At 41.3% G+C, this 288358-nt stretch overlaps 2 protein-coding genes across 4 annotated transcripts; both read left to right on the forward strand.

Annotated features, from left to right (window-relative positions):
- Positions 1–63497: 63497 nt before the first annotated feature.
- LOC121706587 (cadherin-22-like) lies at positions 63498–192009 on the forward strand. Of its 3 annotated transcripts, none has more exons than XM_042088457.1 (13): positions 63498–63614; positions 100400–100487; positions 125671–126879; positions 131875–132169; positions 145545–145664; positions 151645–151812; positions 157767–157954; positions 158186–158442; positions 161155–161291; positions 169624–169745; positions 179479–179596; positions 181897–182148; positions 190169–192009. In XM_042088457.1, exons 3-13 carry the CDS (start codon positions 126649–126651, stop codon positions 190702–190704), a joined length of 2424 nt encoding a protein of 807 aa, XP_041944391.1. In that variant the 5' UTR covers positions 63498–63614; positions 100400–100487; positions 125671–126648; the 3' UTR covers positions 190705–192009. The 3 variants fall into 3 exon arrangements, with proteins under 3 accessions (XP_041944391.1, XP_041944393.1, XP_041944392.1); XM_042088458.1 differs by lacking the exon at positions 63498–63614 and adding an exon at positions 91946–92042; XM_042088459.1 differs by lacking the exon at positions 100400–100487.
- An 89231-nt stretch (positions 192010–281240) lies between these two features.
- Positions 281241–284265, forward strand: LOC121707751 (zinc finger MYM-type protein 1-like). Its single transcript, XM_042090538.1, has 3 exons — positions 281241–282435; positions 282711–282825; positions 283439–284265. The coding sequence occupies exons 1-3, from the start codon at positions 281279–281281 to the stop codon at positions 283964–283966; spliced, it is 1800 nt and encodes a 599-aa protein (XP_041946472.1). The 5' UTR covers positions 281241–281278; the 3' UTR covers positions 283967–284265.
- Positions 284266–288358: the final 4093 nt, after the last annotated feature.

Here is a 288358-nt window from a genome sequence, read left to right on the forward strand (position 1 = left end):
GAGAGAGAGAAAGGGGAAGGGTTGGCCAGGCCATGGCGAGCTCTCCAGGCCCCGTTTTCACATCACGATAAAGAATGGGCTGAGCTGCACTGTGGGAGGGCCTCAACATGTCCCGGAGGTAATCACAAGCTGTGGCCGCATAAAGAGCGGGATTAATCTTTTCTGCTAAAAAAAATGCTTCTCTCGTCCCTGACATTTTGGTATGAAAGGGTCATCACAAGGCCCTCTGGATTGCATAGTCAATGACATTGATTGCTGTTGGAATGAGATGGACATTGCACAGAGTGCTTTGTTTATCACAGGCTTGTGCAATGCAGGGCAGACATACTATCACACCCTTACCAGCTTTCAGCCACCATTTTACACTGAAAACAGAGAAGTTAACCATTGAGGAATGTATTAATGTGCAGATTTTTCTAAAATGTGTACTGAATAAAATTGAGAACGAGCCCACACAAAAACAGGAAAAAAAATAGGCAAATATATACTCAGAGGCGGAGCCACGGGGTGGCCAGTGGCCACTCCCACGACCGGGTCATTATTTTGGTGCCACTTATAGTGCCACTTAAATCTCCAGTGTTTTTAAAAAAAAAAAAAAAAACTAAGAGGCATCACTGCATGTCATGCACCATCTCTAACGTCTTGCCCTGATAGCAGCACATCCTACACTGTCAGCTAACATAAACACTTCGGAGTCATCCCTACAGTATATTCCCAGAGTCCTATGTTCCCAGGGTCCTATGTTCCCCAGATTAACATGGTAGGTAATGGGAACATGAAAAAGGGTTCTATGTTCCCAGGGCCCTATGTCCCCCAGTTAGAGTGTCCTGTGTTCCCAGGGCCCTTTGTTCCCCTGAAAGACATGCATAAACAAGGGTCTCACTCACACACACACACACACACACACACACACACACACACACACACACACCACTTCTCTTCTCTAGATGTACTCTCTAGGCTGGGTACATTTAAGTTAAATGCATGCATCAATCTAGGACACTGGAAACAAATTAAGATGATATAGGTTCATTAATATTTACATTTATGCATGCAAGTTTTATGCGAGTTTTATTTATGGAGTTTTTCCTGCACCTGTTAACCATGTCATTGGTATAAATGGTGGCAGGCCTACTGCTATCAGGTCAAGCTGATTTTAGATATATATCTTATTTTATTTTTTTTACTTTATATATACATATATATATATGGCACGAGTATATATATATATATATATATATATATATATATATATATATATATATATATATATATATATATATATATATATATATACTACAGCACACTGGGCATGGACCCTCTGGCACCTCTGTGTTTTTCCAGGCGCCTTCAAAGGCCTGCACTTCCCCAGCACCTCACTGGATGGGTTTTGAAGTGCGGCGATAAGCCAGTCTCAGACTGGCAGGCCGGGCCATGGTCACCCAGTTCCCCCTCAGCTCTCTCCCCGCGCCCAATTCCATTAATCGCATTAGAGAGAGCTTCTCGGAGGGCCAGAGCCAGGCCAGGATTAATTGGCCTCTGCTATGCAAAGCAGGCACATTGTAACAGCAATTCAATATGGAGGGGTGTAATGAGTGATTACTTAAACATTTCACTGCCGCTCAAAGGTTAGAGGAGGCGAACATGTTAGCGGCGCTGATGTTATTTATTTATTTCCACCACGCCAGCCATCTGATTCCCATAAACCTACATGCCTGCATCATCTCACTCGATCTTTTCTCTCTCTCTCTCTCTCTCTCTCTTTCTCTCTCTCTGTGTCTCTCCACAACTGTGGTCTGTAATGGGCCTACTTGCGGGGATAAAAGAGGGTTCACTGTGGCCACAGTGCATCTTATTTTAGCTAAAGTTGTCAAAGGACGTGGTCATTCCAGCTCAGCCTGTCATCAGCTCGGGTCCTGATGCAATTTAAACGTTGTGGGCTATATGTGACCCCTCCAGGGCACCATACATCACCTCCCCCCGGCATTCCAGCCGAGAGGTCGAGAGGGGACTGTCATTTATTATTTAAATGGGAGAGGGTGTAATTTTTACAAGGCATATTTTCTCTGCATGTAGTGAATCTGAGCCAGGACATTGAGGTTAATATCCCTGTCAAGAGTTTAGACGGATTTCCCAAGGACTGCCACAGGAAGTGTCCTGGTGTGAGTGAATGTGTGTGCGTGTGTCCGACAGAAAAACCATGCTTGCCAACCCTCAAAAAATATAGCACGTCTTAACTTTCACAGAGACCTCTGTGTGTCGGCGAAGTGAAAGGCTCAATTTTGTGCCTTGTGATTGCAACTGCCTTCAGCTCAGCAGCGTTTCTGTGCATACCCCCGGTCTTACTTGTGCACCCCTTAATTTGGTTTCACGCTTTGTGACATCTTGGACCATGTCAAACGATTTTACAAGGTATTTTAAATTAAAGTCCCTCAGCTGTTACAATGGTGTTGTCCACTCCTGCCAGGCGTCGACAGACAGGACGCTGAAGCACAGAGGCTAAGTCCAAATGAAATCTGTGATGCGCGGCGGTTTTCCTAGAATGACCACAGCCCTGCTGGACCTAGACGACTCTAGGTGCTTCTGTCTTGTCCTCCATTTTAATTAGACAAGACCCGAACACGACAAAACCTGTCTGAAAAGATACTGCGGGCAGAATAATTAAAAAGCCGATTTTGTGCACGGTGTAATTTGGCGACACTGATTCCGAACAGTCCTTGCACACCAGTTGAGCAGCTTCTCCAGATGATCAGACTTGGAATAACCCCCCCCCCCACAGATCACAAGCACACAGATTCCGTATATGTTCTGAACGGCAGTGTTAAATTGCACCAGTAATCACGGGCAGAGTGTCACTCTGTGTGTGACTCATCAAATAAAATCAGCTAAAATGAAAAGACTTTCTGCAGCACAGTTGAAATGGGGTTCCTGGAACGAACAGCATGCTCGGAGTCTCTACCAATTATGTCCAACCCATTAGGATGGCATAACCAGACGTTAAAGCTTTCTTCACCTCTTCTATCCACTGCCATTTCTCGTCACCACTGATTCAAAGTGTAAGGGAGTTTATATATAAGTATATATACTCTTTTGATCCCGTGAGGGAAATTTGGTCTCTGCATTTATCCCAATCCGTGAATTAGTGAAACACACACAGCACACAGTGTACACACAGTGAGGTGAAGCACACACTAATCCCGGCGCAGTGAGCTGCCTGCATCAACTGCGGCGCTCGGGGAGCAGTGAGGGGTTAGGTGCCTTGCTCAAGGGCACTTCAGCCGTGCCTACTGGTCGGGGTTCGAACCGGCAACCCTCCGGATACAGGTCCAAAGTGCTAACCAGTAGGCCACGGCTGCCCTAATCAATTTTAGTTTAATCAATCATTAGTCAATACAATGCATTACAATGTAAGTACAACATAAGGAATAATGTTATTACAATGTAACAAAGCAATTGTAATACAAGATGCATTCTAAAAAACCCATGTAAGGCCCTACTGAATGCATGGTGTTAACAATATCATGGCATTCTTTCCGTAAAGCGGTCTGCTGTCATTCTATATCAAATGCATGTTCTGTATTTGGATGTATTTTTATACTTCACACTACTCAGGTTACATTCAATTGGAACTGAAGAGGCTTGTCTACTCTGAATCTGTACATTGTGACAGCTGACAGCTGGCTGAAAATTGTTTTATTTGTTTTAAGTTTTATTTGTTTTAAGTCAAGGTAACTTCATGAATCAGTTGGAAAGCTTGACTATAGTTTTCAATCTTTAATATTCATAATTTGGCCAGTGATAGGAAAATGTTGGCTTTATGACTCCACAAAAGAATGTGCATAACATTTTTATGAGACAGAGTCTATAATATGCATGCTTTAGATATATCATTAACTGGAGACTCCACGCATATACTTAAATGTAATTAAACGCGACACATGATAAAATATATCCCATTGTGAGAAGTTGGATTTCAAAGACCTCTAATTGGCAGGCAGCCAAAAATTGGTGGTATCAGAGTATATTCAGAGGCTTCAGAGAGTGAAAACTTACTTGTTCAGAGAGCTCTGTGTTTAGGCAAAAGCTACTTTTCATTCTCTGGGGGTTTCTGAAAAGTAGCTGTAACACTCTGACTTCAGATATGCATTTAACTGGTGTGGACCGAAGGGCAAAATCAACTTTCCACGTTTGATCTTCTCCTCTGCTGATTTACACTGGCAGAGCACAGCCTTAATCTACCCATTTATCCTAACAAATGAAAGGACGAGAGAAAGAGGGAGGGAAAGAGAGAGAGGGGGAAAGGAGAGAGAGAGGAGGGAGAGAGAGAGAAAGAGAATGAGGAAGGAAGAGAGGGAAAGAGGAGGGAGCTAAGAGAGAGAGAGAGAGGAGGATGGGAGAGAGATAGGATAGAAGAGAAAGAGTGAGGAGGGAGCTATAGAGAGAGAGAGAGAGAGAGAGGAAGGAGTGAGAGGGAGATAGAGAGAGGAGGGGGCTTGAAGAGAGAGAGAGGAACTGAGACTGATAGAGGAGGGGAATTATATGGAGAGAGGTGGGGGTGGGGTGTTGAAAGGGGGGGAAAGAGTTGGAGAGGAGGACGGAGGAAAGAGAGAGCTGTGCCATAGATTTCATCATAAAACCTTGCCTTTTTTCCAAAATGATACAGAGGACTCACTCACTTTGTTCCTACATTCACTGTGTTGAAAAAAAAAAATGCTAAGTCCCTCTTTCATCCTCAAGGACACTACTGTGGATGTCTGAACGGTGTCTTACTGGAAACCAAATTCGGAGAATCACAGGGGGCCTTTATATGATGGGCTTTGCACGTGCTCCTTAACATCAATTTGTTTTCCTCCAAAGAATCATTCATTAACATTTCAAGAAGGAAAGCTCTTGGAGTATGGGTTATTTCAAGTGTAACAATCTACTACACTTCTTCACAGGGCATCAACTAACAATCTACTACACATCTTCACAGGGCATCAAATCACAAAGCAACTGATATTAGAGGTGTTTTAATTCTGAACACAAACATTTATATACAGAGCATACTCACTTTGGATGAGGATGTGAGTTGTATTTGTTAACTGACGGTTAATTCTTGAGAAACGGGCACCTGCCGTTTGCACAGATGTTCGCTCTGACTGGGGCCATATGTGTCTTGCTGGCTAAATCGTCTCGACCCGTGCGGAGCACAGGTGGTTCTCTCCTCTCTCCGCTGACGTGACAGCTCCCACCCTTTCCCGTGTACCTCACAGCACGCCCCAGACAGCCAGCAAAAGTTGCCCAACCTAAGCTGTCGGCCCAGACCCCCTCCACCGCCCCCGCCCCCACCACCACCATCTGGACGAGTCCACCCTCTGCCGAGGGGCTGCGTGATAGATCTGCATGTCACGTCCATCGAGCCCAACAGAAAGAAATGAGCACGTCCATGGTCTTTGTGTGTGACCCGATGCAGTTGTTTATGGAAATATTCTGTGGTCTGCATGCCAATAACCAGTGCTGCACATTGATTTGTTGCAAGAATTTGCATAGTCTTAGCCAGATTTCTGCCTGTATCTGTCATACCTGTCATTATCAAAAGCTTTGAGATTATTGTGAGGACCTTTTGCTGCTCAAAACACAAAATGTGATGTGCTTCATACACTGATGAGATAACCGTGCAATTGTGGTTGAAATACTCCCGAAACACAAAGAAAACAAACCAAAATATATCTATTCAAGAAAATGGTTCCAATTGTATGCGTGGATGTATGTGGCATTATACATTGCACATTATTTTTAGTTTTGTGTATGTTGTATAACCTGTACAGTGTAGACTATGTAGTGTGGATGAACGGAGAGGGTGGGGAATGAAAGGGAGTGCATTTGAAGGAAAATGGAAAATAAGCCTTTTTGATGTAAATTGTTCTTTTGCTTAAACCTGTGAAATCAATAAAAAAATATGTGTCAAAAATATTGTTGTATTCCAAACAATAAGCCAACAGTCGTGGAAGGGCATTACTACGGTTAAATCTCACTACAATCTCCTAGCTGTGCGATATGTCCCATTACAAGCCATTGATTTTAATTCGTCTTCTTGCTGTCCACTAGGCTCTTTTGCTGTGGCGCGAACAAAACGTAACGTCACATGCAATGGGTGAATATGAATCAGTGGAGCCAAGAGTTCTATCTTTGTTAGTGTTGTATGTAAGTGTATCTAATGCATCTAATTAACCTGCCACTCACACAGATAGTTAAATGGCGTTTTTGATTAATTAGAAATTGTTGTGTAATTACTATTCTTGTTCAAATATTTCTGTCCTACTTCTGAAGGTGAACTCCTCAATACAATCTTTGCAAATGCTTCCATTTGTCTGATTTAGAGACATAGTTGAACTAGATTGCACAATTTATTTAAATTATTTGAAGCAGTGTCTGATCTTATATTTGGTGTGTATTGTTTAATACACCGGTATTATTTATTGGAGCAAAACCATCCTGCATAAACAGAAAATTGAGTGATTTTATAAGAACACGTAGCAGTTCATTAAAAATTGTACTCTGCGAAAAAGCATGACAAATTACCCAGAAGCCGCCTCACACACACACACACACACACACACCCTCATCCAATCCAGTAATTAGCAATTGGAAGCAGTGGGTTTGTGAGGAAGCTGAGTGTGGAAACATACTGGCTCATGTGTGGTTTGCGAGCTCCTTTGTGATCGATAGGCAGTCGGTCAACGATGGATGGTACCATGTTACAGCAATACAACACAAAGCCTTTTGTATTGACACAGTCATTTATATTTGTCTCTGGCCAACAGTATGTTTTGGTCAGTACCCTTTTCTGTACAGCAATTTTGTTTATGTGACCAGCTGTTGGATGAATTTGTATATCACTGTATATTCATCAGGGTATTCTGATGAATATACAGTGCCGTTAACAAAACACAAGTATAAATAGCCCAAGATTACGTAAATATGCATTGCAGGTTAAGTGATCTTTCAATGAGTAACTCTGAAAGCCAAAAAATCTCAATGTGTGTGCTGCTGTGTATCTGACACACATAATAACCTCATGAAAAACTCTGGCTGCAACTCAAACTCATATTTCTCATGCTTTCTCATATATGTTCTATTACCAACACTTTTACATGCATAACGATGCCCATATTTCAGGGAAGTGGAGGCTGGCAAAACGTGACAAAATAAGGCTACGACTGCTTCTGCCAGATGAAAATGAACTCTATTGATTTTTTCCCCACTTTCAGACTGGCGGCTTTTAAGATATTGCTTTCATAATTAGAAAGTAAAGGCTTGAGTCGAGACTGCAATGTGGTTCATGTCAAACTCGGCGTGGTTGCTTGTGTACTGGCCCCTCTGTTCTTTACAACTTTATGAGACAATAGCACAGTGGGTGGGTGGGCGAGGATTTTTAGAAAGTGCCCTTAACCCAAACTCTTTGTTTCACATATCAGAGTTATAATGGTGTTGCGGTCTGAAGAGCAGATGCAACCTGCTGTGAAAGGATGTCTCTGCCCTGAAGGAGAAGGCTGGTTTTGCATTCCGCACTTTCAAGGTTTGTAGACTCCCCTTCTTTCCTGATAATATGTTTTTATATGATAAGTTACTCTATGTCCTTTGTGATCAAAATCAGTTTTCATTCAAATGTACAATAACCATACTAGTGATATGTTAAAGATGAACTGTTATTCTTGACTGTCATTTATTTGAATTAAATTATTACACAGGTTGCATAAGATGTTTAAGACAAACTCCAAAGGCCTTCACACACCAGAAATAATTCTAAAGTCACAGGTGACAGAGAATATCTCCAAATTGCTCGGTAACACAAACAATATTTGATGCCACCTATTTTATTTTCGAGAAAATGTACTTATTTAACTGTTAAAATGGAATTATTCACAGATCCCCGCGCCTACAATTATACTTGCATTGAGACCAAGATGTGCTGAAAAACCAGGATAGCTTCCTCATCTAAAGCTTCAAGCACTGAATGTGCACTCTTTCAGAGCCTTATTTGCTGAGCAATGTGTAAACTGCAAAAAGGATGGCACCAATATTCTTCTCTGCCGGAGAACTTGTAGTGCTCAGCGCCTGCCCATATCCCCCTGGCCCGTCAGAACGATTGAAGTTGGCAGGCTAGCAGCTGGTTGATGCGAGCAGCGTGCCACTTAGCCAACACATGTGGCATCAAGCAGCCGTCCCAGAGGGCAATCTCTCAACGCCTGCCATGGGAGCCACTAGGCTCTCCATCCGTTTTGCTCAACCACTCGCTGGTCTAGTGCCACCAATAACGTAACACTCCACCTCCAAGCTGTTATCTCTCAGGCTTGTGTATCTTTACTTAGTGTTGTAAGTGGGTCGCTGGGTTCAAGTCTTTGTTGTGTTTCAACTACTGGATAAAACAAGAGAAAATTACAGCTCCGGCATCACGCAGCTAAGGGGAATGAATAAAGACATATCATTATATCTCTGTCTCTGAATATATAATGTTCCATAATTCTGTGTTGCACTCTTTGGTACTTTTACCCCTTGAAATCAATTGGTTGACAAGGACAATCACAGAGATGCTTTTAATTTGGGGATGGGATGAGGTGTTCATATAGAATGGAAAATCTAAATAAATTAACCTGCTCAAAGAAGAGCTGTTGCTGCTGCTGCTACTCCTTAGGGGAGGTGAGGTGAGGAATTCAAGCTTGTTTATCAATTCATTGTCATTCACCCCGGACATCTTTGAACTCGGTGGCAATCTTCAGGTACATACCTGCAGGGCTGTGGCAATGATGCGGCATACATACCAGAGGAAGTTGGCATTTTCACACACACTGTATTACAGAAAGGACACATTGATTGGGACTCAAGTTTAATCGTCCCGGGTTTTCTGGAGGGGTTTTCAAAGCTTCGCCTGTCTCAATCCCACCAGGACGGGGAGGAGAGAAGAGATAAGCCTGAAAGTCTGGCCTTTCTCCCTGCATAGCCCACCCCATCTCCTCAACCCCCCCCCCCTTCTTCCGATAATTCCCCTCCAGAGAATTATTCAAAGCAACAGGACTTAGTCTAAAACGTGGAGTGGCTAGGCTGGGGATGGACGGCTCAGAAATGGACTTGGAGATGAATTGCTTAATCAGAGCTAAATTGCTTAGGACAAGGGGGGGTCCATAACTGGATTGGTGCTATGCGACCAAACAAGGCAGTTACTCCTTCAGGGTGGCTGGGCTTGTGTGGTGACCTTCAAAGGAGCTTGTGATAGTAAGTCAATGTTACCTGTTACAAAGACCCCAACATACTGTAAGAGTTACTTGAGAGTGTTGTTCCCTGCTTGTTTCCTTTCAAGATATAATAAGCCACACACACACACACACACACACACACACACAGGTACACATACACACATACACACACACACACACACACACACACAGGTACACATACACACATACACACACACACACACACACACACACACACAGGTACACATACACACATTCACAAAGAGAGAGTAAGCGAGAGAGCAGGCAGAATAATTTGAAACAGTAATTGCACATCTACATCCAATTGTCCATAAGATTCAACAAGAAAACAATCCTGATATGCAGGACTTGCCAGTATGTATTTCTGAATCAAATCTGTTCTGTATACATAAACATTAATTTGTCAACAAATATCGACACACATGAATATACATGGGTTTAGCTTGAAGCAAAAACTTAATTTGGATAAAAACAGATGATCCAGTGCTCCATTATAGATCTAACATTATAGCCTTGTCACTCTGAGATAATGTATAGGTCCTGTATGTGCAGGGAGACGATTATTTGTATTGTTAATCAATATCCTTCTCATGCTATACATTCTCTAAATAGAAGAGTGTGACCTATTTGTGTAGGTCTGATTACGTATGTATAAAAATGTTCACAGACCACCTTTAATGTCAATGTGTCCATAGTCAAACAGGAGGAGAGTGTCAAAGAGACATAGAGCTCATAATGATTTATGAGAGAAAACTCACGATTTAACAGTGGTCACTGCACAGCACCTTTGGAAAATGCAGTCCACGCTTTTCTCCCCCTGGAAGCTTTGCCTCTTAAAACCTTCATCTTGACAGTTTATTGGTCTGATATATTCTCGATAAGCGCTATGGAGTTTGAGTTTTAATATAGTTGCTTTTGTCCACACCCCTTGGTTCCCTCTCTAAAGGAAGTGAGGGCACAATGGTCAGAACGACCATTAGGGGCCTCCCACTTACACAAGCGCAAAGCTATTGGAATCAGTCATTACCTCACCAAAACATTTCCACAACAAAACATTTCCACAGATGCAGCACTAGGCATACCTGCAATACAGTAGAACTATGACTAGCTGGCAGGCATAATTCTGAGCGCATGGTAAATATAAACCTTTATTTGCCGAGAAATTAGTGTACATCTAGTCATTATTTTTGTACTGACTTTTGACTTGAAACTGTTTTTTTTTAATAAATAATCTTGAATCAAGATCTTGAAAGTATTTCACAGGTGAGAGCAAAACATTTCAAGGTTAAGAAAAACACAACAACCATTAGTGATAATCAAGATGTTCTTTTAAGAGGAACATTGTATCTAAGATTAAAGTCATTATTACCTTCCTGCAGTGAAAAAGAAGGTAAAAGCTGATTGAGTTGTAGAATAAAATGATGACATTTGGCCTTGGCTGATGATGTGAAGAACTTGAAACAGATGAAGGGAACTTTGATGTCACATTCAAACCTTTCTTTGATGCCGTTAGCCCATCCATGGGGAGGGCTCTCCTGTGTTTATGTTTTTGTCAAAGAAGCCAGGTGTTTGAAGACAACAGCGGAGTACAGATGGTTGGTGTATTACATTTTTTAAACAGAGGAGCATTCCTCACAAGTTGTACCAGACAAAACGCATTGTTGCAGAAGTTAAAACACATTTGGAGACTGAGAGAGTTTGTTAAAAGCGACAGTGTTTGAAAAGTGAGTGAGTTTCACTTGAAGATGAGACTTGAATAAGTGATGTAACTTCTCAGAACTGTAGAGGCAGATTGTAAGGCATACACTATATGACATACTAACATACACTATATAGAAAAATAGCAATTGGTGATAACAACGAATGATACAACAGGATATTCTAGTGTACTTGGGGCCTGTGGGAATAGACAGAAAGAGTATAAATAACATTACGTAAGTCAGCAGTCAATACCAGCTTCATATGTATTTATAATATTAGAACAGGTACTGGGGCCGTATTCACAAAGCATTTTATCTTACTACTAGGATTACTCCTAAATCGCACTAAAAGATTTTAGCTAGGAGTTTTCTCTTAAAAGTTATTCACAAAGCCTTTCAGACCTACTTTTAGTAAGGAAAAATGACAACTCCTAAACTTAGAGTGAGTCTTCGTTGCTATGGAGGACATCATTACTCATGCACAAGCTTGACTGAAGTGACCACCTTGATTGGCTGATGATTGTAACGCGGGAATGATTCCAAACACCTCCCTTACGATGATGAGTGACAGGTGACAGGTCTGGACAGGCGCTACACAGGTAGTGTGAAGGACGGAAGATGATGAATAAACTGAACTGAATAAAAAGGCCTAGCCTAAATGAATAAAGAATAAAGCAAAGCAAATAGCCTAGTAGCCTAATTAAACATGCGGATTGATGCAGTATCTTTGCAACATTATTAAATGAACCTGTCACCATAGCCTATGCCCACGTTTGCAAAGAGGAGAACATTTTAATAGATAGATAGATAGATAGATAGATAGATAGATACTTTATTGATCCCCAGGGGAAATTCAAGGTCTCAGCAGCATACAGACAACACAAACACATTCTTTATCAGCAGAAAGAGTAATTAAAGTATATAATATAAAAACACAACTAAGCAATAAGGACAGTAGAAGATAAAGAATATGCTAAATATACTAAAATACAAATTATACTAACTAACACTTAAATACAATATATAAAAATATACTAAAATACAAATTACAAAAATACAAATTATACTAACTAACACTTAATCTAAATCAATTCTAAAAACAGTATCCACATAGTGGTGATTAATCAATCAGAGGCGCTTGCAATAACTGAGGCAGGGACTGAGCCTGTGATTCTCTGTGCATAGTAAGGTATGGTAAGGTGCTCTAAGGTGCTCTGTGTGAATGAGTGTCATGGTGGTAGTGCAATGGTGATAGTGGTCATGGTGATAGTGCAAATGAGTAAGTCCAACAGTGCAACAATGCAGAAATAAAGTAAAGTCTGTCCAAACAGTGAGGCAGTGGCAAAACTTTTACCACCAGAACAATGGTAAAAGTGGCTAGTGGACAGACAGTACCAAACATGGAGGGGGTGAAGAGGCAGACAGACTATGCAGAGAAGTTTCTCTCTCCTCTTCCCTTAAGTGAGGCATTGAACAGTTCAATGGCCCTGGGGACAAATGACTTTCTCAGTCTGTCAGTTGTGCAAGGGAGTGAGCGAAGTCTCCAGCTGATCAGGCTCTTCTGCTTAACAATAGTGCTGTGGAGTGGGTGACACTCATTGTCCAAGATGTTTGTTCAGGGTCCTTTTGTCAGATAGTGAAGTGATGCACTCCAGTTCAGCTCCCACTACAGAGCCAGCTTTCCTTACCAGCCTGTCAATTTGCCCCGCATCCTTCTTCCTTGTGCTTCCTCCCCAACATACTACTGCATAGAAGAGGACGCTGGCAACAACAGACTGGTAGAAAATCCTGAGGAGCTTACTGCACACATTGAAGGACCGCAGCCTCCTCAGGAAGTACAGCCTGCTCTGCCCTTTCTTGTAAAGTGCATCAGTGTTGGCTGATCAGTCCAGTTTATTGTCCAGGTGGAGACCCAGATACTTGTAGGTGCTCACCACCTCCACATTGACCCCATCAATGTGGACTGGTAGCAGAGTGGGCTTAGACCTGCGGAAATCCACCACCATCTCCTTGGTCTTTGAAGTGTTAAGTTGAAGATGATTGAGTTTGTACCATTGCACAAAGTCCTCCACCAGGCTCCTGTACTCCTCCTCCTGCCCGTTCTTGATACACCCCACAATTAGATAGATAGATAGATACTTTATTGATCCTCAAGGGGAAATTCAAGCAATTGCATACAATTGCAGTATCATCAGAAAACTTCTGCATGTGGCATGACTCGGTGTTGTAGCAGAAGTCAGATGTGTACAGGGTGAACAGGATTGGAGAGAGCACAGTTCCCTGTGGCGCTCCGGTGCTGCAGATCACAGTGTCAGAGAGACAGTTCTTCAGCCTGACGAACTGTGGTCGCTCGGTCAGGTAATCTGTAATCCAGGTTACCAGGTGAGCGTCCACACCCATCTGCAAGAGCTTGTCTCCCAATCTGAGAGGCTGGATGGTGTTAAAAGCACTTGAGAAATCAAAGAACATGATTCTCACAGCACTTTTCCCCTTGTCTAGGTGGGAATGTGTCCTGTGTAGAAGATAAGTGATGGCATCGTCCACGCCCACTTTCTCCTGGTATGCAAACTGTAACGGGTCTAGTGCATGGCGTACCTGGGGTTTGAGCATGCCTAAGACCAATCGCTCCATTGTCTTCATCACATGTGATGTAAGAGCGACAGGTCTGTAGTCATTAAGCTCACTGGGGTGTGGCTTCTTAGGGACAGGGGTAAGACATGATGTCTTCCACAGTGTTGGAACTTGTCCAAGGCGTAGGCTCAAATTGAAGATGTGCTTCAGTGGCTCCCCCAGTTCAGCAGCACATGCCTTGAGTAGCCTTGGACACAGTCTGTCAGGCCCCGCTGTTTTATTGCTGCGCAATTTCTTAAGTTGGACTGTCACTTGATCTGTTGTAATGGTGAGGGGTGTGAGGGGAGGGGGGGTGAGGAGTGCATCTGGGATCTGTGTGTCTGATGGCTGTTGACTGAGGTAATTTGATTCACAACATTTAATTTACATGTTGACAACGTGTAGTTTTGGTTGTTATTGGTGGCGTTATTGCATCCCTTTTTTGACTACAATGAAAAATTGTTACTTCGCGATTGGAAGCTCCTGTAGCCGCATACACATTTCAAAACATCGCAACGTGAAATGCCACAAAAAGGGTTTGTGAATAGATCTTAGTGAGTTAGGAGTCCTCTCGACTTCTTTTAAGCTGTCCCAGACTTTGTGAATTACTTTTAGTGAAAAAAATTAGGAGTCCTAAAGTTAGGAGTGACACGCCCATTATTTTTAGGAGTTGCTCATAAATTCGCCAGTTAGGAGCTACTTTTAGCCTTAAAATTCTTTGTGAATACGGCCCCTGATCTTCTTACAGAGAGGCTGGTTGAAAGAATAAATATGAAATCTTGTGAAATCCAACTGTTTGGTGGCATAGATTAATTAATGCATTATGAATTAATATCCAGTAATTGATAATCAAGTAAGTGTTAGGTAATCATATAAAGTTACAGTGAATTGAACATTAGGTCATGGTGAACATCAGGAATTCATGAAGCACCTTGCATTAATTCGTACATGAATCATCATAAGTCCTGCATTAGCGCAGTATACTTGAGAATATTATTTATACTGTTATTATGAAGTGATAGCAGTCTCTTTAGTTCCCTATTTTTCCACTAAAATACAAAACTCACTGTAGTGTGAGCAGGGGGATTCTCCACACACAGGCCAGTTGGCTTTGCTTTTCGTTTGGGATAAACAACTTTTTTTCCCACCCCGGTCCTCTCAATTTCTTTGGGGAGTTCCAGAGATAAAAAGACATTTAAACAGTAGGCTGGCGAAGAGGATCACGCCAGCTGCTTATCAGAGAGTGGAGCTTTGGCTCTTTGACACAGAGATTGAGATCGGGTGGGGTCGGGTGACTGGGGTGGTGGGGTGACGGAGCTGAATTTAGCGCTTTGTTCTTGGAGCCCGGGATGAATAAGGAGCGTGGTTATTTGTATCCGCCCGAGGAGGCGCAGAGGCAGTCGGGGAGGCTGCCGGGAGGGTGGTCCTCCTAATGAAGATGGAGGCGGCCAGAGGTGGAGGAAGTGCTCTTGCCACGACCGAGGCGGGAAGCGGGGAGATCACAGCATCTCACAAACAGAAACTCTGAGGTGATGTCAGCACCTTAACCCAGCACGTCATCTGTTTTTGTGATTTTTTTTCTGCATACAAACTTGGGCTTTCCTGTATCCTTGAAGTAAAGGAAATACCATCAATGTCTACTGAACTCCAGATGAGTGACATGTAAAGAACACAGGCAGAGCTTGAGTTGTGTCATCACTCGGTTATAAGCAGGACAATTACAACCCTTAACACCGCTTTATTTATTTATTTATTTACTTATTATTGCCTTGGTTGATGTCCTACTCACGCTCCCCCCTGGCCTCCTCCACAGTTCAAGTGTGAGCTAATATTTGAGTTGTTCTCTCTGCCCCACTTGTCCAGCGTTGTTATTTGTCAGCCAGGGCAAACAAGAGAACAAGGCCACGGTACATGCCTTTGTATCTCACAATTAGCTGTTGAACCACTCGCAGCACGCACCGGGGCATTGTTGCCACCGCGCTTGCACTTGTTCCTGGCAAGGCTGTGGTGATTGTGTAGTGCTCCTCACCTCCACTCAAAAACAAACAGTAGGAACTCAAAACTCGGAGGGATTGCTGCGTTTGGCTGCTATATTAACACAGAAAAACAAATACTAAGAAATATGTTCCATAAAAAAAAGCAATTTTTTAGTCCTCTCTTAGTGAACCGTATATTCTGTTCAGTTTCTTGACGTTTTCTAGCACCTCCTGGTAAATGCACATTAACTCTTAATGGTGCTTTGATGCTAACAGCTAGTATCTGTAGGAAAACTCATATAAATCCCATAAAGCATTCTATACATAATGCATCTCATAGATGACAGATAAACAGTATGCCGTGTGAGGTCGGATGTAACTCATTTCAGAACGAGCCTCCCCTCTGAAATAAGACAAACGAGGATGGGCTGGTGAGAATTATTGTAATTTATATCCAGCCTCCCAGATCCTTCCCCACTCTCTCTTTTCTCCCTTAGAGGACAGTAGATTTAATTAATCCCCATAAAAAAGAAAACAAAAACTTGCTGCTAGACAAAGATGCCTCTTGTTTTACCTCAGATCAAGGTAAAGTGAAACATTTGTCTTTGGTCTCTGAGCTTGCTTCTGTTTCACTGATTAAATCCTATGTGACAGAATCTCTTCCAAGACAAGATGAAGGCTTTTAAACACAGCTGAAAAATGACTCCGTGCGAGGCTGTTTGCTGTTTGTTCCCTATTCCCATTACTCACTGTTGGACGCGTTTTTTTATTCCCACCAGTCAGAGTAAAATATGGCAGCCCTAGCCCACTGGCAATAGCTTAGGAAGTGAACAGAGGTCTGAGCAGGCCGATATTTTTTCACCATTACCGTGAGGAATTGTCTGGAATACTAACTTGACTGGTAAAACAAAAATGCTTTGGCTTATGGATTCAGAGCAAAAAAGACACTTAAGTAAATTAATGTTGAAAAGATTTTTTGTCCAGTGCTCTTTTTAAACCAATCAACATTTTTGAAGTGTTGTGTCTTTTTTATATTTTGTGTTTGTGGCTAATGATGACACCCCAAAAAATGCCATTGGAAAGCAGTTAAGATAAACTTAATGATATTTCATGTTGGCAATTGTTAAAATTTGCCTAAAACCAACCACCCATCTGAAACATAATGTATTCTCACCTCTTATCCACCTATTTAACTGTGGCTCCCTTGGAGATGCAATGAAGGGACCTTCGCCTTGTGGAAGAAGGAAGGACCCAGGAAAGCTTTGACAACAACATCCTATGATTCACAGATGCAGGCAAATGATGAAAAGCACATAAATCACATCCATTCATTTCTTTCGCTATCAATAGGTGAACATTTGAAGCCTAGTATGATGCATTATGGCACAGAGTAGAACCTTCAAACCCTTCACCATGCATCTCTCAAGGCCAACAGATGCACCCTCGGTCTTAGAAAGGATATGCCGAACAAAAGAGCCTTGTTGAGAGAGAGAGAGAGGAAAAAGGTTGGTAGGGTGCTCCGGTATTGATTATTTAAAAGCACCAATCAATGCTGCAGCACAGGCTCAAAAGGACATTTGGTCTAGAACAACCAGTCATATAATGCATTACTGCATGTGTGACAGACACATTCTGAACACCATAGACATTAGACCATAGGCCACCATTTTATCTGGATTGTTTTGTTTTGTTTTGTCGTTCGCATTTTCCTTTGACGCACACCTTGTCTCTCCGTGGCTCAGGCCAAGACGCTTGTGCTCCATTTCATAACCACTCCTGCTGGCTGTACAGTCAGTAACACCAGGATTTGTGAGTGTGCTCAGGGGTTTGTCCCCGGATATCCCTTTGAAGCCTTTATCTGTGACGGCTGGCACGGCAACACAGGACACAGAAGACAGGAGTTTATGCAAACAGATTCCTGTGGTGTAAAATCATTTAGCGCTACTGTCATGGCACCAGCTATTGTCACTGCACAGCACCAGATACTCTGAAGGGGATAAAACCTACAGCTGACCAGGTGCTGCTGACTTTGGCCAAATGGAGTAGTAGTTGCAGCTTAGTGACTTTGAGCAGTGCCTTTGAAGTACCACTACAGAACAACACAGTCAGTTCCGCAGTTTAGATAGCAACACTTTTTGGCCATTACAGTTCCCCTCTGTTGTATTTATTCATCAAAATACTGTCACATCCCCTAAAATGAGACAAGTTTTATCATCCCACAAATATTTAACGGGTCGGGGAAATTCCAATTTCTACAAAAGAAATGTGCGACCTCAATTTCACACCTCTCCTGGAGGTTAAAGACAATCAGGAGAAATGTCCCGCATCAGTGATGAGACTCATGACCTGATACACAGGTCTCACAGGTTATCTGTTCTCCATAAACCCACGCGTCTCTGCGACCGCTGATTGCACAGAGTGATGTGATGGTTAAGCCGAATCTCCGTCAGAAGAGAAAAAAGGCCAAGTTCCCCCTGTGCAAGACGCAACTGAAAAATAATGCATGTGCTATATGAATTTTTATTGGGTGACCCCTCTCGTGCTGCATTTGTTTGGAATGGCTCTCTGGTGAAACTTTGCGTTTCTGTCGGAGACGGGATGAGATGCTGAGAAGCAACTTTTGGTTGTAGCCTGGAACTGAGTGGCGCTGCTCCTCGGTTGCGATTGCACCAGAGCTCTCACGGCCGCAGCTGTTATTCAGTGCACAGGTCGGCACACACACACACAAATTTGGGCCAAAGCAAGGCATTGTATCAGTCTCCTGCAGCTTTCAGGAAACATGCTGTCTCCTGCATCTCTAATGCCAACCTTTTTTCTTTTAAAACATGCTCCATTGAGACTCCTGGCACCAGGAGCTTGTTTTGATCTGGCAACTCAAAATTAGAAAATGAAAATGTGTCGGAGGAGACAGAGCGAAGCTTAATTGAACTGTTTCACCTCTTTAAAGGCATACAGTGGGGATTGATGGGAGGGAAAGTGCTCTGGCATACTTCATTAAAGGCACCTATTCCCAGCTCAAGCGGCTCCATTCTTTCTGCCAGATAAGAAGGTAAACATGGAGAGTGGTGGAAACCTCAGTGTGATTTCATTTCTGTGCTTGTTTTTACCGTGGCAGTGTACAATGGGCCTTGACAAACATGTCAAGGAGTCAGACAGAGGCAGCCGAAGATGCCATAAAAGTGGATCGCTTTGTGGAATGGGGGGGTGGGGTGGAGGGGTGGTCTGATGAGGAGGCAGGGTAAGGGGGGGGGGGGGGGGGGGGTGGCATCCTTTTGTTGCTCAAAATCAGGCACTTCCACAGAATAATTGAAAAACTCCCGCAGTCTGTTTCTCGTTTTGGGCCCTTATATCTCTGATGATCAAGACCCACAAGCGTCCTGGGGCAGACAATGAAGATCCTGCTCGGAGATGGAGATATGAATATTAAATCAAGCTGTCTGTCACCCGCCTGCTCTCATGGATCCATGGTCGTTACCACGACTGACACTGACAAGAGATCTGCAGAAAATAAAAAACCTGGGGGTGTTAAACACCATCACCGTGGACCGTGGCCAGGTGACTCGAGACGTTTCAATCCGCCAAAACCCTAACTTCTAACCTGAGTCACGACTCTGTCTCGCAATCCCATTCTCTTCGCAGCGGCGATTGATGGACGAAATGGCACCGGCCCCTCTCCCTCTCTTTCTCTCTCTCTCACTGGCCCCTATCTCTCTCTAGTGGCTAGCTGATAAGGCCGTCAGGTCTCAGAGCCACTGGGGTCCCTGCGGGGGATGATAAAGGGAGAGCCACGCGCCAGAGGAATTGGAGGATTTCACATACAGGAGCTCGCTTCTCATTCGGCCCGGATTACAGAGCCCTCTCCCTGGCCTGCCCGGGATCGGGCCCTGGGAGAGAGAGCCAGAGAGAGGGAGAGATATAGAAAGAGAGAGAGAGAGAGAAAGAGAGAGACCGAGAGAGAGAGAGGATTACTCACACGTGGAAATTGTGTGAAACTTCCAACCTCATCTCAGCAGTTTTGCGAGCTCAGTGCGGGGGAAAGAGGGTCTTGTCATGTGAGCAAGACAAGTGTTTAACTTCTTATGGTACAGCAGCAGCGATGCCCGGGGTCAAACTTACACTGTGGAGGGTTCAGAGGTCTAAACCTGCATGCAGGCAGGGTCTTATAGACCCTTTCAACAATAAAAACAAAAACAATGCATGAACATTCTATTTGGTTCCCAATCTACTTCCTCTGCATTAAGATAACATATGGAATGTTAAAATGGAAGCCTTGTGGGGCCAACTATGATGCTGATAATGGAACCCTCTTGAAAGGGTCCCTTTATCAGCCTGTGGCCGGTTGCACAAAGCACCTTAAGTTTTTTCCCTTAAGTATCACCCTTAAGACTTAATTTCTCCTTAGGTAAGGGATTTACTTAAGGGTGTTGCACAGAATACCTTAAAATGTTTCCTTAGTTAAGGAGAAACGTCAAGGGATTTACTGCACTGAAAGGGATTTTCCGGCACGAAAATTCTATAGTTTCCACGGAGATTGTTCAAACAGCTGTAGCCTACAGTTAACTGCCTTTGCCGCGATGCCGTTAGTTAACCCACTGAACACAGTAAAGCTTAATAATCTTAATAATAATCACTCATCTTACCTTAATAATATTCGCGGAAATTATCCAGGTAGCAAGTAAAGCATGTTATATACATGAACTGAACAATACTAGTTGGCAAGTTAGAGATGATCCTGACTGTCATCAGTGCACCAACGTTTTGCCTAGCGAACCGAACTGAAGCTCATAGGCTAACAAGACATCCACATGAACTGTTAACGTTAGCCTACATAAACCACACAATAACAATACAGCATGTTTCTGATAGGCCTATTTGACAGAGGAAGCGTATTAACAGAGAGTTTTTATTTTGAATTGTCAAAAGTAGTTAATAAACTTCATTTATCAGCATCAATTCAGTTAATAATATGGTTAAGGTAGAGTCAGATGTCCCTTAGGTTTTTCCCCTTAGTTCGACTACTAAGGTCGTTTGTGCAACAGTTTAAGGGATTTCTTACAAGATAAGGACAAACCCTTAAATACTAAGGGAAAATGTTAAGGAACCCTTAAGGAGAAAACTTAAGGGTGTTTGTGCAACCGTTTTTATTTTAAGGGACCCTTAAATCAGATTTTAAGGGAAAAACTTAACTCAAGGTGCTTTGTGCAACCGGCCACTGTACTCTATAATGTAGTGGCAGAAATTTATTCTCAGAATTGTGTGGAAGGAATTTGAATGTACTGTAATGTATTTGTCCTGAGAATTGAAACAAAGTCCACCTCATGCACAGCAAAAATTGGCCAGTGTCCACCCAAGTATATGTTGAGTTGTACTTTCGAACCATTACGCCTATGGCATGTTTGCCTGTTTTCAATGATTTTGCTTTCTTTGTCACACAGTCAGATTGCAGTCACTGATACTAACACCTGATCACCTACAGCAAGCAGCTCATCCTTTTCATGACTTGAGTGTTAACCTGACTCTTTTTCAGTATGAGTGATCCCACAGACTCGCAATGCCAGAGGCTTAATGGGAGTGCTGACTTCATTCCAGTTAGCTTTTGGATATTTCTCAAGGTAGTCCGCTAGGTGTAACAAGGTCAACTAGCACTTTTGTGTGCACAGCCGGGCCTTACCGCGTAGCCACAGGAGTAAATACGCGTGCGGAGCGGTGGCGATCAAAGGCAGCCGAGAGATCAAGCTCTTAGATGGACGGATAGAACACATGCCATGCTGAGAGAATTGAGAGGAACAGGGAAGAGAGCACAGCATCAGGAGTACACTGGGAGTGCGTACAACTGAGAGAATGAGGATGTTTTTGTATGTGGGTCAATAATGTGACATGCAGATTTCTGTGTCCGAGTCCATTACTTTGGTTTAAAATAATTTTAAATGATTCATAACAAGCATTACTTTAATCGGTAAAACTTTACTTTATGTTTCTATATAAGAGTGACATGACACTGCTAACACTAGCCCTAACCCTAATCCTAACCCTAACTTGTCATAAAAAAAAAAACTAAATGACACTTGACAGAAGACAGAAGTGACAGAAGCGTTATGTTATACATGTTTATGACTTATTTATAATGTTTATGACACTGTCATGTCACTCTTATGTAGATACATTCAAGTAAAGTGTAATCTTTTAATCTATATAACCTGTATAATTTGATATATTTTATGTTTTGTCACCTTAAACCCTCAAAATATCAGGTGGCACAATCGTCTGAGCAAATTAACACTATGTGTAAGTATATATAGAATTTAAAAGGTAGGGAAAGTTTATTGGCTAGTTTAGTACTAGTTTAATAGCTCTTAAATTGTTTGGAAAATTTAAAAGAAATGTTTTTTGAAAAATTTTATTTACATATCTGAAATATCAGGGAGGTGCAACCCTATTCATGAAACATTTATTTTTTAAGAGTAAACAGGATATTGCCTCATCAAGAGGACCCCAAGTGACCTTTACTGATGAGTGAAACGTTTGTAAATCTCTCTCAAATATTGATAAAAAATACCTACTTTCTCTTCATAGTTGGACTATAAAACTCTTTATTGTATTTGAAATTTGAATGGATGAACTTGCTAAAAAGTCAAAAGGTTATATAGGTATCCAAGAAGATGCATGTATAATTTGAAATTATTAGCAAAAGTCAGGTGGTGCAACCACATCGTCAGGTGGTGCAACCAGGTAAAATACTAATTTAAACCAAGAAATTGTAGATTAAAATGAAGAAATGGTTGAAAAATGTGTTGTAATTATTATATTGAACAATATACGTTTTTAATTTGTAAAGTATTTATTCACATTTTAAATGTAAAGTTGGATGTTGGAAAACAAAAATATCCACTCTCTTAACTTATTTAGAAACTTGTGGTTACTCCACCTTTTTCATTTTTTGGATGGTGAAATTGCAAATACAGTCTAAAAATATATATTAAAACCCCTGTAAATGTTGCACTGCCATTAAGACTTCCAACTTCAAAAAAATGCATTCTGTCCATTTTTAAAGATTATTAAGACTTTATCACAGAAATATAATTGCACAGATCTCATTACAGAACAAAATTCCACTTTTGGTATTATGAACGTCTCTGAAAACTGAATATTTGACATTTGAAGCAGGATGTGAAGTGTCCATGTCAAATAAATGGGAGTACTGATCTAGGCTCACACAAACACTACAAAATACAAAACTGGAGTAAAGGGAGAGTGTGTCAACAAGAATAAGAACACAACTAAGTAAACACACAGCTAGGCAGACACAGAGTAAACACAATATTTCCACACACATCTTCAATGAGGAGTACTTCATTGTTCCAATGTAGCAGCAGAGTGGAGGTAAGTAGAGGTTCATGGCCGGATGGTGTTCAGAGGTGATAAAATGAGTCTGATGTTTCAAGAGGTGGAAACAAAGAAAATGAAGGAGAGAAAAAACAATTTCCTGGCGGATAGGGCTCCTGGGGCCTTGATAAACACTTGATATAAAAATCAACAGAGATCACTAGGTGGAAGCTACACCACCTGGGAAAACAATGAGGAGGGTCACCTGAGATGTACAGTACTTTTTAGATGGCTCCTCCACTCGCCCTGCCAAAATGCTCTTGACACCGCAGTGTCAGTTTTAGGGTGAGCCACGGTCAAGTCAGCAGCTGATCTTGAGACCTCCATTGTAGCTATATCTACCAGCAGCTTCTGGCAGGCAGGCCAGTCACGCCCATCAGTGGCCTGGGTGGGGAATGAGCTTCCCCCTTGGGTGATTGGTCATTATAACACTGCTAAAACAACAAATCTAATGGTAGCTTGAGACTGAAATCGGACTGGTATCAGAACAAAAACTACATTTATGTGTAATTAAATGGCCTACTGTGTACATATTTCCTGTGTTCTCTGGTCATATTCTAATTAAGAAAGTGAGAAATAAACAATATGGTCCTTATAGCATTGCTGAAACAAAACAAAGGGGTCTGAGACTTTTGCACAGTACAATCAAAGATCCTCTCAAACGTCTCTGGTACTATATATATATATAGCATATGCTATATATATGCTATATAATATATATATATAACATATTAATGCCTGGCTAGATATGGAGAAAACTTGACTAAAAATGCCATGACCCTCAGCATGCAGCTGTCTCCATAAGCAGTCTGGGCAGCGTGCCAGTTCATGTCAGAAGCTCCGGCTGCTGTAATGCTGCAGTGCTGTGGGTGTCACACAATCACAGCAGCCTGACTTGTAGCCAGTGCAGCAGTTTTGAAGCTGCCTTTGGCTGCTGTGAGTCATAGCTAGCTTGACCTCAGGTAAACACCAGAGTTCATCCACAAATGATAAGGCAGGCAACAAGCACTAAAAGACAGAAGGGTTTTAACCCCCCCCCCCCCCCCCCTTTGTCTTTGTTTTTCTGGCTGCTTATCAGCTGGGACATCTACTCTCACTGGGAGGTGGAGGAGTCAGGAATGGCATTCTCGTCTTGGCTTGTTCTTCCTGTGCCTTTTCCAACTCTTGATCTGTCGGGGGCACAGGCTGTGAAAACAAGGTGACCTCCCTCTCAAGTGGAGCTTCACCTCCCATGATCTTTCAATGGCCATTCCCAAAGGTCTGAAGGGTCAACAAATGCCATCCCTTCTTGGACATTTCTTGTGTTCTTTGGATGTTCCCTGATCAGCCATCCCTGAGGGGATAGGAGGCATTTGTCTTTTCAGATCAAGACTGGTTTTTAAAGCTATGAAAAGGACCATTTAGACTCGTCTTACCAGGGAACAATAATTGGTAACACTTTATTTGAATTAGGTCTTATTCTTGAGCAATATATTTCAAAATCAGGTTTTTAATATTTCATATTTAATTTCACATTATTATTATTTGCAAAATTTCATAAGATGACTTCTGGAATGAGTTCACTTTGTCTGTGCATATTAATATATGCCTCCCAGTGTGTTGGTGAGTGAGTGTTTATTTGTGTTTGTAAGATGAATGCAGAAAAGGCCCAGCATTAGCCTTGAATACTAAATTCTCATAAGAATTCAATGGCAACATCCCATCCATGTTTTAATGTAAACATTAGTGGAATCACTTCCCTACTTATTATATCTTGACACCAACACTGCATCACTGGCGGCGAAGAAAGCTCAGCGCCGCCTGTACTTCCTGTGGAAACTCAGGCGAGCAAGTGCTCCACCAGTCATCATGACCACATTCTACCGAGGCACCATTGAGAGCATCCTCTCCAGCTGTATCGCTGTGTGGGGCGGAAGCTGCACTGAATACAACAGGAAAGCCCTGCAGCGCATAGTGAACACAGCTGGAAGGATTATTGGTGCTTCACTCCCCTCCCTGAAGGACATTTACACCTCCCACCTCACCCGCAAGGCGACCACAATTGTGAGTGATGCAAGTCACCCCGCTCACAATTTGTTTAATCAACTGCCCTCTGGGAAGAGGTACAGAAGCCTGCGCTCCCGCACCACCAGACTCACCAACAGCTTCATACACCAGGCTGTTAGGATGCTGAACTCTCTCCCCCCTCTCCCTCCTCCACCCTCAGCTACATAACATCCTGGACTTCAAAACGGAACTACCTCAAACAGAACTACCTCAGCCATTTATTGGCCTGACTTTTGCACTATTATATTGATTGTCTACTGTATGCACAATTGCACAATTTCAACTCAAATTCTGCTGCTCTTATTTTCTTCATTGTATGTGCCTTCTTATTTTTACTTTTTATATTGTTTACTTGAATGTATGGACAACACTGTATTCTTGTAGGAGGAAATATTGCATGTGTGTGATGGTAATGCAGCCATGCATTATGAGCTAGAGGTGCATTATATTTTCTGCCCCCTGTATGCCTTGAAGTCCATTATCCCACTCATACAGTAGCTGTCACACTAGTGCTGTGTAATTTGCACATTTTAAAACAGACTTTTTAAAACTTCTTACTATCTTCAGTTTTGTCTTAAAGGTTGTATCAGTGATTGCAGGCCCAAAAAAGGCCTAAACATTACGCTAGCTGCCCATAAGCAAGCCGTCAAAAAAACGTGTCTCTGTAGGCAGCCTAGGCTCTGAAATCTGCACACAAAAACAATTGCTACCTTCCAAGTGTTGCCAACCACTCAAAGGCAAAATAAAGTGTTCCAACCAATAACCGACGAGATGCGCATCCAGGAGAGTTTCAATTGCACGGGAGGGAGGGGGAGGGAGTAGCAAGCTAGCTCTCTATTTTGTTTGAACGTCAACAGAAGTGACGTTACCCCACCATCGTTTATACAACCTTTAACTTACCGGACAAACTAACATTACTAATGGTCCTTATAGCATTCTCACAAGAAATTCATATATTGTACCTGTGTGAGACCATTTTCTTTAAAAGTTGATTATTAAATGAGGCCTAAAATGTAGCTCCTACGTTTCTATGGTAACTTGCTTTTGATGTATAATGTTGCCTTGAGGGTGACCTCATGTTCAGGATAAAATCATCATTCAGTTGGACACTTCAGTGAGCCTTTGCTCATTGCGCTTCATTTTCAAAAAAATTACAAGAATATTAGAAAGCCCTTTAAAGGCAAATGTTCAGTCCCTGTATAACTCACTCTTGACTCAGTAGAAAAACACACCCCTACACACACACACACACTAAACACACACAATGAACGTATTCTGGCAAGACAGAGGTAGCGGTTTGAAACAGAATAGAAACAAGCAAACTTGTTAGACTCAAGGCCAGGGATTATTGTTTTCTCACCCATTCTCTCTCTCACACACTCTTTTTGCCATGTATGACCTAACTTCAGCGAGCTTTTTGACAGCACCAATCAGAGCCCCATTGAAATGTCCGCGTCTATAAAGCTCTACATGGAGAAATCTATAAAAGGTTTTAATGTCAGGTGCTCTCAGTGATTGCTGCTGCTTTTATCTCCATTTTCTCCAATCATGGCGTATCCCTCCTGCTCAGGACAAGAAGAGCGAGACAGCGGCTCCCTCCTAATGCCCACTCCTCTGCAGGTGGATATTTCTTATCAATACTAATTGCATCTGCTTGACAGAGATAATTTTCCCTTCATCCTCGTTTTTCTGGCACACTTTCCTCAGGCGGAGGAGAAATGGAGGCAATACCTTTTTCAAAAACGCACCAAAAGAATCCACAGTTTTCCCACATATTACAAGGAATTCATTCATAAAGAAGCACTGAGCATCAGCTTAGTTACTCCTTCTTATGTAAAACACATCGACATTACTAAATGCATAGAACACAAAGTTACACTGAACAACTCTCTTGACTATTTGTCCATATGTAGGCTACTATAAATACTTTTACATTATGATTGTAGTTTTGATACTACAGATGAAGACTCATCATGGCTTCACATACAGATCCATCAGGTGGTCTAATCAAACAAGCGAATATCCCGTTTTACATGGACCACACTGAATCGGACCCTGATTAGTGCCAATCTGGCAATCCAGAGCATAACAAGCAGATAGCATGCAGTACACTTACACACAGTGCACTTACACACTACAAAAACGTAATACTGTATCTAACATGTAACATCTACACACATGACTGCAAAGCCAACAGTAGTCATACCTCCATCATCAAGTTTGCAGATGACACAGTGATCTTGGGCCTGATTAGTAACAACAATGAACAGCTCTACTTGAATCAGGTTGATGAGGTGGCACAGTGGTGTCAATCTAACAACTTGACACTGAATATCAATAAAACCAAGGAAATGGTAGTGGATTACAGAAGGAAGCAGCAGAACTACAGTTACACCTCACTAATGATCAGCGGGCAACCTGTAGAGAGAGTCACAAGTTTTAAATACCTTGGTGTCCACATTACTGAAGACGTAACATGGACTGTTAACACTCAATATGTTCTGAAGAAGTCCAGACAACGACTCTACTTCCTTCGTCAGCTAAGGAAATTCAAAGTTTCTACATCCATCATGAAGGCCTTCTACACTTCAGCGGTTGAGAGTGTTCTAACTGGTAGCATCATCACCTGGTATGGGAACTCCACAGTTAGAGATTGTAGTACTCTGCAGAGAGTAGTGCGCTCAGCTGAATGTACTATAAGAACTCAACTCCCTGCTCTACAAGATATCTATTCCAGAAGAGTACTCCTAAGAGCCCAAAAGATTCTGAAGGACTCTTCTCATCCTAACAATGGATTATTCCTACCGCTGAAATCAAGAAGACGCCTATGTAGTCACAAAGCCAGAACTGAGAGACAGGAGAAGTTTTTATCCCCAGGCCATCCGAACTCTGAACTGACACTATACTGACTTTGCACACATTCATTCCTCAGCACTCTCAAACATTTCCCAACTCTGAATTCACACTATACTGAATTTGCACTCATTCACTCCTCAGCACTCATGACAGCGCCCCCCCCCCCCCCCCACACACACACACACACCTACATGACTTTTACACACCTAGAGCACTTTTACATCCCTCTCCCTATGCTACAGACCTTTTATTTATTTTCTTTTTTTCATCACACGTTAAAACACACCACACACACACCACACACACACACACACACACATATCTGACTTTCTCCAACTTTTGTACATCTCCATAGAACTTTTTATTTATGATTTTTGATTTCTCCTCCATCTATCTACCCATGTCCTTGATTGCCTAGCCTTTCTGCCCCCCCCCCCACCCCCATCCCCATCCCCAACACACACACACACAAAACACACACACTTACATCATCACTGTCATCACCTCACATACATACAGCACACTGCTTGCTACAGTAAGCCTCCTCTACATACTTGCTGCACACTGCCCCCCCCCCCCCCTTACATACACAGCACATTGTCTTCAGGATCTTCTCCAACACACATCCTCTACATACTTACAGCACACTGCCCCCACCTACCCACACACACACTACACACACACACACACAGTCACTGCTCCACTCCCCTTCCGCCCACACACACATCTTCACTGTCATCACTCACATACATCATACATACATAGTACTCTGCTTGCAATAGTAAGTCCCTTCATCATACTTGCAGTACACTGCCCCCCCCCCCCCCTCCCTACACAGCACATTATTTCATCAGGAAGCTTCTCCAACACATATATTGCACACTGCCCTCTCCCCACATACACAGCACACTATCCCATCTCCCCTGTCATCCCCCCAACAAACACACCAAGACCCCTGGCAGTTGGGTTAGCCCCTTGAGCCGTGGATCTGCCCAAGGTTTCTTCCTTGGTAAGGGAGTATTTCCTTGCCCCTGTTGCTCTTGGGTGCTCCTTGCTGGTGCCCCCCCCCAATCCCAATCCTCCCCCACCTTTTTTATGCAGCCCTTGCCACTTAATCTACTAAACCCCTCTTCTACTGCACTTTTTACCCTCCCCCATAAATGCACAAATAGGCTGACACCAGACATAATTTCACTGCATTTCTTACTTCCAGTAACTATATGCATGTGACAATAAACTTCCTTGTATCCTTGTATCCTTGTATCTACCCTTTAGTCAGGTAGAACCCCAGGATAGGTGTGACATAAGGTACTAATGCAATTTTTTTTGCATAAATTGATAGTTTAGGGGGTGTAGACTCAGAATCTGATGGGTGTCACTCCGGCACCCTTGAGCATTCTTTTTTTACAGTTTTTTCTGATTGCTTAAGCACATTTTTTGTAACTATGGCTTTTTTTGCAAAACTCTACACACAAATGGCAAAACCTCTCACCCAATCAGCAAAACATTGTAGTTCTCTTGCATAAGCTAACACACCTTGCTTAACTCTTCACACCTTCGTAAAAATGGTGTTTTCGTATCTAACAGTAAACACAAGCCATCACAATAGTAAGCACACAATGTGCCAACAACACACTGATGGTATGAATAAAAAACACATCTGGCTTTTGCTTTCTCTGTGCACAAGGTAGACTATGTCAGTTTGAGGTCATACTTTTGTCATAGTTCTGTAAACATACAGGGATCCAAACTTCAAGTATTACTGTAGTGTTTATTTACACACATCAAAACAAACACAAGTGTGTTTTTCCAAGTCAAAACACAAAATAGCATTTCACTGAGACAAAACAAATCAGTCTACATCGGGTCGTCTCTCTCAAAATTCTGTCTACATCACATGCAATGTCCTAGTCCAAGGCACCGGGAAAAATATATTCTGGAATGATGTATCCAGGCCTGACATGACAATATCCCCACATGTAGACTGTTTTTTTGTCTGTAAAAGGGCTATTTCTTTCTCTTCTCACTCTTCCTGCTCACTCCATTGTACCCATTGTACATTACCTGTGGCTTATTTATAGTGCTTAGGCTGATTGCAAAGTGAACTAATTATCTAAAACAGTTTTCACATGAGAAAGTGTGCCAGAGAGTTGGCAAAATAGTGTAAATAATAGCCATTGTGCCTACAGTTGTGCAAAGTGTGTGTTAAAAAATTGCAAACTGAGTGCAAAGCAGTGTTTGTGCTTTTAGTTTTGCGAACTCAGTGAGTGGTTTTGCCATTTGTGTGTAGAGTTTTGCAAAAAAAGCCATAGTTACAAAAAATGTGTTTAAGCATTCAGAAAAAACTGTAATTACATAATTTGCCACGCCCCCTTTTTTGACCATAAAAATAACTAGATGCACATTACTGTATAAACCCATCATGTATGGTATCAAAAGAAAGCTCTTCTCAAACAGAAATCAATGATGTCAATGAAAACATGCTAAAAATGATTTCAAGTCCCTCCAGAGAACATAATAACTGTAAAGCCTGGTAAGGTCGCACCGCTGAAATAGTAGGCTGAGCAACAAATTGTATCAACCCTCAACAATTAATCAAATAGACAAAGTTATAAGGAACAAAGTAGAACTTTCTCACAGATTCTGTAAGCAACTATATACAGAACATGTTGCCAGGCTGGCCTGAAAGTGTAGCCATCTTCAAATTTTTATTTGCACCAACATCACCACCACTACTGCAATGACAGTAGGTGGTGCATGGTAGTCCGTCTGACTGACAGCAGCAAGAGGCGGTGGAGCATGCCACTGGCACTGCCTTGCATCCACAAGCAACAAGCTGTTTTGGGTGCAATGTCAGTGTTGCCATGAACAGGCACAGGAATTCCATCCTCTATTTTCCAGCCAAACAGGGATACATCATCAGTACACACGGGAGGTGTTTTTTTTGTCAGCTGCTCTCCACAGAAAGACTTGCAGCCAGGGTAGGAATTTCACGGCGGCCACGATGGCCATGGCCTGTAGAAGAAATGTTGAGGGGGGGAGTGGTTGAAGAGCACTGCTCTCCCATGCCCACAACCATGGTTGAAGTGCCCTTGAGCAAGGCACCTATTGTTGTCTGTAATTCTGGGGGGAAATCCAAGGACAGTTATAATTAATGTGCTAACTACCTGGGAAGTACCTCACAATATTGCTGTCTGAAATTCAGCGACTGATTCAAGGGAAATTAAAGCTAACGTGCTAACTAACCCGCAAGTTCGTGAACTAGGGTACATCAGACTTGCTATAATATTCATATTAAAAAGAATTACTATTGAATGATTGTATTCCTGTATGTATTAAGCTACATGGCAATTCCATAATTTATTTAATTTAATACCAAACATGACACAATTTAGAGGTATAAGAGGTACCTTAAAGGTCACTTTGAAAAGGTATTTTGTTCTCTGGAGGGACCTAAACAATTTATTTTCACCTTTTTGACGGTCAAAGCTAAATTTCTGCATGAGAAGAGCTTTAATTTGATACCATACATGATGGGTTTCTATGTTAATGTATATTTAGAGGATTTTCTATGATCAAAAAGGGGTGTGGCAGATGATGTCATTTTAAAGAAAATGCTCAAGGGTGCCGGAGTGGCACCCGTCAGATTCTGAAAGGACACCCCCTTACCTATCAATTCATGCAAAAAAAAAAATGCATTACCTTATGTCACACTTATGCCCAAATTCCACAAAGTTCTACCTGACTACTTGTCTCTAAACAAAGATATACTCCGGAACAGTATACCAAGAAGATATACTCCGGAACAGTATACCAAGAAGATATACTCCGGAACAGTATACCAAGAACAGAATGAAATAACAGTTAAAGAGAAGGAAGAATACAGAACAGAGAGAAACGGCTAACATAGACAAATTCCTCTATCCAACCAGAATTCTGACTAGACATAAGGACACATAATAAGAAACATAAATAAGAAGAACTGTGTGAACATGAACTACTTATGACTATAAAATGCAAAAGACATGAATTCGAATTTCAGCACTATCAATTAGGTGTTGCTTTCAGCAACTTTAAAACAAAAGCCTCTCCTGGGACGCCTCCAGCCAGATGTTGCCACTGCATACATTTGGTAAATTCCTTCAATGGCGATAGGAGATTTATGCTGGCTGCTCTGAAATTGGGCTGTACTCCCTACTTAAGGCAGTGTTCTTGCTGTCAGATATATTTGCTTTTAAAGAGATCAAATATCTTCTAGACTGATGCTAAAGACTTTCCTTATAAGATGAATAAAATGGAACACAATGAAATTAGCTTTGTCGTAACAACAACATTTGTAATACAACAGTGCAAATCAACTGTGAATTTCATTGGATAGCCATTATTTTCTTTACCTGGTCATGTACAAAAGAGGCATGCTGACAAGACCAGATGAACAATGTCCAGTCCCTCACCACTGTACACACTGGCTACTGATCAATACACACTTTACTTGAATTGTCATGCTGCAGATGCTCAGATTTGCCCCTCAACATAACCCCAGTCAGGTTATTGACTAAGGTATGTCAACGTGTAGTTTTAAGTGGTGTCAAGTTCTTAGGCATGACTACACATAAACTTGACTCACTCACCCACATTCACATGAATGAACTCAGTCCTAGCAACTGGATAACTTGAGTCGAGGTTAAGATTAAGGGCTAATCTTTTCTTTTGTTTTTTTGCCATGGTAGGTGTTTAATTAACAAGAGGAAATTGGGAGCATCCTCTGAAACAGCCTGAGGAAATACAGACTGTGGTTGTTCTCATGCACTGGCTAGAACGTGTAAATGGAACAAAAATGATGTGGAGATTTTTGTATTTCCATCTTGATGCTGTTTTGTGCAGTGAAACCCTGTGTGACCTTTAGAAGCACCTTGCACACGGGAAATCAACACACAAACACACACACACACACACACACACACACAAATACGCATGCATGCATGCACACACACGCACAAACGCACGCATGCACACACATGCGCACACGCAAAATACATACACACACACTTGTTCACTGTTCACTATTCACTGGCCCTCCATTAGAGTTTCAGTATAAGAGTAAGGACAAACAACATCATATAACCTACATACCTGAGATGCCTGTGGTGATTAAAGCCTACTTCAGTGCCAAAGCCTAACTACTCCAGCTGTAGCTTTTCAATGAGATCTTCTGACTGTCAAGTGACGTCATCCACTTGTGATACCAATATATCAGAGCCAGAATCAGTACCAGCACCAAGAGAACAGTACAAAATATGACCGCCGCCCAGTCCTGCACATTAACTCCGCAAAAATGAATCAATTTGTCTCCATCTCCTACTCCATCCCCTACGTTTGTGTATGTAAATGAGTGTGTGTATAGTGTGTGTTTGTTTTTGTGTATATGTGTGCTTTTGTGTTAGTGTGTATGTGTTTGTGTGTGTGTGTGTGTGTGTGTGTGTGTGTGTGTGTGTGTGTGTGTTTGTGTGTGTGTGTGTGTGTGTGTGTGTGGGTGTGTGTGTGTGTGTGTGTGTTTGTTTGTGTGTATGTGTGTGTGTGTGTGTGTGTGTGTGTGTGTGTGTGTGTGTGTGTGTGTGTGTGTGCGTGCGTGCGTGTGTAGGCTTAGGTACACTGGGGTAATTCATCTGCGTCAAAAGTGGCCCCTCAAAAGGAGGTTTCAGCAGGGGAACCCTAAGCAGAGAGACAGGGCTGTTTGATTTCTGTAGTTCACTACTGTATGCCACTTCCCCCTGACTGAGATCCGCTGCTGCTGCTGCCGCTGCAGTACTTTGAAGTAAGTCACACATATGCACACACGCACACACACACACACACACACACTCACACGCACACACACACACACACATACGCTTGTACATACACACAGGGACGCACATATACACCCACCCACCCACCCATCCACACACACACACACACACACACACACACACACACACACACACACACAAAACCTACATACACCAAAATGAAGCAATTCAGCTTCCTTTGTTCTTTCCTTCTTTGCTTGCACATGCAGTTACACACATACATTCGCACTGACATATTTTGCCATTCAATTATGTGATGAAAACATTGCTTGATGTAGTCACAACAAATCAACAGTTTTTTCTTCTCTCTGTAGTTGATATCACCTTGCCACAGTTTAACCTTTACAATCCCAGACAGACATTTAAAAGCTACATTCACTATATGGAATTCCTTTACAGAATCTACATGATAATATATTTTGCATTTGGAGCCATCCATTCCAAACCATGCACCACAATTTATAACCCTTCGTCCTCTGTGTATCTTGGGAGAGGTAAATACTGGATCCGGCATTTAGCATGCAGCCAACATCTGTTCCCCAATGTATATTCACCATGCCTGTTTAACCAATCAGTTCCACTGGGAGAGATAAGAGACTAGAAATAGGAAGTACAGAATAAGGTACATCATCAAATGAATTTGTTATTCATTGATAACCCCCAAGGCTTGTTTCCTTCACACTTCCCCAACACAATATAAAAACATAAATTAGTTCTGCACCACAGAAGTCTCCTCTGTCCTCCTCACTTCTTTTAGAGCTTCACTAGTGCAGCACGGCACTCTGGGATGCCCATGAGCCGCCGCTGACTGACTGGTGCAGAGGCCGGTGATTGGGTCCGTCCATAAGGTTCTCCGTCTGCACACGAGGAAGCTTGACAGACAGTGGAAGGTTGAACAAGGTTGCCGCGAGAAACGCTCCTGTAAACAAGGTGAATGTGCAAAATGAACACACTCACTCTGTCAAGCCATATAAATCCTACAGCGGGGCTTGATCAACGCTGTTTGTGAGCCGCAACTTCCGCACTTTACCATCTGCTTCCTATTAACCACGTTTTGATGCCTTACGAGTTGTCCGACATTCCGTAAAAACCGAACGGTGAATGGCGCGCTGACAGGCACTGATTACTTGGTGTGGACATGTGAGGATTACAGCCAGAACTCTTTGGCCTCCATTTAACCCTTGACTGCTTTTCACTCAGACCCAGCCCCCCTCATACATATTTTAATGTGGAGCCTGGAAATAGCCAAAGCTTCTTAAAGGATGAAGGCCTCAATCCTGGTGAAAGACTGTTAACATTTGAACTCAGCTACCAATTAAACACATCACTCCTTTCACTGGACATTCACTGGACATGGGCTGCAATAGTGTATTCAGGTCAGTTGTTTGTTTCCCATTTAGGGCGCTAGAAAAAGACCGGACACCTGAAAAAATGCCTCCCTGAAAACATTCTCGGAAACGTGATGAAAAATGCACCATTATGCAAACTATTTTTCTACACATGCATTTCCTCAATACGAGTGTTTCTAAGCACACACACACACAAAAACACAGTGGACGAAATCAGTCATTCTCAATCCGCTGGGTGATTTGGCAGTCACAGAAATGGATGGCATCATTAGCAAGCCATGCTCAGCCACATTGACCGCTAGCAGGTAAAGCCACTCGGGTGCTTCAGTCCAGCGTCGCCCCTCCTCTCCCCTGCCGATTAAGACCGCACTGTGGAATGCATGGCTTCCCTCAGCGGGGGAGGCCTTGGCTGATGAATAATGGAGAGCCAAATGCAAGACCAACGATGCACATTAAACAACAGCCCAGCTGGGCTAACTGTTGCTGATGTGCCGTTAGTAATGCCTTCGTATAAAATAATTAGCTGGCTCCGCTGCAACTGCCAATGGAAGCCGTAAAATTGGCAATGTACGAGAGTATGAGTTGGAGATTGGCAATAAAGCTGGAAGGGGGAATACATTGGGTGTTCCTCTAAGAGACGCCCAACCCACATGATCCTAAAGAGCTCCCATATAAATGCAAATATTTGCTCCAGTTCTACTTGAAGGACCTAGAAAGGGTCGCTACTCATATACTTATTTGATGTTCTATAGCTGTGTACTGTAAGACATCCTGAAACCTTTGTGGCTTCAGACAAAGCAGCTTTCTACCGCAAAGCAATTCCTCAGGAAGTTGAATATATATGGCATAAACACCATACTTCGCTTGTTAGGGATATGATGACACAATATTAAGCATGATCATCATGATTACATGAATTTAAGGTTAATTACTCATGAGTTCCTCATGTTTGTGTCCCCTCAACTAAAGTAGTGATGACCACTTTTTTGGCAGAAAAAACAAATCATTATGATCATTTTTAATAAATCATAATTCATAATGATGTGCCCACCGTACCTAATGCTTTAGTTGATGTGTTTTGAGGTCATGAATGACAGACTATGAACTTATGTCAATTCCTGATGATTCATGGGATATTAAGGAATGAATTAATGTATAAATGATGAATTAATGCATGCATGAATTCATGATCATTCATGTACCCCTACTGTAAAGTGTTACCGCAACGTTATTGAACGTTTATGTCCACAGTGAAGACCAGATCACCTAGTTACACCTTGAAGAATTGTTTTGAATAAAAGAGATGATGTGAAGTCACACATGACTGGCTTTAACTGATTGCTGTGTCAAAAGTTAGTTATGAAGTGCTGTCAGACTTTTGAACTTAGTTACAAAGTAGAATCGCCTCTTGCATGTTTGCCAAATTTTAAAGGCAATGAATGATTGGACTGCTCATTTTTGAGCGCCGGCTTTTGTGTTCAAATAGTAATGCACATCAATCTCATCCATACAAAGTGTATTCAATTAAAAAAGAATATATCTCACTCCAACAGATGTCCGACCTCTCTTAAAATAGCCCTGTTGGTAATGAAAAAGAAAATCTCTCTCCGCTAATGACTTCAAAGTATTTATAAATGCCACAAGGCCATGCCGTGTTTGGCGTATCTTAAATCTTGGGCCCCGGCCGGATGGGTCTACAGAGGCCGGACCAATCTGCCGTGAGAAGCAAGGTCAGGAGGAAAGCAGAGGCAAAAGCCGAGGCGGTTGAGGAGCAGAGCACGACACCAAAGACCACGGCTAATTAAGGCACGTGGTTTCTGTAGAGCTGAGAGCCAGGCAAGCAAGCAACCTCTCCTCTTTCAAAAGGACCTATCAGCTGCCTTCAGGGCTGCCTCCCTTCAATTAGAACATTAAAATAATTGAAAATAATTACGATCATCATTAGCGGGTTGACTCTGTGAGCAATGGGGTCTTTTTTAGAGTGTAATTGTTCGGCAACAGGATCAAAAAAAAAAAAAAAGGGTCATCTTGCTTTTTCTAGGCTAGGTAATAATGAGCATGTCAGATTAAAAGGGTGGTGTCGTGGTGGTGATGGTGGGGGAGCTGTTTAGGGAGGTGAGAGCCTCAGATTGCCAGGGCTATAAAGCTGGACACTCTTACTACTCACTTTTATTTGGATTACTACAATACAATTTGCTTTTTTATTTATATATTTCCATCATGTGGACATGGTTTGGAGATGACCTTGAGATATTGGGTGCCTGTAGGCACTGTTTCTGCCTTTTATGTCTTTTTGTTGTCTTCCTCCTTCCCACTCTCTTGAAATAGTGGGTTGGAAAGTGGGTGAGGTGGAAAATCTTGCCCAAGTGCAATTTCTGCCCTTTTTCCTCCATGCAACAACCTGTCACTCAAGTATGAAAGGCAATCCAGAACCCCCAAACACACAAACTCTCTCTCTCTCTCTCTCTCTCTCTCTCTCTCTCTCTCTCTCACACACACACACACTCTCTCTCTCTCTCTTTCAAACACACACACACACACACACACAAACAAAAAGTCTGTGATTTGTCTGATTTATATAAAAGTCTCTCTGATCCCCTTTCCCCTGAGAGAAATTCAGATGAGATTTCAGCCTTGCAGCTATATATCTATATGAATTGTTAAGTAGAACTCACATATGATAAATATGAAATGAAATGGGGGAAGACCATAAACACGGGTATGCAAATAAGCAATCACATGATGCTGATGCGAAATGGAAAAGGGCAGGTCTTAAGCCAAGCTGGATAAGATGTGTTTATCTCTATTCATGGTAGATTCAGTATGTTGAATTCACAATAAATAGTCATATTTTCCCAACTTTTTCTCCTCCTTTTCCTTTTCTATGTGTTTCGTGAGTTATCTAGCGAATTTGGTACCTCAGTAGATTTATGTTCTTGCCTGGGAGGACAACTAATCATGTCACATTCATGGTTATACAAATGTATTCAAGCTTAAGGGCATGTCATATCATTCAAAATATGTATTTCATATGGGTATACCCTTTGCTACTAGGTAAGAAATTAAACATCACACGATTGTGGTCCAACTTTTTGCCATTCGACTGTTATGTTGACATTAGCAAAACCGTGTGTCTGAGCTCAAGCCAAATGATACTGCCATAGTAGGACTTGAAAATACACAGGCATCAGCCCCTGAAATGATTGATACTTCTACAGAACTGGAGGGGTGATGGAGAAGAGAAGTATATTTAACAGCATTAATTGAGTAGCCTCCTTGGAGTGGGCTGGAGTGATGCAATTGCCTGTGGCTGTCCACTGTGGCTTTGAATAATTAATCGGCTGCATTTTTGTGGCTAGGAGAGCAAAGAGAGGATTTCTGCAATCATACATTATTTGCTGAAGGTCCCAACACTGCCCTCCTCCTCTACCTACAACTCCCTTTGATTTTCCATTAATGTGTTCGGTAATCTTCACCAGGAGTCAGGCACATCAGAGGGAGAGCATTGGATTGAAACGAGGAGATTTAAATGTATGTCACTGAGCGTTTAATTATAAGAAGGCATGAGGTGAGCTTGTACATTTTTTTCATGATTTCAAAGTCCCACTTGGTGGGTTTTTCTGGTTGTATATATATATATATATTTTTTTTTTATATATAATTTCAGACAAGAATCATTTTACATTCAGTTAGTAAAGCACAATGCAATCCTCTTTGATGCCTTTGTGACTAAAGGTTTAAGGAAATATCTGCATCACTGACATCCAAGTTGCATATGAATAAGCTGGGGCCCAAACCTACACATAGATACCTCCTTGATGCCAATGTATTTGCATCTGGCCAGCAGGACGCTGAGTATGGCACTGCGAGGGAGCTGTCTGTGAAAATGAAATGTCTCATATCTCAGCAGTATCTGTCGTTCCAGTATGCAGTATACAGCATTATCAGGATGTGTGAAGCAAGTCCCGCCTGCATTGTGCCGGAAAATAATGAATGATGCAGCTTGTGATAGCTTTAACTTGTCACATACTAGGGAACTGTTACAAGGTGGAATACAATGGCTGAATGACTGTGATAGATATTAATGTGTGTCACACAAAATGTAAATGGAGGCTAGGGAATCCAAACAAAAAGTGTCTATCACAGGTATGGGGAGTCCAATCTTTAGCAAAATAGTCACAATTTTGTTGACCAAAGAGTAATACATGATCCTGTCTGTTAAAAGTATCCCAGTGCAACAGCACATCAAAGTTTATCTTCTCCAGTAGAAGGTTGGTGTCTGGTGCTTTCTCTGTAGGCAGTGCAATGCTTACATACATCAACCACTGAGAGCTATCTGTTTGTGGGTTTCAAAAGGGAGACAGCCACCTGAAGATTTCCTATGAAATCTTTTCTTCAAGAGATTGACCACTTTACTATCTTGCAGGGAGCAGAGTTCTTTCGAACCCTCTGCAGAGCCAGCGCTTACTGACAGGCGAGAGTGAGGAGAATGAATCTAAGATGGCCAGCATACACTATGCTGTCTGTTGTGGAAGCGATGGAGTCTTGAAGAACTCAGCCAAGTGATGTGCCAGCCAGAGGAGGATAAGGTTTTATACAAACTCATCATATTTATTAGCTTTTCTCTTTAACTGTTCTGAGAAAATGCATATATGTGAACAACACAGTTCTTGGGGCATATACCTGTGCTAATTAAAGTAGCAAGGCCATCTCGGCTTCACTAAAAATGAGGACTACCCTCAATGAACCTCCGAGAATAAATAAAGGTTGAATGAATGAATGAATGAATGAATGAATGAATAATTAATGAATTAATCTCAGTGAATATCAAGAAACCAATTGGGCATCAAAGGACACAGCTATCAGACATCTTGAGTGCAACGGAATCTCATGAAATGTGAGGATTTGGATATTTCATGTTAATGTTTCAGCGCAATGGTTCAGACCAATTTCATAGCAGTCATCACTGTGATGTGAACAATTAAATTAATACGTCATACGCATACGCATGCCATAACAATAAATATTGATGGCTTGTCATTTCCAGACATGTGCAATGGAATGGCCGGCACACTTTAAAAAGTCATAGTTACTGATGATTAACCTTTATCATAACATTATGATTCTGGAACAGAAACCCCCACAACCATAATACAGCTAATAATTACGATTTCTGACTAGCAAGGATGTAAAGCAAACTATTGCAATAATTGGCTATAGTGATACATGTAGCTCATCTAAGGATGAAACAAACTATATGAATACATAAATACAAAAATAACATTGTTATTACGAACACTGTAGCCTATTGTAAACAAAGTGTCACAATTTCTCAGCCTTTTGCTTGGTATCAGTCCAATGTACAGAGGCCCCGATATTCTGTTATTACCACTGGCTTTCTGTCATTTCAACCCATTTCTTTTCTCCCCATCATGTACTGTGAAACAATATGAAGACAGAGGGAGACTGAAGATGGGATGCTAAGCCCTGGATGAAAAAGGACTGATAATTTGAAGTCAGTTGAAACTTCCGCTGCTGATAACAAAGCTTATGCGAGTTCCAGAGAATGTTTTTCTTTCCCCCGGTTCACTCGGCCAAACATTGCAGGACCAATCAGAGTTGTTTGTCTGATATGTGGCAGGCTTTATATCATGACAGACAGAGCAGTATTTCCACTTTAGTAAACAACAAATGCCAGCTGCTGATCTTGTTACAACCTTTCTTTCAAAGAAGACTGCATGTAAAGCCTTCATTCACAAAAAAATGTGTTTGTTGTTCTTCTGTAAAGGTACAGGCCTACCAACTTAAAGGTAGCGTACGTCATCTTAGCCATTTCAAACACGTAACAGTTGTAATATTTGTAGCAAATGTCTCTTCATGATTCACTAGCTTTCCATTCTCTGAGTATAGTGTAAAAAAGCTAGGCTTTTACAGTCTTCAACAGCTCTGGCTCTGTGAATGGGAAACTAACAAAAGGGGGGCAGCCAGCCCCTCAAACAATAACACAATATGGTTTGGAGTTTCTAGGGCAGCACTGAAGGGAAGGATGAGCTATTTCTCTGGTTAATTGATTGGTTCTTGGTTCAAAGATAATGTAAGTTGCTTTGGACAAAAGCCTCTGCTAAGAAACATAAACATAAGCATTAACATAAACAAATGTGATGTCAACATTGCTTACCCCACCTTTAAGACCTGCTGGTAATGTGCTTTGGAAATTGATGAACTGAGAGCATCCAGACCAATAACTCATTTCAGAATATAATTTTTCCTATTTCCATCATAGGCTTCAGAATGTTGACTGTCATTCTGACATAATTAGAAAAGTATATTGAGAACAGTATAGTTTTAACATATAGCCTATTAGATAATTGAATGAAACATATGAAATTATCTGGTCTTTTCTCCATTCTTAATGTGCATAGTAACCATTACCATCAAATATCACATATCTCTGATTGCATGAGACATGGGGAAGAGAAAGAGATAGAGAGAGAGGGAGAGAGAGAGGGTGAAAGAGAGAGAGAGGGTGAAAGAGAGCATGATAAATATGAGTCTACATATCCTGTTTAGTGCTGGCACGTGCAGTCAGCCTGTTGAGCACACACAGCAACTTAGAGCAGGAGACAGAGTGCCCTCTGTCCATTTATCAAAGCTAATAGGTCATGGTTTACACCCTGACACAGGACATACATCATAACGCCGGACGCCCGGGCAACGGAGCACCGCGGGAAAGAGGTGGACCAACCGGCGCCTCAAATAGATTATGTGATGTCAGCCCCTTCTTGGGTTGGCTCCGTTGCCTGAGTGGGGCTTGATTTTCGTCCATTTTAAAAGCACGCCTGCGTGCTCGAGAGCAGAAAATGGAATGACACAGCCGCAGTTGTTAGCAGGGCCTGCCGCTGCGGAGCTGAGCTAAGCTGAGGCGCCACGTTTGTTCGCCTCTTCACACTTCCGCTCCGCTGACGGGGCTGATCAGAAGTGTGGTTTAGTCTCGCCGGCCGGCTGTCAGCATCTGGGAATATTGAGAGGACACAAATGTGCATAAAAGGTGCTTGAGCAGGGAAACGCGAGCTCCATCACACATCCTTCACACTCAGCCATCGCACGGCCTTCTCACACACACACACACACACACACACACACATACAAACACACACTCACACACACTCACATACACACACACACACACACACACACACACACACACACACACATGCACACATGCACACACACGCACACACACACACCTATATTCCTAGAGCACATGGCATTGCTAAGACAAGTCAAAGATAGTTTTTATAAACAGCTCTTTAAAGGTGTCTGAATTGCTTACAGGCGACTAAAATTGTAAGTACAGTGAAGACACAATCAGGCACAAATCAGCACATATAGCCACAAATAGATCAACCCCAATCCCCATACGGTAATGCATGCATCATTAGACAATGACACAGAAGGCAGGTCTGGATATCAGCAGCACTCATGATTCTGAAAATCCATGCTTTCCTAATCTGTGGCCTCTACAATCCCCCTCTCCTTCCTGTTTACCAGCTGCTGACAGCTAATTACACTCCCGTTACCTCTCAAGTGCTTGGTGCCATTGACAAGGCCTCTCACGGCTGGGGTCAGCGTCTTTTGATGACGTGTGACCCAAAGGTGGTCAAACCAGCAATTCAATCGATACATATAAGAGGTTCCTCCGGGAAAGCAATTAGATGGGCTACAATTGACGGGGGCGAGAGAAGGGGGTTGGGGAGTGCTGGTCTGTGCTTAATATGAACAAATTTGTGGACATGTTTGGGTTAGAAAATTTAAAGCACCAAGTCATCAGGCGTAGTTGAGAAGATACATTAGACATTTGAGAGGTTTTAACAACAACTCCAAGTAAATAACTGCTCATAATATAGTTGTCTGGAACTTCCTCCTGAAATACATTATATTCTAGTATATTTCCATATATCACTTAGGCCTATGTGCATATTGGTATTGCATTCTATATTACAACTGTATCCTTGCTTCTCATGTCAACAATGCCTGTATTGTGGTATAATGTCACATACCTCTACATCAGTACTTGTGTATCTGTTTATTATTCCATTATTAGTGAATGTAGTGATGTGTGTAGAGTGATATTTTTAAAGACAGACTCCAACAGTTTATTAAACACCTAAATCTCTTCTCTGTTCCTAGAGTATACATTCAGACGTTTTTCATCAGAGGGTGTCTTTTAAAAAAAGTATATGCATAAAATAATACAATTCTGTGAATGTTATTGAAGTAGAAATGATAAAAACAAATGAGTAATACCAGGAAGGTAATCATGATATTAGGAACAAACACTGAATGGCTCAGGCTGAAACACGTTTAGACTGGTGGCAATAAAATCTTGTTCCTGGCACATCCACACTGTGTGGGTTTTCTCTTATGTGTGATCAGATCTACCAAAGACTAGGTGTCTGATCCCACACTACACAGTAAATTACAGGGCTGAACATGCATTCTCCCCTTGTAAAGAAATAATTAGCTTTATGAAACAACAACAACAACAACAACAACAACAAATGCAAGAGTTCTAGATGCACTTCAAGTGAAATGTACAAATAAAACAAACAATCAAATCAAGTGGAAAAACAGCTAAACTAAAGCTGCACGAGACTTTGGAGAATAAACTGTTCACTAGTTCGCCCTTCTATATGATTGCTTCAGCTAGACTAGAATGTATGGGAGAAGTGCGTGTTTGGCAAGGTAGCTGTCCATGGTCCTGGAGTGCCTGGAGCGGATATCGCGATAGAGCGATGACCGCTTGCACCCCCCTGTGTAAGGAGGATGAGTAACAGGGCAATTGGTGAAATGGAGGAGTAGGGGGAGGAGGGGGGATGATTTCGCGAACGTCGGAGCGTGTGACGTATGGAAAAGGAGGTCGGCTTAAATAGGCCTACCCTGCGGCGGCAGTGGGTGAGTTAATTGCTGTCAATCATCCCGAAGGCTCCACCCGAACTTTGTTTATAAAACATAATTTCACTAGTTCGCCCTTCTATATGATTGCTTCAGCTAGACTAGAATGTATGGGAGAAGTGCGTGTTTGGCAAGGTAGCTGTCCGTGGTCCTGGAGTGCCTGGAGCGGATATCGCGATAGAGCGATGACCGCTTGCACCCCAAAAGATCACAGAGAAAGGCCGCTACCAACTACATAAGTGCTTGCTGAGCGAGTGGTAAATCCGCTAGATTGGAGCGGATGTAAGACTGGTAGGCATCCGAGGACCAACGGCCCAGTATTTTAATTTGTTGCTCCGATAAGCCGTTGAGCGCAGCTGTTGTGGCAGCTCCTATCCTGAAGGAGTGTGCGGAGTAGCGATCCGCGGGAAAACCAGATTTGACTAGAATGGTTTTTAAGAGTGTCTGGAATCTGTGGCGAGTGATGGGTAGCCCTTCGTCTGACACGAAGGGCGGGCTAGTAGACGAAGCTTGAGCTGACCGATATGAGATGTAGTGAGATAGGTATTGGAAAGGCTGAAGATCTGAGGTGGAGTTAAATGGATATGGAGTGTCCTTTTCGGGACTGATCGGTTTTACTCTGTTTGATGGTAAATCGAAGGTGTCTTGGTCTAGCTGCTCTAGATCTGCGATGCACGGGTGGACATCGGGAATGAAGAGAGACGAAGGGCATGTAAACTCGCTACATCTCAGCAGCCCAAAAAGGCCAGTAGAAACATAACGGAGATGGTGGAATCGGAATGCGGTGACATGACCCTTTGCGAAGGGTAGCGAGGCGGGTGGCGAGACTGCTTGAGGTAATGGGAAGGCGGGAGTCTTGGGGGACTGGATGTTGCCTACGGATACCTTTAATTAACAAGCCTATCCTGGTGTCGGAGAAGGGGCATTCGGAGCCGTGGGGGCGTTTGTAGAAGAAATGAATGCCAGCTAGGTAGACTCTAATGGAAGAAACTTTGATCCCGAGTGAAGTGTGGGCGTAGGTGATAAATGATGATATGGTGACTGCATCGAAACTGGGAAATGGTAGTGAGTGCTTTGCGTGGAACTGTTTGAAGCACGACCAAGCAGTCCAGTAGGACTGCATGGTCCTGGGTGCGAGGGCTTGAAGGGCTAGGTCGGCCGTGATGGGCTGAAGATAGCTGAGGGGGTGGTTTATGGGAAAATGGTCTCCGAAAAGCTGGGGAGTGGAGTAGGGTACGGGTCCGCCTCTGGAGCCGAGCTTCTGAATCTCTGGAATTTAAGACGAGAGAGAGAGTCAGCAATTCCATTGTGGCAACCGGGGACGTGCGCGGCTCTTATAATAAGCTGGTAGCTGGCTGCTATCCAGATTAGACGCCTAATAAGAGGGGAAAGCGCAGGCGATTTTGAGCTCGAGTTATTAATGGCGTGCACTACGGCTTCGTTGTCGCTGTGGATTATCACACTCTTGGAGGTCCACTCATTCCCCCAGGTAGGGCCGTGATGGCTACGGGGTAGAGTTCGAACACGGCTGACGATTCGTTGTTAGCTCTCTGAACTCTAGTGGCCACGGGGATGCAAACCAGCGCCCTTTGAAAAAGCCTCCGAAGCCTGTTGAGGGGGCTGCGTCGGTGTACAACTGGAGCTCTTCTGGAGATGATTGGCAGTCGTCGTAGAACATGCACAGACCATTCCATTCGTCTAAAACACCCTCCGGAGTTTGATATCGGCCAGACACTGGGCATCTAGAGATACGACGTCTTCGAGAGATGGGGTTGCTGAGCGCAGTTTAGGAGATGCGAGATGAAAGGGCGGCCCTGGGGAATGAGTTGACTAGTGGACACTCGACCGCGCCGTGACTGGGGCTATTGCAGAGGGGACAAGATGGCTTAAGTCCTAGGAAAACGCGGTTATGGAGCTCCATATCGAGCGCGCCCCAGTAGGGGTTTTAGTTCCAGAGGCCGACTCTGGCAGCGCATTTTGCTGAAAACAGCCGGTGGTAGCCTACGTATGAAAATGAGCTCCACCGTAGGATACGGCTAGGCCGGCGATGATGGCCAGGTAGTCATTTAGCTTAGTCATTTGCGTCAACTGGAGAACACGAAACAGACGACTTCTGTGTAGTTGGTAAAAGCTACGGTGAACTCGGGAAATGACAGGGTTTTTGATGCTGGGCCAGAATTTTTTAGAGAAAAACCAGTTCGCCGCAAACTAGATCCCGGTTATGAGAGGGAATAGGAAGGGAGGGAAGAATGGTAGAAAAGTCTACGTCTGCACCTGACAAGATGAGGTTCCTGGTGGACGCTGTGACGGGTGGTGGTTCGAATGCTGCAGCGTGAGGAGGCGGTGGCAGGGCCTGTGCTGTGGCTAAAGAATAGTTTTGCTGCCGGAACGGGACGTCGTGGTCCGAAGCACTCGCTGAGTGCTGATGACCCGCTGCTGCGGGCTGGTCTAGCGCGGAGCCGGGGAAGAGATGGGAAGGGAGAAAAGGGGGGAGGGAGGGAGCGGTCGCTGACGCGACCGGAAGGGGAGCAACCTGGGACAGGGTCGCGGGAAGTGGGACGGGGAAGGAAAGAGGGTTAGGGGGGAGTAGCGACGCTGTCGCTATCGGCGCCGACTGAGACCAGGTGCTCGCTAACTCATAAGAGAGATGGGGAGCTAGTGAGGTGACTCTTCGAGCTGACGCTTCGTGAGTTGAGGCGTGCTGTACAGACATGGCTCCCGGAATGGAAAGGGGAGGGGGGAGAGGGGGGAGGGAGGGAGCAGTCGTTGGAACGACTGGAGGTGGGGCAGGCCTGGACCGAGTCCTGGCTAGGGGAGGTGGATGGGGGAGGGAAAGAAGGAGTGGGGGGAGTAGCGACGCTGTCGCTACCGGGGCCGTCTGGAGAAGTGAGGTTGGACCCGGAAATACGGCGGAGATGCGGCGGGAATGGGCCTGAGCCGCTGACGTGGCAGTGGCTGTGGCTGAAGCAGCGGAATGATACGCTCTGAAGCGTGTGGTGCCGGAAAGTGCTGTCGGCGTGCCCGGTTCGCGAGGTGGCTGGTGGTGTGTGCTTCGTCCGGCTGAATGGCCGGCGGAAGGAACCGCGTCGGGATGCCAGAAGGAGCAGCTTGCTTCCTGGTCTGGGGAGGAAAACAAAGTGAGGGAGCGGGAGGGCGAAAAGACCGGGTTATCCGACTGCGTTAGAAGGCGGAGGAGATGGAACTTCCTATCCGACATACGGAACGCGATGCCGCGGGAATGGAGAGTGCTGCGGATGCGAGCCACTGTCCAGTGGGTAGGGTCAACGCCTTGCTGGCGCTGGGTGGATTTCCAGTTCCATGAGAGCTGTCTTGTCAATGCGAACAATACGCAGACTGAATGATTTCGCGAACGTCGGAGTGTGTGACGTATGGAAAAGGAGGTCGGCTTAAATAGGCCTACCCTGCGGCGGCAGTGGGTGAGTTAATTGCTGTCAATCATCCCGAAGGCTCCACCCGAACTTTGTTTATAAAACATCATTTAGTGGTTAGTGATGTGTTGGGAAAAGTTGTTGAGAACAACATCTTTCTCTGTCTTCATTTCAACTCTTACAGGTGGCTCTCAAATATTCAAATATCACAGGTAATGGTTGGAGAATAATCAAAGACTTGCATGTTACATATGCATGACATTTAGAACAGCTCCTTTTAGATAACTGTTAGTCAAGTATGGATACACAAACAGATACTGGTAAATGTGTTCTCCCAATGTAAAGACAATGCACCATCAAAGTCATCATCTCAGGAACCTATTTGTGAGTCATGTGGAGGCTCAGGTACATCAAATTTGTTCGAATGAATGCGCATCTGGATTATTTATTTATTTATTTATTTCCCAAACTCAATTAAAGCCACTATATTATATTCATAGATGAATAAAATATCATTTGTTTGGCTTGTGGTTAATGGTTGTAAGTGAAAGCAGGTGCCATTCATTTTTAATAAGAACCAGAACATGGCTTTTCACTAACGGTCACCCACTGGGGTTGTCTTGGTCTGTTATGGGCATGAGAGATGGGATACCACATCCATATTCACAGAGTGAGGTGAAGGGAGAACGGGTGAGGGTAAGGAGAGGGAGGGAGGGAGAGAGAAAGAGAGAGAGAGAGAGAGATGAGACACACACACAAACACCAGTTTATATGTATAAATGTCTTATCTACTGTATGTTCTGTATTGTATTGTTTGATGTCCTGCTTTGGCAATGCAAAGAAATATTGGTTACACTTTACTTGACAGTATAGACATAAGAGTGACATGACACTGTCATGAACGTGTCATAAACAAGTCATAAACGTTTATGACATAATGCTTCTGTCATTAAGTGTCATTCGTCATAATAAGTTAGGGTTAGGTTTAGGGTTAGGGATAGGATTAGAGTTAGAGTTAGGGTTAGGGTTAGAGTTAGGGATAGGGTTAGAGGTTAGGGTTAGGGTTCATGTGTCATGACATTGCCATGTGTTCATGACAGTGTCATGTCACTCTTATGTCAAACTGTCAAGTAATCTGGCGCCCTCTGTACTTTGTCCATTTGTCATGAAAACAAAGGCAAGGAGCGCGGCCACAAGAGGACTGCACAGTAGAGGGGCGCAAAACTTCTTTCGGCCGGTCATGTTTTTCAGTAATAAGGACCCGCTTTTGGAATGACTTAAAATAAAGACCGATAGAACTAAAAACACAAACAGAACTGACAACATTTAACAGTAAGGTAAAACATTGGCTGAAAGTAAATCAGGGATGTGACCACTAAGACACGCATGCTCGCACACACGCACTCATACACACACTCTATTGTCTATGTTTTACTGCCTGGCTGTTCGCATAGGTGAGAGTTTGCGGGCGGTTGGGTATCTAGGGGTTGTGTAGTACGTGATGTGATGTGAGAGTTGAGGTGAGAGTTTGCGGGCAGCGAGGAATCTGGGGGTTGTATTGTATGTGACTTACTGTCTGTGTTATTGTATTTGTGTATGTTGTGACTGGCTGTCCGTATAAGTGAGAGTCTGTGGGTGGTTGGGTGTCTGGGGGTTGTGTTACGTGACTTGCTGTTTGTGATGTTCCTATGTGGTTGTCCTGATGTGCATGATTAGGGTATGAACACTAACATTACCCTTCATGTTTTGTTGGTCTCTATGTGTATAGAGAGGTGTATGCACACGTATACTACACTTTTTAGAATACTTTTAGACTACAATATGTTTTTAGAAAGGTCTGACCAGGGACTGGGGTTGCAAATTAGCCAACTGGCTAGAACCCTTTTATGTAACACATCTACAGACATTGTTATGGCATTGACTGTGATAGCTATGTATGTAATAATGTGCGCTGCATTGTCCCTGACAAATAAATTAATAAACTAGATGTACCGCAGAGCGGTACAAAATATGACCGCCGCCCAGTCCAGCACATTTTTTTGTCTCACTAAATTGCATTATCCACACTCAATTCTCTCTGGTATCTGCTAGACAACAAGTACCAAAACATGATTAGTTCATAGATTTCACATGTAAAATTCATTTTATACAACCCCACCCCCATCTTGCCTGTTCATAATTCTGAGAAATTCTTGAATTGTGTGCATGTGTGTGTGTACACGTTTATGTTTATGTGTGTGTGTGTGTGTGTGTGTGTGTGTGTGTGTGTGTGTGTGTGTGTGTGCGTGCTTGTGTGTTTGCCTGCGTATGTGTGTTGTGCATGTGCATGCATGCGTACATATGTCTACTGGGTGAGTATGTGTCATACGTATGATTACTGTGAATGTATGTGTGTGCGTGTTTATCTGTTTATGCACATGTGTGCACATGGAATGGGTTAACATGACCCCTGGAGGGAAACATACGGAAAAAAATTGTCATCCTAAGCCCTACGGTTCTCAAGATATTCACAGAAAACTGTATCTGCCCTACCCTTCTTTTCTGGGGGTCCAGTACAGCGGGGGGGCTACAGATCAAAACGAAAAACGATGGTTCCATGCTATCCATGTGGGGTTACATGCCCACCAAGTTTTGTGTACCCCGGTCTTTCAGTGTCCCGGGAATCCTTGACGAAAATTTGGACATGCGAAAAAAAAAGAAAAAAAGAAAAATCTGACTAAACGCTTCGCTGCGCGGCGGTCATAATAAAAAAAATAAAAATAAAAATAAAGTGTTACCGAAATATTTGTCATGCAAATAAAGCTACCTTGAATTGAATTGAATTAAATTGAGAGAGAGACAGAGAGAGAGAGAGAGAGAGAGAAAGAGAGAGGGAGAGAATGAGGGAGAGAGAGAGAGAGAGAGAGAGAGAGAGAGAGAGGTAAAAAGACCATCAGTACCTTTCGCTCCCCACAGCCTCTGAAATTTTAAATCCCCCAATTAATTTGATTCAGGGGGTGAGGTCTGAGAAAATTGTAGGCCAGAGAGAGCATTGCAGAAGCAGATACACTCAAGAGGGTGTAGCTCTAAATAATAATAAAAAATATGCATGTGCACTTCGGTTTCTGTGCCGAATGTGAATGCTGACAAGGAGAAGGGGCTGAGAAAATAAGATAGTTGAAGGAGTGGAGTAATTGGATATCCTGGTAGTTCTGTTTTGCTGTTTGTGGCTTTCGTCTTGGAATTGCGCGATGAAATTTTCCTGTTTCGCACCATCAGAAGGATGCATCCTACAAAAGCACAAGTAGCTACCGTATATACAGTAGGCTGTATTTTAGGTCAGTGTTAAAAAGGAAACATAGATAGCTTAGCCTAAAATAAATACACTGAAGGCGACTAAGCAGCCAAAGCCAAGTTGTTGTGTTATGAAAGTAATGGAAGGGGGCCAATTAAGGTGCCATGCTAAATGACTATTACCCAACTCCTGCATTCATTAATTGCTATGCAGTATTTCCATCTGTCCATCTGTGAACATGGTTTGAATGCAAAGGAGGAAGTATCCCTGTATATAAATGAGCACGGTAAAATTATCATTAATAACGGCAGTAAACAGTTTGCTTTGAGGTGAATGGGAGCCGACACGGAGGCCGATAACACAGACAAGATTTTCACTTGCCACATCTGAGAAAGGATCTCTGGAGAAAGGCCAAGTCACAGCCCTATAGTGAGTCAAATATGCATATCAAATGTGTAAGATGCTGCACATAGGCACAGACCCAGAAAGACACACAAACACACACACACACACACACACACACACAAAAAAAATAACATACGAGCGCACACACACACACACACACACACACACACACACACACACACACACACATACACATACATACACAATCGCAGACACTGGCAAAGATCAGACTGAAGCATACAGTGCAAACATAGGTCATCCTTTTGAAGGCAGAGAGGACAAAGGCAGCAACAATAGCCCATCAGAAGCACACAATTCAAGGCCAAAACTGCTAGGCCACGTCAGAGAGCCATGGTTGATGGGGCAAGTTGAAGCGGACTTCATCTCATCTCAAGGGGACCAATAGAAACATCACAAACCCCACGTCACACTTTTCCATTATAGGGTGCCAAAGCTGTGCTTAAAAGAGCAACTGCAAATGCCGTACCTGTGAAGACTTGTTTGACATCTGAACATGTGTTCATTTCTCCACTCCTCTCTAAACCTTTGCCTTTAAACGTGTTCTGAGAATACGAGCAGATCAGAAGAAACAGGAGGACATACGGCACTCAGTATGCTAACTTACCATCTGTTCACTCGAATTCGAATTCACTCGATGTTAAATCCGCACAGCTGCTGTGCTACCCGCGGCAAGTTATTTGCAAACTATTAAAGGTGCAAGGGGTAGGATTTTGTTATTGAAAGAAGACAATTGCTTCTGGACTTAAAACAATGATGTTATTCTGAAGGTACGATTAAACAGTTACTCATTCGGAGCTTTTTGTTTGGCTCAGGTATTTTATCTTGTGTAAACAATTAAATGAAAACACTGTCTCATTTGAATGAGACAATGACGATGTGTGTTGTGCATCAAATATAAGAATGCCTTATTTCTCTGTCCTTTGGATTATTGTTCAAGATTTTTGTACACTTTAAAAAAAAAGTCCTTCCAATCTGAACTCAAACTGACAATTGCAAATAATTGGTACTCTTTCCAAACTTGGTGTGGTATGCCACTCAAAACTGTTTTTTTTCAAACCAAGGTCAAAATCATTATGACTGTTCTGGTTGCTTGTATGAGATACAATCATTCTGAATACCAACCCTCACATTTTACTATTATTATTTTCTCCATCAAAGAGGGCGGAAGAAATTGGTGAGAGAAAAAAAAGAAGCAAAATTAAATCTCTATATTAAATTGGGAGCCGTGCAAGACACACAATCAATACCCCCTCCTCTCTATCAGTTCCAGCTGAGAGCACAGGCCAGTGGCAAACTATCAGGTTATTACAAAAGCAAATCAGTCACCAGAATTAATTTTCTCTTAAAAATATGACTCGGGCTGTGAGGAATTAATGGCTATGAAGAAGAGAGATTGTGCGATTGAATTTTCATTACCCTCTTTTAACATGTTTTACATGTGCAAGCCTGATGCCCTCTCTCCATCTTGAACCCATCATCCACATAGACAGCTGGGATGGCTTTTTAACTTGGGGGCAGGGGTCACTGTCTTCTCTGATTGTCAATAGGATAACCTTGCTTTAATTGGTGGGTATCGTGAACGGCTAAATTTAAGTGTGAATTATGATGAGCGAGTGCTCCCAGAGCTCACTCTGGCTATCTAACGGCGTCAGGATAAATATGCATTCTCAAGACCTCTCACTGCAAGATGAATACGGTCTTTTCATATTGAACAACATATTTAAGTCCTTTATAAAGATGAATGTTTCTATCTACCGCGGTTCTACAAAGACCATAAAGGATCAAATGTAGTAATGTTGATGTTTAAAGTGAACTTTTGCTTAAAAAACAACAACAACATGGCTCTGATGAAGGAGACTGAGGAGAATGGTGTGCGTGTCTTGCTGGTGACACACACACACACACAAGAGGCAAAGGAAGACAAAAAGTTATTTTACAGAACTATCCAAGCTTTCAAAAGCAGCTTGCCTGTATGACAGACCTTCCTTCAGTTCATCAGTGGCCCAGAACTTATGAATACTAATGCCAATGTTTCATTTGATGGCAGTAAAAAAAAAAAAAAAAACACCACCAAAAGCCAGTTCAAAGCTAGACACATCAAATACAAAATCCATCAGTGTTTTAAATGAGAGGAAAACACGTAAGTTAATAAATAAGTAAGCACAACAGCACTCTTAGCATGACATGAAAATTGAAACTGTATGTGATCTCCGGCCCTGGGATCTGTGCTTATCTGAGGATCCAGAGCACCAGGCAGTAGCTTAGCAACTATGTTCTAATGAATTGATGCTTGTGAGGTTATGAAGACAGGTGTGTGTGTGTGTGTGTGTGTGTGTGTGTGTGTGTGTGTGTGTGTGTGTGTGTGTGTTTTTTGGGCGCTGGGATGGGGGGTGGGGGGTGGGGGGTGGGGGTTGTTGCTTTTGTTTCTGGTATCAGTGTGACATGTTGCACCTGGGACTTCTTTTTGTGCTTTCATATGCTATGCTCAGGGGTTTGATATTGTTGTTTCCAGCACTCTCTCACACACACACACACACACACACACACACACACACACACAGACACAAACATATATAAATATATATATATTTTGAAAAAAGTCTCTTGGTGAAAAATTGAGGAGTGTCTGCGAGGATAAAATGCTGCTCCTCTACGCCGCAGGAAAGCTGCTTTTACACACTGATCAGATTTGCATGCATTGCGCTGTTGTTTTGGCCCAGAGGTATTCACTCATATGATGAATACAGCCTGTTTTCTTCAACCAAATAAGATATTGTCATTATTTAGTCAACTTTCAATTTGGATCATTTCTGCAGCATAAAATGAATGATCATCAAGAACACCTTAAAGCTATCGGTAGGCTACTGCATTCTGTAACATGTCTCCAAAGTTTCACTCTACTAATTATTCCCTGAAGTCTGTTCTGTTATCAGACACCTTAAATGTGTCACTCGATGCATTTATCATCAGCCAATCAGGAGTGCTCTATGCAAAGATTCATCTGTAAGCCTGTCAATCATTATGCTGTGAACATGGTAGTCTATCTGGAGAGCATGAATAAACATATTTCACATATTTGTGACAATGCTATTACTGTATGTTCACAACATGGGAAAACACTTCTGAGAATCCCTTATTCTTGGTACCGCAATCAATGACATCTCATAAGGCGAAACCAATCCAATAGCCTTTGGGCAAGGCCGTAGCCAGGGTTTTTCAAATACCGAGGTCAGGGTTCAAAGCTAATTTTTTTAGATGTCCCTGTATATCTCAAGAGCCTTTTCCCAAATTGCCTTTAGGGATATTTATACTCTTCCCTGCTCCATCTGTTATTAGAGCAAAGCTTATACCTTCTGACACAGTGAGTGTCACATCTTGACTCTCACTCAATTGGGAGGGCCCTTTGTTTATTATTTTCTTCTCTTCTCCTAACTCTTTCTACACAAGTCTACCAATCATTGATATAATTTGACAATAGGTTATGTTTGGGCCATGCTTAGAGCATATCCATCATAACATTAATTATCCATCCCATATAACATTAATATACTGTGGCTTACAGTCATTTTCAGTGCGGGTTAGCTAGCTGCATCTCCACTGAATTTTCAGTACATGTAAGCATCTCATTGGTGGCCCTATTGCATCTTTTTTGTACTTAACCATTAGCTTTCTCATCTACCCTCCTTCTTTTTGTCTGCTCAACTTCTGCTGGCATTCCTAACATTATCTTCGTTGCAGCCTTTGTTCAGTTTGGGTATATTATGATCACACGCAGAAATTAACAAGGTGTCAAGTTTAGGCCATTTATTTTGGACAATGGATTTGTGGGTATTGAAGTTTATGTGAGCTGCCGTGAAGTAGCCTACTGCATGGCATTTGTTAATTAGTTTAGGACAAACTCCACAATAGCTGAGTCAACTCTACTTTTGTTTTGACATGTCAGAGGTACTATATCTATAATTACGTGTCACATGACGATGCTTTAAGGTTATGTTTACTTAATAAATGAAACGAAACTTGAAGAAAGAAATGACCTCGGTATCATGCTGTTGGGACAATTAGTGTATCTTGATGTGCTATTATATTTACAGACTTGTTCTAGCATCATGTTGCAACACATAAATTCAACACAATATAGATTGGCGGTTTCATACTCAAATGGATTTGCCTGACATGACCAGAGACGGTGTAATAAGCACATATTTGTAAATCATGACAATCTGACAATATGGCTTTTACTGCTATCAGCACCACTCACTTATAATCTGACACATCAGTCAATGCAAGCAATCTACAGTATATTATTGTCTGTAACAGCGAAGCTACACCAGGCGCGTAACTGAAGCGTTCCGTTCGTGACGCGTAAAATCCATTTTAGAGGATTGGTCTATTTTTTGGCGTAGGGTACGCGCCGCTATCACGTCTGGTATAGCTACTTCCATTGATTATAGTGGAAGCTAATTGTTGCAGCAGACGCAACGCGAACGGAACGCTTCAGTTACGTGCCTGGTGTAGCTCCATCAGCCCTAAGACCTGGACAAGACAAAAGCGTCTACCAAATATCATAAACATAAAAAAACATAAACATAAACATAAACAAACATATACATAAACAAACATAGGCATTAACATAAACAAGAGCTCTTGTTCAATGATAGAGCTGTGTATCCCAGTTTTCCAGACCTCTCTGAAGTGACCTTTTTTTGTTTATAGTACATTGTGATTTCTGGTGCTAAGTGCTAGACAAAGAACACTGTCGAACAAGGGCTCGGCAAAGTGCATTGTCAGACAATCTGAAAATTTAACAATGGAACAACAGACATGTCGCCAGGCATTCAGTGCCATTATGATTATTTTACGGCCCAACTTTCATTGCTCTCTGGGATGCAGTGCGGTGCTACCTAACCACATTCCACCACTCTGCATAATGAGACTGAAAGCCTCTCCGCTGGCCACGGCCCTGTCCGGTCGGCAGACTGTCTTTCACTTTGAACCCGTCGCTTTGATATTTAAATCTTACAGTGTCCTAGCCAGAGGCAGAGCTAGCATATGCTAATGAGAATTATGACCGGTATGTGAAAAGGTGGAGGTGCTGTGTCTCACTTTACCATTACCGCAACTCTGCGGCCCCAGGAACATACCACCAGATATAAAAGCCTCCAAACACATGAGAACGATTCATCCATTTCCATATTGAGCCTGGGCGAGAAGAGGGAGGCCACGGTACTCTTTCAATCGTGTGTCCATCGGAGATATACTTTGAAATCCTTAATTATGCTTCATTTTCAAATGTCATGGAGAGGGCACTGTGAAATTTGACAAAAAGTGTCTTGCACTTTTCAGGGGACTATAATGAATGGTGTCTATGGTCAGTATATGTGACCTAAGAAAGTACAAATTGTGCCTGTGTCCTCCAGGACAGAGAATCAAGCCTCACTTTTGACGTGTCATGGTATGCTGGTATTGGGTGTCTTGTGACATCTGCGCCTGACAAAGTATGCAATTATTGAAATATCTCATAGTTAAGGGAGACCATTGTCCTACTTCCATTCCACTTAACATTTTAAGTGCACTTCTTTCCGAGAGAATGGTTTTTGAATTTATCGAAAGGCTTACTCATATTGCTTCACTGGGCCAGGCAACTGAGTGGCAGCACTCATCCAGAATTCCTCCTGGTCTTAATGGGGCCACAGTGCATGCATTGAAGTCGTTTTTTTGAGCCATATTGATGCACGACTTAATTCTAGTGAAATATGAAAACTGCCAAGCCATCATTCTCTGTTATCAGGGCACAGATTCAATTTCATTTGACTTCATGGTCTGCATTCATGAAAGACACCTACTGGTTGGAAATGACTTTCCTATAAGCTGTCACCTGTGAGTTCAACAGACGAGATGGTAGAAATGAAATCTTATGGCTGTCTTTGAATGCCTCTGTGGGGTTTGTTTTGTATACGCATTACAATACAACTCTGTGAGTCACCTGTGTGACATGGCGTTCTTGTAGACACAATATACTGGCAATTTCTTTTGCTCTTGCCTGGCGTCATGTTTTATTGATACTTATGCACCAACAATTCTTCATACACATCTCTCTTCACATTTGTATATGTCTCCTTATTTTCAATTCCAGACATATCAAGACTTTTCGCCAGTTTTGTGCTTCTCTCTTTGCTTTTCTCTCTTTCTCTTTCTCTATTTCATTCCTGTTGACAGACTGTGCAGCCTGTGCTGTGAAGAGTGATTGTGTACGTTGGTCTGCTTAGACTGCTGCTGTCCTGGCGTCTGTGGCCTTTGAGGCAGGCTCTATGGCCAGGCTCGTCAATCAGGCCTCGCAAATCTCTGACAAATAAAATGCCGGAGCTGATGTGATCCCCACCACACTCTACCCAGCCTCTCCACATGACAAGTGTTACTGTGCGCATCTCCCTGCTAAAACCTAGAGCCTAGATAGCACAAGTGACCTTGTGGGCCTAGATAGCACAAGGTCTATATCTCCATCACTGTATTACACAGATATATCTAAACCTACAGTGCACAACTTCATGTCACATAGTTCATAACACTTTACAGATATGTAATAAGTTGGTAGTTTCATGGTAATGATTCATGGTTTCAGCACAACACAAAGGTAAAGCAAAAGAGAATGTCCCCACACGGGAGTAGCACTCGAAATGTTGCCGTTTTTTAATTAAAGTTCAGGATTTACTCCGGTGTGCGGATATTTTCTTTTGCCTTACCTTCGTATACTTTGTCCTGCACCTGGCCTACCACTCTACCAAACTTCAGCACAAACAACTCATAACAACTAAGAATGAACCTTTTTTAAATAGTAAAGAGCTACAGTGATATTAAGTCTGAGGCTAATGTATCTATTATAGATGTCCACAGATAAGTGCAATTTTCACTGTAGTTTCTTATTTATGTACTAATACTGATTCATTTTCTGTGCCCCGGTCAATGCCTTATTATATTGTTTTAATTTCTCAGTCTGTTGCTTAAGTGGTCCTTCTCTGATGGAAAATATGGCCACAGCTATTAAGACCGTCCCTGCCAGACCACCTTTTGGGGTTGAAGGCTCGTGCTTGGGGTCTAACTGCAGTTTTGTGGGGCATTGAACGTTTATCCTGCCAGATGCAGGCTGTTTTTCCCCTGGTCTGAGGTAAAGTTGTGTTACATCTGCCAGAAATCTGACAGACATAGCAAGCCCTCAATTCTCATTTTGCAGTCACAAAGCAGTTTCTAAAAGCTTGCCAACCTTTATTTAATATAGATTTCCTCCACATTCACATCTAAGTTTTCCTCTCTGGACCTTTGCAATAGTTATTCTCAGCACCAAATTAGCATTTTTGTTTTTGCTTAGAAACGAATAAACAATTAACATATTACATATACATATTGATACATGACTGAATTGAATACAGGAAGTAATTTACATGATCCAACATATACAGTAGCACCTCTTCATTATAACATATTCTGCTATTCACAACACATGTCTGACATTCTACATGTTCATATGAGTATGGTAGTGCCCTAGAATTGTGTTAATCACTGAAAAGGAAATATCAAAACACCACAATCTTGTGCTTGTGCATGTAAAATGTCATGACAAGATGATTGAGGTTTATGTTGTCTTTTAAAAACATCACTTTTTCATGTTTCCATCTGGTTGTCATGGTCGACCATGGATATTAAACACATTAATTATGCAGGATTTAGCTTCAATGGTAACTGTTATCCTGTCTTCCCCTCACTTGAAACACTTTTAAAACATCTCTTTTACTTACAGGCTCGCTATGATTGCCTCCCGTCTGTTTATCCTCCGTGGCCACAAACTCATTTTCTTAATCGCTGATAGCATTGTGGGGCTTATTTTGTGGTATCCTCCCACTGGTATGTCCTTTCCATGGAATTGCTGAGTAACTTCATTTGCCATCAGAGTATTAGATTGTAATTAAATATGAGCATAAGTGGAGTGGTAAGCACAGACCCACAACACACTCTTGGACCCTGTACGCACACACTCAGTAGGGCATTCACATCCAGGTCTAGATATCTCATTTCGCCATAATAACTTTATCGTGTGTGTGTGTGTGTGTGTGTGTGTGCGTGTGTGTGCACGCGGATGTGGTGGGGAGCAGCACAAGGTCCAAATGTGACTCATGCATTTTAAAGACTGCTTAGTAAGTAATAACCCCATCCATAACTCTCAGTGTGTACTGTAAGACCAAATGGTCAGCTAACATGCTATGGTGGTAGTGGTTTGGTTTCCTGGGTGAGAGGCCCTTTGTAAATCTGCTTTGAGTACTGATATGATATTTTTGGACCTTTCTGTATTAACTCCTAATGACCAGGCCAAGGACTCAGAGTCGGTGAACAAACTCCAAACAGCATGTCACAACGATAACCATCACATCTTTTTGCATTTTAACAAACAGAACATAGCTGGAGCCTCCGGAATGAAGGGCATATTTCACAGATTCAGACTTCTCGAGAAGAATAATCACATTGCAGCTAAAAGCAGTAAATCTATTTTAAACTGTTATCCCTCCTGAAACAACGTCTCCTTTTCTTGTGTTTTTTTTGTTATGTCAAATAAAACATGCAATGCATATTTGCTCAGGTAAATCACTTCTGACTTCACTTCTGACTTCTGCAGATTGCTGTGATAAATGGAACATTAATTCTGCTATGTACCAAAAAATTCTGAAGGAGAATGTCTGAGGTCTGTTCATGACCTCAGACTGAAGCGAACTTGGGTTCTGCAGCAGGACAATGATCCAAAACACACCAGCAAGTCCACCTCTGAATGGCTGAAGAAAAACAAAATGAAGACTTTGGAGTGACCTAGTCAAAGTCCTGACTTGAATCCTATTGAGATGCTGTGGCATGACCTTAAAAACGCAGTTCATGCTCGAAAACCCTCCAATGTGGTTGAATTACAACAATTCTGCAAAGATGAGTGGGTCAAAATACAGTGCTGTAAAAAACTCATTTCAAGTTATCACAAATACTTGATTGCAGTTGTTGCTGCTAAGGTGGCCTAACCAGTTATTAGGTTTAGGGGGCAATCACTTTTTCACACAGGGCCATGTAGGTTTGGATTTAGTTTTTCCTTAATAATAACCACTGCATTTTGTGTTTACTTGTGTTATCTTTGACTAATATTTACATTTTTTTGATAATCTGAAACATTTAAGTGTGACAAACATGCAAAAAAATAAGAAATCAGGAAGGGGGCAAACACTTTTTCACACCACTGTATATATTCTGACAAAACCAGTCCGATAAACCCATGTAAGACCACAGTTATTTCTCCCCTCTGAGCAGCAGGGAAAAGTCAAAGTCAAAGTCTGCTTTATTGTCAATTTCTTCACATGTCAAGACATACAAAGAGATCGAAATTACGTTTGAGAGAGTGGACAGTAAGCGTCTGAACCACTAGAAGCAGGTGAGGATGGCTATAGTGGCTGGGATTGAATTCAGACTTCCCACATCGGGGACCTCCTGCAAGATCCAGCAGTTTGTTAAACCTCTGCAGCACGAGATGAGCAATAAATTGCTTCCGTGTTCCAGAGAAAATACACATAATGCAATACTGCGCTAACATTATGTGACTAAAGGAACCCTCTTTTCCAATAACTGAATTGCACCCCCCCATAACGGGCCTCACTGGGAGTAAAGAAAGATTAATGTGGTAAATAAGCTGGCCTATTTTTAGAGTCTGAGACTGTTAAGAAATGACTCATTGCTTTTCTTGGGTGCAATTCACAGTAATATTAAGAATGAAGGCAAAAAAGCCCATCTGGTTTCTTTACCTTGCCTACATTTTGCCTTGCAATGGGCTGCACAGTTTAAGTAAATGATTGCTCAGAGGGCAGTGTGGCCCTAGACCATCTTCAGATCCAAGCTATAGCTCTGAGGGACCTTTGAAAGAATCACGGCTCCACAAAAAACTGATAAAATCGAATCAGAGGAGATTATCACTTCCTTGGTCTCTGAAACAGCCCTATCTGTAGCTAGTCCCAGTAGCTGTGGGGAAATCTCTGCGATAGAGGGGTATCTAATGTTCTCTGTGCACGCAAAGACGATCTGAGTAAAGATAGGACTGATACTTCAAATGCCCGCGTCTGTCAACGTGCAGATAACTCCGCTTGGCCCTAGTGCCCCACTGACACGGCAGTTCTTTGAAATGATTCAACATTGACGTGTTATAAATTATGTAGTGTTTGAGTGTATCCATTTCTTGCACTTTGTTTTTCCTCATTTCGTTTGGAATGAAAATTCTAAAGATTTCTTGTTTTTTTCTGCCAGAATTTCAAGATATTCTACTCTCTTTGATTTATACTTGTTCTCAAGCAACAAACAGCTTTACTCTGTTTTCATGGTGGTTACAGGTCTCTCGTGGCATGGAAGTCTGTTAGAAGCAACCCCAGGCAGAAAGGATTTGGGTATAAAGGACTCAGTGTGTGGTTTTTATTCTGATCTGCATTTTTGGCTTACTTCGGATGCTGCCAGCCACTTTACAGTCAGGCAGATGGCCATGGCACACTGTCTGGTCTTCAAATAAAAAAGGTCAACTGAGGTCGAATGGCTTAGAAAATATCTGTGAAAAAATCATTCAAATTGACGGACATATAATAGTATATTAGATTTTCACCAACTTCAGGCATTTGAAAAGGTACAACTTTATTTAAAACGTTTATACCGGCTTTATGAGGGTGACGGTAATCAGTGAAGAGTATGAGATAAACTGTCACATGGTACACTTTTAAAAAAAAAACTGACTGACTTGTCTGACTTTTTTAAAGAAGGTGTTTTTTTTAAAGGAAGTAAAGCACATATGATTAAATCCCTTTTTGCAAAATAATGTTCCTTTCAAGAGCACAGAAAGTTCCTAATACACTTGACTGATTTTCCAATTGATTTAGTGACATTATAGCTGACATGAGCATATTCTGAGTACTTCTGATTCACCTGAAGAGATGTTGCCTTAAGAAGACTGAAGCATAAAGCACAGCTCACAGGGTGACCTGCAAGGACAACTGCTTTCATCAGGAATCTCTTTCTGACTCTGTTGGGGCACTGAAATACTGTATTCATTTTCAAACCAATACCTCTCCTTTGATAAGGTTAAGATTCTTTCTCTGCACTATTGTGAGGAGAAAAGGACTGTGCAGAATCATTTTAATCTTCAAACACCATTAGCAATTTGACAACGGTTACACAATCGTAGTTAACCCCCCCCTCCCCCCTTGTATTAGCTTGTATTCTTAGTATGTTGGTCATGTTAGAACTGCTTTTCCTCTTTGGCCTTATTTATGAAGTATTATAGGTGACTGTGTTTCACACTGATCTCATGATATTTATGTTGCCTGTCTGTGTTCTCCATCATCGCGACTTTGAGATATTACCCACACCTCTGTTTCAGCACCTTTCCTACAAAAAAATGCAATGTTCAATAGACATTTTCACAGTCAGCAATTCTTATGAAAAGATATTTAAAATGCTGGCTACAGTGAAAGAGATGGATCTAACATGTGTCTGGTAGTCAGTGGATGATTTATGAACTGGCGCAATGATCTAGTGCATGTTTGTTTTATTTTACTATATTAAATCATTTGTGACACAGCAGAAATGTATGACAGAATCAATACAGATTATGAATACCAATGTAGGGGGCCGTGGTTTCTAAGGACATGATAGTGGGGGGGATTTTTAATTGCATCCTTCATGTCAACTTTCCCCTGCTCAGTTTGTCCACTACAGTATATTATGATAACAGGCTCACTGGGCATCAAAGAAAGGACCAGTCTAGCTCAGCAATGAGAGAAGCAATCTCGTAACCAGAATGAAATGTCTGATGCCTGGTGTGATGTTTGGATCTGAAGTTTTGAAAGCATTTCACCTTTATGCTTCAACCTGCCTGTGTGATCTCACCTCTGGGTGAAATATTGATCCAGGTCCATTCAGTGAGGTACTTAACCTGGGATGACCACAGTAAATAAGAGGCAGAAAGCCTATCCACTTACCACGTTTTCTCTCCGGGGACCTAGGCTATGACAAAAAGAATGCAACAGCTGAATTAAAATAGCAAGATACATGCAAATAGTCTTCACATTTGCATGTAAATTCACATTTTACCACTTGTGCCTCACATTCAAGGGCCGCATTGTCTTTCACTCAGGGACTTCGGAAATGAATAGCTATCGAGGAAGTTTAATAGTGAACACGTCATATTTCTACGACTACAAATGCATATTGGGTACTTCCTCCTCATTCCTGTACACTGTCCTCGTCTGTCCGACAAAGCAGTTCTCCCTATCACCACAAGGGGCTAAGCATGCAGCGCGTAGCCGGGCACAGTCTCTCAAAAAAGGAAACTCCGGCACTTGGGTGTCAGCAGAGGGTAGATAGAGTCTATTCGCCGCTGCAGTTCAACTCATAGAGGAACCTACCGAATTTGGAGAAGCACGTCCAGCTGGAAGGATCACAGTCCCACCAATTAATAAATTCTGGTGGCTACCCCCGCACCAGAGAGGTAAGAACTCTGTTTGCCTGTTGTTCACAGCAAGACACGGCTGCAAGTGTATTTCTTTTTGACTTTTGGCTTTAAATAAATTGTAGTGCACTTGTGGGGACTAAGTGAAAGATAAACGGTTTCTTATATCCATATCTTGCCAAATTGAGTTTTATTATGCGCGATGTATGTGCTTGCTATGTATAATTTGAGTAACGTTGCATCAGATTTTAATTAAGACGCATTTGTAACTTGTTGCCGAGCGTAATTTCACAATCATCTTGGATTTAGCAACTCTTACAATGGCAGCGTAATATCTTAGATTCCATCTGTGTCATTACATTATTGAGATGAGTTGTGCGTTACAAGGGGCTAGTTGTACTTTTTAATCTAACGGATGAACGTTACAGAGCATGCAAGGAATTAACTCCTCAGAGATAAATGTATGCTTATCGTGAAATTTAGGAATAAGTAGGATACAGTCTGTAATATAGGCAAGGATTCATCACCATAATGACTACGCATTGCCAGAAACAGTCAGATTTCTTGCAGGCTCTGCAAATATTAACTCTTTTTGGTTTCACTGAATATTTGTCAGCGGTGATGTTGGGGAATGCGATATGAGTTTGGCAACTGGAATGTTAGGAAACGGAACTTGGCTGGCGACAGACCGTAAATCACGCAGCTCACTATCCCATTGCCTTGCCAAACATCAACTGCAATTATTCTTATCATTAGGCTACGACAGTAATTTGCCCGAGCTGTACTAATGGCCACTGTGAGTTCAATATAACAGTTTACTAGGGACTTCAGTTGATAGACTTTTACTTTGTTCAGTCAAACAAGCATTCTTTAATAAAATAGCAAAGACTCCACACAGCCATTTGTTGCGCAATTCCATTATCTGACCACATCTCTGTATATTCCGATACTAGCTGCCTGATAATATGATATTTAGACAAACTAACGTGTTCGAATATGAGAATGGTTTGTGTGCTATGATGCCTAGTCTGTCCAACACCTTGTGGGTCTGGAATTGCTTAATGTCTGGGTTGTTGTGACATTTCACTATATTATATTTGCATACTATTGATTTCCCCATTAATTCAGTTATTTTTGTAGTTAAAAGGGTTATAACGCATACAGCCCTTTATCTATGGTACTGGTAAAATCTATTGTAAAATCTATGATGAAACAGTGTGTTCGGCGTACAGTGTTTTACAGTAAAGGGAACGGTCTCATTGAGTAAGATATTGTCATTGCTTCACTCGGGTGCCTTATCATTTCACATTCCTTTAATTTTAACGGTCATCTCTCTCATGGCCGCCTGAAGGTTTGGCTGTAACACGCTGGCTGACTCTGGCTGTATAAGGGTGATTGGCCATGAGGACTTTGCATCCTGATGTCTGTACGAGATCATTTAAAATCTGAGATGTTTTAATGAATCATGTAGATTCTCTCAGTTTGCAATGCAGTGTGTGCTTCTGTGTGTTTTGCGTACTTCTTTCTCTCTTTCTCTCTCTCCCTCTCACTGTGTGTGTGTGTGTGTGTGTGTGTGTGTTTGTGTGTGTGTGAAAATGTTTTTGTCACTCTTGACTGTAGGGCTATATTCTCACATTAGGGATTACTACACTGTGCCCTTGGTCTAGGTCAGAGGTGTCCCAGTGCAATTCCACAGGGTCTCAGTGTCTGCTTGTTCTCACAGTAGACCATTACCCAGTGCTTTATTGGCCTTTGGAACCCCACGGAAAGGGCCTCTCACCCAATCAATGCCTTAGATTATCCAATTAAAGACAGATGCTCAGCTTGTGGCAGACAGCACTGTAAGTCCTAGATCCCAGGATTAGACAACTCTAATGCAAATCATGTTGCAGAGATAGAGATTTAGAGGCGTGTTAAGCACTCATATTTGATGGGGATTGCTGATGAAAAGGACAATAGTTGCTTATTTACATACTGTTGATACATGCTGCCCTATTTTTGTCCTCATATGTTTCTGTGGTGGTGGCTGTGATAGACCTTCCATTGTTGTCATTGAGATGCGTGGTATACAGTATTAAGTTCATACTGTATGCAATGCACCATACATCCTCATGGGTGGGCATTTTCCTGTCAATATAAATAGTAGATGGTTTCAAGATGCTTTAACTGAACAACACAATGCATTATATGTATGTTTCTATGATTTATGAACTTTGGTTGGATGCGTGGAGTTGCACAGCAGTCTCAATATTGGCATAATTATTTTCAGAAATGCTAACCCTGAAATAGTTGTGATGAAGCAGTGCACCATGAATGGCATTGATTACCATTTACTGTCTAAGGGGTAAACCTTTGCCAGGAGGGGAGAGGGGCATGGGAGGTGGGGGGGTGAACTGATGGATTTGGCCATGGGCGCAGTAAAGATGACAGATACGGGTTACAAATGAGGGAGGTTTTATGGCTCCTGGAAAGAAGTCTATTAGGCTGTTTAATTGATCTGGGCCTGTGGTTAAGTTCACCCCCACCCCCAGTGCCACAGCCTGGCATCTGCTGCAAGACCCTCCGGTGTGTGGACCTTTACTTCAATTATCCACAGTGTTGCAATCACACATCCGTTTCATCCAGTGTCTTCTGCCGGCCTCGGAAAGCCTTTCTTTCTGCTTTCTGTGAGAATTCATTCATTCAAGTGGCGATGAGATTTTTCCCCTCCAGTTTCTATTTTTCCACAACTTTGTTCGGCAGGGTTTAATGCCACAATTCATTTCACCAGAAAGTGCAGGGTGTGGCGTGGTGTGACCAGGAAACTGATTTTATTTTTCCGATTTTCCCCCGATTTTTCCCCTGTTTTACATCTCCATCTTACATTGCCTCACTAAATATTCACTGCACTCCTGCAATAGGCACACATAGTCTTCCCAGAAAATTAAAAAGGAATAAATCTCTCTCAGAATGCACTCTTCCCACTTCCTCCAGTCTATTGATTGCTATATTAGACTGAGGATTGTGGGGAGTTAGTTAGTAAGCGCGGAGAGAGTGGTGAGCAGGTCTGTCATTATTCTCGTTATTCCCCTGTTGTATCTGTCATTGTTCTCCCTGCTATAGTTGAAATGAGTCTGGATTTAATAACAGGATGGCATGATTTCCTCCCCCTTTGCTCAGTAGCCAGCAATTCACACAGCAAGGGGCCACGGATGGACGATGCTGTCCCTGTGTGGTTGATGTCATTATCATTGACCAGCAAAGCATGGAGAAATCTGTGAGAGATTGTTTTTAGGAATTGTTGAGCTGTATGGTCAAGATGCACAATGTTTTTTTTTCCGACTTTCTGTACCATATGGTAGCTATCTCTAACTGTACCATATGGTAGCTATCTCTAACGTTTTAAGCTCTGTACGCCTTTCCTTACATGTGTATGTTCAAAGGCAAATTAATTAATGAATCATTACATCAGTATACATACATCAAAAGAAACTGGGATAAAGCCTAAGAGCCACAGCAAGATCAACAGCAAGATTTAAACAAGGTAGCTTTCATGTGTGTATCCCTGCAGTGGTGTGTGTGTCTACTGCAGTAAAGGCATACCGAGACACTCTCTTATGACCCTTAATGATTTTCTTCAAAGATGTTTGTATTACATTTTTTGGATAAGGTATAAGAAAGATATGTGACCCAGGTACCCAAACAATGTTTGACGTTTTGGTGTCAACACACAAAAAAGCGTTATAATTGTAATTAGGTATAATTTTATTCCAGTAATTGACTGGAAATGGACGTCTCATATTGGTTGATGCAGGGTCCATGCAAGGAAAAAAAAGCATACCTCTTATGGTGCACTCTACAGATGGACAGTGTCGAACACAGGACAACCAATACATTACATTTCAGTGCTATTTATTGATACTGGCACCAGGAATGAAGATGTGCTTGACATAGCGGAAACTTTAAGTCTGTTGCCAAATGAAACATCACTGTCTTTTTTTCCTTTGGACATTTTTCAAAGTTGTATTGATTGAATTGTATTGTTATGGTTAGAATTGGTTTCTAATTCAATTTAGTGTCATTACCCAAAACCACAACCGAATCCAAGGACACAATTATTGAATTTTCCCTCTTCAAGAACTTTGAAGGATTAAACTGTAAGACCATACTGTACCTGTTTTTTTTTTATGATGCCCAAATTTTCTCAACACTGTTGATGATGTCATTAATTGAAGTGAATTACCAGATATATTTATGACTGTTTTGTTTGAAATAAGCATTTTTCTCAAAGAGGCCTTACATAAGCTCTTCTGTTGACAAATCACTTGCTGGTTGCTTTCTGACTTTGAGGCTGGTTAATTTAAAACAGGTGGCAGAATCAACTGACTGACCGCTTACTGAAGTTTATACAATAGTAATGAAGTAGTATTTTTTCAGATTTTGTAACAAGTGCACTTTCACATTCAGTTGAAAATATTAGTTATTTGAAGATGCTGTAAAAGTTAGTTTTTGGAATATATACGGGATATCGTCTTTCTGGTCAGACATGTAATCACAAATGGTAGAAGGCTGTGAAATATGCAAAGCCTCTGAGATTCAAAAGGATCCTTTAGTCTGTAGCTTAGTGTCATTTATTTGATATATGCCCATAAATGTACCACAGTCTGGTGGTGCATATAGCATCTTACACCACCTTTGAGCTATACTGCTTTAGGTAACTATCTTGGCTGAATGGGACACGGGAAAGAAAATGTATAAAGAAAATTATTGAATAGTTAATTGCTAGTGATTCTGTAGCACAGACAAGTGCATTTCTGTATTATCTTTGCCATTATGCACTGGCAAAGTTAGTCATTAAATGCTTTTTGTAATGACCTCCCTCTGCACATTTAGTGCCTTAGTATAATAATGTGTTTTCCAATGGCAACCACCAAGTAGAGTGTTACCATGGCAATGTATCTTTGGATTTTGATGCTGGCATTTGCTATTGAGCTGCTGACTGGAGATACACTTTTTCCTTCCTTTACTGTCTCCCAGTGTAACTGATAAAATCTGTGTTCTTTTGAAAGACGGGCGATGCAAGTTGCCATGGTGCCTTGTGTGTGAACATCATATATCGTTCAGACGTCCACGTCAAAATTTGCTCTGCAAAAAGAACGCTCTGTGTGATTTGGTGAAATTACCTATTACCTTACATGGCTGCCTGTAACAGCCTCACATCTCTGCCCATTTCACAGCTGGGTTCGTAAAAGCTGGAAGGCCGGACCTACCAGCATCACCCACTCTCTTTTACAACAGGGTTTTTTTTTACAGCCCCATTCTAAGTTTGAAAGTTTGAATAGTGTTGAATAATGCATTGCAGCCGAATCAAGGTGGTCATGCAGTGGCTTGAGACCTGGGGATTTAGCTCAAACGGATGGAGAGAGTAAAGGAGGCTGTGGTAGACAAACAGGACCAGCACACCCAGTGCACCAGGCTCCCCCGTCCAAGGCTGGATGCAGGTATTAGAGAGGAGTTTGGCCTGTCATGGGGGAGACTTTATGACCAAAGCCCCTCAGGCAGCCCCTGGCTGGCCCTGCCACAGTCCGATACAGTTGACTGGCTGTCATTCAACTGACCTCATGGTCAGGTAGAGAGTTCAGCCATCAAATATCCACTCACTTCTCAATTTTTTAGCCAGTCTGTCTATGTGTATATACAGTACATGTGTGTGTGTGTGTGTGTGTGTGTTTGTTCAGACTGCCTGCAGTATCCTAGAAAGAGAGTTGTAATCTCAAATAATTTACCAGCCGATTGAATTATTGCACACTATTCACCTCAGTCCACAGAGAGAGCGGGAGGATATTAGAGTGGTGATTCATTTTTGGGTTGCCACTGCTGCCACAGTGCTGTTGAGTGTTCAGTATTTCAGTCCCTGGAGGACGTTCCTTTATTTCGCATGTGCTGTTCCACTGGACACTCTGCTGTTGATCCCTGGCATCCCCTAGTTTTTTTTTTTTTTATCATCACGACATCTGTCCCCTCACCCCCATTCGTTGGTCTGCTACATTGGAATGGGCTTCGGCTCGTCTCTCTGCCCCCCCCCCCCATCTGTCAAACGCGCTTGGCGGCTAGAACACTGTCGTCAGATTCACGAGGGTGGCTTTTTAGTGCGTTGTGTCTGCCGGTGTTGGCTTTGATGGCGTGACATTTGGAGAGTCGCGGGTCGCCAGTCCACTTCAGGACAACATGTCCTCTCCCCGCTTCAAACAAGAGCAACCTTTTCCCTCCCTAGGTTCACCTAATGGGGAATCATGGAGAGCTTTGTCAAGCACTGCATAGTGCTGGCCATTCAGTGTGTGCCCCTGAGCCATTTCCAGATATGCATCATTTGAAGTAGTTTCTACAAATTGTGCTTGGTGAGACCTATTCGACTCACACACTTATCCTTGCATACCCTACTTTACTATGGCAATGATTCATAGAATTTCAAATAAGCCCAAATCACCCAAATCTTCTAGTGTCCTTAAAAGCTGTAGCTGATATGGTCTCCCCACAATTTGAAAAATTTTCAACCCCAAACAAGACAAAAAAAAAAAGGAGTGTAGAGGAGAGGAGAGTCCTGCTGGTTTGGATGCATTTTTCCGGCTTGCCGCAGGCTCCAGCTCCAGCTCACTCTCTTTACCTGGGCGGAGCGGGAGCGAGAGTGGGGAGGCCGCGTGAGCGAGCGAGGCCTCTGCGTGGGACCGAGCCAGTGAGTGGAGCCTGCCGCGCACTAACAAGAGCTGCTGAGTGCCTGGAGGGTTGGGAGAGCGGGAGGTGCGAGAGAGGAGAGTGAGGCAGAAAAAGCCGCTCCGGATTGGCCGTTTTTTTTCGGCGACGGAGGCGCGGGCTGAAAGCACAGCCGCCAAAGCAGCGAGCCTTTGGAAGCATGGAAGGGCTGCCTGTCATGTTGTTCTTAGTAAGTTCCTACCTGAGCTTTGGCTGCTGTTTCTCTGTGATGGACACTGCTGCAGACCTTGAGAAGATGAAGACAGGCCCTCGAGGCGACTCTGGCAGACTGTGTGTGTGCACCAGCGCTAGCGGGTGTGTGTTCTCTTCTCTTCTGTCCTTTTGTTTAGAGTGTACCTGCAGTTGTAGACTCATTCTGATCCACTGATTGTATATTAACCATTTAGATAGACAGATAGATAGATAGATAGATAGATAAATAGATAAATAGATAGATAGATACTTTATTGATCCCCAAGGGGAAATTTAAGTAAGTATGTGTACTGTGTGCTGGTATTGAAGCCTGTGGGTTTCTCCGTTTAGGATCATGTATATATGTGGGTGGACAAGCATGTCTGATACTGTAGGGCTTTAAATAATTCATTGAAAATGTTCACCTCTTACATTCATTGATTCATGTTGTAACACTTTTCACCTCAGATGTAGGTCATCATTATGTGTTGCATGTGTGTGTCTCTGTGTGTGTGTGTGTGTGTGTGTGTGTGTGTGTGTGTGTGTGTGTGTGTGTGTGTGTGTGTGTGAGAGAGAGAGAGAGAGAGAGAGAGAGAGAGGCAGAGAGTGTATATGACACAGTACATGCTCCTGGATGTAAATAAGTTATGATATGACAATGGCACATCTGTTTTTAATGGTGCACAGCTGCACACGCGCATGGATTTAATCTGAGTCCACGGTGGGATTTGTCCTGATGATACATATCTTTGTGAGATTAAGCCCGTGGTGCCATGCCGTGACAAGTTGCCGTGGCTTGGCTTCCCCCCCTTTGTTTCCACCGCATAATGGGCTTTGTAAGTTAATACCCACGAGACACAACAATTCTCCTGAGCCACGGATTGTGAAATTGTCCCAGTTCGGAGAGCTTTCGCCTGATTGGAATAGGGAAAAAGGTGGATTTTCAGCTGGGAATGACTCTAATCTCCGTGGCCTCCTCTCTCTCCTCTCTCTTCCTCTTTTCTTCTTGGGCTCTTTCCTCGACTCGACTCGGAAATCGCATTCTTCTCCCTCAAGAAAGCCTTTTGTGTGTGGAGACCGCTGTCCCCGTGCCAGCACTGAGCGAAGGATTGTTACGAATAGGAGACGGCCCAAAGCACAAGTCAGGCCTCACCTAAATTATTCAGCTGGTGTACAGAGCAGAGGGTCTCTGACACCGTTTCTCTTCAATCATAAATCCAGTTATTTATTCATGTTTTTAAATATGTTTACTCTTGCTCTTCATGTTAATGTATGAAATAAGAAAGAAATGTGAGATATCCCCATTTGGAAGAGGTTTACTGATTTGTACATTTTGTGAAGTTGCTTATTAACTTGTAAACATGCTTATGGGTAGATTATATATTCAGCAGTGAAACAAGCAGTAATGGTTCTGTTCAAAGCAATGTGTAGGAAAGTAGGTATATGGGATAAAAAGGCACACAGAACATGAAAGCAAGGTACATGAATCTAACATCTATGGAGTTTGTTTAGGCCCTCTAGCAATTTGATGCAATTAGCCCCAAGAGAACATTGTTCAGAAGAAACATAAACACACCAAGTGAATGTTTGAAATGAGTTCACTATTTGGGGAAATGTACTCAGCCATAGGCAGCATATTTCCCCTTCCTTCATCGTCTGTTGAAAGGTGTCATGATGAGGTGTTCTCCAATTATCCAATAAGGCCAGAAAGACATGTCTTACCACGATTCTTCGGATGAGAAGTACCACCACCCTAGATGGGTTCCTTGATTAATTCTGACCTTTGTAATAGCAGTCAACACAACTTGAACCCAAAATGAAAATGACATTTGAGAGAGACATATATGGTCTTTCCCATAATTGGTTTGGGGAGGCTATTTTACAAGGTCCTGAAGTAAATGACATAATTCCACTTGTGAAGATAAGAGTTGGCCCCGTTTAATTACAGCTCTATCGGGCAAGGTGCAGTGTAATACCATTGCCCAGGCCTGTTTACTGTTGTATGATTTATGTTCACAGGCCGTCTGTAATAAGCTGATAAACAGCTCATTATAGACAAGCACCCAACAGCCCCCATTGATAACCGCACGTGGCAGTAAAAACCTCAACTGTCCGACCGTACTGGAGTACGACTCCCATCTCTCCCAGGCTCTCCAAATGTCACACTCATGAGGCAGTTTGTTTATATCTTATTATACGTTATATTTATCCTGAAGGGGAGGGAACTCAGGTAGAAATGGAACGTACCGTCTGTGTGTGAGAGACAGGGATGGAGGGATAGGGAGGGAGGGAGGGAGGGATGGAGGGATAGAGGGAGGGAAAGAGGGGTTGATGAGAAAGTGAGATGTAAATAGTCATTTTTGTCTCGCATTCAGAGAGTGACAGACGGAACCCTTCCGGTCCAGTGTCTCAGACAGCCATTGTATTAGACAGGCCGGCAATCGTGTGGTTTTGAGATGGGCAATTGGAGATGGAAGCTTGTTGATAAGTGTTCTGCGTTTGATTTACGTTAAAGCAAGCTAGTCGGTCTGTCAGCGTGTACATTGAGCTGATGTATATTTGCAGAGCAGAATGTCAACCTTTTTTTTTGACACTATTTTTGGCAAACCCATCATGCAGAGGATAGGGGGAGGGATTGAATGATGGTCACCAATCTTGACTAAGTCAAAGTCTGGAGCCCTCCAAGCCATGTCTCATCACTCTCTCCTCTCACTATATTTTAAACAGTGAGCCCAGCCCACACACACTCCCTTTCCTCACCCCCTGCCTCTCCTCCTCTCTCCCTCAGTACCAGTAACGTATCTCTTTATCTCTCTCTCTTTTACTCTCCACCCTCCCCACTCTCTCCCACTTTCTCTCCCTCTTCATCTTCTCTCTTGCTCTCTCACTCTCACTCTCTCTCCACTCCCCCTCTCTCCACCCCCCCCACCCCCTCTCTCTCTCCATCTCTCTTTCTCTCTCTCTCTGAGGCATGAGGCTGTATGTGTTTGGCTGTGCCGAGTGCACACAGTGCGAGGAGCTCCATCTGGAGCAGTTCTGTTCTGTGCCGGGCAGGCGGGCGGGCGGGCGGTCAATCCCACGGCCCCGATCCACTGATGCCTCCGTCTGCCCCTCGCTGTGCCGGGCTCCCGCTCCTCCTGTCTCCGGCTTGCCGCTCGCTGCTCAGCACAGTTTGGGCTTTGTGGGGAGTCCAATCTTTTAATTGTTTTTCTGCCAACTTCACAGAAAGGGGGTCTCTGTTTCACAGATGTTTAATGTATCTCCAATCGTTTTTCACACCGGGGGAGTCTTTTAATGTATGGATAACCTTAGAGGACTGTATATTTAGCAAGCGTTAGATAGAAGTTGTCTCCTAAATTACTGAATGGGTTCAGTGTCATATTTGAAACGAATATGCAATCCAAGGTAATGGTATCTACTGAAGTGTCCATTCAGAGCTGTGCTTTGAGTAGAGGCAGAATAAAACTAATGACTTTCCCATGGCTAACAGTCCCAGACCTAATAGTATTCAATCTGAATGTCTACCTTCAGTGATCAAGAGTGCGGTTAACATACAAGAGGCTGATTTTTCAATAAGATGTGCCCACCTGGGAGGATTGCTGCACTCCCTCACTGTCCCTCAAATTAAATATTGTGTCAGCGACAAGATTGATCCTTTGAGAATTAGGCCTGGGTGAACTACCAACAAGATAAGTTCAGTCACACAGAAACATGACTTGTCTTTTCCCTCGAAGGTTGTAATTGCATTGAATTCATATTTGTGTAGTTACTGTTGGAGAAGAAAGATATCACAGTATATGGGGTGAAATGAAGGAGCTAGGTCTAGTAGTTGCTCTTGTGGTTCACTGGCAGGAATTTCTCTCTGTGGCTATACAAGCTAATGCATTCTTTCTTTCTTTCTTTCTTTCTTCTCTCTTGTTTTGGCTCTTGCTCCCACAATCACAACTTGTGTTTTCTAAACACAACCTGGATGCACAGGGTGTTCCATCTTAGTATGTAATTTCTGCCCAGTTAGCTAATAGCATTTCCTGTTGAGTCTGCCTCCTTCATGAATCACTGGCTGTTAATGGTGCATCGGTAATTCTGGTCACACACAGGCAGGCAGGTCCCAGTGGGGCGCTGCCCTGTGGCGGATCCATTATTCATGCCACCACCTGGGCTTGTAGCGAACAGTGACACCTGATCCTCTGAAAAATCAAGTAGGGTCACACTCTGACACCCTTTTAGAAGTTGGTTGAATCAACGAGGTTGATTTTGGGTGGTCAGTCCCTTTTTGAACTAAGCCATCCCCCTCCCAACCACACACACACACACACACAGACACACACACACACACACCAACCTCACTCATGCGCAGCACGCACACACACGCGCACGCACACACACACACACACACACACACACACACACACATGCAAATACACACACACACACACACACACACACACACACACACACACATGCAAATACACACACACACACACACACACACTCTCACACACACCAACCTCACTCATGTGCAGCACGCACACACATGTGTGCGCGCACACATACACACACACACCACACAAACATGCTTCTACAGTATATACTTGTCTACCCTTCCATCATAGGGCACTTAAAAAGTAGGAAAATCTGGGGCAGTCTTTTGCTTTCCTTCCTGAAAAAGATTCACTAACAGCTGTAGTGTACAAAAGGAGAGTAAGGGAGCGAAGGAAATGGACCAGTGGTCTTGTGTGTCAGAGGAGTTGCGTAACTCTTATTGTATGTTTGTGGTAATGGGCGGATTTTCACAATGCTCTGGGTCCGTTCACTAGTTTACCTAGTTGCACGTCTCCTCTCTGTCTAGTTATGCAGTAAACTTTCCCATCACAGCAGAGGCTTAAACTCAGATGTTATTTTCAGACTACTCTGGAAAATGACATGTAAGGAAGGTAAGTGACTGTGATGTTTACCAGTCTGCTCCCTACCTTTACATTTAGAGTCTTTTGCTTATGCTGCCGGCCAGTTATTTGTTAGTTCTTGCTTTGCCCCCTCCTCCATTAAGGGAGAAAAACACCTCAGGTCTTATTTGGAACCATGTCAACCCAATTGGCCCTGGGTACTCCCCCTAAAATTGCTCAGAGAAGCATTACAGCTTTCCCCATCCATCACAAGGTGTATTTGGAATATGAACCAAATCTAATTTCTGTTAAGAGCAACATTTACATAAAATAGCTGAGATAGTCAAACAATAGATGGATGTTGCTTTCAGGAGTGTTGTGCAATTACTTTGCCAAGCAAGTGTGTCTTAATAGACTGGCGGGTTTGCAATGCAGAAGATTTAGATAAGTAAGATAAGTGAAGGTTTGACTTGATTTAAAATGAACATCATAAGGGGGCTGGTTGCTTTGCTTTCACACCTCTGTCCTCTTCACCCCAAACCAGCTTGATGAGGTTTGAGTCAGGAGACTGTGCTGGCCTTTTAATGATTTGAAGTCTCATTTCTAGTCATTGACATATCCTGGAGGTATGTTTTGGGCCATTATCTTGCTTGGAGGATCAACCGCTGACCAATTTGGCTTTGACTAGAGGATAAAATGCAAAATGCTGTGCTTGCCCTTTTAGTTCAGGGTGCCAGTCACTTTATGCAAATGGATGCTGACTCTGGATCGAGCAGAAGCGCCTGAGACCACACTTCCTACTCCATACTCGACAGTTGGTGTCCCACACTGAGCAACCATTATTTTACCTACCTGACAGTGTACAAAATCCCTGTGTAATGAACAGAAGATTTCATGAAGATTTTGATTCATCGCTCTAAATGTTCAGCCCTTATAAGGCCTGATTATTGTCTTCTGTAGTCCACCTATAGTACCTCATGTCCTAGACAAGCCTTTTTTTCATGTTTCCATTTTAGCAATGGCTTTCTTACTGCCAGTCGACTTGTCAAATCTGCAGCTCAAAGTCTTCTCTTTGGAAACTAATATTGACTTACTTCGACCACTGTTAAGCTGTGCTTGAAGCTGTTGTCCTGCAAGCCACCCGTCACTTACAGTGTTGACTCTGGCAGACTTCTCGTCTGATTCGGTTGTGGCTTAGGGTCTGCTCCCCCCTCCTGAGTTTCCTCTCCTTCATAAGAGCTTTTAAATGATGGAGGAACTTTTGACTTTGGCATTTCTCTAATGGAGAGACAGGCCCCTTTTAAGGTACCAGCAGTCACTGTCGTTAACATAGTTCTAATACAGATAGAGGATTTATAGGTAGAAGTTGGCAAAACTCGGTACACCTGTAGGAATTGTTTGCATCAACTTTCAAGACTTAATTTACTGTAGAAAAGCTGTCACCCAAACACTTGTTATTTTTTATCCTTTAACAAGGGAATATCACATTGAGATAGAGCCATTTTAAAGCTCTGAAATTACTTTAGTCTAAATGCTTTTCTACCTCTGGTAGTGTACTGTACAGCTTTTACTGGACTTGAACTGTTTCAATTACAATAACAATAAAACAATGGGGCTCTAAAACATTTGACTGGTAGTGTACATTGAATTTCTTATTTCAAATGAAATGTTCAATGCACAAGCAATTTAAATTGAGCCTTATAACAGCCTTTCTTAACCCCATGCCTTATAATATGCCCAGGCGTCCAGTGTCCATGGCAATGGCAAAATTCTCGGTGGCATTAGGCTATTTTTGGGTTAATACATAAAAATAGTAGGCCATGCTCCATGTTTACTGGCCTTAGATTATTAATGCATCCCACAAAGGATATAGCAACAAACGATAAATCACTCCCGAGGGCCATCACCTTTTACATTAATTTCATGTTCTGTGTCGATGGGTCGGAAAACCTCTACATATCCTTGAGATAAATCTTCCGAGTGACTTTCCTCTGGCCTGTGTCATTATCTTGTTTATTCGAGTAATGGCCTTTGCAATGACTGTGATTATTTGTACCTAATGAAAGACCTGGCCTCCCAATATCCCGCTGCAGCCATAAAGCACGTGCTGGTCAGTCTATGCAATGAGCTCTTGAAATGATTGTGCAACGAGACGAGAGATGAAATGGCACCCATATGAATCTCCTTATCTCTTTGCCTCTTTAAGGAGATTGTCTGTTGGGTGTGCCTGTGTGTGTGTGTGTGTGTATGTGCGTGTGTGTGTGTGTGTGTGTGTGTGTGTGTGTGTGTGTGTGTGTGTGTGTGTGTGTGTGTGTTTGTGTGTGTGTGTGTGTGTGTGTGTGTGTGTGTGTATGCATGCATGCAGTAATACCCATGATGTTCTTGCTTGACATAGTTGGCTCCCTGCCTCTGATGCTTTCAGGCTTACTTTAAAACTGTAACCATATGAATAAGCGTCTCCAAGTAGGCAATTCTTTATTAAATGCTTTTTTGTTGTGGCATCAGTAACAGTTTAATGTGGGATTATCAAAACTGGTCAGACTAGGGGAATAATGCAATCATTAAATACAGGAAAACGTGATGTTATATGGTCATGTTCCAACATCAGGGGTACAGGGTCTTAGCGTCTTATCGACAAGCAACTTAGATGTAGCATAGGTGAGGCCATGGGAACAACAAGGCAAGGGAATGCTGTTGTTGATCATGCTATAAGCCTTTATAGTGAAGTTTAGCTAGTATGCTGTATAGCCCTGTGTTCAGTCTGTAAAAACTTGATAAGCTACAGCTCTGCTGCCTTCTCTAAATCTAAACCTTGAAATAGCATGCTAGCCTAACTCAGATACCCAGCTCCTGCAATCCACCCTCTTTGACTAAAATAGCCTACAACATAAATCAGAATAGATGATGCAAGGGGCTATTAAAATCCCTTTCGTCTGAGCAAGGGACGAACCTGCCGTTTACTTCCAGTTCAAAGCCCAGAACTTCCAGTATGCCTATGCCACAGCTAAACGTCTCCTAAAATATTGAGACAATTCATCTTTTATTCCTGAATAAGTGTGTGCATTCAGTTTGTATTACGTGTGTGTGTGTGTGTGTGTGTGTGTGTGTGTGTGTGTGTGTGTACAGTGTATGTGTGTATGTGTGTGTGTGTGTGTGTGTGTGTGTGTGTGTGTGTGTGTGTGTGTGTTTGTGATTGTGTTAAGTGTGTTAAGTGTATGTTTCTTGCTGTCCCAGATAATCTGGCCAAGATTTGTCACATTTTCTTAATATGCTCAAATGGTCACTCAAAATGGTCACAGATAGAGAAATAGACATTTTGTTATTTTTCCTGGGTTTGATCACTTTGTTGTTATTTTCGCACAATCTGAGGACAAAGAATTTTGTTCTATCTCACAAGGATCAAGGTCAAGGCACCGGCCTTACTTTTATCTGTTGAGTCCACCCAGTCTGCACCTGTGAGGCTTAGACTTGAGTTACTGGCCATTGCTTTTCTCTATTGATCAGAGAGGGTGGACCAACATGGGTTTCACAATAGCGTTCATTTATGGGAGCCATAATGGAATGGAGAAGTTTGACTGGGGATTATTTTTTTTTATTATTAACTTGGTTTGAATAAACACACATAAACTTATGTGGGTGAGTAAGGAAACCAAAGAACAATCCAGGGTTTATTTTTTAATAGTGTGTGTAAACTGTCGTTGGGGACCAAAATTCCTTAAATCACAACTTACTTTGACGTAATAAGCTTGTCCACAAGGCTATGCTATGGGCTATTTCCTTGCAAGTGCAAATTCCTGTTTTACTCAAAAACATTCAAATTAACATTATTTTGGTCCCAAAAGAAAGTTAGCTCTCATCAGATTGTTCTTAGACAGGAGGTTTCCTTTAAACCAAAATGGGTTTGATCCAACTTCGTCACAACCAAATTCTTGCCTTGACATTTTTACCTCTGACCTACAGTACTGTTCTGCTCTGCAAAGATTCTGTCAGAGTTCGATTATGTGGGACAAATGACATTGTTGTATTGTGTAATACTACTTGTATATGATACAATACATATGTTGCAGAGGAAGAGAGCTGTTTTTAGTCTGGACAAAAGGGGGGGAAATCCTGTCCTTCCTTGGTTTTTATTCACTCTTCATTCTCTCTCTTTCTCTCTCTCTCTCTGTCTCTCTCTCTCTTTCTCCATCTCATTCTCTCACTTCAGCAGTCTCCCTAGCCACAGATTAATGCGTTTGACAAGCCAGTGAGCAAGAAAAAGCATTAATTGCTACTCAAAGCAGAGAGCTATCATGGGAGCCCTTGTTCAGAAATTACGCAGTTTTCAAAACCATGAGGCAGCACACGTGCGTGACACGGGATCGCCGTGCGTCCACAGCCACCACAGCCACCACCGCCGTTCTTCCCCAAACGCAGGGAAAAGGGGGAGCGAGAGCGGATTGGCAGGATTTGAAAAGGAGCCGTGCCCATGGAATGGCAGCGCTTTGGAACGGGGCAGTGCCTCGGATCAGCTCGCACGGCCCCCATTCAGGCGACAGCGACTTGACAAAGGCCTAATCAGCAAATGACATGATGATCCAGCTTACCGTGGCAGCCTGACAAAAGCTGCTCAGTGAAAATCGCTCGCAAGACACTGGGTTTCATTCTTCGAAAAAATGTTTGTCCGCTCACATTTGATTGAAAAGTTGTTTTGGCACATTCTTATGATTTTTTTCTGTCTTTTAATTTTTCTTGTGCTTGGATTAGTACCGTCACTCCGCTTTCTAAAACCTGAAATGCACTTGTGCATAATGAGGATAAAATTCAAATAAATATTGTGAATGTAGACAATTGCTTCATTATCAGAGAAGAATGCCATTGTCATTCTGATTCAACAGGAGACAGCTGTATCTTGTTATTTTCAGACACTTATCAAGATGTGCTCTAGAACATAGAGTGGAAAATGTGCATATTCCATAATGAAACAGCGTCTCAAAATGTCCATGGTATGGAAAACGATATATCATATCATACATATCATATCATATCATATCATATCATATCATATAAAAGTGTACATATTCTTTATGTACTTTATATTCTTTATGTCATTTATATTCTTTACGTTCTCTTTATGCAGTATGATGTAGATGCTGCTTGTCAGTGGTTTGGCTAATGGCTGATAGTTGGGCTTCTGCTGGTCATAGTGATCTCTTTGTATTCCTTCTGTCTTCCCACTATCCTTTGGTGTGCCTGTCACCTGAAATGGCAAATATCAGTCTTTGCCGTAATTACACAAGGGCGAACCAACAAAGCATGAGATTATGTGTGATAGATGAAGAAGGCCAGGTTAGGTCGACAATATTAACTTCACTTTTTACTCCACACCAACGGCGAGGGCTTGTCAGATAAGGAACATGCAATTTTCTGTTCCTGATTGAATGTTTGAGTGCTTTACTCTGTGTAAATAAGGGGCTGATGATGTTGACTGTCCCACCTCCAGATTCCCCAAGTGAATTCCGCCACTAATGAATGCGCTGTCATGTTTTGTTGAGTTAATTATTCCAGAACGACGGACTAAATCTGTGCTGTGACCCTCGGAATGGACTTCGAGATCAGTGGAACAAAACGCACGGACGGCAGGATGACTGTGGGTGAATGTGTGTGTGTGTGTGTGTGTGTGTGTTTGTGTGTGCTGTAGAAAGACATGACACAACCTTGAGGCCACAGGGTACAGACTATATACAGTACCCTCCAGAATTATTGGCACCTCTGCTAAAGTTGATTAAAAACGGGTATAAAAAAATAATCTGTTGGTGATTTATTATAATCTCACAATGAAAAAAATAGGGAAAATCCAACCTTGAAGGGAAGCAAATTTATTTTGAGAAAAAGGAAAATAAAGAACCGGAAAATTTTAGCAGAGGTGCCAAATAATTCTGGAAGGTACTGTAACCATTGCTAAATAACAAGACTGTTCTTACGAGTATACATGAGTCACATCTTGTATTTCCGTTTCACCTGAGATGTTGAATAGAGGCGAGGGACAGAGTGAAAGAGACAGGCAGAGAGAAGGCGAGAACTGTAGTGTACGCGCGCGTGTGTGCTTCATATTTCCTTAAGAAAAAGGCTCGTTTAGATGGCTCGCTGGTGCTGACAGTGGATGAAAGCTTTGCTGGTTCGCAGCTGCAGTGGAGTTTGACAGGTGAGGATGCATCTGCGGGAAAGGCTGTAGGTGAAGGGCGGCCGGAGCCCAAAACAGGTCATTTCTCTGGGGAGACCGACACTCATCGGAGAGATCCAGCCCCGCGGCCAAAGATGGGTTTTTCATGAATCCAAACATGTTTTTGTGCGCCACTGTGGAATGTTTCATTGTTGCAAACTGATCGACGATCCAGGCTTGGATTCAGAAAAAAAAAACCCAACTCCAAACGACAGACTCCTCTTAAACTTGTTAAATGACTCCTGTTCTCCCAAATGGTGTTCTGCATCAGTCAAAGATGCCCAGAAACTCAGAACGACATCTTTTTCAGACAATATCTAATTATGTATTTATTGGGTTGGCTAAATGAGGGAGTGATGAGTGTAAATTTCTGCTGTGACGCTGTCAACTGCAATGCCCTCACAGCAGCATGGAGGAGATGGCACAGTGCCCATGCATATATATTTATTTGCCTTCAGTTGCTTTCTTTTTCCTTCATTAGAGTGATGGAATACCTTTTCAAAGGGTAACACATGTAGACCGGAGAAACAGGAAATGCTTAGGATCTGTAATTAGTGAAATGCAAGTCACCGTGTTGTGTAGTCTAAAACTCCCCACTTCCTGCAACTCCTAGTCTCTTTTTACCTTTCATGTGTCTGGTTGTAAAGGTCCTTGTAAATCAGAGAGATCCCCACTGCTGGTTGTCTAGCACCTGGATTCAACATTTTGCTTACAATACACTGTCTAAATGGACTTGCTCAACCAACACAGAAGACTCCCTCTTTTATAGATCCGACAGTCAGTCCTGTCTTCGCTAATAGCAGTGTCTTTGTAGAGCAGGCTGCTTTGGGAACACGATCGAAGAGACACAAAGAGTCACAGGCTGAGTATATACCTTGTTTGCACTGTTTTTCTTGTAGATGAGAGTAGAAAGCACTCACCTTGTCGACCTGGGGTGCGTTTCTTGAAAGCGTAGTTGGCTAACTTCTTTCGCAGCCTGTAGTTAGAACCATGGTTCATGGATTTGGTGGATTTGGTGGTTGGAACTACTGCTCCTGAGCAGTCGCACTTGTGTCGTTCCTTGGTAGTTCCGGTTGGTGATGTCATGAGTGTTAAAGGATAAGGCAGAAGCCTAACCAAAAATCACAAAGTGGTTGTTTTTCTCGTGACTCAATGATTGCTCTATGCTGTTGGCTTAATGTTCATTAAAAGACTGCCCTGCTGGGCTCATTCTTGCTACTTATGTTAATTCGAGTGTTGGCTTGCACGTTTTGATAGGCTAGTGTTATGGTAGGCTATTCATAGACACTGGAAAAAAATACAATGATCAATGGTACAGTAGTTAAAGCAGTTGACTTAATATGAGGACAATGTAGGTTTGATTCCCTCATTAGGTGAGATTACCCTCTTGCTTCTGACTACTGTATGTGCAGTTGAACTAGTGTGACACGTGGAAATACCAGAAAAACCTGTCCAACTTTACTTAAAACTGTTATTTTTAACTGATGACATGTTCCTAATGGTCTCTCGATGTAGAGTAACTATCTATAGTACATAAATATTTAGGGTCCAAAACGATTGTTGTGTCTCGTATGCTCAGGCTATTCTTGCTCAAAAGTGATAAGGAGGCTACAGGTAGGATACTGTATGAACTCTGGTCGCGTGTGGTGTTCTCCCATGTTACCGTTGAGCCACCAGACAGACAATATCGTTGGGCGATAACTTAAAATTCGCTGAGGTAGGCTATACATTTTTTAACATTTAGCCTAAGCTAAATATTTAATAGACACAAATAATGACAAATATTGAGCAAGGCACCTACTGTAACCCCTCACTGCTCAATACGCGCCTTGAAAAAGTAATCTGATTACTGATTACTCCTTTAAAAAGTAACTTAGTTACTTTACTGATTACTTGATTTTAAAAGTAACTAAGTTAGATTACAAGTTACTTTATTAGTTACTTTCAGCAGCTGCCGACAACACCCCCACCGCCACAACATAAAAATGATAACCGGTTTTGCCAATACTCACTATACTGGAAGTGCATTTTAACAGTAATGCCAACAATGTATAGCAGACATCCCAACCTAACTTACTTAGATACTGAAATGCAGATGTTTGTTCAATAATGTCTAGTCAGTACACCAAATAAGGAAGGCCTATTGATAGAAATTGTGATAGTAAAATATGTAGATTTTGGTAGTTTGGCCTTTTCATGTAGCCTTGGCAACTAGCCATCTAGTATAGGCCTGAGTAATATGCAAATGAAATGACACTTGTTAAACTCACCTCAACAAGTATTTTGCAATCATTTAACCGTGAGCAATGCTAAAGTCACTGTTACAAACAGTGCAGTGTGCAATACTATCATTATGTTTTACTCTTATGATTGGGTACACTTTTGTGTAGTCTGATGTGAAATGGGTCTTAAATGTTCCTTTTTGAGGGGCACTGACTCTGCCATGACGCTCCTGTACCTAGATACACTAACTGAACTGATTAATTAAGTTCGGGAGAAAAGAGATATAAGCCCATCTAGGCTACACTGAAAACTGATTGGTTGATTTAGCAAAACAGACCAGGATGCTGCTCTGTCTTGGATGCGCTTGCAGGCACACACGCACAACTCCTCTCTCTCTCCCTCTCCAGTTCAGTTTCAGTTAAACTTAGATGCACACATGATTTGAAGTCCGGTCTGGCTTGCGTGCTCTTGTTCACTCTAGGTTCCGGGAGATTTTATGTAATTTGCGGGCGTCAGGATATCAATATGTGGGAGACTCCCAAAACTTCGGGAGACTTGGGATGTCTAGCTAGACAGCACTTTGTCGCCAGCACAGAATGTACAACGTACCTTAATGTTGTCATGTTTAGCTGACATAAACTCAAAATAATGACTGTATAGATAAAACGTGCATCTCTCTCCTCCCTCCATTGGTGTTTACGTTTGTGTCATGGTTTTACACGTCCTCATGCTGAAAAGGTTGGCATAGCCTACATCAGGGGTTCCCAAACTTTTCCTTGACAAGCCCCCCCAAATACCACTAGGTTCTGGCCAAGGACCCCTTGATGTGTTATTAAACCCATCGACAATACTACGGCAAATTAAAAAATACATTAAGCTAATCCTAATAATTATTTTAGCCACAAGCACTTTGTGATGGAGCATACAGTGTGTAAAATTACATTTGGGGCTTTCTGCTATATGAGAGCTATCACTCTACTATTATTCCCAGTCATTATCATGGAAAATAATGTTCAGATATGCGACAAATTATTATAATGGCATTGTATAACAACCCTCATAGTAATGGGTATATTTAAAATTTAATAAATAAAATTTAAAATTTTCAAATGTATTTATTTGTTGCTTTTATTTTTCTTTCCAACTTGCTGAGGCCCCCCTGGCACCGCCCCGTGGCCCCGGCCCCCACTTTGAAAACCACTGGCCTACATGACGTTAATCCCCGAGACAAGAAGAAAGCAAAGAATATATCTTTTTACTAAGGAAAATGACAAAAATAGTAACGCACAGTGATTTAGATAAGTAACTTTAATCTGATTACTGGTTTGTAAATAGTAGCGCGTTAGATTACTCGTTACCGAAAAAAGTGGTCAAAATAGGCCGCGTTTTAAAAAAAGTCGTCGGCTTTTTTTCAAACGTGACTGCAACCATCTTTTTCTGCAGCTCAGAAGTTGAGAAATGTTCAACTTCTAGCGGAAAAACGCCATATGTCATGCTGCCTTTTTTACGGATTACCAATCACAAGCAGATTACCAAGACCTGTGGTTTCCCATGACAACCAAGTAAAAAATAGAGAAGGTGACAGAACACCGGTCGAGAGACTCGTTTTAGTGTCTGAGCATAGGGAATTGTTTGACATGACTTTACAACTTTACCATAACATACCAAAAGCAATAGCCAATGTGAGTTTTCTCTTCCGCGACATTTTGTACCCACACGTAACGTTAGTCACTTTGTCTATCGCAAAAAGACGCTTCCGGCTGCTTTTTGGAACAAGAACGCTGGCAGATTTTTTTTTTCAAACTGAAAAAGCGGTCTGCATAACTTCTTTTGTCAGAAAGACGCTAAGTCTGAACGTACCATAACGCGTTACCAAAGATTCTAGAGCGGAGCAAGATAAATCAGGTACGTCATAGGCATGAAGTACGCTCTGAGCCCGACAGGGCGCCATTTTGGTAAGCTCAGCGCAACATTTTATACAGTTCCAATTCTATGAGCCCATCTGAACAGCTGTTTTTAATGTTGCCAGCTGTTTTTTTTTTTTTTTACTCGGTAATGAACTGCAAGAACTGACAGTGTGAAAGGCCCGATTGATCTTTTTCCAAATTTACACTGAATAAGGAGAGGTAAAGGCCTATTATTTAGACAGAAGTAGCTATTGTAGGCCTACTGGTAAATTATAGATCACATTAAATCCCATTGAGAGACTGTATAGCCTACTGATAAGCTAGCTAGCAGGCAAACTAACTTAGCTAACGTTATATTATCACAATTTTTCTGTTTTCTACCTGTAGGCTATAAGTTAACCCTTTGTTCACGGCCTGCTTAAACACAGCGCCTATAGGGTGATAGCCTATCAATCACTAATAAGGTTGAGATTTCACTCAAGCGTCTGATGTTCATAACTTAAATAAATGCAAATGGTAGGCCTAGGCTAAACACAACCGTGCTTGACACTAATTTGTATCGTTTTCATGTAGTCAAAAACTCTCAAATTGTCCTGCTTGCCTATGTAAAATGCATATGACCACAGAAGTTCGTTTTCAAATCATTTCAAAATCATTAGCCTATTTACAGGCTGCAGCCAACTTAAAACACGCCTAGATAAATCTAACCGTTGAACTTAATTTGTGCAATGATGACAATTTGCTTGAGTTATAAATTAGCTCTAGTCCTATTATTTAGGACTAGGCTATACTACTTTAAATCCTCAAATTATGACCGGGCTCTTTTATTTACTTATAGGCTGTCTAAGCACATGCCTTTATTTAATTGAGCATTATTTACTTTTTATTAAATTCGTAGGCTGCGTCGCGGCAACATTTTGTGCAAATGTGTATGACTGCTTCAGTGTTTTACGATGTCTTTGTAAATTAGGCCTACGTTTAATTAAAAAGTGTTTCTTGTGTGCGTTCATTCTCTCATTCCCTCTCCAAAATGTTCCTGTTCTAGGCCAAGCATGAACCCAGCATCAGTGCGCGCGTCACATGAATCTCAGTTGAGACAATAGATTGACCATATTGTACAACTGCAAAGCCTTATCATAGGCATGTTACATTCATGACATGAAAAGTGGAACTTATAGAACGAAAATGACAAATTACGCAGTCGGCTAAACGTTTTAAACTTACGCAAAACTGATGAACCCAGCATCGGTGCGTCACATAAATTAAAACACAAATTGAAGCAACAGCTTGACCATTGGACAATCCTACCACAAAACCTTTCCATAGGCATGCAATGTTTATGACATAAAAAGTAGAATATGAACGTATTTCATCACACCTGACAATTAAACGGAGATGTGGCTGTTCGCGATTTGACTGATTCTTGAGTTTCAGGGCAGTGCTGACTTGCGCATCTTTTTAAGATGGTGAGCGTAGGCCTAAACGAAGGAAAGCCCTCTAATCGGATGGGCAAGACTGACAAGTAGACGGGCCTAGGCCCGTTCAGGCCCGCCTGTGGCTACGCGTAGGCCTATGTCAAACAGGTGCTTTCTCTTCGACCTCCGCCGGACGACCGGAACGTCCGCTAGAGAACATGACGTTCGGGACCAATCGGGGACGTTGTGAATGTCGGCATAAGGTCCGGGGGACGTCCCGTGTTTGTCGGGAAGTTAATAGGCTAGACAGATTTTGTGAGTAGACCTAATGCAGGAATGGACGTTACAGTTATTCATAACTGTAACGAATTACTGAAATTTAAATTTACCTTTAGACTACTTCGTTTCCCAATAAAGTTGAACGAAACGAAATTTCAGTAGCGCGTTATCTCCAACACTGGCTATAGACCCATTGAACTTAGTTTTGGTGGACGATGGACAGATGTCAGTGCCCTAGCCTAATTTGCCCTCGGAAATAATTTGACATTGTCTTTATACAATATATTTAACTGGTCTAGACATGGTGTGGTCTATTGAGTTTCTCGTAATTTCAACATACAGTTTTACAGAACAAAATATTGTTAACATTTTAGGATCAGCGCCATAGGATTCCCACGGTAGCCAGCGTCTGTGACGACACCTGAGCTTACTAAAATGGCGCCCATAGAGTCATAGAACGTACTTCAATATATCCAATGTATTCTCCTGCCAGTAATCCATCTTGCGCGTAGCGCTCTAGAATCTTTGCGCGTTACTAAGTAACGTGTTACTGTCATCACTGCATCTGAGTGGGCTATTACACATGTTGCCACTGCTTCCACCAATGTTGCGTCGTACTGTACTATGGTGGTTAAGCAACATCGTTGCTAACTTTTGTAGAAACGCACCCCTGGATGGGAAACGGAAAGCCAAACATGTGGGGTGACATGGATTAGGTGATGGGAGATGTGCCTTGGATCCATGATGTGAGTAGCACTATTATCATAAAATGTAAAAACGTCTGATACATTAATTCATTGAATTTCTCTGGAATTAGGAAATTCTTATAAATTCTTCTTCTTCTTCTTCTTCTTCTTCTTCCTTTAGTGTAATGGCTACTGTTGGGTTTGGCTACCAACAACAACAGGCTAAACCCAAAAGTAGCTTCTTGCTTGTTTTCAAAAATCAACCTTGTTTTTCTGTTACTTCTACTTCTATCTGGTCTCAACTACTGTATATTCTTACTGTCATTTGTTGTACACAGTGGTTCTCCATTATTTGGATTGTCACACACAAACACACACACACACACACACACACACACATGCATGGGAAAGTTCTTCTTTTAGTTATGGTCATCGGGTCAACAACAGAGACAACAGTCTAATGGATAGAATCCTTTGGGAGTCCATCTTTGAGAGAGTGGGACATTACGTCCTTGTAGGTTTCTGCTCTGGATGGGCTAGAGAGTAATGGAACTGAGGGGTCGCATCTTGACTCTCTTGACACATCAGCTGAAAGGAGAGGTCGTTCCTGAGTGGCTTGTTATCTTTCAGAATCTTAGACCCAGTTTTTGGTTAAGATGTTTTTTTTTTTTAAATGGCAGACACCAGATGAGGCACACAAGCTCATATTTAAGCCTGGGCCAAAAGCTATTCCTTCTTTTGTTCTGTTTATCGTTGTCGCTCAAGAATTTCTGTGAAATGCTTGGCACTGTGCAGATCAGTGCCTTGAATGTCTTTGTTTTGTGATAGAACAGGGAGACATTCTATTCCCCAGTGTCAGTGATACCATCCAACAATGGAAAGAAGAAAACACATTCACCAAGGACTCGGTGTCTTTGTAAATGGGAAATCTCTTGGATGACCTGAGTGTGAAGGAGCTTCTCAGAGTCTTTCATGAGCGTTATTTCAATTTAACCAAGTTTTTTGATACCGCTGTAACCAACTTTTTATTTCCAAGTTATACCTGAATTATCAGCACACAGCCCACAATAAATCAACACTCCAGCTCTACTTATAGGTTGAGCAGTAACTGTACTTTTAAAATGGGTGCATAATAGCATTGGACTCTGTATAAGTCTGATAATACTAAGGAGCAAACACATGAAACACAGAACAGGATACATATTCCAAATGGTATTCCCAGCAGTCACTTAAATGGTTACAATGATGGAATCACTCCACTCTTGAGACTTCCCTCCCATTTCTTATTTCCCTTTTCAATCCCCATTTCAAGGGGGAATTTGTTTTCTTTGGCCAACAAATATTTTCAATCTGGGCACAAGTAAAACATCAATTCAGGGAAAATTGAATGCTATGGTTTCTAAAAGCTTACACATATCAGTGGTTGAGAAACTAATATTCATTAATATGAAGCCATCTGTCATTGCATATCTCCTTACATTAAAGTGAAACAGCATCATAGCATCACAGTAAATAAGGAATTATGACCATGACAAAGAACTATTATGTATTGGACTTAAAACCCTTTTTGCTGTGTAATTTCAAATAATAGTTTGTATCATCAATGCTGAATTAGCTATTGTGTCTGTTGACTGTATCAGGAGTAGCAGCTGTTCTATGAGTGATCTTCTTGGCACTAAGTAGCCTACATTGCATAAATTCTATGATCGGATAACCAAGCTCCCTTAAAAAAATCTTTATAAAATTTGAATGATGTAATCAATAGTGTGGTATCGCCAGTTTGGTCCTCTTGAACTTTTGTATCTACTAACAGCCTTTAGGCACTGGTCATTGTCTCCTTTTAAAGCTATTTTGAGATTGAATAGGTCCCAGAACAATTTACTGTAATAGTACAAGTTGACCAGTGTACTCACTAACTCCCTGCTTATCAGACGTGAATCTCCATATTCAAGCAGAAATACTATTACAGTAATACTAGTACCGTATTTTCCAGACTATAAGTCACACTTTTTTTCATAGTTTGGATGGTCCTGCGACTCAGGTGCAACATATACAGTATATATTAATATATATGTTTTTTTCCTCTTCATGACACATTTTTTGACTGGTGCGACTTATAGTCCAGAAAATACGGTAATACTAATTATTTTTCTAACATCATTTAGCATCATTTACAGTATAAGTGTTTGAGATTCAAAGATAGTATGATTTCAAAATATCCAATTCAAGAATACAATATGTTGGCGTTTGCTCTATGGATAAAAGCATCCCAGCAGCCTCACCATGATAGTGTTATCATTATGTTATTATCATCAAACAATAATCAATCATGATCATGTTTATCGTGGCATTGCACACAATTGCTAATGTCACTTCCCTTTGAGTCATTGTGAATCACAATCTTGCTCACTTCTCCTCCTGCTCATTCTGTCCTTAGCCCTGTCATGGTCACTTTGTCCCTTTCAGCTTCCTAGTCACACGCCTGCATCTCTGCCTGGCATTGACCATGGCTAGTCACCCCTCCTCCTCCAAGCTCCACCTGTTGCTGCACAATGTCGTGTATTGATGTTGAAGCTACTGCCTGCAGCCCCTTGTAGCAAATATGCCTGCTATTTATGCACTTTTGGTGGCATCCGCCATCTAGATTTTTTTTGTGTGTGTGTGTGTGTGCTTTGGTTTATCCATTTTGATGCCCTTTCCCATTCACAGATTTTTGGCACTGAGCCACCGCATCTGACAAAAGCAAAACAGAGAGGTCAGAAGGGGAGCAGAGGGGCGGTATCTAGCAAGAGATGTCATTCGGTCAACTCAGTGTCAGTAGCCCTAACCTTAGAAAATGAACAGTTGCTGTGCAAATATAAAAAAAACATGTAAAATAATATCTTTGGCCCCAATGTACATACAGTAGGACCTTTTTACAAAAATAGAAATCATTGAGGCTTGAGGTACAGTAAACAGAGGAAAATCACCCTTAAGCTTGAGACCTCTACTCGAAGCCAAGATGTAGGACCACTGCAGGACCACTGCAAAAAAAAACCCTGGTGTACCAGATTAGCAGTCCAGCCTTGTAACAGGGACATATGGCATGGAATATACTGATACACAAGGTTGAGTGGAGTGCCAAAGGTTCCCTGCATGTGTGACACAGATTCACCTACAAGTAAACAAAGTGAAGGAAATGCCAGCATGTTTGGCACGGGAGACGATGAATGAACAGCTGGAACGATCAAACCCCAGCTTTAGGACAATCCTGAGGAAATCCCCAGGATGCCATAAGAGAGACACAAAGGGCTGAAAGGGTCGTGCCATCTGACCTCTCAAGCACCGCGCATAGATTAACATGACAAGCAGAAGAAACCGTAATGACACATCTGGCTGTTGCCATTTATGGAGGAGCTGCATGACGGGGTTAAAGGGAACTATACTGTAGTTATCCCTCTGTTGCATTGCCTTATGGGATAAACAAAGAAACAAGATGAATACCATGGGAATTCAACTTGGATCTGAAATGTTATAATCTGTCCCTGTAATTATAATCCTTGTTTGCTTGGACTATACGATTGACATGTGACCTTGATGAGAGATAACACAGTTGCCCTTCTCTGTTTAACTCTGTCTGTGTGTTACCGTACAACCAGTTCAAGCACTGATCGCCCTGCGTATAGTCTGTTTTGAATTAGTAGTGGACTATGAATAATGCACCTGATAATTCAAATGAACCCGAATGATTCATGTTGGTTGAAACGGTCCTCAGACGCCGCTCTACTCCTTCCTTCAGATTAAAAGAAATGGCCCGAAGAAAACTTTATCATAAACCACAACCCAGCTGGCAGCGTTTTTCCAGGCTCAGAATGAGATGAGGAAGGAGTTACAAAGGTCATGTGGACACATGTACATGCACGTGTGCCATGCCTTCAAATGAGGTGGTGGTGGTGGTGGTGATGAAGTAAGGTGAAGAATGTTCTATTTACTTTAGATTTTGTAAGATACATCATGATGCGTTGTGTTCGTACCTAAGAGACAGATCTGTAGTATATATTCTGTGTGAACATTTTTGATAAGCCTCTTACTCTGTTATATGGGCTTTCTATGGGTGAGAACATTCTTACGTTTCATCTTACTACTATAACTTACTATTGTCGATAGTTCAGTTGACAGATAGGGAATTTGCCCTATTCATAAATGTTTTCAGATACTGTATCACAGTTGGTTGGTGGCAGTCCAAATACTTTGATTGTTGTACCCTTTGGATACGTAACAGCCCTCTTTCACAGTACCACATGTGCTACTAGTCGCCTGAATGCCTAACCAAAGAACCAAAGCAATATTGTGAAACAACAGGATTCTTAAGTAGTTTTAACAAATTCGTTAATAACGATTCTAACAGATGATCTGACCTTGGTCAGTGCTGTTGTCTTACCGAATGCAGTATGCCTCCAGTTTATGTGCAGTCCATCATCTGGAAGTGCATACAAAACTTCAACTGCTGGCAGGTTAAGTTTCAGTGACACAAAGTATTGGGAAAGAGAGGCTGTGTAACTGCACCTTCCCTCAACTCTCACACGAAACAGACAATTTATACATGCGGACATTCAGACATGAAATTCTCAATTGCTGGATTTCTAGTTACCTAATTCATTCAGCATTCAAAGGGTCTGCCTGAGTGGTAGTTGCATGGAAGTGCTTGAAATCGAGTTGTGACTCGTCAGGTTGCGGTGGCAGGTGGATTGAAATTGTATGTCTTTTATAGGTTGTGTGAGTACAATGTGTTTCCTCTGGCGATTTGCCAGACAATCATACAAAATGGATCTATGTAAAAATATGGATCCATATATGACAGTTATTCATACTAAAGAATCAGAGTCATGCAGATTCCTTTAGTTTCCCATGAGAAACAACAAAACTGGCGGGCGCTTGGAGATGGCGGCATCCACCTCATAAGGAATAAACCTGAAAATCATGAAAACCGTATGTGGCAGACATCATGTTCAGCACAATCATCTACATGTACAATAGAGTAAATCCTGATTTCCATGTAATGTTGATTGTTAATTAATATGTGACAAAGCACGTTGCTTACACCTTTGAAGTATAGCGCATCTTTTTACAAAAATAGAACAGTAAATAAAAAATAGAACAATAAACAGAGGAAAATCACCCTTCAGTTTGGGACCTATACTCGAAGCCAAGATGCGGAACACAATCCTACAATAGCATGCAGCAGCATCATGTAAGATTGCTAGAATTACATACTGTGTATGCCTGTTATTACCTGCAATCCCTGCCATTGCATCGTGTGTCATTCGTTTGTACTGGCAAAGCAAGGTGAGGACAGTAGGTGTCATCATAGGTGAAAACATGGAACAATTTTGGATTTCTGCTGAGATAATGGAGTAGTAAAATACTGCCCTGCTAAATTCTGTAATTTCCCATGTTTATGATCTACACATAATTAGCACAATGTTTGCTTGGAAACAAAAGGACTTAAATGACATAAAAATCACATTTAACTGCAGCATTTTAAATTCAGTGAATATAACTGTGGGTTTGCCCCCTGAAAGCATGCATGTTTTTCATCCACTCAGCCCTCCTGTACTGTGGGCCAAATTGTATTTAATTCATTTAATTTATTATACAGAAAAGGATTAAAATAACATTTACAGTCACAGCTAAACTCAGTTAAAACAGCAGGTTCCTGTTCTGCGGCAAAAGACACAAAAGACAGAAATCACATCACAGTACAAAAGCAGAACAAAAGACGTCAACAGAATTGAAAACAACACAGAGAGTTACACCAACACTCGGAAAGAAGAGGACATTCCGCTTTAGGAAATACCCAGTGGATCAATCACTGGCTGCAAGTGTAACTGTCCAACAGAAAGTCTATGTTTACGTTTTTTTGTATAACAATATTTTATCGTTCAAATGTGATTGGAGATTGGACATCTCATTCCAGGTTTAAGTGTAGATGGTGTGTGTGTGTGTGGTGGGAGGTGGTGGTGAAGAAAATTGGCTCTGACCATAGCTGCTTTTGTAAGCAGGTAGCCTAATGAAATCGATGCATACAGTATGTGTGACTGATCTAGTGATACGTTTGTGATGTGTATGTTGGAGGAAGAGTAGTAAGTGTTCTGAATCTGAAAATGTGACTATTTGTGTGTAATTTTTGAAAAGTCATGGCATTTGAGTATGAGAGTGCAATGCAGAGATGAGTGGGAATCTTATGAGATCTATTGTATAATCTTGCTATTGAATCAATGATTTCCTTGAATTGGTTTAATTGATAGGTTTGTGTTCTCATTCGGCATTATGCTTTTGATTGGTGAGACAGTATGTGAATGGGCAGATGAGGCGTAATGAACACTTCTATTGCATTTTAGAAAGTCAAAGAGATGGACTGGAATCAAAGAGATGGACTGGCCATCCATTAAATAAATACAGTATACTTTTCATTCGAGATTCAATGTTTAAATCTACTTCCTCACTGTGTATTCAGACCTTTTTATAGAGGCTCTGTTTAAAGATAATGTTCCTAAATATATTTGGGAAAGTATATCAATAAGTGTTGATGAGTATATTCACATGGGTATTTGACAATTCCAACATTAATATTTTTATCTTCCAGCTTGATCTTTTTTCCTCCTCATTCTCAGATGCTATGGTATCAGCTAGAATTGTTATGAGGTTAGTTTTAGAGACTCACATTACTGGGAGAGAAGCCACAGTTCCAGCAATGTTGGTATTTTGCAACATATTATATTGCAACATTGTACGAGCTGTCACTGTCAGAGCTGAAGAAGAACACAGCAGTTAGCCAGAAAGAATATATGGCTGAATCTGACAGAAAGGGTCACTTTTTTATACACAAGATAGTGTTTTTTTTATACACAAGATAGTGTTTTTTTATATACACAAGATAGTGTTTTTTATACACAAGATAGTGTTTTTTTATACACAAGATAGTGTTTTTTCAGTATTTGAATGTAGCGCTAGAGCCTGACAGTATCCATAAAAAATGCACACACACACACACACACACACACACACACACACACACCTGCATACCAAGCAGGGAGGCATTCTAACCTAATCTGTTTGTCAATTGTCAGTCCTTTATCAATTTAAATAACCTATACACTATGTTGGTCTCAGTATTATATTGTCTCTTCCCACTACATATTCAGTTGGTCGCTTACTTCAAACCAATCTTCTCATTGTAAATTAGATCTTAATGAATTCAATACATGCTAAATAAGTTGGTGGTCTATTACTGCTCTCTATCCCCTCAACACAGAGGGAATAGTCTCTTTGCGTGCTTGAGCTATAGTGCTGTCCTGTTATATCTTCTTTGTTTTTTTTTCTATGCCTTTTATATGCTCTTATCCACTTTGGCTTATATTGAACAGTTCAAGGACTCAGATATTAACACACACGCACACACACACACACACACACACACACGCACATGCATACACACACACGCACACACAGACACACACACGCACACACACACACAAGCATACACACACACACACACACACACACACACACACACACACACAGACGCACACAAAGCATACACACACAACACACATGCACACAGCACACAGCACACACACACAACTATAGGTATATACCACTACATAGCCCTGCCTTTGGCTTTTTTTTCTCATTTCTGCGTACTTTGGACATGAAATATGGACAAATACATTGGACTGATGTTGCATGTCTAACGATACTTCTCTTTGACTTAAGCTGATCCTTTTCACACTAGGCCTGGGGTCACTCACTGGACTTTTTTCTCCAAAGAACGACACATGCAAGAAAGGCTATTGGTATAGTACTTCTTTCAAGTGCTTTTGATGTTTCATCCACTTGCAATGGAGAGCTCTGGTCAGCAAACAGCAGTAAGGGGTTTTCTTGACGCTTCTGTCAGGCAGTCTCAAAGAGTTGTGTTCATACTAAACCACTTTAGATGTAATATTGAAACATGAACATATCCTGTATTTAGGGCTGGGACGGTAACCGCATTACCGCAATACCGCGGTCACGTGACCCCTACCGCGTGTCTGAGCTCGTCACCGTCATCACCGCAAAAAAAAAATATTTGTGAAACATTTGGGTGATTCGACTTCGACGTTTTCAACCATGACAACCATGATATATGCACAATTCCGGTTTGAAAACGTAGCAGAATCTCAGAGTTATGCAGTCAGCTTAGACGTCTGCAGGTGGCTAGCCTAGGCTACATGAAGTTGAATCCCACTATAATTGGCCTGCACATGTGTACACGTACTGTAGGCCTACGTAATGTCATGATGTGTAATGTGATGAACCATCTTACAGTATGACATTGATACTCGGAGAACCACAGTTACGTTAAGTAAGCTAACCCTCCGTTTTCACAACAAAACTTCAAAATGTATCATTCAAAAAATGAATCCGACCTTTCGCGTTTGTGTTGGGGAGCGCGATGTTCCAACATTCCATTTGTTTACTATGCGAGAGTAGGGGAGAACTGGCACAATCCTAACACTTTTCTATTCTCTCCGTTCAAACTTGATTTACATAAAGCTGTTAAACGTGAAAGCTGTAAAATTTGGCCAGAAAGGAGTCATACATGTTTAGTTAATGAAAGAATGAAAAAATGTTCTAGTTTCGGCCTCGGCTAGCCTCGGACCTACCTTGGTTACAACCTGATGCAGCCATTAAAACGTGCGGTAGCCTACCGTTGTAACATTAAGCGTCATGACTGTAACAGTTCTTAAATCATGATAGCCTTGCTGATAAACTGCTTATTTCTTTCATGTCTGAAGCAGTTGGTCCAGTGGTTTTGAAGTTGCTGCAGCTGCCTAAAGTTTAATTGGCTGTAATGGCTGATGGCGGCACAAAATTCATCCATACAGTAATCCATTTTTTTTTGGGGGGGGGGGGGGGGGGGGGGTGGTATACCGTCCCAGCCCTACCTGTATTCTTGTATAGGATTACTGGTTCTCATCCTTGTCTGTAAGGTCTCTGTCGGTCAATGCTACCTGACGTTATATAATTGATAACGTGTGAAAAATATCCAACTGAAATCCGCTCTATTTTGTTTTCAATCTATTATTACTCTGAATAGTGTGACGAGCAGGGAACCAACAGAAATTGAGCTTGAAAGTTTGAGGTGTAGTCCACGTGGATGTACAAAGATGGCTTTTGTAGTCAGTGCTTTTAGCACAAAAAATGTGGCGGACCAAAATTTATTTTAACAAGCATTCAGTCAGGGTTTAGTCAGCTATTAAAATGTAAAACCTATACATTAACATGAAATGTTTTGTCTGAAACATGTTTTACAGGGTTTTACATACCATAGGCTTTCCTGTATGTTTTTTTATACTGTCTCCACATGGGAATAGCCTGTTCTGATGAGCATTCATAGTGCTTCCGGAAGACAGACTCTTCATACTACAGAGGAGCACCCACATGAGTTACCCGAGAGATACTGACAAAAAAGAGTGGCTTTAAGCACTGCAGACCTAGAGGGACAGAGAGAGAGGAGAGGAGAAGAGAAGAGAGGGAGAGATAGAGAAGGGTGGGTGGAGAGCGAGAGAGAGGGGAAAGAGGAAGTAAGTGAGGCAGAGAGAGAGAGAAAGAGAGAGAGCTCAGTGTGCCCAAGGCCAGGGGGGTTGCGGTTCGGGCCCGTTGCGTTTATCCTCCTTAGCAGCCGGCTTCTGAACCAGCACCTCAGGAGGACACATTAAAGCTCGATGGCACTGTTTCACGCTTGTCTGCTAATACCCCAAACGTTCACAGCGCCCCCCGCGGAAGACTGCAGGGCCGGGCCTGGTGCTGGGGATCAAATCATCGCCAAGCAGACAATCCTGCCTGGCAGCTGCACAAGTGCTGCTTTGATAAAGAGATTAGATCCCTCATCATCTGCTCACATTGTATGGTGTTCAGGATCTAATACCCATAATTGGAGGGCAGATTTTCAACACTAATAAGCAGTTTGTTTTGGTTTCTTAAATCAATGCAACTGTATAATACCTATAGTATATAGACAGAAAAATGTCCAAATGATGTATAGCAATTTAATTGTTAAATTGTGTAATTATTTTGTTCAGCTAAAGTAAAAGTTGCAAACTGCTTTAATGAAAGTGTCATTAGGCTACTTCTGTCACCCATGTAATGCAGCTTTCAGGAGGTAGTGTAAAGGCTTTGACCAGATTCCGTAATGTGACATAACAGAAACTACAGCTCGCATGCTCGTCTTAGCTTCGCCACTGTTACCCTCGCCCTCCACCCCACCCACCCACTCACCCCACCCTACCGCCTCTGAATGCAACACACAGATTTGCTTTCTAAGCACAAAACAAAACGTTAGATTGATCGTGATAGGAGCCGTTCCAGTCCAGACATCTCACAAGCCTATTAAACACAGCACACTTCAACATCTGTAGCGGCATGCTCCGCTTTGATCTAAATCACGGCACAGATTTGTTCAGTCCTTCAGAAGTCTTGCTGAATTCTCTCTGGAGTAGAATCCCAGTGCAGTGTAAGTGTGTGTTTATGTGTGTGTGTGTGTGTGTGTGTGTGTGTGTGTGTGTGCGCGCGCGTGCGCACGTGTGTGTTCTCAATTCCTACAATTGCCATCCTGAGCAGTAGTAAATAATGTCATGCTTCTACTGGAGGTTTGGGGTCATGGGGGATAGTCTCTGAATTCCCTAAGACTGACTGTATGTGGTTGAGTCCAGGTCAACAGAGAAGATCGCTGCAGAGGATCAAACTTGGTTTGGACTGGTAGGATGAGGGTGCCTGTTTTTGGGCTTTATTTGTGCCCCCCAACTGCAGCTGAAGTCAACATAGGGCCATGTGTTATGTTGCTAGCACTTTTTCAGAGGTTAGCTTTGAACTAGCATGGTACGATGCATCGTTCAACTGACCAATATCTTAACTTAACAACGGTTTCCCAAAACTGTCGGATCAACCAATATAGTGCTATGCAATTTTGAACCAAGATAATTTCCCAACTTTAGTAGTTCCAACTAATGTGGTTATGAATTATGACCTTGTGCTGGGCTACCTCAGTTTCATCTGTGAATTACAGTAGCCTATACCTTTTTTGAATTCCTAGTTCATCAAGTTTATTCATTTGTTCATATAGGCTAATCTTGAAACAGTTGCAGATGAAACAGTTGTCTACAATCTCACTGTCTGCTCTGTAGTTTTCTTGGGCTAAGGTGCTTGCAGATTTGCTGCCAATATTGAATAAAAAATGCATTTGTTTTCAGTCATGTTTTGACATTGATGTTGACATAAATAATAACGTTGAAGTGGTAGTGAAGGTTGCTTGTTGTGCTTGATTATCTGTTCTACCTTTTGGTATTTCACTCACACATACATACTGTTGTACTAGTGAGAGGCCATTAGAGCTTCTATAAGTAACTGCATCTTTCGACACTGATGTGTTGCTGCTCGTGCCTTAGAGCTCACACTGCAAATGAAGTGTATCAGCCTCTCGCCAATGGGAGGTCCTTTAACGTCAGTCACCAGTGAGTCCTCACAGCATAAGTATGTCCATGTTGGAGTTCATCAGGCCTTTGAAAGCACATTCAATATCCCCAGTAAACCCCCTCGGCATTGGCATGGAGGGACTGCAGTAAAGTGGGTGCAATAACTCTTGCATTACTCAAACAGTGCGTTTATGCATGCCATGGGGATATGAGAGGGATGTATGTTGTTAGTGTGCTGTCAGAATGAAGCCTGTATGTTGGGCCATTGGTAAAGTGTAATTAAAGCAGTTTAAATAGACATGAAAGGCTCTCTGGGGATCTTGTAGTATATCTTTGGGGACGGGGGCGGGGAGATGTAATTAAATCAAGTCTTGGGGTTATTGAATGCACTCACTGAGCAAAGTGATGCCTTCATTCACATGAGCAACACACAGCTGTCTCTTCTTCCTCATCCCTGTCTGCTTCTCTCTGTGACAAACACACACACACACACACACACACACACACACACACACACACACACACACACACACACACACACACACAGAAAGAGAGAGAGAAAGAGAGAGCAACAAATGTGTAATGATTCTGTTTCTAAAGCCATTTTAGTTCCTTCCTGGCCTCTTTGGCTGAGTGTGTAGGGATTTATTCTTTTATCTGAAAAAAAGAGAAGCTGCCTTGCTATTTTTTCTTTCTAGTCCATTAGCAAATTACCATCGCTCCCTTCACTGTAATTAGGAGCTCCATTTTGAAAAAAGGAATTTGTCTCTATCTGGAAAACATCTAACATTACTTTTCTTGTTTGCCCCATCACAGGAGGACATGATGGAAGGGAAAGTAGGACTCAAATCAACCGTCTGGCAAGACACCAGAAGAGTCTGAGGTTTCTCCAAGAGCACTCACAGTAAGAGTAAAACGTGTTTGCCACTCAATATAATCTCACATCTCTCCTCCACATCTCTACACAACCCCACTGAGACCATAGGAAGTGAGGTCAACACATAGAACACTGCACCTTTTCAATTCTTTCAGCATTGAGCTTAGAGCAGTAGTGTGTCTGCCATATTGTTTGGTAGGTATACAGTTTATTCACATGATTGTTTTATTGAAAAAAAGAAAGAAAGTATTACACAAACACAAACTACCAGTATCGCGATTTAAATGGTATGGTGTCAAGAAGAGGATGAGAGGCAGTCATTTACATAACAAGCTGTTTGAATATGATTGCTCTAGATTATGCTTATGTAGAAAAAAGAAAACCGCCCACAGTCACTCGATGGGGTGCTTGTATGGAAAGGCATTTTTTTTTAAGTGTGATGTGTACTTCTAAGTCACAGTTGTTGTTTAGACTGTCAATCATTGCTGAAGTCTGAGGAAAATATCCCTTGTTGACAAAAGTATTCTAATATTGAAATACAATTTGTTATTTTATTGAATGGCAAAACTGTTTTAATTATTTCTTTACTTCTTACACATTAATATGTATGTGTTATTTGTTGTGAGAGGCTGACTTGTTTATTGTTATTGTTCTATCACAATGTTTCTCATCAGACCACTTGATAAAAAGCTTGATCCACCCCAGTGGGGGTTCACCGCTGTAAACAAAGTTTCTAATGAATAAATAAACCTGAGATGATCAAATCCTGATTACCATAATCAAGTCAAGGCAGAGAGGCGCAAGCAGATTAGCCACAGAAAATCCCTGAGTTGTCGCTAAAGCAATTCTCCCTGTTGCAGCCCAGGCAGCACACTAGATTAACATGCGTGCGGAATTGTGCTGACTCAGGGGGATTACCGACCTCGCGGACCTTAATGTATCTTAATATGTCTGTCTGTCTGCCATTTTCATATCTAGGGGACTCTCATCCAAAGCACATCCATTCGTCCAGATTATGTGTGGAAATTTGCCTGCGCCATCTGCCAGTATCTGTAATTGATTGTGCATCATAATCTGATGTCTCTAAGCAACCAGCAGGCTGGCATATTTATCCACACAAAGTAATCTTGCGGAAATAAATAAATAAATCCTCACCAAATAAATAAATAATATAGAATGTATCCAGTGTGTTTTTTTTTACATAATACCTCAGTGAAGTAAATTCATTTCCGAACATAAGTGTGTTAAAGATTTCGAAATAGGGTCAGACTCTCTTTTGTAATACCGTGCCTGACCATATTTTCATATAAATAAATATATATAGAATAAATTCTTCCTCTGCATGCTTTAAAATACAAAAGGGCCCATGCCATGCATCTTCCAATGCTCTCTTTAGTAGTATAACAGCTTTCTTTAGTGGGACGACATGATTTTCAGTCGTCAGGTCACTGTTAAAAAAAACCCTGGTAAGATTACATTACAGTAAGTCTGACATTATTATGAATTGGAAATGTGGTTCTTCTGCAGGCTACTCCTGTAATATGAAGATGCTTTTTACACGGCAGGGTTTTCATGTTCCGCAGACAGTTGGCAGTTGCCCTCCAGAGGAAATTATCTCCTTCTGCTTAAAGGCAGTCTTGACTACTCAGAGGTGATTTGAAGGTGTATCCATATTTACTGATGCCTGTTTCACATGCTTCATGATATTGCAGTACCAGGCAGATGGATGCTTAGGGGTGGAGATGGGGGCAGTTATTACCATAGTGGAGATGGCAAAATACCTCGGCAAAATACCTCGGTAAAAGTAATTCGGCTCAGCCTTGTTTATGTGACTGCTGATTTGGGGCTTTCACTATGCGCGTATGCAGTATAGCTCTGTAACTACACAATATACAGCTTTTTTGATGTGATGCCCAGAAATGAGAAAGCCCTGGGTGTAGTAAAGGGGAATTTTACAATACTTTATAAGCACAAAAATGAAAAGAAAATGCATACTACTGTGAGGCAAATGGGACACTGGGGAATCCAATTGGGGGAAACTGACCAGGGCAGAAAGTTGGCAAATTGGTTTTGAAAAATTGTATAGCTCACAAACAAACTGATGATGCTCAGATTCTGAATTAGATATTATTAGATGTAGGCCCTGTCCATTGTCCAGAAAGCATTTGAGTTGCAGAACTTTGATCACATGCACAATTCAGTGAAAAGAAACAAGCACACAGCACAATTGCCCACCAAACAGACACAATCTAATGTCTGAAAAGATGGACTATTCAGTACTGGACTGCATGAATAATGAGAGCACTGAATGTTAGACAACCTTGACAAAAAATGACAAGAGCGGCATAAAGGTGTTAAATATAGCCTGTTGTTTCAACTATACAATATGTAGCCTATTTTACTGTATTGTAATTGCATACAATTATAGCAGAGAAGAGCAAATTGCCATAGAGAACATCTACGTAATTGCATAGGATATCCTTTACAAAGTCAAAGTGTAATGTGCAATGTGCAATGTATAAGTACTGATGTGGTCTTACAATCACACTCTCAAATGTGTTAATCAATACTCTGTAGCAACCTACAGAGGTTTAATCTCTCAGCTGGGATCACTGTGGCTGTCTTTGTATTTCAAGTCAAGTCAAGTCAAGTTTATTTATAGTGCATTTCATACACAGAAGTTATTCAATGTGCTTTACATAAACAAAAGCAAACAGTAATAGCAAATAAAAGTATAGAAGGGCAATAGTCAAAGGATAGTTTAAAAGGTAAAGATCATAATAAAAAAGAAAACATAAAACACGGTACAATAATTTAAAAATAAAGAATAAGTAAAAAAGACAAAATAAAAGACACAAGAACAAGGTGATGGATAATTTAAAGGCAGACTCAGAATTTGTAACTCAATGCAGTTAGTAGAAGGCATCTGAGAACAGTTTGGTCTTAAGTCTAGATTTAAAACTGGCTACAGTTCGGGTCTTTTTGATGTCTTTCAAAAGTTGATTCCAGATCTGAACCGCATAGCAGCTAAAAGCTGCTTCACCATGTTTAGTTCTAACAGCAGGTTTTACTAACAGGTTTTTCTCCTGAAACCTAAGAGGTCGAGAAGGTGCTGAAGCATGTCTGATAAGTATTTAAGTCCTGCTCCATTTATTGATTTATAAACAAGCAGTAGTGCTTTGAAGTAAATTCAAAAGTGACTTACTGGAAGCCATTGCAGGGACTTTTAGTTTTTGTGAGAACCCTAGCTGCTGCATTTTGTATCACCTGAAGCTGTTTGATAGTCTTTTTAGGAAGGCCTGTGAAAAGCCCATTGCAGTAATCTACCCTGCTGGAGATAATGAATGAGTTTTTCTAAATCATGTTTTGACATCTGCCCTCTAAGTTTGGCAATATTTTTGAGGTGGTAAAAAGCTGATTTAGTTGTTGCTTTCATGTGGCTGTTGAAATTTAGATCACTGTCAATTAATACACCAAGTTTTTTAACAGTATATATCCTTTGCTTTCAACCCTTTTGTGTCAAGGAGAGTGGCAACCCTAAGTCTTTCGTCCTTTTTACCAAATATAATTACTTCAGTTTTGTCTTTGTTCAGCTGAAGACAATTTTGAGACATCCAGTTGTTGATTTGTTCAATATACTGACAAAAAGATTCTAGGGGACCATATTCATTTGGCGACAGAGCTAAGTCAATTTTTGTGTCATCTGCATACTGTAGCTATGACATGAAATCAAATTATTTTTGATGATTTGTCCAAGTGGGAGCATATAGAAATTGAATAATAGTGGCCCCAAAATCGACCCCTGGGGAACACTGCAGGTTAAGGACATTGGTGTTGAGGTACAGTTGCCTATGGCAACAAATAAGCTCCTTTCTTGTAGATCTGATTTGAGCCAGTTGATAACTATGCCTGTAAATACAACCCAGTGGTCTAGTCTGTGTAGTAAAATATTGTGATCAACAGTGTTAAATGCTGCACTAAGGTCCAGTAGCACTACTACTGATATTTGCCCTGAATTGGCTGTATTTACCTGAATTTAACTGTATTGAGCCGTATACCATTGAAAACCTTAAAGGAACAGTATGTAAGATTGTGGCCAAAACTGGTACTGCAATCACTTTCAAATTACTGTAGAGCGGTGTATCCCCTCCCCCTCCCCCCTGAATAGCAGAGCTGGCAACCTGGATGCCGAAACACTACTGACTTCGTGATTAGTAGACAGGTGGAGGGTGGCGCATCAGGCCAAAACACAACATGACAACATCAACATCAGTTGAGGGCTGCAACTTCACTTTTTAAATGACAATATCCTGGCCGGACAACTGTTGTCAGTGATATAAGTATTTGAAATGAACATGATTTCTTAATGTCTAGTGACATATCAGGGCCATTTTATGATTATTTGAAATACATTTCTTACATACGGTTCCTTTAATAAGAACTGTTTCAGTGCTGTGATTTGCCCGAAAACGTGACTGAAAGTAATCAAAATACCCATTTTGTGGTTAGTTGATTAAAGACTACTTTTTCAATAAGTTTGCCAATAAAAGGTACCGTAGATTGGATATGGGCCTGTAATTGTTTTGCAAGGAGGTATCCAGGTTGTTCTATATAATTCTATATAAGTGGCTTTACAACAGCTGTTTTCAGTGACTTAGGAAAAGTGCCAGTCATCAATGATACATTTACAATGTGAAGGACATCTGCCGCTCTAAGGTGAAAAACAGTTTTGAAGAAATTTGTAGGAAGAGTGTCTAAGCCACATGTGGAAGACCTGAGATTCTGTACCGTTTTTTTTCCAAGTGTTTCACAGTCTGTCAAGCTGAACTTTGACATCAAGTTAAATTTCCCTCTATTTGTAGCTGGAAGTTCCGGATGTTGAATTAGTAATTGAACAGATCTGTTGAGTCTGATTTTGTCAATTTTACCTTGGAAAAAAGATGCAAAGTTGTTCAGGCACTAATTGTGAGGGGGGATTTGTTCATTTTTTGACGGTTGAAAATAGTACGCAAATGTTGTTTGAACTTCTACTGATGACGTTAGAGAAGAAAGACTATCTGGCATATTTCAGAGTTATATGTGCGGAGCATCTCTTTATGGATTTCATAGTGGATCTGAAATACTGGCAATGCCACGCATCTCAAGTGTGCAAGGCCACGCTAGGCTAAAAGCTCCCAGTGTGGAAATCAGTATTGATCATAAGCATGTTATGCACCATAAGTAGTGTAAGTAGTGGCAGTCAGAGGGGGTTGGCTGCCAGGCATGGTGTCAGAGGGAGCCTCCGTTGGGATTATTGATTTCCTATATGGAGAACTGGAGTAGTTTGATCACCTTCCACCGTGTGATCTTTGGCATCTAAAAGCCTGGCAAAGCCTGGATGTCCTCAAACAGAAACCTGGTGTCACATACTGTATGTCTCTGTCTATCTATCGATCTATCTATCTATCTATCTATCTATCTATCTATCTATCTATTGTCCTTCCATGAGAATATATGTGGTACATGCAAAAATAATAAAATATGTATTTTCATTCAATTTTAAAATGAGTGAATATTCTCTGATTTTGTTTCTTTTTTGAGGCAAATCCATTGAGCTCTATTCTTGCCTTTCTTCCTGCCCACCCTTCTTTGTGTTAAAAAGCTCAGAATTACTCAGCTCTAACCAAATGCAAATTCTTGCAGGCACCTTTTTCATACCATTAAAGAAATTTGCCTGGGGATCTTGAAAAAGCAAAGGGACTTTTAATGAACAGCTTTTTATTGATCTGTGGACAAAACAGTTGTTAATTATGTGAGAGCAGGCATTTAATTGAAGGAATGAAATAGGGGCACTCGGTTGCTAGCCTAATACGCAGTGAGGAATGAGGAGAATGTGATTGAGTTTGGTGCCAACAGAGTAAAGCTATGGCACAAACGATTCATCTGCAACATTTGTCTGCAAATGGTTCGTCTGCAACAGCTTTGAATCCCTTAGCTACCCCTCCTTCCTTGTTTCTCCCTCATCATCTCTTCTCTGCCTTTTTCTCTCCTCCATATTTTACTTTCTTTTGTCTTTTTTTCCCTGCTCCTTACCTGTGTCATGTTTCTACTTATTCCTTTTCCCCTCTGCCCTTTTCTTCATTTTTCTCTCTTGCTGTCTCTTTCCTCCTCTCTTCCCCCCTTTCATCTCTCTTTCTCTCGCTTTTCTTTCTCTGTCTGTTTGCCAGGTTCTCTATCAGTAGCCCACTCCACTCCCTTCTTAGTCTGCTGCTGCTTTGTATCTCTGATAGATCTGAATGAAAAGGAAAGTAATGCACATAGACACACGCGAGCACGCACACAAGCACACACGCACACACCACTGTATCTTTGGGTTTAGTAAGCATGTTCTGTTCTCTGTGTTTGTTGGTTTTATAATATACATAAATGATGGCGATGTGGAGATGTCTAACAAGTAGTAGGTCTGTCTGAACATGTTGACTCAGGCAGTGGAGTGTTTATTTGCATGAGAACTGATGGGCTTGTTGTGGGAGTGGGTCTGATTTGTGTTATCTTGTGTTTGCCTTTAATTTGCCGTTGTCAGTCATCTGTCTCTGACTCACTGCTCACGGCACAGACAGGGAAGGAATCGTTGGAGGCTGAATGCCTTGCGCACGCACAGGACCCCTTCTGTTTACTCTCTCTCTCTCTCTCTGTCTGTCTATCTCTCTCACACTCACTCTCTCTCTCTCTCACACACACACACACACACACACACACACACACACACACACACACACACCTTGCTTGAAAGCCAGATAAAGGTGAAGAAGAAAGCAATGCACACTAGTGTCTAATGATAGTCTTGTCAGTTAATATGAATGCTTGAGCTTATGGCATTGTGTGTGAATGCTTATTCTACAAATACACGGCATAAGAGTTGGTGTTGAGGCAATAAGTCAAATATGTACATCACTGGTTGCTGTGTAGCTGTCAGAAATGCAAATACATCTGCATTCAGTGCATGAAAGTTATCCTCTTCACTGTTTGCAATGCAGACTGAGAAAAAGCTGCAATATCATGCATCAATACATATAAAATGGTTTCAGGATGTGTGCTGCATTTGATTACAATACTCCATACCGTATAGGTCTGAATAGCATCATATTTTTGTTGTGTGTTCCGTAATCACTTATATTTTCTCTGGATGGTTCTACAAAGGCTTTGTATACACAGTGGAGTAAGGTCAGGAACAGGTCGTGGGTGAAGGCCAATACTTCCTAAAATTCAAATCTGCCATTATTTGCGCAAATGATTATGGGCTTTGTCAATTTTGAGGTAATTTCATCAGACACGAGCGCCGAACAGAGAGGTTGTTTGCCCTGACATGGATTTTTCAGGCGTAAAAGCAGCAGTGCCTGGCAGACTTCACTGTGCTGGAAATTACATCCACAATATGCCATCTCACAGACAGGAGGAGGCCTCTGTGTAAAGAGGCGCAGGAAATGCCTTCGGGCTACCCGAGCTCTATCTCCAAACAAATCAACTATTTATAGTGGAGATCTCAGATGCTGCCACCCCAAAATACATGCAGATGAACCATGTGGATTTTGATCTGTTTCTAATGGACTGTTTTTGTTTTTTTTCATCACAGTTGGTGTGTGTACATTTGTAGACAGAAGTGATTTTGATCTGGAATTATTATGAAATGTGGAATGGGCTGATATTTGAGCTTAGAACGATTCTTTGAAACCCAACATTTATAGAATACAGTATGTTCTCTTCATCATACCTTTTGCTGATAAGAGCAAGATTAGCTCTGAGGGACTCTGTGTTGATGTAATTATCATCATCAACTTGTATTGCCAGACTCAAGGTCCATTCAGAAGACACATACATGACATACAATACACATTAAAAAGATAAAGATATACAATATACCATATACAGAAAAGAATAGAAAATAGAAAATATTAAACACTTATACCAGTGTTTCTATAGTGATGATTGGTATTGTATGGCACTAAACCTAAGATTTACCAGCAGCATAACAATGCTGTTCTGGGAGACGTTCAGGCGACAAATGAATTTGTAGATCAGACTCCTCAATAATGCCTGGAAGGTAAGTAAGTAAGTGTCTATTTATATAGCACAATTTTCATGCTCAAAGTGCAACACAAAGTGCTTTACATATTGAACATGAAGACTTAACAAACAATAAAAAAAATGTTGTGTGAGTTCCTGAACAAACTCTCAATCCAGACACCATCCAGCTTATTGTTAGGACTAAGACTAAAACGATCTATGATAACACACATTGAATAAGTTTACATCTAGACACAGTGAAGAAGTTTAACTAGGTAAGTAAATAGAACAAAACATAGCATACAATTATGAAAAGAATAACAAATCAAACACAACCAAGATGGCAGAGGGAGCAGTGTGATTTGCCTGCGTACCCATAACTCAGCAACTCAAATAAGGTGTGCTGTAGTCGCATGTATGCATGACATGTGCATCTAACATGTGTACTGTATCTATCAACTCACCATAGAAGCACTAATACATCTTTTGGCAGTACAGTAGCTTGCATTATGCCTTAAATTCTGCAGATTGGCAAAAAAGGAAAACAAAAAAACTAAATTCTTCAATGAGTTGTTTTTAACAGAGGGCAGAGTCATGAATTTCAACAGTGTTAGGAAAGTGTTTTCCTACTGTACCTTGCATTGCACGTGGAAAAAGGCTTACATTTGGCATCGCATTCAAAATGGCAAATCTCCGGTGAATGCTAAATCCCCAAGCTGATGGCAATTACCATGCTAATCAAATGCTCTTTTCCATCTCCGTCTTTTAAGTGTCCCTGTAATCTGACTTACACAGTTACAGTTGCATTTTGTGCCCTGAAGAAGTCCGTAAAAATTCTGCAAATTTGCATCTACTCCTCGAGTGCTTCTAAATGACCAAGTGAAACTGCAGTTTGTAAGCAAATTGTGTGCAGTGAGATTTTAGTCTGTACAGGTGGTTGATGATTCTCTGCTATGTGTATGATTTTATTTAATACTGTTGACTTCACCATCTTTTCATAGACACACATGATGCCAAATTCTCTTATATATTTTAGTATACCTGAATTTCTGTTTTAAACATTTGAGTGAGACTAGCCTGGCTTTTCTATCTTGTCCTGTTTTTATTTAATTTTTTAATTTATTTAAGCTTAAAAAAGCATATAAACATAGCCTTAGGTTTAATTAAGATGAGTTGACAGGCTAACAAGACGAGTGGCATTCAGAGTCACACCCTTTCTGTTTTCAAGTACAAGATGATCTGTTTATGGACATATTTGCATGAAATGTCAAAAGACACGTAATGCTATCCTTTAACTGATAGATATCATTACATTCTCTGCCGGCCTTTATGGATAGGCATGGCTATTGTCACTATTATGCAGCATGGAGTTCCTCATCTCTCCTCACTGATCTGAACCTATGTTTTAGAATCATGGCTTTGGTTATAATGACAGCATTACGATTATGTGTGTGCGTCACATTATAATGTAATTATTATTAAACATATCAGCCATGTCTGGACATTCTCACATGTAATGCAGGGACTCATAGTTCCAGGCTTTGCTTTGATCATCCATAGTCATTTTTCAAGGCAGCCCCCATTTCATGCTATAAGCAAATTCCTCTAGTGTTTGATTGTAGGACCATCCAGATCACCTTAAATCGGGAGTTCTAACGCATTAAACCATATGGCAACGCTAATTTAAGCACCTGCTTCGGTACACAGTGTGTGCAGTGCTTAATGGAAAGCCTTTGAAGCAAGGCACGGATGAGGTCAGGTTGGCGTAGACAGTCGCCTGTCTTCAGCCTTGATTGGATGCTTGCCGTAGGGCCTTTGTTAATCTCCGTTAAGCAACATGTTGTGTCTTCAGCAGTGGTCCAGCATGCCTGCAACAGTTTGGGCTAGCTCTTGGAAGAGATGTCATATGATGAATGGCTAGCCTGTTTTGTACTCTGTGTTGAATGTCTGCATTCATACACCTTTCCCCCTCTTCACTCATCTGTACAGAAAAGTCTACAGTGATCTTTTGAGCAAAACCTTGATTTTTTTACATTTTACATATATTACATAACTAAGAACCAGCACAGTTTTCCTTATCTTTCTTATTCTCTGCCTGCCTTTGTTATTCTCTGTGGAACGAGACCTTGGGTTATCCATTATTATGCCACTGATGCTTTGTAATGTTTACAAGTTCCAGTTTTCCACTGAATCTCCAGTTTTGAATACTTTAGATGCAGATGCACACAATCAGGCATGTCCAGTCAGCTATTATCAGGATCATTATATGAAACAAATCAGCAGAGGATATATTTGGTTCCAGTTGTTAGTTATGTGCTTGCTGCATGTTAAAAGGAGGATCTGAAACGAGAGAAGCAGTTTAAATTGCATGGATGAGAAATTTCAGAAAGATGGAATAGGCCTAATGACCTGCACGTCTCTGTTCCTATGGTCACAGAAATGTTTCGGCCGTAGACTTTCAGTGGCTCTATGCAAGATCCTTTTTTTCATTCCGACTAAATGTGATGGAGGAAAAAAATGTTTTAGGGCTGTGTCATCTAAACCGTCTATTCAAGGCCAATCTGGATATAATTTATTCATGACAGGCGCGGTCCAGCCTCACAAATCAATGGGCTACGTTTTCCTCATCACGTCTGATGCAAAATGGAAAGAGACTTTCAATCTTTTTGCCCAATGTGTTGCCTACGACATAATACCACGAGGGACCCAGGACCATTATAATTGTTAAAAAAACAACACATCACACAAAATAAACATTCAGAATAATGATGATGCATTGGAAAAGTCCTTTTTGAAAAGGCCCTACCTCCCTGGTAAAAGGTTAGGACATTGTAAGCTAATTCCTTGCTTCTCTTTCCGTGCACGGCTAGCTTTATAGCGTGCTAATTGTTTGTGCCCTTTACTCCGGCATTCTCGTTACTGCGGCAACACGGTGGTGATCGTTGCATTCTGATGGGTAGGATGTGATGTGAGATTGTATTTGAGGTGAGGTTTTAAGGTGCCCACCATTCATTCGTGCCACAGACCATCTTAGCTCAATTGAAATTGCAAAGCGTTCACAGGCTAAATTAAATTAGCCTCACACCCCCCCACACACTCCCACCACCCTGAAAAATGATTTAAAGACTTAGCGATCCCTAACCGCTGTACTTGTAATGCGCCTGACCTTGACCCAGGGACAACCCAGGCGACAAGACAGGTTGGAAGTGCCTGCTACCACAAGTGGCTTATTACCATGCTGTACACAGACGGCAATAAGTGTACACAGCAGCATGCAGGGAGTCTAATGGATGAGACAGATCTATCATAGCTCCGACAGGAAAAGGGGTGTCACTAACACCATCAACTAGAGAAATTGGTTTTACTCTCTGCAACTGGGGTAAACATGGGAATACGTGTCTGCATTTCCCTTCTTCATACTTCACTCATATATCCCTTGTCAAATATGCACTTTCCTTTTTTGTATATATATGTATATATATATATATATATATGTGTGTGTGTGTGTGTGTGTGTTTCTTCCATTACTTCTTGACAGCTGAATCTTCCCTTTTTTTCGTTTCCTTTGTGTGAGCTTTTGTCAGTATGCTCTCTCAAGTGTTTTTCCTCTTCTCCGTCTTTGAGAAGGGGGTCTGCTGTTTTCTTCACCCCTCATTTCACTCCTCTGATCTGCTTCTCAGTTCAACTTCACTCTGTCAAACTTTACCAATTAGAACTCAATGCCTCTCCAGCCAAGAGATCTGCCCTGCCTTATCTCGAAACTTGGAAGCGGAAAGAGTTATCTCGCTCTCGGCCGACAGTTGCCATGGTAGCTTGCAAGCAGACCGGGGAGACTGACCCCTGTCCTGGCCCCTACTGGAAGACCCTTCCGGGCTCTGATAGCTCCTCGGTAGTCCTCTCCTCCAGGTTGTTGACAGTGAGGACATGATTGACATGTAAAGTGCTTTGCAAGCACAAGATGGCCTGCCTCCTTGAGAGCTGAAGGAGGATTTCCAACCGAATGAAGGTGCACATAAGTACAAGATAATGAGACACAATCACAGAAGCAGAGACAAAAGAGAAGCGTGAAGTCCAGGTGAGGACGAAAGCACAGGGTGGTTCGGATGTCTGAGAGAGACCATGTGGTTCATTTCACATTTCTGAAAATCACTGGTCGGAAAGAAAACCGTGACTTCAAAATTGCAAAAAAGATACTCTTTGCTCTACTCTACTCTTTGCCTTATTGCTGCTTTTTACAGTCACCTTCTCTTTCTCTCTCTCTCTCTCTCTCTCTCTCTCTCTCTCATACACACACATACTGTACACACACACCCATACATACATGTACTGTAGTAAGTTACCTTTCAAACATCAAAAGTATGTAAACAGCACCAAGTTATGTAAACAAGAAAGTGACATTCTTCAAAATAACGCATACACATCTGTTTATGCTTAAAAGCCTATAATGTCTGTATACATCACAATGGCCAAAGTGCATCCTGTCATTACACAGATGGATAAAATGCATTAGATTTCATGTTAAGTTGTTTTTCCCCCATCCAGATAAGCAGGATGATAGATGTGTTCCCGTGGTTAACAGAACTATTTCAGTGCTATTAGGGTGGGATTCTATATACCAGAAATAACAGGAAATCTTTAATTACATTTTTAAAGGAAGCTCACACACTTGGACCCATCTCAACTTCACGCCATTGCTATTTCGGGAGCACCAAAGAGAAAGATGCTGCAAAATCAATGGATATAAAATATATATATATATATAATAAAAATCTAAAAGAAAATATAAAAAAATATATAATTTATATTTATATATATATAAAGCATCTTTGGATACAAGCTTCATCCGCTTCAGTGCTCTTTGCAAAATTATTTGATGTTCAGGGGCTGCCTACCATTGACCGTGTGTTTATCTTTTTTAATGGGTCGTTGTCTTGGCGCTCAGGGTCACCCCGTCCCTCCCTCCCTCCTGTGCCTCGCACTCTGCCTCAAGATTATTAGTTATATTTGTGTCACTCTTCTGCCATCTTGTCCCTCCATCTTCTCATTGACATCACTAACTGCTCAACAAAGAACCTAATGAAGCAGAAAACAGCGTATATTTTCTCTGTAATTAAGAAAAATGGGAGGAGGGGAGAGAACTGGAGAGCTGCTTTTTTTTGTGTCATAAAATTGTCTTCCCCACGCCATACTTCACTCCCCGCCTTTGCTCACTTTTTTCCCGCTAATTTTTCAGACATTCAATTATAGCCGTTGCTGCTTTACATTAAGGATCGTGAGAATGAAAACCACTGAGATGGTGCTCCCGTGTCCAGTGAGATGTTACTAATGCCAATGGAGATTAGGCTGTTTATGCTTCAGAGTATATTTCTGATGACAAGAGTTTTTGGTGTGTCACCCCCAGTCTCATTGCGGCCATTGCTGTCATTTCAGCTCTGCATTTGAAGTTGTCTCAGTCAGCTGTGAACAGCAATCTAGACTGACGCCGGAGAGAACACTGCCTTTGCGCATATGTAGCGCGCTGGAGCTTAGCTTAAATGATCTTAATGAGGAAAATGAAGAATCTCTGCTGAAATTTTTTGAGTAACAAAGGAAAATGTTGTTATTTTCTTTTCAGTTTAAATGAAAATCTATGTTAGAGCCACCCAGGACTGAAGAAATGAGGTGAAAAGGTTCACTAGTTTATGTATTTGGCATTTAGTATAATTGGAGGGGGTGGGGGGTGTTACAAAAAAAAATAATTATCACCCATGGGCATTCCCAGACTGTGCCGATGGATTTCTTGGAAATGCTTGTTTCAGTAAAGCATTCAGACACCTCAGATAACTCCACTCAGCCCTACACTTTGTGGAAATCCTATGAATATTCTAAACATAAAGAACAAAGTAGTTGGTTGCATTGTAGTTGGTTGCATTCATTATCATATAAGATTTGTGTAATAATGCATTATAATAATGTATTGTATATTGAATATGTTACTTGTCTTAATCATAGAAGGTTAGGGGAATAGCTATCTTTTTATATTGTGCTGATTATATGTACTGCCACATAGTAAAGTATATGTGCAGAAGAATTTCCTAGCATGCCTGTTTGAAGGTTCTTCTATTTTTCATTTTTATTGCTCTTCACAATGAATTACAGATTCACAATCTAATCTAATCTAATCTAAACAATGATTTACCAATAGCAGATCCACTCAATTGTATTCTTACCCCTGCCCCTGAAAATACTTGACAGCATGCACTTGTTTTGAGAATGAAATAAGATAGTTCAATGTGACAGTCCACGTGAGGTCATCTTCTTGTATAAATGGGTTCCCGAGCTGCGAAGGAACAGTTGAAAAGTCATCCACGGCTGGACTTGCTGGGGGATGAATTGAAATCTCACGGCCATGTAGCCTTTGGGAGTCCCTGGTGTGCCCAGATGATGTAGTGCGGCTCGGCGCAGTTGTGATGCTGTTTATGTTGATAATAGTGGTAATACAACAATAATGATAGGCCACAGGAATTGTTGGTTCCATCCAGGCCTCTACCAAGTCCCCATTGCGCGCTGATTACTGTGCTATTGTCCCAGCAGGTCAGATGGCTCTCATTGAAGACTTTTGATTTAGAGTACTAAAGTGTAAACCCCGAGCATTTTATTTCCTTCTCCTGCATTCGGGCCCCTCGGAGTGTGGGAAGGAGCAGTGTGGGTGTTTTGTGGGGTGGGGGGTTGGGTGTGTGTGTGTGGGGGGGGGGGGGGGGGGGGGGTGGTGTAGTGCTGTGGGGTGGTGGGTAGGTGCTGTGCTTGTGTGAAGAGGTGGAACTCTAGTGTTTATTAGTTTAATACAGATACATGAGGTTGTGGCACCTCCATCTTGTGGTCCGCGTGCCGACAAACCGTGCCCAGGTTCTCCCTGACAAATGGCACAAGTGGAGCACACATACACCGGATGTGTGTAGATGTTATTAAGGCTTTCACTTGCTTGCATCACTTCTCTAGAGTACAAAGTAAACAATCAGCATGGTGCAGTAAGTAACGGAAATCCACCAATCTCACAAGAGGTGTAACCCCCGACAGCTTGGGCTTCCACTTTACCCAGACCCTCCTTACCAAAAGCACTGGTATACCCAGGACATTTACCGATATTCTCTCTCTCTCCGTCCTTTCATTTTCTCCTTTCAAGATTGCAGAGTTAAAATGTTCAGGGGAGGGAAAAAAACTTCATTTGGAAGATTAATGTGATACCTGCTAATGAGAATATGTTAAAGGGGACACCATTCAGAAGCAGAACTGCGCTTGATCACTCACAGCAAGGGTTTGATTGAGAAAGGTATTTGAAAATGTGTCTTATCCCCGAGGTTTGGGCATATTGTAGCTATTTTCAAAATTCTCTGTGATGCTGAACACTTTCAAAGTCTTTCTCTGGCTTAGTTGCCTTCTCTGTTGCTGAGGTTCCTTTGAAGTGGATGAAGCATCAATCCAATTGACAGAGAAAGGCTTTAGTAGTTATTCTGTTTTAAAGTGTAACTCTTCAGTTTAAGGTATCCACCTAATGATCCCATAAAGGTGTCACATTATTGATTTGTCAAGGACCTTGCATTGCCATTTTTTAAAACCAGATGGAGGCATGACCACTCTCTAATTACCCTTCTTTTATCCATTTATCATTTCCTATCTGTCTCTCTATGCCTGTCTTTTTCTGTCTCCCTCTCTCTGACTCTCTGCCTTTGTCCCTTTCTGACTGTTTCTCATTCCCTCCCTGTTCCTCTATGACTCTGTATTGTTATTTTTGTCAAATCTGGCAGTTTTAACCCAGAGGCCAAATGCTTGAATGAATTTATTAGCCAATATTGTAATGAGGAGTTGTGTAATGGGACTGTCAGTCAAATCAGGTAATATGTGTGGCTGTATTTGTGCATGGATCATTACCCTAACTCCCTGATGGAGTCAGAGGTACTTGTAATGTATGTTTAGAAAGCCTTTTATTTATAGATTACTGAGCTTATGCTTACCGTGTTACACTCCTCTGTACTTAGTTAGAACTGCTGTGTGCTGGCCCCCATGTTGCAAATTAAATATTTCTATGGCCTGGGATTCAGCATGCAAGCACAGTGTTCAGCAAAACAGCTGCAGGACTGGTGCTGGTAAACTGTTTTCTTTATCAGTCTGATAGATTCTGATTAACTATTCGGGCAGCTGTTGGTGACCCTGAATCGCCCACTCTCCTCTGGCAGAAAAAAAAGATGCGTGTGTGTTCATGTGTGTTGCGCAAATGCTGCATGTTAAACGCATATAGCACTTTTCCAAATGTGTACGCACTGTCAGGGGACTTTAGGAAAAGATCCGGAGGCTGAAATTCCACCCGACGGTCGAGGTTTTATTGTGTCAGATGCGATGCGTCTGGCATGCAGGCAATCAGTTCTTCACCGCTTCTGCTCCTCGCCGCCGAGCTCCGAGGGGTCCGATAGGAGACGTGGGGGCAGTGTTAACGACTTCTTCGAGAGTTCACAGTTTGGTCGGACGTATTTATCTCCGCCGTACACGCCATCCGTGGGATGCTTCTCTCGGGGGGTGTCTGGGTTTTCGCGGGTTGTTGCAGTCTCTGTGTCCCAGGAGCCTTGTTAGAATTGGGTTGGGGCTGTCAAAATATTTATAGGGTTTGAAAATGTTGGTTATAAAGAATAGCACAACATGCATAAGGGCCTCTCATGTGGATAACTCTGCTACGGAGGTTTGCTGGTATGCAGGGGATCGTCAGTTAGTTATTGATTTGTGAAATGGCCATCTGCGATGTGGGAAGTAGTGTTTTATGTCAGCCTATCATGTAAGCCTGCCTGCAATGTGCTGAGATGGTGTATTTGCAGGTTAATCCAGAATCAGATTGTACTGTGGCAATGGGGCAGAGTGGATGATAGCATTATAACCATTTGTGGAAAGTCACTGAAACTCCAGGAAAGACTGCAGGTAGATCACAGATTTCTGTTACATTTTTCTAGTAAAATGATAATTGCATTATATTTATCTCATAGACCATTTGTGGAAAGTCACTGAAACTGCAGGAAAGACTGTAGGTAGATCACAGATGTCTGTTACATGTTTCTAGTAAAATGATAATTGCATTTTAGTTATTTCATAGTGTATATGACTTTCAATGATGCAGTGCAAGAGCTATTGTAATGGCCATTGCATTTAGTTGATTTTTATTCTCCAGTATTTGCTTGGTGGAGCCACAGGGTACCCATGTTGCATCTCTGTGACTGAGGCACACACAGAGTGAAATCTGATAAGGTGTCTTGTGATAGTTTCAGTTCTCAGTGAACTCGCTCCTGGCCCTGTAATGTCTGTTCACATAAATTGTGCTCACTAAATTGCATCTTCATTCTACTGAGGTCATACATGGTTGTGTTTTTGCTTCAATTCCTCATCTCGGGGGCAAAAGGATGAATGCCGGCACAATACATTTCCTCTCCGCATTGTGTTCTATTTTTTTCTCTCCCCCTCCCTTTCTCTATGTCTCTCTTTCATTCTTTCTTTCTTTCTTTCTCTCTCTCTCTCTCTCTCTCTCTCTCTCTTTACCTGAAGTTCCAGGCACGTTGTGCCCAATACAAGCTAGAGTGAGGTGAAGCACAAAGCATGTTCGGAAGCGGCCCTGGTGACCGTTTCCATCCCTAATGGGAATCTTATGGCTGAGCGCACAGCGGCCGGGATGCATGGTGTGGGAATGAGAGCGTTCCAGCTGTGTGGCTGACATGTAGAAAATGAACTGCACTGTGGAAGGTGGGAAGAGGTGAAAGGGAAGGGAGGTGTGGGGGGGGGGTGGTGGGGAGGGGGGGCTATGTTGGGAGTGGTTGGATTGCACGGCTAGGTGCTGGGTAAAGTGAGGGGTGGTGAGTGTGTGGCACAGTGGGATTGATGATGAAGTGGTCAAATCAGCAAGGTGTTCTTTTTCCCTCAGTCAGAAAGATACTGTTTTTGTGTGTGTGTGTGTGTGTGTGTGTGTGTGTGTGTGTGTGTGTGTGTGTGTGTCTTGTCATGTTGATACTGTGCTTTACCACGGGATGTTCCATAGATTTAAAGTTGTTGGTAAAGTTATTGCCGAAAGACTGCTTCAAGCAGTTTCCACTAATTGCATAGTTTGTAATTTGGCTCGGATATAGTTTTCCCCCAATGTGCAGGTCAATACTTGGAACTAAAATGCCTACCAGGTGCTGGCAGGTTGTGTACAGAAAAGCCCAATTAAGCAGCTTTTGTTTCCCCCTGTGTTCTTTCATCTAGGAATCTGAATGGACTTATTCTGTGCTGGGAACCACAGCGATGGCTCAGCTGGTGTAAATAACGCCACAGAGGAAGCCGTGCATGGGGGCAGTTTGAGTGTAATTTATCGATGCTGGCCGTGGCGGAAATAAGCACGACTTTGGCTGGTTATCGCCGGCGCTTTGACAACTGACGTGAGTGCACTAGAGTGATGGCTGCTAATTAAAGGCTCATAAGAGGGGGCTCTTCGGAGATGGCAGGCGCCTGCCGCTCCGCTCATGTGGATCGCTCTTGAGGGAAAAGGGTGGTGGGGGTGGATGGGTGTAAGGGAGAGTGGGGGAATCTGGAGGCCATGCTGCTATTCCGTTTTTTTTTTTCCTGTCCTCGTTTCGGCGCGAGTGCTCCGAAATGCCTTGGCAGCAGTCGGGGCAGACACCTCACTCGCTCGCTCATTCGCTCATTGCCCGTCCACCCGCCCGCCCGCCCGCCCGCCTGCCTGCGTCGGCCTCGGCGTCCCCTCCAGTGGGTATAGACAGCTGTCAGCTGCCCTGGCCGCGTCCCCTGCCTGTCAGTGTGCCTTTGCCAGCGGGGGCCACGGAGCCACAGCCTGGTCTGGCCCGGCCTGGCCTTGCCTGGCTCAGCCTGCCTGCCTGCGTGACCATTGGCCAGAACCAGGGGTGGGCCAGCCACCCATGAGATGAACGATTGAGTAATTGTGCAGCTGGCAGAGAGCGTGGTGGGCAGTGTGGTGTGAGAGCCAGCAGTCACGAGCGCCCGGTGGGGAGGGGGGGTGGACGAGGAGGTGGAGGCGGCGGCAGTGGGGGTGGGGGTGGGGGTGGCGGAGTGGATGCCGGTAGTGCTGGGGAGGGTGGCGGAGTTGAAAATAGGAAAACAGAGGGAAAAAATGAAAGCACTGAGAAGAGAGGAAAAGAAGAAAAGAAAGTTGACAGGCAACACAGGAAGACAAAGTGAGACAACTGAATCAACACAACAAACAGAGGAACAAGGAAGGAGAGAAAAGAAAGAGAAGGAACAAACACAGAGTAAGCAAGGATGCAAATTAGGAATAAATAAATAAATAAATAAATAAATAAATAAATAAATAAAGGAAAGAAAAAGAAAGAACTGTAAGAAATAAGGAAAGAAAACGTTTGTCATTTGATCCCCAAAAGAGAAGAGACACAACAAGAGAATGAAAGGAAGAGAAAGGTGACAGGGAGTGCAGCCAGATGTAGAGAAACAGTGGGAGAACAGCAAGGGGTTGTAGAGTATAGATGTCAAAGAAAGAGGGACCGAATGGTGGAAAGAGAGAATAGAGAGGGCTCATGAGGACTGCTGGGTAGGCAGGTGCTGGAGACTCTCATAGCCACTCTGAAGGGAATAAGAATGAGAGGGAGAGAGACAGAAAGAGAGAGAGAGAGAGAGAGAGGAGAGCGTGAGAGAGAGAGTGAAAGAGATACAGAGAGAGAGATAGAGGGAAAAAGACTTGGGAGGGAGGCAATCTGCAATTAGCTTAATTAGACGACCAGCTTTAGCAGGGCTGTGACAATATATGTCACCTCTCATTACATCTCCTAAGCAAACATGGAGCTTAATTTCAGTCGACGCTCCATACAGGCTTCTGTATGTTTTCCGTCCAATATTCCAGCTACCGCGTGCCAATGCCGACTCTACTCCCCACTCCCACTTGCGTCGTTCGCTCGTCCTTTCGTTGCCAAAAGGAAAAGAGCCTTTTGGACAAGGGAGTACGTTTCACTGGGCTCTTGTTCCAGACTATAATAGCCGGTCTCAAGAGTGCCAAACGACCAGCCAAATGGAAGATTAGCACACATTTTCACAATATTTTCCTCTAATCCAGGTGTGTTCGTGTTTGTTTAGGGAGCTCTGCTCAATTTGTGTGTTTTTCATTTGTTTGATTAATGTGTTTGATTTTGTAAAAGCATCACATGACCACACTCGGTGGTGCCGAACCGATGGTGCATGTTAGTTGCTTTGTGTGTGTTTTTATCAAGAGTGCATAGCCAGTGTCAATGGAACTCTACATTTGCACATGGGAGTTCTCTATGCTGACACTTGACATAGAAAGTTAACTTAATTAACTTTAAAGGAATGGTTAACTTTGAAAATCTGTAGTGGTATTGCAATGGAATTATGGGGACATGCAAAGATGATTTGATGCTATTTCAGTCCAATTTATTTCTACTAGCCCATTTGATTTCTCTGATCTCCAGATACTTCCAATTACATATTAACAATCAGTGTTGTTTGATGGCATTGTTTTTACTATGCTAAGCTCAGAACGAAACAGTCAATCTAAGACCGTGTTTGACCATTGCAATTTCACAGCCTCACTCAGAGCATTCTGCTGCTAAAGCAAAGTGTGTTTTTGTGTTTGTAAGCTCAGTCTTGTGGTTTTCTCAGTTTGACACAGGCTCACACAGCCAAGCAACTGTGACAAATTGGGATTTTAGATGGCAAAATAGCCCTTTTTTAATAAGCACAGAATGGGAATTTGACTCTGGTGGCTTGGCTCACTTGAATGAGCAGACTGTCTGAAAGTCCTTGTGGGTCCTGCTTTGATGATCGCTTTCATCCATCAGATATGAGATGGGGGGGGGGGGATCATGCAGGGCTGGCGTTCAGCAAATGCATAATCGAGAGGAAGCATCAAAACAAGTTAAAAAAAAAAGAGAAAATCTCAAAGGGACATAACTTTATATCACAGTAACTGGGGGTTATTAGTTTGAAAATATCAGCTGCTGAAGATAGTAATCAAGCGTGCTGCTGCACAGGAGGAGGAGTCCTGTCCAGTGATATCACAGGGACGCCAACTACGGCTGGATGCGTGGCTAGCAACTGCCTCTGATCACAGTGGCCTACTGTGCTAGTTGTGTGTGCAGAAGGGGATCAGGACATACTGGAGTCCACAGAGAAGACAGGAGAGAGAGGGAGAGTGACAGAAGGAAAGAGGAAAGGGAGAGAGCGAGAGGGAGACCGAGGGAGAGTAAGAGTGACTGAGAGCCTGTCCTTCCTCCCGTTGGCCTGGAGCCCATCTTCTCCATGGTGATCAGTCTTCGGTTGTTCCGTGGGTGCCAGCTGTCAGCCCCCCACCCTCCCCCTCCCCCAAACCAACCCCTCCACCTCTCAGTCCTTGCGCTGCCCACTGACGAGAAGTAGCAGCCATGTTTTATAATCAATCCGCGACCTAATAGGTCACGAATGGCCGCATGAGGCTTGCCAATAGTGTTTTGGGTGGGGTAAGGGATGCCTTATGACTGTATCTGGCCGCCTTCACTTCTGCCGCCACCACTGTCACTGGAGCCCAACCACGGTTGGTAATGTTAATTGACACAACGCTAATTAGCCCTGGCCGTTGACTCCTGGCCAGAGCCGATTGAACGCTACAAGTCTGCTTCCCCTCAGCCAATTTTTTTTCTGTGTACTTGCTAGGCCCTCTGCATTAATTACAGTAAAAAAAAAAAACACTTAATAAGACATGTAGGGAAGGAGAATATGAGAAGGAGTGTGTGTGTGTGTGTGTGTGTGAAGGAGAGAGAGTGTGTGTGTTAGAGACAGAGAGTGATTGGGAGAGAGAGAGAGAAGCGGAGAAAGTGAAAGAAAAAGAGAGTGGGAATGGCTACTTTTTCATGAGCGCGTAAACAGCTCAAGTTTAATGGTTATGTCTGAAGAAGTACTTCAGAGGGAGACTTTCACCCCCCAAAAAGTATTTGATACAAATGGTCTTTAATTAATCTTGCACACATGACCGAGTGTGTTTAAAAAGATCTGCTGGAGAGAGGACCGGGGTTGTTGATTGCCTGAAAATGAATTAATCTTCATTTCTTCCTCTAAGTACTTTGCCTTTGAGGAAAAAAAGGAGAATAAACAACATGCGTTAACTTGAAGTTTACTCTTGTGAAACGTGAAAGTGCAAAGTATGGAAATATTGTTGAAAAAAATGAAAATAAAAAATCTTCCCGTCCTCACTGCTGTGGAATATTACTCATTTTCCTCTTTACTGTTTACTTGTTAATTTTGCATGATTGTGTCTTACATACATACATATTTTAGAGCAGTTCTGCTCTGTATTTATCTTATCTCTCCATTGGTTAAAAGACATACGGGAAGAGGTCTTTTAGGATTGTAGGCTGAATCACTGGCTTTGCTTTTTCTCCTTTAAATGTCATACATGCCATTGCCATTTAGCGTCAAAGCCTGCTTAGGCTCAGAGGTCCAAGGAATCATCATTGTTACTGAAGCTGGGAGGAAAAATAGGCTACAGTGAAATACTCATGTTTATGATGTGTCCAACAGCGTGAGGAAACAGCAAATATCAAATATAAATAAATAATGTGGCAGCTAATTCTAAATGTCTGTAAAATTCCACAGGCCACAAAAAAAGTGTGATGTTTGTAAAAAGGATACACCCCACACTGCAGTCAAATGTTACTATTGGTCAGAACACCTGTTCAGTGTTCTGGCTTGAATGATGTTGGTCCTGTTAATAGGACAGATGTTGATTTGGAATGAATGTGACAGAACTGAGAGGAGAGTTACCATCTGTAGTTAGGAGTGGCCAAAAAGCCAGTCAGAGTTAGGGGTAGAGAGATAAAGGCATTTTATTAGCGCTTGAATAAGATCAAGCAAACAACGTCCAACACAAAAAGCAAACGCTCAAAAATCGTTATAAAAAAGCTTATACTTTCCGGCTAGGCTCTATCCACCTATTCCTCAAATTTACTGCCATTCCTATTTTCATCTTTCATCCATTCTGTTAACATATACAGTAACTTAGTGCAGTCAGTAGGATGAATATTCTTCCATTTATATTACTTTCAAAATGTTGACAATTCAGCACTCAATAAATGACTACCATCATATGAAACCACTTCAATCAGTACAACGCAGCTTCGGCCAGAAATAGAACCGAATTCCAGAATGTCTGAAGTGTCTTAGTGACATCCATTGTTGGCTCACAAATAAGGTGGACATAGTAAAGGACAAATCTCAGCAGTCTATCACTAGGCCTCTAAAGCAAACGTAGGGTCAAACAATTTTCACATGCAGACAAAGACAATACAGGTAAATATATACTGTAGGAATGTGGCCAGCACCATTCACAACAAAAAGGGCTACACACAACAATCACTTAACAAACATGTCACAAGACAGACCCTGAAACAAAAATACAACACTCCTTACTAAATAACATTTATGCAAATACAAACATCCTAGAGACTTAGCCTGCACAAAAATAAATGTGCGTGTGCGTGCATGACATTGTTCTTGGGCGGTCGCATCACCACTGTCACAGCAGTTTGTAAATATCATATTTGCTGCACCAATGTTCTGTATGAGAAAATAGTGGACATGAAAGTAACGCTAGACAACTTCCAAATGATGGTGACAGTATTGTCGTAAAAGCTTTGTGCTGCTTTCTCTATGGACTGTACCTTGTATTTTTACACACACATTACAAGATTTTAGATGACTGTGCTGTTGCCTCTGTGATGTAGAAACCAGGTCACTTGTTCTGTACCAATGCAACATAGTTTGTATTTTTAGACAAAGTAGTGTTGAAATTCCACCAAAGCCTGAAGTGATACAATAGGTTAAATACCTAGAGGTGAAGAAAAAGATTACCTCCTGACTCTTAAGTCTGCTGCCCTTGAGGTTGTGACATTTTAGCTACACTAAATGGTGTGTGTGTTTGTGTGTGTGTGTGTATGTTTTTTTTTACTGTGTGGAAGGTTTCCCAAAGACCATTAATCACCATCTCTCCCAACGCGCACTCGCCCTGCGACGGAGCCCTGGCTCTTATCAGCTCCTCTACTCTCTGTCTCACGTGCTGTTTGTTTGAAGTATTAGGAACCGTTGCTGCGACGCATCAAATTAATTGATTAATACTTTTATCCAATTAGCGCGCTCGCATGCAATTAATCAGCTGGCCTGCCCCGGACCTGTGCGGCTGGGCCTCGCACACTCACACTGTGCCCGTGATGTATCGCCAACCGCCTCCTGTTCCCAGCACACCTGACTGGGTCACCTGTGGATGCCATTGCTCTCAGCCTGGGTGTATTGTTGGGACTCCTGCTGAGAATGGCTCATACCCCAGGAAACAAAAAGAGAGGATTTATTCTGTAGATAACAATGTGGTCATGCAAATCTGTTTCTTGATGTGGTATTCAGCTACAATGTATGGCATGTTTAAGCTAAAGAAAATGGACTGGTAAAAGTTTGATTTGCCAAGCACTATTGTTTCATATTTCCTGATCTCTTTAGAAGCTTCTCACATAGTATTACATTCCAGTAGTATTTGGAAGGCTGTTTAAGCTTCCATTGAATGCAGATGCATTAGAGAGTTGTCAGTTTACATACAGTGCCTTGCCATACATTATGAAGTGCAGTTTCTTCCACAACATTATCACCAGTGCCACAGTACTAACATTTAAACCAGCCATCTTCAAATCTGGCCAAAGCTTGTTGATCATTGAACTCAATAGCCAATCAAATACAACCTTCCCCTCCACACTCCTGAGGCCTTGTTGATTAGCTGGAATTGTTTCCTATTTGCAGAACCAGCGAGCTGTACTATGAAGCAAGGTAACTGGCTAACCTGGGCATAACCACTGATCTCTAAAAGAACACTGCACTGAGCAGCTATTGCTTCTAAAGTGACGTGTTGTTTGGAGATCAGTGGTTACTCCTGAAGTTACCTGGGTAAACCATTAACCTTGCTTCATAGTATACCCCTCAGGACTGTGCCCAGACACATTATTTTGAGCACACACACAGGCAGGTCAAAGGGCATGAGGAGACTTTCACTGAGCTCAATAAAAAGTGGATTTTCTGTCAAACCCCTGCACCTTTGATTGGGCAGTCACAATCACAAACTCTGCCACTAATATGGTATGTGTCCTCTTTTCTGTTACAGAGGCGAAAATAATCTTGGTCCTACCAAAGCCTCATGGATGTCACTCATTTGCGGAAACACCCTCAAGAAGGCCTGAAGAAGGAAAGGGAGGTGTGGATCAAGGCTCCTCAAAGACTTCAAAACAGCAGGCCTCAACAGATGTATTTGTTCCAGATGCAGCATACATTTCATGCCTCTTTCATGCACTTTGCATGCATTTCATTATTCTAATTGAGAACAAAACAACTATTTGAGCAAGAGAGATCAACATCAAAGCCACAGCGACAATCTGTAATTCTCTGTTGATACTTGCATATGGACATACAGAGGATGTTTCTGAGAAAGAATATTTACTTATCCTGAAAGTACTGCGATTCCTCTGAAATGGATATTAGGCACATTTCTTTCAGGCTGTGGAAATTAAAAAAATCCTTTGACATCCTGACATTTAATGGTATTTACTGACAAATTGACATATTTTTGATTTCTCAGGGAGAGAGAAGTGACAGTCGGTCCATTTTTCTTCTTTAAGCAGAGAGAAGGCGTGATTTAAAATAACATTAGTAAAAACAGCAAACTGAGAACATGCCTTGTTTTTGTGGCTCTTTGAACATAAACAATGCTTCTTACTTCATAATGCTTTGTGTTATCCACTTCCTCAGTATAGTTTATGAAGCACATTTCAGTTCGTCGATAAGTTCTGAGAAAATGTTAATGGAGGGCAAACAAGAAGACTAAACACTGAGAGGAAACTGCGGCGCAAGTAAACTTCACATCGAAAAACAGATTATTTTTGCACACATTTCCTCTTCTGAACTTTATCAATATGCACAAAAAGCTGTAAACAAGATGAGAAGAAATCTCCAGGAACTATAGCATAAAGGGAATATTTTTTCGCTCACTGACTTTGGATCTTGCTGGGGTTAGCGGTGGGTCCTCGGAGACCTCTCCCTCGTCTTGCCTGAGGTGTCTCTCGCCCCCACCACATGTAGACCTGACATGGCTCCCTGTTGGAGGCAAGGGGCCTCTCTGCTGCTAATGACTCTTTGGCTTGTGCATTGCTTCAGCTGGGGACAAGCCGAGACAGTAAGGACTAGCAATGTGCTAACTGGGCCGGGGTCCCGGGACCAGGCCGCCATGTCCCACGAGCGGGTGAAGAGAGGATGGGTGTGGAACCAGTTTTTCGTGGTGGAGGAGTACACAGGAACAGAACCTCTGTATGTGGGGAAGGTAATGTGCTTTTCACCTTGTTTTCCTCCATTTTTTTTTGTCTGAAAATGACCTGAGGCAACAGAGACTAGAGGCTGGGGATTGAGAGAAAGAGAGATTGTTATTACTGATAGTGATGTGTCTAGATTACTGTCTAGACACATTAGTGTCAAGGAAATACATGCGGCAAGATTGAACTGAATGCAAATCTACCGTGCATGATATAACATGATTTACGTACTACCAACAGGAAAATAGATTCAGGCGACACGTATGTGTCAGCATAGCCTTGGTTAGCTCAGATGATCTTCAAATGTAGCCCTAGACCCCCCCCCCCCCCCCCCCCACACACACACACACTTGCATTAACTTCCCGTGTTCCACCACTGTTAGAGAGTACTAGTCCTCCTGGAGTGGGCCTGAGCTAAGACCAGCACAGGAGGAGAGACACGTTTGGGAGTGATTCATTGCAGGGAGAGAGCGCGTAGCAGGACGATGGGACCGGGTGTTTAAATGGGACTGCGTGGTGGGGGGTGGGGGGTGGAGGTTGGGGGGGGGGGGAGAGAGAGATGATTTTATTAATAAAATTACCGAGAGTTATTGCACCCCATGAAGCCAGGGCACGAGCCAACACTATTAATAGAGCCTGCTGGTGTTGCTGGACTCATCCATCGCTGAGGGTATCAAAGGCTTTAATTAGGACAATATAGGATTAAATACGATCGCCATGCCTTTTATCAGCAGTGGCCATTTAGAACAGGTTCTTTTTCCCCCTCCTGGTTCCCTCCAACTCAGCAAAGATGCCAAGACTGCCCCGGCCATTAATTCAGCAATGAAATATGATTTTCCCTAAATGGTCACTCACCGTGCCATAAACTGGCAGCTTTGTTCAACACATTTTGATAATGAATTTTCATGCCCTTTTAGCCGACCTACTGACCCCCCGTTCCTATCCTCAAATGTTTATTTGTTCTCGCAAGAGGACAAAGCTTTAATAATGAAAAATTGTAGGCCTGCCAGCAGACCCCCCTCCTTCCACAATTTTAGCTGATTTCAAGTTATTGTTGTTATTGTTTTCATAACTAGCCCAATATAGTCCAATAACTTCTCACACATGTGGGGAGCATTCACATAAACTACAAAGAACCCATTTAGCGCCTTGGTTAATATGCAAGACATTCTCTCTGAAATTGTAGCTGCCTGACAACTTGTGTGTGTGTGGTTAGCATGTGTATGTATTTGTGTGCTGTGATGCATTCCTTGTTCTGCCCCCTGCCCCCCCAGCCTTTCTCTCCACTGACCACCCCACACCCACACACACACACACATATCCACACTCACAACCACACACACCCACCTACACACACACACACGCCGCATCCCCCTCCGTAGTGAGCTCTGGTTATTCTTCACCCTCCTCTCCATCGACCTCTTTCTGTCACAGTGTACATTGCCAGTTTCCAAAATGCTGCACAGCCAGATAGTGTACTGTAATACAAAACAGGTGTTTTGACCACTTTCCTTCCCCTCAAATTTTTATACATTTTTTTTATTTTAATGTCCTTGAGGACATAGGTTTGTTTTAAGTTACCTGACTTCATGATAGAGAATGGTTGGGTGAGGGGTTTGTTGCGGGGTAGTGTTTAGGACCTTGTGTTATTCATCTTTTTTTCACATTATTGGAAGAATCCTTGAAAATGGGTTTGCTTAGCTACAGAAGAGGAGATCTGAACAGACACAGCTGAATAGTAGCACCTTATAGTGGTAAAGTAAGGAGTTAGGTATAAGGCCAGCTGAACGCTACAGAGATAAGTGAATTGGAGTTTGTTTGCGGATCCCAATGGTTCAGACTTGTAGACAGAGAGTTTCAAAGACCTTCTGCAGTCTATAGGGGTAGATTAGCGGCTATGTGTATATATATTGCATGTTCGCATTCACTGATGCTTTTGATTAGTTGTGACAGAATCAATGAAAATGTCAGTTAAGCTACAGTACTTAGTCAGGGTTGAATGATGTCATTTTTTTTCTTTACCTGTCTGGAGTTGTTATACAGCTAACGGTGGTACTTTTGCCTAGTTTGGCTTTTGTTTTTATCTTTTCACTCTCAGTGTGCTTAATAAATAATGGACTGTCATTTGTGTTATATTTTCGGCTACTTCCACTGGTTGACAGACTGGAGCTGAGCACTTGAAATGACTGCCATATTTAATGCTATTCAAAACACATTTATACAAAAAAAAACGAATAAGGAGAGACATCTGTATCAACATACAATTAGACTTATCTTGCTTTCAGTAAAGGGGTTTTGATGTCTTTGATGTAAGTAATACGTAATGGCAGAGTAATACATAAAGCCTGTGCTTTGCATTCATCATAGCTGGAATAGTGCCACAGTCAGATGTATCAAGATGATATAGAGGTCAGTGTATTTGCCTAAAGTATTGCGGTTTAAATCAATGAACAACGCTGAAGCTTAACTGTGTATGTTATGTGGACTATTAATGGTATACTGTATGTATATGGCTGACTCAGACTCAGCCCATTAATATCGCTAACTAACAGTAAATCACTCAGTCGTAATGGAGACCTTTTCTCCCTTCCTGGTTTGGCAGAGTGCAATTTGTGACTGACTACCCAGTATGTTGCTGTGCTTATTTAAGACTGAAAGGGAGATGGAGGCAGATGTCCTTCATAGTGGGTGTCCAGGCCAGAGAGTGGGCAGTAAGCTGTGCTCTCACTCGGTCAGGCTGATGACCCGGGAGAGGGAGGTCGTCCCCGGTCATGCAGCAGTCTCCCACCACAGGCAATGGTGCACTGCCATGTGCTGTAGTTGTACGCAAGTGCGCCCACACACACACACACACACACACACACACACACACACACACACACACACTAACACACACACACACACACACACAAACACACACACACACACACACACACACACACACACACACTCACACACACACACACACACTCACACACACACACACATTTTTTATGGGTCCCATATCCCATCTTCTGCATCCCTGTGTTTAGTTTATCAGTGCCAAGTGTGTGTGTCTTCCCCAGAAGACTGATTTTCTCTTTAAAGTGGGGTCTGCCCGTATCGCAGCGCGGTTGGTGAACTCCCCATCAAAGGGAGGATATCAGTCTGTCTCTGATATCACCATTGATGGACAGCTTGATGGTTTAAGTTCCCTTGGCCTTGGCCCTGCCACTGGGGAACGAAAATAAAGCAAGGCAAAAGAAAACAAGGCAAAAATCAATTCCGAGACTGCCTTGTATGACACATCGGTTTGAGCAATTTGACACAGCAAACAAATTATTACTGCTGATTAGCCTTGCTCAAATCCTCATTGTTTTGTTGCAAGAAATCTATTAGCAGTCAGGCTGCTGGATGGTTAGAAATGGCAAAGGCGCAGTCGTGTCTGGGGCTGCAGCTTAGCAGGGGGAGCCCTCACTTTGACCTTTGGTTTGATGTCCACAGCTAACACAAGGCCCAGTTACACCAGGGAGGAGTGAGTGATGTTTGGACAATTGGCCCTTAAGGAAGATGTTATCTGTTCTGGGTCGTAATTGCAAGGATGGAAGCGTACTGACAAAATGTTCTGTCTATGTGTGGGTTTGTTAATGCATGTTCTTTAAACAACTGGAAAAAAAAAATCATTGTACAAATTTTCTTGCTCCTCTGTTTTTGTAGTTGTAGTTAATCTTGGTACCAAGAATACACTCGTAATTTCATAGGGATAAAAATTGCAGTTAGTGTTTTGAAATTATTTTGGTTTAAACTCTAAGAAACAATCACGACCAAGAACGGGCTTTTGTTTTATCGCGGCAGCACGTCTTGAGATATTGCTCTTCACACTGGCTGGTGGAGGATTTTTTTATATATTGGCACTGAAATATTGATACCCATGCCCCCCAAAAGTGTATATTTTCTGAGTGCTCATTTTATTTGACTCGGGGAGGATTCAAAATGAAAAGGGGAAAAAATGCCATGCGTGGGCCAGGGCTGCATTATTCCCTTCCGTTTTACGACAAATACTTAATGAAAATCCCCAAGGGGGTGATCGAATCCTGTATTTAATTAAGGGTTTATAAAATATTAACAGAGGAGCCCACCACCCCCCACCCCACCCCCTTGAGTTCACGGCTGTTTGGATGATGGGCTGTGCCTGCACTTTTGAATGATAATGGGAGACAAAGGAGTGGAGGACAAGAGACTAAAATGGGTGATGGAGCCAAAGGCTGTAAGGGGAGAAGGCTGTGAGAGAATGTCTTCCAATCACATTAGTGGGGAGTTTTGGCAGATTTATGGCGGAGGGGATGTTTAAGTTCACTCTCCCCCTCTTGTTCAGACCTACCTTTAGCAGCCTCCGAGAAGAATTTGATCTGATAATTTGAAGCCCTTTTCAGAGAAGGGCATGACATGCTGAAATGTGCAAATTACCTGGCGTGCTGCAGTGCAGTCTGCACTTATGCCTTAAGAGAGAGGTGATGGTGTTTGGTACTTCTATGCTTTTAACAGAACCTTTGGTACCTCTGTACCTTTCACGGAAACTTCTTTTTTTGTTGCTTCAGAATGCTTCCTTGATGAGTCCAATAGTCGTTTGTGTTAATAATGAATGGGTTAGTCTCTGGAGATTTTTGGAAATGCGCCGTATTATCAAACTTAAATTACATCATCAGGCCAGTAGTGACTAGTGCAGTTTCAATGCCTTTCTGTGTAATTTCCCAATTTCATGTGACGGAATGTTAACATTTTTGATGATTTAGTTTTATAGCTTAGCTTTCTGGTGCCGTTTCACAAAAGTTCTCACCTACTCAGTGTCAGACACTGCCGTGAAACATCTTAATATTTGAGTGTTGGTTATTTTTTTGTAGTGGGGCTCAACCTGGGAAAATCTGTGGGCACCCCACACACACACACACACACACACACACACACACACACACACACAGACACACTCATAGCAAGTGTCACTCACTGGTGTCTCTGACCACCCGCAGATCCACTCCGACTCTGACAACGGCGAGGGCATGATCAAGTACACCATCTCAGGCGAGGGCGCCGGGACCATCTTCATCATCGACGAGATCACAGGCGACATCCACGCCACGCAGAAGCTGGACCGCGAGGAGAAGGCCTACTACACACTCCGCGCCCAGGCCCGCGACCGCTACTCCAGCGCGCCGCTCGAGCCCGAGTCCGAGTTCGTCATCAAGGTCCAGGACATCAACGACAGCGAGCCCAAGTTCCTGGAGGGGCCTTACATCGGAAGTGTTGCAGAGTTGTCACCTATAGGTGAGAAAGCAAATTGCACAGAAAAGGCTCTCAGACCTGTCATTGGGGTAGTTGTGGGGCCTTCTTGATTGTGGTCTGAGGTACAGCTTTGATTATTAATGCTTCATTCATCAACTGTCACCTGCTGGCAGCTCTCGTTAATCATCTCCCACAAATAGCAGTATAAATATGTATCGATCTTGACCTAGTTATCAAGACAAGATGATACGTTTTAATGACGATTCCAATAATTGCTGAAATTGTAATTGCAGAAACCTGCTTGTGTACGTGCGTGCGTGTGTGTGTGTGTGTGTGTGTGTGTGTGAGATAGAGAGAGAGAGCAAGCCTGTTTGCAAATGCTTTAAGAGCGTGCACTCCATGCAATGGCTCGAACACTCTGTCACAGCAAGCCACCTGATTGGAATTAATTCCTGCTTCCTCAGCATGTTCATGTTCAGGACTGGGGGGCTTGTAGAGTGTGCAGAGGCAAGAAAGAGAGGGCTAGAGTGAGAGACGAAAGAGAGAGAGAGAGATAGAGGGAGGGCAAACTGCGAAACTCCGACCCTCCCTCCGTCCTCCTCCTGCAGTCCTCATTCACTACCTCTCTGTCAAATTACACATTAAATGAGTGTGTGCTTCATGTTTTATACATCGGACAGAGTGCCGGCTCTAATGAGATAACAGTACTGCTTAGTCAAGCATTTCCCCTGTTTGTTTTCGCCTCATATTTGCTCTCTTGTAGAACAACTGCTAATGGCGTCAGTTTTAGCGTGCAGGTGATAAGGTCACCAGCCTTCCACCAAAGCCAGACAAAGTGACAAGAGACAGTCAATACCTCTCAGCCCTGACACCAGGCTGGGGCCCCAATAGTAGGGTTGCTCTGATGAAGCTCACTGTAGATACTGGCTAAGTGGCTTTGAGCTGTTTTCCAGTGCTGTGATCCTGGAAAGATATACATGATCCTTTTTAATTTTTTAATTTTTTTAAGAAGATAAAGAAAAAAGGTGATTGATTAGAGCTTTTTTGTTATTTTTCATTGAGCTGTCAAATGTGATGGCGATATTGTTTGCTAGGTCTGTCCACCAGTGCAGTGTCATCATAACACACATTTGCAGTCACTAAGCATGGGAAAGTCTGAGTTCATGACGGAGGTACCATAATACCTGGGATGGGAGGTCCTGTGGGGTTGTGTGCCAGTTAATAGAAGAAAAGTGAAAGGTAGCGATCTGAGGAAAAATGAGATGTAATCGGAGAGGGTGCCCATGCATGATCACTGTGCTGTTTTATTACCTTTGTGCAATAATAATAAAAAAGTAATCAGGAACAAGCCCCCAGCATATTCATTTTCACTTAACGTTCCAATCATGCTCACTCACTCGCTCATTCATTTGCTGGCCAGTCGCTGCTGGTGGCTTTCAAAATACAAAGTCCGCGACCAACAAGCATTTGTTTTGCCATTAATCAAAGCATTTGGGGTCGTTCAGTCACGGTTAACTCAATGAAGACTACTACCAAAGCCAGCCAGAGGGGTTGCATGCAGGGAGCTTATTCAACACATTCCCCCCTTAGAGACACCCAGTAATAAAATCCATGTAGTAAATTACATTTTTCCGCCATGGGCAAATGGATGTACCGAACACCATGAAAGTCGGCCATGTTGGGGCTATTGGAATATTTTACAGGAATATTATTTTATTGGAATATTTTACAGTATTGCATGTGGAACAAGCACACATCTCAATGTGTTCATGTTTTGAACAGTATTGTTGAAGCTTTGAGAAATGATGCAATCAGTTGGTCATGTGAAATCCTTTTAATGTGGCGGAAGCGCCACATTCATGTTCTTGTTAAGTGGGTCAGGGCTTTATATCTGTTTGGTGCCGCATCTTCTCCTAGAGATTTGGTCATATGGACAATTTGACTACGCCAACACATTCGTCATGATCCCATGCAGTGGCCTTGTATTCAGATTTTCAGATATTTGTGAGATATCTTACGATATAATCTCCTTCTTAAAGCAACACCAACGAGTTTTTTGTACCTTAAAATAATGTTTCCAAAATCATTTCAGTGGTTCATCAACTCGTAACAGGGTGAATGGCATTTCTGCATTCGCTTCGCGGCCCTCTATCGGCTATAACCGCACTATGTAAGCTTGCCAGATCGGGTAGCGGATCTGTAGTTCGATGGAATGACTTGCTTCTGATGTCTCAATGCATCATACTTTCATAAAATCTTGTAACATACTCTACCGTGTCTGTGGACATCGTTATTTGAAAACCCTGTGCTGGATAAACAAATAGTGTGGGTGCGACCGAGAAAAAGTGTTTTAGTGTTGTCTTGCATTGTGAATACTGCAAAAGATATCAGTCAATAAGTTTTACATAAACATATTTGAACTGCAGTCACTGACTGCTGACCCCTATCAGCTACTATATATATACTCAAAATGGAAAACCTTTCTCACTCATGGTGTTTCACTCTCAGTCAGGATTTTTTGTTTGTTTCTGTCACAAAAGGTGCAATAGCAATCTAGAATATTTCACTTAAAATCTACAAAATGTATTCATTTAGGCTAAGTTATCAATTTTGGTCGTCTGTTAAGGTCATAGATGTAGGCAACTTTCTTTCTGGCAAGCATGGCTGTTGTTGTCCAGATGATTCTTTAAACCCTCTTCACTATGAATTTCATGTCATAGAGGTATTCAGTAGAACCTCATTTGGACTTGGGCTGTGAAAAAGAGTGTCCATGAAGTGGATTAATATTCTGTACTATATGTATAAGCAACTATCTTGTTAATCTGTCTAAATGTCAGCCATTTCCATTTAGCCCATTCACATATGCATTCAAGAACATTTGGCTCAGGAATATGCACATCTGTGTGTGTTTCCTTCCACTGTGTTATGTGAAAAATGGACATCCTGAACAGTTGTGAGATCAAAACATAAGGTTGTCAGGGAGTTTACAAAAAACATGCAGGTAGAAATGCAACAAATGTGAATATATGCGAATAAATAGTTTTCATCAACTTTAATCATGTTGTACCATATGCAAATTGAGAGTTAATCCAACCCCCTCTAGCAAATCAAATTTGTATGCACATTAGAAGATTGAGGGCCAGATGTACTAACGCTTTTGCGTCCACTTCAGGTGTATTTGTTTCGCAACGGGCGTGTAAAATCATTGCGAGGTATGTACAAACAGGCCGCAAAGATCTTAAAGCGAAAACTGCGGGAGCTGAAAAGGGCACATTGCGTTTTTCGTGTCATGCATATGCATTCATGGGAGGATCCAGAGGAAAGTGGGAGTTTAGTGTAAAGAGATGGGAGGGGAAGAGTAAATAGTGCCTAATTATGTATTCCGTGGTATGTACAAAGACTGCTCATGAAAGCGCACGTCTATTTTGCGCCTAAATACTTCCGTCTTGTAAAAGCAGGTGTTAATCCAAATTGCAGTTCAATGCATCAATAAGGGAACCTTTCAAAGACAACAGAATCACTATTTAGAAGACCAGTTTTTTATGTAGTACTATCAAAAGCAACCTTAACTTTCATTGGCCTTTCAAATGTCTTATACTTTCACTTTCACGTCATTAACTTAAACTTTCCTACTTGCTAGATTTGACCAATCTTCCATAGCCTACGTGCACAAGTAGTTTAAGTAGAACTACTGATCTTCATTATCTCTCTGCTTTTTGACATCTTATCATGTATTTCATGATCGCTAAACGTTGCCATCAGTTAACTTCATTCAACTGCGTTTGTATGTAGGCTCTGCCATTCAGTTGTGGACGTTTGTAAAAAGTATTTATGGGCGGAGAAAGGCGCAGTTTACACTAAGGATTGAACTATTGATAAATACGACGGAAACTTGGGTCTGACAGCGTTCGCAATCTGCGGTTTGTCCATGACGCTGATAACGCTACGTTCGCAAATGTACGTACATCTGGCCCTCAATGTGCATTTTAAGTGTTTGTAGTCAGGATTTCTTATACGAATAGTTCAAATGTGCATTAAAAAGTCGAATGGAACCCCAGTGCTCCGTATGGTTAGAGTGAAGAAAATAGTGAAGGAGACGTTTTACTCAAAGCTACATTCGGTGTGGGGAGAGACATAATAACCAACAGGAGGTGAGTGTTTGGCTCAGGTGACACTGCAAAAAGCAATAACCAACACAACATACTGTACACAACAACCTGATGTACTACTGTAAGTGTAAGTTACAGTAAGCGTACATTCCAAAGGTGTTGTGTTTAAGGTTACATGGAGTTGAAAGGCATGTTCATCATCAAATGAGCAAATGTCAAGTATAAATAACATACATGCCTTTCCTCTCCTTCAGTATATTATTTACATAAGGTGTGTACACTCAAACACATCCTGACAGAAAAAGCAAAGAAACATTGCACTGATGTGTCTAAGTAACTTTATGATATATAAGATATATAATACATGATAAAAGATAAAGTCAGTTGGTCATGTGAAATTCTTTTTAATGTCACAGAGTTAGAAGCTCATTTTGACCAGGGCTGTTAAAAAGAGTGCCCATGAAGTGGATTAAAATGCTGCACAATATACTTGTTAATCTGTCTAAATGTCAGCCAGTAGACTGACAAGAAAAGCAAAAGGCCCCACAAGGACATAGGTGACAAATGCTCCACGACAATAAGTGAGATTTTAGGGACTTTGTTTTGCGTGAAGCCCATCAAAGTCCCTTAACTATTCTAAAATCACTGTCACCTACAACCTCCTTGGGCTTTTACTGTACACACCTCTAACAGCCATCTGATTTCATTGACTGACACCGGTGTCTACAAATATTCACAATATTCTACAAATATTCACCTTCTGCCATGTTTGGCATTTTCTGAAGAGATGCACTGTAGTTTAGTTTTAATATCACATCTGAATGGATTGGTCATGGTGAAGCAGTTACCCAAGATCTAGTGTGTTGCTCATCATACAATCTAGGCCAGGTTTACAAGTCTTTATGCTGTTGGGGGGGTGTTTCAAAGGACTACTCCAACAGTCTTTTCAGTGCTGTCAGAGGAAAAAAACATGATGTTGTTCCATGTGCATACAGGGCATTTTGTGCAAAAATGTGCAAAGGGCTGTGGATGATGTGTGCAAGAACTGAGAGCAAAGACAGTGCCCTTTATCCAACTGCCTGCATTCTCTCTGTATCCACACAGTTATATAAAGCAAGGAGTGTTTTGTACTGCAGCCGACAAAGGCACAATCACCCTTCCACATGGCAATTGATGGACTACAAAGAGACAGATACTGCATAAACCTCATGTGTGGCATTGCATTTTTAAACCAACAGTGTTGCTACAGTATAGCCTGACTAAAACTAGAGCGCTTCTCAAATCTCAATTGAGATTGGGAATGAGTCTGGGGACCCTTCACTGACTTAGATAGATAGATAGATAGATAGATAGATAGATAGATAGATAGATACTTTATTGATCCCCAAGGGGAAATTCAAGGTCTCAGTAGCATACAAACATCACACACAACATGCACTGAATTCCGATTTTCAAGGGGTGTAACCAGCAATTAAACTGGTACATTAAACTCTTACCCAGTCTTTTTGGAAGTATAGCAAATGCATATTTTTTTGTAAATGAAGGTTTGAAATCCAAAGAAAATACACAGCCATTTTGCATAACACTGACGCCATCAGCACAGCCACAGCCACAAACCGGAGAAGTGGTTTTGATTGGTTCCTGGGTTTTTGTTGATTAGGAAATCGTCTTTGATGGGACAGTCTCCAGACGAACATGCAGAGCAAATTCAAATTGCTAACATGTGTGACTGGGTTCAGCCAGGTTAGTGTCACCACTACCTCTAGGGTTAGGTCTACTCTGTTTTTTGTGGATTTGTTTGCACCGTAAGATGAAGCACAGACAATAAACCTTGCATAGTAATGTTTTGAGTTCTGCCTTTGTAAGGCACAGCATTTTGTCAACAATGACTTTCAAATGCACAGAGGAAGTGTTTTGAATAAATTGATAATGGATTCATGGTAATGCACCTTAAAGCGCTCGGGCATTTGACAAAGCACAGTGATAAATGCTGGGATCAGCCTAACATTCTGAAAGAAGTCATATGCAGGTCTGTTTGAAAGACAACTATTCCATTAGGAGCACTGGCTGAGTCTTAGTTCACCAGTTACACTTCCATTTGAGTCAGGCTCTAATTGGTCATTATACACAAAGGGGCGCTTGGTTCAGCTTGATGTGAAAATGGAAGATGACTGATTGGCCACCCATGCCACAATAGCATCTGTATAGACTTTCACCTTGTGTGTTTTGCATATGATTAACTTTTTTTAATACAATGCATAAATAAAACCAAAGTAAAGAGCTGTGCAAATCCATTTTAGTTTTTCCCAGTGTTATCAAGCAAAGTTGTATTAGTTGAGTTGTTTACCTGGTGTGTTTGCCTACGTACAGGCTTCAGAGAAGGCAATATTTAAACCTACAGTATGTAACACTTTTGTAAAAAGCTAGAACACTCCAGAAACGAATGGACTTGGCTCTTGTATGATCCCTATATGATCCCTAAAAGCACTGACCCACCACCTGTGCAACAGAGATATTTGGTTTGCCTCTCAAGTGATGCACTCAGGATGGATGAAGTCACTTTACCGAAGATATGTTCTATTATTAATGGTGCGTTTGCTAATGCATATTGTGTGCATGTGCATGCATGTGTGTGTGTGTGTGTGTGTGTGTGTGTGTGTGTGTGTGTGTGTGTGTGTGTGTGTGTGTGTGTGTGTGTGTGAGAGAGAGAGAGAGTGTGTTTGTGTTTATGTTTGTGTTCTGTTGTTCCTTTTCACTACAAGCCCAAAACTCTGTAGTGTTTTGGTTCTGATCCAAGTTATCTTACCTATTGCAGTTGTGGCTCCTAGTACAGTATTTGTTGTTTGATGTGTATGTATGTATGTTGTCTGTATGTTAAAACTTAGCAATGGTGTTGCAAAAAAAAAAAAAAAAACTAAATTACACACACATACTCATATTTAAGTTTCTGATTTGAATGAACAGGAGGTCCCATTCATTTGATAAACTGTGTTATTAAAAACTACACCATAAATATTTGAGAAGGATGCTTCCCCCCTTGCTCTTTGTGGCCATTCTAGCCAAAGTAGAGGTTTAAATATTTAGGCCTGGGCTAGTTTGGCCTGCTCTGACTTTTCAGCTTCTTGCATTACATGCAAAAATAATATGACTCTTGTACATCGCACTTTGCTCAACGTGGTCATAAAGCATGAGCTATCTTTGTCCCCATTAATGACTCTGAGATGTTGTGGTGACTCCTGTTTTATTTAAGCCAGAGCCACCAGCTTCACAAACGGGGCGGCCATTGTTAATTATGCAACACAAATACTACCTATCAGAGTGTGTACTCTGCTTCATTGAAGGAGCCATGTGAAAGAAGAAGGAAGGAAATAAAGAAAAAAGAAACAGTAACTGATAGTCTTTAAGTCTTTATGACTTACTGTACCTGTTTTTTTCCCCAGTTACCTCACCGGAGGCATTGAGATATCGTGTATAAATAATAAAAGCTAGAGGTCTTAGAGAGCATATTTCCATGCTCTCAGCACTGTCTTCGCTCTTTAAACAACAGTGTACAACCACATTTAAAATTCCACAGCCTCAACTGACTCATCTGGCCGAATTATTCTCAAATCGTGTGTATATATTTTTCTCAAAAGGCACAGGTATGTGGTAAACAATGTCTGTTTTCTCTCACTCAGTGGTTTGATTTCCTGTCCCTACAACAACCCCACCCCCTCAACACACACACACACACACCCACAGACACACACAAACACACACACTTGCACAGCCCCTCTTCTCCCTGCCCCACCCCCGCCTCCCCCCATTAGATGTACGATTAAACTGGCCCAGCAGGGCAGGATGCACCCAGGGTCAGAGTGGTCCCTGACAGAAGCATGCGCTGACGGATGGTGCCAGTGTAATTGTGTGATTGATGGGCTGTTTTGAGAGGACCCTGGTCACGGAGAGACAGGTGGGGTCACAAGGCCTGTGCCTGATCTTTCTGACTCTCTAACCCCCCTGTCTCATCTCTCCTTGATTGACAGTGCTGCCACCTCTACCAAACTTGTACTTGTGTTTCCTTTAATGTCTATTTTAGTTTCATGTTTGTATATATGTATGTATGTATGTATGTGTGTATGTATGTATGTATTTAACCTGTCAGTGTGTGTGTGTGTGTGTGTGTGTGTGTGTGTGTGTGTGTGTGTGTGTGTGTGAGCGTGTTTGAGAAGATAGGGATGGGACATAATGTTTTTTCAGTTTAATCAACTTTGAGTTGGGAGAAAACATTTTGCATCCATTGACTGTCAATTATCCTAGTTTTCACAAAGAGGCAAGCCACATGGGTCTCTTAACAGCATGGGCGGATTATGAACTTTCGGGCCCCTGAATGTTTAATTTGTTTGATGTGATTTCCTGTATTCTGGTGCATTTTGGGGATGGCCAATACTAAATTCAATCAGATTCATAGCCTACATCCTGATTTGTTGATATTGAGGCAATGATTCCATGCAAAGGCTTGGGCTTCAGGGCCCCCTGACCCCTTGGGCCCCTGGGCCTGGGCCCGGTAGGCCCGTGCAGTAATCCATCCCTGCTTAACAGTGCTTTCACTTTACGACACTCTTGTGAGCCATTGAGCCATGAGTAAGGCTAAGGAAGCGTCACTTCTCAGTGCACTTACCTAAAAAATAGCTGTATCCTGTGTTAGTGGGCCTGTATTTAGCATTCCCGCTAGCGTTGTGGTGATCGTTTGAGCTTCTTGTTCATTGATCGTTGCATTGATTATACACTGTAGATACAGTTAGGGTGGTGTTTGGAGCTACCTGAGAGCTAACCTCCCTTTACTGAAACCACTAAACAAATAACAGCACAGTCCAATAAAAGACCTTAGGCTTCGCCTGATAAAAGCCTAGATTTATATATCTGTCACAACGGATGTGAAAATACCATCACCACATCCTTGTAGGACCTCATTCAAAATTCGAGTAAGCAGGCCATTGACTTTTATGACATACCACTTTCACCCCCCCCCCCCCCTCTTTCCTCCTTATTTTTTTTTTTCTTCTCCCATTGACTTTTATGTTGGACAGCCAGTCACATAAATCACGGCAGAAGTGGCGGAGGAATAGCGTTTCGTGTGAAAACACCTCGGCGCTTTATGGCAGCCGCTAAATGATCCATAATGCTTGGAGATTTGGGGTGGGGAAGCTCTCAGTCCCGCCGCGCTGGCTTAGGACAGGGGCTCGGTGGAAGGAGCGCGTCGCAACGCACCACGCCGTCTCCTGCCTCCCGCTGTGCCATCACCACCACGGCTGAGAAAGAGAGACAGACAAACATACTGTAGAGCGAGAAAGAGAGATGATATAGAGAGGGAGACAAGGAGAGAGAGAGAGAGAGGGGAGACAAGGAGAGAGAGAGAGGTAGAGACAAACAGAGAGGGACAGAAAGAGAGAGAGAAAGAGGGAGAGGGCACAAATCTCCTTTACGACGCCGGTACTTAAATAGCTGTCAGTCAGTCGTCTCGCACATGGCCGGGCCTCTCCTTCGGTAGCCTCTCTTCCGAGCTATAATTGAACCGTTTCCTCCCCCTAAGTGCAGCCACTGTCGTCGGAGGCTGTTTGAAACAGATTGTGTTGATGCCGTTAAATACATATGTGTATAAATCTCTGTCTTCTCTCTTCCTCCCTCTCTATCCCTTTCTCTCCCTCTCTCTCTCTCTCTCTCTCTTGCTCTCGTGTGCTCTGGTGCTTCGGGGGCAAAAAGCAATATCACTGAAATTCTGTCTTCTCAATGAGTGTCTTGGTCACATTCAAATGAAGGATTCAGCATCAATAATATTTCTCACATGCCTGTCCGTCCTTGTATGCATAAAAAATCGGGGTTACAAGCTGAATCTGACCATCAGGGGTATTTTTTAATTATTATTTGCCCTAATAGTATTGAAAAGATAAAATACATTTGAATGCCAGAGGATGTAAATTATCAACAGAATGCTGGGCTGCATACGCCATGTCAAGGAGAATATCTTACTGGCATAATTTTTGAATCTTTCCCAGAGTATTTGGGAGCCAGCCTGACCAGAACAATCACAACTACCTGACACAGGAACGTACGTGGGTGGGGTAGAGTAGGAGGGTGGGGGGGGGGGGGGGGGGGGGTAACTTTTAATTTGTCAAATTTGTATCACTCAGATGTATTGTTTTTATGACCATACCATTCCCTGCTAATCACGTACGCATGTCACACGTACATTATATCACTGTACCGATATACTTACTGGCAGCAGTCCAGCCTTATAAGAGATGGTTATGGTAATAGAGGAGGTTAAACATTCCTCTTGTTCTACTGGTAAGAGTATATTGTTAGCCAAGGTCACAAGGGCACAGGTTCAATTCCTGTGCAGCAGTAACACTGCCAAATGAATGTGTTTGCTATGTGCAACTGATTGTGAGGACGCTATATATTGATTTTCTTAATGTACAGGTGTTCTTGGTGTGAATGGAGAGTCTGGAGAGTAACATCATACAGTAGTCATGGCTAGTTCACACTCACAGTATGCATTATGTGTTTTGCTTCTTTGTTTGACTTAGATTATACTGAGTTTATGAAAACATGCATCTGGCATTCAGTTCTGTTTGTTTGATTAATTTACCTTCATTTACCTAAATATTAGTATGTATTCCTAAAATGTATATGTAATGTATAGGGAGGAAGGCCTTCCAGTGGAATATATAAGGTTTCTTGACATTTTAGAGTAATGTACCTTTTCAGCTGTGCAAGCAAAATGCATCCAATATGTATATTTAAAACATATATATCAATGCAAAGCTATAAATAGAAAAGAAACTCTGTTTTCAATAACACTCAGCTGAGGTTTGCTTGTTCTGGGACGGAGGCGCACAGTGGAGTTAAGCAAAGGAAGGACCAGGAAGTGCAAACAAGCAGGCTGAATATATTTTAAGGCTGAGGAATATTTGCAGAGAGAAGAAAGCACACATGAAATGCAGAAAATAAATAAGACACTGTATTACTACTCTCCACTGCACCACAGCACCACCACAGCACCTCCTCGTATAACCTTAGAACTGATAGCATATTTTACTACCATATTTCTCTTAACGGTGGAATATCAGGATCCAGGCTTTTATTCTTTTCAATGAGGGGCCAGTGCCCCTCAAGGGAGAGGTACAAGCTTGTGTCACCCCATCATGGGTTTCACCAGTATTCTCTAACTATATAGAAACAAGTCTACCATATTTAAGTTACACACAAAGAGAAGGAGTGACCTACTAGTATGAATATGCAATATAAAGGTGTGGTGTGTGGGGATGTGGTCTCTTGTTGTTGTGTCATCAGGCCTGGTCAGCTTTATTATTCTTCAATTAAGCTTCAAATGCCTGGCCACATATTGTACACCCCAACTTGCTCATGGCCAAATGGTGACAATAGGAGGTCTGCTCCCCCATCCTTGCTCCATAGTCTATACAATAGAGAGTCACACCTGAGGATAAGCCAAACGATCCCTAGATAGTGCCTACTGAATTCTAATCATTCAAGGATAAACAATGGATACACTGCATACAGACCAAAGACACACACAGGGTACACATGGGTACAAAAATCACAAATGACCATAAGAAGTACACAGTATGTACATTTACAGAAATGATTCTGATTCACAACACTTTCAGAACAGAGAGAGTAGAGGAACTCTAGTTTAGAACAGAGAAAGTAGAGGAACTCTGGTTTAGAACAGAGAGAGTAGGAACTCTGGTCTGTTTAGTTTCCAACCGTGTTTTTTCCCACTGCCCCAAAACCTACATTTCTTTACCCTGTGAGCCATTATTTATTTATTTTCCATTATTTATTGTATACCCTTGAGTCAGAACCAAAAAAATCTGCTTAGGACATCCAAGCCAATAACTAATGACTTCCTTGGGAAGGCTGGGCGACGCATTAATGAGAGACGAAGCCACACCGCCTCTCTCTCTCCCTCGCTTTAAAAAAAAGAAAAGTAAACCAAATAAAGAAGCATTTGCATTTATATAGTTCTCTCACCAATGGCATACCCAGACTTACGGAATCAGCTGGGCGTCATGCTGATTATTACCTGGGGAAAATTAAGATAAGAAAGTAATCCTATGAAAGGGGGTGGCTTTCCCATTACCACCGCACAGCCAGGTATGTGGAATTAAACAGCCCCCATATCCAGGGAAAAAAAGAGAGTAGAAAAAAGAAAGATTCTGCCTCATATTCAGTGTTTGTTTTCCTGCGATAAGACCATTCTTAAAACCGAATCAGGAGAGACAACAGCAACAATTCCATATGTTTGAGGATTTTGAAGTCTTGAAAGATGCTTAACGTTGATTTAAAATCAACAGGTTTGCTCACAGAAAGGTTGCACTGCGTTCCAAATTCACCTAAAAAAAACAAAAAAACACCAGTGGATTTTCATGCGGAAAATTACTGAAAGATCTCGATCAGGCCATTTTGCTCGAAAAGAAACCGAGAAGTGGTAGCGCTAGCGAAGGAGACGAGAGGAGATTGAGTGAGGAATAATTAAAAAGCCATAAGACAGAGACAGCCGAAATCAAAGAGGCAGGCTTTTGGGGGGTGGGAGGGGGGGCAGCTCACTAGCTGTGATGATAAAATGCTGTCCTTTTCCCCCTCCTCCCCTCGGGACCGGGGTTGCTGACAGGAGACAAACAGGTTTCTGACACATCCTTTTAATTAGCCTTATTAGCATAGCGCTATTATGTGGCTGGACAGTAGCATGACAGGTCTGGGAGAATGGCTACAGCTGTGACCTTTGTGGACACCACCAGCTGTCAGCAATTACCTGCCGCAGCGGTCCCAGTAGAGGCCGCCTCTCTGTCCTTGGGCACCATTGGTGCCGCGAATCCATTCCCCCAAACAAGAAAGTGATTCTTACACTCCTTTTCTTTACATCCCTTTCTCTATCTCTCTCTTTCTTTCTCTTAAGAAAAGAAGCCCTTTTGACGAGAACACATTTCCCCCTAAAGGAGTTTGGGCCATTAAGCTTTATAGGCTCCAGGCTGCGCTTTGGTTAAAACGTGTGACTAAATGTAAATATATGCTCTTGCGTTGGGAGCCCCGCAGCTTGTGAATGTGTGCAGTTGACTTGGGAAGCAGCAACTTTGTGAACAAACTCACTTCTAGCCAACAAAGACAAACTCACAGGGCCTTTGTTTAAATGTGTTTAAGGGGATGTAATTAGGCTTGGTGAGAGGGAACGGTTAATGGGTGGCATTTACGGTGACGGATGGCTTTGTGGCCTTTAGACTGATGGTCCCTGTTTACTCCCTTAGGAACCTCGGTGATGAAGGTGGCTGCTTCGGACGCGGATGACCCCACCTACGGGAGCAGTGCCCGCGTGATCTACAGTGTGCTGGACGGAGAGAAGTTCTTCACTGTGGACAGAGACACAGGTAAGGGCAGGCCAAGTGATCCATTACAAACAAATTAACAAAATAAAACTGCAATTTAGTATGTAGAGTATTAAAAGAATATTCATTTGTGTTAAATTATGTACTGGAAATTAAGTATTTAGTCCATGACTGACTGATTTAAAGGGCTGTATATTCATTTTACTGCAACAGTGAATAATTGGATTACAGTTTTCATTTATATTGCAGTATGTGTTTTAAATCTTGTTAATTAGGTTTTGTGTGATCACTGGCAAGGTAATTATTAATTGATATTAAATGATATTCCGATACGATACCTAACTCAGTGGTGCTCTTGCCTAACTGCTGTTTAGTGGCCTCAAATTCAAACACTTTAGTATATAAACATATAAACACAGCTCACGTGATCACATATCACCACATGTTTCATTTCCGTCATGCTGACGATGACGACAAACCATTGTGAAACACTATATCTCCTCCTGGCGTCAGTCATGAATCCTGCTGCGAGATTCACATTCGGTGGCTATTCAGAATTTATGTACTTCAACGCATGGCCTGCCACCTGAAAGATACGTGCACGCAGTAGTCACCCAGGCATATCACAGGGTTTTGTTGCGGGCAAATGTGGCCCATGGGAGTAGCACTAAACTTTTAATGATTTCTTTTTGGGGGCCTGCAGGGCTTGATTTGGTTTGCCCTGGTGCTCTAGATGATAAATGGCTTTGCCTCAGCTGTGCAGGCCTGCTGACTCCAGACTCTTTGCTTACCTGGGTTTGCTAAACCGGTGAGGAAGGTGCTATAGTTGGAATAGGTGAGGTGAAAAGGCACAAGGCTTTGTGTTCAATTGCCAAGCTCTTACTGTCTAGCAGGGGGAACTGGAAAAAGCCAATCAATGTTTATTTGCAATACAGAACATGTGCGGTATGTGTAGTATTCTGAATTTAGTACAACCCCAAATCAGAAAAAAAGTTGGGACATTGTGCAAACAAGGGATAGAGCTGAAAAAACAATATTGGATGGCCATGGTCTTTTGGACCTCAGATGGCACCGCATTACTGTAAAGCCAGACCTGTTTCTGTAAAGAAAATCTCAGGAAAATCTCAGGCTCAGGAAAACTTCTGATAACCATTATCTATGAGCACAGTTTGATACTCAATTCAGAAATGCTAGTGTAAACTTTACCATGCAACAGCCAAAATTGTATTTAGACATGATACAGAAATACCACTGTCTTATCTGGGCCTGAGCTTGTTTAAAATGGACTGATGTAAAGTGGAAAAAGGTCCTGTGGTTAGACCAATAAAAATGTGCAATTCTTTTTGGAAATCATGGACTTATATGGGCTAAAGAGAAGAGGGCCTCTCCAAGTATCCAACCTATCCAACTTGTTGTAGTGCAGTTCGAAACCCAACATCTATAACGGCGTGGAGGTGCATTAGTGCCTACAACATGGACATCTTACACATCTGGCAAGGCACAATATATTCTGAATGATGTATACAGGTTTTGAGCAACATATACTGTCATCCAGGCAATGTCTTTTCCATGAAAGACATAGGGCTCTATCTTGCGCCCCAGCGCAATTGACTTTGTATACTCGCGCTTTTGTCTTTCCTATTTTGCTGTCAGCGCATATTGGAATTTTCCCTCCACAGGTACATGCCTGTAAATTAGGGAATTTGATTGCGCCCACTGGGGCGGTTCAGCGAAAAGACGGGGCGTATTCCGGCGCAAACGTTCCCTGTTGATATTTTGCAGTTTCAGAAAACAATTCCGCCACTGACCAGGAACTCCCTGGTCTAAAGTCTGTGGCGCAAATTCAGATGCTATTTTAAGGGCGCATGCATGGCCACAGGTCTGCATGAATGAATGCTTTGCACACCAATCTACAGACACCCCCGTGCACAGACGGAAACATTCAAAGCCTTGATAATATTTTTCCATTTCCCGGCTTTGTTCGTGCATTGGTCACCTAAAAATTTAGTAGCCTATATAGTACAACATCTACATGCAATATCTTTACAACAACAACGCCTAATGACGAACTACATGTATTAATTTGGACAACTTTATACAGCCCTATAAAGGCTAAAGTTACCTTTAGTTTTGTTCCAATTTACCGTTGTGTATGGCTTTAAACATTGTGTGCGCTTTAACATCATCCTAAGCATTATTCCAGCTGCGCTAAGGTTTTAAGCACCACAATTTTGCCTACCTTGTTGTAGCCCATCTGAAATAACTCCAAGCTTTGCTATATTCCCTCCATCCTTTCATTGTTTTCAAAAAACGTTTTATATCCATGATGGCCTTGAAGTCTTGAGTTAGTGAATTAGCTTAAATCAGCTTATTGTGTGCTGTTAACCAGCAACCATAGATAGCACAAGAAAGCAGCAAGTATGGCTACAATTTCTGTAGTTGCTGCATCCATTCATTGTTATTCTCTCTCCTGCTCAAACAAATGTTGTGTGTGCATTAAGTTGATGATAACGTGTTTACAAACTCTACTTTACAGAAAATATTGTAAATAGCCTACTGTCATGCAGTTAATGGGATACTGCAGAGTTGGAAAGTTAGGTCAACTTGGAAACTGTTTCTCGTTGTTGAGTTGCCTGATGGTAAGGAGCCCTTGCTTGGCTGCCTGTGCTGCGCAACACACACTTCGTTACTCTCATCTATACAACATAGTTCCGATTTCTGCAAACCATACATAATTACAAAGAAAAATATTACCACACGAGGGAAATCAGTGTGGTGTCTATTAAGATGTGAAAAAATAGGCATAAATCTAGCGTACACATTTTCACGAATCACGGATGTGTTGATGACATAAATTATTAGAGGACTTAAGGAGACGTGATGTTGAACTGCATGCCGATGCCATTTAACCCAAATGCCCCAGCAGCAGCATGGGAGAGAAGAGATTAACTGACAGAAGATATGCATTGTCTATAGAGAGGTAATGTTAGATTACATTGTACATTGCAAAAATATCACCATGCATTCATAGCCTTGTGATTCAGTGAGATTGATCCCAAAACATCGGAGAGTATGTCTTGAGGAAAAATCAATAGCTAACTGTTCCCAACTGAACAGTGATTATAGCGCTGTGAATGCTCCTGGCTGCGCCTGGCAAATACGGCACCATAATAGCAATCAGCTATGGAACAAGCGTGCCTGTTGTTAAAGGAAATGTGAGATGACGCTCTGATTGGTTTATTGCACGTTAAGCCCAAACCACACCCATGATTAATGTAGCTACAGTACTTCAGACCACCCCATTTTAGATTTGCGTCGGGCGCAAGAGTCAATTATCCCGTCGGTAAAATAGCAACAGCGCCCAAGATCCGCTCACAAAATGACTTGCGTTTTGCGCAAAGACACTTTCGTTTTAGACCAATAAAATAGAGCCCATAGAATATTTCAGGACAACAATGGCAAAATTAATTCTGCACATGTTTAAACAGTATTTCTCTATAGAGGAAGAGTCCAGGTGCTAAGATGGCCTGTCTGCAGTCCAGACCTGTCAAATTAGGTGCATGGAATGACAAACATGATTAAGAATACTGTTGAGCAACTGATGAGATCCTATATCGAGCAGAAATGGGACATTTCATTCTAAAAACTCTAGCAACTGGTCTCCTCAGTTCCTAAACATTTACAGATTTTTTTTAAATGAAGAGGTGAAGCCACACAGTGGTAAATAAATATACCGCTGTCCCAACTTTTTTTGAAACAAGTTGCTGGCATCAAATTCAAAATTAACATACATTTTTCATGAAATAGTCAAATTTATCATTTTTAACATTTTATTATCGATGTCCTTTTTGCAGCTAAATATGGGTTTTCGAGATTTGTAGATTTTCACATTCTGTTTTTATTTGCATTTTACACAACGTCCCAACTTTTTCTGATTTGGGGTTGTATTTCCCTATGTATCACTAGGTTATGTGACACAAATCTGTGCCCAGACATTAGTGTCTTGTAGTAGTCTGCAGTCTGCAAAGCAAACTCTTGCTGTCACATTTTTAATAGAATCTTGATGTCCCTAGGGTATTTTTTATACCATATCTATTTACATCTAAAATATCTGTTTTCATTTCATATCTCTGCGATGATAGAAGGTAGGTGTGTACAACCACAAACACAGAAGCACATACTGTTTCAATGAACACTATAATGGCCTTTTCTCCAGACTACCTAGTCTCCAGACTACCTAGTCTTTATCTACCCATTACAGTAATATATATATATTATATAACTGTATATGCTGAACTCACTTCCAGCAGCTCAAAGAAAGGATACATGTTGTGGGTCACTGTGTTAGTTGTTTTGTGGGGTATGAGTTGTGTAGGCAGGCAGGCAGGGAGAAAAGATTCTAGACTGTTAGAGAGTACTTACAGGCAGGCTTCACCAGGTGTGCAACTGAAGCGTCCGTGAAGCGAAAAAATTGTTTCAAAAGACTAGTCTAATGCTTTCAAATGTGTGCACCGTTCTTGTGTCGGGTGTATAGCCAGTTCCATTGTTTATAGTGGAAACTAATTGTTTAAGCCTCCCCTCCACAAACAGAACACTTCAGTTGTGCGCCTGGTGTAGACTAGGCTGTTAATCCAAATGTTTTGACATTCTAAATGCTTGAGCCAGTAAAGAGCTAGGCCCTTGGCAGTTACTTTGTGAAAATAACCAAACATAGGAGCCATTCTTTTCTGAAGACATCATCTTTCCTTTTTTGCCAAAATAGAAGTCTAACATAACTGAGTAAAAATCATCAAAGAGGACAACAAAGATACCACAGTTAATTACAATACTAACGAGTTTTACATCCAATTTACATCCAGATATGTGCTTCGACCATAAAATAGGTTTATAGACATACAGTAGTTTACCAGCAGACAGTGCATTGGCAACATTTTAGTCATATTTGTCCACACACACGTCGACTGATGTGATTTTTAAGGATATGATCCTGTTTTGACAGATCAGACTTTCCTACACATCAGTGCAGATATTGAAATCCATAAATAATCATAACAACAACAATACCAACAGCATGCCCAAGTGTTGTGCGGGTGACAGAGCGAGGCAGCAGGAGAGAAGAGCCAGCATGCTGGGTAGGCCTACAATGAAGTTAGATCCTCAGTTCCCACAGGGGCTTTGAAGAGCTGCTCTCTATGAGGCTTCACTTCTTTATGACCGCTGTGGTCTCCTTTTCTCTGGGAAACACTGTGCAGTTTGGTGCCACATTTTCAGAGTATTTTATTTGTACAGACTTGCATGGGGATTGTTACACTTCATTATGGCGAAGATTGGAATGTGCCCAGAAATCCAGAAACACAATAATATTCAACATCTGTCCAATCTTGTTGACTTGATCAGTTCCCTCCACTTCATAGTCATAGGGTCCAGTGTCCCATGTAAATTAGTTTCCTTTATTCCACAAAGTCCCCAAAAATCCCATTTCCAGGAGTGTCCCTGTGACATTGGTCATTGTGATCCGGATATCGCTACAACAAATAAATTGAACTCTAGTATTGTCAGCGTCCCCCAATGCTAAAATCAACATTATTTTTCTGTTTGTAGAACAGGGCATTCAGTTTGAGCAAGCTTGAGGACAAGCCATCCGGCAAACAGCAGGAAGTTGCGGTATAAATGAGTTTTGCTTTTGAATCCATGCCACAAATACATTGTGGGGTTGTTCTCATGCAGTCCACGACTGTCTGTATGCGGTAGGAATTACAGTACCGAGACAGTGAGATTTATATGGCGGTGTAGCCCAGTATCTGGCACAATCGGCTTTATCACACAACAGACAAAACTCAAAAGACATTGAGAGGGACACTGTCACTCTTGTGCCCTGTAATCTGTTTAATTGCTTTTTGTAATAGCAACCAAAAAAGCGTATCTCCACTGTTGCTTGTTGTCCGAGCGAGAAATGTGACCTTTTATTTCATTTCATTTCATTTTTACCCCCTCCCTCTCTTTCTCTGCCTTTCTTCCTCAGGAGTGATTCGGACAGCAGTGGCAGATCTAGACCGCGAGACGCAGGATCGCTACGAGCTGGTTGTCAAGGCAACAGACATGGCAGGCCAAATGGGCGGTCTCTCCGGCTCTACCACAGTGACCATAGTGATCACAGATGTTAATGACAACGCTCCAAGCTTTCCACAGAGTGAGTGCACTTTAGACACTGCATGCAGTATGTGAAACTATCTATCAGAATTCAACTTCTGGGGAGAGAGAGAGAGAGAGAGAGAGAGAGAGAGTTAGCCACAAAGTCATCTGCACACTTTGGACTCTGAGTGTGGAGGACGCAGAAGATGAAAGTAACGGCTTGAAGGGGATGCTGATTGATGACCAGCAAAGTAAATAATAATTAAAATGCTGAATGTTTATTATGCAGAGGGGAGAAAAATACATTCAGTGTTAGTCCATTAAGATTCACTCAGTTATGTAAATCAGGCAGAGATTGGCAAAAGCACACCTCCAGGTGATTACTTTGCAGATGCTAGCTTATGCAAATTCTTACACTGACCCGCAACAGAACATGGCCTGTGCAGTCTGCTTGCAGGAGTGGTTCAATTAAGGATGCAAACATGCACAGCCAATAAAGGCCCGCCCCTTATGGCAATACCTGCCTGGGATTTAGCCCATGTTCTGTGAAGAACACACACATTTTCACATGCACACACATGAGGGGCAGCCGTGGCCCACTGGTTAGCACTCTGGACTTGTAACTGGAGGGTTGCCGGTTCGAGCCCCGACCAGTGGGCCGCGGCTGAAGTGCCCTTGAGCAAGGCACCTAGCCCCTCACTGCTCCCCGAGCGCCGCCACTGTAGCAGGCAGCTCACTGCGCCGGGATTAGTGTGTGCTTCACCTCTCTGTGTGTTCACTGTGTGCTGTTTGTGTTTCACTAATTCACTGATTGGGTTAAATGCAGAGACCAAATTTCCCTCACAGGATCAAAAAAGTATATATACTTATACATGCCGCATGACTAATAAAGGGCTGCATCTTTCCCAGTTAGTTCTGAAGGCCTGTTTTACTGAGGCCATCTGTGTTGTGAGTACCACAGTGACAAAAAAGTCGCCTGCAAATAATCTGCAGGAGCAGTTCCATTGAGGCAACTTCCAAAGTAGCCTCTTTTCAATGAACGCACAGCTTCAAACAAATGAAAAGCACTTTGTATCATTGCTACCGTATCAGAGCGAGCCTAGTGGGTGATACGTTTAATACATTTATGTCTGGAAGGCAGACCAGGGGGAGGCTTGTGCTTATTCCCGGCACCAGTCTCACAAAACAAAGAGGAAGAAGATGGCAGAGAAGGCACAGATGATATACTCATGAGCTCTCTCTGTGTGTGTGTGTGTGTGTGTGTGTGTTTGTTTGTGTGTGTGTGTGTGTGTTCTCTTATGCCTGTGTGTTGTCTCTCATTCCACTTCATCTTCTGTGAGGGAGGCAGCATTACTTCGATTACTGCAAAGTGCGTGCCGACATCAGGCTTATATACTCCCCAAAGTCTCTTTTCTTCTCCTGCTCTCTGTCTCCTTGCCTCTCTCGGGCTCTCTCTTTACGCTCCTTCTCTTACGTTATGTGGCCTACAGTACAGTGATATCATTTAGCCTACTTAATTCGACTTGCTTTTTGCCTTTGTGAGGCAGATCTCATTCAGTTTTTATTGAATTAGTTTGACATGTACTGTTTGTATTAGTGCTGTCAAACGATTACATTTTTTAATCGCGATTAATCCCTGAATCACGATTAATCACATATTTTATCATATGGTTAAAATTCTATTATTTTGCATTTCTGAACTTTCCAGGAGTCCATATTAACAATAAAGCAATTATTGTGTATCTTGATTGGGATTCAAATGAAAGCAAAGCAAGTTACTTTATTAACTGAACTTTAAGACGTATGTCTATTTGATTATTTCAAATCAAATTTCAAAAGATGTGCAGCAGACCTGAGGCAACACAATATATTATTCAGAAATCTAGCTGATATAAACTGAAATAAATGCTACCGCAGAAGTGCGTGCACAAAATGTAGGCCTACACACATTATAAAGGGCATAACAAACAGAAAATATTATATTCATACTATATTAATTATCTTTGAGTTCAGTTGAAAATAAGGACGTTTTCAACATGAGTGCATTGCCATAGACCTACAGTCTATGGTGCACTGTCACTTGCCACACACATCAGCACCAAAGTTTTTAACAGGCAAACACTGGATGATGAACAATGGATTTTATGGAGCAGCGTCGACCAAATATAACTGAATCGTGATTTACACGGCGGCAAAGTGCGATGCTGGTGTGCGGAGTTGTATTGAAAGAATGGAATCTAATGTAAATGAATGTCGAAAGCAGAGTGCATCGCAAATAGTAGCAACCAAAGAGGAATGTTGATAACAGAACAAGTGACAGTGAAAGAATCTTTGGCGGCACACATTTAATGCATCGGCCTAGGCTACTACTCTTTGGCCGGCTCGTAAGCCCAAACAAGTGTGTGCAGCATGCCTTTACGTAGCCTACTAACGCCGCATCATCATAAAGATAAATTTAATCTGCATCACGCCCCATTATAGAAGAAAACAAGTTAACATTATATCATTGATTCCGGGAAAGACAGCTAGTAATCACACGTTGACGTTACATCTATTTTTTAATTCACAGGACATTCAATCATTTTACTAACACGGCAGTTACTGTATGAAGAATTATGTTTATGTAACTTACTCATGTCGAAACATGTATGTATGTACATTACCAACCTAATTCGTTTGCAATATCCCATGTTGAGAACAAATTTAGCATGTACACTTACAGTACCATAATATCCCATGCAAAACGGTTAGCTTGCTAGCTAGCTAACTGTGGAACTTCAGTATAACATAGCCAACTAGAAATGCAATTCCAAGGAATTACCAGTGCATGAAAATGCTAAAATTATGATGTAAAATATCATGTATAGTTAAAACAGATAATACAGAGATGGTTACTATGGTGATGCTAGGATAGACATGGTGGTTGCATAGCTTAATAAAAGTTGATAGTTTAAAAGTAGACTGTTTAAAAGCTGAATGTAGATAGTTTAAAAGTTGTTGATAGACAGTAGATAGTTTAAAAGTTGTTGATAGACAGCTAGTTTAATAGATAGTTTAATGATAGTTTAAAAGTAGACCGTTTAAAAGTTGAAGGTAAATAGTTTAAAAGTTGTTGACAGACTGGAAGTTGAATGAATGTTGATATTCAAATAGTTTAATGGCTGTGTATAGGTAGATATTTGACGATAACTGAAAGTTGGAATGGCTCTAATGTTTGCTAGCAGTTATGCTAAGATTTTTAACTATGCTAACCATGCTACTTAGCTAATGTTTTATAGCAGTGCTAGCAATGCTAACCTGCTAACCATGCTACTTAGCTAACGTTTTCTAGCAGTTTAATGAATGTTGATATTCAAATAGTTTAATGGCTGTGTATAGGTAGATATTTGACGATAACTGAAAGTTGGAATGGCTCTAATGTTTGCTAGCAGTTATGCTAAGATTTGTAATTCTGCTAACCATGCTACTTAGCTAATGTTTTATAGTAGTGCTAGCAATGCTAACATGCTAACCATGCTACTTAGCTAACTTAACTAACATTTTCTAGCAGTTTTGCTAAACATTTTCTAGCAGTTTTGCTAAACATGCTAACTATGCTATCAATGCTAACATGCTAACTATGTTAACCATGTGACTTAGTTAACCAAGCTTATCATTTTTAGTACTTATGCTAACTAGCATGCTAACTATGTTAACCATGTTACTTAGCTAACTTAGCTAATCATTTTGAGTAGTTATGCTAACTATGCTAACTAGCATGATAACATGGCATGTTAACTATGCTAGCATGCTAACTATGCTAACCATGTTACTTAGCAAGCTTAGCTAATCATTTTTAGCAGTTTTGCTAAAAATGCTAACTAGCATGTTAACATGCTAGCATGCTAACTATGCTAACCATGTTACTTAGCTAACTTAGCTAATCATTTTTAGCAGTTATGCTAACTATGCTAACTAGCATGCTAACATGCTAGCATGTTAACTATGCTAACCATGTTACTTAGCTAACCGAGCTAATCAGTTTTAGCAGTTTTGCTAAAAATGCTAACTAGCATGCTAACATGCTAGCATGCTAACTATGCTAACCATGTGACTTAGCTAACCTAGCTAATCATTCTTAGCAGTTTTGCTAAAAATGCTAACAATACTAACATGCTAACTTTGCTAACCATGCTAACTAGCTACAGTGGGTAGGAGTCATAGTTGATGAAAAGTGTTGACAGTTGAATGTAGATAGTTTAAAAGTTGTTGATAGACAAGCTAGTTTAATGATAGTTTAAAAGTAGACCGTTTAAAAGTTGAATGTAAAAAGTTCAGTAGTTTAATGGGTTACATTGTTTAACAGTAGATTATTGTAGTGAGGACTTTTATTTTGAAACAGTTTTGGGCAGAGGAAACAGTTGAATAGGATGTGTAGTCTTAATTGACCCAGATTGTATGCTTAAAGCCTGAGGCTGCAGGTGGCCTGAACACCTGCCATAGGATTCTAATTGCTTAACGGCCGTATTATGATGTCACAATCGGCAATGTTAAGTCTATGGGGATTTTTAAAAAGTTTTTCTTTAATAGTTTAAAAAGTATAAAAGTATAAAAGTTGAAAAGACATAGCAGCTTGGTCCATTTGAAGACCTACGTTACAAAGTTTGAACGAAGTTTCTAAGTTAAACTGTTCAAGAGAAATTGCGTGCGGAAAAAGTGGTAAGCGGAAGAAGAAGTTGTTGAAGTTGCCTAGGAAGAACAGTACAGTGCATTTTCATGCACTGTAATTATCTCACCTAGTTGTAGGAAATAGGCTACGTTCATATTACAAGTAATAGAATGAATGTGTGACTTATGTTTAGTTGATGTTATGACATGTAAAGTTAAGCTTGCTGAACTTAGTTATAGTCAGCCACGGGCAGTTTGACTGTGCCTATCGATAAATTCGTGACACTCCTGTAAACTAGAAAGAGCAAACCATAGGAACATGGTCACATTAATCTCATAAACACACAGATAACTCTTACACCAACCTTATTTTGTGCCTTTTATTCACGTTTGTTTCAAGATTTAGTAAGTATAAGCCTGTTTCGCTCCCCACTTCGATGCAGCATATAGGTTTCCATTATATCAGTCATCTTTTCCCTAAAAGGGGGCGTGTACTTGCAGCACATACAACGTTCGATTATATTTTTGTCAGTGGGTATTGTTTAGTTTCCGGTCTAGCTAGATCCTGTGTGGTGTTGTAGTTGTTCTAACGTTACTAGTTGTTGCAACAGCATGTAAAAAAACGACAAAGTTTGTTACACCAAAAAGAACGTTAATCTCGCGTTAAAAAAATTGACACCGTTAAAATAGGTTTACGTTAACACCGTTAATAACACGTTTAACTGACAGCACTAGTTTGTATACTTTCCAACTCCTCAGACAAATAAAAACACCATCCTCGTGTGAGATATGTAGATGCCATGAATGTTTATGCAGCACCTTATTTATCTGGTTCATTTACAAGTGCGCTGTGCTGTGAATGCCGTAGTACTGATTATCTGTCCGGATAACAAACAACCTAATGATTTACTGCAGCATGTGGCAGGAGCAGGAGTGTGTTTATGTTTGTCTTTGCTTTGCATTTTCTCTGAGTGGAGAGGATTCTTCCGGCATAACGGCTGCACACACTTAGTGCTATCCATGAGCCACGTAGTGCTCCTCATTCTCTCAATTATCAACAGCATGTTAGCTGCTCTTAGAGAATGCTGCATTGCCAGCGTATTTACCTAATTGCACAACTGTTTTGCCTCCACTTGAAGTGAACCCCCAAAGTGCACTCAATGTCCTGCATCCGTCGATAAGGCAACGATGTCAACCCGTACCATTTGCCTGCTTTTATAAATGTTTGTGATGTTGTTGAGTATGCGCAAATAGCTCCTGTATGGCTTTCATTCAGAATCTAAAGTGCAGTCAAATGTTGTTAAATGTCTGTTGTTTAGTTTGAAAATGGGAGCTCTGAATCTGGTGCCCTTCCCCCCTTATCAGAGCTGTACCAGTTTGGTGTTTCGGAGGGGGCTGCAGTGGGTACCCCGATCGGGCGTGTGATCGCCACCGATGCAGACATGGGGGACAACACGGACATGAGCTACCTGATCACTGAGGGGGAGGACGGAGAGCTGTTTAAAATCACCATGGACGGAGAAACGCAGGAGGCGGTCATCTCAATCAAAAAGGTGTGGTGATTTTGTTCGACTTGAACAGCCCAAAACTTTACAATGGGCACATTTAATAAAGCCATATTAGGTTCAATAATATATGATCTGTGTGCTGGAGCATTGTTTAACATGATATTCTGTATAACATGTATGCATTTGAGTATATCTATAGACACATGCATACATTGAATAATCAACTTCCTTGTTAATGTTTCATCATTGGAGTAATGTGTGCAACTCTGTTCTCAGCCGCTGGACTTTGAGACCAAGCAATTCCACACTGTGGTCGTGGAGGCAATGAACAAGCATGTGGACGAGCGCTTTGTGGACCTGGGGACCTTCCGGGACAAGACCATTGTGAATGTTAGCGTCTCGGACGTGGACGAGCCGCCTGTGTTCTTCCCGCCCCTGGGTGCCATCATGGAGGTGCAGGAGGATGCCAGGCTGGGTGCGCTGGTGGGCACCGTCTCAGCCAGGGACCCAGACAGAGAGGATGTTCCAGTCAGGTATGCCCATCGCCAGCTTACGGGTGGGGGGTGTGGTGGTGGTGGCGGTTGAGGGGTTCTGAGTGGCATTGAAAATGCCCATAGCTATTGTTAGCAGGATTTAATCATTTTCCTCTAATTAATGAGAGAGTGGGAACTTTGCAAAGCACTGCAAACTCCCTTCTGACAGGCATTGAAATGGGAAAATCACTACAGCAGGAGACAGGAGTAACCACTGTCTCCACAGCTCCCTGGATGGGAAGGTAATAGCTGTTCGGTGAAAAGGGAGTGCCTGTGTGGTGTGTGTGCGTGTGTGTGTGTGTGTGTGTGTGTGTGTGCGTTGTGTTTCTTCATATTGTGTTTGTCCCATTATAGGAAAATATCCAAAGTAACTGAGCAGGAACCAGGTTGGAGTTGTGGAATGTGGACATGTCTTATAGCCCTAGTAGCACACAATTACCGACCTGCCATTTCTCACTCCGTAAACACAGTAACTCTCTGCACAGTCCATCTCAGCTCTGCCAGAGAGCGTAATACGTGCAAATTCCTCACTGCTATTATACTTCAAAAATAAAAGTAATTACCGTGTAATCTAACATCTAACAGCCATCTAACAAGCATATAATCATTACCTTTTCACTTTCTTTTTTAATTCATATTTTAAGGAAAAGAGATTGATTTTCCAACTGTTGCTCTCTCCACGGTGGATAAACATCTAAAGACGCTGTTCTCCATACATATTTTTTTGTGATGTATTTGACTTTAAAGGAATGTCTTTTGTCTACCTGATGCGTGTGACTTCTCAGAAGCCTTATGAAGGGGCTATAAAGGCAGGCAAAGTCGGGCTGCACACAGCCTGTGCAAATTACCTCTATTAAAAATGCATGAGGCTGAACCGAGAGTGCTCCAGGTGTAATAAAGTACTGCGCAGCAGCAACTGGCTGGCTGGCTGGCTGGCAGGCATGCTGGGCTGGGGCTGGGCTGGGCTGGCACACAGGCCTGGCACCATGCCCATGCCCATCGGTACCACTTTAATCATCTCTATTGGACTGAGCTAACCAAGCGGGTCTGTGCCCAGGGCCTCATCGTTCTCCCCCCACCACCCACCCACACACACACCTCATTCACCCTCGTGCCCCCCCAACGCTAATGCCACCCAGATCCAGCTTCTGCTCATTTTAGGCCTGGCACCAAGGGCAGCAAGCCCTGAGGAATGAACATGGCAGCTGGAAAGGGGCCACCCTATTTTGGACAGGAAATATTTGTTTATGTTTTGTTGTGCTCGTTTGGTAGGCGATAGTGTGAAAATAGAGGGGGCCTGGCCCACTGTGGGGATTTTTTTTTTTTTCACGCACCATCAAGCAATTTCTTTCTTCATGAAGCCCCGAAATAACACAGATTCATGAGTTTTTACGGGTGAGCTTTTTTTTTATGAGCTGCGCTTTGTGCCATCTCTATAATGGAATACCTCATAAATGCTTTGAGGCTTATTGGAATATTCTCTTTCTCTTATTTGTGCACTCTGCCACAAATACATTGCTTTGGAAACAATGTGTGTCGGCGTGTGGAGAGGGATTCAGAGTTAATTCATTAATGGCTAATAAGCAGACATATTCCAGTTTATACGAATCATTAAAATGTATAAACATTGTTAATGCACCATTAAATGTGTGTGACTGCTGCAGTCTGAAGTGCAGTGGCTCCTCAAATATGTATTCAATATTACAGTTTTCATACCAGGCAGTGGTGGCTACATACATTCTGACAAATGTGCAGGGAGATTCCATCTACTGCAGTGAGATGCAATAAGATACAATTGCGAGACAATTGAGATCGATAACAATTGAGATCGATAACTTCACTGAATGGTTCTGCTCACCTGGATGACTTTTTTTTTCTTAAAAAAAAAATACAAAAGAAAGTTCTTCAGTAAAGATGAAAAGAGTCTCGTCTTTGAACTAGGGAGACTGTGCATCCAAGCTATTATGGGCTCACTCTCTACCCTCTGGGCAATAAGACATGGCCTTTTACACAAAACCCCAAGCTGAACCCCCATAACCCAGGGTAAAATAAAAACCGATTAATCTCTCCAGTAATTTTTGTATTCCAATCACTTTAGACGCATCTGAAACCGTGAAGGCAGCTTTCACAACCCTCTGGGCATTGCAATTGAAATGAGGTAGAGTGCATGTGAGTGCGTGTGTGTGTGTGTGTGTGTGTGTGTGTGTGTGTGTGTGTGTGTGTGTGTCTGTGTATGGGAGTGGAGGCTGTTGGGTGGTGGTGGTGGTGGTTGTTCGGTAAGAAAAAGCAAAAGTAAACTATTCACTTGAATTTTGTTGACTCTGTAACCTTCGGAGAGGTGCTTATGTACCATAAGGAAAGTGAAAGTGTATTTCATGAGAGTGCGGCATACATTATTAATCTGTGCTGCTCAGGCAGTCGTGGCCAGCCACATAGCTCTCTCCTCTCAGGCACACGTTGTGACATGTTTTCGATGTCGGCTAAATGCATAATTATTTTCAAACTCGTTTTCATCTTCATCAGAGGTTTTTTTCTGTCTGTTATACACACATGCACACACACACACACACACACACACACACACACACACACCCACACACCCCCACACACACACACACACACTCAAATAAATGCTAATTCCTCCTTCAAAAGAGCAAAATTGGACATTCTTTTGCGTGGCACAATAACACACACTGGCCTATTTTCTTGCAGGTATTCCATAGACCGGAGCACTGACCAGGAGCACATCTTCAACATTGATCCGGTGACAGGTGCCATCACCCTGGGGAAGATTCTGGACAGAGAGACGGCGGGCTGGCACAACATCACTGTGACAGCGGTGGAAGCAGGTATTTGCCGACTGTCTCTAAATGCTGAGGAAGAAAGCGTTTGACAGATCTGTGCTCGCCTGAAGCCTTCAAATCACTTCAGCTGGCTGCACAAAGCATACCTACCTTTTCTTAGCAACAGGCTCCTTTTCTGTGAAGGGTGTTTGCACAGTGGTTTGAAACTGTGCCGTTTAAGGTTGGGTACATGTTTGAGGAGCTGCAATGCGCTGATATTGTCTCAACAGTGCAGTGTCCTGAATTGAGGCATTTATTGTGGCCAGGTTCATATGTAGGACAGCAGAAGGCTGCATGTCTGGATTTAAAGTGGTTTCTGCTGTTGACAGTAAAATATGCACTGGGAATTTTTTCTCCAGAAGACAACAGAAGACAGATACAGCACAGTGTACTTGCCAAAACATGCACCAGCAGTCTGTGTGCAGACTCCGAGATAAAACAGTGACTTTGGAATACAGAGAGAAATAACACAGCAAATGAAAAAGAAAGCAGAAATCATTACAGTCGCCTCTACTTGGAAAACCTGACACCTGAATGGGTGGTAGTGTGGTGCCGACCAAATCAATGCAACAGCTATTGTGAGGTGTGGCTTCATGATGTGCTGCAAACTTTTACTTGAAAGTTGAATTTGAAGTGGAGTCTTGGTCACTTGTGGTGCAGTAGTGGAACAGCTGTGATTTTGGAGACTAATTGTTTGTTTTTGTGTTATCCCCTTTTGTGTGGCGCATTGTGTTCGAGTCACATTTTAATGTTAATTGACCATTTTAAGAATGTGAGAGAGACAGTAATTGTCCCCGTATCAGGGCTAAACAGCAGGCTGCTCACGACAGATAACGCTGTCTTGCGGACAGACAGGGAGAAAAAAGAGTTACCACCCACCACAGGCAATGGTTTACTTCATCAAAATTCCCTCAAAATATTGGTTATCATCCTTGGCTTCTTTACCCATGTATGTTTTATCTAGCCTGTGAGGTTCTGGGGTGGATCGAGGTGACAGAAGAAAAAGACAGAAAGTGAAGGTTTTAATCATTACCGGTAGTTCGGTGCTCTGCCTTTTAAATTCAAACACCATGTTCTATTATTTATTTTTAAAATAGTTGATTGGTTGCTACTTACTTCCTACTTTAAAGGCAAACAGGAAAAAACTGGCATGCGAAACAGGTGAAACATTTTTAGAAGAGAAAACGCCAAATCAGTGTTAGATAACATATCAGATATCATAAATTTCAGATATCACAATCAAATGACATGAGTTAAGGATCATTAGGTATCATCTATCTTAATGTTGCGCTGAGCTTTGAGCAGTCTGTCATCATTGGAGTATCACTAATGTTTATCATAGCATCACCAGCCAGAGAAATGAGAACATATTCATATCTCCACCAACAGTAAATGCACAAGGCAGCCACTATTCAAGTTGTGTGTTTGACAGTTTCATCCAGTGAATGCGCTATACTGACTGCTGCTGCTGTGCTTTCCTCGATGTGGGATAGGAGCTGCACACCGACCACAGTGCCTCAGGCACTTTCTGCTTTAATGTGCTGTGGCAAATAGGCAGCTTAAGAAACACACACACACACACACACACACACACACACACACACACAAACATGCCACCACCACCACCACCACCACCACACATTTCCGACTATATTCCCCTCCACCATGTCTTCCTCTTCCTCTCTCTTGCTCTCTCTCTTTCTCTCTATCTCTCTCACACTCTCTCTTCATAAATGTAACATAGTGTTGGTTAAAAGAATTTCTGTGCAATCCCAGACTGCTCTTTGCCGACTGGAGAATGACTGGAGGAAGTCTGTCAGAGACAGAGCTCTGAGTGCTGACTGACAGCCTGTTCAGACACACTGGAATCCTATCGGCTGGGCCAGAGTGACATATAATTTCAGAGTCCTCTGATAGTGAATGCGATATCATGCTGGAGTCTGTTTTAGCACACTAGTAAAGATGGGGGGTTGGGCTCTGTCTGTTCTTAAGGGGGGGGGGAAGAATGGTGGAAAAGAGGAAGTCTTTATCTGTGTCAGTGGATGGACGTTTGGTAAACAAGTCAGGCCAAATTACTCAGGGTTTCAAATTAACTTGTTAAACCATTATGGTTTGAGAGAGAAATTAAAATGTAATCTTTAATGAAAAGTTATTGGCTGTTCCGTTTTGGGTGGGGATGTCAAAAATGTAATTAACAACAGTTTTTTTTCAGGGCAGCTGTTAAAGTGAGCAATGAAATGATAACAAAAAAATACTTTGTTTTCAGGCATTTGTCCAAGTCTGTATGTGTGGGACTAATAAAGTAATGTCATATTCTCTTGAAGACAACTTACACATTAAGTCTGACAGTTTAAGAATGGCATCAACATGACTGGCCTGCATTTGATAAAGCTTCTTAACCACCTAGGTGTTACCATAATCTAACAGAGTGGCTTATTTTATTCACTTAATTGAAATACACACCTGGAGAGCACTCTCCTGAAACATTGTTTCCCAGGTGCAATTTGATGTTCTGCAGTATTCCATGAGCACAAAGTGCTGTTATGCAGTCTTTGTGCAATGGTGTTCAACTACCTGGAGTTACAGTAAAACAAACAAACATAACTTAGCCAAAAAGTTGTGAATGTATTGTTAGATGTTATTGTTAGGTAACAACATTAGGTAAGATAGTGTCTTTCCAGAGGCAAGACTGTACCGACAGACAACAGCAATGCATTACTGAAGTTTAGTGAGACTCCTCTTGCCAGTGGTCTGATTGGCCCTGTAGCCACGTTATGCATTGAAAGGCAGTGGATTCACTGATCTGCATATAAGCTGCTGTGTTGCAGTGCGTGCAATCAGTATACAGACGGTGGTGGAGGTGTACAGTATCTGTGACAATGAGACTGTGCCACTTGCACATCAAAACCGCTGCTTGAGGTCCCGGGGTGCACAAAGACTGCACAAAGACTTGCCGTTGCCGCATTGTAAAATGCCTTGAATGAAATACCTGATTAATGCAATATAATGCCGAGGTAGGAATGCCAAGGTAATCATTATGCAGTTCTTTTTCTCCTTGTGTGCTATTATGACTTGACTTTGAACTTGACATTTCTACAAGCACTTCTCATTCACATGCATTAATTGTGTGTGTGTGTGTGTGTGTGTGTTTGTTTGTTTGTTTGTTTGTGTGTGTGTCTGTTTGTGTCCAGAGACTGTAAACACACTACCCTATTTATTGTGATTTTGTAAGCCAAAGCCTTTCAGATCTGTTGATTTTAGTGCTGTCAAACGATTAAAAATTTTAATCACGATTAATCACATATTTTATCGCATGATTAAAATTCTATTATTTTGCATTTCTGAACTTTCCAGGAGTCCATGTTAACAATATAAAGCAATTATTGTGCATCTTGATTAGGATTCAAATGAAGGCAAAGCAAGTTACTTCATTAACTTAACTTTAAGACGTAGGTCTATTTGATTATTTCAAATCAAATTTCAAAAGATGTGCAGCAGACCTGAGGCAACGCAATATATTCTTCAGAAATATAGCTAATAAAGGGCATAACAAACATAAAATACTATATTCATTTTGAGATAAGGAACTTTTCGACATGAGTGCACTGCCATTTTATAGGCCTACAGTCTATGGAGCACTGTCACTTGCCACACACATCAGCGCCGAAGTTTTTAACACGCAAACACTGGATGAACAATGGATTTTATGGAGCAGCGTCGACCAAATAACTGATTCGTGATTAACACAGCGGCAAAGTGCGATGCTGGTGTGCAGAGTTGTATTGAAAAGAATGGAATCTAATGTACAGAGTGCATTGCACTCATGTCGGCATCGGTGTCCACAGCAATTTAAAACACCATTCAGCTGACCGGGAGTTCAGAACTGCGTTGGTGTTTACCTATTGTACGAATCTACTCTTTGGCCGGCTCGTAAGCCCAAACAAGTGTGTGCAGCATGCCTTTACGTAGCCTACTAAAGGCGCATCATCATAAAGATTTAATTTTTATTTCATTTAATGCACATTTAATCTGCATCACACCCCATTTTAGCGGAAAACAAGTTACTGTAACATACATAGGCTATATAATTTATTCTAATGGGAAAGACAATAGCCTAATCACACATTGACGTTACATCTAGTTATTAATTTACAGGCCATTCAATAATTTTACTAACACGGCAGTTATAAAGAATTATGTGTATGTAACTTACTCATGTCGAAACGATGTAGGCTACATTACAACCCATTCAGCACGTACTAGCTACACTTACCATATCCCATGTAAAACGGTTAGCTTGCTAGCTAGCTAACTGTGGAACTTCAGTACAACAGGCATAGCCAATTATCTCACCTAGTTGTAGGAAAAAGGCTACGTTCATATTACAAGTGATAGAATGAATGTGTGACTTATGTTTAGTTGATGTTATGACATGTAAAGTTAAGCTTGCCGAACTTAGTTATAGTCAGCCATGGGCAGTTTGACTGTGCCTACATTCGTGACACTCCTGTTAGTAGGTTAAACTGGAAAGAGCAAAAAATAGGAACATAATGGTCACATTAATCCCATAAACACACAGATATTATTCACGTTTGTTTTAAGATTTAGTAAGTATAACCCCTTTTCGCTCCCCACTTCTATGCAGCATAGGTTTCCATTATCCAAACAGCTCCCTTTCCCCTAAAAGGGGGCGTGTACATGCAGCACGGTCAAGCTAGATCCAGTGTGGTGTTGTAGTTGTTCTAACGTTACTAGTTGTTGCAACAGCTTGTGAAAAAACTACAAAGTTTGTTACACCAAAAAGAACGTTAATCTCACGATAAAAAATTGACGCCGTTAAAATAGGTTTACGTTAACGCCGTTAATAACGCGTTTAACTGACAGCACTAGTTGATTTGTTTCAGATCTGTTGTTACTTGTGTGTTTGTGTGCGTGTGAGTGTGTGCGTTTGTTTTTGTTTGTGTGTGTGTTTGTCTGTGTGTGTGTTTGTCTGTGTGTGTGTGTGTGTGTGTGTGTGTGTGTGTGTGTGTGTGTGTGTGTGTGTGTGTGTTTCTGGAGGGGCCAGCGACTCCAGTGTGAATGTGTTAAGCGATATGAAGGCGAATCACAGGGAATCTGACTGGGAGACTTCATAGCGGCTCCACGCCAACCTGATTGCATAACCCCCTGGGGCTTCAGACTCCGCACTGTTTGGCTGCCGCATGTGTCTTCCTGGTCCCTCCTGCACCTTTGCACACAATCTTCCCCTTGTTTATCAGTTTATCGACATCTCTCTCCGGCTCGTACAGCAGATAGGGTGGCACCCTCAAATGAAATAAAATACATTGTCACAGCCATAATACGTCATGAAGATATGTGGCCCTCCAACATCTGGTGAGCACGTGGCAGATGCTCCACATCCCTGTAATCTGGTTAAATCCCTTTTCTTAATATCGGGGACAGTAACATCCAAGATAAATTTAGCCCCAGATCTACTTTCCTTCAAGCAAATTAACTTTTTTTGCTCAGGGACGTGCCAACCAGCCAGTAGGTTTTTCCTTTGGCTGAATTATACAGCAAATGATTTGCTGCCCATCATCTGATGTTTTTTTTCCTACTCCATAGATCTACTCACTGGATAGTCAGTGGAAGAAACAAAAGTGCCAAATGATTAACAGTAGAATAGAGTGTTACTTTAAAAAAAGGAGAGTATGCACTGTGGGCTATAATTAAAAAGATTGTCAACATTAGATATCTCACATATTCTTATTCTCCCTGTGAATAGAATATGAGTCTCCAGCAGATGCTCGGTGTATTGAAGTGTACTGTACGTACTGTCCGTACTATTGTCTCAAAGGATTATGTTCAGCAAATATTCATTCAGGCATTCAGGTTCATAGATGTTCATTATGGACATTCATATTCATCATAATGGATTTCAAATTAATCTCCATTACAAATAAAAATAGAAAATACTAAGACACATTTCATAACATGAGCTTAACGAGTAGCCTGATGCCAATTAAAACATATCTGACTTAATTGAATATCCAGAAATGAAAATGAATTGCCAGGATAAGTTGACTCTCCATAGAGGGCTGTAATTAGTGTGTGTGCACCTAATTTGGAGTGGGTTGAGATTACATTAACACTTTCATTCAGATATGGCCCTCAAAGAACTTCTCAGGAAGAATATATTCCAAGTCCGTTCTTTTTTTCTTTTCTAAATATTAACATTACCATGATCAAATAAATTAGTAAGCTATTATTACTTGATTCAATTTATATTTACATTATGGAGATATTCACAATTGTGCACTCAAATAATTAAAATTAAGGAGTGCATATCATTTTATATTGAAGCTCAATTTGAAAATGGGATGCATAAATTAATTTATGACATAGTGTGGTGGTCATGTGAAATTCCCAAACCAGATTTGAATCTGGAAATATGGATGGAAATTTAGTTCTAATGTCTTAAATCTCATGTGACTCACACACAGTGTTAGGTTTCCAGTAATACATTTTACTACTGTATCGTCATGAAAGCTGTTATAATGTACAGTGCTGTAACAGTCCATGCCACAATTGAATTAATTGTCATAGAATTTAATATTTTAAGAGCTGACATGCCAAATAATAATAAAAGAAAAAATATGAGACTGTATTGTATGTTTATTCTGGCCTCTTAAAAAAGTGAGCAAATAAAGTGTCTTCATGTACTGCCACCAATGGTGTACGTTTATATACTCTAATGTAAAGATAACATTACAAAGAGACATGATATGAGCAACCATGATTACTGTAACACAATGGTAGCTAATACATTGCCCTAGGGCTCTGTTAGTGCAGCTATATGGCAGATACTTAAAACCCCTCATGGCAACTGACATTGACAGCAATTGTTAAGGCTTATTCAAGCTAGCACAACCTGTATTCAAGGCCACGTTTGTTCATAAGCCTGATATCCCAGGGAAATGCTCTCAAAGGCTACTCTGTGAATGATGTTTTTTGCCCACAAAGATTGCTTTGTTGGTGATTTTGTTTTTTGATGGTAAACAGGGCTTGGTTGTTTATTGACCACTGTGGGAAATCTATAGCACAAGTAATATAACACCTCTCCTACAAGTATATCTCCTATCTGTAGCACAAGTAATATAACACCTCTCCTATATCTCCTACCTATAGCACAAGTAATATAACACCTCTCCTACAGTATATCTCCTATCTATAGCACAAGGAATATAACACCTCTCCTATATCTCCTACCTATAGCACAAGTAATATAACACCTCTCCTATATCTCCTATCTATAGCACAAGGAATATAACACCTCTCCTGTGGACTGTATATCTGAAAAAAAATATTTGGATGTAAAATTAACAAGAGAAAGTTTTCGGCTTTATCATGATGCTTTCTGGGTTGTAAATACATAATACTGTACACAGCCCATTGTTAGCTGCGGTTGGACTGTTCAAGAATGCCATGGTGCTGTGTGTTGATCAATGCCAAGAGTCACGATTGCTCATGGACTTATTATTGATGTTGTCTTTATTTGTGTCTATATGAAGTGATTTGAGTAGCTACTGTGCGCTATATAAATACATTTACCCTTAACTTACCTTACCGTATATACCATTAATGATATTTAAGGCTTTCTATAGTAGGCGCTTATTTTCCTACTTGTTGACACTACTGTGTTTCAACGGGTGAGTTTCATAAGCATTTGAGACATCCGTTGCAAAGTGCTAGTGGTTGTTATTGTGTTGCTGGATCCATTGCATTGATCTACTATTTGACCATATTAGCAGCCAGGTTCTTTTTAAAGCTGGCTTTCCTGACTCCCACCAGGGCCTACATTGTGTGGCCACTCATATTTTTTTCAGTCAGGGAATCAACAAATCATAATGTTATGGGAATGCTGGACTTTGCCTTAGGTTATGGATTGGGTTTTCTAGTTTGTTGAATGGACTTGCTGAATGGATTTAGACAATTTGGGGTTATTGGGAGTGACAAGTGTAAGTGAGACAAACACTGACTGGCAACTTAATGTAACATTCCTGTTTATATTGTAGAAAAAGGTGAAGCTGTTTTGGAATGCAAGTACCCAAGTCAAGTCAAACTTTTTAATTAACTACACCTTTTGAAGGACTTTACCGTGTGCATTTCATGTTACGCAATGTATGAGAAAAATTTGTGTTGTAAATCCAGAGTAATCTTTTAATCTCATTGTCTAGGGCTTAAGGGGGTTTGTTAGATGTTGTCTGGACGTTCCCTGGTGTTGCCAGACGAGGGGCCTCTCTTTTAGATGTTTGATTGGATGTTCATGGGCTTTGATGCTCATCTCTGTCTCCTACAGGTAACCCCGCTCAGGCGTCCCAGTCTGCCGTCAGCATCCGAATCCTTGACGTCAACGACAACCCTCCTGAACTAGCAACCCCTTACGAGGCCTCCATTTGTGAAGATGCCAAACCAGGCCAGGTAGGAAAATAGCCGGAATCGATCTCTGTCACTGCAACTCACAGTGACACCACAAACATGTCTCTTTTGGTGGATGCAGCATTCAGCCTTTGTTCCAGTGAAGAACAGTACCAAAACATGTGAAACACTCTGGATTCAGCGAAGTACGTCAGAACAATCAGCCTCTCAAACAGCCATACTGTTTCAAGCCACCCCTTACCCCCTAATGTTAATTAATTAGGCTTCTAATGAAAATAAGTCTGGCAACCTGTGGTTGTTCTATACAATGATGTTTATCTCTCCACCTGGCCTCAGGTGGTTCTCAGTTGGTTGGTGTTATTCGCACCTGAGTTTTCTTCCTGGCCCCAGGTATCTAGGTGAGGCTAGAGCATGAACCTTTGGCTTGTTATCTTGATAAGTACACTATTTAGGAGATGATGGTTTACCATGAATCTCATGTGCTCAGTCAGGGAATATAGTAATTTCTTACAACAATCTGAACAAAATAAAGTTCTTGACAAGTCCTCTCAATATTTTGGTTACACACGTAGATACCTACATCCCATCCATAGGATATTTTGATACAGCAGGTTGTTTACTGTTTCCCCCTCATTATACAAGGATTCAGACTCTTCTCGTTCCCGCTGCAACAAACTGATTCTGTAAACTGGGACTTGAGAACGCTTACTGCTCAAAGCCTGGTCTGAAAGCAATGCAGAACAATCAGTTTGTGTCAGTTTTAGTACAAAGCCAATTGCTTTCCCTTCTTGTCAGAATTGTTTCATTATTTCCATGGCCCCTAGTTTGGACCCTGTTCAATTGAAAAAAATGATCTGTCTGACATTTTGTTCCAAAGGCAATTTATAAACTCATTTTTCCCAGCTGCCGACATTGCTATAGGATTCATGGTTTGGTGCACTGGATAACACTTTGTTGTATGGCCTTAAATAAATGTATTCTGTGTGAGTACAGCGGAATTTTGTGTAATGAACGAGTGAATGAGCAAGAAAGTGTGCAATTTGTTGGCGGTTCCAAAGTGACATAGCCAAGCTCATTAATCCATGGAACCGCGCTGTCAAATGTTGGTTTTGGAAGTGCCAAGAAGCAGCCGCATGTTCTGGAGCACATATAGTGGGATACTGCATTTGGGTAGATGCCCTCACCCACTTATTTCCCTTTTTTAAAGTAGATTGTGCTCACCATGAGGTATTGTTGTCCTTTCATGTGTATTCCTTTTGCCCAGAAAATTCAAAGTCATCAAGGCACTTTCAGCCTATTTCCGATCAACAGCTCCCAGCCCAATTGAAGCCAATTACAATGTGTAGGGTTTTTAAAATAATTACAAAAAAATGCAAAGGCACAACTTCAAGCCAAGGCCTCCTACACTAACTGCTGTAAGGAGACTGAAGTCGTCTCCTTAGTCCCAGTGCTTTTCAGGGCTAGCCGCCCACTGTGCTGGCATACCAGGTCTCCAGACAGATCCTCCTCTTCAGCCTGGGCTTCTCCATACGAGACCTCACATTAACCCTCTCCACATAATCATCAACCTGCAAAACTCGCCCCACACCCATTTGCCAGAGGTTTGTTCCTTTTAGTATCTCCCGATGTATTTATTGGAGAATGGGAAATGAGAAAGCATGACGTGCCATATACAGTATGGGAGCTCTTTGAGACAGTGTTTCTTCTTTCTTTCTTTTTTTTTCATTCCACCTGACCTGGGTTTAGTGAATATTGAACATTGAAAAGTCACATTGAACACATTGTCAGTGTTCTGACATGCTCCTGGGCTTTGGCCTTGAAATGATGTTGGGAAGGTCAAGGGCTCTGACATACATTTCATGTGAACAAACAAAAATGTCTCTGTTCTTTTGTATTGGACAAATTGCAAGAAAATAGTTTAGAACTGTGCTGAAGTTCACATGCATCATTTTATCTGGACAGAAGTGTGAGCACACATTTGATGGACCAAGGACTGACTGCTTTGTCATTTGTTCATCTTAGTTTGAGTTTTTCACTCCTGTGACCTTGGAAATATAAAAATGTAAAAAAAAGAGCCTTACAAAAAAGACTCAGCGTTATGTTTTTTTTCTGTGACTGTACAATCACCAAACAGATTGTACATATTAGCAGAATCACCGCTATATATCACAAGGTTGTGATGCCCCTTAAAACCACAACAAAGCTTCCTTGATATTGATTTTTCTAAGTGATAATCCACCAAGTCAGTAATTTCATTCCCCCTTTCCTCTTTTAAGCTGGAAATCAGTGAGGTGGAAAAAAACACAACGTCCATTAGCGTATTTAAAGTGAAGAATGAAAAAAGGCCTCCCTTTGTTGCCTAAAGGGCACAGCAACCTGCAATATACTGATAGGTTAATTTAATACATAGCCTTCATTAGCACAGGGAAGTATTTTGTTCTCCTTTGCCTTCTACCTATTATACTGGGTATGGGTGATGGCTTCATGATGACCAGTAGCTTGGGCCCATGAATTGTGGGGGTGTTAACCAGCCAGTCCTTGAAGCCTTCTATTTATACAGTAAATTGTCTGGAGGGGAAGCAGAGAGAGAGGGGGGGGTAGTTGTTGAAAGGCAGTGAACAGACATTTTTTCTATTCTCAGGTACATAATTAATCAAGGTGATAATGTGGGTAGAAAACACACTCCTGAGGAAAAAAACTATGTAATTACCTCCTACACCTGGCGACCAAGCTGCATGTACTGGCCATCTCCTGTTATTATGTCGCTAGTACAAGAGCCAAAAGAGTAGGTGATGAAAATGTTTGTGTATGTAAGTTTACTCTGAAAATGAATGCTGGCTTGAAGTATGATTTGATTTATGGAAATATTTTGGTCAGTGAACTCCATGTTCTCCAAAGTGCCAATATGCTGCTTTGAAAAGTGTTTTAAAAGCTAACAACTCAATAAAAGAGAGAGAAACATATTTGGTAGCTGTTTTGCTGATTTTTGTGCTTTCCAGTTTCCTGCTATCCAATGTGACACATTCACCTCACCTGCCATGGAGACACTTGACAGCACGCACAAGTATTTTCCTGTGTGGTGATGGCGCTCATCTGTGAAGCTTCTCAAGACATAGCCGACCGTGCATTTCTAATCAGTGACGTGTTGAGTCATTTAAGAAACCGTACACAAAACAATATCCACAGTAAGCCCAATTAGAAGGCTCTAAGTCATTCAGCTCAATGCTCCATGTTAGCACTCATCCTCTCAGTGTGTTTCGCCTCACAGCTCAGGTCTGATGACAGGACAGTGAAATCAGATTAGCTAAAGCCTTTAAATGCATGGGGTTTGATCCCATTTGAAGGATGACAACACAGCGTATTTGTTTGTGTTTAAGGGAGGAACAAATCTGGGAAGAAAAATGGCTGGAGACACAAATAAAGGACTTAGGCGACACCGGATAAGCAGCTTTGGATCTGGGACACACTTCCTCGCGCTGGTGTGACTGTCGTGCAGACATGGCAAATAATAATAATAATAATAATAAAAAAACAAAACATATTTTGCATTCAGGTTCGCCAGCTCCGGCGCCCTTCCTTCAGGTGAAGGCATGAGATGGAGAAACTGACGGCTCGTCCTGTTGTGATCTTATGATGATCGGCAGCGAAGCGCCGCACAAGCAGGGGGTGTTCTTTCAATCAAGGGTTTTGGGGCGAGGGGATGAGGGGGGAGGGCGGGGGGGGGGGGGGGGGGGCGGCGGGGGGGGGTTAATGATGTTATTAGTCACCCTCGAGTGATCGGGCGGCTTTTCTTCACAGGCGGCTGCCAAAGGCCGCTGGTGCGATAAAGACAAAACAAAAGAGCTGCGGTGTCCTTTATCATGTCTGATTTCTGACCTGTGGAATGGAGCATGTCTCCCACTCAGTGCAAATCAGAGCTCACAGCACTGGGACTAGCATGAGGTCTGTGACATGGACCGTCCTTTCACCCAGGAAGTCTCTCTCTCTCTCTCTATCTCTCTCTCTGTCCCTCTCCCCTTCTCACTTTCTCTCTTCTTCCATCTCTCTCTCTCTGCTCCTCCCCCCATCTCTCTCCATCCTACCCCCATTCTCCTTGACTGCCCTCCTCTGATTGACATATGAAGCAACTTTGATGGTGCAACGCTTCTGTCCATGTCCCCGTGGTATTTTGGATATTTGGCTGATTAGATACAAAGGGACAGGTATCATATAGTGCCATGTGTGCAGGAAAAGGCCGGGTGGAAAGGCAAATACTAAGAGTGGCCTGGGGACGATGGGCCTGTCAACTCCACACAAGATATCAAACAAGGCTGCCTGGGTCCCTGTGACAGATCGCAAGGGTTTCGTCCTCCCCTGGGACACACACAGCCACATGACTAATGTTAAGCCTCTCGAAAGCCCCACTATGCACTTGCAAATATACTCTACACTCATCATGACACACATACACATGCACACAGACACACACACACGCACACACGCATACACTTACATGCATGCCAACACACACACGCATACACACACACATATATACATACACATGCATACACAATCACACACACATCATAGAATCATGTAGTTTCATGTATGTTTTCACATTATTTTGACGGTCAAAGCGGCGGTCATATAGGTTTAGTCAGAGTTTTTTTATTTATTTATTTTTCCAGTCTTTTTTTTTTTTTTTTGTGATTATGATTTTTTATTTTCAATCAATATTTTTCCAGTCATTTTGTGTCAATGATTCTGAAACTGAAAGACCAGGGTGCACAAAACTTGTTGGGCATGTAGCCCCACAAGGATGACACAGAACCAATTGATCCAGAGATCTGACCCCCGAAAGGAAGGTAGGGCGGACACAGTTTTCTATGAATATCTCGAGAACCATAGGGCCTAGGAGGACCACATGTTTCACAGTTTTCTATGAATATCTCGAGAACCGTAGGGCCTAGGAGGACCACATGTTTTTGGCATGTTGGTCAAGGGGCCATGTCAGCCTATCCCATAACCATTAATTTGATGTATAGCCCCACCTAGTTAAAAATGAAAATGCAAAAATTAGGTGTTAGTTGTAATCACAGGTATCTCTGGCTGACAGGGTCAAAAGTGCACAAAATTGGACATTCCTGACATCCTCTGAATGCATGCAAAGTTTCGTGGAATTCCTTTCATGGGAGGGGGTGGAATAAAATAAATTAATTTATGTGTAAATTTAGTGACTGTACACCAACTGGCATGTAGATGGCCGAACACAGTTTTCTGTGAATTTCTGTTTTCTGACACACACACACACACCATTACCCCCACACACCCACTCACAAGCAAACACACAGACACATAAAACACACACACATGCAGGCAAGCAGACACACACACACACACACACACCATTATTATCTCCACACACACTCACAAGCGAAAACACACACATAGAGAAGCACACATATACACAAAAGCAAACGCACACATGCACACACTCATGTACTTACACAAAAATTGCAAGAGCAGGAGATGGAGTAGGAGATGGAGACAAATTGACAAGTGTGATTTTAAACGCACGATCTGGACATTTTATCATAACTCGGCTTTTGATGGTTGCCGCTTTGGGTTGAATCAGTGACGCATGCACGTCAGGTCGAAACCAGGCCATTTATTTTCGTGAGTTTATCACTACAGTGTAGGTGGCAGTCTCGCCAGGTCTCGCTAGGTCACTTCTCGGAAACGTTACAAGCAACACTTCATATTTCAAAAAAGACGCGATATCTCCATTTCTAGAAAAAAAAAACGGGGATTTTGATGAAAACTAGCCACTCTTTAGCTTGGGATCCTCAGGAACAGAGGCATGTAGAAATAAATGGTTTGTACCCACTGAGAGCTTAAAGTCGCACCTTTCAAACGAGTCATAGTATGTGTCCATAGCTATAACATAGAATACGCTGTGGCTCTACAAAAATCGTCAACAATGATCTAGATTGCTGGCACTCTGGGCCAAAGCTTCCGAAAACAGCGTGGCATTCAAAGTATTAATAATTTTTTAATATAAACCAAGCTGTTATACTACACATTTTACATAAATCCATTCATTTTCTGAATCCAACACTTTGATTATTACATCCAACAGATTGATTATTTTACAATTTAATATGTTACTTACTTCATCGGCATGGGGCAGTAAAACTACTGCTTTGTTTTTCTCCCCTTACTTTCTCCCACACATGTATGCATAGACACAGCATCAGACATCAGACCCTTTAGTCGGGCTTGGCCCTTCAGGACATGGGATCCTCTTCTTCTCCTCCTTTCCAGGGTCTCTGAAGCTCACAGGTCAGGGAGGGGACCACTTGATAGAAATCTAATTAGGCGATTGTGCTTGGGGGAGTTGCATTATAGTCAATACACTCCCACACACACACACATGCATACACATTCACACACACACACACACACACACACACATAAACAAACACACACACAAACACACACACACATCCTTTCTCTCATTCTCTCTCTCCTGCGTAGACCGGAAGCCATAGGGACTGCAGACAATGCAGAGGATTTCAGATCACCGCTATTTGTTGTCCTTGACACTGTTTTTGTTATTTATTTCTTTATCTCTCCAACAATGAACATTTTTAAATAATGAAATATTGTGTTTTGTTCCTGGGCTTTGCTATTGTTTTTTTTCCCTTCATTATTTTCACAGACCAAACAGGAGATAGTCAGTTCAAAGTGTCACGACGGGAAAACAATGCCGACTTTGTTGCCGAGAGTACTTGTCTTGTTGTTTACTGGCTGGATTAAATGAACACGTTGATGCGGGGGGTTAGATAGGGAATACACACAGCAGGTGTCTGGCATCAGTATGCCCCTGTCTGCTTGTTTGCGCTCTGTGCCAAGATGAAATATAGAGAAAAAAGTCTGAATCTTACACTGAACTTTTAAATACATTTGCTGTTGTACAGGAAAGACAACACTGAGGGTTTGTTTATGGTCCCCACGCAATTTTTACCTGACAGGCCGCCACCTGAGAATTGATCTTTAAATTGGCTTAGACTGTTTTGCTGAAAGGAATAATTGTAGGACAGCGGCCCATCTGTAGACACAAGCAATTGGAGTTTATTAACATTCATGACACTCTGGATCAGACACGGTCAACACATTGCTTACTTCAGCCAAAGCAAAAGGATCCCTTATGTCTTTTTGTGGCTTGAAGGGGGAAAAACTGTGATAGATCCAATTTCCATTGATTATGGCTTGTTTGCTGCATGTTTCTGAGATTGAAATAAGGTAATGGAATGGAAGGACAAAATGGATCAGTGGGATTGAAAAGAATTGCCCTCTTTGTCACTCAGGGGTAGTTTCTGTGTGTGTGTGTGTGTGTGTGTGTGTGTGTGTGTGTGTGTGTGTGTGTGTGTGTGTGTGTACAAAAGCCTGCATTTGAATACAAATAATCATACTAGACCTAGGTGGCAGAGAAAGAACTGGATGGACAATGTGAAGGACTGAACAGGGTTGTCCATGCCCAATCTCTTAACAGTGGCTTCTGACAGAGCAGAGTGGAATAAGTAGCACCCAATGATGCAATTTGCGTTGCTCATTATGCTCAAAGTACACAAGCTATCTTCACAATTTACTTGAATTGAACTTGAACTTCATCTTGACTGTTAGCTTACTGTTATGGTTATGGTATTTTTACAGACACGTTTGTTCAAAGTGACTACTGTCACTGTAACAGTTACTGTAACAGCTACGTAGCTTGCGAAGATTTTTGCCAACCTGTCGTCTTAAACAGTAATTAGGAAAACATTCTATCTAACTTACTATGTTTAAGCAGAAAATCAGACACATTTCACATCCAGTAATGAAAACAACCCAGAGGAAAGAAAATGTTAAAATGAGGACTGTGTCTGTGTCTGACCTGTGTCTGTCCTTAGCTTGCCACTCATCGATTTTTCTGGCATCTGTGCCTCCTGACTGACAAAAGAGAGTGTTGATCGGCAACTTGGCTAATAAGGATATCCATTAACCGTGCAAAGAGAAACCCTGTAAAACTCGATTCATTCTACATGCTCTAGGTGCATAACAGTTGCTGAAAATAATCTAGGGATATAGACCTACTGAAAGAAGTGAAATGTGTTTTAGTAATTGTATTATTTTTTATTTATATATTTTAAGTATATTTTCTGGGCTTTTTGCCTTCATTTGGATAGTACAGTGAAGTATGACAGGAAGCAAGTGGGAGAGAGAGATGGGGTGGAATCGGGAAATGACCGCAGGTCGGACTCGAACCTGGGTTCCCGTGGGCACTTGGACCCTAGCATGGTATGCACCACAGTCATCTATCATTGTATTGTAAGAATAAATACATTGTTGAAGATGGATGTGGTAGGATGAGCATCACCTGATGAAATTTAAGAAATTGTGTCTAAGACACTCCATAGATCAAAAATATTCAGTTTTATTTAAGGTCTGCTCTCTTCAACTACATTGTTACTACTGGTTGAAAAAGAATAACATAACAGCCAAATTTATTTCAGAAGACTTCATCATAACATCAATATGTCAGAGTTGAAAAAAACAACAACATAGTAGCTCTAATTAGATGTTATGTTTTTATTCAGTGTGAACTGGTCCTTAAAAAATCCTAAAAAAAAAGTGTTGGGAAATAATTAGAGAGAGACCAACAAAGAGGAGTTAGTCAGAGAAATAGTGGACAAAGAAATAGAGAGACTTTTAGTTTTTCAAGCAAACAAGCTGAGGTTTGGGGAAAGTGAAGACAAAATATATTACAGTCCTTTCTAACTGGCTGATTCATTCCCAAGGGACTTATTCACAGAAGCATCTCAGTGTGCCCAGTCAGGGATATCACGTCCTCAAGGATACTGACTTAAAACCCACTGTTTGCCACTCTCAAAATGGCTTGCTTTAATCATTGTGAAATGTGCCAGGGTGAGGACCATGGCTGTTTGTTATACCAAGCCCCTTTGAACACAAACACTGGCTAAGAATATGGAGCCCTTTTGGTGGCATTTTTGTGTAGAGTGCATATGAGTATGTGCTGTATGCTTAATGCCTTTCAGCATTCCTCCTTCTGCTCTTTCCCCCCACCCCCTCATTTGAAAAAGTGTGTAATTGTGTGCCTTCAGTCTGTGTGTGTGTGTGTGTGTGTGTGTGGTGGTGTGTGTGCGCGCACATGTAATGTGTGCCCGTGTGTGTGTCCTTTTGACTCTCTTCCACCCGGCTGGAAATTAGGGGTAAAAAGAAAAGACGAGTGCTGCTTAATTTTCCAATTTGGATTTTGCTCCGACTCCCCGACGAGTGAAATAAATTCTCTGTGAGCCTATTGACAAGCATATAATGAGAAAAGAGCAATAAGCGAAAGTTGGATTTTTGAAGATGATTGCCTGAAGTGGTTTTCCCTCTCCCAATCCCGTTCCCTCCTTTTTATAAGTACACCCATCTGTTGTTTTACATGATCAGCTAATTTAATAAGTGTGGCGCTGAAGCACTGGTAAAATGCTGGGGCCCACTCGCCCTCTCGCTTTCCCACGTGTGTGAGACTGCCGCCGCACTGATTTATAGCCAAGAATTTCAATTCATCAGGCGGAGCAACAGGGGGGTGGGTGGGATGTGGTCTAAAGCGCTGGCAGTTATAGAAGAAAAAGATGATTATGTTATGAGGATGTTGTCATTTTTCGAGAATGACTTTGTAACATAATCCCTTTTTTGTCACTTCTCCCAAATCTTTCCTTTTCTTGTCTCTTGTTGCTTCCTGTAGCTTATTCACACCATCAGTGTGGTGGATAAAGATGAACCCCAGTCCGGTCATCGGTTCTACTTCACTTTGGCACCCGAGGCATCTAACAACCGCCATTTCACCCTCTGGGATGTCAAAGGTAAGATTTGCACACTACCTCACTGCACACATCAAAGGGCAAAATGTTTTAATCTTTTATGAGCATTCTTTATGCGCTGAATTATTAACACTTTTTTTGACAGTTGTAGTGATAATGCTTTGGTAATTGTTCTTATATGAGTCATAGCTTGCTTGATGCATATTCTCAAGGTGAAATATATCAGTGAGTCATCACTAAATGAACAAATTCTGCTTAGGTTAAGGCTGCAATATTCACCACATGCTTAGAGGCAATCACTATCTGGAACCATGTCTGAACATAACTGACTAGAAACCAATTGAAGCTATGTATACTATAGAGTCCATGTTATTTTCCATGTTATTTTCCATGCATTCCTGTTTTTTTTATTTATTTTTGTAAGCATTGTTTTGCTAACGCTAGCCCATCAACCCAAACAGGATTTATTTGTTAGCAAACGGCTCTTTAGAGATGTGTACATAACTGGATGTGACGCGTGGGTAAATCAAGATTGATCTGACACAATGAAAATGTCAGGGGAGGGAGCCAGGGAAATGTCAGCACGTGGTCTGCTGTGTCGGCACTCCCGTGCCCTAGTGAAGGCCTCCGAGAGTGGCTCATGGACCCCTCATCAGCTAGCAGTCAGTCACTCTGCACACACGCATGCACGCAGACACTCACACACACACACAGACACACACACACACACACACACTCTCACACACACATAACACATACATACACACATACACACACTGTAGACTCGTGGAAGTACGTATAAGTGGACGCACACATACTGTACATACATACGCATACACACAGATGCATATATTCACACTCAAACATACACACACACACACACACACACACACACACACACAAACACACACACATGAATACACTCACAAAAACACACTGGCACATACAGACAAAGAGACACAGACACGCAGAAACAAACACGCACACACACACACACACACACACACACACACACACACACCATAGCACAAGCTAAAATAAGGCATGAAATTGCATAGCAGGATGACATTTCAGCAAACACATAAGCAATGTCATGAATGACATGGGTCATATGTGAAGGAGACTTTTGAAAACAAAAAAAAAATCATGTGCAAGGCCTTCACACAGCGTCTCACAAGCCTTCAACACCCCCAGGCCCCAGCACACACACACACACCACACACACACACACACACACACACACAGTCACACACACACAAACATATTCTTGCACTGGGGCTCTCTCTCTCTCTCTCTCTCTCTCTCTCTCTCTCTCTCTCTCTCTCTCTCTCTCTCTCTCTCTCTCTCTCTCTCACACACACACACACACACACACACACACACACACACACACACACACACACACACACACACACACACACACACACACACATGCACACACAAAGAAATACACAGAGGCATTTTTATCATCCCACCTCTTTTTTGTCCTCTCTACTTGTGTTTTCATGGACACATTTGTCAGCCTGTCAGATTCAATCTGTCACTTTTTCCTTTCACCATCACGGCATCACATTGCATTCTGTCTTATTGAGCTTTGACACATGAGGACAAACATCACGCTTTTTCATGGCACAAAACTTTTCAGTCATTGTTAGAAGTACAGACAAACAATAGTTTGTCACTGATGGAGCAGCTCTCCTGGGATATAATTAAATTACTGCTCTGGGGAGCATAAGGATTAAGTCTCAGTAGTGAGCTTCAGGGAGGGCTGAAACGCTAACTATACATTATTAAAGAGGCAAAAAGATATTTTATAAAAGTGTCATTGTTGCATGACAGGAGAATAAGGTATGACTCATAAACTCTATTCATTATAAACTACTGTATGGTTAAGGGTAAAAAACACATTGAAGTCAGGTGAAAAAAAACTAAATGAGTGTGTTGAAACATTTTCTTCAGTTCATCGTTAAACTTAGATTGTGTTCTATTTCCATTGCACTATACACATGTGGATTCTCCTCCAGCATGTTTCGTCATAACTTCCTGAGTCTCACGCAAATGTCCTAAATCTCATGTAAATGTCTTATAAGAACCTGATTTGTCTTACAGTTATTTAACTATTCACATAATAACACTACATGCAATAATAAGGAATTGAGGTCTAATACAGTTGAGGGTTAATATTGTTGCCTGGTGAGTTACAGACTATGTCATTCACTTGACCTGAACTTCTAGCATATTTAATTGCATCACTGTTTACTAATTAGCACCATTGTATACTGCACCTTTATGCAGGAGTTAGTACATCTCTTAACCTTGTGAATTTCCATTGTAATCTCCAGATAATACAGCCGGCATAAGGACCCAGCGGTCTGGGTTCAACAGGCAGGAACAGAACATGTACCTGTTGCCCATCCTGGTGGTGGACAGTGGACCTCCAGCCTTGAGCAGCACGGGCACCGTGACTATCCACGTGTGTGGCTGCGATCCGGACGGGGCCATCCAGTCCTGCAATGCCACGGCCTATGTCATCTCCGCAGCCCTCAGCCCCGGAGCGCTCATCGCCCTACTGGTCTGCATGCTCATCCTTATCGGTAAGTCGCAGGGGGCATGACCCCTGTAACTGTTGTGAATGGCAACAAAAATGAAAATAGGGATTGTATTTTCAGCGTTATGTTGCATTCAAGTGACCCCTTGGGGTTTCCGTCCCAACTGATGCAAACTTATGGGCTCAGCTAGAGTTTAGTTGTGTTGTTTTCAAAAATGTGGTTAAAAACGAATAACTGTTAGAGTGGATTGATAGTGAATTTGATGTGCATCATTTATCGTTTCATCAGACATACCTGAACTACTGCTCACAGTTTACCCGCAGCTTAGAAAGTAAATAACGCACATCCTAAATCCTATAAAATCCTACTCTTATACAACAGGGCATTGTTTTATTTTGCCCTAAGAAGAAGATAGCTGTGTATGCAGCGTATACCCTTGGGCCTTTGAGTCATGTGTTAAAGCTACAGTAGCATCCATGGTTTTTTAGTCCTCTTGCTGCTATGGCTCCCTGTCATGCTTGATATTTTGCAGAATCAAGAACGTTGCATCAGAGCACAGGTTCTTTTGGTGTTGCGGCAAGCTCGTTTTGGACTTTTGGTGGGTGTTCTGGGATAAGTTTGATGGAGAGCAAAGGACTGGAGAGTGTAAACCAAAGATTCTAGAACAGAGCTCTGTTCTAGAATCTTTGGTGTAAACCTTACTCCCTTAAGCCCAGTGCTAGTGACGTAACCTCACAACACACTTGGCTTTAGTCCATTGTTAGCATACCTATCTCCCACCTGATGTTGCAGTCTTGTCCAGTATCCAGTAAAGGGCTGCGTCTGTATGCACACCATAGCACTGATTCCATTAGACTGTACCTACATCATTAGTTACATTGTAATACACAGTGTAACAAGGACATTGATATTCTGTGTTTACACAATCCCAAATCTAACCTTTAGATCTAATTATTAATCTATGTCAGTACAAAGTGTTATTTTGCTGTGCTCATTATTTCTCAATATGTTTGACTCCCCGAGCCAACTGTGTTCTTAGAGTATGGACTTTACGATAAAGCTCATTCACCATCTTGATTTTTTGTTTTCCATATTGGGTTGGTTGTAACCATGCAGTCAAACCTGTGGCCAGCTTGTGTGTTTTGATTATCTGCTGGTTGACCCTACCTTTCTTTGCTCTAGATAAACAATTGTGTTGATGAAGACACATAACCTCCAAAAGACAATAAGTACACAAGAGCAATAACCCATAAAGCACACTTATCTAGTGAAATAACTCACTCCACTGGCAATTGTTTGCTTAGTCTTAAATCCAGGCCAGCCATACTAATTAAATGCTCATTCCTTATGGGAGAATATTGCAGGGACATAATAAGGGATTAGGGATTTCTAAATGCCGTGCAGGGTCTGGATGATGTCAGTACAATTTACAGTACCTGTGCTTAAGGGGAAGACACCTGTGTCCCAGTGAAGGGTCACGTTGGTGCCTTGCCTCTGTGCGCCATCTCATCTCAGTTTGCCACTTGTCAGTGTGAGTGCCCTTTGGCATTGCTGTCCGCTTGGATTACCTTCTTGTTTGGCTGATAAGTCATTTTTATCATCACAGCTCTTACCACACAAAACAACGCAGGTGTCACAGCTAGCGGCTGACAAACTGCTAATAATGGGACTTGCTCTTTTGAACTTTGTACAGTGTTATCATGAGGAAAGCAATATAACAGGGGGATTTTATTTTTAAATGTTTAGTGTCATTATTAATAATAATAATGAATATGTGACCATGCCACGGAATAATACAACATCTTCATAAGCTACTGGCTATTTGTGGCCATTATGCAGTATGTCAGTTACGGGTCACAGACGTACACTTGTTTGTTTAAGCCTTTGCCTGCAACACCGCTATCTCTTCCTGATTACAATCCTGTAGTTCTGCTCACTCTCCTGCACTCCATATACTGACCTTGTGCAGAAACCATTGTAGTCCATTAAAGCCATTGTAGTCCATCTAGAAACGGTGGTGGGTAATGTCTGTCCATCCAGGTAATGAGATAATGGACATATATTTGACATATATTGATGTGTATTCCAGGGTATTTTCCTGTGTGATGTACTGTAGGCTCTGTTATGTCTCTGTTGTGATGGAGCAGAGAGAGTGCTGGGTTGCCACCAATTTGTGCTGTCACCACCAGAGGTGCAGGCTTTAGATGGTTATCTGGAACCAGGAAGTGTCTGCAGGTCAGCTGTTAGACCAGTAAAAAAGAACCATGGATTTCCGGCTGGTAACACTTTGATTGTTTGCCTACAGAGACTTTATAGATAATCTGTTAAGATTCAAGTTCAGAATGTAAAATTGCTGTTGAACAAGTACTCAACACCACCATAACCAAACTTAACCCATAACCTTAGCCCTAACCATAAATGTTAGTTAACAGAGTGTCAACCGATAATCTTTGGTTGATATCCAAGTAAAAGGTGACATGAGAGCTTTTTGTGTAAAAATGTAAAGTGCACATAGCATTTTGGTTTAGCTCATTTGCGGATAATAACTATAACCATTGGTGGATTGATGGAATTTGTGGCTCATGGACCACAACAGCTAAGGAAATAAACAGCTCAGGCATCCTCTTAATTTTATGTTTTGGAATTAAAGTGAAGAAGGAGTACTGTACCTAAGGGAGTTTGGTCCTGATCAGCCTGTGTTTGACCATCTCCTATCCCTTCAGAGTTTACACTTTGGCATACACAAAACCAGGCCAGTATACTGACTACACAGAAAGGACACTATCTCTCATTGGACAGTTTTTTGCATCCCATTACTCAATTGTTTCAGCAAGTATAGATGACTTTATTTTGTCCATTGAAATTGAAAGAACATAGGTACCCTGAATGCACTACAATGAAATAGTGATCTACAAAATGTCAATCTACGAAAGTTGATGTTGTGACAATATTGTGATATTGTGTGTTGTGATATTGTGCAGGTCTCAATATAATTATTTCCAATTGATCATTTGATTTGAGGGTTGTTTAAGTGATTATGATGTGTGCTAGATACAGGTTGTTTGTCTTATCATAAGTTGTCATTCATTTGTTGACTTCACTCAGCTAGTGAAATGAGAAATTATGCAAATTGGTGTCACTTTAAATAATTGTGCTACGTTTTGCCTGAGACAATCCCTCAATTTCTACATTGCACAGACATACATGCAAAATTCTTGTTGAGTGGTTCTCAGTGTTGGATCCTACCAACTTGCACTTGTCAATGTGCTTTGTACAAGTCTATTCTCTGTCACGGTGGAGGCGGACACGGAAGCTGGTACTTCTGCACGGCAAGTCTTTGATGCCTTACAGGTGTTCGTCCACCTGTGAGCAGGAGCCTGGGAGATGAGCACGGGAGCTTGTTTGTCTGCGGAAGCTCAGCAGGTTGCGAGTCATGCATGGCTGCGCTCCTCTGTGTGAACTCCAGGGCAGGACACCGCAGGGTGATTGGTGTAAGGCTGACCGGGTCACGACACCTTACATGTCCAATTATTAGTCATCTTGATGGAACTAAGGTGCGGTCCTTTGGTGATGTGGTTGGACTCCGCTTCCCACTATGACATGTATGAAAGGGAATGGACCTAAGTATTGAAACCAAGTAAGTTACATTTTTATGTACAGTAAATCTTATAGTTCTGTCCATAGAGTGAACTTGATTTATTGGGATGATCTACCTCTTCAGAGAAATTAGTAAGGTTACTTATGGTTTTCCTCATATACTCATAGTCTCATATACACATACTGTACACATTTTCTGTAATGTCCTTCAACTTTGAATGTATTGTGTTCCTTAAACATTTTACCAGGACAAACCGTATTTTTTTGAGCAGACTTTTCAGTTTTGACGTTCGCTTTTGTGTGGGAGAAAAGGCTGAGGTACATACAATATAGGGTTTAATGAATGACATCAGCCCTCTTTGCTATCACGAGTGCCGTGGACACATTGACCGATGCCGCCGTGGTGAGGAAATAGCTGCCTCAGCACTCTGGTCCCCACAGTGCACCCGCACCTTTAAATAGACACGCCATTATGGCTTTCCAGACATTACCAGATACCAGCAGCACCATTTCTCTCAGCTGGCTAACCAAACAGAAAGGGCTTTTGTTTGTTTGTCTCTGAAAGTGTTCTGAGAGGGTGCCTTCATTTGCTCTCTCTCTCTCTCTCTTTCTCACTCTCTCTTCAAACATGCACCCCATGCTAATTTGGAGAGAACATATTGTGTTTGTTTCAGTCCCTAACTATTTGGGAGTGATATTTCATGTTGGTTACGGCTTTAAGTCAAATAGCACCTGATCATTGTAATAAACTCTGTGATACTGCCTTTTTAATGAGTGGCACTTACGCCATTTTTTTCAAACACATCAACTATGAAAGTATGCAAAAACAATTAATATTTTATTTGCTTGTGTACAGAGCTGTTGATGTCAGTGTGCTACATCACTTCATGTTGCAAAGCAAGAGAAGAAGGAATGACATACTGTAGTCCCCCCAGAAAGTGATTTTGCCTATTTAAAAGTTCTGTATGTGTCTATGTTTATATACAGTATATATAGCAGTTTTTTATACACCTACACTATAGGCCTAAATACATTCAAAATATATAACACAATCGTTATGTTATTTTGAATATTTAATGTATTCATAGATACCACATGGTGAGATTAAAGTTATTTTTATTTTATTGAACTTATGTCTTTGCTATAACCTTATGCTAATACTCTTGCAGAACCTGGTATTCCTCTTAATAATAAATATTATAATATAAATATTTCAACTTAATAGAGACACAGTTATTATACATTTACTGTCGGACATTAGTAAGCATGGTACTGTGCAGCCTGAAGCTCTTTAAGCCCCTGTGGTACTGAATAAAGCGAAGAGTCTAGCATCTGGTAGAGTAGAGGACACGAGAGAATGAGAAAGGGCAGTGCTGGACGCACTGTGCACAGACTCTTGGTGCTGAGGGGGGACTAACTGACTGAGGGGGGAGCAAGAAAGCTAACAGAGACTCTGTCTGCCACTGTCGAGCTCCTAAGCATCCCCGCTAAACGTCTCGCACTCCCAATGTGGGAGTGTACGGAATCTGGGGCTGTGTGTGTATGTGGTTGCAGTAGTGTGTGTGCGCATGTATGTGTGAAAGTGTGTGTGTGTGGGGGGGGGGGGGGCACTTGGCTCTCCACAGGCTGCATCACCCCTATGAGATCAGCGATGGCATGATGAGGAAAATGAAAACAAATTTCTGCCTAATTACCCGCAAAACAAACACTCCCTCCATCAGTTCGTTCCAGGGGTGACGTGATGAATCCATTCCGACGCGGCGAGGCATCTGCGCACATCCGTCCCAATTACGGCCCATCTGCCGTGATGCCGTCCCCGGCGCGCCCAGCCCAAGGGTAAATTAGCCGTCTTGTCAGGGCCGCTTATTGGAACATCTGTAGGCGGAGGAGATGCCACATGTTTGCCGCGCAGGTAACACGCCGGCGCACCCACACCTTGGCCCTGGACGAATCCACACGTGTCAGGGGTACAAAGGTTCAAAGGTTGCTCTGTACTGTCACCTTCTTGGTCAAGCTTACATGTTCACTCACTGTTAACCTCTGACTCGTGGCTGGCGGTATTCCCAGAGACCTGCGGCTACTCGTGCTTCTGGGCTTGAATATTCAATGGCCGAGAAACGGTTTCTTTTTTTATCTTTTGCCAATATCGGAGGTCTGCGTTGTTGTGGCTGTGGAGTCTTAGTGAATTTGGAGTGGATTCATCTGATGCATAATTGCTTTGGAATGCTTGGTGCCATCAAGAAGCGAGGCTGTGAAATTGAAGCGGGTCCCTTGAAAAACCCCTGATGATGTGTTCCTCCGACAGTGCCAAATGTGAAACAAAGGAGTAATGAGATGGACAGAAAGAGGGGACAGGGGCGCGGGGGGTGGGGGGGGGGGGGGGTGACGTGACGTCTCCCTGTGGCTTCGAGCGAGCGTGTCGGTGTGGCGGCAGAAGCCATGGTGGGGTTTGTGAGGCAGATCATCTCTCTGTGTTTCCCGTGCGGGAGCCACAGATGATCAACATCCCGACCTCATTCCTCAGTCCGTCGCTCTTTGGGCGCCGCCTGCCACACCATTCTCCTGTGTGTGAAGTGATTTGCACTGAATAAAGACAATTACAGCCTCCCTCCCTATACAAGTCATTTATATAGATTAATATGACCGTCACTACCATTTCCCCCCACAAACCATGGCAAAGAACAGAAAAAGAAAGCTTTGGCATCGAAGGTGAAAAACATCACACCTTGTCACAACTATGGGATGACTTATAATATGCTATAATATGTGAGATGTTCTCCTTGGACAGGCACAGAGAGCCTTACCATATTCATCCCTGCCTTATCTGTATCTACTGATGATGCCAGTGGTTATGCATAAACATTATTGCATATCATCATTATGCATATGTAAATTAATTAAATAATGTTTGTAAGGCTCATCATAAACTCATTTTAATTAAGATTTCTGCATGTGTTTACATAAATAAACCATGAACTTTAGTATTACAAAGCCTAATATTGATTGTCTTCATGTATGTTTTACCTGTGTTTATTACTGCTTTTAATATGTTAAGTAAGACAACTTTAATGTAATTATGCATTACCATAACATGTCTAATAAAGTCACTACTGGTAGATATGCTGGTATACAGTTAGAAATCACATTTTCAAAAGGCTGACATATTGCAGTGTTGAAATGACACCAGAGACTTTGAAATCACACAAAAAAAGCTAATCAGGAGCTCTAAGGCCTTTTCATAGAGATTTTAATTATTTCGTGGCGGTGCTCTGTTATACACTCCGTCTAATGGCTAAGGGCTTCTTCAAAGAGCTTATTTCACCTGCAGCCCCTTAGTGTGCAGACACGAGAGAACACTGTGGATTGACCTGGAGCTTCTCTCTCCTGCTACGATGACGAACATCTAGGAATAAAATGAGACATTCTGTATTTTTTTGACCATGGTTTTGGGTCACCACTTTTGGCCAAAAGGGAAACACTATACACTGTATACGCTTCAGCTGTTTGAGACTTCATTTCAGGGTTTGCACAAAAGTAGGAGTTCAATGAAGGCGAGGTTGAAATTGTGTGGGAGCCTAACCAAAACGCAATTACGAATATAGACGCTCATTAAAATAATTATTTTTAGATTAAAGGCTCATTGATTTGTGTGGATGAATAAGGCTTTTGTTTTTCTCTGCACCGTTAATCTATTAACTGGTTCATCTCATTGTTTTCATATTTAAAGCAAATTTCATTACTCGGTCATTGCAGATACAGTATCTATACATGTGCCTTACCTCCTCATCCCAATCATATCTAGATTTGCCTTGTTCAGTTTTCATCCCCAGTAATCCATGTATGCCTTTCTTTAGCCTGATGTGCTTATCGACTTTTATTAAAAATGTCAAGCACATACTGGAATGCTTAAAGAGTCATTAGCTCGACGCTAACTGAGTTCACTTAAAAATCAATATAGCTGTATTCAAAACGTACTGTTTTATTATCTCCGCTCATATGAGCTGCATTTGGACAGCCCTATCTGCCTGACATCTTCGAAAGCTCAGTGAGTAAAAAGAGAGAACATCCTACCTTGTGCTGATTGTACTATTTTGTGTGTTTCCCCCCAGCAAACTCAAAGCACATTTTTAAAGAAGTGGGAACCATTGTTGTTTTATTGGAAAAGTGTAGTGCAAATAATTATCAAACTAAATGTACTGCATAGCGGTACATAAAATTACCGCCACATGGTGATGCCATGAACTATCCAAAGAAAATAAAGCACGCTTCTCAACATGTTTCCATCCCCCACTCCTGCAACTCCTTGTAAACTGGGGGTGGGGAGGTGGTATGGTGCAAGATATCATACAGTATATTGTAAAACAGGAATATGCTGAATATAGTATGTTATGCTTGTTGTTGTCCTACTGTGTAATTCCTTGACACCTGAAATCTGTAATCGAATCTGCTTCCTGTGCTCTCTTCCCAGTGCTGGTGTTGCTGATCCTCACGCTTAAGCGCCACCGCAAGGGCCAACGCATGTCCGAGGATGAGGAGGACATGCGCGACAACGTCATCAAGTACAACGACGAAGGCGGCGGCGAGCAGGACACGCAGGCCTACGACATGAGTGCCCTGCGCAGCCTCTACGACTTCCCAGAGGCCAAGAGCGCCGACTCTGGCGCTGACCTCCCGTGCCTGCCGCAGTGGATCCAGAGCCGCGTGAACGGAGGCAGTGGCAGCGGTGGTGGTGGTGGTGGTGCCATGGCCGACTTCTCGCTCTTTCGGGGCTACATTCGCAAGAAGGTGGAGCAGGCCGATGCCGACCTGTCAGTGCCGCCATACGACTCATTCCAGACGTACGCCTTCGAGGGCAGCAGCTCACCCGCACTGTCCCTCAGCTCCATCCGCACGCTGTCCACCACTTCGGAGCAGGATTTCTCGTACCTCAGCGACTGGGGACCTCGCTTCAGGCAGCTGGCTGGCTATTATGCCCCAGGACAGCCTGAGGAAGAGGGCTCCTAGCCTCTTCCTGCTCCTCCTCCACCTCCTGCTGCCAGCACGCCATCTCACTCATATTGACAGTCCAGTGTCCTAACTGTCCTTGAACCCGACTCCCTTGTGACACTTTGGAAACCCAGTCAGATATGACAGTTTAATTACTTTTTTAAAGAAAAAAATACTTTTTTCCCTCTTTCTCCAATTGTGGATTAAAGTGGGTTCTGAGCACATGAGGAACTACTGGGAAACCAGGTATTATTGACCTATAATGGTAGGGGGGGAAATCACAGACACACACCACTGCTCTTTGGTCAACATCATGTGTTTTTTTCCATTTGTATTTGTGTTTTTCTTTTCTTTGGAGGCAGAGACCTGAAATAACCACTTAAAGAAAAACAAACATTGTGCTATTTGCCATTTCTACAGTGTGTCAAGGGACATTTCTTTCTTTTCTCAAGCCAAGGCAAACTACCCCCCCCCCCCCCCCCAACCACCACAAAAAAAAAATCAAAAACAAAATGTATTTATTAAAGAAGAACATATTTATGTATTTATTAATTTATATTTATTTATTTATTCATCATGAATATAATTACATGACCAGAATGAATGGACTTCTTTGGGAAAGGTGGAGAATTTTTGAAAAAGGGAACAGAAATGGACAGCAAGTGAATATTGTTATACTGCCCAAAAGCAATCTTGAGTGAACTGAAAAGGCGTATCGTGAATGTGAGAGTGCACTGTTCAAGCAGCATTATTTGGGTCACAGACAACAACACAGTCTCAAAAATATTTGTATTTATTTTTTGGAACACTTTTGTATAATACTAACAAGACAACAACATGGGAAGAAAGAAGCTTGAGGCGAAAAGGCAGAAAAAGTGTCAAATCAGTGCAAGCATCGGTTTTGTCCTGACATAGCCTACTTTTTATTGTGTTGTGATATTTTGCTTACGTTGTGGACATTCTGTGTTAACTTTTTAAAAAGGGATGATCTTTGTTTTCTTCTGATCCGTGTGTACATTACACTAAAAGGTGGCAAAGGGTCCTTACATGGTCATAAAGTGGAGTTGTTTCCCAGCAACTGTGCTGAAGAATGTTGTGTTTAAAAACCTGACATGTGAGCGTGTTTATGCATCTGATTTCATTTCTATTCAGCGTTACTTTTGTTCTCCTGATTCTGTTTGAGGGTGGGGATGTTAGAGTGATTAGGAAAAACATGCACTGTATCACAAACATTCAGTACCCAAGACCTCTTTAATGTTGACCCTTATTGTAAATGTATGGAAATATACAGTTGAAATCAATAAATATTTAATGCTTTTTTAATTAAGTATCTGTGGATGGGGCAATGTGCCCTTTATTTATTCAGGTCTCCTCACAACATGAAACACACACACTAAAAACAAAAACTTATTACAGGAAATTATGTCACAGTGCTTGCAAAACTACATTTAAACCAACAAAAATACAAAACAAAACCATCAAATCTAACAAAAGGTTCATTGTCTTGGTAATGGTCACTACTCTGGTGGACCCTGGGTGACTTCTTATTGGTTCTGCATCATAGAATCCAACTGATACTCTAATATTGTTGCCAAGACAAGCATTTGACCAGTGCATTTCTTTATTTCACTATCCTCCTTGGACTTATTCTTTGGAAAGGCATACCAGCTTACTCGGTACATGAAAGGGATGTTTTTTTTTATGGATGCTGCCCAGCTAATATGCTGCACTGTGACACTCCAGCTCATTCAGACTGGTATCACTTTTTTTTGACAGTCTTCTATTGAATACAATAAGGAAATGGAAAAGTGGCCTTTGAACCTAATGAAACACCTTGGAGAATATGCCAGTCTAAAACCTGTGATGTGCTTTAATGAGCAGGCTTAGCTATTGCGTGTGTACTGACTTGCAATACTATTTCCCCTTCATGCAGAGCATTTTTGCACACCCACTGTAAAATGGTCTCTCTGTGCAGAGCTGCCATTTTTCATTAATGCCCCATGCATGCTAACATATTACTACATTGCAATAAATCATGTTTTTCCCTCTAAGGGCAGCATACAGTAGGGTAGTGTCATTTCTTCTGTGGACCTGAGCATTGACAGGCGATGCTTTGGGGCTACCCATGTCTCCATACAAATTATTTTCTTGCATTTCGCCCCTGAATTAATCATCATAATTGATTACACCCGGTTTATGGAATATAAGTCTATCACAGAGATTATCGATCCACACATGGCACCCCCCCTCGCCCCCGCAGCACCTCTTAAAGTCAAAGTAAGGGAGACGAGCATGCAGTACAGTATATATGAGTGTGTAGACTGGGTTCAAAATAAACAATATAAATATTTCAAGCAATATGAATATTTCATTTGGAAGTCATTAGCAAATTTGCTATCACCACCTAATGACACTACTATTACGTTTTTGACAAACCACAAACATAATGTGCCAATATGATACCATACCAATATGATCCCCTCGTGGATTATTCTGTTCTCATCATGAAATGATCCTGTTGTATAAGTGCTTATCACCCGGAGAGAAGAAATACCCTTTTCTGATTGGCTGGTGGGGTGGCTATTCTGAATAACAGGACACCGTTCCATATCAATGCTTATGGATGGTAACTATAACACCCATAGGACGACGGTTGCAGGCTTCGCAACAATGGAATCAACTGTAAACAAGCTAACTGTCCATGCTATCGCTGTTATAGGGCCAACGAAAGTTGTACAACAAGCTGAACTATTGAGCTTCTTTTTAAACGGAACCGTGTGTTTCCTTTGCTTTACAGTGGCAACCGGGTGATAAGCGGGATAACGGCCTTCGAGGTGTGTCCAGTTATACGGAATTAATGGATTCCGCTGCGCGTCGGGGAGTTCTTTGCCCCTCGCCCTCGTCCATTAATTCCGTAGGCCTATAACAGGACACCTCGGCGGCCGTTATCCCTTACATAACAAGGTACAAGTGTTGTCTAAAGTCCAAGAAGAAATAAACACACAATGGTAGAATGGATTCTTAGAGGTGAGATTAGCACCTGCAGCTAGATTCCCCTGCAGATCCTAGCATAAGTGCAGTAAATAATGGTTGAACAACTATTACTAATAAAGTCTCTGTGTGGTGTAATGCAGTTCTCCATCGTCTAAAAAAACTATTTGGAAATGTATTCTAGGACATTTAAGATGTAATTCAGTGTTTTTGTTAAGAAAAGAGTGAATGTTTGCACAGTATGTGGCAAAGAGCTGTTTGAGTTTTACTAATGAATTTACTGGTGTAGTCTGTCTTGGAAAGCCTTTAAAAAAAATAAACTGCCGTTTTAGTTCAGGCAAGATTTCCTAAATACCTAAATTCCTAAATTCCCTAAATGTAGAATGACCACATTGTGAGGTGGTATGCATGGTACCCATATGACAACATCTAAAATATGGTTCAGGGTTCGAATGTGGAAGAGGGCCATAATTGGCCATCTGCATTATAGAGGTCTGAACATGGTAATCTGCAATGGAAAAGCAGTTGGTATTGTCTCCCTGTGGTTTGTGTAAAGTGTAATATTTACATCCTGCTGAGCTCATTTAATAGTTTATCATGTTCTATAATACCTGGGTTTCGGTGAGACAGTGGCAAATATATTTATATATTCTTCATCTATTCTCAGAGGAATGGCTGTGTCAAAGGGTTTTCCACAAAAACTATGCAATGGAGATGAGAGTATTACTGCTATGAAAATCCCAAAATAATTTGTCAAACAAGCACAGGCAAAATAAACTCATCATGCACTTGCATGTGTTCTTTAGAAGGCAAAAAATATACTGTTCATTTACTACAGTACCCAAAGCTGCATTTTTTACATGTTCATGGATAGACAAAGATGTGATCTCTAAAAATGTAACAGGTGAATTGCACTGAAATACATACCATATGAATTATATATGAAAGGAAGTCCTTTTAAGACATTGAAACATAATCCAATTTACACAGAAGAATTAAACCATTAAATCACACACACATGGAAACATTGCACCTGGATTTGTTTTATAAAGTGAAGAGGAATATTGTGAGGTGCAGAAAAGTTTTCCACCATAAAATGGTACCCTGTGCCGTGTGCGTGTTTATGCTTCTGTAGAGGCTGCTGAATGCACTTGTTATACCTTTTTTTTTACCCCTTTAATGTTTTTGTGATGGTCTGTTTCCTCTTTGACCCCATGTTCCAGGTATTTCTGTCTGTTTTTCAGTGGTGTTTTGATTTGTCTCAGCTCCATAAAAGTCTATCCATCTTACCTTACCCTACATGCCTGCGTATACAGCACCAGTGTCAGTTTACGATTTTTGCTGACAAATAAGCAAGAATGTATCCTCAAAAATCGACAGTTATATAATGCAAAAAATAATTTGAAAGATAATAACACATTTGTTTTACCATCTTCCAAGAGATCCTCACATAAGTAGTTAAGTGGCTCATAGTCTCTGCAAATGATTTATGAAACCTTCAACCAGAGCCGGACAGTAACGGAGTACATTTACTTGAGTACAGTACTTGAGTACAATTTTGAGGGATCTGTACTTTACTCAAGTATCATTTTTGGGGAGTACTCATGACTTTACTCAAGTACATTTGAGAGGCAAATATTGTACTCTTTACTCCACTACATTTCTATCCATAACCGAGTACCTGTTACTACTTCTAAAAAGAAAAATCTCGGAATCCTCAATTTGTTGTTTCCCTATCAAACGTGATTGGATTGTGCAGGCACCACTGATTGGAACAGCCTATCAGCAATCACCTTCAGCTTTCCGCCAAAGTCAACTCCATGGACAGATTTAAATAAGAGATGAAACCATGGACGAAACAATGGATGAAGACGCAGCAGATCCATCTCAGGAATGTGCCAATCTTAATCTCGCCAGACTATTTCAATTTTCAACTATTTCAATTCAATTTTCGACTATTTCAATTCAAGTAATGATAGTTTTCGCTTCGAGTGTTTTAATTACAAAATGGTATTTTGTATTTGAAATACATATTATAAATACATGTATTAGAAATACTGCCCATCCCTGGCAACATGTAAAAAGATGAAAACGACTTGATATTACTTTCAATTCCTTTTACATTCTCCAAGGTATTAACATTTTTCATAACTCCATGTTCTGTAGGACGTTTCTGTACATAAATGTAAGCACTGTGGCAGTAGTAATGCAGTATTTAGAATTATACCATGGTCTACAGTAGGTTAAAAAGGGTGTCGTTTAAAAAGTGATATACTACACCTATGAAGTAGCCTAGATCTGGTAAAAAACAGTTTAATCGCCGTTCCATATCAATGCTTATGAATGGTAACTATAAAAACGATAGTAGGACGACGGTTGAGCCTGGAGGCAGGCTTCGGAACAATGGAATCAACTGTAAACAGCTGAAAAAACTAACGATTTTAGCTCTAAAACTCATTTAGTATTAATGGTTAATTTCATATTTATTTATTTTGTAAGTGACCATGGTATAAACGGGATAACGCCCTTCGATGCTACCAAGACTGTTGGTTGTTCCAAACTTTTCCATTTGAGAATGATGGAGGCTACTGTGCTCTTGGGCACTTTCAATGCTGCAGAAATGTTCTTGTATCCTTCCCCAGACAACACACAGCCTTGTTATGCCTACAGGCCACAGCTAAGCCATCAATATGACGGTGGCCAACCAACAGACTAATCTTTCGTCAATGTATTCATCAATGTTAAATGAATGCCATTGATTTTCTTTTGTTTCACCACAACATACATTTTTAAGACACAAAAACAACCACTTTTTAACAGAGATTGTCAATGGTCTCTAAATTCAATGAAAATGCTGATTGTTGATATGATTTATTGGATGATGAGCTGGGCAACCACCAACCACCATGCATCACAATATCTTTGTGACTTTTTTTCATTTGGTGGAAATTAGTCAGTCTGACTACACTGCCAGAACCAGGCCTTACAGTATTGTACAGTACAATTCTGTGACAAATGCATTAGCACCTGTGGTACAATGTCATTTTTCATTTTGCCTGGTCTGTGCTTACTGGACATGGCAGTGCTTTGTGCTGCACCGCTCTGAGTCTCAGTCTTAGGGGGTAAAAGAAACTTCCTCAACCTAACTCAAGCACTGACCTGAGTTCTTAAATAATCACAAACATCAATGGTCTGCTTCACTGTAAAATTCTGCGGACAGAGGCTATACAGGGACCGCTATAAGACCGCCGCCAAACTATAGTGACTAGTGAAAGTTCTTCAGGGTTCTCACAAGCACTAATTTTGGCTAGCCCGAGTTCATGTCAAGAGGCACATTAAAATGAGATGTTAAAGCAATCTAATGTATTCAATTTGATTATGGCCCCCTCTGCACAGTGGCTGCTATACGGCTAGCGATACCATAGGAGAGAATGCTGCCGCATACACAGTGCTAGTGTCTAGCAGTGTGAAGTGTTTTCAAGTAACCTCTTCAGTTGATGAAAATTCATGTGTACTCAAATTAATGTGAACCTCCTTAATCCAAGGCCTCATACTCAAGCTCTATACCATATCCAAGTCCAATAATTGGAAAAAGGGGGAACAGGGTTTCATATTTTAATTAAAATAAACAGAACAAAACAGTCTTTTTTGGTCTTTGAGAGTGGGATGATATGGACTCTGCTCGATTATAATGGGCACACAAATGTGGAGGGACTAGAGGCAGATGGAAATTATTGAGAGAGTGCCGGCTCCATGACAGGGGCTCTCTTGACTCATCCATATGCCTATCAATTTTCTGGAAGATGTGATGTGTGTGTCGTGTGTGTGTGTGTGTGTGTCGTGTGTGTGTGTGTTTGTGTATGCATTTGAGTCTCTATGTGTGCGTTGTGCTTGTGTGTGTGTGTGTTTGTGTGTGAGTGTGGGTGTGTGTGTACGCGTGCCTACCAGTATGTGAGGGAGAAAAAAGGGAAAAGCAACAGACACAGGGGAAAGAGAGAGAGATAGAGAGACAGAGAGAGAGAGAGAGAATGGGATTGAGAGAGGTTAGCGGAGGGAGAGATAGAGGGATTTTGAGAGAGGAAAGGGAGAGAGAAAGAGACAGACAGAATGAGAGACAAGAGCCTGGGACTGCCGTCGCCGTGTGAAGCACAGCGATGTGAGGGAGTCTTCTGTTGGCGCTTCTTCACCATTCACCTCTGACATTTGTCAAGAGCTCCGACAGGAGTGCTGCCACGTTTCCTCATGCATTATTAAAAACGAGTGTGAGTGGTGATGGTGGTGGAGGCCACTCTCGGATGGGGAAGAGGGACAACGCGTATCCCTTTCATTATCTTGGGGAAACAGTTAAAAATGTTACCTCTTGAATGAAAATGTGATGCAGGATGCGGTGGAGGCAGATATGCTGTCGCTCTTCATCACAGCCTCTCCACTCACCATTGGCCTCATACATGTATGTGTTGTGGTTGATAAGCTGACGCTTTAATGTTCGTTTGCTATGAGTAGTATGTTTAGAATGGCAACGGTTTATAGAGGAGTTTTTGATCTATAAAACTCAAGTTCCCATTCAATTAGATTTGTATTGAAAAGTGTTCACTTCAATTATATTATAATAAAATAACCTTTTAAATGACTTCAAAGTGTCTCTATGTTGATTATGTGTCATTGTGAATGACTGTCGAAAAGGAGACTCTATGGCAATGGATCTATTAAATCTATTAAATGTACTGCAAAAATAATTAACCTGCAGATTCTCATAGGACACCATTTTGGTTCTCCTCAACCTGTGTACATCACACACACACACACACACACACACACACACACACACACACACACACACACACACACACACAGAGAGAGAGAGAGAGCTTTACAATGCTTAAGCTTTACAATGGCAGCAATAATATATCCCCAGCCAATCCAAACACCTTAGCAAACAGAGCTATAACAAATAACAAAATAATAAGATCAGAGATCCGATGTTGAGGCCTCCTATTAGCATGATAATAGAAATGTAATTAGTTATCTCTTAGAGAAAAGGAGGGGGTGTTGTGGAGTAAATAACATTGTAATTTCACCTTTTTTAAAGAACAATTCTGTCTAAAAGAATCACTGTATTGTAAGTGTGTTTGCATTTGTTGAATGAGCCTTTATGGCTTTGCAAAACGAAATAATATGTGCCAGCTATCTTGGCTTTTCTACATTGTGGAATGATAGGTTTATTGGTGCCATGTAATTACATTTTTCCCCTTTTTCTTTCACCTTTCCTTTCTCTGTCCCTCTCTGTCCTTAAGAGAAAAATCTTCATTATGGCAGTTTTTGTACAGTAAATTTGATCTCCTTTCATTATGCGAACCAATTTCATTTGAGGGGGAAAAAACACTGACAAGAGAGGGAGGGAGAAAGAGAGGAGAAAAGATGAAAAGGACTAGATGGAAAAAAAAAGAAAAAAAAAGAGCTGGAATGAAGCATGAAAATCTTCGTCTTTGTGCCCTATACTGTCCTATACATAAAAAATCTAATACTGACTCAGCTTGACACCAAATTTAGCCCCCAAATAATTAGGTTACGTATATACTAACCTATGTCTTCCAGCTTCTTCGAAACACTCACAAATCAAGCTGTATCAAACTTTTTGGCATAATGCATCATTGTATGGCATTGTACTTCCCATTTGACATTCAAAATTAAAGACCATTTGTCCATGCTTCTTAGAACAAGCTGATTAAATTTCCCAACCGCTGTGGCTGAATGGTTTTCTGACCCATATGAATTGATCAAACTCGGTGTGATGGGCTGCAACCTGACTGAGCAAATGGGTTCGACAGACCCTGGGCTGTGTGCAGGGTGTCTCAACATGGCTATGCACATGTGCAAACACACACATACACACACAGGCACACACACATACACATTACACACACACACACACACACAGATAGAAAGACAGAGAGGGAGAGAGAAAAGGGGAGGGGGGCACCAGCAACAGCAGACAAATGCCATTGGCAAGGTTATTAGTTCCTCTCTGATATCCAGTGTGTCTCTTATTGAAAATAATGAGGATGTCCGCTCTCCAGGAGGGGTGCCTTTCAGTGCAGTGCAGATGAGGATCTGTCTTCACCCCAATTTTTTTTCTTCACTTATCACAATAATTTGTCCTCATCTACAGTTTTTTAACCTTTACAGGGTCAAACTCCAAAAGAGGAAATAGAGGCATTTGCTCTTTACTTTTACCTGATTCCCTGATTTATTCATATTTCCTTTTTATTACAGATCTTTTAGGTCTATAGTAAACATGTTGTTTGTATTCTGAAACAATTATTTGTTGAAGAAATGGTCATTATCGGAAAATAAGTCCCTTTATCTCTTATAAGCATCTCTTATCTTATGGTTAATACAGATGCTTCATCTGGGTGCTTTTGCAGCACAGCCTCCCTTGTCCTTGTGCTGTGGCCTCTGACATATCTCAACCGAACAACAACAAAAAAGACATATGTATGTACAGTATGTATGTATACCCCTTTTGACCTTGTTTCAATCTTTTTGAAGTTGACAATGCATTGGGATAGGACAGGGGAGCACAGGTCAAACATTAGGAATAAAAATGAGATCAAAGCTGTGTCTTGCAAGGACGCATATATCTGAGTCCAAGAGAGAGGCCTCCTCCCCTCTCATATGCCATCATCAATTTCAGAAGCATAGCCCGGCACTTACTGTGCACCCATGAATACTTGAATATCAGCAACAGAAAATACATCCTTGCTTACATACAGCTATGTAGGCCTAATGACAAAGAGGCATCCGCTAAGAAAACAAATAGTTTGCCACACAAATTCAACTTGACTGACATCACTGTTAACTGGCAGTGTAGGTTAAGTTAACTTGCTAAGGTTAGATAGTTAGGTCACACACACCATTTAAGATGTGTTTTGGGATTACAATAATTACTTTTGTAGAATGTACAGTGTCTATTACGCTTTCACAAAATCCAAGCATAACAAAAGCAAACGATCTACTGAGCCAACTAGCCTACTCGCGACGCGGAATGATATGTAAGGGATAATGTAGAACACTGGTCATTATCAGGAAAATAAATCTTGGCAGGCCGAACCTGACCCTGAGCACCATGGAGGTGGGGCAACAATCATTGGAAGCCAATGAAGAAACAAGTGTCTCTGATTGGAAATCAGACAGGTGTCTCTGATTGCCGGCAATTGTTGACCATAGACAGTAAAGGCGTTGCCCCCAGCAATATGGCGGCCACGTTTACATATGCCTCCTAATAGAACTCGACGGACAATCTAGCTTAAAAACGTCTCTTTTCTGTTGATTAAAAATCGAGTGGTTTGACAGAAAAAACAACTGTCACACAGTTTGAGTTACCGTGAGTTAATGCTTAATATAAGGCATTACGGGTGTGTTCGTGTTTTAGGTTGTTTAAGTTTGACAAAGTTTAATAGCCCTCACAGCGAGGGAGATTAATCTAGCCTCCTGCTAGTTATAGCCTAAGATGTAAGAGTCTTCATCACGGTGTGACAACAGTAGTTTTGTATGACTATTAGTTTAGGAATTCATCTTGCTGAAATATTTTATGCATAGTGAAAAAGCTGCTCAGTTAGTGTCCCAAGCTTCCGGACACACTGTGGGTTCCACTGAGTAGCCTGCAAGGGATCACAACCACCTGGATAGTGCCACTGGCGACCAGGGGAAAGCCAGTGGTTTCTCCGGCTACGAGGGAAAAGCATAGACAGTAAAAGATATGGACACAGCCATCCCATAGACTTCGAACAAGACGAGTGAAGCCAATTTGAACCCATTTCCTGTTGGTCGAATTTGGTTCTCACACATCCTCAGTCCAGGTGAGTGAGAAACGTGTGACGTTAAAGCAATGATTCAGAGTAATTTCCCCCTAGGGTAAATTACTAGCAGCAGAGAGTATAGCCATCAGGCAAGTGTTATTTACATAAACTCCTGGTGTACTTACAAACTTTCTAATGCCTCGTTTTATGAGTAACAACACAACAACCACACATTACATTTACAGTATACAGTAGGCCTATAGTGCTTTTCTCGACACTTAAAGCGCTTCACAGGGGAGGGGGGGGGGGGCTCACTAACCACCACCAATATGGACCCTTTCAACAATAAAAACAAAAAACAATGCTTGAACGTTCTATTTGGGCCCCAATCTACTTCCTCTGTATTAAGATAACATATGGAATGTTAAAAAGGAAGTCTTGTGGGGCCAACTATGATGCTGATAATGGAACTCTCTTGAAAGGGTCTATATGTAGCACCCACCAGGGTGATGCACTGCAGCAATTATGCGCCAGAACGCTCACCACACACCAGGTTGAAGTGGAGAGTGAGGGAGTGAATGAGCTAATTACAGTAGGGGATGATTAGGGGGCCAGATTGAATGAGCCACATTTGTAGCCTAGGCTACTATAGCCTACTGTAGAAGTTTGGTAGGCCTACCATTCTGGGCATTATTCACTTGATAGTGCTAACTCGACCAATGTTTGACCAAAGGAAAAAAGCTTCTGGGGGGATGTTTGGCTCGAGGTCATGGTGCAGAGCAGTGGCGATTGCTGCTCTTTGGAACAGGGGAAGCTCTGATAAAACTGGTCAATTATTAAATTAATATTATTAAGGTGCTATGTTGTTCTTTGAGGGCAAAAATGATCCCAAAACCCAGAATAGGCCAAACAGTAGGCTATAGAGTTGGCATGGCATCATGTAGCCTACACCGTTATATAGCGCGCTACCTAACTTTGCCTAAATACACAACTGAAACAAAAGCAAGTCACAAACTCTGTAACTCCACATTACGGTTTTATTTACAGCAGTGGTCCCCAAACTTTTTCTTCCGAGGGCCAGCTCACTATGCCTGGCTCTAAGCGAGGGCCAGAGACTCGGAGTATCAGTAACCATAAATAGCTTAGTGCTGTGAACAACAGCAGTCTACCTTAGTTGAATATTCCATTACATTTAATCATAGGCTACTGCAATTTAATACCATTGTTAGCTGTGTTTATGTTGCCATCATATCATATCAGTGTAAAATGTAGCTCAAATGAAATAATACTAATAAAAAGACTTTAGCATTCCCAAAAGTATTAGCAGGGAGTCCCAAAAGTATTTTATTCAAAATGTGTGAACTCTATGTCTGCATACACAGCTCAAGTTGTGAACAAGCAATATTCTACAAATAATTCAAAGTTCTCAAACGCGAGTTTTATGAAGTGCTGGCAAAAACATCTGAAATCACATAATGAGAACTTTGTGAACTCTATGAACATTTGAACGAGTGGATAAAAAATAGAAATAATTATCCCAGAAAGTCCCAGAAATATGACTTTAATAGAAGTTAGTTAGTTAGTTAATTAACAATTAATTAATAAACTTTCAGAATACTTTGAGCATTGATGCAGTCAGCATAGGCCTCTTACATTGTTTGCAGGTAGGCCTACATTTCATTCCGTTTTCAATGGCAAACGTGAAACAGCGCCAAAACAACCACCAGTGGACAAAAAGAGTATTTCACATGTATTGTTAAGACTCGCCATAGAGAATGAATGGGGGAAATTACGGAGGTCATAGTTTGACAATGTCGTACTTCCGTGCGGGCCAGATGCTATATACCATGGACATGTTTTGGGGGGCCACCCAAAATGAGTCGGCGGGTCGTATTCGGCCCGCGGGCCGTAGTTTGGGGACCACTGATTTACAGTATGCTATTGACAAAGACAAATAGAAACCGACTGTATTACTCCCAAATTATGAGAATTTGAGCTGCAACTTGCCTTGCCTCTCGACTTCACCTGTCAACAACACTAACGTTAAAGGGACACCAGGCAAGCCTGATGCTTTTTCTTAGGGATGGGAAGTCTGACTTCCGCGTCACTTCCGCGAAGCAATCTGCTTCGGCACAATGTATCGGAGTGCGTATCAAAGTTGTAAGGTCACGTGACTGATGACGTACGAAGCTTCGGACGTCACTGAAAAGTTTAAATGGGACATTTGACACAGGGGCACCGGTGCTTGTATCAAATCCCTAAAGCGTTACGGGTTCGATAAACCTTTAAAGTCCGTCCCCAACACATATGTTTTGTTGCACAAGCACCCTTCTAAAATTGTAGCCCTACACAAGCACTTCACAATCCCCACTGTACACAATGCCCCATGTTTTCACAACCCCCACTGTTCACAATGCCCTTTATATGTTTTTTGTTATCTGACACTGCTGTGGTCATCTGCAGCAATTAGCCTGAGTTATTTTGCAAAACATCAAATGAAGTCTTAAACACAACCACTATAGAGAAGCATGCAATATCAAATAATGCTAACGCATGGCAATTATGAACATGGCGGGATTTGAACCCCGGGCGCGCATGCGGTATACGAACACGCTACCACCCTCCCAAGGCCATTTTGAGATTTTCACGAAAACATTATTATTTAAAACCAAGCACATTACATCTCCGCTCTGTTTTACCAGTGTCAGAGAAGGGCCATTTGGTCGGCATTTGGCTTCGTCTGTGATTGTTTAATCGCTAATGAGAGCCGCCTTTATGTCTGCTAACCACCAGATGTCACTGTTTTGTATTCGATGCTTTGACACTTCTAAACACTTACGATACAATCAGGAAGAACCTTCCAAAGCCTCGTGGGGCTTCATTCGCCCAACCCTACTTTTTCTCTACAAAACTCCCCCTCGCTCGGTCTGAAGCTCTTTTCCTTTTCCTTGCGTCTTCCGTCAAAGGTTTTCGTTGCTTCTTCGCTGGCTCTGCCATTATACACACGTTTGCAGCAATCTCTACCGTTTCGTTAGTCTGCCTCTGTGCTGTAAACTGATCCTGCTTCGGTCGGCGGGTAGGATACACCGAACTTGCAAGTGGGATATTCTTCCTACAGGGCGGGCGAGAGAGCCTTCATTCGCCCTGTAATGAGTCATTTAACCATATACCGACTTACGAAGATGATTAATTAACACGAAAGCGTTGCCTGGTGTCCCTTTAATGTGAGTTCTCATGCTTAAATGTATTTTAGCCTCCTTGTAAAACATGGTTGCCATGGATCTGGTTTGACTCGGACTATTGCATTGTTTTGTAGCTTGGCCTGGTGTTTGTATGGGGCGCCAAATGTAACATGCCTTATTTCGTGGACAGAATGACTTTCGTGTGACGAAATATATATATTTATTACGAAACCATGTTACATCGTAACGCCTTTTGTCCACGGAATGCACAAATTTGCCTTTTACTTTCGTGGACATAATGCTGAATGCAGTATTCACTGTCGTAGACGAAATGTTTGGTCAAAAGTCATTCTGTCTACGTAAATACGGAATACACCTACACGCATCATTCTGTGCATCCTATTTCAATTTCGTCCACAGAAGTATTGTGTTGTGTTACAGAAGGCATTCCGTCCACGCAATAGTAACTTGCATTCAGTGACATATGCATTCAGTGACATATGCTTTCATTCTGTGGACGAAATGCATTATAGAATCACATACAATACATTTCGTGAGTCAGCAGTTTACGAAATGAATTATGTGTCACAATAATTTCATTACGTGGACGAAATGCATAACAGAATCACTAAATCAGTTTTGTGACCTGCTGCAATACATTTCGTGAGTCAGCAGTTTACGGAATGATTTATGTTGCAGGATAATTTCATTACGTGGACGAAATGCATAACAGAATCACAAAATCAGTTTTGTGACCTGCTGCAATACATTTCGTGAGTCAGCAGTTTACGGAATGAATTATGTGTCATGAAATGCTCTGGAAATTCACAATTTCGTTGCCGTTTAAAAAAAAAACAAAAAAAAAAAACACACGAAATTGTGAATTTCCAGAGCACACTTGGCAATCGACTCCTACGGACTTTCCCCTAAAGATGGCAGCAAAGATGGCAACATTTCCGGAAAGGTACTGGCTTGATGAAATTCATTCTGGACTCTCTATCCGACCACATAAAGACCTCGGGATACTTCGGTTTGGCTTTCGGGACCCTCTACTCACTACCACGTAAGTGCAGTGTTGTTTGGAACTGTAGAAGAGGTATAAAAATAGCGTTTTGTAGCGGCGAAATAATATGCCCTTCTCACTTCCACGCTAATGAGTTTTGACTAAAAACGGTAACATCGAACTTTCTCAAAACACATCCGAATGACATGATTTGGATGTCAACTCAACGTATGTACTCCCAATCATCCGTAAATTGATCTAAAGTGCATTTTACTCCGGATAATTCCTTTAAGCTGCCACTTCGTGGCGAAAAGTTGCAATACATTTCACGCAGCTCTGTGAATAACGGGAGGCGCGAGTGCCACTTCTAAATGGGACCCACTGGCTAATTCATTCCGCAAACTGCTGACTCACGAAATGTATTTTAGCAGGTTACAAAATTGATTTTGTGATTCTCTTATGCATTTTGTCCACGAAATAAAATTATCGTGACACATAATTCATTCCGTAAACTGCTGACTCACAAAATGAATTGTAGTAGGTCACAAAGCTGATTTCGTGATTCTGTTATGCATTTCGTCCACGTAATGAAATTATCCTGACACATAATTCATTTCGTAAACTGCTGACTCACGAAATGTATTGTAGCAGGTCACAAAACTGATTTCGTGATTCTTTTATGCATTTCGTCCACGTAATGAAAATATCCTGACACATAATTAATTTCGTAAACTGCTGACTCACGAAATGTATTGTAGCAGGTCACAAAACTGATTTCGTGATTCTTTTATGCATTTCGTCCACGTAATGAAATTATCCTGACACATAATTAATTCCGTAAACTGCTGACTCACGAAATATATTGTAGCAGGTCACAAAATTGATTTCGTGATTCTTTTATGCATTTCGTCCACAGAATAAAAGCACATGTCACTGAATGCATTTCGTAAGTTATTAAGTTACTATTGCGTGGACGGAATGCCTTCTGTAACACAACACAATAATTCTGTGGACGAAATTGAAATAGGATGTACAGAATTATGCGTGTAGGTGCATTCTGTATTTACGTAGACAGAATTACTTTTGACCAAACATTTCGTCTACGACAGTGAATACTGCATTCAGCATTATGTCCACGAAATGAAAAGGCAAATTTGTGCATTCCGTGGACAAAAGGCGTTACGATGTAACATGGTTTCGTAATAAATATATATATTTCGTCACACGAAAGTCATTCTGTCCACGAAATAAGGCATGTTACATTTGGCGCCCCATATGTTTGTGCGGTTAGTGCCGTAGTTACGTCCAGCTCCTTGTCTCCACAAGCCCTCGCCGGCTACGAATTGTGTCTGCGTGTTTCAACGAAACTGTAAGTTCTCTGCTTTTACAAGCAACGTTTAGCCTTTTATCCTTAGGCACTGGCTGTAATGAATTCATTCATTTGCGTTCTGTCTATATTAGTCACCGGTTTAGATTGCTGAGTGCTGTTTGTTGCGCCGAGAATGTAAGTTCACTGGCTTCCTTTCTCCCTCACGTGTGTACATCTTTGTCACAGAACACTTGTTCATATGTATGTAGCAGTGTTGACTCGCCACGTCTGTATTATAGTTTGGCCTGGGTATGTACGAGTAAAAACCACGGCATAAAGTGATCGCTACGGAATTACAACTAAACGAACTCCTGGCTAGACGCCGTGGCCTGCGTTCATACAGGTTGGTAATGTAGGCTACTTTAGCATCTTGCCCTGTTCCGACTGCTTATACCCAATTGAAGACTTTTGCGGCTTAAGCCCATTGCTGCATAGGCTGCAAATTAGGCATACCTTTGATTTAACCTATATAATTACTTGTATGATATCGTAGCCATGTTTTCTTTGCAGGAGGACCGTTATACGCCACCTTGGCCACTGTTTTTCCTGTGCCCTGTTTTTAGTGTGTGTGTGTGTCCCACCGTGCTGCCCATCAGTCTCTTGTGTGTGTTGCTGTATGTTTGATGTTTGTATGTTGTATGTTGTATGTATTGTAGGCCTTTGGGTTAGTGCAATATTCAGGAGGGGTAATAATCTTCTTGTGTGGTCACTGGATTGCTGTGTATAGTAAATGAATTGCTGTGTGTGTGACCTGTGACGTGCCCTATATATATATTCTGTGTTTGCTGATTGAAACTTGCTGAATCTTTATTGAGTGCTACTTATCCAAACACCCTTGATTTTGCACATTGTTGTCCCTGTCCCTGAGTTTGCTGCCCAGAGGCCTAATGTCTGTTCTAATGTGTGCATCTAAAGTCAGAAGAATAATAAAATAAACTGTTTTTTACTTTGATAATACTCCAGTCCCTCTCTCTCCACTTATTTCCCTTTACTGGGATAGCCTGCTTGTAACATCTAAAACTCAGATTGTTGGTTATCAACCTGTGACTGGTTTAAAAGGCCCCCTAGGGGTCACATATACATTATCCCTTACATAATGCATGTTATTACACAGCTCTTCAGAGTGCTGCAGAAAGTTCCATTCACATGAATGGGCCTTCCCAACGTTTGGAGGTCTGTTAAATCTAAATGCTGCAAAGTAGGCCTATAGGCTAATGACTGCTTTAAAAACAGGCTTTTATGCTTTTGATTTGATTCAGGTCTTTCATATCATTCTGCAAGAAGTCTGCTTGCTGCGGTGCGCGTCAGAGTTTTGTTCGCCCTGTTGGGACTTACTTTCGATAATTACCGGTGGACAATACATTATCCCTTAGGCTACTTAATGGAACACCTCAAAGAGCAGAAAGCCTATCTTAGCCTGTTTTAGCCAAAGGTTGGTAAATTATAGAATACCAATGATGGGAAACAATGGAGGACACACCCGATGATGAAGAGTGACAATAAGGTTATTGATTAAATGATTTAAAATGTAACTATATGTGTAAATGATTGACTAAGGAAACAAATATACAAAGAAAATAGCCATTCCCTACCACATGGGTGGTTTTGCATAGTTATGGAATTACTGGCTTAACATTATGTGTGTCATATTCTAAAGCCATCTTTCCTCCCAGACTGAAGCCCATAAACACATCAGCTCAATGCCCATAATTCATTTGGGCTCCTAAATCTCACGTGCACTAAATACTATGCTTGTTACACTCCGCCACAGTATATATTTGCCTTTTGCTGAGCAAGCAAACAAAGTTCAGTAGAGGGGAAAAGAGATGGAAAGATTTGCCAGACAATTAATTATCCCTGTTTGTACATCATTAATTTTTATCAAAGCTGTATGCAAATGAGAACTGAATGGTTGTGTTCTGCTCGATCAGAAAGGGTAAACAGGTCATTAACTTCTTATTGTCTGAAGGAAAGAAAAGACACAATGGCAGAGGTGTCCAAAGATGGAGTCCATTTAGAGTGACAGAGGCTCAACTCTGACATGGACTTACAGTAGTCTGGACCTCATGCTGTTAAACGCTAGAATTGAGTTGTCAAAATAAAGCAACTGACTGTGGCAGAGTGGACATCAAAGGCATGTCATAGGAAATCAATAGAGGCATCAACAATGAGTGTCTATCAACGGCTACACTTTTTCTGTTCAAAAGTGATTAGATTGACCATACCATTAGACATGTGGCCTTTTTTGCTGTCCTTAGTGAAATGTTTTCTGTTTTTCTGTTTAATTTTTGTTTGTATTATCTTTTCCAAAACAGACAGTATATGACTGTTTTTCCTGGAGGCACACTTATTATGTAATTATGTAATTTTCTGTTTTACTGTTGGAAATTTCTTTGAAAACCATTTGTGAGGATGGAGTTATATATTGCCAGACTGTTTTTTTTACTATGAGATTAAAAACAACTTTTGACTAATTGGTTCCACTTTCTTGACAGGGAGTTACAGTATGCCAGTTTGAATATTGAAACATTCTTTAAAAACACTCACTTTTAGTGCTTTTAGAAGAGAGCTGCTTTGCCCGTCCTCTTCGGTGACATTATCTCTGCTGCCTTTACATTCACAATGGGTCATTACTGCCTCTCTTTATATTTGCAATTAAGTAAACAGTGTGATTGTGACTATCCCCATTGATTTCAACTTCAACATCCCCATTACACAAAGCCATCTTCATTTAGGCTCATGGTTAAATGGATGTCCTCCAGATTGGCATCTTGGGCTTTAGCGTCAGATGAAATAAAATAATCACCATTACAGGTGGCGTTCAATACTGCCTCACTAGATGTTGGTGATCTGTTCCCTGCTTATTAGAGTCTTTTGCCTTTTTTAAGAGATTTATATCAGTACCAAGCTTAGTATCTGTATCTGATTTGCGGCAAACAGCAGGGCCCTGATGGGATTGCATAACAGGACAAGTGTGAGCCTCATTCAGCAGAGGTATTGCCAGGGCAACCCATTTTTTTTGTCTCTCTGCAGCAAGACAAACAACAAACAACAATGTCGCAGCCACGTAGACCTAAGACTACCATAGTATAGCGTGGCCTTGTGCCAGTGAATGTGAGCCTCAGACACATCAAATCTGGAACTACAACCCAGGAAATACACTTGATTTAGCAGTGTGGAAGATGATCAGTTATGGTGTGAAAATAACTGGTGTTGCATGCTGAAGTGGCTCCAGAGAGGCCTCAAGCATGCCAGCTATGGGTTCATCTCTGTTGCTATATAAATGCAATATTGATCTTTACTCATAATGGAAGGAGGGAGGGATGGAGAGAGGGGGGGGAAAGGCCAGGTGTTTATGGATGCAGAGAACATACTGCCGATATAATTGCTGTATCAGTTCCAATGGATTTTCTGTGCGCAAAAAAGCTGTGCAAATCGTATTATCACTTCAGCGGATCAAATAATAGTCTGACCAAACATAAGCATCCGTTGGTGCACCGCTGTTGATAGATTTTATTTGTGCTGTATTTTTCAGAATAGTTTTTCTCCACCGAAGACCAGTGGCCCAGCATTATAAGGGCAGTGCCAGTGTAACAGATGTCTTTACTGACAACACCCAGAAAATAGAATTGCACTGACATTTGACATGGAATATGGATGCATTGAGAAAAAAGGAGGGAAAAAAGTTTGCTATCGCTGGTACACATGGTGCCAAGTTCAAATGCAGTGAAACCGTTTTAATTTGGTCTTCAGAATGCCTGCCAGACAAAGGATGGCGTCAAGGACAACCATATCAGATGAAACTGAAACAACAGTTGCTTTGCTCTTCAGTGGGTACCACACTGACCCACGAGGGAGAATGTAGCATAAGTGAACATTGTATGAAAAACAGTCTCTCCTCACTTTGGAGGTGGTTCCTTTGAACTGCTGCAAAGCTGTGGGAGGGAAGTAAATTAACTAAATTAATTGAAAACCAAAGAAGAAAGCAAAGAGGTATGACGTCCTTGGAGAGTCTGAATGAATGAACGAAAGGAGGAGACTGAAATTGTTTTCTCCCCATTATCTAATAAACAATAGTTTCATCAGCCATGCCCTGAAGACTGACAAAATTAGTGAACACCTCAAAATATTTGTCAGCGTACCAATCTACAGATCAATGAACCAAGCAATATTTGTCTATCACAGATCTCATACAACAGCTTGCAGAAGGAATATGGAATACATCAAATTACCTGACTAATTTTGCTTGAGGTAATCAATAATACTGCCAATAGATGATTTACTGTTATGCGTAATGTCCAATGTCAATCAAACATAGCACACTGAAAATACATCTGTGAACATCTGTGTCCTATAAATTTAATGTACACTTTGTTCTAATCAATTTCCCATAATGGCATAAACATAAACATAATTAAAACACTCAAAAAAGGTTGAGACTTGGAAACTTTTTCTGGAAGACAGAACACTTAAAACCAACTAACCAAGGAACTTTACAACCTGTTCAAGGACTTTTCTTCATCTACGCTGTTTTTTTTATATATTCATCATTGTATGCTGTCACTTGAACATTCATTTAAATCTCATCAAATATATATATAACTCTGGGAATGCAAACAGTGTTTATATGACAAAAAATGTCAATCAGTCTTATGAAGTGTAGGCTATTGCATATTTAATTTCATACATATTACAGTCACATATACTACTGTATATAATAAAGACAGTGATATAGACAGTGTAATTAAGTAAACTAATTATAAACAGTATATTAAGCAGACACATTTGTTTAATTTACACTGTCTATATCACACACAGTGATATAGACAGTGTAATTAAGTAAACTAAATATAGACAGTGTATTAAGCAGACACATTTGCATAAATTGACAAAATAAAACTAATAAAAAACAACAACAAAAAAAATAAAGTTGAATTAGGTTTCACTGCAACTCCTTGTGTGTCACAAAAGGTTTCAATGACTCTCATTACCTACAGGTAGGATTAGACGAAGGTGGAAGCTGTTCGTAACGCCATGTCATTGCATTGTAATGAGCCTTCAGCAGACGCCACAAGCACCCTCTACCCTGCTCTTTAATCAAGGCTAAGGAGAACTTCTCCAGGCCCCTCTAAGGAGACAGCAGAGGGAGGATTTGCGAGTTTTGTATCCACTGATGACATTTAATCTTATTTGAGAGCAGAGCATCCGTGCAAGTTTTGATTGACGTGGCCCAACTCGGATTTTCAAAGGCACCAATGCCACAAGGAATCATAGCATGCTGAATAGGTACATTTACAGCTGAAACTAGAGTCAGTGGCAGAAGCATTCCCTTTTTAGTTTGTTAAAATTAAAATAATTCTGTGAACAAATCTAAATTGCAATGAAAAAGCCTTACTTGAAATCAGATAACGATAATAATAATAATGATAAAAAAAAACAGTGAATGAATACCACCACCACCCAGAAAGTTTGACAGTGCCTGACACTGAAAGGCAGTCTTCTGCTTGAGTAACTTTGACTTAAAGGTTAGACCCAGCAAGATGTGCATTTGACTTTGAAGAAAGCATTTATGAATACCTGTTGAGAAGCTAAAAATAGCTGATGACTTATGTTTGAATATTGTAGAAGGATATGCCTCTCTTTCTCTTTCCCTCCCTCTCTCTCTCTGTCCCTTCCCCATCTTGGTTTCCAAGTCATACATACCCTAAAGGGTAAGTGCATATCTATGAGGATTTTAGTGCCGTTTGTCATGGACAGATATGTTTTTGGTGATTTAGGATGATGCTCCCATAACTCCTGTCTTGCTGGGATAATGTTTGGTGGTGTAGCTCAAAGCTCCATAAATATAAGGGCCTGAAAGAAATACAGGGCTTTTATTAAAACTGTAAATCGAACTCCTCTCCAGTAAATGCTAGGCTGAAAATGATGTTACTAAGAATGATGTTACTAACTACTAAGGTTAACTTTTGGCAGTCTTTTTTGATGGTTCATAATGATAGCACTACAGGATAAAGTCAGTACTATTACACTTTCTTAAAAGCCTTGCTCCTTGTCAACAGTGCACCCAACTGATTACAGAAGTGATGTTACTGACAATTGTCACCGATAACTTGATACTAGAGCTGAAGGATTATCGGTAATTACTGGTAATACTTTGTTTCTGTGGGTCAATTTGACATATGTGATGTCATGACTATGTTGAGTCCCAAATTATCTTTTAGTGGAGTATTTCTTAGTCATGCAGTGCTTCATCGATACTTTCACACTAATTATCCAATAATTATCTCAACAATACCTGTTCGGTCCAATACATGACCAGGCTCTCATCAGTCGGAGAAGGCAAGTGCACTGATGCCTGTCCAGTCCTCTACAGGTTACAGACACACAGAGGTTACTACATTAACTCTAGGCCTCAGCACTTGTCTGAACAATGGCTGAATCCCAATTCATCCATAAAATAATTGTCAAGTGTTCATAAGACACAATAACATTAATATTCTGTTTTTACATAATTGGTTTGGCACCAAATACAGGGTTAAGATGAGTCTAACGACCAAAAATGCATTTATAAAATGCGTCAGAGGAATAATTCACAAAGCTAGGACGTAAAAGCCTCTCCATGAAAAAACCCTATTGAACTTTTTGAAAAGGTTCAAAATGACAAAAATGTAATTGTTCAAAGTGAACAATGGGAGAGATAACAAAAACATCAAATTATAAAAAAAAGATGAAAAGTCACATGTAGATGTAGAAATCCTTCTTCGCCTACTCTGAATGAATAGCATATAATTTATTTCAATTGGTATTAGTTTGTTAAGATGAGTTTTACAGCAGGGCATGAAATCAATTGTGTAAATGGGAAGAAAATGTTTTAGTATTATGTTTTAGAGAGACAACCCCTCTTTCCCCTTTTTTCAGTATAGGTTTATAACAAAGTATGAGGGAGAGTATGTGCTCCTAAATGAGCTTGGCTCTTAGGTGATCTAATTATCTGAATATAAATAATTGTATGTCTATTACCTGAAGCCATGTAAAATCATGGCATCAGAAGTGAGATCATAGTATGATACCACGACACACAGGCCCAATGTATAGCACTGTGCAAAGGACCCACAGATAAGGTGGATCCCATCATTGAGACTCAAGTAATTAAATTGAGAAACAGTGTGTGTGGCGCTTTGTGACAGGTAGGTTTGGGGTGAGGAAGGATGGAATGCTCCTGAATGATAGAAAAGAGTGAGGTGGTCACTGTGGCCGAGTTTGTATTCAGACTGTCATACCGTCATATGTCTGGCTCTTTGGCAGTGCAGTCAGCATGCATGCTCTGGAGACTAAGATTCAAGGTCAAGTCGGTAACATTGGTAATAGATACATATTACCATTAATATTTACAAAGTGATATTATCACAAAACAAATGTAGAAACATACCCAATAAAATACCCAATACATAGCAGATACATGAGAAGCAGTGAGCAGGACAAGTTCAGTTCAACAAATGATATCCTTAGTCTCATTAATGCCATGTCTACACAAAAACGTAACTTTTTTCTTACTGTTTTAACACCTTTACACCGGTGAAAAAAATCTTCCGTCCGCACGAAGAGGTGAAAATGAGCGAAAACACTATAGTGCATATGCTGGGCAAGTAGATGTCACTGTGGAGGTGCAGATGCTTCATGATTCACTATTTTATAGAATATAGAATTCTCTATTTTATTCAGTCTATGCATTCTCCAAAGCAGCCATGTGAGTAAAGTATTCCTGAGCACAAGTCAGTTTTCAACTGTAAAACTGTATCACCGCAGTAGGCTACTAAATGCAATGCAAAACAGCCTATACCAAGCAGTAAACCCCATGTATTTGCACACATATCTGTGTTTATACTATATTTTGTACATTTTGTACTATAGAACTACTATTGTACTATTTTGTACTATAGAAACAATATATAATTGGAAACCTAGTCTAAACAGTTGTTTTAGCTGTGGTGGGTAGTGAATATGGAATTGACACACTAAGGATTAACTTGAGTTTAAACTGCTCACCACAGTACATAATCACATTCACAGTAGGGCTACTTGGTGAAAATTCATGAACAGAAGGAGTGACAATTAGCTCTTAAGTTAAGCCATACAATAAGAAATATAAAAACATCCTTCAGGAAAAAGCCACACACCTGATCGAGGGACTGAGCACTCAGCTGATAATAAACTTTTTGTAATAGTTTTGAAGCCTTCATACTTTTTGTAAAATCCTTAATCCATCACATGTAACTGTCCTGTCCTGACGCTATGGTTGTGACCATAGATTGATGAACTATAAGAAGATTTCCAACTGGTTTTGAAAGAGGACTTGTGTCTTATACTACCACTTTCCAAGAGTTACACAACAGCTGCAAACATGCAAAGTCTGACAGCGGTGTTAGGGAGGCTACTGTAAAGTTTAGAGTGAGATTCTAATCAAACGCACCTATGCAAACACTTTAGATTAGCATGAATGAGATTGTTATTTCCATGACTACTGCCCGTATTGCAGTGATCATTTCCAGCTAGATTTATGTACATATACAGAGAGTTAGATGTTGTCATCCTAAGGGCTACTCTGTGCCTGTTTTTCAGGAGAGTGAATCACCTATGTTGGAATCTGTTGTAAAAGTTGTATTCCACACAGCAGCTGGTTTGACAGATTAATCCCGAAGTCTCAGGTTTGTACTGCAGATTGTTGTACAGTACAGTAGAAGTCTTTTGTTGTCAGATCAGAGAGGTACTTTATGCTGCCTTTTCACCCTCTGGTCAGACGTTGGAAATTTTGATGACCATTTTGAAGATGTTTTTTATCATCAGAGTGCATTCTGCTTTACTGGAGGCTGGAGTGTTCTCACAGGACAGAGAGCAGGCCATTGTACACCATAAGGTATTGCATTTTCTTCTCACCAGGACAATCCTAAATCATGCACGCAAGACGCATCATGATAATAACTCCAAGCATGTTTGATTTCGTAATGCTCCTTGAAATCCATAGGAGATTAAGTTTATTGTGGCTATTGTTCTGATTCTCAATAAACCACTGTTTGTGAGATGTGACCAAATGACCAAGTCACACAGGACTGCATTATGACTTAGAAAGTGTGGTGTCTACCTCCTTCAAGGAGCAAACAATTATAACTCATGACTATGTATTTTTTATCGAAAGGTTGTTTGAATACAATTGAATTCAATTGAATGTGACATCCTCAAACTCATGAAACCCAGGTATAACGTGTGGAACATGTATGGCAAGATGTTAACCTTAACACAAGAAGAGATATCCGCACACTGTGTCTAAAGCTCACCAGTGACACCTGACGAAGACCTGAGTGGTCGAAACGTTGTGTATCATCATCCACCATTAAACTGGGAGCTTTAGACACAGTGTGCGGATATCTTTTCTTGTGTTCTATGTATTCCCAATATCCAGCACCTGTAAAATTTATATAGATGTGCGTACACCTCTACACTTCAAGATGTTAACCTTAGCCTATTCCCAAGGCCAATAGCCACAGTAGAGTTGCATAATAGCTTCCTTCATGGTCTCTGCAGTCAAGGTGGGGAACATGCTAATCTGTCCCCTCACGCTATGTGACTTGACAATGGGAAACACACTGTACAATTTATAGTGCTAATAACAATATGTCTTGCTGACTCTTGGCTATGCTAAGGGCAATGACTACATGCTACTCTGGTGATAATAAGGTCTACAAAAGTCAAAATGAAAACTTCAAGCTTTCTTCCAATTAGGATATGTTCCCCTGACAGAAGTAATGCTTTGTGACACTCTTTGCCGTTGGCCTTCTTGGTGATGCACACTGGTAGATGTGGATATATTTAGTAAATTATGGGGACTTTACAAATATAGACATACAGGGCTTGAAGGGGCCATCTCGTGGGTACAAAGAGCTTGCGGACGGTCAGCTAGGGGCTTTATGGGTCTCATGAGCCAGAATTAACTTAAACAGTTAGCATCAGCTAATGCATAAGAATACACAATATGGGGGTTGCAGCCGGAATGATATCAGGCAAAATTAAAAACAAAAAACATAGTTATAGATTTTTTTTGTCAGATTTTGAATCTTGCCCTAGGCAGGAATTAACATTTTATTCTGCACAGAAGGCAAGTTAGTCTCTCTCTCTCCTACAGGCTGGCCATGCTCTCATAAACTTGGCAGTAGCTGGATTTATGGCCGTTTCTAATGACTAGTACACATTCACTTTTTTCACACTGAATGTATGCATTAATTATACAATGCATGAGTTTGAGTAAGTAAACACAAAGTTTTTTGGAGACCCATCTATTGTACAGTGCTATAAATGTCTGCACTATTATAAGTTAGTCATTTTCTAAAATCTGACAATTCAGCTTTGATATTTGCTGTGCGGACTTGTGCATTCATTATTTAATTCTCTCATGCTGTGTTAAATTCAGACAATGTGAAAATATGTGATGCACAGTTTACCTCTCTGAGTGATTATATGGCAAAATGTGTTCTGTATACAGTTTGTTGATGAGAGGTTTGCAGTTAAGTCAACCATTCATCGCTATACTTGTACCTCAGACAAAACAGGCGCCTTAGTTGTGGCTAAAGACATGATACTACATATATTGAAGAAAACAAAAAAGGTAATATCTGGTAACCTTTATCAAGCTGTGCTCTATTCTCATTCTCAACATGACAGTTTTAGAGTAATCCAAAAGTACAATGCATTGCTGAATTTCATTGGCACACTATACTGTATGTCCCAAAAGTTATATAAAATGTTGGATTTGTAAATCAATATCCATGTATCATGTCTGGAAATATCGTCTCTTACATACTCCCACGAAAGAGCAACAGGTCTATGCTAAGTGTTTAGATTTGTTGACCAGGACAAACACTTTCTCTAGGACTGCAATCCATATGGAGATTGGCTCTGCAGAGAAAATGGCTGTTGTTCAAGTTGTTCAAAAATGTGTGACAGGCTGACTGTGGCTCAGGAAGTGTGGGAGGTGTGAAATGGGCTGATGCTGGCAATATTGGCCATAATAAATCAGCATGTTCATCTCATCTATCTAATAACAGACCAGAGAAAATATTCAGCATAGATAGCTTGTGGCAAGCATTAACAAGGTAATTAGTCCAAATGTATATGATTTACATAGTGATACTTTTTACTTTAATGATTGTTTTAAAGCAGGGATCATCACCTTCATAATCATGTACATATATTTTCTTCATGCTTTTTCATGGCATGTAGGCCTACATCTGATAATTTTGGGAACAGTAGGGAACTGCAGTAAGCCCAGTTTGAAAGAAAACTTCTGCAACCCAAGAAGGTGCAGAAAAACACAATTATTTCTGTATGTATTGATAGTCAAAATGAGTTTCAACCCTCAATTACCAGATGCTGAAGAAGAACAAATTAGCCCTGTATCTCACTTCAAAAAGTACATTAGACCATGTCTTATTAGCCAAGTGCTGCAGTGTCATCTGGCTATACAAAGTGATACAAGCAAAATAGCCAGAAGCTATTTTGCTCTGTCTTTTGGTGGTGTGTAATATGGGAGTATTAATCCATGCAGTAAACTAGTAACAATATATTCCTGCTCAAAGTCCACCGTTCAGATTCAGGAATCCCCAAAATAAATAAAAAACTTTGGGGTGGGATGCTAATGAGCTGAGCAGACATTTGTCCCCTTTTCTATAGACTCAGGTAGAGGGACTGCCTGCTTTATGGTGAGTGATGAGGGGTAGCGGTTGAGCAATCCTCATCCCATCCTCTGTGCCACTTTTAAGGGACAACAGGGGTGTGTGTGTGTGTGTGTGTGTGTGTGTGTTCATATGCATGCATGTGTGCATACGTGTGTGTGTGTGTGTGTGTGTGCTGTAGAGAATCAAGGTTCACTTGGGCGTCATTCACAGGGCAGAGTCCCCTCCGGCCGTGCAGCCCTCTGTAGCCCACGTCCTCTGTGGTGGCCCTTCCCAGGGGGACTGCGTTGTCACTTCTTTTTAGTTGAGCCGGCCGTGGAGGCTCAGTGGCTGTAATAGCTTTTGATCCAGACAAACCCATGGCTAAAAGCGGCACGGGGAGGAGAACTCCTGCCTGTGCTCCCTAGCCATTATTGACTTTGAGGACAAACCACTGTGTTTTTTTGTGTGTTTGTTTTTTTTCCCTGGCTTTGGCTCTTGAGATTCAAAAATACAGATATATTTTAGTTTTTTTTTTCTTCAAAGGTCGGTGCCTCAAATTTATCAGTTTTATCAGTTGTTTTATATTATCAATTATATCAGTCTTATCAGTTGAAGTGGCATAGAAATGTTTATCTCAAGTGGATACAATTGAGCCAATAACAGCAAAAACATCAGAAAAAGCAATGAGGATGATGAGATTTCAAGAAATGTACCATCTTGTGTCAATCACAAATTCTGTTTTGACATACGGTAATTGGAGTCAACATCATGCTTTAATTTCACAAATTTCTTTCCCTGAAATAGAATTGACAATGCAGCTTTTTAGAGCTTGGATCTTTGTCACTGTTGGATGGTCTGGTAAGACTTCAGCAGACAACCCATAAATCCATACTGCAGTAGATAACAAACAGAAGTTGTGTTTCAGGATTCAGTAAAGCTAATGTGCTCTGGATGTTTTTGATATGTTTCAATGTTTCTAAATGTTGTAAATATGGCTTAAGTTGATGAAAGGAATCCATGACGATGTAGTTGTGAGTAAATTGGTGTTGTAATGTAGTGGTAGTATGGTGAATGCAGAGAGTGACTAAATTGCATCAAATTGTACTATAATAGTCCATTGCATTTTATATATATTTAGATTTTGGAAAGACTGAGGAAAACATTGTTCAATTACACTTTTTACAGTACACTTACAGTTTTTTACACACATTACAATTTACAAGGAATAGTCCCATAACAATGTAGCCTGGACACCAGCCTGAATTTAACGCTGTCCACAAATGTGGGGTCAGGAGGTCAGGGAATGTGGTCTGGGTCCATTGAGAAGCCTCTATGCCTGGTTGAGAACTGTGCGGACCAATCAAATCGTCTGGGCAGGCGTTATAAGATGACAGACAGATGAGCAACTGTACCTCGGCATTCACGTCACCTGAGCATGCTTTGGTTGTTTTAGTTTATAACAAGGTTTATAACAAGCTATACCATGTTGCACAAGATATTGACAGCGCAATAACTTTTTTTTTTTAAACAAACAAAAGCTACATCAGGCTAATACCAATGCCTTACAACCTTTAAATCAAATGTACTGTAATAGATTTAGTTGTTTACATGAATTACATAATACAAAAAACTAAAGAAAATGGTGATGTTGATGGTTGTGGATCTGTGTGACTCATTCAGAGAGAGAGGCTGTGGTGTCCTCTTTATATCTCATAGAATTTGCTTAAGGGAACACTCTTTAGTACATCCTGTAGACCTCGCCATAGGTACATTATGCAGGTTTAGGTATTTTGGCGACTGTAGAGCTCCATGTACAATACAATGTATTTACTCTGCTATTGTAAATAGCAAACATCTCTTGACTTATCCCCTTGTACAAAATTCAAATGCTTTTGTTGTGGAGGTGAGGGATTAACAACAGGCAAAAACTATTTCCAAAGAGCTATATCTACTGACAAGGTGATGTTTCACGATTCTCACAAGATTTGGCGGGCACTTGCATGGCTGGTTTTCTCGGTAGGGACTCGCTATGTCTATGCTGTATAGCTATGCTAGGTGAACGATTCGCCTATTACAAATTTGTTTACCATTAAATTGGCTTCGTAAAGGTGAAAATCTTGCATAGTACCTTTAAGGAACTATCTGTATTACATCCCCTGAAGCTTGTTTAGGGGACACACAAATGAGGTAAGCATCAGCTCCTCTTGATTGCCCTAATTCCCTGAATACACTCTTTATCAGAGACCCTGGCATGGGGACAAACCTGCCATATAAAGGTCAGAAGGACTCTGAGGCCAAGGAGAAACTCCTGTGTTTCAGCTGGCTCTGGTAACATTTGTCTGTCCAAATGCCCTGCAACTCATATAGATCAGCAAAAATGTAATGAGACTGAGCTAGAAGTCAGCCAACCCTTGGAAAACATGGCCGCCCTTTAACGGCATTTGCTAAAGTGAAGGGTAGACACACTTGCAGTTTATCTTTATTTGGTGACTGTTTTGCATAATAAAGATTGGGGGGGGTGAAGGGGAAAATATATGATTATTTAAGCACTTGCGCTGAACAAAATACATTCCCTATATTGTAACCTTTGTAATCTTAAATTAAAATCAGTTAAAATATTTTAGTTTTTAAACAACATTCATTCACAAATTAATTCCTTTAATACACACTGGTGTTTGAAAGAGCTCTGCAGTTAGCAAGGACATCAGTTACAGTACATTTGGTAACACCTTCATTTATATATATGTGACTACAGCTCCATGATAAGGCATTCATGACTGACATAAGCATATTAACAAACCTTAGCAAAGTACATTAACAGTTATGTTTATGTAAGGTTATGACACTAAAGAAACTGATGAACTGAAGAGCTCATCGTAAGTGTCATCGAAAGACAAAGAATTTTTGAACATGTTCTGTGCATTCAATAATGCACAGGACAAGGCTTTCTTTATGTTTCCCCAATTAAATAATTTTGACTAAAATTTAAAATAACTCTCCTGGTACTGTAAGATCGGTTACACGTTACTTGACAGACATAAGAGTGACATGACACCGTCATGAATGTGTCATAAGTAAGGGATAATGGACGACACGGTGGTCTCTGTGAACAGAAATCGCAGTATCCCAAGATTCTGATTAACTTTAGTTTTGAAACATTGCTATTTTACTTAGCCTGCTGTCATCCATCTAGCTAAAAGCCACCTCTGTCATAATGTTGCCATGTTCTGAACGTCTGCATTTTACACCTCGGATGCAACGAGACAGTTCATTTAAACTTCACAACGAGTTTGGCGAATTAATATACAAGTGTGATGCGGCCAAAAAAATGGATCTACTTCATAGTTGTGCAAATAACATACGGTTAATGGTTGTTCTAAATTACGTAGGGCAATGGGAAATTCAACCAAGCAGTGGAATAAACAAGTCATAAATGTTTATGACAATGCTTCTGTTAAAGCGACATTCGGTTTTTGTCATAACAAGTTAGGGTTAAGTTTAGGGTTAGGATTAGAGTTAGAGGTTAGAATTAGGATTAGGGTTAGGGTTCATGTGTGATGACAATGTCATATGTTCATGTCTCATGTCACTCTTATGTCGATACTATCAAGTAAAGTGTTCCCGTTAGATCTTAGTGCAGCTTCTGGCAAAGTCCTTAGATCAGGGGTCTCCAACCTTTTTGGGAATGAGGGCTACCTGAAGACCCGAAATCATATGGAGGGCTACTCATTTAAAACAAACATACCCTCACCCCTTTTTTGCGAGGGTAGTCCTCCTAAATAATAGGCCTATGTGATTTTTACTTTTAAAATCAATATTGTGCATGCCTATACGTCTTTATATATTAAGCAACTGTTTCAAATTTAATATCAATAACCTATGCAACACTACCAACATTTTTGTTTAGTTTGTTCATTTCAAAGTTTGCATGGGGAATCTAATCTATTTTTTTTTTTGTAAAATCGTTTTGTGCAATTAATAATTTGGGTTACCATTTGTACCCAATTTATACCCACCCATCATTATGAATTCAGGGGTTGTTTAAGTTCTGATTTCAGTGGACAATTCGGTTTTAACATTTCAATAGTAATCGCTCACACCACCCTAACATATGAAAACTCCTTTTAAAGTTATTGCACACCTGAAATGATCCATGATCTGATAAAAAAGGGTAATGCACAGTCCTGCTCAGTCATGCATGCTATAACATTTTCAGCGCTATTATACGGCAGTTGCCTACGGAGGAGAAAAGGCCTGTGAGCTAAAGCAATTGTTTTTCAGTCAGACCGTATTTGACGAACATTGAATGGCCACAGAACTTTTGCAAAGATATGCTTCCATTGGCTACACCAGACAAGCAAGTTTTTTCCCCCTTTACTGTCTATGCGTGCGAGCAGCGTGTATGCGCTCCGCTTCCGTTGTTGTTTAAAGATTGAATGGGAAACGGATTTGGAGCCAAAGGCTAAAATTTAACGCAGCTATAATTTGTAAGGTATCACCAATATCAATTTAATGTTACAGATGTATGGCTACATACATTCTTAAAATGGTTCTGGTCTAGACTTAAATATCTATTGAAAACTTCACAATGGAGCGTGTTTTTAGAGCGTGATCTGCAGGCGACCTGTTGGCTATTTTTAGAAAGTGCGCTGGGGGCGCCTCATAGCCGTCCCGCGGGCTACCTGGTGCCCTCAGGCACCGTGTTGGAGACCACTGCCTTAGATACTTAATTATAACACAGGGATTACTTTGTCTCTATTGGTATATGTTTCAGGGAACACTGCTATGCCATATGAAGTCCCACAGGGATCAATTCTTGGGCCACTTTAATTTAACCTATACATGCTTCTCTTGGCCAAATTTTTCAAGAGAACAAGGTAGCTTAGCTACGCAGATGATACTCAGATCTACATTGCTCTTTCATCAAATTATTTTAGTCCAACTGAGTCACTATGCCTGTGCCTTGAAAAGGTGAATGGCTGGATGCAACAGATTTTTTCAATTAAATAAGGACAAGAATGAGAGAGAAAAAAAAGATTTGTGCCTATTTAGAATCCAAGGCACTTCGGGCTAGCATCCATGTCAAAAATCTAGATAGATAGATAGATAGATAGATACTTTATTGATCCCCAGGGGAAATTCAAGAAATCTTGGAATAATCCTAGATGGGGAACTTAGGGCCATCGCCAAATTACCATTTTGGCACCTCAGAAACATAGCTAAGATCAGAGATTTTGTTTCTAGGCAGGATTTAGAAAACCTCATCCATGTTTTCATATCCTGCAGGGTGAAATACTGCAATGATCATCTTACTGGTTTCCCCAAGAATTCCTTTAGACAGGTACAGCTAATTCAGAACGCTGCTGCCAGACTTTTAACTAAAACCAAGAAAAAAAACTGTATTTTTTTCACAACACATCCCTGCACAGGCTGTCAGTTAGTTTTGGAGGTACTACTTATTGTATAAAGTATAAGAAACTAAATAGCCTGGGCCCTAAATATGTTGCAGAAATGCTAATTACTTATTATACACCTGCCAGATATCTTAGATGCATTGGAACCAATCAGCTATCCCCAGAGCCAAAACCAAACAAGGTGAAATGGCATTTAGCCATTTTGCCACCCACTGCTGGAACCTCCTCGCCATGGAGATTAGATCTGCTCCAACAGTAGCCTGTTTCAAAAATAAACTGAAAAACTGCATTATTTTCTATTATCTTTGATTAATCAGTTGATTTTTTACAGGCTGTTTGACTTACAAATTATTTTTATCATTATTTGTATTTCTTCTTTTATACTCTTTTGTATTTGGGCTATTTTTTTGTTTGTTTGTTCTGTTTGTGTAAAGCACATATATGTTGTATGACAATATGAATAAATAAATGTATACTTTGACTAATTATTTGAGTTGTGCAGGCACAGTTTAATCAATGCATCATGAAGCTTCAATGCAAGTGAAAATGACATTGCTAATATTTCTGCACAACCTGTTACCTAAGAATTCAGTTTGTGGGATGAAGAAAATAGTGGACTCCGATAATTCCTGGAGAGATTGTACTCACCCTGCACACACAAAGGAACTACATATTATGACAACCGCATGGTGTGGCCACCTACTATGCCAAGAAAATAAAGCAAGTTCGCCCATCCCCTACTCCTGCAGTTCTGGTTGCTATCCAGCCAGGTTGCATATATGTGTGTGTGTGTGTGTGCGTGTCTGTGTACCCTAGCAGTATGTATCTCTGTGTATGTATGCTGTATGTGTCTGTCTGTCCCTCTCTCTCTGTGTGTGTGTTTTGTGTGTGTGTGTATGAGGGGACAGGTTGCAGCACCTGCTATTGATGGAATTTCACAAAATTGTGTGTATCCAAAGAATGGGATACTGATTCAGCATGTCAAATTTAGTGAAGTTTGAATTTTGAAAAAATGTAGAAAGCTTGAATCTTTATGTTGCTGTATATGTAGAATAATATCCATCTGTGAACGAACACCGGCCCTCGGAAGAACGCAGCTGGGAATAAACCCAAACTTGATTACCAGTCTGCGACAAGCGCGCCACTTGACTTGACACAACCTATACGACTTTGACAGTCATAACAACAGCAAAGGAATACTGTAGGTCAAAGTTATTCATAGGACTGATTAAGTGTCCAAGATATGTCTAAATTAGGGCTCTAGTTACTAATCTAAGTGGGGTTTCACAGGACAGCCACTTCATTAGTTTGGATGACTTGCTCTGATTGAGAGACCCCACGTTGTGCGTGCCTCCTAGTGATGTTTTTTTCTCCAGCTTCTGGCTAATGAAAGTAGAAGTGTGGAATTGGTGCAATTCAGGGACCTCTGGGCAGCAGGCAATTGTTTAATTTCATCCAGATGTGCAAGGGCGCTGCTTTGGAGGAGCTCTGACCCCTCAGGACCTGTACACTGGCATCTACAGTTACACAATGGTGGGGTCTCCACTCTTAGACCCAGGTGCAAATCCTGCGTCAAAAATAGCAGTACAGGCTGAGTTCTAATGGTCAGTGCTGCAGTGGCATATTGTTTGCATATAGCGCAGGTCCAGGTTCCCAAAGAAGCAACATTATTGATTTGTGTTTTATGCCCAAATCAGATTTGCCCAAAGGTCAGAAGAAGAAAAGATAACAATGTAAGGGAAGCTGAGAATGTGACATGATTCCCCAGATGAGTGTAGTGTTTACCTAATAAAAATAACTAAATTAAAAAAATCTTTCCAACTTTATAAAGTGATGGCTTTGTTATTTTGTTCTGTTGGCATAGATAATTCCAGGTCTTTGCCGCATATGGCATAAACAGCTCTTCTGCCTTAATTGTTATGTTTAACAAAGTGGCAATCAATCATACCACTCCATTCCTACCTGTCACATTGCCTAGGCTAGCGCTGAAAATAGATGAGACAGGCAGCCTCAGGTTCACTTTCTCAAACAGTTTTCCTCAAAAGTCAATGAAGATTGCAAACACTGAAGACTCCAAGGAGCTTATTGCATGTCAATCTTAATCTCAGTCCATTTTTATTGTGTGGTTATGGATTTCATACACTTTGCATAGGCCTACACCTCACTTTAAGAAACAAATTCCGTAATAATATGATAGTTGTATAAATCATCTTAAGACAGTCTTGAGAAAATGGAAACACATGTGGAAAAAATGGAAAACATACACTGCAGCATACAGTACATAATATCATTCATTGAATAGTTAATTTTCCGATCAAATTTTGCTAATCAAATCTACAGATCTTACTCTTCTTTGAAAACCAACACCACACATTTTTATATCTTCCCCCTTCCTCGTCTTCTTCTTTTCCATCGTCCAGCTACACCTCTGCTTGTTCAGCTACTCTCTCATCTGCTTCGTTTTTTTTCTCTTTCTCTGATCCTCTGTTTTGTTCTCCACATTGAATAAAATCAATCCAAAAAGACTTTTAGATAGACTTTTGAGCATTTTCCATTCTGACATGTGTACAAGCATTTCTAAATAAGGAAAGAAAGAGCCATCATTTTGGCATTGGGTCAGATTTTATGTAAAGATAATGTAAGCAGTCTAGAAACATGTTAATTGACTGCTTTGTTCTAATGGTATGTCTACAACAGAAAGATGTTGAGGTAATTGCGATGAACATTCAGTTTCCCACAAATCAGTTTCTTATTATCTAAAGGAGGGTGCTCCATACCTCAAGGAGCCTTCTGTGGCTCCCTGTGACATTTTTCTATGTAATATTAGCATCTATGGTATACTGGTGATTAACTTAATGTTATTTCAGTGCAGCCACGCAAGCTAAAATTAGATCACACTAAATCTTAAAGTACATTTGCCATGGGGATGTTTCAGTGCATATCTCTGACTCAAACTCACCTGGCGTGCAAATGAACATGAAGTGACAAACAAGGCTGAGGGATAGGCAAATGACTGAACCTAAAATAGCTTACAGTTTAGAAACAGAGCATTCCACTGTAGCCTACCTCCACACTGAATGATAAAGAACCATGAATGACCTCGACTGAAATTGCTGAAGAATTCCAAATACAATCACTTTCCATCTAAATGAGCAGAAAAAATGAGGTATGCTGAAAGACATTAAGGGTATGCTGCATGATTAATGAATAATTGATATGCATGGGTTATAAAGCAAAGGAGCCTTCAAATTGCTCTTCCTCCTTGATGGGATGATAATGCAGGTAGGAGCAGGTAGCTAATTCCTGATCTCAGTCAACACTGGCCATCATTATCCCTCTGAACTCAATCTGCCCAGGTGATCTATCCCATCACAACAGGATTTGAGTGAGTCTGGATCACAATTAAAGCCATTTCCCTGTCATACTGACCCTTCATTACACACTATTTGCTTTATGACAAGTCCATATGAAGAGTTCAGATGCAAAACCCTCTAAATCCGTCTGACCACTTTTCTTTTAAATTATCTTTAATTTTATTTATCTCCTATACAAATCAATATTTCAGACGGGAAGAGGGTGGTATTTTGTGGGTTTTGAAGCTAAATTATTTGATTAACATAGGCTGTGTGTGGAGAGCATTCACTCACCATTGTTATCTCATTTTTTAATTGAGGTGGCGTTTAGAGGCTTTTGCTGCATACAGTATATCACAAGTTTTGTATTATGCGTACCATTAGTGTGTAAGTATAAGAATTTTGGACGGAGATACTAAAATTAAACGAAATAACATAGGTAAAGGAGACTGAGAGGACATTTTAGTATCCTGATGTCACAGGGTCGGTTCGTTCGCCGCTCGCGGGCCTCGAACCCGCCACCTTGACACACACACCGGCATGGGAGACGATCGCTCTAACCACTGAGCTAAAAGCTCAGGCTTCCAACTCAGCGGTTAGAAGCATTCTTAAGGTTAGGGCTGTGAGGATTTACACGGGCAACTAGCACGCTAGCTCAGTCTGCCTCCGTTACACTCACCTCCCTAAATCCTCACTCCCATCCGGGTCACGGTACCAAAGTCACAAGGTCGGTTCGTTCGCCGTTCACGGGCCTCGAACCCACCATCTTGACATACACACCGGCATGGGAGATGAACGCTCTAACCACTGAGCTAAAAGCCCAGGCTTCCAACTCGCGGTTAGAAGTGTTCTTAAGGTTTAGGGCTGTGAGGAGGCTGTGGGCAACTAGCACGCTAGCTCAGTCTGCCTCCGTTACACTGAGCTTATGAACTGCTTTGTTTTCATTGAATTGAATCCTGTCGGTTAATGCAAATGAAAGGACAGATGTTGAGCAGCCTTGAGAATGCAAGTGGAATAAACAAATTACTGTTCTTTCAAGAAATTAAAGATGCCCTGCCACACGTATTCCTTTACTTTGTGGTAATGTCTGAAGTACTACCATGGACTCTGTAACATTTTATGTGGAAAACATGCCTTGGTTACCTTGTTTCAAGGCATTCTAGCGTGGTATTGAAAGCCTGCATGAAGACTCGCCCTCCCCTCGGGGATCAATAAAGTATCTATCTATCTATCTAGTTCTCATTAATATTCAACGAGCTAAGCTGCTTGACTCTGATTGGCTAACAGCTAGTAGGTTTCGTCCATAACATGACAGCCGTTATCAACTAATGTTAGCTTCATGGCATGAACTTAGCTTGGCTAGCGAGTGCTAGCATTGTCCAAATGTGCATAAATAAAATCTGCTAGGCTAGCGATCATTAAACCTGTATAACATAGAACTTCCTTGAGTTGACAATAACGTTTTACTTACGGACACTGGTCATAGACTGCTGCGATGGTAGCCTACTGTTCCAGGCTTCAACAGCAACCTTTTTGCAAAGGCTGCATTGTTCCAAAAAATAAATTGAAGCCATTTGATCCTCAAGTCTGGGTTCTTGGGCAAAATGCATTGTTGAAGTTCTATTCGTGCATAGCGCACAAGTCCGTTGACATTCAGCCATCCTTGCATAGGCCTACGAAAACGTACAGAGCTGAAGAAATTTTGTGGGCATGGTCTCAACTGGGCAAGCTCATGAATAGTAATGAGCTCATCAATTCCACGTCAATCTGAAGTGCTTTTGCAATTGGCCTAATTTCTCTGCTTATTTATTTTTAGTGGCTAGAGCTGACAGAGGAGGTAGCTGTTTATTTTCACATTCACAACATAGCACAAACAAATATGGACCAAACATGTTAAAAAAAAAATACAAGTAAAAACTGTTTTGTGTGGCAGGGCACCTTACGGATGATTGGGAGTACATACGTTGAGTTGACATCAAAATCATGTCATTCGGATGTGTTTTGAGAAAGTTCGATTTTACCGTTTTTAGTCAAAACTCGTTAGCCTGGAAGTGACCAGGGCATGTTATTTCGCCGCTACAAAGCGCTATTTTTATATCTCTTCTACAGTTCCAAACAACATTACACTTACGTGGTAGTGAGTAGAGGGTCCCTAAAGCCAAACCGAAGTATCCCGAGGTCTTTATGTGGTCGGATAGAGAGTCTAGAATGAATTTCATCAAGCCAGTACCTTTCAGGAAATGTTGCTGCTGCAGCTGGCATCTTTAGGGGAAAGTCTGTCATGGAAAGTAGCAGGACTTTGGGTAAGGTCTTTCAAACTCTTAAGAACCAGTCAGTTGGCTCTTTGCTTTCAAAGTTCATACAGTATTTACTACTTGACTTTAGCAGACCTCTGTTTTAAAAGGTAGTGTCAGTATTGATCGGAGGACATGTTGTCATCTCTTGCCAGAATATCTTCACTTGCTTTCTCTTAGTGCATCTATCTCAAGGTAGAATTCTTTACATGTGGTTCACTCTATGCTACTCAAAACAGCACAGTCAAAGATTTTTCCACTTATGCCAGTCATTAAGGAAATCCATTGTTGACAGAAACAACAAAAAACATTGAAAACAACAAAAAACATTGAAATCTGCGCTTTGACACCAGTTCACCCGCAATACCATTTTGTGAATGCAGTGTGTAATCTGAATATTGACCTTTCCACAGCCAAGGCAAAGTGAGGACATTCCTTGGTCTCTATATCAGTACCTTCAAACACTGAAATGGGCCCAGTGGTTGAAATAAGAGTCTATGCTGCTTGTTCAGTTAATTGAATATCCAATAGGCCTTCATGGTTCTACCTTGTAGTGAAGCATTGATGGAAGTGGTTGCTGCTAGTTGTGTGTTTAGAGCCTTTAATTAGGCTCTGAACACACAGTGAATGTCAAGGATGGTGGTTGGTTGACTTCCCTGGCCAGTGAGCTGTGTATGAGTCTCAATTGCACTGTTCCAACTCCTATAGTCATACTTATCTAGCCGCTATTTACGGAAATAAATGCATGACATTTGGATATATATCTTGCTGGTATTGCCTGTAAAAAAACAGACCAGTCAATTTTCTATTGTTGATCATGCTGGGACTGAACTGTAACAATGGCATTAATCCTGGAGAAAGGTATCTGCTAGCCTGCAGATTGCTTTGTGCAAAGTACATTACATCTCTGTCAGTTCATCCAATTACATTTTATTGACATGCCAAGGATAACTAAAGAGAATTTAGGTAGAGTAATCAGAAAGCTCTTTTGTTGTTAGCTCTATTAAACGTCTCGAGACGCCGCGTGGAGCCGGGGGCCTATTTCTTCCCCCGTTTCCAACACTCGGCCCTGGCTTCTTTGGATGGGATCCCTATAGGCGGAAGGGAGTGGGATGTGCTAAAGTGGTTGCCAGAGGTGTTGCAGAGGAGACACACAGGGGGCTGCTTTTTTGGAGATTTGTGGGAAGTTTTCTGTAGACGATAAAAAAGAAAACAGTGCAATGTTACATAATGCTGGCAGAGACAAGAGTGTGCAGAGTGTTATAGTGGTATTCATAACAGTTTGATGTGTGGGCAGGTGTCATGCCAAGCCAGTGCCCAAGCTTTTGTTCCTGCAATGCGTCAAAATACTGTGACATGTTGACTTACACTGAGACAGAAAAGATACAAATATTTTGCCTCCTCTGATCTTTACATTTCCTTAGTTTTCTGAAGTTTCAAACTAAATATAAAAAACAAAAAAGATAAATTGACTCTTGTCAGGACTATTTAAGTAAGATATTGTGTTTGGGTGTGTGCGTATGTGTGCATGCGTGTGTGTGTGGTTGTTTGATTTTTTTCCCCATTGAGAAATCAATATAAATCATATGTGTAGAAATAATAATAAAGCAAATGATGAGTGTCATCTGAAGGAGCAGTTGTATGTAAATATGTATGCTTTACATGTCTGTTATGTCTGTAAATGTAATATACAACTATAGTGCTCAGCAGTGGGACATCACCATTCATGGGTTTCTGATGAAATTACGTAGATTTATTTTCTAATTTCAGAGTACAAAGTATACATAAGACAGAGATCGATACATATCATTAGCACATAACGTGTGTCTGCTCAGTCAAATCAGCGATGAAACATTTTCTTCCAAGCGACTTCCTATGTTAAATGTGCTGCTATCTAATCTGATTTCATAACGGTTTGATGTCCATCAAGACTTGAATAGAATCACTCTGCTGAAACAAAAGGATGAGGTGCTAATGGCACTACCCCCCCCCCCCCCCCCCCCACACACACACACACATACACACCTCCCCCTCGCCAATCCACTCTCCATCTCCCCAAAATGAATTTCATTGCTTCAGCACTCATTTGGACAGAGAAATTATAAAGGAAGAAAGTGATTTGACTCCCTCAACCTTGCCTGTCTCCCTGCCATCAAACCATTTATCTTCCTTTTTTATTGTTCAGCACTCATTAGTCTTGATTTAATTTTCATTTCCAGTGCCTACTTGCAAGGAAGTCCAATTAAATGGCAGTCAGTTCTTTTCTCTGCCGGGCTCCAGCGAGCTGTGCAGTGGCTGTGACTACTGTGTGTGATACTGTGCAAATATGATATCTTTAAAGAAATTGCAGCAAAAAATATCATCAGAACAGCTGTGCTGGAGTCACAATGCAGTTAATGCCATTGAAAGCATGCACCACAGAATCGTTATTGATCTGTAACAATAACTTTTTATTAAATTACCTCAGGTTATGTGTACTGTTTCATTAATTAATCAGTAAGGCCAATGACCTCTGTGACAAAGGGAGAGAGAAATCGCCCTGTCACCGCCACCACCACCAAGAGCATCTTCTTACAAAAAGTATGCTATTGTGAAAGGGCTACAGTAAGTGCAGGTTAGGCTGAAATAATGTATGTAATATACTTCAGTGAGTACATAGTACAGAGTACAAATACTTTATGTATGTATTGTATTGCATGACTACAGTACAATATGGACACTCAATATACATGTCTTTCATCACATCTTTGTTATTTCACTTGACATTTAGCGATGCATTTATTATCTCTCATCTGACAGACCCCACTCGTTCCTCTCCATCAGTGCCCATCATCCTCCCCTGTGCTCCTTGTGCTGCCTGATGAACTGGACCTCCAGGGTCACGGGCCTTTCAACATGAAAGCTGTCCAGAAATCACCTCTCCTCCAGCTAGTCAAGTCACCATTCCATTCATCACTGTCTCAGCCTCTCAATTCCCCAATCCCTCTCTCTGGTGGCACTGATAACGGGGCCCGTGCCTGTTGTCCCTGCTCCATGTAAGCAGCCATGATTAGGTCATTTTGCACAAACAGTACTCGGCGAGGTTATCTGGAGCAAGATTATATATTCGTTCTGGATGCTGATGACTTTCTCTTGGGAGGGCTAAATATTGTTTCCGTGTAACAGTGACAGATCTACCTAAGCCGCCGCAGTCGTAATGTGCGGAATGCTGATGAGATCGGGTGGGTCACCTTGAGTTTGTGTGATATCGGTGTGTGTCTAAAGTTTGTGTAAATTAACTGACAAGACAAACGAGGTACTAGTCAAACATAACAGCGACTGTGCATCCTCTAAGTCAATGGAGAGCGGCAAGCTATATAATCACAGCTAACATTTTTAGTGTGATGACTGTGTATAACCTGCAATTATGCAACCTGTAACGACATGTGATTACTGATAATTAGTCAGCCCTTAGCTATCGCTAGCCATATCGGTGTTAAACTGTATTGCATGAACAAATGCAATGTATTGCATGAAAAACATTTAATGTGCTAATAAACATGGTTGTGTAAAATATTATTTAATGCTTATAAAGGGAGTAGATAATTAAATATTTATATGCCATTTATACAGGGCTTATGAAAGGTTCATTCTATTAACTTGTCAGTGCACTCCATTAGCACCTGCAGTTTTGGCCTCATATCTCTTTGGGAGCACTCTTTTTGGTTTTTATCCTGCAATTTTGTTGTGTTTCTAGGCCTGGGATGTCTGCCAAACATTTTTTTGATTCAATGCTATAACACAGCACTTCAAGGTAAAGTCTTTTCACACTGTCAGCACTGAACTCTCCCGCTGGAACAAACTGGGGTTTGAAAAACAGGTTTGAAGCCCTCTCCAATACACGTTGTCTGCAGCTCAAGACATTTACCTTTTGTCTATCTGCATGACTTTGCCACAAATACCCTTTTGTGCTCTGAAGGTATATTTTTTGCCAACTCATCTACATAGCCGAGCTTTGAGAAGATCGTATCGGCCGAGAATGAAAGCTATTTCATACCGCTCACAAGCTTTTTAAATAATCGGGCACTAAGCTCATCATTCATAATGACACTGATCATCTATTATGAACTCAGATATGATAAAAAAGGCCTTCCTTGGTGAATATGCCCCTCTTTTCCAATTCCGATTCCCATGGATCTCCTCCTTTAACCTTGGCTCCTGACAGATAATAACTTTGTCATTGAGGAGCCACCTCCCTTGCACATAAAGGACCTTTAAAAGAGATGTATGGCTTATCCCCTTGTGATGAAGTCTTTGCTGTTTCGGATTATATCTCTATTCATTCTCATTTATTTTTTCCTTAGCCCCTAATTTGAATGACTTTGGCTAGTAATTACAAGGAAGGTTATAAACTCCATGGCGGGGATGAGCAGTGTCCTTCCACGTTGGTGTCTTTGTCTCTTCCCTTTAGGCACATATATAAAGATTTTAAAGATTGTTAAAGGCCACACTATTTCTCTCATCCAAATCCTACCAATAATTTTCGGAGTAAAACTCAAACAGTTGCTTAGACAACCACTCCTATTGGCTATTTATACTCTTATTACACACATTTTAACATGAGTTGTTCTTTTTTTATTATAGGGCTACCTTTGGCTTTGAATTAGTTCAAAACTAATACTGTGATAAGTAAGCAGCCCATGTATCACTGAGGCTAAATTACAGTAGCAATGCCAATAATTTGTTCTCATGTACTGTACTGTGTTGGAAACTCATTTCCTGTCCTTCTGCAAGTTGGAGAATCTTAGGGTGCATTCACACTGGGTTTGTTTAACTGGACCGTACCCGAGTGCGATTACTCCCATTCACATTAACAAAAATCACAGAACCGTCAGTCCAAACAAACTTGGGTCTGGACCAAATGGTCTAGTGTGAATTTGCCCTTAGTCAAGTCAGCAAGGCACCTCCTATGCCCTCAAAAGTTATGTTTCAAAAGAGATTCTTCAGATTGTTTCAACCTTCTATTAAACTATAACTCAATTCATGTAAAAATCACATGTTTTTAGAGTACACTCTACTCAACATGAAATCTGATATTGATGTTGTAAAACTAACCCCTTTAGATTTCTCAATCAATCAGCCAAGTCCTATGTGAATAAATATTAAACTACTGTTGCAAACCGATGATGACGTCAGTGGTGTGTAAAGCAGTCAGGTAGGTAAAATATGGCTACTTTTAAGAATATGACCTTTTAATACCAAAACATGTTTACTTTAAAGCAACACGTTTGATTAATCAAGTCTCCACATTCCCTGAAGCCCTCAGGCATCACCCTTGGCCAATAGGACTTATTTGTGTGCTACCCAGGGGCGTAGCACCAGATCCTGGGCCCCTGCATAGGCAGTCCTGATGGGCCCCCATGTTCCTCAACCCAGGTAAAATAAAATATATTCCAGACTTTTCTAGGGCTCTCTCTCCCCTTGGGCCCCTATAATCAGTAGTGGTTTTACCCCCAGTCCGACGCCCCTGATGCTACGGTACCTGCTGAATGGCATAAATACAAAAATCTTGTACAAAAGGTGCAAACTTGCCAAAAGGTGACATATGATAACTTCAGCATTCTTTGGATGCACAGTACACACCAAGTTTTTGTAAAATCCCATATAGGGGACACTGCAATTGCTGTATTGCAATATTTCAAGAATAGCTTAATCTACAATTTAGAAATTTGGTAGGCTTGTTTTTTACTTTGCCACACTTATTCACCTCACTTCACTAAATCAGAATTCAGCAATGATGTAAAAGTTCAAAGTTGTATATAACAAAAACATGCCTAGATAAAATAAACTAAATAGGGTGATGTAAATTATTAAGGATGAACATGATAATGTTGGTTATTGGCCACATATGAATCTAACAACCAAAATAAATTGTGCTAATATACAGCTAAGCATAACAATGTATGCTGTATGACCAATTAGACTAGCATGGAATTTTCTGCTGGTTCTACATGTACACATATGAAACTGACCCCACAAACATTTACTTCATTCATATATGGCAAATATAACACAGAAAGAAGGTAATGGCAGTTCAGCACTTTTTCAGACATTTTTGTGATACATTCAATTTATTCTGTGCCTGCTTAACACATTTTTGTTTCATCAGTACATCAGTATTGGAAAGGCAAGAATTTCAACAACAGCATTTGAGAAGGAAATGCAAATATCTCATTTCAGTGCCCTCTCCCTTCTACACTGCATCCTTTTCTCCCTGGCTGATATTGATTGACAGGCACATTTCAGGTCTCTCTTTATTTCTCTCTATCAAATGGGTTTGCTTGTTGTAAAGTCTCACCCTGATTACCACCCGAGAGCTGCTTGAATTAAAACCAGACGAGGGGCTCTCAGTTCCTCCAATATAGAGGACCTTAACTGTGGGCGGACAGGTCAATTTCAATCAGCCAAAGTCACATAGAAATTGAGCACACTCGTTTCTCTCCCTCATACTTGCTGATGTGTTCCTTTTTTCTCATGAATGTGAGGGATATGCCGAGCTGAGATCTTTGCTCTCACTAGCTAAAGCCAGTCATCTATCAAGGGAGGTATACATTAATGTATTGTTACAGGAAGGGTCTTTGGTCTACCGGTATATTAATGACTGATTCAGACGACTGTCTTTTTGCACTTGCACATTTTTGCTAATGGTGATATGGATATCTGCCTGAATGAGTCATGGCATCTGGTATTACTCCACACACCCTTAAACAACTTTAAGGGTGTGTGGGGTAATATTATAATGTTTTATAAGGATGCATTACAACATGATCCAATATATTTAGGCCAGACAATGATCATTGTCAGTAAAATCATTGATTCTGATTTTGGCAATTACAATTTCACATTTTTTGCTCGCAGATTTCTCTGCGGAGCTCCCTCTACAGCTTCAGAGTATATATTTTTACGACACTCCTCAATAGGTCAGTCTGCCGTTTCCTCTTTCCCTGTTCCTCCGACAACGGTTTACTCGCTTTCTGCTTCTTTTTGTTGGCTCTGCCATGAAGAATGTCTGAGAAACTTCATCACTACCTTGTTCTAGCCAGTGCCTGGCGTATTCTGTGAAGTGCAGTAAAGCAATTTGTTACATCGTGGGGCTGCGAGAATTTCTGTCTCTAAGTCTGGCGGCCCGGCGGCTCAAAGTTGCAAGGCTGTTTTTTCTGCTCACAGACGCTAGGGGGAAGCGAGGCGGCCTCGGCCACGATTCATATAACCATTCCAATGACTCTGAAGCTGGTTACGGTAAATTAAGCTAAACAAACTGCATAGTTCCCCTTTACTGAAACATATCTTCTGAAGTGTAGATATTAAAGAAGACATTATATAAATTTGGCCCCCAAGAATTGCACTTTGTTGTTCAAAGATGAAGCTCAAGCCTTCCAGAACCAGGAGCCTAATGAGATACACTCACCATAAATGCAATATTGTATCACTTGGCAAACTCCAACCAAGCCACATATTTTTCTACCTCATAGTTCTGTGGCACATTTTATACACCCATCGTGTCTATTTTGATCTGCCATAGCCATCATTGTGTAATCAATTAGGTAATTGGAAACCTTCCTTGTCATAATTACATATCCTTGAACAAGCTGCAAGCCATTTATTTTTCCTGCATTAAAATCTCTAAGTACTGAATAAATAATTGGGTAACGGGGTGAGTGACCTAGCACACTATTGATGCAGAGAACAACTTTCAGGACCGCACATATGGAGAACACACCTGGCAAGGTAAACTGGTGTTACAGTGATGGTAAAATTGTCTTTTGCTGGCAAAGCACACAGACTTCCCAGTTAGAATTCTAGAACGATGAAGGACTCCACCATGTGCACATAGCCTTTGTTTGTAGATGAATACGGATCAGTAAATGCCACATGAGTTGGCTGGTGCTATTCTCAATGGAGAAACAATGCAGCATGAACTATATTCCAGTGGGTGCTCTGACAAAAAGCAGCCCTTCTCCATTCTCTCATGTGACTGTGCCCTCACCATGTGCGTGCATGAGTCTGGCTCCTCCTGCCATTTGGAGGCCCTGGGCTAGGCTTATCAGGGGGAGATGACGAGGGTTAGCCCTGTGACTAAAGCCAGCTCATCTGCCCTTCTCTCTCTCTCTCTCTCTATCTCTCACTCTCTCTCTCTTCATTCTCTCTCTCTCTCTCTCTCTCTCTCTCTCTCTCTCTCTCTCTTAACAACCTCCAGCCCTTTGCCTTCCCCTCTCCCTGTCGCTGTGGCTGAGCGGCTACTCATTGTCACCTAGTTGGGGAACTGAGCAGCGGCGATAAGACACAGAGCACCCATCAGAGGCGCTAGTGCAGAGTGCCCTGGAAAGCTGTTGACCTGAGCGCTCGGCTGCTCTGAGCAGTGGCGCCTCGCGAACCTTGCACACTCTGCAAGGTGTGAGTGCTGGACTCCCACCTGGTGGACCCTGTATAATTTACCACCTTGGGGACATTTTAATCTCCTCCTTGTCTACCATGACCAAACCCCCATGTAAGCAACATGTGGGATACTGGTTCAACATCTTCCAACTGCACTTGGAAACATTTAACATGACATTTAACAATGCGTTGTATTTTAATATAAATGCAGAAGCTGACATGTTTTATACAATCAATGACTGTATAGACACATGGTTGGCCCATGTTATGGGTAACAGTATATCCCTGGGGTACGTTTCCGAAAAGCATATTGTTAACTATGTTAGCAACTTACATAGTTCGACACAAGTGCAACACAACTGTTTCCCAAAACCATAGTTCCAACGAACATTCGCAAACACTGTCATAAAGTTATGTAGGTCGAACTACAGTTGTTGACCTGTGGTTGAAGCATAGAAGCATAGTTTTGGTAGCCTGGCGGGCCATCCTATATCATTGAAATGTATAGTCTGGAATCGAACCATTCACCTCGCTTAATCCAAGGGGCGGGCAGAGAATTGTCTTTCAAACTGCCTAGGCATGCAATAGGCCAGCGCTACGGTCGGCAAAACGGCAAATACATCCTTCTTCGAAAGGAATGACTTAAGTGCATTGTGTTGCTCAACTTTCAAAGAAAAGCACAAGTCCAACTCCTCCAAAGTTGACGCCAACGCCAATTCAAACAACCGCTCTTTGTTCGCCATAGCCACCTTCCTTGTTGTTCACCGTCGCACGACTGTCGTTATCCTGTTAAGCCCGCCTTAAGACTCTCTAACAAAATAGAGCGCTGTGTACAGTGTTCATTTTAGGACATCCTCAGACTCAGGTGTCAGACTCAGAAAAACATCGGTCATCTTCAGACAAAACTGCCTCAGCGTCAGAAAAACCTCTGTCATCTTCAGATAAAACTGCATCAGCGTCAGAAAAACCTCTGTCATCTTCAGATAAAACTGCCTCAGCGTCAGAAAAACCAGACTCAGGTGTCAGACTCAGAAAAACATCTGTCATCTTCAGACAAAACTGCCTCAGCTTCAGAAAAACTTCTGTCATCTTCAGACAAAACTGCCTCAGCGTAAGAAAAACCTCTGTCATCCTCAGATAAAGCTGCTTCAAACCAAACTGCCTCAGAAAAACATCTCTAAGGAGTCAGGTCTCAGAAAAAACCCTGTCAGAAAAAGTGGAGTCAGGTCTCAGAAAAAATGCTGTCAGAAAAAGTGGAGTCAGGTCTCAGAAAAAACGCTGTCAGAAAAAGTGGAGTCAGGTCTCAGAAAATCAGGTCTCAGAAAAACCGCTGTCAGAAAAAACAGAGTCAGACGAAAAAGTCTCAAATGAAAAGTTATTGTGGGGACAGAAGAAGACGACGGATACAGAACGGTGAGTTTATTATTATGCTTAATACATTCATTCTGTCACTGGCATGTTATATTTGGTGCTTGGTTAGATGTAGAAATTATAAGTAAAGGTAGAAAGTGATCCAATGGTATACACATTGTAGGAAATCCATGTATGTAACTTAGCTAACCTCACTTCGCTAGTTAGCAGCTGCTGTAAGGCACATACCGGAGTAAGCTGTACTACATACAGCAAAATAATTTGTTTTTCGTAGGACTACGGTACATTCAATGAGCTAGGGAAAAGTGGGTTAAACATTTTTGCACCACGAAAGTCCAGAACGACACCTGGACCATTATTTCTTACTTTTGCTAACCGTTTCCCAGTTGTACACTACCTACCTGTGAGAAACCTGCATCATTATCATCACATCATTATTCCCAAACCCCCATAAAGACAAATGTGCTATGCCATGATGTAATACCAGACCTGACTCCACTTTTTCTGACAGCATTTTTTCTGAGACCTGATTCCTTAGAGATGTTTTTCTGAGGCAGTTTGGTTTGAAGCAGTTTTATCTGAGGATGACAGAGGTTTTTCTTACGCTGAGGCAGTTTTGTCTGAAGATGACAGAAGTTTTTCTGAAGCTGAGGCAGTTTTGTCTGAAGATGACAGATGTTTTTCCGAGTCTGACATCTGAGTCTGGTTTTTCTGACGCTGAGGCAGTTTTGTCTGAAGATGACAGAGGTTTTTCTGACGCTGATGCAGTTTTGTCTGAAGATGACCAATGTTTTTCTGAGTCTGACACCTGAGTCTGGTTTTTCTGACGCTGAGGCAGTTTTGTCTGAAGATGACAGAAGTTTTTCTGACGCTGATGCAGTTTTGTCTTAAGATGACAGAGGTTTTTCTGACGCTAAGGCTGTTTTGTCTGAAGATGACCGATGTTTTTCTGAGTCTGACACCTGAGTCTGAGGATGTCCTAAAATGAACACCGTAGCTGTGATTGGATGACGTCCACGGCGTCAGCCAATAGAAATCCCTATGGTTTGATACTAGACGTACAGGCTGAGCAAATTAATTTGCCGCCGCTAGGGTGCGTCTAGATTTCTAGGCTATAGTTTTGGGGATCTTCATGTCGAAGATTGTGTACAAATTAATCATTATAAATGCACTCTGGTTTCTGGTTGATATTTTTTACACTTTTAACCACCATACAAGCATATTTTCAAATACCTTAAGCAGAAATTACATTAAGCAAAAAGTCCATTTGCAGGAACATGCACGCAAAACAATGTGTCCAAACTGCACCACACAGTGGATTACCTGTGTAAGCATGTAACTTGCTCAAAATGCTTAGTTTATTTCTCAAAAGCAAATATGTACTGTAGGCCAGGGGTTCCCAAACTTTTCCACGACAAGCCCCCCCAAATACCACTAGGTTCTGGCCAAGGACCCCCTTGATGTGTTATTAAACCCATCGACAATACTACTGCAAATGTAAAAATACATTAAGCTAATCCTAATAATTATTTTAGCCACAAGCACTTCGCGATGGAGCATACAGTGTGTAAAAACTGCATTTGGGGCTTTCTGCTATATGAGAGCTATCACTCTACTATTATTCCCAGTCATTATCATGGAAAATATAATGTTCAGATTGAGACAAATTATTCTACTGGCATTGTATAACAACCCTCATAGTAATAGGTATATTTAAAATGTTTCAAATGTATTTGTTTGTTGCTTTTATTTTTCCTTCCAACTTGCTGAGGCCCCTAGCGGCCCCCACTTTGAAAACCACTGATTTCACTGATTGACCACTCAACATATCAGTGACAGTCGATGACAAGTTCCTGTGTCACTGCTATGAACAAGATAGTCAAAATGCTTAATCATGTTGTCAATGTAATGATTTGCTCTCCCAACATTTTCTAATAAGTATATAAGTATAAGTATATATACTCTTTTGCTCCCTTGAGGGAAATTTGGTCTCTGCATTTATCCCAATCCATGAATTAGTGAAACACACTCACAGTGTACACACAGTGAGGTGAAGCACACACTAATCCCGGCGCAGTGAGCTGCCTGCTACAACAGCGGCGCTCGGGGAGCAGTGAGGGGTTAGGTGCCTTGCTCAAGGGCACTTCAGCCGTGCCTACATGGTCGGGGCTCGAACCGGCAACCCTCCGGTTACAGGTACAGAGTGCTAACCAGTGGGCCACGACTACCCCAAACCCCCTGTGATTCTAATGAAAAGGCAAAATGCTGCATTTTTTTGTCTGGCATATAGGGCTATTCAACAGAGAACAGGTGCCATGCAGAATTTCAATGGAGAATTTCAATTCTGGTCGAGAAATGCAACAAAGCGAATAAGATAACTGTCATTTTATGCAGATTGCAGTTGTATCACTCAGTATAAGGCTTTTTTTACAGAAGCTCCCAAGGGAAAAATCACAGGTTTCAGTTTATTTTCTCATTTATTTTGTCTGGCAGCACACTTCAATAGGCACCTTTAAATAATATATCAAGTGAACGGAGAATGATTCACGGCCTTCCATGAGCATCCGAGCAGATCTGAAAGGAACAAGAGCCACCTCACAATGCTAAGACAGGTGAATTAGTTTAATGAGTTGACAGTTGTGGCAACTGTACAAATGTCCGCTTCAAGACTGTCAACTCAGTCTTCTGTTTTAATGAGGCGCCTTGCAATTATAACTAGATATCAACACATGCTTAAGAGTCAATGCTTTCCTCGTTAAGACTGATGGATTTGCATGCGACACTCAGCAAGCTGACCAGCTTCTTGAGCCAACAGAAGGTACCTGATGGTGCAGCTTTCACATAGTGTCAGAGCTCCGTTGTCCGACCTGCAGAACACACGGATGTGATTTAAAAAGGGCATTTCCTGTCTTTGGCAGATAATGACTTTTTGCAAAGCATTCAATTTGATTAATTACCGCATTCATTGGCTTAATTAGGTGCCTGGTGAAAAGAGAGAGTTCAGAAGCCAAGGATGAGACCCAAGGGGAGTTCTGCCAGACTGGGGCTTCACACAGGCCGATTACCATAATTATCAAAGGGAAATTAGGGTCAGTCCTTACCAGTGACATGAATTGAAATTTTAATTATCACTATGTAGTTACAGTTGAAAATGGGGGGGGGGGGGGGCAACTTAACAACTGTGTTACAAAGTCTCAAGTGTAAATGCAATAAGCATCGTTTTTGCCTTTGAGAACTTGTCCCCGTTTAAAGTTTTATGGGGACAAATGTGTATGTGGTCTGTTGGGGGTAGAAAAAAAGAATGTTCTTTTATAGATGTGTCTAGCTAGCAATAGTCTAATTTAAGACAATGCCTTTGAAGCCAACGTATATCAGTTTGAAAGAAATCAGCATATGTCACTGCACTGGATTCTGTATGAGAAACCAGTGGGGGGAAAAGTAGGCAGAAAGGGGGAAAGGGGGGGGGGTTGTTTTTTCCCCCTTTCCGCTCTCTAGTTCTTGATTTAAAAAAAAAAAGTCTCAATCTGGGTCATTGGTCTTGTTTCCCCCGTGGGCTGCCTGTCAAGTTGAATATGTACAAACTGGCCTTGCCTGAGGGTTACGCTAAAAGATATCGGTTTGCGGAAAGTCTTCTGCGCACCCTGGGCAAGGCACATTAAGTCTCCCAAATTGAGCAAAGTCCCTGAGGTCCCCATCCCAGTGGCCCGGTCTGTTGACTCACGGAGACCTTTTCCAGCTGCCAATCCATAGTCCAGCTCCTAATGACACGTGCGCCATCCCCCCATCTGACTCACCCCAGCCGAAGCTGCCCCACACCACCGCCCTGCTCCAAGCCCCCACATCCGTCCCTTATTTCACAGTGTTGCCTGGCAGAAGCCTGACAGAGCAGGACACGCACAAGAGCCTGTGGGTTGCGGCAGTGAGGTGGGGTTGGGTTGGGTATAGGGTGAGCCTGTGGGGGTACGGGTGGCAGCTGTGGGATGCGAGAGAGATGTGCCAAGCCTGTCATTTTTGGAATGAAACTTTGTTAGCAAGATAAGCTTTTACTGTAGCCTATATTTTATCAGCCAGATGATAACAGCTATTGTGTTTGTGTTGTATACAGCAAGATTTTGTTTGCTTGTTTGTTAAGCTTTATTCAAATTAATGAGAAATAGGGTATGTACTACACGCCCTTGCCCGGAATGTTGCAAAGCCTAGCATAGATGCATCAGAGTAAATATATGAGTTTATATTTTTGAATAAAGCTAAAGACAGCTGTATATAAAACTATAACAAGTATTTAAAGGGGGACTCCTAATTGTACAGTGACATTTGACCATTCACCAAATTTCAAATGAAAACAAATATACTGATATTCTGAAAACTGCAAAAAACTCCAAAGAGACATAGGCCTATGCTATTCTGTGTTTTCATCACAGCTTAATGCCACATTACTCTAGCTTTCATGGAAAGTACTGTATATTTAGTTCTAGTAAAATAATGACCTTGCCAAGTGTATGGTTAATTGATGCACATAATAGTCACCTTTGAAATAATGTATAACTGAACGTCCATTCATGCCTCCCACAAGTATTTTTGCTTTTGCTTGCGGTTGAGTGTATTGCACATGCATTTTTGTCTGCATAGATTTCCCTCCTAAACAATGTTTCCTGATTTTAATTGCTAAATAGAATGGGTCTTCTGTGTCTATTAGTGCTAATTCCGATGGAAATATGCACATGCACAGAGAGATTAATCCTGGACTCTAATGCAAACCTAGACTTTGCCAATCAACAGACAACAGGTAGTACTTAGGGGACTCTGTGGAAGGGTTTATCTAGAGTGCATGTACTCAAACAAATTGTAACTCTCCGGAAGAGTGACCAGCATGATAACCGAGTGACTGCACACATGTATGCACAACAATCCACTAGGGTGAAGCTCTAAGGAATACAAGTCTCCCAAAGTTTATACAATAACAACACTTCAAGCATGGGTTATCAATAAACACTGAAAATGAATGTATCAAATTAATAGTGCATGTACGTCTAGAGAAATCTCAAAATAATTTGATCAGATCAGTGAAATGTCAGTGCAGAAAACTTAAAATATTTTTTTTATTGAGTATCAAACAACCATGTGTAGACTTAAATTTTGGAAATATTGACTAAGGCACTGGTAATATTATATTCTGGGAGGCCACCTTTTTTTGTTGTTTACATTTCCAGTGCTGCTAGAAATCTTCAGAAAATTCATGTCCAAAAGTACTGACAGTTTTTACTTTTATCTCAATACGTGAGAACAGTGAAAACCAAAAGGTGACATTTTCTCTCTCTCTCTCTCTCTCTCTGTCTTTCATGCCTGCTTTCTGCAAATGTGAGGGGGTGTGTACAGACACATTTATGTTTGCTTGACTGGTCTCCATTCCAGCCTTAAAATGTCAGATACACACATGCAGATGCAAGCAGACAAAAAATCCAGTTGTTTTGTAGAAATTCATCACAACCATTTCACAATACTGTAAACACACGACAGACTTTAATGTCATCTATTATATGTATATATTAGACAGACATTTTCACAGCAGATTTGATAAGACCAAAAAACAAGATGGTATTTTCCATGATTCCCTCTTGGCCATGCCACCATGGCAACAGCATGCTCTCCCCAAGGTAAAGGTTGGCCTTCGGAGACCTCTGAACAGCTTGATAGTAACCAGGACGACTTCACGCCTCAAAGGCTCTCTGCCATCTGGTGCTCTGACCCCTGTGGTTCCTCTCCAGGTTAACAAACTGGGACTATAGTGGACCGACAACTTAAGGGCAAGAGTTTAAATGACTTGTCTAGTTGGCATGACACCATGATGATTTCAAAGAGTTACCTGTTCATGTTGTCGCACTCCATGGAGTTAGTGGAAAAAACCATGATGCTCCATTTTAAGTAGTGTGGGGAGTTCAAACTTCCGACATCTTTGGTATTTAAGTTAAGATATAGATAATCTCTGAAGAGTCGACAGACAAGGTATTATTGCATAATTTCACCCAAACAGTAACAATTGCCATAAAGCAGTTTGTGATTCTCTGGGTCGAGGCAGACTAGTGAAGTTGCAAGGCTCTCCATAGACGGGTAGGGTATGGCTGTGGAAGGCACACCATTCTCTCTATTACAAGTTAGCTTACCATTAAAATGACTTTGAAGCTGTTATATTAAGGTAAAAAAAATGTGCGTAGGATGCCTTATAAAGTGCCTTACTGGAGGTCCCTCGAGGTATCTACAGGGTTCCCCTGAATAGTCTCAGAATGTGCCAGGCTTCTTCATCATCCTTGCATTTTTTTCTGGAACCATCCATTCTGCTGTACTTGTGAAGAAAACATAGACTCCCATTTGCCTTCCCCCTGGTGGGATTCCTATCCCCATAGTTGATAAACAATATTGTAAAGTGTTTAAGTTTCTTATTTTCTTGGATGTTTTCCTGAATGGCTGTATTTTGATTCACATCAGCCAATAGAGACTTGGCACAAGCTCCAATTCAACATCTTTATCTGCTGAAAGACATAAATATATAACTGACAGTGGCATTTCTGGTTAGTTTGCCATGAAATGCATATAATTCCAGTAAATCCAGGTATTTAATATATTTAAAAATGATCAGGTTCTATGATGCAAAAGAGTGAATCTGCAAGACATGCACCACAGCAAAGCCACTGTCACAGAGAGTTCCATCCAGTAGTCACAATGATTAAAAGTTAAGCTGCTGCTCCGCATAAGACATATTTGCATTTTTTTTCACTTTTTGTCACTTTGGTGCATTTCTCAGATCAGAATTGAAATTCTCAAAACTACTATAGTTCAACCTCCACATCATTCAGTGCACATGATCACAGTTATTTCTCATTAATTAGTTACAACAAATAGTTACATTACTTTTTACCAGTGTTATGGGCCACAGTAGATTATCTATCTGTGTCTTAAGATGATACACATTTGACAATGGATCTATTGAGAGAGAGAGAGAGAGAGAGAGAGAGAGAAGTATGTGTTAACAGTTGCACGATCATTGTGATCTTGTCAGAGTTTAAGTAACTTAATGCTTTGTTTTGCTGTTCTTTTGCAAAATCTCAGAAGGACATTCAAAGTAGCCTGAGAATAATGCCTTCTTAACTTCTTAGTGCCAAAGAAATTCAGCCAAGTGTGTTTCTCATTGTTCTACCATCTCATATCACCTCCTACACATTAGGCCGTAGCCTTGTCTCCTTCTGTGAGGAGTTCCAGTATTTAAATGTCTTGCCACTTAGCAAAGTCCAAGTATTTTAGCTCCAAAGAATAACAGAGTTTACAGATTAAAACAGTGATGCCATCGAGATGAGAGGTTTAAGCTGCATGGAGGATGAGACAAATTTAAAATATAAAATCCTGTTTTTGTATCTCTTACAAATCCTAACAGTAGAAATATCAAGAGACCAATCAAAAGAAATACATATAGTTCATATGTCACAACTATGGGCAACAGTCCCTCCTTTTAATCTGATGATAGACCTGTGTCAGGGGGCTTGACCATGACCTAAAAAGATGCAGCTGAAGAAACAGTAGCTCTCTTTCAGACACTGCCAGTGGAATAGAGCATGCCTAAAGATCAGCAAGGGTGTACCGTTTGTGTGCAACTGCATAGCATCCAAAAGCAAATCTCCGGGAGATTTGCCAAGGCAGCTTGGCTCGGTAATGAAACCTTTGAACTGCACTGAGGCACATGTACTGAATCGCCGCAATCCACGTAGGTTCACAGTTTAACAGCAATGGCCACCAGTTTTCTTCTTTTTCTGCAGGGCTGTTTTAAGTATCTTTTGTGTTTTTGACAATTATTCAGGATACCACCGCTAATATACACAGGGGTTAAAGTGTGGGGTTATTTAGAAATGAATAATAAATATATACTTTCATACCAATGATATAGCGTGATGATATTGTTAAAATAAATGGTGAGTTAATTTTTTCACGTGTACAGAGGTGACCAAGAAGATAGCAATTCTTGTCCAAAAAGGGTTGCTACACCACGATACTCAATATGTTGTCCAAAGGTGAGTCATTTTTCCCCGTTGTATCGACACTGGATTTTAGGGTTCCCCCACCTGCCCAATCCCCTGATACCACTGACTATACAACCACTGAATATACATATACAGTACAGGCCAAATGTTTGGACACACCTTCTCACTCAATGCGTTTCCTTTATTTTCATGACTATTTACATTGTAGATTCATCAAAACTATTAATGAACACGTGAAATTATGTACTTAACACAAAAGTGTGAAATAACTGAAAACATGCCTTATGTTCTAGTTTCTACAGTTTTTTTTTTTTTTTAATTTAATACCAAATTCAGCAAGCCATAACTTAACTAATATTCATCTGTGGGCCAAATACCTTTGCATTCATTCATAGTTTTGATGCCTTCAGTGAGAATCTACAATGTAAATAGTCATGAAAATAAAGAAAACGCATTGAAATGAGAAGGTGTGTCCAAACTTTTGGCTCATACTGTATGTAGACACAAACACACTCCCAGGCATTCAGTTACAGTTACAACAAAGTTGTGAACTTGAAAACTGAGAAACTCCAGTGAGTGAATGTCAGCAGCAGGCTAAGTCCCGTAGCCCGAGATCTGGACCATACTAATAAGAGCCTTTGACCCTCACAAGAGCCCAGGCTGAGCATGCCAGCTTTTTTTCAGGCACCGATGCCAAGAGGTGTTGCAACGTCTTCATCCTCTTCCAGCTTGCCATGAGAAAGTGTAAAACCTCCTGTTTGCTCAGGCCCCCAGTACACGTCTCTGGTGGAAAATGAGCTAGGCCAGCGCTCTGCTTGTTTACACAGAGGGATGGTTTGTGATTACGATTCCTTTAGCCTGCTCTCTCACTCCCATCCACTTTCTACCAGTTTTGTTTTTCGTTTTTTCTCACCCAAATAGGAAATATACAATATGCTTTAGACAAAGGAGGGTTCTCCGCGCTTCTGTCAAACAATCCGGTGCAAACAGGCCAGGACAGATATTTCTTCTCTTTATACAATATGCTTTCATTGTGTAGACTCAGAGGGGATGCATCAGTTTTTGTTATTAGTCATTGGCTGTCAAAAGTCTACCCATTTCTGAGTGAAATGAAGAGTAAAGAAAAGTGGGGGATTTTTGGGAGTGGTATATTTACAACCAAGGTTTACCCCTGTGGACTATCACTTTGGCCCCAAGATGCTGGAGAAGGCAAGCGTTAGCATGGAAAATGTAATCGCAATCTTCACAAAGAGTAGATTCAGTGTATCTTCCAAAAAGTGAGCGTTTTCTCCTGTTATGGGTTGATTTAGAATTTAGTTTAAGCTTCCTGGGAGAAATGTGCCTTGTATTTTCTTTTCTGAAGACAGAGGGAGAGAGAGAGAGAGAGAGAAAGAGAACCGCTTCTATGGTGATTGTCACATCCCCTCTGTGGCCTCGCTTATCATCTCGCAGCAGAAAGAGGCCACAATCATTTCCAGTTCAAAGATTTTATCATTTTCACCATAGAATTAGAACTCTAAATGGAGTGGAAGAATTAGACATGTACCTCCATTTGCATTTAATGAGGTATGGGGGTATTTAGCAAGGGTCAAACGCAATTTCAGGGATGCATCATTATGTCACAGCCTGCCTTTCATTTGACATATCTGCCTCAGAATCGAAGGGGAAATTCAAACTATTGGGAGGGCTGCATGACTGGTGATCTCTGCTGTTTGGTTTGGTGTAATGTGCAACATACGCCATGATGTCCACATTTCTGAGAACGTAGGCCTATCTAGGCTGTGAAATGGAAGGAGAAGTGATAATTGTGAATCATATGGAACATACTTACAAATTGTTATAGTTTTTCAGGTGGAGGCTGACATTTCTTACAGCCCTGTCACAGGAGTTTAATTAAACCATATGTACACTGCATAGCCCCCCTGGGTTTTACTAATATTTTTCACCTGATTCATAGAAGGACTATACATATAGCCTATATGTACAGTAAGGAATAATGTATTGTCCGCTGGTCATTATCGTAAGTTATCATACGGCTCTTCAGAATGCTGCAGAAAGTTAAATTAACATGAACGGGCCTAGTGTTCAGAGTTCAGATATTTAAGCAGTATGCCACGAGTGGGAGTGGGGATGTGCAAGGATATCGCCACTGCTGTAATTTGGCCGTAGGTATTGGATCATTATCAGGCAGTAAAAACCATAAGGCCTTACATCCTAAACTTTATGATTTTCATTATCATCATCATCATCATCATCATTATCATCATCATCAACATCAACACCAACAACAAGACCATCATCATCCTCATCATTATCATCATCATCATATCCCATCCCGAGTGTGGCACTTTTGTTCCAACAGCTTTAATTACTGCAGAGGCAAGACAGTGGTAGTAGCCTAACATTGATTTAGTGTTTACTCTACTTGCTCATGTCATGTGATACATGTAATGAGGATTATGTAACACCTGTTGACAAACAGTTGGAATTGGTAAATATTTATACAAATCTGTTCATTCAACAGCACAATGCACTGATTTAGCTGTATGTTCTGACTCATGGTAGATTTTGTTAGCAGATGACTAACTGCTCATTATACATACGAATGGGAACTCTGTGGAATGAATCTTTGGAGAACTAGATGTATTGCAACGTGCAAAGTATTACATGGCTGCTGCATAGCATTGCTACCTGCTATGCAAAGGAAATAAAGCACATTCCCCATGTTTTCTTCACACCCTCTCCTGCCACTCCTTGTAAACTGTAAGTCACACTTCCCACATCCTCTTCTCTCCATCCCCTTTTCCTGCAACTCTTTGTCAGCCTTAAGTCTTACATGTTGTCCCCTTGCTAGGGTACTCAATCAGGGCCAAATGTTCAAAAGCATTTGCGCCTGTTTCAGGTGTTACCAGCACCTTAAGACATGACACAATATGTAAGAACAGACTGCAATGAATGAATGCACATTTCTCCTATCACAGGAGCACTGCATGGCAAGTTGCTCTTTTCTCACTCATACTAATGCATTAATGGGAAGGTTGAGGGAAAAGTGGGAGGTTTGCACAAAGACAAGGGAGGAGAAGCAATAGATGAGATATTTCGGAGTAGGCTATGTATTAAAACTGCAGGTGACAGTGGGATGAAGATGTTCCTCCCTTTAAAAGCATGTGTAATCCAAGCTTCGCTTATATGTGTGAATAGGATAAACTTGGGAAACAATGGGATTAGGTTTTAAAGCACCAGTTTATTGTTTATTTATTTGTAGGCTACCATTTTTATTTAAGTATAAGTACAAGTTTTAGAAGTGCCCGATTTTTGCATTGACATCTTTCATAGATGCTACCACAAATAAGTGGTTATAGGCTTGGTTGGTGTGCCTCCATGACACTAACATGCCACAAGAATGTCACAGTGCAGGCATGTAGCCTACTATTCTTTGTTTTCAGTCCCATAGCCAAAAATAGTGAATAGGTAGGAAGAAAGGTTAACAGAGACTCATCAGTTGCTCTAGAGTTCCATCTAAGGGCAACATAACACCATGTTGCAGCATTGTGCCTCAATTCAGTCTTAAAACAATGCTGCAATATGCTTATGTGCAGGTTTTAGGATAACTACATATTCACTGATCAAAAATAAATTGATGCCCTCCCTTTGAATAGACTTAACATTGCATTTTTTAAAAGCTGCATAGCTTGACATACTCTCGAGCTTGTCTGTAAGGGCACTCCATTGTTGCCGTTTTGTTTGACAAGCGTTTATTGTTGGTTGTGGTCTACTGAAGGTTACCTGGTGTATTGAAAGGGGAATACTTGTGGAAGAGTGACTGAAAAAATTTGGAGGCAATCAATCAACTTTTGTGTCTCCACACAAAGCTTGTCTGTCAGTTTATGGAAATCCAACAATGGCTCTGCCCTTGCAAAGGAGCCTCAGTAGATAGATAAATAAGATCCTCTATGCAGAGACGTGTAAGTTGAAGTGACACAACCTACGTGAATTATTCTTTGGTGATATGGAAGGATTTAGTACTCTTTATAGGTCTTTATTACTTATATGAATATCTGTTTGCTAAATACACCCACCTTCATTCACTCCTGCCTCCAAAACTTAGTTTTCATGGCTATGGCTTATTATTTGCACATAAAACAAAAACAGTAATACTTCTTTATCCAGCCGTATGTATGTTTTCAGTATTTATTCCCAAACATTATAGAGCAACAACAATTTGTTTCCACCGTATTCTACTGTTTTTTTTATTATTTTATAAGTTCCATTACTATATTAATTATAACAGTGCTCTGTGTTTCTATACTGTGAAATGTTCCAGAAATGGTATTTTCTTATGCTTCTAAAAAGACATTGGACTGAGTAAAGCTACAGCATTTACTTGAGCAAGTTCTTTGTTTTGCCAGTGTGATATCATTCACAATATGACAGTTACAGTACATTGCCATCGTCCCTATTTTGTTGTTGGTCATGAATGGTGTTTTCGCCATGAAAAAATAGGGTAGACTCTGGAGTTCCAAAACTTTATTGATTTATATCCTGATTAATTGAATTAGTTCACAGTTAAATTATCACTGGAGATTTTACCACACCCTGCAACTCATACAGCTTTTCCAGAAGAGCATAAGTACATGGCAATACAAAGGTTTTCAGTATCATCTGAGTTTTGATGTAATATTTGAGATAATGTATTTATCCAATAGAACTGTATTTTTGACTGCATCTATCGATTATTTAAAATTTTCTAAAAAATGAAGACAGGAAAGATAAATAATGCTTCAAAAAATAGACTGAGAGAATAGTTCATTCTGCCTCAAGCTTCACTGCATAGTTTCTCTCAAGGTGTATCTTCTATCTTTAAAATATACTGCATGCAGTCTCACACTGAATACATGATGCCATTTTAAAAAAGAACAATTTCAATCACATTTAATCTGATTTCATGTGTTGTGGGTTGAGACGTATTCAGTGCCATTTTCATAGCTAATGTACCTGGACAAGTAGAAAAAAAGGTTTTATGTATAGTAAGTGGGATTCATTTAATTCACAGTAGGGAATAGCATTCTCATTTTGTCTGTGTATAAATATGTGATTTGATCTATATTTACAAATCATATTTATTTTAAATTAAGATTGATCCAAGGTGAAACACAATTTCATGAGCATAATTTTCTATTTGATGCTAGAAATTGGCTCTGGGTCTCTTGGATCTTATCAGAACAATGATAAACTGTTGATCTCATCAGATTGGCGCTGCTGCTTAAATGGAGCCCCTGTTGTATCTTTGATTTAAAAAAGACTTTCCCATAGTTTTGTTTTTTTATGTAAAAGGTGCAAGCAAACTCCATATGGGATTTGAACCAAGTCAACTTCTGCACATCACACATGATTGTCCTTATGAACTGGAAGGTCACGGTTTAAGGTCCATTCCTAATAGAACATGAGCTCCACAACCAGGGGCGTCACTAGACCTTATTCACTGGGGCACAAGCTTTAGTAAAAGTCTCCAGTGCCCCAGTAAAAGCTGCTCTCGCTGGAAACATGAGCGCATCTCCGTGCCTGCTTTAGTCATGACTCCAGCCTGTCACTTACCAGCCAATAAAAATAAACAAGGAAAAAAAGAAAGGGGGCATAATAGCCAATCAGGAAGATTGAACGCAACAATCAATGAAAATCACATGATTCTTCCGAGTGTTTCGTTGTACAGTGGAAACCGCTGGAGCTCATCACATCACTTTGAGCGCAGAGTAAGTCGTCCCGTTTTAATGTTTTAACAAATTCACAACTTGATAAAAAAGGACAAGTTGATCGCTGTTAGAGAATGTCGCCCACATAATTAGCATCTGTTTTTCAATGTTTAGCGTCATTGTAGCCAAAATTTAGCAACAGTTTACCAGCTTGTGCTCTCTCCCTCACACACACACTCACACCATGTAGGCTGCATGCACACATGCGAAGAATTAATAATGATTTACGTATACTGTAGAGAGAGTCCTGTAAAAGTAGCCTATACTGTTTGTGAAGCTGTCCTACTGTAAAACTAAACATAGCCTTCTGATAAACTATTCAGAGATGGACACCAGAAAAGTCTTCCTGAACAGAGGCAGAGGGAGAGGAACAGTGAGGAGAGATGAGGACGAGGGAGGTATGATAATTGCCCACATTAACGGTAACATTAACATTTATGTTGGTAGCCAGTGCTGTGATTTGATCTATGGTTTAATGGCAAACTTAAATAAGTTTGCTGCATTTGCAAATGATAATCTGCACAGAATCAGAGTAGGCTACTCTGATTCTGTGCAGATTATTATTGGCTACATTTGGAAATTATCACCAAAAGTCAGTATGAAGGCTTTAGTAGGCTATTTAAGCTAAAAAGAACTGCAGTATTGCCAGGATGACTATAGGACCCTTGCCTGCATGGGAGGGAAGTATATCTCAATTTTGACTAAAAATGAGCTTCCCTTGCGTTAGTAGGAAAGCCTATTAAATTCATGCAGTGAGTATAGGCCTACTTATGCCAATGTGTTTGAATGTTGCTGGATAGTGGCTGCTACAACAATTGAGCGAGAGAGTGCTGGTCCTACAGTATGACAGTGACAATAATGATTTTGAAGCTTGTAGCATACCCCTAGGCTATTGGTACTTTTTTATGTATTGGGAGTTGGGGGCCTGTGCCCCAGCAAAGCTCTAGATTTAGAATCGCCCCTGTCCACAACTTCACTTACTTCAAGGAGCAGAAGTCCTCATCATCCATAATGCTCAGCTCTGTTCACACAGTAGCACCACTTATTTGGATCTCCTTCCTACCCAGTTCCTCTGTACTCCAGCCGTTCTTTGAGTATAGCATGATGTCTCCTCCTTGGCCAATGACATTGTTCAGTTAATTGTAGGGTTGAAGGAGCTGCCAACGAATTTGTCTGAAGGCCATGCATCACCAGTAACATACTTGAACCAAGCATGATTCAGGGAGTTGAGACAAGAGCTATTAAGACACTGGCCCTATTACCCTGTTTTCAAGGAACAACACAGGGATAAAATTAAACCATCTCCATGCTACTCTGTATTGCCAAGGTAAATGGACTCATGCTGGCACCGTTCTTATAAAATGACCTAAGGAGCTAAGCCTTTAATCATACACAAAAGACTACTTCAAAGTTGGTCGATAAGCAAATTATAGGTTAATCACAGTTTTATTTTCATGCTGAACTTTGAATGAACTTTTAACTTTCAAATATGACAAAGAACATTTGGTTTGCAAACCTGCCTTGCCTTGCACTGCCCTATGATGGCTGTAATTGCTTTATTTCAATTGATTGTTTTTATAGCCATGGTGATGGGTTTTGTTGTATGTGCATCATCTCATTCTAATCCTTTATCTAAATTTGGAACAAGAAAAAAGATACAGCATACCAGTGGTACTGACAAACTGAGGCGATGTTTCAATTTAGCATCACAAATCTAGCAAACACTTATCCGTATAAATTGCTCTAATAAACATTCTGCTACTGCTCACCTGTTTGTTGTTATTTAACTTTTTCAGGAACGGAATTCATTTTATACAACCCCACCCCCATCTTGCCTGTTCATAATTCTGAGAAATTCTTGTGTGCATGTGTGCGTGTACATGTTTATGTTTATGTGTGTGTGTGTGCGCCTGCGTATGTGCATGTGCATGCATGCGTACATATGTCTACTGTGTGAGTATGTGTTATACGTATGATTACTGTGAATGTATGTGTGTGCGTGTGTATCTGTTTATGCACATGTGTGCACATGGAATGGGTTAAGATGACCCCTGGAGGCAAACATACGGAAAAAAAATTGGTCATCCTAGGCCCTACGGTTCTCAAGATATTCACAGAAAACTGTGTCTGCCCTACCCTCCTTTCAGGGGGTCCAGTCCAGCGGGGGGGCTACAGATCAAAATGAAAAATGATGGTTCCATGCTATCCATGTGGGGTTACATGCCCACCAAGTTTGCTGTACCCCAGTCTTTCAGTGTCCCGGGAATCCTTGTTGGTGTACCATCACTAAATGTACACATAAATTATTTTATTGTAAGGCCCCCCATGAACGAAAGTTCACAAAACTTGGCATGCATTTGGAGTGTCATAATGATCCTACACTTTCAATTTCGTGCAGTTTTGACCATGTCAGCCAGAGATATTGTGATGAAAACACCTAATGTTTTGCTTTTTCATTTTTAACTAGGTAGCACTATACATGAAATAAGTGGTAATGGGATAGGTTGACATGCCCCCTTAAGACCAACATACAAAAAAAAAAGGTGGTCCTCCTAGGCCCTACGGCTCTCGAGATATTTACAGAAAACTGTCTCCGGCCACCTACAGGCCAGTTGGTGTATAGTAACATAAATTAATTTATTGTGTGGCCCCCCATGAGCGGAATTCCACGAAACTTGGCATGCATTCAGAGGGTGTCATAATGATCCTACACTTCCAATTTCGTGCAGTTTTGACTATGTTAGGTCACAGATACCTGCGATGTGGGGTTACATTAGCAAACCATCGTTTTTCATTTTGATCTGTAGCCCCCCCACTGGACTGGACCACCCGAAAGGAGGGTAGGGCAGACACAGTTTTCTGTGAATATCTCGAGAACCGTAGGGTTTAGGAGGACCACCTTTTTTTTGTATGTTGATCTTAAGGGGCCATGTCAACCCATTCCATAACCACTCATTTCATGTATAGCGCCACCTAGTTAAAAACAAAAAAGTAAAAATGAGGTGTGGAGTCACGTGGGACCTGCAAGTGCAATGGTCAGAGAATTCTAAACTCTTCACAAAACCCCTAGTTTCAATATTTTTACGGTCTCTTTATATTCGGAATTTATCAAATTTCGACATAGGAAGTCTTTGAGATGTCAAACAAGAAGAAATTGTTTTCATCTCCAACTGCTTTTCCTACTGGAAAGCGTTTGAAATCAAATGTTAGTACAGAAGCTAACATGCCTGATGCTATCCTGCAAGCACTTGAACTAAGAACGATTTGAGGCGATGGTGGTTAGCACAGCTTTGACTAGTGTGAAAAATTCAGTGGAAGCCTTACAAAAAGACTTTGTGGAACATATGGCTGCAGTCAAAGGCCTTGGTGATAAAGTGGACCGTATTCAATCAGAAGCAAGGGGGCTGAAAAGAGATGTTGGAGTCGTGAGATCTGATGTGGAAATGCTACAGTACAGGAGAAACTAGTGGAATTGGATGACCGTGGACGACGAAACAATGTGAGGCTAGTGAATTTAGCGCCGAACCGTGAAGGAGGGGATGCTATCAGTTTTCTGCGAGAGATGTTACCTAAATGGATCCCTTCCCTTGGACCTGAGCCAATACATAATTTTCTACTGTCTTAGACCCCGTTTACACGAAGGGAAAACGCAGATATTCCCCTGCGGTTTGGCCTCTCGTTTACACCAAAACCCTGTTTTTATCACAGAAAACGAATATTTCTAAAACCTCCGGCCAAAGTGGAGATTTCTGATAACGCCGGTTATGTGCTGCCGTGTCAACAGGGATAAACGGCGTTTTAGCTTCTTAAACGTCACATTATGTGCCAGAAAATCCTTAACGTCATGTGAGCGCCTGATGTTTACAGTTTCTTTGGCTACTGATCAGGATTATCATGGATGCTGTTAAGGTGCTACTAATTTTTACTTTTGTGCAAATGCTTCTGGCCTGTTTGCATTTGCAACAACTGCTCTACATGGAGGAGCAGAGGCGAAGGATCGCACGGAGGTCAGCATTTTTACTGCTCGTGTTAGTCGTTGGTGTCGATTCTGAGGATTTTGATTGGCCAGCATGGTTTTATTCCTTTCCCTACACTGCCACCCATAGGTTTGGCATAGATATTATGGCGCTCGACAGCATATTTATGCGGGTTGATGTAAATGACAAGTTTTTTGAAAACAATGTTGTGTGCACGATGTTATTATTGAAAACGGAGGGGGGGAAATATTAGTTTCTCTAAATACCCGGCTATGTGTAAATGTGGCCTTAGATTTTAGTTTCACATTGCAAGTAATGCTTAACATGACATTAATCGTAGCCTATAGCCAAATTTAAATAAATGCGAATTTATGATAAGCCCGTCAGTTCGACTGGCGACCCACAGTTGGATAAGCAGGTCCCCCGAACAGTCTGCATTGCTACACTGAGGGCTTCTCTGTCTGCTGATGTTTTGCTCAAAGGTCCAGGCGGTCCACATATACTGTAGCCTTCATGCCATTTCAGCTGAAAACACTTTTCATTTGTTAGCCTACTTATAAACGTATCTTTATTAGTGTCAACATTACAGTATTTAGGCTATGTTAATCTCAAGCCACTCTAAGAAATGGCCGTAGGTCTACTTTTACAGTACAGCACAGCAAAATCTATTCAAATTGCAGTCCGAGGGATATTGTCCATAAAACGTTGTTACACTTAGCCTATAGACTAGGATAATCACATATTTGGAGATTTGAAGTGGGCTCATATGCTTCCATAACGTATTGATGTAAAAAAGAGAAAATGTGGTAAGGCCAGCCTATGGCATTTCTCATATCTCGCAGATAATTGGTTAGTCCTGTTTTGCCGATGGTTATTACGCATAATAGTTTAAGCAACAATAGCAATAGCTTGTCACTAATAACGACACAAATAGACTAATGAATGTTCATTTAATGAAGTTTCAACATTGTACAGTGTTCCTACATGTATTCATGTTCCAACACAAGCCTACATGTATCCATCATGTTCCAACAGAATAAGTACATGTTGCAACAATTCTGGGCACATGTTGAATACGTGTAAGTTCATGTAGGTATTTGTAGGCTGCTTATAAAAAGGCAATTATTCTGATACATGTAAGTAAGGCGGGTGGTATGACGTTCGTTTGCTCGATCGGTTGGTTGATCAGATGGACGGTCGGAAGGTTTTAGGCACGATTCCCGCGCCATAGAAGAGAGAATGGAGGCTTGTAATGTTAAGGACTAAAAATGAAAGGGAAGCACCTCACGTAAGCTGATTTACTGGTTATTGCACATAAGCTGACTTACTGACACAGCCCAGCCCAGTTATGACTAACTCACAGGACATTTGCCCCAGGGGTGCAGGAGATATTTTGAAAGTGAGGGGGACCAAATTGTGAACACAAACCCATAGTGAGATCAGATTTCCAGATATCGGATCGCCACCTCTGGCCCACTTTCGACCATCATATTTTAAACTTGCCAGAATATTAAGATAATACCAGAGCCCGTCTACGGAGAGCCTTGCCACTCCGTATTACAGTTTTTCTCAGTCGCTTTGGTGCTTTTTTCAGATCAGAATTAAAATTCTCATAACTATTAGTTCAACCTCCACAACATTTAGTCATTTGTGCACATCATAGTAGCAATTTCTCCTTCCTCTGAACAAATTGCAAATACTTTTGGACATGTATCAGTTGCTTTCATACAATTCTCTGCTGTTTTTTAACATTATCATTTGCTTATTTCATGTCAGTCAAAATTAACTATACTTATGAATGCTATTCATTGTGCTAATGAATGACGTCATTGACACATTTTAAAGGCTTTTTAGAACAATTAAGTGACTTGCATGCATTCACTTGCATGCATGCATTCTGCACTCGTGGACGAGCGCCCTCATGTGGAACCACAGAAGGAACTGCAACCAGTTCAGAAACCGGAAGTTTTCCAAGAGTGGCAGTTCTCCCCTTATTAGACATTCTCTGATAATACCATTGATTGTTTTCAAAATGTTTTTTGATAAAAATGGTGAAAACTGTAAGATGAGCACAACGCCAGATCTGCCCTCAGATCAGCTTCTTGCTATGTGCAATTCTACTTTTTTCTTTTTTTTTTTAGATTTATTTCACTACTTGGGCCAATGGTAGAATACTGGTCACTACTTGGGCCAATGGTAGAAAAAAGCAACATGGGATGTTGATATTTTATGAAGCCATGAATGAATCATCATGCCTAGGATCCAAACATACAGTAGACTACATGATCAAATAGCCTAGTTAGGCCTACTTAAATTGTCTGGTATAAACCAAATCAACTCTCCACTGTGTGTTTGCAGTTAATATTTATGCAACGTTAGAATTTAACAAGTGGTAGCTTAACAAGTTACCAATCCAGAACACAGACAATTGCAACAGAAAGTTGCCTTTATAATCAACTATTTGTTCCAACAGCATTTAAACAAAGCATTTATAAAATTGAAGAAAAAAATACATAAGAAATAAAATAAAATACTGTTACTGTAGTAACTGTATCACATTATCCCAAGCTTCAAAGAGCTCCCCACGTCTGTGACAGGCAGACGTGACACCGCTAAATTCTAAGCTTGTTTATACCCCACACTGAACGCGTAAGAATGCTATAGGCCCATCACTCTGGGGTGTGGTAGCCTACTCTCTGGGATTTATGCACCAAGGTAACTGAAGTATCCAATTTGTGTCTTGAAATTATGTTTGAAATAAATGTCTTAGAACAAAAACATTAATAGACTTGTATTTTATAGTTAGGCTAGTGAAAACGAGTTGATAAGTAGGCTAGTTGAGTTTTTTATCAATAAACATACTGTAACAGCTAATGTCATGTTGAGCACTAGGCTACCATAAATCCTCAAATTATGCCCGGGATTGATTCTATTTATAGCAGGACAAATAAAGGCAGGTTCCTATATACAAGACAGGGTAACAATTGCCTACCATACCAATGTAACTAACGTAACTTAAAACATTAATTAAGATATAGCAATAACCTATATTGATTATATTTAAACAACAGAAATCGGGGTTAAGATTCGGCTCTTAGAGTGAATGGGCTACGACCACTGTTTGAATAGAAAAGCTTATCAAAACATTTATTTACATTCCACAAGGTGAATAGCACATAGAAAACAGAATTAGAAATTAGAATTTCTCCCAAAGCAGTCAGTCAGTAAAAAAAGAAAAATTAGTCCAGTCAATTAGTTCAGTGTTCAACTCGTTTGAGTTTCAGTTCAGTTCCTGTGGGGTTGCTGAACTCAAAAATGGAATTGTTGAATAAAAGGCCTTGTTTAAATCACTACCTGGGCAGTGTGTAAGAACGTTGGAGATCTCATAAATCTTATCTCTATGATGTATCCAAAAGCATGCAATCCACCGGCTTGGCAGGTTGATGGCCACTGGTTACTGTCACACTCCAGAATCGCTGACTCGCCGTATCTCTCTCGCTCTCTCTCTCAACAATGAATATGCACAACAAAAAAAAAACAATCGGAGATTCTTAAACTTATCCAAAAGAAAACAAAAGTGTAAAAGGCTGTTCACGATAACTAAGGCTTCTAGACACTTTTACTAGCTAATTTCATGCATTTATACCTGCATGCATTTGCACCACATCATCTTTTTCAATTCCAGGACTCATCTCATCTTTCCTTCCTAGGTCATTAGGCAAGTCATCACCCTCTTCCACTTCCTGAAGCTCTTCTTGCCAGTTCTCTGCTGGCAGAAATACCTCAGCTTCGGGTCTCAGACTTGATTCCCCAGGGCTTGCGTTGAGATTTTCCTCTCCTGAAGAAGGCCTAAGGTCGGTCTGAGGGATTTCATGGACAACAGTGACAGGTGGGTAAGTTGTCACCAGCATTTCCTCTTGGTAGTCGTAATCTACTTCCTCCTCACTCTCATATGATTCCAGCTGTTCTTCTTCAGGCACTGAGCAGGTCGCACTGTGCCTTTCTTTTGCTTATGTTGATTCACTTCTGCTTCGATGGATGGAGCCAAGAAACCATAAGGTAAGAGCAAGTCACGATGCAGTGTCCTATCAGGGCCATCAGAGTTAACAGGTGACATAGACAGGAGAATCGTTTATGCGTTTTACTACTTTGTACACAGTTCGACTCCAACGGTCAGCTATCTTGTGTTTGCCCCACACCCCAACATTCTTGACGAGGACATGGTCTCCTACTTCCAAGATGGTTTCTCTTACTTTCATGTCATATCTCGTGTGTTTGTTTATATATATGTTTATGTATATGTTTTTCTGAGCGATTTTCTTTAGTTTGTAGCTCTCCTGCAGATTTTCTCTGAGCCTTTTCACATAATCAGAGTGAGTGATTCTGCTCCGCCCCTCTGGATGTAGTCCGAATGCCACATCAGTAGGGAGGTTTGGCTGTCTCCCAAACATTAGCTGGTAAGGAGAAAAGCCTGTTGTGTCGTTTTTGGTGCAATTGTATGCGTGCACCAAAGGCTGCACATAGTCACGCCACCTGGCCTTACTTTCTTCCTCTAGAGTCCCAAGCATCTCCAAAAGCGTTCTATTAAACCGTTCCACAGGATTGCCGCGTGGGTGATAAGGGGTGATTCTCGTTTTCTTGATCCCCAGCAGCAGGCAAAGGTCTTTGATTACAGCAGATTCGAAGTCGCGACCTTGATCGCTATGTAGACGCTCAGGAATGCCATAGTGAACAAAGAAACTGTTCCACAACGTCTTGGCTACTGTCTTGGCCTTCTAGTCTGCGGTAGGTACTGCAACAGCATACTTCGTAAAAATGGTCAGTTATTACCAGAATGTCCTTTGTCCCACGGCCATCAGGTTCCAAAGACAGGTAGTCTTCTTTGTCCTCCCTCTGTCTGACACGATAGGACAGGCGTTGTCCTGTGGCGAGTATGTCTATAATTCTGCTGGTTACTGGATCAGCTCTCTGTTCAGCAGCCCATTTCAGCTGTGACATTCTGGGAAAGGTGCTGGATCCTGGAAGCAAATCAGCATGAGTGAACTCGGCCGGGATAGCAAGGGATTCGACAATCACAGACGAGTAATTACTCTCTTCCCCTGTACTGAAAGCTTAATCTAGCTCATGTCTCTGGCAAACAGCTTTAATTGCTTCTTTTGGAAAGGTGGCGTCACTCTGTTCTTTTAAAAACGTTGACAGGAATTGCAACACTCTATCGTCTTCAGCTTCAGCACTCAGATCTGTCTCATCAAGGTCATGTGGGCGCCTGGATAAGCCGTCAGCATCTTGATTTCTGTTGCCGGCCCAATACCGAATACTGAAGTTGAAGTTTGACAGGGCTGCTAGCCACCGATGGCCAGCAGCGTCTAGTTTGGCGGATGATAATACATAAGTCAAAGGATTGTTGTCAGTGACAACGGTAAACTCGACTCCATAGAGATAGTCAGATAATTTGTCAGTTATTGCCCACTTAACAGTGTTGTATAAAGTACTAGAAAGCAATACTTGAGTAAAAGTACAAGTATCGTACTAGAAAAAGACTTTGGTAGAAGTGAAAGTTACCTTTTAGAATATTACTTAAGTAAAAGTCTTAAAGTATCTGATATATACTGTACTTAAGTATCAAAAGTCATTTTCTGATATTTAATGTACTCAAGTATTTGAAGTAAAAGTAAAAAGTAAAAAGCAAGCGGTTTTATTTTGAACTTTTATTGTGGCTTTCTTATAATAAAGCATATTCAGGGTTCCAATATCTTCTTAATCTCACTCATCAAATCAAAATCACATTATTTTCTATGACTTTTAGGCACAATTCTCTTAAGTTCAAAGAACAAACAGAATATTTTTAGAGCTGACATCAAAGAAAAAAACAGAAACAGAAATGTCACTTTTGTATGAACTTCAGGTAAAAATGAAAAATAAAATAACTTATTTCTTTAAAAAAAAAAAAAAGACCTGCTTGTAGGGAGTACATTTTGGTCATGTGGTATGAGCATTTCTAGGGCTTACTCCCCAGGTCACCATCTCACTCTCACACACACACAGGCCACCTATGTCCAGCAGCTACTAATATGCCAGTCATTAGTTGAAACTGAAAAGGTGTCTATTAATCTTCAAAAGAAGCTGGTTTTCAAAGTTGCCAGAATTCAGTGCCCGGGAGTTTCAGGCCCAAGACCGGCGCACGTTTTCCATAGTGGTGGAAATTGGATAAATTAAGCAACATTTCAGCTCTTACTATCCTGTAGTGTTTATTAGTACCATGGTTCAACAAATGTGTAAATTATATAATAATTCACTTCAACTGAGAAGTCAACAAAAAACATTATATATATAAATAATCCACTATTCCACAAGTTAACAAAAACAGAAAGATAGAAAGAAAGAAAGAAAGAAAGAAAGCCTTTGAAATGTAGCTTATCCCACGCTTCCACAAAGAGGCATATTAAACTAATGTTTAGGCTACATGTTTTTTGCATGGGTAGGCTATATTGTTGTTTGGTGATTTAGCCTACTCCTTCACTAAACCCTCTTCTGAGCAAACAAGTTTATCATGTCGGGTAATTGCTCTTTCTTACATTAAATAACTTTAATTTATCCTCTCTACTTGTCCCTGTAGTCATGGCCTCCTCATCACTAATTTCGGGCTCATCATTTTCAGTGGTCGACTGGTTGATCTGTTGCTCAGTCTCTCCTGGCCTCTTTCTACCATCAATCCTTCCTGACGCTTGTGTCTACTGTAGGGCCGGCTCGGCTATCCGTACCTGAGAACACTTTTTGGAAAAGACGGGCTATATGGACCCAACCAACTCTTTTTAGGAGGGGAGAACTCCCTCACGTAGGCTACAACCCATACAGAGGCATTGCATTGGTGTCATGCACAGAATGCGGAACGTGTCCTACTTTAAGAAAAGATAGACTAACGTGACAAATATTTTTGCAATATGTTTTTCCTCGACCGGCCCAAAAGTGAAGCGGTCCACCGGGAATTCTCTCGATTACCCACCCGGGCCTGAATCAGTCTTACTCTTCTTGGACTGAAGACAAGTCCTGCGATGCTAAATAGCCTTTCATTACATTACATTACATTTGGCTGACGCTTTTTAACCAAAGCGACTAACAACATGGTAAACAGTAAGTTTTAGAACAATTCACAGTAAGTTTTAGAACAATTCTTTCACAGGCCGCTGAGGCAGGTAGCGGAGTGTTCAGCTTCACAGAAAGCTGCCAATGTACAGAAACATTTCTTGCAAATACGGCCACGGGTGTATGACGTTATCTTCACCACTACCCTGTTCACCGAGTTCACCACTATCGTCGGGGTGGTCGTCTATGATAACGGGAGGTCCTCCAGTAGGTGCTCGTGCTTCCATGGCGGTTTCAGTTGTGTGTCCTCCTCCTTAAGCAACAATCAAGCGCTGAAATAGAGCGCGCAGTGTGCGGAGCAATCTAGGAGCAGTGATTCGCCAAACCTCCCTTATTGCAGTCGCACACATTTCTTCTAATTTCATGTTTTAGTAGCGAGTAACGAAGATGCTTAGTGGAAATATAACGGAGTAAAAGTATACATTTTATCTAGTAAATGTAGTGGAGTAAAAGTGAAAGTTGACATAAATTTAAATAGCGAAGTAAAGTACAGATATGTGAAATTTCTACTTAAGTACAGTAACGAAGTATTTGTACTCCGTTACATTACAACACTGCCACTTAAGGGCAAGAAACTCTACAGTAGCTTATGCGTGGGGTATCTCCTCTCACAGTTTGACAACCCCCTACTGGCGTAGGCAATAACTTTCATCTGTCCATCTTGCTGTTGATACAGAGCTGCCCCGAGGCCATGGAGACTGGCACCAGTATGGAGAATACATGGCAGTCGAGGATTGGCAAAGCCCAGAATTGGAGCAGTTGTTAACTTCTCAATGAGAGTCCTGAATGCTTACTCGCACTTAGCTGTCCACTTCTCAGCAAAGGGTGACTTAAAGTCAGCGTTTGGAAAAGGGCTTGGTCTTGCACTTCCGCCTTGCCGGAACGTAGCCATCAGTGAGATCATTGAGGGGCTTTGAAATTTTTGAAAAGTCCTTGATGAATCTCCTATAGTATCCTGTAAATCCAAGAAAGGACTTGAGCTCTTTGATATTGTTTGGTCGGGGCCAAGTATTTTACCGACTTCCTAAAAAAATGACACTTCTCAGGTGATAACTTGAGCCAAAACTCTTTCAGTCTGTTCAAAACTCGCATAAGTCTCTCCTCATGTTGTTCAAGGGTTTCTGAGAACACAATAAGATCATCTAGAAAAACAAGTACTTCTTTTAGGTTCAAGGAGCTCATGCATTTCTCCATAATTCTTTGAAATGTGCTTGAAGCGTTGGTTACTCCTTGCGGCATCCTATTGAATTTCCAAAATCCCATGGGAGTGTTTTAGGCTGTTTTAGGCTTGTCCTCTTCTTCCATTTCCACCTGATAGAAGCCTGACTTCAAGTCCATCACAGAGAACCATCTCGATCCTCAATATTTGGCAAAGCATAAGCGTCTTTGATGGTCTCAGCGTTCAATTTTCTATAATCAATGCATAATCGAATCTTGCCACTCTTCTTTTTCACAATTACAACTGGTGATGCAAATGGACTCTCAGACTCTCTTATGATGTTTGCGTCATACAGCTCTTGTGTAGCACCCAGTCGAGATGCTAGCAGAGGGTGACTGTTTTCTCTTGGTTAGGTCTTGGCCCGTCAAAGAGGTAAGTGGGGAAACAGATAACGGAGCTGTGAGCTCTGCCAAGGCGCAGTATGCTGGTACTGTGACACTGTGTGTGGTTTCATTCTTGAGCAAAACAGGCACTTTGAAAGATGTCCGTCTGGGGCTTAACATGACATAACTGCAAAAAGTCAACCCGCTTGGTAAGTATGAATGAGATGGGAAATCTACCAATAAGGGAGTGCCAGGAAAACTATTCACGTTCCTTGTATAGCCATGTACTGCCATTTTCTGACCTGCTGGGACAATTACTGTTTTTTTGTGAAGAAGTTTGACTTTATTATGACCGCTGCGCAGCGAAGCTGGTTTAGTCAGATTTTTTTTTCTTTCTTTTTCGCATGTCCAAATTTCCGTCAAGGATTCCCGGGACACTGTAAGACCGGGGTACACGAAACTTAGTGGGCATGTAACCCCACATGGATAGCATGGAACCATCGTTTTTCGTTTTGATCTAATATCTCGAGAACCGTAGGGTTTAGGAGGACCATTTTTTTTTGTATGTTGATCTCAAGGGGCCATGTCAACCCATTCCATAACCACTCATTTCATGTATAGCGCCACCTAGTTAAACACAAAAAAGTAAAAATTAGGTGTTGTAATCGCAGGTATCTGTGACCTAACATAGTCAAAACTGCACGAAATTGGAAGTGTAGGATCATTATGACACCCTCTGTATGCACGCCAAGTTTCGAGGAATTCCATTCATAGGGGGCCCCACACAATAAATTAATTTATGTTACTATACACCAACTGGCCTGTAGGTGGCCGGACACAGTTTTCTGTGAATATCTCAAGAACCGTAGGGCCTATGAGGACCACCTTTTTTTTGTATGTTGGTCCCCCCCCCCCCCACACACACACACACCTACAAGACTTTTAGCACTTTTACATCCCTCACCCTATGCTATAGACCTTTTATTATTTTCTTATTTCATCACACATCAAAACACACACACACACACACACACACACACACATATCTGACTTTCTCCAACTTTTGCACATCTCCATAGAACTTTTTATTTATTATTTTTGATTTCTCCTCCATCTACCCATGTCCTTGATTGCCTAGCCTTTCTGCCCCCCCCACCCCCACCCCACCCCCAACACCCCCACAAAAAACACACACATTAACATCGTTTTTCCTTGCCCCTGTTGCTCTTGGGTGCTCCTTGTTGGTGCCCCCCCCCCCCCCCCCCAATTCCAATCCTCCCTCACCTTTCTTATGCAGCCCTTGCCACTTAATCTACTAAACCCCTCTTCTACTGCATTTTTTACCCCCCCCCCCCCCCCCCCCCCCCCACTTTGCACAAATAGGCTGACACCAGACATAATTTCACTGCATTTCTTACTTCCAGTAACTATATGCATGTGACAATAAACTTCCTTGTATCCTTGTATCCTTGTTAAGGGGCCATGTCAATCCATCCCATTACCACTTATTTCATGTATAGAGCCACCTAGTTAAAAATTAAAGAAAAAAAAAAAGGTGTTTTCATCATAATATCTCTGGCTGACATGGTCAAAACTGCACGAAATTGAAAGTGTAGGATCATTATGACACCCTCCGAATGCATGCCAAGTTTCGTGGACTTTCGTTCATGGGGGGCCATACAATAAATTAATTTATGTGTACATTTAGTGACCGTACACAAACAGAGTTTTCTGTGAATATCTTGAGAACCGTAGGGCCTAGGATGACCAATTTTTTGCATCAATTTGCCTCCAGGGGTCATGTTAACCCATTCCATATGCACACATGTGCATAAACAGATATTCACACACACACACATACATTCACAGTAATCATACGTATGACACATACACACACAGTAGACATATGTACGCACAGGCACACCCACAAGCACATGCACGCACACACACACACACATAAACACGTACACGCACACATGCACACAATTCAAGAATTTCTCAGAATTATGAACAGGCAAGATGGGGATGGGGTTGTATAAAATGTATTTTACATGTGAAATCCAAAACTAATCATGTTTTGGTACTTGTTGTCTAGCAGATACCAGTGAGAATTGAGTGTGCATAATGCAATTCAGTGAGACAGTCCTATATGCCTTTCACCTTTTGTTTTTAGCCAGCAGCCAGACCAGCAGATACCCTAACTTTGCTGAATTACTGAAGTTAAGCAGGCTTAGTTAGTACTTGGATAAGAAACCTCCTTGGAAGAGTAGGTTCCTGCTGGAAGCGGTGTGCGGTGTTGGTGGCTGGCCAGTAGGTGGCACTCTTCCCTGTGGCCAAAAGCCACCAAACAAATATCAATCCCAATGTCCTATTGCAGTGACAGGGGCACTGTGCTGCAGGAGATGTTTTCCTTTGCATGAATGTTAAATTGAGGTCCTGACTCGCCATGGTTGTTAAATATCCCATGGCACTTATTGCAAAGAGTAGGTGGTTCCCTGATTTGCTTTATTTATGTACACATATACAGTATAAAGACACACACACAAAAACACACACACACACACACACTACACATGCACACACACATACATGCACACACACGACATGCACAAACACGCACACAAACACATAAACACACATACACACACACACACACACACATGCACACACACATACAAGCACACCTACATACACAAACACATGCACACACACACACACAAAAAACACACACAAAACACATATACACAAAAACAACCACACACTCTGCAGACACTCAATTACAAACACAAAAAAGGAACAAAGTAGGAAATGAAGACAATTTGACAAGTGTGATTTATTTTTCTGGAAAAAATGTGCTGGACTGGGCGGCGGTCATATTTTGTACCGCTCTGCGGTACATCTAGTTGTTGTTGTTGTTACTGTTGTTGTTGTCAGTGACATATCAGAACTGTAGTACCAACACATCTGTGCCACATCTGAATGCAAAAATATTGTGGGGAAGCTGTGATGGACACCACTGATTGTGATCCTGCATATTGTCAAGGTTTAAACACTGACTGACAACAATTTCTGTTTCCATGAGGGTTTTTATATTTAGGGTTTTATAGTAATTGAGGATTTGTTTGACAAGTGATCATTGTCAAACGAATGACAAGTGATCATCAAATGTCACAACACATTTCTGAACCCCTAATGAGTATAAAAAGATATTAATTACAAATGTTCAGGTTAGAAGAATAATTTAGATTATGCACAATTAGGTGTTGACTGTTTATTCCTCAATTTCAATGTCATGTTCACTAATGTCACTTTCTTAAAGTAAAGACATGAGCACACATCTAGGTATCAGCACTTGGGCACACATAAGACTATCAGCATGGAAATCGGTCTCCATTGTTCTCTGAAACATGACCTTCAGATGTGTCAAGCAATTATCTTTCACCCTATCAGATGAAGATCTAATCAATTAGTTCACCATCCCTGTGGTTTGAATTAGGAGAATGTATATCCCATAATTTGCATAAAACCATTAGAAAATGGGATTGATCAGTTTAACCTTAGTTGAGTCATTAGGGCCCTGTTTTCTCCTCATTGTGACAGTAAGTCTTCTGTATGCAGGAAGAAGGTCATTAAGTAGAGACCCAGCAATAATTTTGTTGTTATTGCTGTAACCTTTGCTTTGGTCCAGCACCCTATGTTTAGACTACTTAAATGTGCATGCCTTTTGTAGACTTTTTATTAAATATTAAATAGAGACCAACATGGTAGATCTAGTGAGCAAGAGATTGCTGACCCATTGTGCAAAACATGTCCTGAGCACTTAAATAGCCTTTGAAAAACAACAATGTTGATCACTAATGATCAAGGAAGAAGAGCAGTCTGATACCCCAAACTGTGTTACTTCCCACTCATATCTCTAATTCTAACGCCAGATTAATGACATTAGTTTCTCTCTTTCTCTCTCTGTGTGTTTGGGAACTTGACTGGGGCCTCGCCAAGAGAATTTACTTGATGGGAACTTGGCGAAGTATCAATTTCACAACTGGCCTATCTGAACCATGCCAAGAAAGGTCTGTAGTTCTGCCCTTTACCATGTTTGTGTCCTGTGTTTTTGACTTGTTCTATCTACTGACACCATAATGGTTTTATATATTTATATTTATAATATTTTACTTGACATACAGTAGTTTCTTGACAGTTCATCATCATTTGGAAGATGTTCACTCCAAAGAATTTAAAGAAGTAAGGACATTGCATAAGTAAACCCCATGGAGACCACACAGTGAGTAGGAAAATAAACAATTTTGAAACAACAAAAGTTTTTACAAACTGAAGATATAAGTCGTAAAGAAAAGTTCTCACAAGCCAAACACCAGCACTAAGTTGCAATGCCTGCAGGATTGATCCACACCAGCACAAAATTGCATCTGCCTAGGAAAATAAATAAAGGGATTAAAGCATGTATAATCTGATTAAGTAAAGTAACTGTTTGCCTCAACAGTGGCTTAAAAGACTTAACTCACTGAGAGGCAATGTAGAGGACTCAAATAGACAACATTCAAGACTCAGAATACCGACACTTACTGAGATGGCGTTTAATCTTTTCTACTGAAATAGGTGAAGTGCAAACAAAACAACAGCAGACAGTTATTAAATATAAAAGTGTGGTCCAGGTGTATAAAGAAAATATTTTGATTTATTTTGTGAGGAAGTAAATGCCATATATACTATCGGTATAATTAATCAACTGTGAATAGCATGATTTACTCTTTTATGAATGAATACCATTAATGGTATGTATGGTATGTCATTTTGCAGCCTAATTCCTTAGGTTGTGGAGCAACATACATAATGTTACTGTACACATGGATGCTTATTTCATCATATCATCCTATAACAGGGGCGTATTTGTTGAAATAGGCTGAAGAATTAACTCCAGGAGCTCTTAGAGACATTAAGCTACACTGTATTTTGACCTTCAGCTTTACCTACACTGTTTCTCAGCTCAGTGCTCAGACATGGTTGGACACCAGGGAAAGTATTTATATTGTGGGCTGCTGAATGTGAATTTGTCTGGCTAATCCTATTATTGAACTTGACTTTGTCATGAAAGAAGGATTGATCAATTTGTGTGCTCCCTCTATTGTAACTAGTTACACTTCGATACACTGTGTAATGACTTGACAACATTCCCGCACTGCCACTCGCCGCGGTGAAATCCAGCCTGGATATCAGTTACTGTCATTTGTCACCACCAGGAATATGCCGTGAAAGCACAATTTGAAATAACTACCCCCCCCCCCCCCCACTTCCATGGAGTGAAGCTTTTTTCCAACTTACAGAAAACTGTGTTAGACTGTTGCTGAATAATAGATGTGAAGCATCCAAACACTGTCCACATGGTGAAATCCCCTTGAAGATTTTAAATACATTTAAACTCACTTTCACGGTAACAGTTGCAGTTGCACTCACTCCAGTATACATTGTATCAGTGCAGTTAGCTGTTCAGTGACTTGTTTAGACCTCTCAGTACTTCAGAAGAGCACGTTAGTTTCCACCACCGATGGCAAAGATCCAGATCAAGATGATATCTGTTATGCACACTTATTTTGTTGAACCCCTCGGCCATACCAACTCAGTATCTGCTATCTGGTACACAGACACAATTGTGTTGTGTCAATCAGTCCCACCCACCTCTCTTCTCGTTCTCTAGCTCCAGAGCTGAGACGTCATCCCCAGCACAGGCTCTCTCTCTCTCTCTCTGTCTGTCTCTCTCTCTCTCTGTGGGTGGGTATAAGTCATCTGAAGGACTTGATGTTTGACACATTAAACGTGAGAAAGAAGAAGTCAGCAGGTCAAATGGATTTTCATCACACAGTTTATACAGCTATACAGAGTGGGCGTGGGAGGAATGGGGAGTAGGAAGATCCACTGTACCTGAACGGGGATGTGGCAAAGAGGGAGCACAATGCTAGTCTGAGCTGAGAGAGAGAGATGAAAGTCAGACAGGATTGTCTTGTCTAGGGTGTTTTTTATATTTACTGATCACTCAGCTGAGGTAATCAATTTCAGACACTGGCCAAACAAAGTATCCATCCAGAACGGAGTATCCATCATCAGTGGAGAGTGTGTGTGTGCTCGTGTGTGTGTGTGTATATTATCTCACGCGCGTGTGTGTGTGTGTGTCTTATGAGTATATGGTTTGTATGTGTGTGTGTGTGTGTGTCCTATGAGTGTATGGTTTGTGTGTGTGTGTGTAGGAAAGACAGAGAATGGTGGTGGAGTGGGAGTAGTGTAAACATGTCTGTTTCTAATGCACTTACACACACCAGGATCAGGGTTCTAAATTAACTCCCCGCCAAATGAGAGTTAAAATTTGGCGGGTGTTAATAAAAACTTACTAGCCAGTTTGGCCGGTGATGAGGCATTACATGCATGATACATAAGGCTCTGTTCTCGGTCATATATCCCCTGGCAGTACTTCCTACATTTCCCATGACCACTATGCCGTAATGCTATGTGATGACGTTTCATACGCCTATTGATTGGCGAGATGATGGAAACGAACGGAGCATCTACCAGAAAACACATGGAATTGGAAGAACCAACGGAGCCAGAGCAGGGAGCATAGACTGAAAGAGGAGGGAGTTAGCCAGTAAAGTAAAAAGTACATAACACATGTACACATAACGCGTTACTAAATATTTGCGTAATTAACGCATTGTGTGTTTACCTATTTCCTGTGTGGGGGGCTGATGTCATGTAACGGAGGCCGCAAAACCTGAAGCAGCAAGATCGTTTATTTTATTGTTTTTGGAGTTAGCTGAAGATGGAACGTGAGGAGCTTGTAGTGATCACCACCACCACACACATCACGCACTGTAGGGCACCAAGAGACAGAGGAGGGACCAACATTTAGCCAATAATTATAGCTGTAATGCAAACTGTTTTTCACTCTTGAGAAAGAATACAATGTCAACATGCACCAACAGCATGTTACATAAAGATGATACTTTTCGGGTCCTCTCTATAAAGATCCAACTTGAACGTAAGTCCTATGCTACTCCATTTAATTGAGAACTCGTCTGAGCGCGCACAAGAGGGAGAGAAAACTAGTGGCAGGTTCCAGCTGGCTTGTCATTGTTCATGATAATTGGTATCTCCTTTTTATTAAGTTAAACTAAATGCAACAGTGGTTGAGATAGACTTATAGATAGATAGATAGATAGATAGATATGCCAAACATGAAATGAAGTGTTCTGTGTATATTTTGTGGTATGCATTCATGCCAAAAATGTTAATAAAATGATCAAATGCATTCAGTGACACTCATCTCATAAACTCTCAATTCTCTTACTTTCACCGGAAAAAATCTGGCTAGTAGAAATTCTGATTGGCTAGTAACTTTAGAAAGTTACCAGCCACATTGGCTGGTGATCAAAAAAGTTCATTTAGAACCCTGACCAGGATGTGAAGTTAATACTTCTGCTGAGTTAATACTTCAGCAGACATGGCAGGAGTTGTGTGTGCTGGGCACATGAACCTCTGTGCCCTCATCGGTGAAAGGATAAGGTAATCAATAATCAAAGGAGCAGTGGTCCTTTCCGGATCCCACCCCGACTCTCTCTCCCACTCACTTCCTGTCAATCTCCACTATCCTATCTAATTAAAGGCATAAAAAGCCCAAAAAGTATACTTAAAAAAAAAAGAAAAACAAATACAAATATAGCTACAAGCAGCAATGAGGGGGCCAAGCAGTTGAGCAGGAGTTGTCCTGGCAACGCAATGTTGTTAAATTATACACACACCCAATTAACCCCCCCCCCACACACACACACAAACACACACATATATAAACAGATAAACCTCCTCCCCTAAACACACCAATAGCCCCCTACATATACGCACATCTCAAACATCACTAAATGTATTGTGCGTCCTCAGGTTGTAGTCATGAGACCACATACCAAGTTTGGTGTTAATACGAGAAAGTGTGGATAATTATAGCGCCCCTAGTGTTCAAAGGTCACTAAATATATTGAGCATCTTCAGGATGTGGTCCCGAGTCCATGTATCAAATTTGGTGTCGATACGAGAAAGTGTTGCAAATTATAGCACCCCTAGTGGTAAAAGGTTGCTAACATTATTGTGTGTCCTCAGGATGTGGTCTTGAGTCCATGAACCAAGTTTGGTTTTGATACCTTAAAGCATTGCTGAGATATGACCTAAACTTCTGTTACTCTAGCGCCTCCCTAGTGGTTGAAAGTCACCAAATTTATTTTGTGTACTCAGGATAAGGTCCCAAGTCCATATACTAAGTTTGATTTCGATACGTGAAAGCTTTGCCGAAATATGAGCCCACTTCCTGTGATTATAGCGCCCCCCTAGTGGTCAAAGGTCATTACATTTATTAAGCCTCTTCCTTATTGGGTCCTGACCCCATGTACTGACTTTGTTTTTTTTATGTCAAAGCGTTGCTGAAATATGACTATATTTCCTGTGATTATAGCACCACACAAGGGTCAAAATGTACCAAATTTCTTGGCCGTCCTCCTAATTGGCTCGTAAGTCCATATACTGAGTTTGGTTTTGATAAGTGAAAGCCTTGCTGAGATATCGCTTCACTTCCTGTTTGGCGGCTTCGCCACACTTGATTGGTCGTCACAGGAAACGAGTTTTGAATATAGGTCCAAAAAGCAATACGTTTGTAAATCATGGTATGACGATCATCTGCGTCAAGTTTCGTGACAATCGGATAAACGTTGTGACCCGTCAAAACTTTTAAGGGTTTTTGATTAAATCCAATATGGCAGCCGAATCAATTATGTTGACGTCACAAATTCACATCTGTCGGATTTAGGACCTCCCACAGTATTAACAGACACCACTAGTAAGTTTTAATTCCAAACATATCACCCGATACAGACCAAAACGAAATTTTGCTTATTATAGCACCACCTATAAGTGAAAAGTCATCAAATGTATTGAGCATCCTCCTTATTGGGTCCTGACCCCATGTATTGAGTTTGGTTTTGATACGTAAAAGCTTTGCTGAGATATTACTTCACTTACTGTTTGGCAGCTTTGCTGACAGGTTTTGAATATGGCTCCAAAAAGCAATGCCTTTATGAGTCATGGTCTGACGATGATCTGCGTCAAGTTTCGTGAAAATCGGACACATTTTGTGACCTGTGAAAACTTTTAAGTGTTTTTGATTAAATCCAATATGGTCCAATATGGTGGAAATTGACATAATGGGGTGCGTTGAGTTCGGCTTCATCCAAGGATTCCAAATATACCTCAATTTGTACGGTTGAAATGTTAACCGCATAGATGTAATGCAAAATTTGACACAATGGTGGCGCTAGAGCACTTGACATGAAACTTAGTGAAATTAATCATATTACTGTACTGAATCAATGTGCCAAATTTCCCAACTTTTTACTGTATGGTTCAATGGCAAATGAGCGTTTCATTATAATAATAAGAAAACGTAGAATCACTGTGGGTTGCCTCGCAGCTTCGCTTCCAACAAGACAAGCAGTGCATTCGATTTGCCTCAGAAAGGACTAAAAAAACATCCTGTCAATCCATAAGTGACTAGATGGATAAAACAACTATAGCAACCACTGGACAAACATGATCAAAGGCATGCATGCTATGTATTTTTGGATGTGGACAGCTATTGCCTTGTGACCTGTCTGTGCTGCTCAGGCAAAAGCACTCGTCCACTACATATTGGATATTTACACCTCACGGTACCATAGGCTGGTGTGATCGATATGCCCCTTTTTAGCTGCCTCACCTCACAGCTGTCTGCCAGAGCCATCTGGGGCATTGGATGACAAGCTTCGCTGGAAAGGTAATCAAAGTCAATATGTGAAAGGTGAACTTAAGGACTCACTGTGCTGATTTCCGCAATTTGTGTTTTTTGTTGTTTTTGTTTTGTCTCTGTTGTTTCTCGCTGACTTCTCCTCCCTCTTCTCACTATTTATTTCTTGAAGCTGGTTTCATCTGTCTGTCTGTTCATTCCCACATTTCCTGTCTCTGTGTATAGGAACAGGTTTCTCTCTTTCTGTTTCGGTGCTTCTACTTGCTGTTGGATGGATGGTGCGGTGTTCCAGACCGAATATCAATGCGTCAACCTTGTGCAGGTACAAATTCAGAGACTAAAATGTCAGACAGGATTTGTGCCAGCATGCTTACAGTTAGGAGGGGAAAAAAGCAAAGGTAACAAAGAGAAGTGCATTTTGTCTTCTTTAGGAGCTCAATCTGTCATAATGGGGGCTTTATATGAGGTATACTGTTTTTGTATTGCCTGAGTGTGTGTGTGTGTGGTGTGAGAGCAAGAGTGAGTGATGTCATTGGGGGTGTCGTAGGGTGTGGTTGCTCTTGTTATGTAAGGGATAATGGCCGCCGAGGTGTTCTGTCCCCGGAATTAATGGACGAGGGCGAGAGGCAAAGAACTCCCCGACGCGCAGCGCACAAGCTAACTGTCCTATCGCTGTCGCTGCAGAAAGATGTACAACAAACTGAACAAATCAGCTTCTTTTTAAACGAAACCGCTTGTTTCATTTGTGTGCTATAAAGGCATGACTATTGCCTATAGTGGCAACCAGGTGATAAGCGGGATAACTTCAAGGCTACTTTAACTGTTGTTGAGGTTACAACAAACTGGTGACGAGGATAAACCTGGACTTTCTGTATTTCTCTGTGACCTGCTTGATTTAACCAATGGTTGCGTTAGCCCAAGCTAACTCACCCCTGGCATAGGCAGATACTTTCTAATGAGGAGACACAGCACTCAAATATGGCATGACATATCCCACCCCTTCCCCAGCAAAACGTTGAATGTGAATACATTGAGCCAATCATGTGTGGTGTTGTGAATACATTGAGCCACTCATGTGGTGTGTTGTGAAAACATTGTGCCAATCATGTGTTGTGATCTCACCACTGGAGCAAGGTTGGTGTTGTAAAGCCTGGCGCATGTGCATTTCTGACAAAATAGATGCCCGATAAGTGCCCAAAAAGTGTTGCAATATGCGTGTCTGCCTGAGGCTGCTGATGTTCGCGTCTGGGAATGGAACTGCTTGCAATGTTTCAAGAAACTGACATAGCAGAATGTCAGTCTCTGCACACATTGCAACAGTCTTCCACAAACTCACATCTTGCATCTACTGATTTTGTCATTGCCTCGTAGGCTGGAGGGATTTGCCAGCAGTGGATTTAGCTTTGTGTTGCCCTTTTGATTACTATGGTCGCTATATGTGTCTTTGCGAGTCAGGTATACGCAACTGCGCTACGCAGCACGTTTCACAATGTCTTTCGGCCACTGTTTAGGCAGAGACCTTCTTATAGGTCTTTTGTTTTAAAGTAAACTGAAATAAAAGAGAAGAAGTAAAAAAACACCTGTTTATTTAATGTGTCAACTGAATATCTGCAAATTCCATGCCAGACGTGTTTATAAGGGAATTCCGTTTTCATGTATGGATTCCGTGATTTCGTCCACTTTTTCCGCATCGCGGAAATTATAGGGCCATATGGAACAACTCCAGAAACGGCTCCTGGCATTGCCAAATTTGACCTGGGGGAAGGCATTAGAGATATGCCTTGCTTTTGAGATTGATTGAAAAAGAGTGCTTTAGCTTTGCAGCGTAGGGGTGTGCATTGGCACTGCCCTCACAATTCGATTCGATTACGATTCACCAGGTAACGATTCGATTTAATTCGATTCTACGAAGCATTGCAATGCATCAAAATTCTACTGCACACAACAAGGCAAATTTTGAGGTCATGAGGCAATACAGATATTGAACAGATTGGCTGCTATGTGTGTATTATCACTCTCCTGTATCTTTGACATAAATATCATTAAATAATTGAATTTCACCATTTTAGGGGCAAGGCTACTTGGCCTTCAGTTGGGCATATTTGGTGGGGGGCACAAAGGCCACATGTCAGGGCACCAAGGCCAAAGTTAACTATACAGTAGTAGGCTATAAAAATGATCAAAGTTGTATTTAGCCTATTCACAGCAGTAGACCTGCATCACTGTAGCCTATGAAACATTACAAAAACATGAAACATGGCATATTACATAGAACTGTAAATCATCCGATCATCTAATATTTAGATATCTAGGATATATTTAACATTTATTTCATATTTGGCCTGTTATGAAATCATGTATTGAACAATCTAAGCACAGCTCAGAATTAAGAAACTCAAATAGCATAGATGCATGCTTAGCATTTTGTGATCATTAAGGCCACTTTCACAAACTCTTAGTCAGCTGTCCTCTGATTTACCGATATCTAAGCGATATTTGTAACATCTATTTTGTATTTGGCCCATTATGAAATCATGTAGAATAATTTAAACATATTGTAAAACTTAATGCCCAAATTTGGAGACATCCAGGCATGTCGAAATTTGCTGCAAATTCAGAACTGGATTACTCTGGAACGGCTAACTGTACAGGGGACTGCTTTACACCTTTGTGTTCGGTAAGGTCAGCTGTTTATTCTGATATATGGTTTGTTATGTGTTGAACGAAGTGTTTTAAGTATTCCACCGAGATGAATGTAGGGAGATGGGCGCAGAACCTTCAGTAGAATTATGATTAAATTGAATTATATTATTCACTTAAGTGTAATTTTCTCGCGAACCGTTCACCACAGCAATTAACGGCTAACATAGTTTAAAAGCTGAGAAAAAGCTCTTATGTGATGTGTAGGGCTGGGATAAACGATTATTTTTTCGATGCATCGATTAATCTAACGATTCATTTTTTCAGTCCGATTCGATTTCGATTCGATTATCTCCCCATTAATTGACTAATAGCAACTTATACATGTTTATTTACATATCTGAATGAATTAAACATGAATTCTTTAACATTGCAATATATGTTTATTGCTCTTAAGATTCCAAAATAAAAGACTATACAAGTGCAAATTAATGCATTCTCAGGGGCCGTTTATACGAGAACGATTGCGAAAGAAGACGACAAAATATTTTATCATAAGTGCCTTTCGTTTACACGGCGACCCCGCCATCGGGGCTTGAAGATGCAAAAATCTGAAGACTCCTTCCAGAGTGTAGAGTTTTGAAGACGACCCGGGTTGCATCTCCGTCTAAATGGCCAAACCAAAGATCCTTGATAACCTCTCTGGCTAAACTGTCAAATTAGAATGTCTGCGCGTGATGTACCGGGGTTCTATCACACCACCACCCAGCGGTCTGGAATGCATATCCAATCAAATATCACATACTTTTGTGTCTTCATGTAAACAAAGATTTCCCCCTGAGAATGCGCGTCTAAGCGCGAATAAAAAAACGAAGACGAGACGCCACTTCTGCGTCTTCTCTTTTCATCGTTATCGTATAAACGTAGCCTTAGTCAGAGGTAGCATTCAATAAAGTTCAGTAGTGTAGGTCTAATTGAGTGCCTGTCACTTTAAGACGTTGAGGGAATCCTTGCCATTAACATTAACACTGTTAAAAGGCTGCTGATGTGTGGATGCAATTCATAACGTATTCCTCCTTGTACAGTATACTCCTCATTCGTATTTCTCCTTGGGACAAGCACTTTTGAGTCTTGGAAAACACCTTTCCATTTACATCGGGATTTTGCTAACATTCAGAGTCAATAAAATGAGCCCTGCATAAGTAACGAAATACAAGAAGCTGTAAGTAAGCATGCTAAACTTGACATCCAAACAGTATTCTAACGTTAGCTTTGAGATACTGCTTGATTGCATACTGTAACTTAACTTAGTTTAGTCTCCTCAATGTACTATGTTGTGATAAGACTTTAGCAGAGTTTAGCCTACTTTAATTTTAATGCAGCAGTTTTGAACAAATTTGCGCAGCATGGTCACGATGCTAAACGGATTTAATAGCAATTTAGCCCACTGTGTTCTATGCAGTGCTTCTATGTGGCAACAACAATCCTTCAGCAATCGTGAATATTTTGTTAAATGCACATGCAGAGAAGCGGGTGGGGCGAGGAAAGGCTGTGTGAGTAAAAAGTGCAGCTCAATGAAATTATTTTATCTTATCTTTAATTTAAATAGTAGGCCTACAACATAGAACATCAATGTGTGCTAGCCGGTTTTGATTTTGTGGTGCCCAGCCACAGATTAGTCAACGTATGGAAAACACTGAAGGTGTAAAATTAAAAATATTAAGCAGCACGCGTTATGCTTGACGAATCGACGCGCATATTTTGAGTCGACGTATTTTTTTGCGTCGATGTCATCGGTTACGTCGACGCGTTGTCCCAGCCCTAGTGATGTGATGTCTGTGTGATGAGTAGGCTTGTTCGCGAGGAGTTCAACTGAGAAGAATGGGTGAATTTGGATGCACTTTCTTTCTTGCCGTGCGCTGTCACTTTCGGGAGCGTACCTATGTTCCCCGCAGTGGCGGCTCGCCCATAGAGGGCGCTGGGGCGCCGACCTCCCGCCAACCTGCCTGCCTGTTTTTTTTTTATTATTATTTTTTTATTTTTTAAAATCTCTCATTTTGAAAAATATAATCTGTGTTACTTAAATGCTAATAAGGATTTTACTTTATAATGTGTTTAGAACTTTCCAGAATGATATTTTCATTCACTTTCACGTTCAAGTTTCACATTCAAAGTGGTGTAGGCTAGTAGCCAATAGGCTGTCTTCCCTGGGCTCCAGTTAGCTCAGCACTACTAGCGTTGGAATTTAAGCCAATGGCTCCCCGGTTGCTACGCAAAAAAGTATATATTTCGCCAATCATCATCGTCGAATTTTATGGTTTGGGGGCGCTGAAAATATCGCCCATAGTACCAAGTGCATCACTGAACGTTAAAAGACATTTACCTCAGAGGGGAGTGTGAGGGCAGCATGTCGAGTGGCACTAATGTAGTCGTGGGAGTTCAGCTACTATCCCCAAATTCAGTTAAATATCTACACCTGTATCCATTCGAAAGAAGAACATTAGCGGAAAAATTAATAGTAAAAGAACTCGGACCAGACAAGCCAGAAGTAAATATAACACAGCAGGTGCGAGAAAAGGAGAAGACCTACAAGAGAACATTTTCCAGAGGTTGGTTCGATCGAAAGGCTTGGCTAACTAGCTGTGGGTATGCCAATGCAATCTTTTGCTTTCCTTGTTTACTTTTTAAAACAAGTGCGTGTGATAGTTCGTGGACACAGACAGGGGTGACAGACCTGAAACATATGTCAGAGCGCATTAAGAAAAATGAGCTGGCAAGAGTGCATATGGACAACTCTGTGAAGTTAGCCATGCTAGGCCGAATTAGCATAGCCACACAGTTAAATGAGGGACACCGTATTAGCATAAGAAAACACAACGAGGAGGTGGACAGGAATCGGCATATTTTGTCAAAGATCGTTGATGCCGTGAAATTTTGTGGGGCCTTTGAACTTGCTTTGCGTGGTCATGATGAGAGTGACACATCAGAAAACCCTGGCATTTTCCTGGGTCTCATTGACCTAATGGCGTCAATCGACCGTGATTTGGAGGAGCACCTGGAGAACGCCACTGTTTTTAAAGGCACTTCGAAGACCGTGCAAAATGAACTGTTAGACTGCATGTTGTCAGTTCTCAGAGACCACAATCTGGAAGAGGTAAAACAGTCGGACTATATTGCCATTCAGGCAGATGAGACAACCGACATCTGCACTCATTGTCAGCTCGTGCTTGTGCTACGGTACATAGATGGCCACAACAACATTCAAGAACACTTTTTTGAGTTTATCGCGCTTCCAAATGCGACCGCTGCTACGATTGCCACTGAATTATTGGAAAGGCTGAGGACCATTCTTCCTGCGGGACAAGAGCGAAAATTAATTGCCCAGGCCTATGATGGTGCCGCAGTGATGAGGGGTGCTACAGGTGGAGTGCAGCGTAAAGTTCAAGATGTCTACGGGAGTGCCTACTACGTTCACTGTTATGCGCATCAATTGAACCTCATCATGCAGCAGGCAACATCCCACATCCCGAAGATCGGCCAGTTTTTTTCAGACATTGGGGGTTTTTCTACATTTTTTTCTAAGTCTTTCAAACGAACGGCAGTGCTAGATGAGGTGGTGGCACACCGACTTCCAGGTGCTTCAACAACGCGATGGAACTTCCACAGTCGTGCTGTTAACACAGTTTACGAGCACAAAGATGAACTGGTCAAGTGTTTCCAAACCATCCGAGACAGAGGAGACTTTGATGCTATATCGAAGAGAGAGGCCGGGGGTTGTATGAGAATGTTGGAAGATGAGGTTTTCTGTTTCTTCCTGGCGTTATTTCATAAAATCATGCCACATGTAGACATGCTGTTTAACCAGCTGCAGAAGAGAAACATAGACTCTGTCTTCATCGCAGGCATCACCCAGCGGTTCACTCACAGCATACAGGCTATCAGGTAGGCTATGATTTTGCATATTGGCTGAAAACATGCTTATGTGGCCTAAACGATAAACACATAAATCTTCATGGCTAGGCACAATATAACCCCTCATAAATATCACAATTTCGTCACCATGTTAGACTAATGAATTTATTTGTGATGAATTTAGATAACATTGACTAGGCCCAACACAACAATAGCACATATTTTAATACAGTTTTAATACAAGTTGGCTTATGATACAGTAATTTCAGGGTGGACAGTGACTTGTGAAACTTGTTTTGGATCAGGGACTCTGTTGATTCTCTAGTTGAAGATGAGGACTATAGGGGACCTGTACAGGAACCACCCCCGAAGAAACGGATGGCAATGGGAGAAGAAACGCAACGACATCTGGCAATAGAGGTAAGCAGTAACATAAATTCTATTTCTGTATTAGATTAGCCCAGTGGTTCTCAAACTGTTGTACAAGTACGCAGACTCTCTATAGTGGTACTCCGGGAGTGTCCGAGATTTTTTCTTTCTTTCATAAAGATGAAATAATCATAATATATACGATAACAAATCTTTGATCAGTGAAGTTTAAACTAGTTTTGTCTTTCTTGGGGGGAAATAATGTAAAACAGTATGTACAATGTAAAATATGTAGTTTATTTGGTCTATACTACTGTATTTTAATGTCAGTAATAATGGTGGTACTTGGAGAGCCCATTTTTTTCTGAGGTGGTACTCATTGTGAAAAGTTTGAGAATCACTGGATTAGCCTATGTATTTGTGTTTGTTTGCACATTTTTGTATTCTGAATTGTCATTATTAGACATATTTATCTACTGGAGAATGCAGAAATTATATTATTTTCTTCACATTTATGCTTTTAATAATTACAGTAAGCCTAACTTGCTCATAACAAAATTGGAGCTGCTATGAATATGCTGATTTTATTGTAGTGTTGAACTGAGAAATGTGAAAACAAATGTTTTCTGTGTTTACTTTTCTACAATTCTGTATCATTTCATAGGTATGTGATACCATTATGAGCCATGCCAAGGAGAGGTTTTCTTTCACCAAGCATCTCATCAGTGCCACTCTCTTGCAAGGAGACTTGTTCTCACAACACAGCAGAAAGTTCCCAGACTCAGCACTACAAACCACGGTGGATGCCTATCCCATGTTGGACAAAGCGAGACTTAAAACAGAACTGTCCCTGATCTACGAAAATGAGGACTTCAAGGGTTGCAGTGGTGCACTGGCTCTCTTTCAGGTTCTAATGGAAAATAATCTTCAAGACACATTCACCGAAACTGTAAGTCTTCTCAAGATCCTCATCACCACACCAATGACAACAGCAGAATCAGAGAGGTGCTTCTCTACTTTAAAGAGGATAAAAACTTTCCTTAGGAACACTATGGCACAAGATCGCCTCAACGCTCTGGCTATGCTCTCTATAGAGAAAAAACTCACAAGGGACATTCCAGATTTCAACACCAGGGTTATTGAGAGATTTGCCACTCAGAAAGATAGACGAGCAAAGTTCCTGTACAAATAAGAGTTCTCCATCCACTTCACTCACTCACCCCCCGCATTCACTCACATATTCACTCCATCTACCTTTCTCATACACACAAATCTAACTCAGACACCATATCTTAGTCTCTCTTTACTCTTTACTCTCTCTAACTCACACTAGCTGTCATTCTCTTACTCAGTCTCTCACTCTCTTTCTCTCTCTCTCTCTCTGTCTCTCACACACTCGCACTATATGTCATTCTCTTACTCTCTCACACACACACACACACAAACACAGACTAGCTGTCATTCTCTAACTCAGTCAGTCTCTCACTCTCTCTCACACTCTCTCTCTCTCTCACACACACACACACAAACACAGACTAGCTGTCATTCTCTAACTCAGTCAGTCTCTCACTCTCTCTCACACACACACACCTGCTATCTCAATTCAATAAGCTTTCTTGGTTGTCTGTCACTCTCACTCATTCACTGACTCTCTCACTCATATACATAATTTTTCACACACATTTGCCATTAAAATAGTGATCTCAATAGGAACATAACTGTATGTAACTGTATGTTTGCTTTGATTTGCTTTGATTTTGTTGTTGTTTCTAAGTTCAGAGCTGGATTACTGTGTTTCATACTAGCTAAAATGTTAAATTCATCTTTCTTCTCATACTTTGTGTTCACTACAAGAATGTTGTCCCACCCTCTCTGTGAGAGCCTTCTCTCTCTCTTTCTGTAGTATCAACACAGACTATTATTATCCATTATCCAATTGTCAATTTGTCTACAGTGAACTTTAATCAATTCCCAGCTGTAGACTACATATCTTTAGAACTAGATTGTTGTATTACCTATTATAATTTATCTTTATGTCTTTGAACTTTCTATCTGGACACAGAGCATAATAAACATGCAACTTGTTCATTATCATTACCTGTGAAATTGTTGATTTCTACATGGCAGTTCAATTAATATTGTCTTGAGTATGAGTTCACTCATACTCATATCATATATGAGTATGAGTGAAATACTAAAATTTACCCACACACAAATGTATCATTGTGAATGATTTGGGAGCTCCAGCTGGTCACCCTAAAATTCACCAGAATGCAGGAAATCACATCTACAAAATTAAAAATTTTCAGGGGGAGGACCCCCAGACCCCCCGCAGATACAGCCCCACCTATTGCATTTTCACCAGCCGCCACTGGTTCCTCGGGTCCTATGTTCCGCGTTTTGTATGAGACCGGGGGAACATAGGACCCTTTTTTGCTTAGATTATTTTGACAGGCCATAGGCTAAATAAAAATAGTTATTAGTCGGACGCAAAACAGAATATTGAAAGAAGGGGGCACCAAGGTCACCACATACTGCACACACAGTAACGAAGCCAACTCAGGATGCTCAACATGGTTCGTCAAGTTAGTTGTATTGCCAACGTGCTTGATAGTGTGTCAGGTTTTAAACACCGCGTACGTCTTGTCTAGTTTCCCATTAAATTAGTAGAATCCGAAATGTGCCCAGATTACCCGTCTATCGCGGTCATCTCCCTCAGTCATCTTGATTCTTTAGTGTTGTTGTTATGCAAGCTAGTGCTGCCGCTTAGCATGTAGCTACAGGCTGTGCATGCTATGTGTGCATGTCATTACAACTTTGCTCCGGAAATGCCCCCAGAAGTAATTGAAACTTCACAACTTTATTGTCCACTCAAGGCCAGAAAATAAACAGTGACATAATCGATTATGGCACATTGCCACATCGATGCTGAATTGTGCATGCCCCGCATTGCAATGCATCACCGAATCGATTATTGTTGACACCACTATTGCAGCGCCCAAGAGAAATCAACAGGGTGGCGTCCACTTTGCCAAAAAAATAGACACGTCCGTGAATTTAAGGATTTTAACCGCATGCTGTGAAGTTACATGCAGGTCTCTTTTACCGAGGAAAACCCATGCTAAAATAAAACTCTGTAGTCACAAATTTGATTGTGTTGGTATGAATATAATGTTGTAGTATATGATTCCTACACTGTAAAAAAAATATACGGTAACACTTTACTTGACAGTATCGACATAAGAGTGACATGACACTGTCATGAACACACACTGTCATGACACATTAACCCTAATCCTAACCTCTCACCCTAACTCTATTCCTAACCCTAAACTTAAGCCTAATCCTAAACCTAACTTGTTATGACAAAAACTGAATGTCACTTAATAACAGAAGCATTATGTCATAAACGTTTTTGACTTGTTTATGACACGCTCATGACAGTGTCATGTCACTCTTATGTCGATACTGTCAAGTAAAGTGTAACCAAATATACTAACATCTTGGAAACGTTGTAAAATTATTGAAATAGATTAAGAAAGCCACCGCTGTGGTGATTACTGTGGTTAGATTGATTTGTTTAGATCCAGTGAAATTGCTGCTTTGACAATGTTATGTCATGACTTCGGTAGCCTACTCTATGGAGAAGCATGAGCATGAGGCGCACCCAGGGGCGTCAAGGATGAAAGCTGTAGTGCGGGCTTACGTGTGGTGGCCTGGACTAGATGCAACCCTGGAAGACCAGGTGAAATCCTGCACAGCCTGCCATCATTTCAGTGTATAGGTTGAGAAATCACTAGCACTTATTGTACTCATAGACTATATATAGAACTGGACAGTGTGGTTGCATTCAGCAGTGTTCTTTGGAATTGAAGCCGCCGAGGCGACGCCATCTTGGAAAATTTGCAACCAATTTGAAGTACCCTTGCGCAGCAGAAATTGAAGCATGCGCAGTGAAGAGGAGTTGCGGTCAGGCACGCTCACTCAACGAGTAAAACACGCCCCTTATCGAGTGAAATCCGCCCCCTTCTCCTTTCCACAACACAGGTTGACTCGGCGCCAAAAGCTATCTGGCTGGATGAATTTTGCGGCTGTGAGTTAGCTAAACAGCACAAACAACAGTCTTCGGTTTGTTCTTGTCAATTGTTCTTAAATACGTCTAAAAGAGCTTATTATGTTGATTACAGACTGTGACAATTTAGTATGATGAATACTAATCAGCTAACAACAGAAATACGGACAGCGAATTACATGCTAATGTTAGCAGGTAGAATAACGTTACCGTTAATGGTAGGCTAGTCCAGGGGTCCCCAACCTTTTATGTACCATGGAGCGGTTTGATTCCCATTTTTTTTTCACGGACCGGGGGTTCGGGGGTTCCATGTTCTGTGTTGTGCATGCATTACTTGAAAAGAACTAGCTCCAGTTATGTATTAACAGTGAAGGTAACGAACTCTTAAAAATGTGAAAAACGTGAACTTAAATAAGTGAAAATTGAACAATATGAACTATGAAAATTGAACAACTTGAAGCTACATCTATCATGTGTGAACATGCTTAACAAAATATGGTAACAAAACATGGGAACTAGACGTGCATTACGAATATAATCAGTGGGAGCCCTGTGCTTGTTTCCCTGCAACAAGAAGGTTCCATCTGGGGGTGATGGAAGACAGTGACACCCTCAGTGTGTTTGAAATGTCCAGTCGATTGCGCAATTTGGTCTTAGTTGCAGTTATTGCCAAAAACCTGGCCTCGCATAGATACGTGGTGGGAAATGGTAGCAACGTTTTCAGCGCTTTTACGGCTATCTCGGGATATTCTGCTTTGGGTTTCCTCATAGCCTACACACTCTTAAGACCACCGTCATTTGCAATTTCGATCAACTGCTCTTCCTCCTGCGCTGACAAGTTAGGACTATTCGGGATATTGACAAATCCCAGAGGAAAGAAAATGTTAAAATGAGAGCTCCTCTCTTTCTCAATAGTTTCTCCTAGACAATAATGAGATCACAGTGATATAAAAATGAGATTATTGCTTTTGTCTCCCGCTTCTCAGGTTTGTCTCTGGAGCAAAAGAGTTAAGTTATCTCAGTGTAGACTCCCTTTAATATACAAATGAGATCTCATCAATATTTTAAATAATGCTCAGTGTTGTCTAATTTATACATCTCATATTTTACTCAGGCTGATCCACCAGAGAGCTCTCTCTGTAAACTCATGCAATTCTCATTTCAGATCTTTTTGGTAAATCTCAGATTAGGCTCCATCAGTTCTGTAAAAGAGATCTCTTCACAAGCTTGAACCGTTCTCATTCTAGTCATCTCAGTTTAGTCCTTTTTTGATTTACAAAAGAGATCTCAGCAAAGGCTTATACAATACTCAGACTTGCTCAATTTATATATCTCATATTTTACTCAGGCTTATCCATCAGAGAGCTCTCTAAGTGAACTAATGTAATGCTCATCCAGACCTATTTGTTTTATAAATTAGTCTGATCTGTAAGAGCTCTAGCTGTTGTACAACAATTCTCAAATGATTTTCATTGGCTTATTTGTTTTAATTGCACATATTTTCAAGTTCAC

The sequence above is a fragment of the Alosa sapidissima genome, chromosome 4, assembly GCF_018492685.1.
Source record: "Alosa sapidissima isolate fAloSap1 chromosome 4, fAloSap1.pri, whole genome shotgun sequence".
Classification (NCBI taxonomy): Eukaryota; Metazoa; Chordata; class Actinopteri; order Clupeiformes; family Clupeidae; genus Alosa; species Alosa sapidissima.

What these genes read in the sequence shown, in the direction of transcription:
- LOC121706587 (XM_042088457.1), top strand. Translation starts at nt 126,649, where the DNA reads ATGGCTCCCTGTTGGAGGCAAGGGGCCTCTCTGCTGCTAATGACTCTT. An exon ending in CACTGTGGACAGAGACACAG is followed by an intron (nt 145,665 to 151,644) that starts GTAAGGGCAGGC and finishes TTTCTTCCTCAG; the next exon opens with GAGTGATTCGGACAGCAGTG. An exon ending in TGTGACAGCGGTGGAAGCAG is followed by an intron (nt 161,292 to 169,623) that starts GTATTTGCCGAC and finishes TGTCTCCTACAG; the next exon opens with GTAACCCCGCTCAGGCGTCC.
- LOC121707751 (XM_042090538.1), top strand. Translation starts at nt 281,279, where the DNA reads ATGGACAACTCTGTGAAGTTAGCCATGCTAGGCCGAATTAGCATAGCC. An exon ending in CACAGCATACAGGCTATCAG is followed by an intron (nt 282,436 to 282,710) that starts GTAGGCTATGAT and finishes GTTTTGGATCAG; the next exon opens with GGACTCTGTTGATTCTCTAG. An exon ending in AACGACATCTGGCAATAGAG is followed by an intron (nt 282,826 to 283,438) that starts GTAAGCAGTAAC and finishes ATCATTTCATAG; the next exon opens with GTATGTGATACCATTATGAG.